The sequence below is a fragment of the Spermophilus citellus genome (assembly GCF_964194105.1).
Source record: "Spermophilus citellus genome assembly, chromosome: X".
In the NCBI taxonomy this organism is placed as follows: domain Eukaryota; kingdom Metazoa; phylum Chordata; class Mammalia; order Rodentia; family Sciuridae; genus Spermophilus; species Spermophilus citellus.
Window position 1 is genome coordinate 115,259,322 of NC_138190.1, and position 288,358 is coordinate 115,547,679.

Sequence of the window (288,358 nt, forward strand, 5' to 3'; positions counted from 1 at the left end):
GATTTGGGTTTTTCTTTCATTTTCATTTTTCTTTCTTGTTGTTTTATTAATTTTTTTTTACAAAATTTTTTTTTAATTTTTTTCTCTACTAATTTTAATTAAAATTTTTTTTAATTATTATTATTATTTTTTTTAATTTTTTTCTTTTTTAGTTCCTATTTTTTCTTCTTTAGTCTTTTCATTTTTCTTATCCCCCCCTTCCTTGAATTCTACCTGCTTACTCTCATTCTCTTTAGTGACTTCTTCCCTTCCCTTCAAATACCTTTCCTCCCAAGCATCAAATTAATTTAACGGAGTAAACAGTAACTCAGCAGTCAAACAGAACAAGAAGTAACATGAGCAGCTTCAAAAAACAAGGAAGAAAAGGAGTACAAACAATGCAGGACAGCCTAAATATTCAGGAGGACCTAGAGTCATCAGAAAAATGGTCATATAAAGAACTCAAGGAACACCTTAGACAGATGGAATGGAACCTTAAAGAGGATACAAGACAGCAAATTCAAGCAGCGAAAAAACACATTGAGAATGAATTCCATAAACAGATAAAAGAAGAAGTTAAGCATCTTTATCAGGAGATAGAGATTATAAAAAATAATCAAACAATAATTCTACAAATGAAGGAAACGATAAACCAAATTAAAAACTCAATTGAGAGTATCACTAACAGACTGGAGCAAGTAGAAACCAGAACGTCAGATAATGAAGACAAAATATACCATCTTGAAAAGAGTCTAGCCAACTCAAAAAGGCTGGTAAAAAATCACGAGAAAAACATCCAAGAGTTATGCGATAACATGAAGAAACCAAACTTACGAGTCATCGGGATAGAAGAAGGTACAGAGATTCAAACCAAGGGAATGAGAAACCTGCTGAATGAAATAATTACAGAAAACTTTCCAGAAATAAAAAAGGAAACAGATATACAAATTGAAGATGCATACAGGACACCGAGCACACAAAATCACAGTAGACCAATGCCAAGACACATTGTTATGAAGATATTCAATATACAGAAAAAAGAGAAAATATTAAAAGCTACAAGAGAAAGGAGACAGATTACATTTAGGGGTAAACCAATACGGTTAACAACGGATTTTTCATCACAGACACTGAAAGCAAGAAGGTCATGGAACAATGTATTTCAAACACTGAAAGACAATGGATGCCAACCAAGAATTCTGTATCCAGCAAAATTAAGCTTCAGGTATGACAATGAAATAAAAATCTTTCATGATAAACAAAAGTTAAAAGAATCTGCAGCCAGAAAACCAGCATTGCAAAGCATTTTGAGCAAAACACTACACGAAGAAGAAATGAAAAACAATAACCAAAACCATCAGTGGGAAGTGCCTCAGTAAAGACAGAGGGCGAGGAGAAAGACAATCATGGAGAAACAAACTAAAATTTTTTTTAAAAAAGGATAAACAATCAAACATGGATGGAAGTTCAAACCATATATCAATAGTAACTCTGAATGTTAATGGCTTAAACTCTCCAATAAAGCGACATAGGCTGGTATCATGGATTAAAAAACCAAATCCAACAATATGCTGCCTCCAGGAGACACATCTGATTGGAAAAGATATACACAGGCTGAAGGTGAAAGGATGGGAAAAAATATACCACGCACACGGTCCTCGCAAGCAAGCAGGGGTGGCCATCCTCATATCGAATAAAATCGACTTCAAGACTAAGTTAATCAAAAGGGATAAAGAAAGTCACTATATACTGTTAAAAGGAACCATTCACCAACAAGACATAACAATTATCAATATTTACGCACCAAATAATGGTGCTGCGACATTCATAAAACAAATTCTCCTCAAATTCAAGAATCAAATAGACCACAACACAATAATTATGGGAGACTTCAACACACCTCTCTCACCATTGGACAGATCCTCCAAACAAAAGTTGAATAAAGAAACTATAGAACTCAATACCACAATCAATAACCTAGACTTAACTGACTTATATAGAATATATCAACCATCAACAAATGGCTATACTTTTTTCTCAGCAGCACATGGATCCTTCTCAAAAATAGACCATATATTATGCCATAGGGCAACCCTCCGTAAATATAAAGGGGTGGAGATAATAGCATGCATTTTATCTGATCATAATGGAATAAAACTGGAAATCAATGATAAAAGAAGGAAGGAAAAAACCTACATCACATGGAAAATGAACAATATATTACTGAATGATCAATGGGTTACAGAAGACATAAAGGAGGAAATCAAAAAATTCTTAGAGATAAACGAAAATACAGACACAACATATCGGAATCTATGGGACACAATGAAAGCAGTTTTAAGAGGAAAATTCATCGCCTGGTGGTCATTCCTCAAAAAAAGAAAAAACCAACAAATAAATGAGCTTACACTCCAACGCAAAGCCCTAGAAAAGGAAGAGCAAAACAACAGCAAATGTAGCAGAAGGCAAGAAATAATTAAAATCAGAGCGGAAATCAATGAAATTGAAACAAAAGAAACTATTGAAAAAATTAACAAAACTAAAAGTTGGTTCTTCGAAAAAATAAATAAGATCGACAGACCTTTAGCCATGCTAACGAAGAGAAGAAGAGAGAGAACTCAAATTACTAACATACGGGATGAAAAAGGCAAAATCACAACAGATGCTACAGAAATACAGAAGACAATTAGAAATTATTTTGAAAACCTATATTCCAATAAAATAGAGGATAGTGAAGACATCGATAAATTTCTTAAGTCATATGATTTGCCCAGACTGAGTCAGGAGGATACACACAATCTGAACAGACCAATATCAATGGATGAAATTGAAGAAGCCATCAAAAGACTACCAACCAAGAAAAGCCCAGGACCGGATGGGTATACAGCGGAGTTTTACAAAACCTTTAAAGAAGAATTAATACCAATACTTTTCAAGTTATTTCAGGAAATAGAAAAAGAGGGAGCTCTTCCAAATTCATTCTATGAGGCCAACATCACCTTGATTCCGAAACCAGACAAAGACACCTCAAAGAAAGAAAACTACAGGCCAATATCTCTAATGAACCTCGATGCAAAAATCCTCAATAAAATTCTGGTGAATCGAATACAAAAACACATAAAAAAAATAGTGCACCATGATCAAGTAGGATTCATCCCTGGGATGCAAGGCTGGTTCAACATACGGAAATCAATAAATGTTATTCACCACATCAATAGACTTAAAGATAAGAACCATATGATCATCTCGATAGATGCAGAGAAAGCATTCGACAAAGTACAGCATCCCTTTATGTTCAAAACATTAGAAAAACTAGGGATAACAGGAACTTACCTTGACATTGTAAAAGCTATCTATGCTAAGCCTCAGGCTAGCATCATTCTGAATGGACAAAAGTTGAAGGCATTCCCTCTAAAATCCGGAACAAGACAGGGATGCCCTCTATCTCCACTTCTATTCAATATAGTTATCGAAACACTGGCCAGAGCAATTAGACAGACGAAAGAAATTAAAGGCATAAAAATTGGAAAAGAAGAACTTAAATTATCACTATTTGCAGATGACATGATTCTATACCTAGAAGACCCAAAAGGGTCTACAAAGAAACTACTAGAACTAATAAATGAATTCAGCAAAGTGGCAGGATATAAAATCAACACGCATAAATCAAAGGCATTTCTGTATATCAGCAACAAAACTTCTGAAATGGAAATGAGGAAAAACACTCCATTCACAATATCCTCAAAAAAAAAAAAATACCTGGGACTCAACCTAACAAAAGAGGTGAAAGATTTATACAATGAAAACTACAGAACCCTAAAGAGAGAAGTAGAAGAAGATCTTAGAAGATGGAAAAATATACCCTGTTCATGGATAGGCAGAACTAACATCATCAAAATGGCGATATTACCAAAAGTTCTCTCTAGGTTTAATGCAATGCCAATCAAAATCCCAACGGCATTTCTTGTAGAAATAGATAAAGCAATCATGAAATTCATATGGAAAAATAAAAGACCCAGAATAGCAAAAGCAATTCTAAGCAGAAAGTGTGAATCAGGCGGTATAGCGATACCAGATTTCAAACTATATTACAGATCAATAGTGACAAAAACAGCATGGTACTGGTACCAAAACAGACGGGTGGACCAATGGTATAAAATAGAGGACACAGAGACTAATCCACAAAGTTACAACTATCTTATATTTGATAAAGGGGCTATAAGCATGCAATGGAGGAAGGATAGCATCTTCAACAAATGGTGTTGGGAAAACTGGAAATCCATATGCAACAAAATGAAACTGAATCCCTTTCTCTCGCCATGCACAAAAGTTAACTCAAAATGGATCAAGGAGCTTGATATCAAATCAGAAACTCTGCGTCTGATAGAAAAAAATTTGGCTCCGATCTACAGATTGTGGGGTCGGGCTCCAAATTCCTTAATAGGACACCCATAGCACAAGAGTTAACAACTAGAATCAACAAATGGGACTTAATTAAACTTAAAAGTTTTTTCTCAGCAAAAGACACAATAAGAGAGGTAAATAGGGAGCCTACATCCTGGGAACAAATTTTTACTCCTCACACTTCAGATAGAGCCCTAATATCCAGAGTATACAAAGAACTCAAAAAATTACACAATAAGATAACAAATAACCCAATCAACAAATGGGCCAAGGACCTGAACAGACACTTCTCAGACGAGGATATACAATCAATCAACAAGTACATGAAAAAATGCTCTCCATCTCTAGCAGTCAGAGAAATGCAAATCAAAACCACCCTAAGATACCATCTCACTCCAGTAAGATTGGCAGCCACTATGAAGTCAAACAACAAGTGCTGGCGAGGATGTGGAGAAAAGGGTACACTTGTACATTGCTGGTGGGACTGCAAATTGGTGCGGCCAATTTGGAAAGCAGTTTGGAGATTCCTGGGAAAGCTGGGAATGGAACCACCATTTGACCCTGCTATTGCCCTTCTCGGACTATTCCCTGAAGACCTTAAAAGAGCATGCTACAGGGATACTGCCACATCGATGTTCATAGCAGCACAATTCACAATAGTTAGACTGTGGAACCAACCCAGATGCCCTTCAATAGATGAATGGATAAAAAAAATGTGGCACCTATACACAATGGAGTACTATGCAGCAATAAAAAATGACAAAATCATAGAATTTTCAGGGAAATGGATGGCACTACAGTAGATTATGCTTAGTGAAGCTAGCCAATCCCTAAAAAACAAATACCAAATGACTTCTTTGATATAATGAGAGCAACTATGAACAGAGCAGGGAGGAAGAGTAGGAAGAAAAGAATAACATTAAACAGAGACATGAGATGGGAGGGAAAGGGAGAGAAAAGGGAAATTGCATGGAAATGAAGGGAGACCCTCATTGCTATACAAAATTACATATAAGAGGTTGTGAGGGGAATGGGAAAATAAACAAGGAGAGAAATGAATTACAGTAGATGGGGTAGAGAGAGAAGTTGGGAGGGGAGGGGAGGGGGGAGAGTAGGGGATAGGAAAGGTAGCAGAATACAACAATTACTAATAGGGCATTATGTAAAATTGTGGATGTGTAACCGACGTGATTCTGCAATCTGCATTTGGGGTAAAATTGGGGGTTCATAACCCACTTCAATGTAATGTATGAAATATGATATGTCAAGAGCTTTGTAATGTTGTGAACAACCAATAAAAAAAAAGAAATTAGAAGGTTAGAATGCTATTTTAGATAAGGGGTTCAGGGAAGGCCTCCCTATGAAGGCGAATTATTTATTTATTTGTTTGTTTATTTATTTATGTATTTAGTTTGGTTCTAGGGATGGGACCAGGGCCTCATGAAGGCTAAGCAAATGCTCTACCACTGAGCTATGCCCCAAGTCCAGCAGGTGAGCAGAGGATTGAGGGGAAAGCAAGGCCATCTGATGGAAGAATATTCCAGGCAACTAGAAGAGAATATTTTCCTACAGCTATACTGAAAAACTTCTGGAGATATCATATGGATGAAGGAAGGTTCATTCAGTCAGGGCTTAGGCTGCAGCTGTGCAATTTGAGGCTGAGAGTACTTCACTCTAGCCTAAGTTTGCCTTCTTATACTCTATCTCCAGAGATTTTGCTATCACATGCTCATTGAAAAAAAAAACCTTTAAAAAAGGTTTGATAACAGAAGCAACATAGTAATAATTAAAGACACAATAGCTAAGAACACAAACTTAGGGTCTGATCTCAGTTCCACCTCCTAGGAGCTGTTTAGGCCCTTCCAAGATACATCTCCTTTCTACACCTTAGTTTCCTTTCTTCAAAATGAGAAGAATAATGAGTTAATGAATGAAAACTCCTACAATATCTGGTACAAAATAATTTGCTCACTAAAACGATTTTAATTCAAAACTTAGAAGTAGAAGGGGAACTTTCCTGAAGACAGGAGACCTGGAATTAAGATACAGCCCTGTCACTTACTAGATATGTGGTCATGATTAAGTTGGTTAACTTCTCAAGTTCCTCATCTCATCTATGGAAATAGAGATGATGATTAACACCTGGCCTCAAGGGTTGTTAAATCAAACAAAAATTAAAAATTGTAGAGGATGATTTAAACATTTGGATTTTTTTTCCAATTAGATAAGAGAACATGAAGGTAAAGAGTAAGATGTGATCTGAGAATTGTATTGGCTCAAGGCACAGGATCTTGTAACTATCAATATTTGGCAACACAATAACCATTCCAAGGTAAATTTTACAAAATTACAAATGTAGGTACTCCAGGTTCTCACCAGCATAACTTTTCTGGTAATCCAATCACAACAAATTATTTTTTTCCACTCTATTTTCTTTCTATAGGATTATTGGAGTACAGATATTAATAACTGGAAGGGTTCTTAGAGTTCATCTTATCCAATTGTATCTATCTACAAATTAGAATATTGAGGCCCAGACAGATAAATTAGGTACAGCCACACAATGACTTCATGGGAGATTCAGAAGCAGAATCAAGAACCGTATTTCTTTCTGTGCTCATCATAGTAGAGGAATCTTCTCTGTTCCTTACTGTTTCTTAGTCTCAATAACTGCCTATTTTATTGAATTTTGTAAATAGATTTTGCTTTTTAAAATGATCTTCCTAGGTATCTTCCTTAAATAACATATCTATGTTTCTATATCTGATTTGGGCACATGTACACATGAAAGAGGACTATTGCACATCTCTAGCAATTTCTCACAGTGGTAGTTGAAATAATATGAACACTTGGACTGCATTCAATTATACATTCATTTCTCTGGGGTCATTTCAAAAGACAGCAATAAAATTCCTCTTACCCTCATAAAAAATGATATTTGAATAAAAGAAACAAAAAGCAACAGGTTGCTTTATAAATATCAAACACAATTAAAACCCACAAATGGGTCAGATTGTTAGAAAAAAATTGGCCTGTCCACAAACAACAGAGCATGATAGCTGGCCAAAGGTCAGGATTTCTCTGAAAAGTAGAAAGAAAAACCAAATGTTGAATTTTTTTCTGTTATTGGGATGCTTATCCATAATAGGGATGGTAGGGGAGCATGGGAGGAATGGAGGAACTTTAGACAGGGCAAAGGGGAGGGAGGGAAAGAGAGGGGGCATGGGGTAGGAAAGGTGGTTAAATGAGATGGATATCATTACCCTCGGTATATGTATGAAGACACAGATGGTGTTACTCTACTTTGTGTACAACCAGAGACATGAAAAATTGTGTTCCATATGTGTACTATGAATTGAAATGCATTCTGCTGCCATGTGTAACAAATTAGAATAAATAAATTAAAATAAATGAATAAAAAGAGTAGAAAGAAATACCTTATAGACAGGGAAGACTTATCATCTCACTTGATACTTTCTTTCAAAGTTCTAGAAGCACTTAAGTAACTATAGTTTTCCCTAATGCCATCATGCTCTTGGCAAATAATGACATTTTACCCAAATGGTTCACCAAGGAGCTGGCAACATAATGCATCCAATGGAGACTGTACTGTAATACTTAGGTTCACCCTACTCTGAAGTTCTGGTGGCATCATTGAAAAGGCTCGGTAAAGCTAAAGAGATCAGTAGAGTGTAAGATTATTCAATAGCAAGAAAGTAATAGAAATTCTCATAAAAATGTTCTTTTATTTCTTTGGGATTCAGTACTAGATCAATTGTTCAAGAGACTGACACTTTCTAGCCATCTAACTAAATCAAATTTCAGAATTTTTTTCTGCACAGGTACGGCTCTTTTTGCAAATCCAAAGAAAAAAAATGATTATAGCCCATATGGTGCTTCCTCCCTGCTCTACTTCATGGGTCAATAGATCTTGTGAGACATCCATAAACAATGGTCTCCATTGATGAGGCAAAAAATATCACCTGACATTTCAAATGTTAATGCTGAATGTGATAATAATGCTGGTCACAGTAATAGTGGATAATGTTTATTGAGCATTTTATTCTGTGCAAGGTACCTCTTGGATAATTTAACCCTTATCACATCTAAGGTAGATACAAGAATATCTTACTTTTACCAGTAATGAAACTGAGGCTAAAAGAAGTAAAGCAGCTTTTCTGAGATTGCAGATGAAAGAATTATGAGTAGGAACCAGATCCCAGCTAACATGACTGCACAGCCTACCTTCTTAACTCCTTATGCTTGGTATAAGAGGCCTATTTGACATAAATAGCAAGTTGATAATTCAAGCTTAAGTGCAAGGACATAAAACAAAATGTGCTACCAAAATTCCACACAATCTCTAGGAAACCTCCTCTTCCAATGGTTCTGGTAAACAGTGTTCCTCTCTTTTAATAGACTATTACATGCACATGGACGCACGTGCGCGCACACACACACACACACACACAGCGACAACATTGTGAATGTACTAAATGCCACTGATCTGTACACTTTAGGCAAGTGTTGTGCCACAGACCTACATCCCTAACCCTGAATTGTACACTTTAAAATGGTTAATTTCAAGTTATATAAACTTCCCCTCAAAGAAAGCCTTGCATTTGAGAAAGGTGTTACTTTTTATTTATGGGAAATTTCACCACCCCCCAATTTAAAATTTGGAGGGAATATTTTGAAGAAAATGTGTAACAAAGAGAGCAAGAGAGTGATTCCACAGAATAAAATTGACCAAATTATTTTATGTGCATGTATGAATATATCACAATGAATTCCACTTTTATGTATAACTATAATGCATTGATTAAAAATAAGTTAATAGAAGGAAGACCAGCAGAGTAAAGATAGGGGCTCAGGTGAATGAGGAGAAAAGGAAACGGGGTAGTACCAGGGATTAAAATGGAGCAAATTATGTCATATGCATTCAGGAATATGTCAAAATGAACACCACAATCATGTAAAACTATAAGGTACTAATAAAAGCATAAAAGAAACAATAAAAATGAACAGCAAGAAAGAAAAAAGAGGGAATTTTGGGGGGAGTTATTTCCTTATGCCGTAGGGAAAGACTCCATTATGAACTCAGTAAAGGCATTTCCATTTTTTTTTTTTTTTTTTTTTTTTTTTTTTTAGAACCTAGGAACTGAAAATTGGCAAAGTCCAGAGAAGTCATCTGGACAACGTCCTTCCAAAAGTAGGGATTATCTCTGTAATATTGATTTTTTTTTTATTGGTTGTTCACAACATTACAAAGCTCTTGACATATCATATTTCATACAATAGATTGAAGTGGGTTATGAACCCCCAATTTTACCCCAAATGCAGATTGCAGAATCACGTCGGTTACACATCCACAATTTTACATAATGCCCTATTAGTAATTGTTGTATTCTGCTACCTTTCCTATCCCCTACTATCCCCCCTCTCCTCCCCTCACATCTTCTCTCTCTACCCCATCTACTGTAATTCATCTCTCTCCTTGTTTATTTTGAAACGTAATTATTCAGCTTCTGTTTTCACTTCCATTGACTGGGAACTCACTACTTAAAGGCCTGCCACTCCATGTGTAAATATATTCAATTAATAGGAAGATCTTACTTATGCTGAGTTAAACCTGCTGCTCTTGTGCTTCAATGCATTTTTTCCTGCTTTAACCTTTTAAAATTCTTCTGTCAAACCTAGCAACCAGCAATCATATATGGCTATTTGGATCTAAAGCCATTACTATTAAATAAGATTTTAAAACATAAATCTCACTTCCCAGAAGCAGTAGCTATATATCAAGGGCTCAATAGCCACTTGTACCTAGTGGCTGCTTTATTGAACAGAATAGCAATAGAACATTTCCATCATCTCAAAAAGTTTTATTGTATGGCACTGCTCATTAGCAAGAGAATATTTACTAGTTCTTTCATATGAAAAAAAAAACTATTCAAATATTCCCTCTCAGTCATTTTTTATCTAGAATAAATAACTAACTCTAGTTCCTCCATCTTTGGAGAATACTGTATTAGTTTTCTATTGCTTTGTAGCAAAGTACCAAAACTGTAGGGGCAACACTCCTTTATTATCTCACCATTTTGAAGGTCAGAGGTCCATGAGCTCAACAGAGTTCCGTGGTTTGTTTCACAGTGCTGAAACCAAGTTGCTGACCAGGCTGGGTTCTGATCTAGGGGATCTGGGAAACAAGCTCATTGATATCATTGGCAAATTCTTCTCCATGCAGCTCTAGGAGTGAACTCTCCATTTCCTTTATGGCTCTCCATTTCTAGAGGCTGCTCTTCACTCCTTTTAGATGAACCCCTATGTCCCCTTCATCTTGAAAACCAGCAACAGCACAAGTCCCTATGGTGCTTTGACTGAAACTTCCTGTTGTGCCACCAGCTGAAGAAAACACTGTTTTTAAAGGCCTTCTATGATTCAATTGGTCCCACCTGGAAAAACTCCCTTTTTAGAGGTAACTTGCAAAATTCCTTTTGCAGATGTCTCTATATTCAAAATTTCAGGATCAAGATGGAAAATCTTAGAATTCAGCCTACAATAAACAATTTCCTATAACTACTTAATCATGGCTATACTTGTATTTTCCAGAGAGCTATTGGCCCGTGTCATTTCTTCCTTTTTTTTTCTACAAACAGAGGAGTTACTTCAACAGGAAATATTTCTAAAAATTTCTAAAATTTTTCCAACCAAAATTTTAGTAAGTTGTATAAGCGCGGTTTGAGGTCTCCTAAAGATGAGCAATTAACCACAGGAATGAAATCAAAACCCATAGCTAAAGATCCTTTTCCACCAATTCAATATTCAAAGGAGCCAGGAGGTCACAATTATTCATTTAATGATATTAACATGTGCTGAACTGGTATTAAATTGGAAAACCTGAATCCAAGGAGCATTTAAATGGAATTGGCTCTGTGTGACTAAAATATAAAGTTTATTAAGAGGAAACATAGAAGGTTTTAATAATTGAGAATCCAGTACAGAAAATCAAGCAAAAATTGTCAAGACAGTGGAGTTAGAAAACAGCAAAATATTGTATTTAATACCAATATAAATGAATGCCTTTTCTGATATTCTCACCTGATTAACCTTGCTAACACCTTCCAAATGCCAAATTTCACAATAATATTAACCTCTTTTGTGGCTTCTTGGAGAAGACAATTTAAGGACTTGGAACCCTTTAGAAGTAGTGGGGTAATGTTCTAAAAAAGTTTGATTCTTCCTAAGAAAGAAAATGTTCAAGTGGTGATCCAATGGCAACATTCTTGCAGCCAGAAATAACAATTAGGTGAAATATTCAAAACATCACCAAGCATCCTCTCTTGGAAAGGTCATGAACCTCCTATGTACATATGTCCATATATGGTCTGTGGAGCAATGTTTCCAAATATTTTCTTTTTCCTTTGTAGGTTATCTACCATATATACCTTGGGGGCACGGGGTGGATAAGAAGAAACAAAATAACTTGAATGTGCATTGAAAGGTTAAAAGTGTTGTATAACTAAAGGGATGATGATGATGATGATGATGATGATTACTGATATTATGGTGCAGAGGACACTAGAAGAACCTATATCACTAGAATCCTGTAACCTCAGGCAAAGTTGCAGGAAAAGAGTGTTGAAATATCCTCATCTTGAAAATGGGAGACAAGGCATGTATACACAATTCTAAAATAAAATATGATTTATGATTAACACAGTTTTCTGCTTTTCTGGACAACAACGTTGCCTTAATGACATACTTGTTGACAAAGATAACACATGTAAGACCAGCCCTGGATATTCTTCAAAGGGCTCTCACAAGACACCAGAATCTTCAGAACTTTTTCCAAGTTGTTCTCCTGCCAAAGGAAGTAGAAAAACAAAATTAACATTCCTGTTTCAACTTTTTCCAAGGTCCGTTTTCCTCAATATATACAGTTGTGCTAGAAGCAATACCATAACATTTCAAAACTGTAAAAGGTTGTTAAAATTTAAATTCAGTGATGTCTTTTCTAAATTAGGAAACTAAAGTACATAGAGTTTAGGGTCATAAAACTCAGTCCCATGATCACATTTATCTCTTTAGAATCACCTCTCAGTCTGACCTAGGATTCTCACTAGCCATATATGTAAAAGCCTACAAAATTTGAGTGATTTGTAAGGCCAAAGAAGAAACAAAGTTCAGTCTAATATGCTGAGGCAAATAGCTTCAATATGACTAGTTTGTATATTTCATGTTTCCCAGTAGTATGTCTAAAATGATTTCAGATCATTTTAAACTTTTTATTCTAAAATAATAAACTTACAAAAAATATGCAAAAAACAGTCCAGATTCACATGAAGACTTTACCCAGGTTTCCCAAACAAAGAATTTGCATACTTTAGCAAAATTATCAAAACCATAAAATTACATTGATCCAATACTATTAACTAAACTTATTGGTATTTCACCAGATTTCTTGTTCCTAATGTTCCTTTTCTGTTCTAGAATCCATTCTGGGCACCATATTGTAATAGTAATTATGTGTCTTTTGTCTCTCTACCAGTCTGTGACAATCTTTCATTGCCCTGATACTTTGGACAAGTCAGTAATTTTGTTGAATAGTTCTCAAATATTTCAGATCCTTTTTGAGAAGTCTAAATATCATTGTTTAATAAATAGCATTGTTTAATAATCTTGGTCAGATTCATGTTTTACTGTTAATCTCAGGTTAAGTTGTACCTGGGATTTTTCATTTATGACCATTCCCTAGATGAATGAAGTCAAATTTATTATCTCTCATTTGCTATAATTAGACTTACTATTCTTCAGGGAGCTCTGGAGAATAATTTGTGATACATCATGAGTAATGAGAAACATTGTCAGGACATACAATGTAGAGCTTATTAATATGTTAATCATGAGTCTGTGTTATCTTGCCTAGTTTAATTATGACAGAGTACTGTGGTAAAGCTGAACAACTGGACATGATGGTGCAGTCAAAAGCCATGAAGATATGATATATGTGTTACATGAAAAGCTCTGGAAATACAAACCACAGGGAGAGCCAGGTAATGTTAACTCAAGCCAGTCAAATCCCAAAGCACCAGTACCTTCCAAGTTCTGGAGACCACTGGCAAAAATACTTCACATCCCACCCCATTCTTTGATACATCATATTCCCATCATAAAATAGAATGTTAATCATAAAATAGAGGATGCATAACTGTGGAGAGGATTTGGTAAGAGGCCTTCCCAGATCAGTGATCTTGGGCAAATCTCTTAATGCCTCTGAATTTGAGTTCTCTCACTTATAACATACAGATAACAGACCCATGTATATTTACCTCCCAGGTCTGTTGGTAGGGAGGATGAGAGAGAGCATAAAGGAAAAGGAATTGGACAACCAAACAGCTAGCATGGCAGACTCACATAGAGATGATTTGATAGCACGGTCTGTGGCACCAAAATGCTGTGTTTCTGTTGAAGCCGCTCACCATCACAATCCCAAAGTTTATATATTTTTATTGATTCTTTTTATCAATACATAATATTAGGATATATTTTGCCATAATCACAAAAGCATGGAATACAGTTTGCTCTCTAATTCCATTCCCAACACATCTTCTGCCCTGTTTCTCTCCCTTCACTTTACTGATATTTCTGCTATTTATTTATAATTTTTGTGTATTAGTGTCTTATGGATATATACAATGGTGAAATTCACTGTAGTATATTCATGTATGTACATAGGAAAATTCAGTCAGATTCATTCCACTGTTCTTCCCTTATAACCTCCCTCCACCCCTCTAAACCACTTCATCTAATCTACCAAATTTTTCTCTATTTTGATAGAATCCCTCTCCTTTCGTTCCTTTTTCTTTCCCTTTCTTTCTGATAGCCAAAAAAGGCAAGAAGAAGAAAAGAAGGTTTATATTTTGATAATTATGTTGACAGTGAGCTCTTGCCCTTTCATTAGCCTATTCGCCCTCCCCCCTTCCATAATCTCCATGACTGCATCTTTTTTCATGTGTGTCTTATCCCTGACACTAGAAACTTCTTGGGATCAATGAGCAAGGCCGTCATTGGAATATATAGTAATCAATAAATTATAGTCAATTAATAAATGATGAACCAATGAAGAATCTGTTATCATATTTGATCTTTTCAACAGTCCTGAAAAGCAAGCAGGTCAGGCATTATGTCCCCTTCAGTGAGAAAAAATGAGATTTGGAGTTTAAATGACCTGCCTGAGGTCACATGACTTAAAGGACTTCCAAAGGAAAATTAAGAAAATGACCTGAATTAAATGTCTGATTTGTCCCATACCTTATGCTAAGCTAGAAGTAAAACTTAAATGCATTCAGGGGTCATCTAAATGCAGACAAGCAGAGGATGTTAGACAACAGGAGTGGTAGAGATGATGGCAAAATGGAGGGTGTATATGATACATAACAAATAAAGCAAATGGCCTCTGTGGACACCCTCACACCCAGGATGTCATTTTACCATTATCACAACCTGTAAGGTTTGCATTCTCATTCCCTTTTTTTTACATATGATGGCACTGGGATTAAGAGATGCTATGAGCCCAGGAACTGCTGAGTGTGTGGGAAGAGGCATGGACCTGGGCCATTTTCTAGGAGACACTGCTGCCTGAAGATGGAGAATATCTGACTTTTGTAACTGCTGACAAGTGTAGGAAGGTCAAAAATAAGAGACTCAGGTACATGGATGGATGTTGTTTTGCCAGATTTCCTATATAGATCCTTTAATTTTTAGAATATTGGAACAGAAAAATCTTAGCCTTTAGTTCAGTGTTCTTTTAACTACCAGCCACTACCCATTACTGGGTTATAAAACTAGTTTTGTGGGTAACAACAAGCAGTTAAAATAAAAACAAAAGAACAGAACAGAAATCACAAGAGTCCTTCTAGTGTGTGAGTTAAACAACAATAACAAAAAAAGAAAACATCTTGCAAAGTCACGTCTCCATTCCAGTCTCTTCACTCTGCAGATGAAGAAAATTGACCTGTCTAATAGGATCACAGTCATTTAATGGTAGAGCTGGTACCACACCCCATGTCTCCCAAGGCTCTGTTTGTGGCATTGTCACACCATCATTTGTGTCTGCCTAAGGCATCATTTGGGAATTCTGGCAGTATATACCAATTGTCAGTTGAGTATGAACAAATTTGTACATCTTCCAAATAATCACTATGTGTATATTTAGTCAATATTCACACCCATCAGTCATCAGAGTCCCTGCATGCTCTGCTGTCTAAAGGAGTACTCTGGGGCCCTTATAATATTTTATTTCTAGAATGATCTCTGTCATTCTCTTAGTGCAAAATACTCATGCAGCCTCCATGTGGGCTTTCTTCAGGGCCTTCTCAGGGGTAAGAGCTCTGAAGGGAGACCAGATCATTTGGTCTTTGGCACAAGGAGAATTCTATAGGAGTGGTTGGGAGGGACAGATTGAGGAAAATGTCAGGAGGACAGGCTCAGTATATAATTGATTGAAGGTGATGGGAGTAGAACTCCCCTTTTGGGGAATTTCTGCAAGGGCAGAAACATGGGGGCAGAACATTCTAGAAGAAGCAAAATGTAAAAGGAGAAAACAGAATCATAATGTAATTATTATTTAAAGGGGATCTCCACTAAGCCTTCTCCCCTAGGTGTTTCTATAAGGGTAAAGAAATGAAAACAGAGCTGTCTGGAAAAGAACCATTTCATAAAAAACAGATTCTAGCAAAGGCTGTTGCTGGATGGAGAACATATGATTATCATATATGATCCTCCAGTTCTAAACAGAGAGGAGACCAGCTGCTTTTATTATGTGGATTATCTCTCTCTCCTATCTCAAAACTGGCACTCGTCAGCTCTTTCTGGTTTTTAAAGCATATTGGAAGACCAAGTTCTTTGTACTATTTTGCTATTCTTCTGCTTCTCTTTTTCTTTATATTTAAAATATAGATTCTCTATATCCAGCTTCCAGAATAGTGTATGGGTCTTATACACTCCTTAAACCAGATATTAAGTGATTTATGGATGCCATGTCAAATAATCTATTCTTGTGATGATATACATGGAAAGAGAACTGTAAATAGAGCAAGGCTTGAGGCTACAATTGGGCAAAGAAACTGACAAAAACAAAACCCTAGGGAATCGTGTGCTTTTGTTTACCACCCAAATTAATTCCAATGATATTTGAATCTGGAAAATATAGTCATGGGTAGTCATCAATATAAATAAATGTAAATATGAAGCCAGAGGAGGAAATGTTACACCCCAACTATGTCTGTTGAATTTTTTCCCTCAACTAGTTATTGTATTGTCTAATACATTTAAGTAAATACTTATCTGAAGGAGAGAGAAGAAACAGCTACCACCAGAATTAATTCCAACAAACTAATTTGGCATTTTCTCAAACAGGTAATATTTGAGTCACTACATAACTCAACCAATCCACTCCTAAGGATACATCAAAGATAAATAAAAACAAATGTCCATACACAAACATGCTACAACATGGATAAACCTTGGAAAATGCTAAAGAAAATAAGGCAGCCACAAGAGACCACATATTGTTTGATTTAATTTATACAAAATATTCCAAAACAGGTGAATGTATACAGACATAAAACAAACTAGTCAGAGACTGGAGGCAAGGGAATAGTGAGTGCATGCTAAAAGGTAAAGGGCTAGTTTGGAGAAATTAGAGGGTCCAATGGTAGGACTCAAGGTCAAGAAGGCATAGAGATCATTTTTAAAATTAAGATTGTAGAATGTTTTATCATCAGTGAGGAAACCTCTAAAACTTAATTCATGCAGGGTATGTCCTTAAGCTAATTCCATGAAATTATTTTTCATTAAAAATTGGATTCCCCCCCACTATAAAAAGAAAGAAGACAAGGACAGTGGACTATATTTCATTGCTACTTCCATGCAATTGAACTTTTATTTAGTTCAATATGGCATTTTTTCCCCTTGAAGTAGAGTATTCCTAATTAGAAAGCCCAACGCTGCACCTTCTACCTGGGATACACCAGGAGACACTAGTTGAGAGCGGATGGGATAACATTGATCATCCTCTCTATGTAGAATTGGTGGATCACAATTCTACCTGAAAACATGGCAAATAAGTTCTGAGTCCAGTGTACAGAGGACAGGGGTATTGTGGTGTCTAGCATATAGCGGTGCAATAAAAAGAGACTGTGTTGTCATAAAAGGAAACATAGGGTAAGGATGAGTTCATTGAGTCATAACACCACAGTGAGAAATTGAGCAAAGGAGGCTTTTTAAAAGGGAAGGGATTTCAAAGAAGAAATGTAGCTTGTTGGCCTGGTGAGAGAAGACAGCCTTCCCAGACAGCCTGTCCCATCTCCATGTTTGTGGTTTTCCTTCCCAATCCAGCATTTGTTTGTCCTTACTTAGGCACAGGTCAGAGGGGATCTACTAGCATGATGTGGGATTAATCTGCCTTTTTCATTTCCCAGGTACATTTTCCCCTTGAGGACTAATATATTCTACAACTATTGGGGATCAAACCTTGCTCCCTTACCAGACTTTGCTGGGTCTTTGCTGGAAAAAGGTGGCTCTCATTTGTCAAAAAGGAAGAGTTCCCAAATATCTGGACACATCCCAACAGCACTGCCTTAGACTGTCCTTCCTGAAAGAAATGGTCCTCTTGAAAGATCTAATCATATATGCAACTCTACCATGCTCTTAGGAATATAGTGTCTCGTGGTCAGGGGCCACTCACGTTATTGTTTGCTCTCCAAACAAGAAAAATCTTTTTAAAGACCAGTGTGGAAGTCCTGCTGCCTTCTAAATAACAACTCTCTTTCACAGTTATTTATCGTGCATCTGACCATAGAAGAGTCTGATCTGCTTATTCTCAATGAGGAATTACTACAGATTTAAGTAATGGGAACAAAAGCAGGAAGACAATATGAAAGTCTCAAAGAGGCTCTAGGCTCTTTCTCAGTTCACAAGAGATACAAAGGTCTTGACCTTGACTATTAGCATGCATGTGGCACCTAGAGACACCTGGTGTCTTCCAGTCCAATTTGACACCCAAAGAGGCTACCTTTGAGACAATTGTATTTTGCTCCCTCTGATCTTGCTCCAAAAATTGAGGGTTTCCAGAGGTGAGTCAGTTAGCTGGGCCCAAGGACTGCAATTCACTGATATTAAAAGATTGCAGAATGGATAGATACTGCTTAGGGATTCCACACCCTGCAGGACCATGTGACTGCATGTGCTAGAGAAAAAGAAAAGCCTACCAAAGAAAATAAATCTAGTAAATTAATTTTTAAAAATGCTTTAAAGCATACCACATGTGGTCCCCTGTCATTTATAATAGTGATAAGCTTCGTTTCCTAGGATTTATTGTTGTCATTTGGTCCTAAGGGAAGCTACTGGGAAGGAGAAGCAGATTAATAAAAGGAGATCAGTGCAGGTCTGGGGAACTAATAGATGGAAAGAAAATGAGGCTCACATTTAACCTGAAGTACAAGTGAGATAGGGACTTAAGGAAAAACTGATGAGTAGATGGCCTCTTGGGGAGGCAGCTCCCATCTTAGTGGGCCCAGGGGCTAGACTTAAGGTCAAGGGAGCAGTGGATCCTTATTTTTAAAAAGGCTACTGAATATGCAGCTGTCATTGAGAAAATAGCAAAACTGGTAATGCATGCTAGGTGCTTATTCCAGCTTACTACAAAGGATTATTCACTATTATAAGATATGAATTCTTTATTCTCACCAAAAATGAATCTATATTACAATATTCTCATAACACTATTTATTCTCTTGGAAGGGTGATGCCACATGAAGCACAGCATTCTGTTTTGCAATGCCAGAATATTGAACAGTTTTTCTGGCCTAAGTGGCTGGAAATTTGAGGGGGACAGTGAGAGTTGCTTAGACCAAGGGTGGTAGCAGTACACAAAAGGGATCAGTTAAGACAGCTGGCTTCTAGGGAATCAAACTACTTATCCACTAGTTATCTTCCATTGAGCTCTAGATTAGAAGGAAAGTCTTTGTGTATACTTTTTACATATTTAATAATGGAGAAAATATGGGCAAGAATCTTGAAGGGTACAGACATCCTGAGGCCTCCCCAGCCACTAAGATTTGACATTTTTTTTATTCCTGCACACAAGAGTATTAGTCCCAGGCACTGGCCTCCCTGAGATCTATTTCGCAGGCCAAAGAGTGGAAGGCAGAAGGGCTGGCAGCTTCTAGAGGTGGACTGGATGTGAATTGCTACCTTTTGGTAGCAAATCAAAAGATACTAGGATCCAAATCCTTCTCTCCATTTCCAGGTATCCCTGCTAAGCTTTTCTTGGGATCTCCTGGCCTCCTGCACTCCACATGGTCCAGCTCCAGGCTGTCTAATCCTCTCGATGTATCTTTCACTTCATTTTCACCATAGCCCAAATTGGCTGCATCCCTGAACTTCCTAAACACTGGGGGGTCAGCAGTGTAGACAAACTCCCTGTTATGTGTTGCTACCTTGATGGGTTTAGGTAACTCTCCTGACCCCTTTCTACTTTGATTAGAGTTTACATGCATTATACCTTGAATTCACCAGGAAGCAATAGTGGACACAAATGAGATTTCATAGTTTTCTCTCTATATAGACTTATGGACTACATATATTCTGCCTTGGATATACCTAAAAACAATAGTAAGAACAGACAGTATTATAGAGTTTTGTCCCTCTTTCAAAGTGAAGGAAATTCCAGTTTTCTTTTGGGCACCTCTCTTTTGTGCTGTATCTGCAATTAAGAATTCCCTTACTGTGACTACTGGTATCACTGTTGCTCTTCTCTTTCCTCCACTAGGCAGCCTTTAATCTGCTCTTATTTGCATTGTGGACTCCTCCAGGGCACTGCCCGTTTTACAAGAGCATCCCTAGTTCTAATAATTGTCAGTGTTAGTTTAAAACACCTTAGAAATGATTTCCCAACTTGTATTGCTGCTATTCTCAAAGATACTCCAGATTTCACTCTTCTCAATCCTTGTGTATAATTATGTATCTGTAATTAAAACATCTGCCATGTTAGGGCTGATTTTTTCCTCTGCCTTCCATTGTTAATAACCTAGAAGAGATCTGAGTGCACCCTCTGTCCCCTAACAAAAGAGGCATTTTCCAGAAAGGCTGGGCATATGAAATGGGCTCATTGTTCTACCTTGATCTCTACTTCATAATCTGTTGGGAACTTTTAATTTCCAACAGTGTCTTCTTGAATTTTTTTTCCACCACAGAATAGCCCCTTTGTGTCCATACAGTCATTTGAGTGCTGTGGCTGGGATACTCCATATGAATGGGAGCCCAAATATTACTATGGCCACGCTGCCATAGACATTCAAGAACATGAGTTATATGTGCAGGATATCACATGTCGGTATATCTATGTCATTAAGTCTGCTGTCTGGTTCACTCAGTGAAGAGGAAAGTAGAATATGTGGGGGATCCCTGAACAATGTGTTCATGAGGCAATTCTTCCTGCCACATCTCTACTTCTAAAAGCTACTTGAATCTTTATATCCTACCCTCTAAAAAGGGATCATTTCTCCCACCCATTTATGTGCCCTAAGAGCTCATTGAAAACTGTCCTCTTAAACTGTGCCCACACACAATTTTTGTCTTGGAAGCAAAATTGGTAGGGCCTTCCTGAAGGATGTGTGCACATTCTTTCACCTTCCAAAGAGTCCCAACCATTCCATGTATCCCCACTAAGATCTCTATCAGTAATGCTCATGAAAAAGAACTAGGTCTACTTACCCATATGAAGAGGTAAGTGATTAATTGGAGATAAAAAATGTGAAATCTATTAAAGAGGAGAAAAAAAGGGGAGCCTCCAGATGTGGGAAATACACAGAGAAATGTATTCCAGGGTTTCTGAGAAAATATTCATCTATTTGATGCTCTCTGGTTGAATTTGTATACTAGAGCTAACTTATACCTGCTCATGAGAAATTATTGTTTGTATCTCTTGCCAATTCCACCTCCAAAGATGTCACATGACAACTTAAAATCAGCTATGTTGGAAATATTTACTCCACAGAAATTGACAAACACTATAAATTGAGGTACTTCCCTTCATTTTCTGAAAGTTGTTAAAATATTGACCTGTATACCACTAAGTAAAAATGAATCATTGAGTTTAAATATGGGGACTCTCAGGAAACAGGGAGATACAGAAAGCAGTCAGAAAATACAATTTTGGGGCTGGGGTTGTATCTCAGCAGTGGGAGTGCTTACCTATGACATATGAGGCACTGGGTTTGATCCTCAGCACTAAATAAATAAATGTATGATGTCCATCTACAAATAAAAATATTTTTTTAAAAACTAAAATACTATTGTGTTGCAGAACCCTAGCATAAAATAAAAACAGCATGGTACTGGTACCAAAACAGGCGGGTGGACCAATGGTACACAATAGAGGACACAGAGACTAATCCACAAAGCTACAACTATCTTATATTTGATAAAGGAGCTAAAAACATGCAATGGAGGAAGGATAGCATCTTCAACAAATGGTGTTGGGAAAACTGGAAATCCATATGCAACAAAATGAAACTGAATTCCCTCCTCTCGCCATGCACAAAAGTCAACTCAAAGTGGATCAAGGAGCTAGATATCAAATCAGAGAATCTCCGTCTGATAGAAGAAAAAGTTGGCTCCGATCTACATATTGTGGGGTCGGGCTCCAAATTCCTTAATAGGACGTCCATAGCCCAAGAGTTAATAACAAGAATCAACAAATGGGACTTTCTTAAACTGAAAAGTTTTTTCTCAGCAAGAGAAACAATAAGAGAGGTAAATAGGGAGCCTACATCATGGGAACAAATTTTTACTCCTCACACTTCAGATAGAGCCCTAATATCCAGAGTATACAAAGAACTCAAAAAATTAGACAATAAGATAACAAATAACCCAATCAACAAATGGGCCAAGGACATGAACAAACACTTCACAGAGGAGGACATATAATCAATCAACAAGTACATGAAAAAATGCTCACCATCTCTAGCAGTCAAGGAAATTCAAATCAAAACCACCCTAAGGTACCACCTCACCCCAGTAAGATTGGCAGCCACTATGAAGTCAAACAACAACAAGTGCTGGCAAGGATGTGGGGAAAAGGGTACACTTGTACACTGCTGGTGGGACTGCAAATTGGTGCAGCCAATTTGGAAAGCAGTATGGAGATTCCTGGGAAAGCTGGGAATGGAACCACCATTTGACCAAGCTATTGCCCTTCTCGGACTATTCCCTGAAGACCTTAAAAGAGCACACTACAGGGATACTGCCACATCGATGTTCATAGCAGCACAATTCACAATTGCTAGACTGTGGAATCAACCCAGATGCCCTTCAATAGATGAATGGATAAAAAAAATGTGGCATCTATACACCATGGAGTATTACGCAGCACTAAAAAATGACAAAATCACGGAATTTGCAGGGAAATGGATGGCACTAGAGCAGATTATGCTCAGTGAAGCTAGCCAATCCCTATAAAACAAATACCAAATGTCTTCTTTGATATAATGAGAGCAACTAAGAACAGAGCAGGGAGGAAGAGCAGGAAGAAAAGATTAACATTAGATAGAGACATGAGGTGGGAGGGAAAGGGAGAAAAAAAGGGAAATTGCATGGAAATGGAGGGAGACCCTCATTGTTATACAAAATTACATATAAGAGGTTGTGAGGGGAATGGGATAACAAACATGGAGGGAAATGAATTACAGTAGATGGGGTAGAGAGAGAAGATGGGAGGGGAGGGTGGATAGTAGAGGATAGGAAAGGCAGCAGAATACAACAGACACTAGTATGGCAATATGTAAATCAATGGAAGTGTAACTGATGTGATTCTGCAATCTGTATTTGGGGTAAAAATGGGAGTTCATAACCCACTTGATTCTAATGTTTGAAATATGATATGTCAAGAGCTTTGTAATGTTGTGAACAACCAATAAAAAAAATAAAAATAAAAAAATAAAAACTAAAATACTATTGTGTTGCAGAACCGTAGCATTTCACAGAAGTGAATTATCTGGTGCATCTCTTGAACACTGTGTTCCCTTGGCCTATCTTGGGGATTTCCTCTGCAATAGTAATCAAAAGTCTCCTATTTAAGATCATGGTCTACAGGTATATGCTTTGAGTTCTTCTCTTACAAAAACTTAACCATACATCAGAGGTTGTAACAAGTCTCTCCCCATATTTTGCTCTTGATTCTCTACTTGGTACAGACAGGTTCACAGTTCAAACCAAATGTGCAGAGCCTCCTCTTCTCTGACTTTTCTGCACCCTGCACTGTGCTCATATACTTGAGGAACTCATCCAGGATCAAGTGGTAAGAGAAAATTTCATGAGAGTTTCTTGCACCTGCTACCCTGATCTGACAGGCTGAAATCAGAATGTGAATAGGAGGTCCCTTATGGATACAGGAAAAAGCAGTCTGTTCTTGTCCTCTGATTTCAAGATCTCATGCCCCATGAAATCTTTTATACTCACTGAACCTGTGGAGACTCTACCAGTTCCCTTGGAAACATTTTGCCTCCTAAATCAAAGAGGTATGTCTTTCAGTATGGCAGAGTCTCATAATGCTTTACCACAATTTTCCCTCTTTTGGAATCCAATCTTAGACAATATTTACTAGCTTTATTGAAAGCAGTGTGGGAAATTATGTGTACCATATCAAGATCTAATCCACAAATTCTCTGACTTGCTATTCAATCATCCCCTCTTCCCCTGTTCTTGCTTACTAAAATGGACATGATCATGGCTGTTTGGGAAGCCATAGATGGAAGACTTGGTTCTTGAATGTCTTTCTGGAGGAGAGCTACCCTCAGACCTTGACCATTGTGCAGATAATTAGTTAACATTTTTTTAGCTATTATCATTTTGGGTATTTATGAGCCATTATCATTTTGGGTATTTTGAGCCATTATCATTTTGGCAGTGTTTTACTCAGCTTTTTTGCTGCTATGATGAAAAGACCTGACAAGAACAGTTTATTATATTGTTAATTTTAAAATTGATTTTTAAAAAAATAAATGACAGCAAATGCATTACAATTCTTTTTACACATATAGAACACAATTTTTCATATCTCTGGTTGTATATAAATTATGTTCACACCAATTTGTGTCTTCATACATGTACTTTGGATAATGATGTCCATCACATTCCACCATCCTTGCTAACCCCCTGTCCCCTCCCTTTCCCTCTCACCCCTTTGCCCTATCTAGATTTTGTCCCATGCTCCCCCTCTGTACCTCACTATGAGTCAGCCTCCTTATATCAGAGAAAACTTTTAGCATTTGTTTTTTTTTTGGGGGGGGGACTGGCTAACTTCACTTAGCATTATCTTCTCCAACACCATCCATTTACCTGCAAATGCCATGATTTTATTATCTTTTATTGCTGAGTAAAATGCCATTGCATATATATGCCACATTTTTTTAATTCATTCATCCACTGAAGGGCATCTAGGTTGGCTCCACAGTTTAGCTATTGTGAATTGTGCTCCTATAAACATTGATGTGGTTATGTCCCTGTAGTGTACCCTTTTCCCCACATCCCCGCCAGCACTTGTTGTTGTTTGACTTCATAGTGGCTGCCAATCTTACTGGGGTGAGATGGTATCTTAGGGTGGTTTTGATTTGCATTTCTCAAATTGCTAGAGATGATGAACATTTTTTCATATATTTGTTGATTGATTGAATATCCTCTCTGAGAAGTGTCTGTTCAGGTCCTTGGCCCATTTATTGATTGGGCTATTTGTTTTTTTGGTGTTTAGCTTTTTGAGTTCTTTATATACCCTAGAGATTAGTGCGCAATTTGATGTGTGATGGGTAAAAATTTGCTCACAAGATGTAGGGTCCCTATTCACTTCACAGATTGTTTCTTTTGCTAAGAAGAAACTTTTTAGTTTGAATCCATCCCATTTATTGATTCTTGGTTTTAATTCTTGCTCTATAGGATTCTTACTAAGGAAATTGGGGTCTAATCCCACATGACAAAGCTTAGGGCCTACTTTTTCTTCTATTAGACGCAGAGTCTCTGGTTTAATTCCCAGGTCCTTAATCCCCTTTGAGTTGAGTTTTGTGCATGGTGAGAGATAGGGGTTTAATTTCAAATGACCATACTACCAAAAGCACTATACTGATTTAATGCAATTCCAATCAAAATCCCAATAGTATTCCTCATAGAAATAGAAAAAGCAATCATGAAATTCATCTGGAAAAAATAAGAGACCCAGAATAGCTAAAGCAATCCTTAGCAGGAAGAATAAAGCAGGTGGCATAACTATACAGACCTTAAACTATACTACAGAGCAATAGTAACAAAAACAGCATGGTATTGGCACCAAAACAGACTGGTAGACCAATGATACAGGATAGAGGACACAGAGACTAACCCCCAAAATTACAATTTTCTTATTTTAGACAAAGGTGCCAAAAACATGCATTGGAGAAAAGATAGCCTCTTCAACAAATGGTGCTGGGAAAAGTGGAAATCCATAGCTGACAAGAACAATTTAAAGTTGATTTGGGGTTCATGGCTTCAAAGGTCTCAGTCTATAGATGGATGACTCCATTCCTCATGGCCCAGGGGAAGGCAGAAAAGTGCCATGTAGGAAAGCACCTCAGAACATGGTTCTAGTAAGCAGAGAGAGTTACAGCTCCCCACACCAGGGACAAAATATAAACCCCAAAGGCACACCCTTAATGATCCACCTCCTCCCTACCTGCACACAGTCACCACCCAGTGAATCCCTATCAAGTGACTAATGCACTGATTAGGTTAAGACTCCTGTAACCAATCATTTCACCTCTAAACTTTCTTGTATTTTTTCACACATTAGTTTTTGGGGAACACTTCATAGCTAACCCATAACAAGTAATTACAGTAGTTTAGTCTACCATAAAAAAAATAGAAAGTTTGTTTTGTTCAATTTGTAACCAACGTGATTCTGCAATCTGTATTTGGGGTAAAATTGGGAGTTCATAACCCACTTGATTCTAATGTATGAAATATGATATGTCAAGAGCTTTGTAATGTTTTGAACAACCAATAAAAAAATGTAAAAAAAAATAAATAAATAAATAAAAATTTTTGCACCCATAGCTATCCTAGGTTGCTTCTCAGGCTTCTAGCCCTATTTCTAAGAGTTCTGAAAACAAAATCACTTTCCTGAATCTCTGATGAAAACTTTTGATGGAAAAATTTTCAGTGATGGTGACCATTAGTCCTTTTGAGACCCTGGGTAAGGGAAAGCCCTTCCTCTGCCATAGGGCCAGGGTGCTCTGAGACTTAGCTGCAACATCCTACATAGATACACCTACCTTACTTTTTAAAAATAATTATATTGTATTTATTAGATCAGAGATAAATATTAGCAGCAGAATTTTTGATTAAAAACAACTAGAATTAACATTATGGCACTTACTTTTCTTACTGTCTTACTGGCAAATATTCTAAAATTATACTTTTGGGCCACAGATACTTAGTGGGCATTTAAATGTGTACTGAGCAAGGAATTATGAATTTTGTTAAGCAGAATAATAATATTGGTTTTAAGAAGGAAAATTGATTTAGTTTTAAATATACACCCTGAAGTATTTAGGGAAGAAATGCCATAATGTTCATTATTCACTTCAAAATATTTTACCAAAATATTAGATTATGCAAATATGAAAATAGTTATAATTGTTATGTATGTAAACAATGGGTATGAAGGTTTTATTATACTATTCCCTTACCTGACAGTATATTTGAAAGTTTTAATATTACAAATGAAACATAAAATAAAGTCTTTTTTTTATTGGTTGTTCACAACATTACAAAGCTCTTGACATATCATATTTCATACTTTAGATTCAAGTGGGTTATGAACTCCCATTTTTACCCCAAATACAGATTGCAGAATCACATCGGTTACACATCACATTTTTACATACTGCCATATTAGTGACTGTTGTATTCTGCTACCTTTCCTATCCTCTACTATCCCCCCTCCCCTCCCCTCCCATCTTCTCTCTCTACCCCATCTACTGTAATTCATTCCCCTCCATGTTTGTTATCCCATTCCCCTCATAACCTCTTATATGTAATTTTGTATAACAATGAGGGTCTCCCTCCATTTCCATGTGATTTCCCTTTTTTTCTCCCTTTCCCTCCCACCTCATGTCTCTGTTTAATGTTAATCTTTTCTTCCTGCTCTTCCTCCCTGTTCTGTTCTTAGTTGCTCTCATTATATCAAAGAAGACATTTGGTATTTTTTTTTAGGGATTGGCTAGCTTCACTAAGCATAATCTGCTCTAGTGCCATCCATTTCCCTGCAAATTCCGTGATTTTGTCATTTTTAAGTGCTGCGTAATACTCCATGGTGTATAGATGCCACATTTTTTTTATCCATTCATCTATTGAAGGGCATCTGGGTTGATTCCACAGTCTAGCATGCTGGCGAGGATGTGGGGAAAAGGGTACTCTTGTACACTGCTGGTGGGACTGCAAACGGGTGCGGCCAATTTGGAAAGCGGTATGGAGATTCCTGGGAAAGCTGGGAATGGAACCACCATTTGACCCAGCTATTGCCCTTCTCAGACTATTTCCTGAAGAACTTAAAAGAGCACACTACAGGGATAAAATAAAGTCTTTATTCCTTACAAATAGCTCTCAGTTGTGGGCTTCCTTGTAGAAGTGAGTTTAAAAATAAAATGCTCAGGCTCCATCTCTGGTCATTTTGTCACATTAAAACATATTTTGTTGGGCTGGGGTTGTAGCTCAGTGGCAGAGCACTTGCCTAGCCTGTGTGAAGCACTGGGTTCAATTCTCGGCACCATATAAAAATAAAAATATAAAATAAAGGCATTCTGTCCATCCACAACTGCAAAAAAATTTTTGAAAAACACATTTTGTTAATATTGTAACAAAGTATGTATGTAGTGTTTGTTCATGTGTATACCTGTATGTGTAAGTATTGTTTTTGTGAAGATTTTCTTGATTATATACATGCGTATGGATATGCATATATGCATGTGTAAGTATAGATATATATGCATGAGTGTATATATGTATATATAAACATTCATGCATTTATATAATCAAAAGAAGAATCACAAAATGCTTAAAATTATGATGTATATTATACTCCATTTTTAGTCAATTCTTGTATAATATAGTGTTTATAATCCACTAAAATTGACTTTATAAATAAGACCAGCTATTCTCAAATTTTTGGTCTCAGGATTCATTTACACTCAACATATTTCAAAATCACCAATGAGACTTTGTTCATGTGGGTTATTTTTATTGATACTTACTGCCTCAAATGAAATTTGAGAATATTCTAAAACACAAAATTGCACAAACTCATATTTCATTACTTGACTGACCCATAAAATCACTGTGCATCCTTTAGCCTCTGGAAAACTCAACTATACTCTCCGAGGGCATGAAAAGTCAGTATTATGATGAAAGTATTTTTGAACTCATGAACCCCCTGAAAGGGTATCTGGACCACAGTATGAGAACCTCTGTACTAGAAGTTATGACCCAGACTTTGAAAAACACTCATGTAGAAAAAGTCCAAGGAGATTATGAACAAACTGAACCATGTAAATCCAATTACTCATTTTTTGTTCTTTGTTTCTCTTTTGTTATTCCTGAGTGAGAAGGGTATTGTGGTTGATTCCACAACCTTAATTTCATATAAGATAATTAGTCTAAACCAATTTATGCATGTTACTCCCCTAGCAACTGGTTTAGGGGCAGTCAGATGTCCTAAGTTGACTTCCTCAGAGTGAAAATAAGTACTTAAATTCCATGGTTGGGTGAGAGGTTTTCTCTTTCTCTCTCTGGGTGTGAACTAGGGATGTTACTGACAAAATGGAATGTGGAGACAGAAAAAAAGCCTAGCTGTTTGATGACAGTGAGGTAATTATATCATGCCTGGGGCACCCTTTACCTCCAAGAAGGCTTTGCAGTTTCCTGAGAAAACACATTTCCTTTTTAAAATAATAATAATAATAATTATTATTATTATTATTATTTAATATTTATGTTTTAAGTTTTAGGTGGACAGAATATCTTTATTTTACATTTAGGTGGTGCTAAGGATCAAACCCAGTGCCTCATGCATGCTAGGCAAGTACTCTACCACTGAGCCACAACCTCAGCCCCACATTTCCTTTTTGTTAGAGTTGGGTTTTTTTTATTCCTTGTAGTAAAACACATATTGATACATGGATACTTTAAGGAAGCTTTGTAAAATATTATCTTATCTCTGCTAGGTTATAAAGTATTTTTTTAATTTAGTTATAGATGGACACAATACCTTTATTTTATTTATTTATTTTTATGTGTTGCTGAGGATCAAACCCAGTGCCTCACACTTGCTAGGCAAGTGCTCTACCACTGAACCACTACCCCAGCCCCTAGGTTATAATATATTTTAAAGGACAAGTTGTAGGTGACCCTACTTGGCACAGAACCAGTAAGTTGGTATTTAGAGTAATTAATGAGAGATTTGCAAGATGAAGTTGTATCACAGGGGATAGAAACCAGGATTTAAAGGATTGGGCTGTACTCCCTATGTGTAATCTTTTATTTCCAATTTTGTGGCCATAGAAGTATATTAAGGCAGGCCTTTGTTTCTTTATAGCCTTCCACTCATTCACTTTATACCCATTCTTATGACTGCTCAAATGTTGCCTGTTCACATCCTTCGTAACCTCAAACACACTATATTGTATGTACCTATTGCCCAATTAGATTGAGCTAGATTAAGTTCAGGAGGGCTGGGATTGCTGTATTAATCTTTGCAGCACTAGGACGTTTCATTGACTGATATAAAAAACGATTAAAATAAATATTGTTTTAAAGAGTCAATTAATGGTAATAAAACATACTCTTATAAGACAAGAACCAGAAAACTACAGCCTGTATACCAAATCTGGCCTGTGACCTATTCATGGGCTATGAATGGATGTCACATTTTTAAATGGTTGGAAAAAAATTAATCATTTTAGAAGAGAGACTCTTAGGAAAGGGAATGACAGGTGTGAAAAACGGTGGCAGGGAATAAGGGTGGATACGATCAAAGCACAATATATACCTGTATGGAAATGACACACTGAAACCCATTAATTTGTAATATTAATATGTATACCTAATTATAATAAGTCAAATGAATAGTTTGTAATACATGAAAATTACATGACTTTTAAATTTCAGTGTCTTTAAAGTTTTATTGGAAAACATTCATACTCATTTGTAAAGTATATGTGTCTGCTTTTCCACTACAACAGCAGAGCTGAGTAGTTGTGATAGAGAACAAATGGCCACAAGTATTAAAATACTTATTAGCTCTATACAGAAAACGTTTGTCAAGGCTTATTGTAATAATCCCCCCCTTTTTTCTTTCAATGGAAATATAGCCTTTGGTCTCACATTTTTCATTTACTCTTTATCTTAGTCACATTGTCAAATAACAAATGTAAGATAAAGAAGTATTTGACATTTCATAATATATAATTAGTGGAGATAATAAGGAAGCCTAAATTTTAATAGAGATGAAATATCTGCTCACTATAAGATCTGAATTGTATGACTTAGGTTCACTGATGAGATGTTTTGCCTAGCATCACTATTGCTTAATTATTCAGACTTCATATTTAACCACATTTATGTTTAATATTTTTAAACTGAAAAGACCCAACACATTGGCTAATAAACTTCACTTAATATGGGTTAGAAAATCTTACCCTAAAAATTACATTGATGTATTCTGTGTCAGAAAATGATATTGATATATCAGAAATAATTCATATAGTGTATACAAAATTATACTGAATTTTTACACTACCAGTGAAACTCCACATCATGTACAACCACAAGAATGAGATCCTATGCTGGGCAAGCTGGCACATGCCTGTAATCCCAGCAGTTTGGGAGGCTGAGACAGGAGGATGGCAAGTTCAAAGCCATCCTCAGCAAAAGCAAGGCTCTAAGAAATTCAGTGAGACCCTGTCTGTAAATAAAATATAAAATAGGACTGGGGATGTGGCTCAGTGGTTGAGTGCTGTGAGTTCAATCCCTGGTACCCCCACAAAAAAGAATGGGATCCTAACTAGAATAAGTTACACTTATGTATGTATGTCAAAATACACTCTACTCACATGTACATCTAGAAATAACAAATAAAAATCATACTGAATTTAAGTAATATTTGTATAAAAACCAATATATCTATATTTAGCAACAGTTTTATGATACAAGGGGAGATGGGTGACCAGAAAGTACTTCTGATATATGAATATACAATTTTCTTTTCTACACTTTGCATTTTTATAATTTCCAGAAGTTTTTAAACACTGTTATTTGATCAATTTAAAACAAAAATGTTTTAACCTTTGAGAACTTGCATTGAATTCACTGCCTGCCCAGAAAGTTACTTGATGAGCAAAGGACTAGACCTGAGGGTGAGTGGCTTAAAAATGAAAAATACAAGGAAAGGCACAGTAGCCAATAATAAAATTAGAGCCAGGGCCAACTTTCCGCTGCTGTTACTGTTCTTGGAAGGAAAACACACAAAGACTCTACAAATGGAAAAAAAGTATCGCATGATGGAACCAATTAAATAAAATACTATACTTAATTTCCCTTTGGAATATTCTATGATGGGCAAATATGATGGAATAATTTTAGAAACCTCCAAAGAAATTTTATGTACTAATAAACAAATATAGTTTTAAAGACCCTAAAGTAATATTATGAAGGAAAACATTTCAAGTCAACTTCACTTTTTAGGGCAAATGCTGATGATCAGGTGTGTTGGTCAGCTTTTCATTGCTGTGCCCAAAATACCTGACAAAAACAATTGAGATGAGGGAAAGTTTACCTTGGCTCATAGTTTCAGAGGTTCACCGATGGTCAGCCACATCTGTTGCTCTGGGTCAGAGGTGAGGCAGAACATCATGGCAGAAGAGTATCACAGAGGAAAGCTGCTCAGCTCACAGGAGCCAGGAAGCAGAGAGAGAATGGGGGACAAAATACATAATCTCCAAGGGCACGCCCCCAATCACCTACTTCCTATAGCCATGCCCCACCTGTCTATAGTTACTGCTTACTTAGTCCATTCAAATTAGTATGGACAGCTCTCAGTCTGACCATTTCACCTCTGAACATTCCTGCATTAACATAGGCACTTTGCGGTGGCTCACATACAAATCACAACATCAGGTGAATTTTCTAAAAATTATAGAAAAAGCCAAATAAATTATTTAACTTTCACACCCTAGCTACCTTGACCAAAAAGGAAAATTAAGAAGCTTTTGGGATTTCATGGATTCTATAATTCCTTTTTCAAGTAGACCAAGAACTTAAGAAGGGCAAATGTAAGAAATGCTTATAAAGCCAACCAATGACTGGCAGGTATTCTTTCATGAAGAAAAATAGTTAATTCACCATGAAAGAAAATGTGTAGTGATTTCCCAGCTGTTAGAATTGTTTAATAATAACTATAGTAAAGTGTGAAATTAATTGTTTCTAAATAACATATGCAGAATGCAGAAAGGGTAGGTTGTCAAGTAGAACTGTGTAGATTTGTATTATTTCTTGTGGCAAACTGCTAGCAGATTACCAATCCTATTTCCTTTCATTTCTGGGCACACAGCCGATATTTTCCAGTTCCCTTTGTGTATATATATAGCCACAGAACTGACTGTTGGCCAGTGAGATGTGGGTAGAAGTGATGTATGCCTCTTTCTGACTGACCGTTACATCCCTCACACCTTCACTACTACTCAGTTGTTCTTCTGCTAAGAGAATGGAGAGGACTCTGCAAACATAGATGGGAAGACCACAGGATAGAAAGAACCTTTGCTGCTTTGAATAGAGCCACCTGATCAGGAGTACCTACATTAGGCTGTTTTGGGATCATTAGTCTGCCCTGTGCAGTCTCCATTTTTAGGCAGGTGTTAGCTATGTGTAAATGGCTATATCCACTCTGACTTTAAGCAGACAACTGAAATCACTGAACCAGCTGATCTCACTTAAGAAAAGTCTTGTCCAAGGGGATCTTTCAAATTTATACCAGGTTCTCCCAACATTGAAAAGTACCACTGATGGGAAAATTGTTTCCTTAATCATGTTTAACTCAAGTGGAGGTGTTGATATCTGGGTTGCTAATTATCCACTAGTGAAGCAATATGATGGCTCTCTAGTTGTTTTGGAATGTCCCTAAATTTTTGTTTCAGATTGCATCTGATAATTTGCACATAAAGTAGGAAATATCACAATATGTTCCTACATAATTATCAAATAATCTTCTACAAAAACATTTTTTCCTTTAGTATCCTAGGTCAAGAAAAAATCTCCAAGGTCATTTTACACAGTCCCTTCTCAGGAGGCAAGAGAGATCTTCTTTTTTTAAAACTTATTTTGATTTTTTTAGTTGTGGATGAACCTTTGTTTTATTTATTTATATGTGGTGCTGAGAATCGAACCCAGTACCTCACACATACTAGGCAAGCACTCTACCACTGAGCCACAACCCCAGTCTACAAGATAAGATCTTCTTGAGCACCAGGGAAACTGACCTCAGAAACAGTGATTTTAAGCTGGGCATGGGGGTATGCTCCTCTAATCCCAGCTACTTGAGCTGAGACAAAAGGATTATTTGAGCCCAGGAGTTTGAGACCAGCTAGGCAACACAGCAAGAGCTCATCTTAAATAGAAAAAAAGAAAGAAATGTAACATTTCTTATAAGGTAGCTATGCCTGGCAGTTCTGTGGAGATGAAGAGTCAATTAACATATTCCACAAACTTCCTTGAAGAAACCAGCAATAATTATCACCAATGAGGTTAAACATAGTCAAGCACTTTCTTCCTTGAATAAAATTTATAAATATTCACTCATCCAAACTGCTTAATGTTCTACATTCTGATTACTTGAGTCTTGCCAAAAAAAGACACTTAATAAAAGAAAGTCAACTCAGGCAATAATAGGATGCCTCAGACCAAAATGACATTAAATGTTTTTATTGAACAGAAAAAAGATAAAACATGGAAGTTGAATTCTTTGAGCAAAAGCAGCTCTCCAGGTGAAGCTGCTATACTTTGTGCTAAATAACCTTATGAATTGAGAGTATACAGAATACACAGAATATGTAAGTTATCTCAACAGCAAAGGAGAAGGAGTAGAATACAATTTTTAAGATAAAATTGGGTCAAGTGACAACTTTAGTTGCTCAAAATTTCTAGCCCTTATCCACCTAAATTCATATGGTTCTACACATGTGTATTCAGTATGTGCACACTGAATTCCCATTTTAATGGAAGCTGCTTTTAAAAGATTTTTTAAAATTTCATATTTATTTGATGTGACACTCAATGTTTAGAAATCCATATCCAAGTATGTGTGTATGCATTTGCACACACTTTAAAAACCCCAAACCTTTTTTTTTATAAGTAGAGGGGTCATGCTTTTTTAAAGTTAACATTGGTGAATTTCAGTTATTTCTCCTGTGTGTCTAAGAAACTTTATATGTTCTCAATGCACCCACACAGTCAGGTGAGTTGACAGATACATCAAAAATACTTCATGAAAAGAGGGAGGTAGCTCATGCGAGTTGGTAACCTTTTGTGTATTGTTTCCTGCTAGAGCTAGAGCAGGCTGCCTCCCTTTGACATCTTACAGTCAAAGATGAAAGGAAAACTTTTTACTTTGAAGCCTAGTGAGCACAGTTGTACATTTACTATAATCCACCTTCAAATTGGCTTATAATGTAAGATGACAAATACCTTACACCCAGTACACAGCATTAAAAAGTACTGAAGAAACAGTTCATAGACAATACTTTTTTTCATATGTTAAACAGCTTTTATGGGATACATTTCCAGGATGGTTTTATTACCACTTTATAAACATTCTAGGCCAAACGAACAGCACAAATAACATCAATGTTGTCTTTTTTCCAATATCAGTATCAATTACTGGAGGCTAATCCTAACAGATATACTACTTAAGGGGAGAAAAAGAAGAGAATCATGACACATTGCAAAGATAGGACTACAGCATCTTAGTTGTAGGGTTGATCTTAAGGTGCAGAAAGAGGGGACTCTCTAGAAGGTGATGGTGTGGTTTCTTCAGGTGGAAAAACTGTGAGCGTACAAGCTCGAATACCACCAAGGGATTCTGGGAGATCAAAAACTTTATGCCATTCATCTTTGTCTGGATCATATTTCTGCACTATCTCTACCATACAACGATTATTCCAAGAATACCCACCAACTACATAGATTTTGTTTTCAAAGACAGCAACCCCAACATCACTCTGCCCTCTTAACATGGCAGCAATTGGGGTCCACTGGTCAAGGATAGGTGAATAGTATTCACAGCTTAGGACATCATCATAATCACTGGTTCCTCTGAAATGATTGCCGCCAATGACATAGAGCCTTTCTCCCACTGTACACATGCAATGCAGACCTCGGACAGTGGTCATTGGTGCCTTCTGGATCCATTTGTCAGTATCAGGGTCAAAGCACATGAGCTCTTTTTGGAAAGTGTCATGAGTAATTCCTCCTAAAGAATGAGAATAATAGACATGAGGTAAAGAGATCATAAAAATGGAAAAGTAAAGGCTAGTATAGGTAATCACCTTTTAGTTACGTTTTGTGACATAGTATAGTTTATCAGTAGTGTTTTTATAAATATTTGCTCTCTATAAATATTCTTTAGGTTAAAAATAAAGAAAATACGACTTTCATCTTCTTATATAATGAAAAAAAAAGCTTATATTGCTGCAATGACTTTGTTAAATTAAGGACCTATCATACATAAGAGGCTTTATCAAGTAAAATATATATTTTGGCGACTAGTACAGTTGGGTTTGCAGTAAATGCAAACTACATTCACTCCTTACTGCTTTTTAGTGGGCACCCTCTGGTGCTGAACACTGGGCTATAAGAGCACTTTAAATTCCAGGCCCCCATTTCCTCTCTTGCCAAATAAGAATATCCACCACAGTTTTCTCATTAGGATTGGGACTATGAAATGAGATATTTATAAAAATGCTTTAAAAAAGTTGGAAGTCTTATGCAAATAATGTACAAGCTTATAAGAATATACAGAATTGTTTGTTTTTGTGGAGTTTTTGGTAGATGGAATAAGGATGAGTAATGCCATCTGCTACTGGAAAATATATTTAAAAAGTTAAAGAATTGGAATGCTGAATCTATGTAGAAATTTATTTCTGCAGCATTTTGCTGCTCATCTATTAAGTCCATATCATCTAAAAAGTGTATATTCTTATATCACACATAAATCAGTTTATACAATGAATATGAACATATCAGACTGTATCTTTTTTCAGACAAAGCTAATCTTTTTTTTTCTTTTTTTATTGATTATTTAAAGCATTACATAGCTCATGATATATCATCTTTCATACATTTGACTCAAATTGCGTTTTGAACTCCCATTTTCACCCCAAATACTGATTGCAGAATCACATCTGTTACATATTCACATTTTTACATAATGCCATATTAGTGACTGTTGTATTCTGCTACCTTTCCTATCCCCTACTATCCCCCCTCCCCTCCCCTCCCCTCCCATCTTCCCTCTCTACCTCCCCTGCTGTTGTTCAATTCTCTCCCTTTTTTTCCCTCCCTCTTGCCCCTCATAACCTCTTATAATTTTATGTATCATTGAAGGTCTCCTACTATTTCCATGTGCTAATCTTTAACCATATCATTCAAAACTCTACTATCAAGTAGCCAAATGGCAATCACTATTTGCTGTTGCTTTATAGTATTATTCTATGCTTTAAAGAATTCCCAGAAAGCAAAATAGTATTCATTGGTTTGAAAATCAGCTTGCTTCCTTTCCTACCCTTGATTTGGAAGGTCATTTCTGCAATATTTCCCAGTTATGCTAAAGCACCACTAAAACAATTCAGGTGTCATCCCCCCCCCAAGGGGATTTGGAGCTCTCATTATAATGGTATAGCAGCAACACACATACAATAGGTAGATGGTATAAATCATTGACTAGTGGAGCATATGATTTCCTGGATGGCTCTTTCAATATAAGACATCCTATAGTTTCTCATGAATTTAACACCAGAAACCTGCCAATCACACACTACAGGCCTTTCTCTGATCCTTCTTGATTACAGATTTCATAAGGCAGCATTCAGACCACAAACAATCCCTTAATGCCTTTGTTCTCTAATAATGCAATTGCTGGATTAGCACTGCCAGGCCTTCGAATAAGGTAAAAAAAAAAAATGTCATAGGCAGACTGTATGAGTGCCAAATGATAAGAATCTGCCTAACAAAATTAAATGTCAATATCAGTGGTGATCATTACATTAAGCAAGGTTTTCTTTTTCTAAATGCTATAGAAGGATGATTTGAACATCAACAATTTGAGAGTGAGTTATTTTTGGAACCCTGAATAAAGAGTAGCCATTTCAAATTTTTAATAGAAAATATCTCTGCATGTGCCTGAAATACAGATACTTAGCACAGAATTATTCCTGTAATGATACCATAGGAGAACTGCATTACAATGCCAAGGAAAAAAGAAATGTATTTACTATAGATTACACCAAAATACTGAACATTATGCATTATTATGCATGTTTAATGCATAGTAGAGTTTATGTTATATAATTATATATTTCCTTACATAGTTCAGCTAAATTTTAAATAAAATAAATTAGTTGGTGCTATATGTGAATAGTGTTTATTATAATACAGGGTATGGGAACTGGAAAATAAACTGGAGAATCTGAATGCTTTCCAATTTCTTCTAAGCTACATATTTATAACAAGATTGGTTTGCTGCTAGTCTTACAAACTTATAGAATGCCTAAAGCATGTTTACACAAATGTATATACAATAATAACTTCTTAAGCCAACATTAATTTATATTTTGATTATACATTTTCTGAATTATTACTATCAGTATATACAAAGAAGATCATATAGTTAAAAGTACACATATATTGTGTTCACATGATATTTTTTTACCTGAAATATACATCACTCCTCCATACACAGTTCCAGCATGTCCATAGTGAGGCTCACTCATTTTGGCAACATAGGTCCATTCATTTGTTCTTGGATTATAACATTCTACCGTAGCTATTTTAAAAATTCAAAGAAAATAACATGACTTTCAATCTCAAATTTAGCAACTTTTTTCTTTAGGCATAAAAATAATTATATATACATATCTGAGACACATATATGCGAGATCCACGGGTGCTCTTATAACAATTATTGAGATTATATTAATATTAACCATTAATAAAGTGTTACATTAGACTAGATTATATAAGAGTCTAATACATTTCTGTCATTGCAGAAGTAGCTAAGATTTATTTTCCTTGGGAATCTGGTTACATCTTTACAATTTGACATTTCTTGAATTTCTTTGCTATGAAAATATGAGAAGAAAACATGAAAAAATCACAAGTAAGGAAGAACACCTCAATCACGGGTCCCCCTATTGACATACCATATAGGAACAAATATAAATATATATGAAGCAAAGTTATAAACTTAGAGTGAAAGTATATGTACTGTCTGGTTTATGTCCTAAAGCCTATTGTTTTATTTCATACTCAGTATACAAAATATAATGACAATAATTTTTCCACATGTCATGGCAATCAGTACCTCTCTTAACCTGAAGATGATTGGCGGTATAAAATGAAGTTAAGACCTTAATTAGAGCAGATTATGCTAAGTGAAGCCAGCCAATCCCTAAAAAACAAATGCCAAATGTCTTCTTTGATATAAGGAGAGTAAGAACAGAGTAGGGACGAAGAGCATGAGAAGAAGATTAACATTCAACAGGGATGAGAGGTGGGAGGGAAAGCGAGAGAGAAGGGAAATTGCATGGAAATGGAAGGAGACCCTCAGGGTTATACAAAATTACATACAAGAGGAAGTGAGGGGAAAGGGAAAAATAATACAAGGGGGAGAAATGAATTACAGTAGAGAGGGTAGAGAGAGAAGAGGGGAGGGGAGGGGAGGGGAGGGGGGATAGTAGAGGATAGGAAAGGCAGCAGAATACAACAGACACTAGTATGGCAATATGTAAATCAATGGAAGTGTAACTGATGTGATTCTGCAATCTGTATACGGGGTAAAAATGGGAGTTCATAACCCACTTGAATCAAAGTGTGAAATATGATGTTAAGAACTATGTAATGTTTTGAACAACCAACAATAAAAAAATTTTAAAAAAAAGAATGTAATCAGAATGCCCTGTATCAATAGAGTCTGTGCTGATGGAAAGAAGAATAGATTGTTAATCTATTTATACCAAAATAGGAAAAAAAAATAACTAAAAACAGAAATGTTCAAGCCTAGTAAGGAGAAATTCAATATCAGCTGTTCCAGAAACATAGTGGTCCCTTCTTCAGTTACCACAGCAAACCAGTTTAAAGGTTTAGACTTTATTAAAAGAATTTGAGATCTATCCCCAGGAACTTACCCAGATAATACCCAATTAACTACTTTTTAAACTATTTGAAAACTGGAAGAAGTGAAACACCATCCTTTGCTTTAAAAAATGTAGGACATAGCACCTAGCTGAAATTAATACTAGAGGACACAGAAAAATATTATTTTTTTTAATTTTTAATTAAACTATATGAACACTATATGTCAAGAGAGGACTGAACTGTGCATTTGTGTCAGTGTACTCAGAAAGGTGGCTTGCAGCAAATGGAAATAAATTTTTATTTATTCATTTAAAAAAAAAGACCTTAATTAAAGGTACTTCTTATCAGCAATAAATTTATCATCTTTAAAAAAATCATTTTGGAGGAGTGACCTCAACTTTCTTAAATATCTTTCAATCAGTCTGTTATAACCTCAAGATCAGAACAATGACATTCCAGGCAGATGAAAAACGTAATCATTTTTTAAAACGCAGAAAGAAATAGGGCTGCTCTGGGGACTGTGGTCAAAAGCATAAGTCTAGATTGACTCCAAATGTTCACATTATTTATTGTGGACGCTGCCAAATGTTAATACTATTTCTTGCCTTCCTCAACCCTGTTTTTTTTCTTGATAATAGAACCATAACACTACTCATGGAATCACTACACCAAGTCCCCAAAGTAAAAATAATTTTGAAGGTTCCCCTGAAGCTTTGGTCAGCCAGATGATATATTTCTACAGGGTAACACGTAAACAGAAGCATATTGAACATGGCTATTTGATCAAGTCACTGGAATAAGGTCTAGCTACTTAAAGCCAAATGCAATCCTAACAGAGAATCAACCTTTGAATTAGATTCTCTACTTACTAAGTACAGGTAAAAGGGAGGAAAAGACATACACAAATTATTTTTCTGTTGCATCCACTAATTTCATTTCTTCATCAAATTAATTTAATGTAAATTAATTTTTCTCCTACAATCAAACCTATATTTTACCACTTTTCATATGGCTTTACTGCTTTTATGCTTACTATAGGTTTAAATTTTCAGTCTTATTTCAGAGTTTTACTATTTTCATCTCATCTTAATCTGCTATCTTGCTGGTTTTGTTCATTATTTCAGGCCTGGATCCTTACCAACACTATTTATTCTAAATCCTTCTATCAAATAGCAGGATCCTATAAATCTTTCCTCAAAATAAAGGCTACTTTCACAATTAATAACCAGTTAAACTGCCAGAAGACCCAATATATTTTTTTTTACTATTTCCAGGCACTGAATGTCTTTTTAGGTTTTATTTTATTTTTAATTGACATATAATAATTGTACATATTTATGGGGCACAATGTGATGTTTTGATATATGAATACATTTAGATGTCTGTATATTATTATTATGTAATGATCAAATCAGGGTAATTAACATATCTGTCAACTCAAACATTTATTATTTCTTTGTAGTAAGATGACTTTTTAAATATTCATTTCCATTTGCCTTTAGCATGACTTTCGCCTAACTACTAAGCAAATCCTACTGAATGAACATTATTATCTCTTTCTCTCTCTCTCTCTCTCTCCATTTTAACAGGGTGCCTAGCATATTGATTGGTGTGTGGCATTAGCAAAGTAGTTAATGGTAGAATTTTCTATGATAAAGCAATCTAATTACACATAACAGGAAAAAAAAAGTTTTAAAAGACTTCCAGAAGACTATCGTCTTCTCCATCTATTTGAAGTCAAAGACAGGTTTGACTACAGTTGTAAGTTTTTCTTAATGCACAACTCTGCCTTGAACTTTGAAATTTCTAAATCATAACTGTCCTTTCCCATGTCTAATTCAAATGGTCTTGGGATGAATTCCATTAGGCTCCTCTTTTTCTTTCTATGGTGGAGTTAGAAAAAAAATGGGGGGGGCGGGTACTGGGGATTGAACTCAGGGGCACTCTACCACCAAGCCACATCCCCAGGCCTATTTTGTGTATATTTAGAGACAGGGTGTCACTGAGTTGCTTAGTGCCTCACTTTTGCTGAGGCTGGCTTTGAACTCAAGAACCTGTCTCAGGGCTGGGGACGTGGCACAGCGGTAGCGCGCTCGCCTGGCATGAGTGTGGCCCAGGTTCGATCCTCAGCACCACATACCAACAAAGATGTTGTGTCCGCCAACTAAAAAAAATAAAATAAATATTAAAAATTCTCTCTCTCTCTCTCTCTCTCTCTCTCTCCTCTCTCACTCTCTCTTAAAAAAAAAAAAAAAAAAAAAAAAAAAAGAACCTGTCTCAGCTTTCAGAGCCACTGGGATTACAGGCATGCGCCACCATGCCCAGTAGAGTTAGAAATAGTTAATCACTCTTAATTGTTGTTAATATTTTCTGATACAAAAGATAATGATGTTTTTCTGTCACTGAATTATATTTTTTCCTAATAAGGTTCATAAGAATCCATCTAGAAGACTTTCTCACACAGAAGCCTCTAAGTGCAGGATGGATATTAACCACTAATAACAAAATAACTATAAAATAGTTCATCATCCCTAAACTTTTCTTCTTCCATTTAATAATCTGTCTTCTTCAGCTTTTCTAGTCCTTCAGTCTTTTTGTTAGCCTTTAGATTTTCTCTATACAAAATTGCTGTTATTAGTAAAATCAATAATATTTAGTTGAAAAAGAAATGCATCTAATTAAAAAGAAAACATGCTCCTGTTTCTATCTTCCATAATTACAAAACAATCAGATACAGATTGATGCCAATAACTTTTATGGGAAGAGGGGGTAAGGGATGATGCAGAGGAATGATTTGGAGCCCCAAAGCGATGGCTCTATCATAACCTATGAGAGTTGGGAATGATAAGGGGGCAACCAGAAATTTCTAGAGCATGGGTCAACAAACTTCAGCCTGTGGGCCAAATTTTTGTATGGCCCACAAGATAACAATATAAATGCTTTTACATTTTTAAAGTATTGAATAAGAATTGAAAGACTATTTTGAAACATACAAAAAAATATATGAAATTCAAATTTCATTGGTTATAAATCATGCTATTTTGAACCTAGCCTCACCCATTTGCACTATAATAGCAGAATTGAGTGGCAGATTTTGACTCACAAAAACAAAAATAAACACTTCTTGGACCTTTACAGAAGTTTAATGACCACTAATCTAGATATTTGATTTCAGGAGTCTAGGGACCTGGTGTGTGTGTTAGAGAACCTCACCATTTTAAGAATTACACTCAGTTTGGTTATTTCATATTTATCAGGGGTCCTTATTTTCTCAGATGATTCCACTGGGGTCCCGAATTGGACCCAAAGGATGATGTGAAACTTACTTGTTCTTTAAGATTTGACCTGAAGAAAATAATTTGCACTCTGAAGGCTCCCATTGAGCAGGGATGGTCTTTAAAATCCTAGGGTGCTGCTTAGTGTTCAAGAAAAGCCCAGATCCATTAAATAATATGGAGCCATTTTGCACATTTTAGTAATTTTATTGTATATTTATTTGGGAAATCAAACATGTTTTCTATAAGTTATCTTATTACTTGAAATCTTGACTTATTAATATTTAACTGAAGTGAAAGATATCACAGCTGTCATATTCTTCTTCAATATAAAAAACCTCAATGGAAGATCAATTTCTCACATGACATAATTTTGAAAGATGCTAGAAATAACTGAATCCTTTTTTACTTAAGTGACAGCTCCTGTAAGTTTCCCCTAGTTTCTCATTGTAACTAATGTCAGGGAAAGCAACATTTCCAAAGGATTGTATTTCAGCAATAAGCCAGGCCTGCTAGTCTTTCTTTGATAATGTACTATGGACTTAGCTTTTCTTTAGGTCCATACAATCCACACAAAAAAATGATTTTAATAAGCCAAATATATTACAGTGATCAAAAATATCTTACAAATTTTCCAGTTTTCTTTTTATAAATACACAAAGAAAATGGTTATATGTACATGGAAAATAAACAATGTACTGGTGCTAATAAACTTGCTAAACTCCTAAATGACTTCTGTATCAGTCCCTTTTCTTGCTACCCATTGCCACCCCTTTTCCATTGACACAGGCATATGAATATGCCAATGTATTCAGTTGTAAGATAGAAATGCTCCTTTATTATACAAATGATTAATAAGATATTAGTGGGTGTGGAGGGGGATGCATTAAAAAAAACAGTGGCTGGGGAGGCTGAGGCAGGAAGATCAGAAGTTCAAAGCCAACATTCACAAAAACAAAATGCTAAGCAACTCAGTGAGACCCTTGTCTCTAATAAAAAAACAATAGGGCTGTGGATGTGGTTCAGTGGTCAAGTGCCCCTGAATCCAATCTCTGGTACCCAGAAGAAATAACAACAAAAAAAATCCAACAACCTGTGGAGCAGAAGAAAAGTTTAAAAACTCAGTCTCTGGATTGAGAATTCTGAAATATAAACAAAAGTTTTTTTAGAACCCAAATCTACTATTCTGCAAAAAACATTGGGATCAGGAAAACTGAAAAGGGCAGCTGAACATTTTTTTCTTATTTATAAAAAGAGATTATTTTCAATGGGTAGATTCCAGAAGAACTTGTTGATATTATTTACTATGAACAGAGGTAATCAGGAAAAATTACATCACATTTGGTTACCTTGATAATACAGAATATGAAAAAAATGGGACAATCCACTTCTTGCCCCCACTTAAATATAATATAGGAGAAAGTCAAAGGGAGTATAGGAGGTGGCCTGGGGAGCAGGGAATGTTCTTATTTAAATAATGATGTTTTAAGTAATGATGTTTTTTGAGGGGTGGGAGCTGAACCGGGGATTGAACTCAGGGTACTCAATCACTGAGCCACATCCCCAGCCCTATTTTATATTTTACTTAGAGACCAGGTCTCACTGAGTTGCTTAGCACCTCGCTTTCCCTGAGGCTGGCTTTGAACTCATGATCCTCCTGCCTCAGCCTCCCGAGCCACTGGGATTACAGGTATGTGCCATTGCACTGGGCTTAAGTAATGATTCTTTTTTACCAGAAGGCTCTCTTGGAATTCTGACCTTCAATTTGAGTATACTTAAAAGTTACAACTGCTAACATATTTTAACTTAAAATATTTAGTATTTTAAGAATGTATTTGCTGGATATGCTGGTTTTAAGGGAGGCAACCATTTTCTATAAATGTTTAGTTACTTAGATTACATATCATTTCAAATTGGATAAAATATCAAAAAAGATTAATTGGAGAGTTATTTCTTGGCATGGAGAGTTGGTATCTACATTATAATCAGATTGCAGTTTTGAAAATGCAGTTTAGGAAACAAGATAAAAATGAACCTATATCATCTAGAGGGGGATTTTTTTTAAAGAAAGTCATCCTTAGGGTCAGTTTGGGGGATTTTATTTTTCAAGCCTAAATATAATCAAATGGTTAATATTGATTTAGGAATAGCTCACAAAGGCATGATTTACTTGCTTCTTTTCACTTAGAAGACTATTTTCATCAGAGGTAGAGAGCTGGTATCTAAAAGCTGTGATCAAAGAAGACTGTGCATATGCCACCTGCACAGTGGGGTAGTTTCTTTCCTATTCCTAGCTGGGTACAATGTGAGAGAAACACAAAGAGTACAGGGATGAGTCAGAAAAAGGGGGATGCTAACTTTTTAGCTTTATGTAAAGACTCTCTTTGGCCTGAAGATAATAAATCCCAGAAGTGTAAGGCTCCTAATTAATATTAGAAAGAATATATTGAAAACTTAGTTATTGCATATTAACATTGGTGATAACATTAACAAACAAGCACTGATTTGAGGAGGAAAAAGAAGCTATTTCCTTTGAGAATAGAAGTTTCAAAATAACCACTGACTGCCTGAGTTAATGACCTATAATTTATGAAATCTTAAAGAATTTCATATACTAATTGTATTTCTAAGAAACCACAATACTGCATCTCCTGGATATTTTTACATACCATAAATTTACATAGTAAAATAACATGAAAATAATATGTATGGGTTGACTGAGGAGACCTGAAATGACAATACTACACTGAAGTCACTAATGCCTCAAATGCTTTTAAAAGTCTGATTAATAAAGTATGTTGGGAAACATATGTACTTGGTGATCATGCCACGTGGTCCAAAAATCTAGAAAGTTTGGTCTTAGGGAAAAAATATGGTAACAATAAGGGGGAAAACTGGGTGATAAAGATGAGTAACATTAAGAGCATGACACTAACAAGAAGGAGTTTTAAAAACAGGAAAGTATAGAAGCTGAGAGTAGCACTTTTCCCCAATACATAACATAGTCTTACATCCATTCAACTACCTTTCATTTCTTAGAATACTGGGAAGAAAAGATTCTGAGATGTACTCTGAATTTATCCAGAGCCAATGCCAACATATACAATATGTTGACCTTCCCCAGTATTATGGAGCCTGGAATATTGGCCAACTACAAGGACTCTACAACAGAAAGTCAAAGAAGGCAGGTAAAAAATAATAATAATCACAGATATATGTAACAATATAAAATGAAGTCTTCCTGCCTTTCTTTCTAGACAAGCAATATTATCCCATTTGGTCTAAAATAATAAAATTATACCTTTTAAGTTAAATTTATCTAGCCAAATTATTTTTATGTTCAAGTTTACTTATCAATAGTCATGGAGAGACAGCAAATACCATTGAATAGCTTACTAGGTCAGTTTACAATGAAGGAAAACTGATATTTCAACAAGAAAATAAGTTTTAAAACTAATAGTCACAGATCATAATACCACAAATAAACTTCAGATAATATTGAACTTCGTACATTAATCTATAAAGAGCATTATCTTGCTATATAGCCTCTAATAGAGGACAAACTATGGAACTAGACAAACAACAAAAGTCAGTTATCTGTAATGAATGATTTTAACCTATTCAGTAAAATATCCTAGTGGGCTTTTAAAACTGGAAAATGAGGAAACACCCCAAACTTCTGCTCAAGATTCTATTAGAATTTAAACTAATTGAATGCACTTCTTAGTTGAATTTTCAAGATGAAAACTGTACATCCTGCACAAATAAAATGTTCTGCAACATATGCATGTATTAAGAAGATAAAATTTGCACTCTGGCCAACTATATCTGTCCAGACAAGCTATACAGATGGTCTTTAATATTTTTAAAGAAAAAAAATGTTTTAAAATGAAACCCTAGCTACATTTTGTCTATACTTGTACTGAACTGTTTATTTTATGATGGATTTCTAGGTAAAAAAAGAAATTGGTCTCTATGCATAAAAGTAAATGTGTACACTTACGCAGTTCCCCAGCTGCATTTCGCCCACCGACCGCATACAGATATCCTTTGAGGGCACTTAGGTGGAAGAATGTGCGCTTTTCATTTAAAGATGCAACTTGCATCCATTTATTGTATCGAGGATCGAATCTGAACACTGTATCGACTGCTGTTTTTCCTTTTGTGTCATAATTACTCTGTCCACCAACAACATAGAGGAAATTTCCAATGACGGCAATGCCATGCTGGTACCTTGGAGCATCCATGGGGGCTAGGGACTTCCACTCATGGGCCTTCTCATCATACATGCGCAATTCCTTACTGACAACCAGCTGCTGTCTCAGCACACCTCCTAGGGTAACCAAATGAGTGGTGTCAGACCGAATGGCAGTCCTGTCTGACTGCATAACTGGCTGCATGTATGGCATCATTTGGTAATTACTGGCTTCCAAAAGCAAATTCACGCAAGTATTGTCAGTTCTCATGAAATCCACTGTTTGCACGTAATTAATGAGCTCCTGTGGTGTCATCAGTGGAAATCGTATGTTCTTCATTAATTTTGCAGCAAAGTCCATCCGAGGCTCTTCCAGGCGAAGCCAGCGACAGGTAGCCTTAAAAAGCTCAAGTTCAGTGCAATGTTTAAGGCTATTACTGGAAAGCACAAAGGCAAGACGCTCGAAAGGGAGTTTCAAGAACTCCCCGGTGCTCAGCAATGCAGGAAAATTCTTTAAGACAAAACTGTTAACGTATTTATCCACTTCGGTCAGATTGTAGGTGTTGGCAATCCGCCCAACTTCGACACAATTGTCTAAAGTGACCTATTAAACCAATAAAAACAATTCAAACATGGCTACTTTCTTGACAGTCATCTCAAACAAATACCTGTTCTAGAATAAGAGTGAGTTATGCTTCTTACTGTTCATACAGATGCAAATAAAATTTTTATCTAAATGCATTATTGATCTAAAAAGAATACGCAAATGACCTTTACCTAATTCAGTAGAAAGGTGATTAAGACAAAATCATGGAATTTGCAGGGAAATGGATGGCACTAGAGCAGATTATACTAAGTGAAGCTAGCCAATCCCTAAAAAACAAATGCTGAATGTCTTCTTTGATATAAGGAGAGCAACTAAGAACAGAATAGGGAGGAAGAGCATGAGAAGAAGATCACCATTAAACAGGGACTAGAGGGGGTAGGGAAAGAGAGAGAGAAGGGAAATTGCATGGAAATGGAGGGAGCCCCTCATTGTTATACAAAATTACATATAAGAGGTTATGAGGGGAATGGGATAACAAACATGGAGGGAAATGAATTACAGTAGATGGGGTAGAGAGAGAAGATGGGAGGGGAGGGGAGGGGGGATAGTAGGGGATAGGAAAGGTAGCAGAATACAACAGTCACTAATATGGCAGTATGTAAAAACGTGGATATGTCACCAATGTGATTCTGCAATCTGTATATGGGGTAAAAATGGGAGTTCATAACCCACTTGATTCTAATGTTTGAAATATGATATGTCAAGAGCTTTGTAATGTTTTGAACAACTAATAAAAAAAAGAATTATAATGCAAAAAATAAAAATAAATAAAAATAAATAAAATTTTTAAAAAAGAGACAATGATCAGTGAGTACATTACAAGTTAATCTAAGAAACAATGAGAAAACTTGACTGTGGCCAAAATAGTTTCCTTTCCTCAAAAAGTACCACACCCCACACAGGAAAAAAAAACCACTAATAAAATCTTTGCTAGATGGAAAATTTGGAAAAATTGAGGGTTATTAATTATGGTTCATGTCTATTCACTTCTGAGTCATAATTCTTAAAAGTACCACACAGCTAGCAGATCCACATACAGGAAAATTCCAATTCTTCAATATCCCTTTCATGTCAATAGGCATTTCTATCATTCATATTGGTTCCTTGAGGGCAGGAAGGATGTATCTATATCATTCATGCAGATTGGTTTGGGGTATATATTGCTTGTATCTGGGCAATGTATCTTTCCTTAGGCACTCTCTTACTCTCAGCATATTCTAGCTCTGTTTGGAGTTAAAACGAGTCCATAATGATGTCCCCAGCATACACTAAAACACACTATAAAGCAAAAGAGCTGGCAAAAGAAAAAAGTTTAGAAGGATCCTTCTTCGCAGGATCTCTTTTCAATGTCTAATCACTGTCAAAAGGAAAATTATATCAGCAAATATAATGCAAGAAAAATTCACATAAGCAAACCCACTATACAAATGTCAGTACATGTGTATGCAAGCACAGAGACAGGTCATAGACAAAGGACTCAAGTGTGTACATGTGTATGTATTTTTAATTTTTTCGGGGTGTGTGTTCAATAAGTCACACAAAATTCATCAGTGCATTGTTAACTTATTGTTAGCAAATGTTTTAGATGGTTAAAACCAACTAATCCTTCTACTGACATTTCACTTAAAAGTTGAAATGAAGCTAAAAGTAAAATAACAGTCTGCATAAAATAACAGTCCAGTTAGGATGTTACAGCACTTAAAGCTTTGAAATTAGCTGGGTGTGGTGGTGCACACCTGTAATCCTAGTGGCTTGGAAGGTTGAGGCAGGAGGATCACAAGTTCAAAGCCAGCCTCAGCAAAAGCAAGGTGCTAAGCAACTCAGTGAGACCCTGTCTCTAAATAAAATACAAAATAGTGCTAGGGATGTGGCTCAGTGGTTGAGTGCCCCTGAGTTCAATCCCTGGTACCCCCCCCCACAAAAAAAGCTCTGAAGTTAACACAAATGGCTATTTTCCTAGATTTATTACTCAGAAAGAATTTGTACTCTTTTAAACAATTGATTTGCTTTACAAACTTCTTCAAAATATCTGTTTGCTTATTCTATTGTGTATATGTGGATATATATCTGCCTACAACATTACTGTAACACACAAGAACTAGGAAAATAAGAAATTATGGGCCTCTAAAAATGCATTGCTTAACACTGTATCTATACTTTGGATTTCTAACATGAACAATAAAAGTTCATGTTCATTCACTTATGACTTGTGGATTCATGTCTGATAAATTTTTAAGTTGTAGAAGTAGAATTAGAGATAACAATTGCCCAAATAACCCTAGGTAGTTAGGGGTAAGGGATCTACTTCCCAAAGCAAGTAAGAAATAGCCCTTCCTCAAGCGAAGGTAATTTGCACTTTTAAATATATTTACTAATATGGATAAGTAAAAGTTGATGAAAGTACAAACATAATTCCCAAGTAAGCAGATTCTCATCATTATTATTGTGAATACCAATAAAATCAACAAGGAATGAGGACTTTAAGTGAGCAAAATGAGATCACTAGTTGTTAGCCATCAAATTTAAATCTAAACTGATACCCTCTAAAATAGACCAAGATTAAAATCAGAATCAAAATAATATAATTTAGAAATAGAATTAAGATATTTGATTCTTTTATTTTAACCTCCTCAACTTTATCCAATGAGGAAAACCATTATTAAAATATTAGGAGATGGGCTGGGGATGTGGCTCAAGCGGTAGCGCGCTCACCTGGCATGCGCGGGGTGCTGGGTTCGATCCTCAGCACCACATACAAATAAAATAAAGATGTGGTGTCCGCTGAAAACTGAAAAATAAATATTAAGAATTCTCTCTCTCTCTCTCTCTCTCTCTCTCTCTCTCTCTCTAAAAAATATTAGGAGAGGAGCTGGGGCTGTAGCTTAGTGGTAGAGCGCTCGCCGTGCATGTGCGTGACACTGTGTTCCATCCTCAGCACCACATAAAAATAAATGAATAAAATAAAGGTATTGTGCCCAACTACAACTAAAAAAATAAATATTAAAAAAATATTAGGAGAGGGGCTGGGGCTGTAGCTCAGTGGTAAAGCACCTGAGGCACCAGGTTTAATCCTTAGCACCACATAAAAATAAGTGAATAAAGATATTGTATCCATCTACAACTAAAAAAAAAAATAAATATTAGGAGAATAAAACCTACCTTTTACTTAGTGGCATCTGTAAAATACTTCCTAATATATTAGCACACTCATATATACTAATGTACAGAACTAGAAACAATTTTGACAGTCTACTTAATCAATACAGATAGTTCCCTACCCTCTTCCTAAAACTTGCAAAAGAATGTATTTTATAACCTTCTGAATCGTCATATTCTTCACAGAAGGAGTAAGTATTTTATAGTTCATTTACAACAGCTACCACAGAGTATATAGCAAAGATTAAAGTCTATCAATATTAACAATAACAAATTTGCAATGATAGAAGGGATTAAAAGTGTAATGCCTGTTAAATTAACATAGCAAATTACTAGAATCTTACTCATTTAAAAATGAGTCACATAGGAAAAATATGTACTAGAAAGTGAATTCTCATCAAGTGTGTGTATTCAAAGGTAAAACATTAATCATAGAATACAGAGATTAAAAAAGCAAAGTCTAGAATAATGGATAAAGATATAGTAGACCAAAAATTATGGAAATGATAAATAATTCTGGAAAAATACTGGATTATTCTACCATGGTTCATTTTAGCCCACTTCCAAGTCATTATTTTTATTTTTAACTGATACCTAAAAACAAAAAAATATACATATTAATGAGGTACCAAGTAATGTTTTAATACTAATCTACATTGCATAATGTTCACATTAGGTTAAACATATTTATCTCCTCAAAGTTTTATCATTTATATGTGCTGAGAACTTTCAAAATCAGTAATGATTGTCAAAATTGTCTCAACTAGCAAATCTCCAAAGAGATCAGATGGTATTAATAAATGAGTATGTGCAGTAACATAATACAATGTATGTATGTGATAGACTACATTACACATTGAAAACATAAAATATGAAGCTTAAAGATTATTTTCAAAATTTCTAAGTAGAAAGAATACTAATTTCATCTGAATTCATCTAATTTCATCTGAAAACCTGGCCAAAATTCCAAAGGTACATTTGAAAACAAAGTTATACGAGAAGTTAATCCAAATAATTATATTGGCATTTAAAAGGCTAGCACATCAAAAAAAAAAAGACAAAATTACTCAATCACACATGAGAACCTATAAAATTGTTTTAAAAATAAACAAGTGCACATTTAAGTTCCCTTGACAAAAATTATTATACACTATTATAACCAAACAACCTTCATGGTCATCCTAATTAATGGCAGTGCCAACATCATAATTTTACAAGTGGTATTCTCGTTAACATAGTAGTACTTACTATTGCTGTGCTGCTAAGATCACCTAATGCACCTAAAAACTGCCATTAACATAATTTGGTATTTCAATGGCAGATTTCATCAGAAATCTGTGATATTAATTCGTTAAAGATCAGTGTATGATACAAATATATTTCCATATAGACAACAAAATTAATACCTGCTTTTGTACTCTTGAGGGATAAGCAAAGACTAAGTAAAATCTGGCAAAATTGGGATGACTCCTAAACCATTCAACATATAAAATTATCCTGAGTGCTCTCTAGGTTATTAAAATGACACCCTGACATATAGTATAAACAATGCAGAAAAAGAAGCATGTCCACAGAAAAACACACAGATGAAATCAAGTAAGCTCCTTTGGAGGTGGGCAGAAGATTTTTTTTAATAAGAAAAACAAAGGGGTTGCTAAGGATGTAACTCAGCAAGCTTACCTAGCATGTGTGAGGCCCTGGGTTCAATCCCCAGCACCACAAAAAAAAAAAAAAAATAGACAAAGGGATGAATAAAAACAAAGTCTCTCCCTGTCTTTGCCTCTCTTCAGTTTCTAAATGCCTTTTGAAGTGAATGCTGATGGTCTCTCCAGCTAGAGGAATTCAATTTGATATTCCTTTTTAGGCTTTAAATGCACTTCTCTTATTGAATGCAGTGTTAGTTATTTACAATGGTCTCTCTGGTGCTTAAGTAGTTGAGACCAGATCAGGCTGCTTCTTCCCACACAGAGTCACAGATAGCAGATGGGAAGAATGAGTGGTCAAGGTTATAGACAGATATGATAGTTAGAATATTTAACAACCAGTTAACATGGGTACCAACCAAACAGAGTAGATGGATGACCATAAACAACCACTATTGGGGCCATCTAGGTGGTATTACTCAATATCAGCTCTGGAAATAAGGAAGGCAAGACTGGTTTTAATGGGAATGGGAAAAGTTTTTGTTCACTACTTACTCTAATTAAGTAAGAAACATTTTCTCTAACTTAAATCTCTCCAAAGTAGATTTTTTTTTCTTAAAAGATCTCTCTACACATTTTTAATGGATAAATCCAATTTAGAATAAATCCAAGGAATGGAAAACATATATACTGTTCAAGAAGTTCATACAACAAAAGGAATGACCCCAAAGCAAAATAAATGGTCTTTTCCAATGATTTTTGATTCTCTCATTTTACCTTGAGAGAACCAAATTCCTTCTCCTTTTTGCCTGTCTCCTACATATGTATCTCCTTTATTTTCTGTTTCCAACTCTATTACTTCCAGCCACACCCATAAGATTTCTTTCCATTTCATTGTGAGCCCTCTACTCCTATTGCTAATAATAAACACACAAGTAGAACCAGTGATATACCTATATTAAGAGTGAAAAATACAACTTTTTTTCAGTACTGCAGATTGAACCCAGGGGTGCTTTATCACTGAGTTACATCCCCAGTCTTTTTTATTTTTTATTTCGAGAAAGAATCTCACCAAGTTGCCAAGGCTGGCCTGGAAAGTACCATTCTTCTGCCTTAGCCTCCCAAATTGCTGGAATTTCAGTCATGAGCCACTATGCCCATCTTAAAAATATTTTAAATAAAGAACATCACCAAGTCTAAAGCACTAAGGAATCTGTATTGTCTGATTAAATGTGTTTATATAAAAGGAAAATGGTTTCTTTGTCAACTTCATTCCAGTTTGTTTATTCTGTATATTCAAATTGTAATATATCTAGTTCAATTACAAAATCCTATATCAGCAAACTAATGTTAAAATATTAAATTGAGTTTATTTTGTGAGCTAGCCTGCTATCCTCCAAAATAGTAAGGATGAAAATAGAAGATGCTAAAATTTCCAAATTCCACACAAATGACAAGTAAAAACCTTAACTCCAGCCTTTTTGTAAATCAGGGAATGACTGGAAAATATTTAGCATGTTGTAGTTATACAATGTCATAAGGATAAAAACAAATATAATTTTTAAAGTTATATGACTCTGTTTAATGTTAATCTTTTCTTCCTGCTCTTCCTCCCTGCTCTGTTCATAGTTGTTCTCATTATATCAAAGAAGACATTTGGTATTTGTTTTTTAGGGATTGGCTAGCTTCACTAAGCATAATCTGCTCTAGTGCCATCCATTTCCCTGCAAATTCCATGATTTTGTCATTTTTTAGTGCTGCATATTACTCCATTGTGTATAGATGCCACATTTTTTTTATCCATTCATCTATTGAAGGGCATCTGGGTTGGTTCCACAGTCTAGCTATTGTGAATTGTGCTGCTATGAACATCGATGTGGCAGTATCCCTGTAGCATGCTCTTTTAAGGTTTTCAGGGAATAGTCCGAGAAGGGCAATAGCTGGGTCAAATGGTGGTTCCATTCCCAGCTTTCCCAGGAATCTCCATACTGCTTTCCAAATTGGCCGCACCAATTTGCAGTCCCACCAGCAATGTACAAGTGTACCCTTTTCTTGGCATCCTCGCCAGCACTTGTTGTTGTTTGACTTCATAGTGGCTGCCAATCTTACTGGAGTGAGATGGTATCTTAGGGTGGTTTTGATTTGCATTTCTCTGACTGCTAGAGATGGTGAGCATTTTTTCATGTACTTGTTGATTGATTGTATATCCTCCTCTGAGAGGTGTCTGTTCAGGTCCTTGGCCCATTTGTTGATTGAGATGGGAGGGAAAGGGAGAGAAAAGGGAAATTGCATGGAAATGAAGGGAGACCCTCATTGCTATACAAAATTACATATAAGAGGTTGTAAGGGGAATGGGAAAATAAACAAGGAGAGAAATGAATTACAGTAGATGGGGTAGAGAGAGAAGATGTGAGGGAAGGGGAGGGGGGATAGTAGGGGATAGGAAAGGTAGCAGAATACAACAATTGCTAATAGGGCATTATGTAAAATTGTGGATGTGTAACCGACGTGATTCTGCAATCTGCATTTGGGGTAAAATTGGGAGTTCATAATCCACTTCAATCTAATGTATGAAATATGATATGTCAAGAGCTTTGTAATGTTGTGAACAACCAATAAAAAACTTAAAAAAATAAAAAAATAAAATCATAATATACATGAAAAAAAATAAAGTTATACGACTAAAGAAAGTCATTTTCACTTTTTTCCATTGTATATAAGTGTTTTTAGTTTTGCAGAAATTTTTACATACTCTGCTTTATACCCTTAGTTGTCATCCTTTTCTATTCAATTCCTAGTCCTCTTTTCCAAAACTATCAAGAAAATAACACAGCGAGAACAAAATGCCAGATTCTATAAACTATAATACTAATTACCACCCTAAGAGAAACATTATTACTGCAATAGATGACAAAGTTAGACAGGGGGCTGGTTCCTCTATTGAGTCTGATGCTTTGTTATCAATAAGTGGCATTTCTCTTTTACTTTATTAATATTTTTCATTGTACATGGACATAACACCTTTGTTTGTTTATTTTTATGTGGTGCTGAGGATCAAACCCCATGCCTCACATGTACCAGGCAAGCGCTCTACCTCTGAGCTATAACCCCAACCCCAGATAACTGATATTTCTATCCTGAAGTTAAGAGTAACTTTATCATCATATTTAAAACCATCATATAAAATGCTTTCTGCATTGTCAATTTACATTTTATGTACCCTGCTCTTCTTCATTCACACAAATGATAAAGAATGATATAGAATAGAAATGTATTAAAAAGAAATTTTTCCTTCTAAAAGTTCAAATCCAAGTAGTGTTTTGGTTATGTGAGCTATAAACTCACTACATCATTAAAAACATAAAGTATTTTTCCTCCAAAACATCTGATTTCAGTATACAATTTTAAAAATATAAGACCATTATATTTTTAAATTATCCATAATAACTTAGCTCATGGGAGAACTTAAAAAAAAAACTTCCTTGTATAATATTTACAGTCTCTTGAAACATTCAGTTCTCCTAAGTAGAATACACACCCAAGGCTACTGTTTTTCCTATGGAAACTTGATTGCTAAGAAAGAAATGGGAAATAAATAGAGCAAAGTTGAACATATGCCTAACTAAGAAACACAATATATAAAAAAATATAAATATATGAAAAAAAAATATATACATAAAGTAAAAGTTGAATTTCACATGTTCCTAAAACTAATAATCTACTAAAGTTTCTAAAAAGTTATCATAGATTCTAAGAGAGAAGATTCCCAGTATAATAGCATACGGTCATATCTTTGGCAAATATGATGAAGGATAGACAATTTATAATGATGCTAAGTAAAGAGGTGTCTCCTAAAATGTTCACAGACAAGAAAGTCCTAAAACTAAAGGAGGCAGGGATAAACTACACCACAAGCAAGCTTTGCTAGGCAAAAGCCTCTTCTCCATTAGAAATGGGTTTTAGGATGTCTGCAGGGGATACTAGGAATCAAGAATATAATCCCTAAAATAATAAATATTAAGTGTTCACAAAAATGAAATAGGTTAAGGAACCTCTAATTATTAGAAATTTGTCAATCTTACAGGATTACTGTGTTCTCATCTTTAAATAAAACTGCTTTTAAAAGTTTTCTATACCAAAATTCTTTTCTATTATTTTGACAATAATACATTAATTGTGCAAATTATATACATATACACAGAGAGCACTTATAAATTCAGCCAATGGCTAATTTAATTGCACTACTGAAAGTTTGTTTTTGTAATGGTATATGTAATATATATATATATATATATAAATAAGACATATATTTCACATATGCATAATATCTATAGCATATTATCCAGTTTTGTCTTCTTCTTTCAGGTAAGGGGAATGATCACAACCAATATCTGAAGTTGTTAAGTATTAAGCTTCTGTACTCTTGTTAATGATTATTTCCAAAAAATCATGGCACTGCCCCTAGTTTGACTCAGGATAACCAAGTATTCCTAAGACCAGTGTAAAACAATGTTAATTAGTATATAAGCATGAACTTTTAGATATTACTTCCAAATTAAGTATTGCAATTTAGACATTTAAAAAAAATACATTCAATAAAAGTTGAATGTAACTTGAAGTTGTTATAGATGTCAGGTGACACAAAACAAGAGACAAGCTAGTTATTGCTTTTAAGGGAATTGACTTTGTATGATAGAATTAAAATAAATTCTTCTGGCTGTAAATTAACTCATCATGGTGTTTGTTTTAATTTTTATAACATTTTATTGGTATGTTTAATTATACAGAGTAGTATGATTAATTATGCTATATTCATACATAAACATAATTTGTTCAATCTCATTCCCTATTACCTTCCTTTTCCCTCCCTTCATCCCTGCCCCTGATCTGCTTGCTCTACTCTGTTGATCACCCTTTTATTATTATTTTTAGTGCATTATAATTATATATATGCACATGGGACTCATTAGAGTATATTCGAATATATATGGACATAGCATAATGTTGTAGATTTCATTCCCCAGTTCTTCCTTATGCCTCCCTTCTCCCTCCTTCTTGATCCTCTTCCTCTATCTATTGGTCTCCCTTCTATTTTCATGAGATCCCTTTTATAATTCCCCTTTCCCCTCTATCTAGCTTCTACATATGAGATTAAAATTTTACCTTTTATTTTCTGAATCTGGTTTATTTCACTTAGCATGATATTTTCTAGTTCTATGCAGTTACCAGCAAATGCCATAATTTCATTCTTCTTTATGACTGAATAAATTCCATTATGTGTGTGTGTGTTTGTGTATGTGTGATATAACATTTTATTTATCTCATTTGTCAACTGAAAATTAATATAACCACTTGGGAAAGCATATAGAGATTCCTCAAAAGAATTTGAATGGAACCACCATATGATTCAGCTATCGAAAAGAAGTAAAATAAGCAAGTTAAAATGAAATTTTGCACACAAACCCAGTAATGGTTGTAAGTAATAGCATAGGAGACTAACAAACTCCACTTGGAAGTCAAGATGATACACATCTACAATATAATATGTTGCCATAAAACCCTTAAAATAGCCATCAGTTTAGGGCTGGGGATGTGGCTCAAGTGGTAGCGCACTCGCCTGGCATGCGTGCAGCCCGGGTTCAATCCTCAGCACCACACACAGACAAAGATGCTGTGTCCGCCAAATACTGAAAAATAAATATTAAAGTTCTCTCTCTCTCTCCCTCTTTCTCACTCTCTCTCACTCTTTCTTTAAAAAAAATAGCCATAAGTTTAAAATTTTATAGGTAATTATGAGACAGCATTCTGAGTACTCTAAAATGGGAACAAATATACAAAAAAATATATTTTCAAGAATGTAGTTAAATTAGCTATTGGTTTGACTTTATAAGTACCTTGTCTTTAAATTTTTCCAACATTTAAATACATTTATTTTTAATTGATACATTACATGATAGTTGTACAAATGTATGGGGTAAAATGTGAGTGCTCTCTCTCTCTCTCTCTCTCTCTCTCTCTCTCTCTATATATATATATATATATATATATATATATACACACACACACACACACACACACACACACACACACATTATATAAGGATCAAATCAGGATAATTTAGTTACAATACATCATCTCAAGCATTTATCATTTCTTTGTGGTGAGAGTATTCACAATTTTCTCATAGCAGTTTTGAAATCTAAAATATATGGCTAATTATAGTCACCCTATTGTATAATAGACCACTAAACTTATTCTTCTTATCTGACCTTATTTTTGTACCCATTAACCAACCTCTCCCTATATCACACCTCCCACACCCCTATCCTTATGGACCTCTAGCAAAATCTATTCTACTCTTTTTTATTGTATATTTTTAATTATACATGACAGAAGAATCCATTTTGATATAATTATATAAGCATGGAATATATCTTATTCTAGTTAGGATCTCATTCTGCTTATTCTACTCTTGTATGAGGTGAACTTTTCTAGCTTCCACATGAGTGAAAACAGATGTTACTAGTCTTTCTGTGCTTAGCTTATTTCACCTAACACAATGTCCTCCAGGCTCATCCATGATAGAATTTCATTCTTTTTAAAGGCTGAATAATATTACAATGTGTCTGTATATACCACTATATCCCTTCATCAATTGATGGAGAAGGACTTTCTGATTAATAAAATAATTAAGCACATGCTCTCTTGAAACTTAGTGTTTTAAAGAAGATTGCATGTTCAAAAGTGTTGAGTTTTTAAAAGCCAAATGGCAATCATTTACCAATATTAAAATTTATATTAGTTAAAACCAATTATAAAAAGCATGCTATCCATAAATAAATAATTCAGAAAATATATAAAAAATTACTACTGCTATAATTCTTAATCATAAAAGCTAGCTGTAGGTGTTCTGGAACCTTGGCAATATTTCTGCATAGCCCAGGCATTTAGTTTCACAAAATCAAATTTAAGGATTTCAACTAAAATAAAACACTATCTTGAGAAACTGGGTGACTGCTAAGTACTCCACCGATTGGTCATTAAAAAGGCTAAACACTATTCAGTAGTTAATATGTTCCTAAGAGACCAAGACTTGTATCTTTACAGTCTGGACATAAATTTAGGTCTAGATCTTAACTCCTATACTAAAATAAGGGAAAAAATTGCCAAAAATATTTTAACAGACTTCTAGCAGCTCAGATTACATTTCCATAGGATTCCATTAAAGACTATTGTGCAAAATCATTGAGATGAATAGAACCAAATTAAGGTATGTAACATTATCAAACAGGCTAAGGTATATATCTTTATTGAACACTTAGTATTCCATGTCATTTGATTACACTGAAAGTTTTGTTAAATGATACTGTTTAGTAAAAATGTAGTTGTTTTAATCTAATCTTGTTTCTAGACCACATACTATGTGACACCATTCTATTGGCAAATTGCACATATCTACACTCTAAACAGGCTACAACTGGAATCTACCAAAAAAAGTCTGAAAATATCTTACCCCAGATATGAGAAACACTTTACAGAAGTCCAAAACTGGCAGAATTTGTAGAAAGCTGGCAGCTTCCAGTGTGTCTTGAAGGTTGTCCATATTAAGAGAAAGCTTTGCAGTATAAATGAAATCAATAATTTTCCTTAGACCAACTTTGCTCACACCATGAAGCTTGATGCACATTAAATCTTGTTCTTTCATTCCACCTTAAATATAAAAAAAGACATTCAATTAAATGAAGGTGGATAATTAAGGTCAAACTCACTTCTGCTGCTAATTAGATGCAATACAATCAAGGAAAAGTCTTTTCTGTATAAGCATTCATACCAGAATCAGGCTTTTGCACATTTTACAATTAAAAGAGAGTGCTTAAAGAAGCTCATCTCTATACTAATGGAGGTAATATATGATGCAAGTACTTCTAAAATGTTCTCCTATCACTTCCTATCTTTTGATGGATCAAAGATTATATTAGTCAGACACAGAGCCTCTAAAGACCCATTCAGATATGAAAAGGAAAAGCTGTGAAACAAAGATGGATGTATGAAAAAGTGCATCACCCAAATCATACATGCTGTACTTTCATGCACAGCTGTATAGCACCACTCACGATCACACATACTGGTGATGATTATTCCCTTTGAAAGTAATAACTGAATAAATAACTGAATTTCCAATTAGAAATAAAAAGACTTAAACACAATTTTCCATATTGTTTAATGTGGATGCAGAGTTTAAAAAGGCAAGCTACCTGTGAACATAGCCTTGAAGTAGTCACTAGCAGATGCCATCATGACTCTATGTACAGGGAAAGCATCATCTGTATCACCTGGCATCAGGGTCACATCACAAAGCAATCCTTCAAGTCGAAGCTGGTCAAAGCCCTGTAACAAGAATATAACTTGAGCCACTAATGAATGGTTAGGGTTAGAAAGCTCCAGGCTAAAATTCTATTTATATATTCATGTGGAACAACGTATTTCGAAAATAGAGCCAAAAGAATAATTACTCCAGAGAAGAAGAAAAAAATCAAACAGCTTTCTTGATATGTAGAAATGTATATATTATTCCACTGTATGAAAAAGATAAAATTTTAGGGCTATTTAGATTAAGAACAAATAGCGAAAGTACATAAATTCAATTATTTACACAAACATGAGATTCTACCTTGTTTTGGAAAAATAAATCATGTAGTCTTCTGTTTTCCTGTCCAAAGAGTAAGAGTATTAGACTGGACAACACTCCTTTCCATAATAATATATTAATAGCCCTATTATAGGACTTTAATGAAAGATTTGGGGGTTTGTTTTTTGAGAGAAAAAGGAGAGACTATCTGCATTAAATGCAAGATAGGAGTACTTTCTACCAATCAGATAGTTCTCTCTCTTTGAGAACTAAGGACTTTGCTATAAAAATTCCAATACTTGGTACATTGCTGCTGCTTGACAATTATCTTTCAATTTGAAATTTAATTATCTTTGGTAAAAGGAGGCCAGGAAGCCGCAACATAATTCTTAATTGTCCCCAAATGCTTAAAGGTTTAGCAGAGAATTAACATGATAGCACCCATAGTTTGGAAGAGAGACAGGGTTCTGATAATAAGAAGAATCTTTCACCTATACCACTTACGATCCCAACCAATAGCAAATAGGCAATTGTTCCTTTGCCCCTTTGGGGAGAATGAAACACTTTTAAGATCATAAAAGTATGATTCTACAATGTATACATATTTTACAACATCATGTGGTACACAGTGAATATATACACTTTTGTCAATTAAAAATAACAAGGTTAAAGAGATTATAGCAGGCTGGCAAAATGCATCAGAAAGAGGCAACATACAATTTAATAATGAGGCCAAAAGTATGAAGATTTTGTCAGGATTGAGTATGTAGATTCAAATATAGAAATATTTCATTATTAATAAATTGGGAAGATAGAGATACAATAATATAATACAACATCAAGAACCAATATAAAAGATTAATGAATCAACTTCATATTTTAATGACCACAAGTAAAATTTTCTTTAAATAAAGTTATGAGTCACAGATTTAAGAAGGAAAAGGCATAACATACTAAGAACACATTTTTTAAAATATTGATTCAACCCCTACTTTATCTATTACCCTGTTATTCAGAAAAGGAGAAGGAAGAGAACAATAGCTCATCTTGGAAAAGAAACATCAATTGGGGGGAATATTCTCATGAAGGTAAAAAGTAACTCTTTTAAGATTCATATATGAAATCTAAAGTGTAATGAGTTTACAAGAATCACCTTCCAAATGCATGAGCATCAGGAAGTATTGAATGAGTACACTGCAGTGGGAGGATGACAGTTAAGCAACTAAGAAGTCCCTCAGCTGGAAGAGTTTAGGGACTAGCATCTTTGAATTCAACAAACAAACCAACTTTTATCCAGAAGCCATCACTTGGTACTGGGTAGAACTTGAACTTTGTCGACAAGTTAACTAGGAAGTAGAAATTTATTTGTGATACCTCTCTCAATAAGAAAGTGAACTATGCTCAAGGTGCTTATTTGTGTAGATGGTAAAGGAAAAGTGTGAGAGAAAAGAAACCCACCCAGAGTTTAGGGAGAAAAGGTTGACTCCAGAGGGTGCAGATTTTTTTTAATTCCCTCAAATAAATTTCAGTTTAAATTTTTAAATATATGCTTTTAAAAGACAAAATACAAAAAAATATATAAGTTTAAAATTAAAAGCAAAGCTCAAGTGGGAGACCATATACATGGCTGTGCATTTTAAAATTCACTTGAGCAGATAATATGGGCAAACTTCTACCTCTCTGGAATCTTCTTTTTAGAGGATGCAAAGTATTCTATAATGGGGACACACCATAAATTACTCATAAATTACTCTGACTGAACACTTGTACTGTGTCTTAACTTTTGAAATTGTAAGCAATGCTGCAATACACACACACACACACACACACACACACACACACTTCTGAAAGTATATTTGTTGGAGATATTCTCAGAAATGGAGTTGTTTGCTAGAAAACATATGTATTTTTAACATTTTGATAGCTCATGTTAAGTTAAAAGATTTGATTTTTCTTGGGAGAAATATACCCTGGGTACTAGCAAAAAGGAGATGTCAAGATATCAGTAAGATGAGACTAAGTACTGTGTGTCTTCTTCCCTTATTTTCAGTCATCAAATAATTTTTAATCTCTTCTAAAGCAAATGTAATCTTTGAGAAAATTCAAGCCCCATTTATTCAAAAGCAATGATTATACCCAGTTGGTTGTTTCCTACCATTAAAACAAAACCAAAAAACCTTCTTGGCTCATTTGCTAGCTCTCCTGCCTTTTAAATATTCCTACAAATATATAACATTTAGAATTGAGTAACATGAAAGGCTCCATTCCTACTATTTATTATTTCTTCTCTTTTCTTTGAAAAAAAAAAGGTATGGCTAATTCTTCTTGTATCATTAACTGTATCATTTCTTATTTTGCCACATTACATTAAAATTGTACATGGAGACACAATCCTCAAAATCTGGATAACTTAGATCAGCTAAGACATCAAAAGCCTTTAACCTCTTCACAAGTTTGGTCATTTGTATCCTTTTACACTATTATAAAAAAATGTTCTACCCTTTCTCAGTATAATCTGCTGTCCCAGAAGAAAAGAAACTGACATGCCTCAAAAATTTTCATCACATTTTAAGTGTTTCCTATTCTAAGCTTAATTTATCTACCTTTGGCAAATTGTATGCTTTTGTGAGGTTTTGCACTTATTTTCACTGCATGTAAAGTAGTTTGCTTTCTACACATTTCACAACCTTTATTTTCTTATGCATAAATGAATAATTTCACCATCCAATTTTGTATTTGCCAATTTTATTTCAGATTATTACTATCGTTATCAAAATGAGATCTGTCAATTCAGATTGTTTTCTAACACACTCTTGGTATCTTGTTTGTATGCCATTTTCTGAATATCCCAGATCTGCTTAAAGAGAAGTTCCTTCCATAATACACACTGTTAGATAGCAGAAGATAGTTATTTCTCTAAATAACTTTTAAACTGTAAGCTTCTAGTGGAGTACACACATTAAAAGAGGAGGTCATTCTTTTTCACACTGTCCACCTGTTTTTCGGTATATTTATTTTTTACTCTCACTCTCATTATTTTTTCCTCCATTTAACTCTAGAAGGAGTCATGAAGATAGCTTGCATACTCAAAATAAATCCTTTCATTGCAAAATCATTTTCTTCCATCAAATTTGTACTCACTCTTCTCAAAAGATTTCTATAAATTATGTTATCTATCTCCATATGCTAGTCAACTATATGTACCTAAACAACTCTGCTTTATGTAAATTGCTCAATTTCCAATTGGCTTTCTAGACTGTCCTTAAAAACTGCTTATGTTGATTTAAATTCAACACTTTTCTTAGTTTTGTATTTTTCTACTTCTTCTGGACCTTGATTTTAAGAGGGATTTATCTGTCCTTAGTGTCTTTAATATTTCCCTTTCTATATTCTACCAATCTCCCCATATCTTCTTTTTATCCTCATATCCTTTTGAGAGGGAAAAAAAGGGTATTAAAATGTGTTTTTCCTCCTCTGGCTTAAATTTACCCAATGTATCAAAACTTTTAATGCTATTAAATAGAGGGAGATATATATCTACTACCCTGAAAGACTAAAATATATTAAATGAGTTTGATAAACTTTATAATAACCATATTTAATCAGAAGATAATGAGTTGGCATTTTAGAATTATAATATGGAAAACAGACAAGATATAGTTTCCTTAAAAGGTTGATTGGATGTAAATAGCTTTTACATGAATATAATTCCATTATGGAAAAGCTACAGTGATACTGTAAGGTGTGGAAAAAACAATCTAATAGGGGCTGAAGTTGTAGTTCAGTGGAAAAGCACTTGCCTAGCACATGTGAGGCACTGAGTTCAATCCTCAGCACCACGTAAAAATAAATAAATAAAATTAAGGTATCGTGTTCACCTACAACTAAAAATATATTTTAAAAACAATCTAACAAGCAAATCTTTCCACTAACTTCTGCATTAAAAAGAACTTACTAGTTTTGATGACTGTAATTTCAAAAACGAAGTAGAGAAAACAGGAAATATATACTGAAAAAAGCAATAAAAGTTACTGATGAAAAGTGTGTTTTATGAATAAAGAATAAAAACTAAAGAAAAGAAGGTTATGAAATGATTTTACTTCAGTGCTAAAATAAATGTGATGTATCTGATCAAAACAATACCAGCCATGTTTTTTATGAAGTCACTCTTCATTTTATTCATAGGAAAGAAGGAGAACAGATATACTTATGTAAAAGGAATACACAGGTTGAACATAAAAGTTGATATAAATATTAAACTCTGCTCTCATTATATAACACTGCTCAGAGTTTAGAATATTTCTAATGGTTCTCTATCACTGTATTATATCACAACTCCTGGTTTTCAATGACTTCTCTTATTTGGCCCAACTTTATTATTAAATGTTATTTTTATTATTTTCCTATGTACTATAACTCATCTTATCCAGTTCTCCATATTGTCTCACTGGTAAAAATGCAGGCTTACTCCTTTCCAGAGCTTTCATTTATGCCATTATTTTTCACATGGAATGTCTTCCTTCCTTCAAATGCTAGATCAAATTTGACCTCCTTTGTAAAGTGATCTCCAAACAAATCTCCTTTAAAATAATTAGGTGCCTTCAGTCTGGGTTTCATAATTTAGCACTTAATTATAGCCTATAAATTTCTGTGTCCAGTGAAGACGGAGAGACAGAGATTGGTTTTAGTTACCTCTGAAACACCTTAAAACTAGAAAAAAAAATGTATGAAAAGAGTAGTTTAAAATGATCAAAGGAGAGGTATCCATGAAAAAAGAGAAACAAATAAGGTGAGCCCTATAATTGTTACAATTTACTACCTAGAGATTCCAGATAGAGATACAGGGAGTAGGAACTCAAGTAAAACCCTGCTTTCTCCCAAGATTGAGAGTCTGAGGAGATCAACACAGCTAAATCTGTGGGGCAAAATATAAGAGAATTCTGCACAGAGAGAGGGCGTTAGACAGCTGAAAATAGCCCCTCTCAAGGATGCAGGTGAATAATAAGAGAATTTTTGGGGAAAGAACCACCCAAAAGAGCATATGGAACAATCTCTAAGACTCACAAAGGGGTGGGAAGAGTTCCTATTTAAACCATAGGAATGGAAAGCTCATAATGCTAGGGCCTTAGAGTTCACAAAAGAATTTTGCCTTAGTACTAGGGAAAAGTTGGCTCTAAAATAAATGCTTCTCTGGCATCACCTCTCAAGCCTTAAGATTAAATGAAAAAGGGGCTGGGTTGTGGCTCAGTGGCAGAGTGCTTGCCTCACACATGTGAGGCACTGGGTTCGATCCTCAGCACCACACAAAAATAAATAAACAAAGATATTCTGTCCATGTATAACTAAAAAATATTTTTTAAAAATGTAAATGAAAAAATGTTAATAGTAGGTGAATTGGGAAAGAAAATCAAAATGCAAAGGTATACTGTACTAATGGTGAGTCCCTACCCCATACCTACTCCCCACCCCCACCCCTCCAGGACACCAGGCCTGAACTTAGAGCATCTTGCAACCTGAAAGGGACACCTGGTAACATATTCCCAATTCCCAGGCAATTCCAAAGCAGTGGTGGTGGGAACATTGATAGTGTTGAAAGTGAAGGTAGCAGATGCCTAAAACTCTGAATGAGAAAAACCTTCTCTGGTCATAGGAGCCGTGATGGCCTCTTTGTGGTGACTACCTAATGTTTCTACTTTCTCCGTGTCCTTAGACCTAGAACATGGATGTAGTTGTGCTAAGTACATGGCATAACAGGGGAAATACACTCCAGTTTCAGGTAGAAAGATCAAAAAGAGTATAGGTAAGTGGAAAGTACCAGGGAGATGGGTGGTAGTTGAAGTGGAAGAATATCAAAAAGAAACCCTATGAAGTTCTATAATACAAAACACTGCTCAGTCATAAAAGGAAACAGTCTACTAATACACATGACAAAGTGAATGGATCTCAAGGCCTAGACTATGTAACAGAAGCTATTCTCAGATGTTTACAGACTGTATGATGATTTAGAAAATATTTTCAAAACAACAAAAATATAATGACAGAAAACAGGTAATTTCCAAGGTTTAAGGGAGGTAACAATCAAAGGGTAATAACAAAGAATAAATTGGGATCATGTAATAGTTCTGCATCATAATTGTAGTGACTAAATTAAACTGTATATTTGCTAAAACTCAAAATTATATGCAAATAAAAATCACTTTGTTTTGCTCTGTTTCAATTTACAAAATAAAAAGTAAAGGTATGGTAACACATATACCAAGTAAACACTAACTAAAACACAGATAGTATGACTGTAGTAACATACAAAATAGATTTCAGAGCAAAGATTATTTACAGGGATAAAGTAATTTCATGATAACTGTCATTTTGCCAAGAGAACATAAAATACTTAAATGCTTATGTGTAATACGAGAGTTTCAAAATATATGAAGCAAAACCTGAAAGAACTACCAAGATAAACAGATTCACAATCACAGTGGTAGACTTCAATTCTGTTCTCTCAAAAACTGAATTTAAAAAGTGACAGAAATTAGTAAGGATACAAAAGACTTATATCAACTAACTTCATCTAGTCAAAATTTATAGAGTAAGACTTAACTATATCAAACAACTTCATCTAGTCCAAATAAAGGAATGCAAATTATTTTCAGGCACATATGTGACTTTTACCATGACAGATCATATTGTGAGCTATAATACTAGACTTTTTAAAATATAAAGCAATTTTAAAATTTTTAAGGTATTTAAGTCATACAAAGTATGTTTTCTGACCAGTTTTAATTAAATTAGAAATAAAAAACAGAAAGGTCTCTGGAAAGTCCCCAAATATTTGGAAATTTAATTATATAATTCTAAATAACCCATGAAGAATTTAAAAGGGAAAATAGAAAGCATTTTTAGCTAAGTGAAAATACAATGTATCAAAAGGGGGGATGGGAAAGGGGGAAACAGCTAAAGCTATACTTAAGATTAAATTTATACAAGTAAATGTCTATATTATAAATTTTTTAAAAAGTCTCATATAAAAGACCACAATTTCCCCCTTAGGAAATCTGAACTAAGAGAGTAAATTAATTGTAAGTTAAAAAGGAGAGTGGACATAATAGATCACGGTAGTAATCAATAAAATATAAAACAGGAAAATAGAGAAAACACAATAAAACCAAAAGCTATTTCTTTAAGATCCATGAACATAAAAATTTCTAGCCAGACTGACCAAAGGGGAGAAGGCAGAAAGTACAAACTACAAATGCCAGGACTGATAGATTTAATATTACTACTAATTCTACAAATATTAAAAAGATGATCAGAAAATTTGAACAAGTGTGTGCTAAAAAATTTGACAACTCAATTGAAATGGACAAATTCCTTAAAAGACACAGCTACTAAAGTTTTCTCTAGAAGAAACAGAAAGCCCAAATAGTCATACTAGTATAAAGTTGAATTTAAAATCTTCCCCCAAAGAAAACTCTAATCTCAGATGGTTTCACTGATGTGACACACCAAACAACAAAGAAAAAAGAACAGCAATACTTCATAACCACATCCAGATTATTAGGGGAAGGGGATACATTCCAATTTATTCCATATGGTTGGAGTCATCTTTATTTTTTCTTTTTAGGATTGTACCCAGAGCCTGGCCCATACTAGTCAATTACTCTACTACTGAATTGATTCATTAGCTGCTAGCATTAATAACAAAACCAGACAAAGACAACTAAAGAAAAACCAAGATCAAAATTCATCAGGAGCATACATATAAAAATTCTCAACAAGATTTTATCAAATCAAATTGAACAGTATTTTAAAGGGCATTCCATCATGACCAAGGAGGGTTTATGCCTTTACTACAAGATTGCTTTGTCATTCAAACATCAATCAATATAACTGACCATATTAACAAACTAAAAAAGAAAAATTATTAGATCATCTCAATACCTATTACATGAAATCCAACATTTGTTTCTGATTGGGTGTAGGGACTCCCAGCTAACTAAAACTAAAAAGGAACTTCCTCAAACCCACAAATAACATTATACCCAAAGACTGAATGCTTTTCCCCATAATATCAAAAATAAAGCGAGAACATACATTCTCATGAATTTTATTCAGCATTTTTCTGGAGGTTCTACAGAGTGTAATAACACAAGAAAAGAAATAAAAAGACTGGAAAGGAAGAAATAAAACCATTTTTCTTTACAGGTGAAATGACTGTCTATGTTGAAAATCTTATAGAACCTCCAAAAACATTCTAGAACTAATAGTTTATTAAGTTTTTAAGATACAAAATTAATTAATAACAAACTGAATTAATACATAATAATCATAAATTGAATTTATGTATTACAGTATTTTGACTCTTGAGCTAATATGAACTAGTCCTATCAACACATGCTAAATAACCAAAAAAATGCTCAATTGAGACAGCAGGATAATAACACACTAAAGTGACCTAAAAAGGAACATAGACAGTCTTTCAACTTAGATTTAAAGATACACATCCACTTTTTTACATACTGCCATACTAGTGTATGTTGTATTCTGCTGCCCTTCCTATCCTCTACTATGCCCCCTCCTCTCCCCTCCCCTCCCCTCCCCTCCCATCTTCTCTCTCTACCCCATCTACTGTAATTCATTTTGCAATCTGTATATGGGGTAAAAATGGGAGTTCATAATCCGCTTGAATCAAATGTATGAAATATGATATGTCAAGAGCTTTGTAATGTTTTGAACAACTAATAATAAAAAATAAAAATAAAGATACACATTCAATTGGAACTATATGAATAACTTATTGTACCTTAACTTGAGTGTCCCAAGAGCTACTCCCAAGAAAACCTAGAGATCCATTTCTCTATATTTTAGCTGCCCTTAAAGAGTTGAGAAGAAATGAAGGAAAGTACCATTTTCATATAAAGCTCAATAATATAAAGTATTTGTATGATTCTTCTGTAAAATGGATCTCTCCTAGTCATTACACATCTATTTCTTATGTTAACAGTATAGTTTTTAAACTGCTTCTCTTATAATCATGATGTTTTGAAATAGGGTACAGTTCATCAATACAACATGATCAGCAACTGAAGCACCTACCCCAGGAAAAACATTCCATGAAGTTAATCCAGTGGAAAGCAATACACTACTTATGTGTATATAGGTTTTTGGAATAATCTATTTATTTAACATTCTATTAGCTAGATAATAACTTAAGGTTATAAAATTATATCTTACATTGACATTAGATCTAAAATTAGAGTGGGAAACTAAATAGATAAAATGGAAGAAAACATGGGAAGAGCAGTTTTATAGGCACTAATCTTTAAAGTGAGAAAATGCCAATTAGCAACCTAGCTAGCCAGAGAAGGGAGGCATTTTCAAGCTTTTATAGGTTTCAATAAGCATAGCCAATAATCAGGAAATGATTTCTTCTCCCCTATGTAAGTATTATGCAATTAATATACATTGCCATCAGATGAAGCACAGTATCCTCATTATGGTCTCCTTGTCCTAACAGTAATGCTTCAAACTGGTAGTTAATAGTTTGATCCTATTTTTGTTTCTTCCTTTTGGGCAGGGGAGGGGAAGAAGGACAGACAGGCAAGAAGATAATCTGCATAATTCTGTTTCAACCAAAAATGAAACCTGTATTGTTCATGCCAGATTATCTTTTATCCTTTGTTAACGTGTTTTTACACTTTTAGTTAATAAACAATATTTAGACATTATGTTTAAAAGGTAATGCAGTTTACAGAAAGATTAGAAGATACATAAATGCAAATTTATAGTCAGCATATCTGGGTCAAGTCCTAGTACTTGTCATTTACCGTTTATGTATATTTGGGAAAACCTCCTAACTTCTGTGAGATTCAGTTTCCTTATCTATAAAATAGAAAAAAACAATATTGTCCTTTCTCTCATCACATTGTTTTCAATTTTCAACAAGGCAAGTACATATGAAAATAATTTAAAAGCTGCCACCCGAATTCATTTATTCCACAACCAATATCCATAAGCGCACTAAAAGGCACTGAATGGTTCTTCTGTGCCAGGTACATAATATATTATCTCTTTTTAATTATGATACTAATAACATCAAAAATGAACATTTATTAAGCATCACAGGCACCCCAACCCTAGGTAAAAGACATACAGAAACAACAATTTAGCACCCAGATATTGAGGACCTCACTGAGAGGTGATATCAAAAAGTGCTAAATGGTTTGTATACAGGAGAAGCCACTAACTCTGCTTTGGTCAAGAAACATTTCACATGGGGAGAGGTTGATCAATGGATACTACATTATAGTTAGGAGCAAGATGTTTGCTAAGCTATCACACAATAGGATGAATATAACCATAATTGTACTGCATACTTCAAAAAGCTAGAAGAAAGCAATTTGAATGTTTTCACCGTAGAGAAATGATGAAAGTTTGAGGATATAGATATAGCTAACCTAACTTAAACATCATACAATATATAAATGTACTGAAATATCACATGGTATCCCATAAATATGTAATTTTTTATGTTTTTATGTATCAGATAAAAATTTATTTTAAAATGCCAAAAAATAAACATTTTATACAAAGGCCATTTAACTTGAGTCATTATGATTAAATTGGGGCTAAACATACAGATACAATAAAGAAAGGACATTTGAGGGAGAGGAAATAGGTGTAAGAACACTTATAAATGAAAAAAAAATATATGTTTAGGGGATAGTGAAAATAAGAAATATTCCAGGTATTTACCTTGACCCTTTATTTAACTCTGCTCAGGTATTGCCAAAGGAAAGATTATATGGTTGAATGGAAAAGGGATTGGAAATTGGAAAAGTAGTTATGGCAGAACAATGAAGAACCATAAAACTGAAGATGCTCAAAGAAAATACTTATAAACTACCGACCAGATAAGTACAAATCCCTTAAGAATTCTTGCTACCTAACACTAAAATTATAAATAACCCAAATGAAAAATGAGCAAAGAACCTGACCAGACATTTCTCTAAGGATCACATCCAAATGACCATAGGCACAAATTTTAAAATATTCAACATTATTAGCAAATCAGGAAAATGCAAATCAAAACCAGAAGTATGAGTACAATAAAAAAGAGAAGCCAATAAGTACTGGTAAGCCTGTGAAGAAATTGGAAACTTCTATACTGCCAGTGTAAATATAAAATGGTACAACCATTTTGAAAAACCCTCTGGCATTTCTTCAAAAGATTAAACAAAGAATTACCTGGAACCAATAATTCTATTCCTAAGTATCTACATGAATGATCATAGCAGCATTATTCATGGTTAAATTATGGGAAAATTCAAATGTCCATCAATGGATGAACAAATTATGGTACATCCATACAGTAGAATATTACTTGGCCACAGAAAGGAAGCAAGCATGTTGCATGCTACAACATGGACCAACCTTGAAAACATTATGCTAAGTAAAAGAAACCAGTCACAAAAGAACACATAGCACATGCTTTCAATTATATGAAATGCTCAGAATAAGTAGATCTATAGAGATAGTGGATTAATAGTTGCCTACAATTAAGGAAGGGGCTGGGGACAAATAGGGAGTAACTGATAATAGATAAGGATTTCTTTCTTTTATTCTTCCTCCTTCTCCACCCTCTGGTAATGGAATTGAACCCACAGGCTTGCACTTTCTTGATAAGCACTCTATCACTGAGTTATATCCACAGACACAAATATAAGTTTCTTTCTTTCTTTTTTTTTTTTTTTTTTTTTTTTTTGGTACTGGGGATTGAACCCAAGGGCACTTAACCACTGAGCAACACCCCCAACCCTTTTTAATATTTTATTTAGAGACAGGGCCTCACTAAGTTGCTGAGGCTGGCTTTGAGCCTGTGATCCTCCTGCCTTAGCCTCTGGAGTCACTGGGAAAACAGGTATGTGCCACTGTGCCCAGCAATACAGGTTCCTTCTTGAGGTAATGATAATGTTATACAATTGACTGTGGTGATAGTTACACAATCCTGTGAATATACTAAACATCATTGTATTATATACTTTAAGTGGGTTAATTTTATAATATGTGAATCATATCTCAATAACAGTATTATTTTAAAAACTGAAGGTGTTAGGAAGGGAGGGTATGACTCAAATAATTACCATAGGGTTAAGTAGTAAAAGATAGATATTGTCATCTAGGGACAATAGGGAGACTTCAAAGAATGGAAGATTTCCAATGATAAGTAACCATAGATTTAGCAGCAAAGAGTGTGGGAAATGAGAGCATCCTTGATTTTACCAATCAGTACTTTAGCTAACCCTGGTTAATCTTCTTTATTTCAGTAAAAGTAATTTGCACTGCTAATTCCATCACAGATTCTCTTGGGATTTGTTCAGGGTTCTAGGAATCCAAGCCTATTAGTTATCAAATGTCTTTCCAGGCACTGTCTTTGACACTCTAGTTTGCTAAAGCCTATTTAATGAAGATGACTAATCTACAAGATGCATTCACGCCAACCAGACAGACACCTAATTTGGTTCACACATCACTTTTGATCAGCTCCATTTTGTCTAACACATTCTCTGTTTAGCTTGGATAGAACAAAAAATAACTGGATATTTATCAGGCAAACTTTCCTTTCCAGAAATTACGACATTTAATCTCCATACCTCTCACCCAGATTGTAAAGAAAGAAGCTAGCCCAAAGAGGATATGTGACTTCTCCAAGTCATCTAACCAGTTGGTAAGTGGGACAATTAGAATTCCAGTTTGGGCTGAACCCCATGTGGAGCTCACTACAGTTAGGCAGTGGGTAATCAACTAAGACTTCTTAGAACACTTGCTCCCCATGGATCTGTTCCTCTGACAGTACTTTCAAAGCCTTTTCAAGCTGTAGTTTGTGTTATTGCTAATTTTAAAATGGTGATAACATTTACACGTTAAACACTTCTCTGGTTTACTCCCTTGAAAACCACATACCTAAGATTAAATACAAAAAGGTTCCCTGTTAGTTTTTGGCCTTAAAAAATTCAGTTTGTGAGAACTTAATTTTAATAGACTTTAAAATAAAAATAAAGTATACAAGGTTTTCTAACCGCAAATATAGAGTACTAGCTCTGTACACTACAGAAAATAACAGCAAAAAAAATTCAGTTGCAGAATGATCATTTTCAAGTAATATAAACTTTGAGGTCATTTTAATATCACCATTTTTACCACCAGCCTGGACCAATGAGAGAAACCGTGGCAGAGTCAAATGCTATAAGATCCAGCTACACTTTGGTCAACCATTCTATTTTTAAAATTATATAGAAAAATATTTCCATTGTGAATAAATTAAACAATGTGCTGTTGTGCACAGCAAAAAGTAATATCTTTCACTATTCTCCCAAATGTTTGGAGACCTTTTGTTATAAGCTCACATTCGTGTATGTGTGTATGTGTGTGTGTGCGCATATATATATATATATATATATGTGTGTGTGTGTGTCTAAAATTAGATACATATTGTCTAATTTTTCTACAAATAGTCAGGATTACTTAATATACATTGCCCTATTACTTTTTCAATTAGTTTTATTGACATATAACTCATATAAAACACAATTCACCCACATAAATGTTCTAAATCAATGGTTTTGTGAATTTAGAGATACATGCAACCATTTCCACAGTAAACTTTAGAATATTTTCATAATCTCAAAAAGAATATTTTTATAATCTTAAAAAGAAGTCCTGTACCCTTCAGTTATTATACACAAATCCTTCCAGTTTCCCTAACCCTAAGCACACACTAGTCTATTTTGTATTTCTATAGATTTCTCTATTCTGATTATTTCATACAAATGGAAACAGAAATTGTGGACTTTTGTGACTAGACTCTTTTACTTAGCATGCTCTTTACAAGATTCATCCATGAAGCATGCATCATGCTACACTTTTAAAATACAGCTGAATCACATTCCACTGTATAGATAAATATACCACATTTTCCCCATTACTTTTTTTTCCATTTAATGTCTTATATTCTTCCATTTAATACCTATATACCTATTTCACTCTTTTTAGTGACTACATAATATTGCATAGTTTGGTGCAACATAATGCATATAATCGTTCCCCTATTGATGGATATTTGATCTATTTCCAATGTTTATCCATTTTAACAATAATTTGTAATATATATGAGTGTGTGTGCGTGTGTGTGTATGTCTATGTGTGTGTAGGGGGTGGGAAGAAGAGGCTATCTCTGTTGGTGAAATAGGTCCATGTTTTTAGAACAGCAGAATAAGAGTACAGGCTATCCTCCCTGTGCTCTGTGGGTTCCTCATCTATGAGTTTAACCACCCTCAAATGAAAAAAATGTGGTTAAGCATACAATGATTCTGTACTGAGCAAACTTTTTTCTCAAACAATACAGTATAACAACTATTTATATACCACTTACATTATATTAGGCTTAATAAGTAATTTGGAAATCATTTAAGTTATTCAACAGAATACGCCTAGGCCATATGCAAATACTGCACCATTTTATGTAAGGAACCTGAGTATTCATGTATTTTCGTATCTGCAGGGATCCCCGGAACCAATCCCCTGTGGCTACTGAAAGAAGACTATAGCTTTCCTGAAACTTATTTAATACCTAGGAACTTGCTAGAAATGCAAATTCCTGGGCTCAGTTCTGGGTATTTTTAAAAATCCTTTGTGATTCTGGGATACACTAAAATTTGAGAATAACTGCTGTAATATTCACTGTAGAACAGTAGCTGTCATTATTTGGTTTAAATTTTTAAATTTAGCAGGACCAAAATAATTAGCTTGAACACATGATTATGATCATGCATATCACATAAGTATAGTGGTAAGTTAAGGCTGTTTGTTATTTTTCTATTATTTTTAAATTTTTATTTAGCAAGACCACATTAGTATAGTAAAACACTTCTTCCTTTTATGTTTTTCCTATCTGCTTGGCCCCTTATTCTCCTTTCCTGTAACCTTAAAAACCAACAACTATTCCAATTATGCTATATGCAGGTACAAATATGTCACAATGAAACTCACTATTCTTTTTTTTTTTAGTTGTAGATGGACACAATATCTTTATTTTATTTTTATGTGGTGCTGAGGATCAAACCCAGGGCCTTGCACATGCTAGGCAAGCACTCTACTGCTAAGCCACAACCCCAACCCCTCACTATTCTTTACAACTCTTTTGCACCATTAAAAAAGAAATTAGGATATTGGAAAAATAGGATTTCAATAGATTCTCAGACCAGAACTAGAAGGGACTGTAGAAATGTCCTAGGCAATAGCCACATTTTGGAGCTAAAAAAATGAAGCCCAGAGAAACTGCACTAAACACAACAAGTATAAGCAACACAGCAAGTATAAACTGTCTCTCATTATAATATATATTATATTTATAATAATGGTTTATTATAATTGTTATTATAATGGTTTTTAAATATGGATGTGCATGAAATACACATGGGGAAATTTCATTTAAAGGTGAATTTAGAAAGATATATTTTCCTTATCTGATAAACAGAGAAGACATATAATTTAATTATAGTTAAAATACATTTATCGATATCCAGTATTATAATGTCCTTTAATTCAGTGATGCTCACAGAAGTCAGTGAATGTTTGCAAAGGTCAGAAGTACTACGTTAAATAGCTGCAGATTGCTGGAGTTTGTGTTCTTTTGGTTTTCTATCCCCTATCTTCATGTTAGTTATTACTTCTTAAATCTCTAAGTGGGTTTGCATCTAGCAGGCCTCATTCCAACTCCTATACCTACTATTGTTAATAGGAGTTATACAACAAATAAACATGATCTTTAGAACTATGGCAAAGATGTCAGTAGAACAGGTTATGAATGAGAAACTAAAAAATTTAATGTAGGGACCTTGTCATATTTACTTAGAATGCTATGTAATAGAGAGTCAATGTTGCCAAATATATTCTTCAAGAATGTAATATGTGGACTGGGGTTGTGGCTCAGTGTTAAAGTGCTTGCCTAGCACGTGTTAGGCACTGGGTTCAATCATCAGCACCACATGAAAATAAATCCATAAAAAAAAAGAAAGTGATATGTAGCAAGATGTCCTTTACGTACACAAACACACACACACACACACACACATGCACACACACACAATGAATTCTGGGAATTATTTTTTAATCAAGAAAGTATACATTCCTCCATTAAGATTTCTCCCATGTAATTGTTACAACAAAGGACTTTAGAGTCACAAGTTTTTCCTGAGTGAATTTGAACCTGATCTCATAAACTTATGAATTTGCTTAATTTGCTACATAGATAAACTCTCAAACTATATTTCACTGGTATGATTATCTAGCCCTGATATTTATCCCTCAAACTGGTCTAAAAGTTGCAGTGTGGCACACACAAGCCCTAACTAACTTTACCAAGAGAGCTCTAAAAAATAGTTAAAGGGATCCCACTACTAAACATAGAGGTAAATGCTAATGAAAAAGCTATTTTATAAAAACCAGGTGAAATTACATATCTTAACTACAGCTCAGGGGGACATCTGTGTCATTAACAAAAACTAAATGTTGTCCATATCTCGTAACAACTTGGCTAATGTTTCTAAAGCCTTAAATAGCTGCAGATTGCTGGAGTTTGTGTTCAAACCAGTGGCATGCTGGACCCCATCTTAAGCTTTAATGAGTTACTATCCTCATGGTTTTCAGAGGCTGGCTGAGATACTAATTGTTTTGATGCTAGTTGTTTACAAAATAGTAATGTTTTTCTGTTGTGTTTATTGTTGTCCTAGCATGATCCCTGCCCTATGTATGCCTTGTCCAGTCACCCCACCAACTTTCACCATGGACCTTTGGACTTCCCTGATGCTAAATACCCTTAACTGTCCATGCCCCACCTGATAGAGAACAAGGACTTCCGTGACTCTCCCTCAACTTTGCCCTCTCCCAGCAGGAAGTAGTTTGGAGATGTTTCTGCCCATTTTTCCATAGAAATGCAATGTAGAAATTATAGCACTGGTCCACTTTATGCTCTAAATATAGCCTACTGCTCTGCCATTGCAACTTATTTTATAAAGGACATGTTTCTTCATCTTCTCTTCCTCCTCCTCTATCTCTCCTGCTCCCTAATCTCAGGGAAAACAGAATTACCTTTCTTCCCCATCCTAGACATAGTTATCTATCCTTGAGCACTCACCCACCACAGGACAAAAGTAATTTAGACTTTGGGGATGGCACCAGAAAATCTCAGATATGGAGATCTTCCAAATTAACAAGTGAATTACAGCTTCCAACAGAGAACTTGTGGAATGTAGCCTTTGAATCACCTTTAAAAGATCCCTGTTCCCCTGATGGGCAGAATCACAGCCTCTGTGACAGGAGTTCCCTGTGTTTCTCCTTTGCTAGCAAAGCAATAAAGTTTCTTTTTCCCTTTTTTCACACACAAAAAAAGATTTCGTTGTCAGGTGCAATGGCACATGCCTATAACCCCAATGACTCAGGAAGCTGAAGCAGGAGGATCACAAGTTAGAGCCTTAGCAAGGCCCTAAAAAGACCCTGTCTTAAAATTAAAATAAATAAATAAAAATGGCTAGAGATGAGCTCAGCAGTAGAGTAACATGGCTCCAATCCCCAGTACAAAAAAAACAACAACAAAAAAAAACATCCTTCCCTCCCTGATGGGTATTTGTGTTTTCTAAGTAATAAGCTTTTTTTTAGTACAGTTTTATATTAACAGTAAAACTGAGCAGAAAATACAGAGATTTACCACACACCTTCCATCCCAGTCCCTTCACACCCGACACATTCCCTACTATTGACACTGCACACCAAATCCTGGTTTAAAAGATGTGTAAATACTACCAAAGGGGCAATTTAGATTACCTGTAACACCACAGAACTGTGGGTATTGCTGGTAAAGATGCGAGTGGTTCCTGCCTTGGAAGACTGTAAATGGGAAGAGAGGCCCATTTCGCTGCTTCCAAGGGATAATTTCATGTGTTGGTCTTCCTCTTCCACAAGAGATCTGAAATGTTTTTAAAATCAGAAAAGAAAAATTAAAATGTGTACAATTCACAATAATGAAATTACTTAGAAAAAATGTCACTATTGCCAATAATCTTACTATGGAATATGCTGAAGTCTGTTTCACTGTATTTAAGGCTCATATCACTCTGTATCATACAAGAAATATATATTTATAAAATGTTTTGTAAGGGCAGAAAATATAGATAAGAACTGAAAAGTCACTTAAAAGATCATTTGAAACTATAGTCATATGCACTTTTTATTGCCAAAGTATTTGCTTTTGATATTTTGCTGCCCAGACAGTAATGTCATGAAGTTTTATTATTTACAGTTAAGGTTAATTTAAAACATCTAATTTTAGAAATCAGAAATTTTAGAAAATTAAAACTAATAGGTACCAACAGTCACTACATGTCAGATGCTTGCCAAAAATTTTAGAAATATGAGCTCATTTAATTTCTTAAAATAATCTGATGGAATAGATATTATCTCCTTTTTATACTGATAATGATAACAAGCAAAAGTGGGTTAAAATAACCAATCTAAGATTACAATGTTATTAAAATGATCAAGTCAGGATTTGAATCTAGGTTTAGTCTGATTCTAACTCCAAAGCCCCCATTAATATAAGTCAAAGATTAACTATATTAATATATGGCTTCCCTTTCTGGTATTAATTAACAGTTCTAATCAACACCAACTGAACAAAATTTTACGCATGAAATAATATCTTTTTCTAGCAGTATCTCTCAGTATGGGACTATTTGGCTTATGGTATAGTAGCATATCCATCTTGTCAAAGAAATGAAAAATAAAATAACACAATATAAATTACATATGAATTATAACAACAATTTTCTCAGAGGCCATAAGAAAGGGTTAGAGAAACTGTAGTGAGCAGTTCACTTAGTTGCCTAAAGAATATGACTGTATATTTGATAATTAAACAGCTCCACACAGGTTACAGTAAAAATTGACCATCATGGAATGGCCTTTCATTATTCTTTAGAAGAGGCCTTGGGTTTCCTTAGGTTATAGATAGCTAAAGCTGTTTCTGGATCACCAGTCTTAAGAGTACAGAGGCCATAGCTCTGAACTGGCTTGTGCATTCATAATACAGACTACTAAAATTGACAGTAGGGGAAAAGGAGAATGGATTTAACTCTGCTTCACCTTTTCTTATTTATCTGTAATTTCCTAAATTTTTGAATTATTTGCTTTTCTGATTGGACTACAGATTGGACTAAAAAGTACTTTTTCTAAAGTACTATAAACTGAGTTAATCAATTTTAACAGGAAAAAAGCTTTAAGATAATAGCATATTTTATATAAAATCCTGTTTGAATTCTGATTACCAACCAAATGGTTTTAAATCCTGCAATACTTAGCAAAAATCCTGGTCTTAAGGGTAACATTGATTTTTCTAAATGATATTAGAACCATAGTATAACCAAAATGAATCAATAATATATAAACATGCTTTATTCAACATTCATGGATATTTAATAAAAAATAATTTAAATAAGATTTTAATAAGCATAAAAGAAAACAGATACAGCCTTCCACCAGAGTTTCAGAAATAGCTTTAAAAATTAAATTATATATATATGATATATATTATACATATCATCACAGATACTTCTCAATCGCTTTTGTGAACAGACATTTAAAATTACAGAATCAATTGGAAAAGTCAAAAAATAGATTGATGGTGAGTAGTATCTCTAATCACAAGATTTCTATTCATTGGGAATTATTTTAATAGGATATTCAAGCAGACTCTTTTATTAGGATCTGTATTTTCTACACAGAGCCTGGCCTGAGAAGCTTAATATATGTCCTCTGAATGAATATAGAATCTCATTTCTGTGGATCATTCCAAAGACATTTCTTTATCATGCCGTGCTTAAATGACTATCAATTATCATTTTTATAAAACTGCAGATGTAAAAGGGATGGGGTAAAGCTTAAACAACATTGCCCTCATGACATATCCTAGAAATTGCTTTTTTGAATAAACTATAGATAACAACTTGTTTACTTGTCATTTGTCTCTTGCTCTTAAAATTGAAAAGCAGAATGTAAAAATGCAGCCCTTTCTTGGCAATATAATGTAGCTGGCTTTCTAATTAATTACTTCAAAAGCTGAAGAAGCCTTCAGTAAATTCATCTTCTTTATGACTTTTTGTCAGTATCTTTTGACTTTTTAACATTCAAAACACTCCCTATTATTTCTGCATCAGTAACAGTACATGACATGTCAACCTTCTTAGCAGATTCAATATTCCCTTCCATCTCCTTTTCATTAAGTTTATTGACTAGATGTGAAGAGCATTGTTCCTCAACATTGCAAAGAGGCAACACCTCTCTGTAACCTCAGGCCACAATTATATCAGACTATGCTTAAAGGAATGATTATCTGAGTAATTCCATGAACCAAAACAAAACAAAAAAAAACATTTAAAAAGAAAATCTTATTTTTCTTTCAATTCATATGATTAAAAACAACATACAGGCCAGTAGTTATCAATGAAGGAAGGAGGAGTAAAAGGCATTTTGCTGGCCCTTCCACACATACATTCAGCTATGTCTTGAGGCGTTTTTCATTATAGCAACTGGGAGAGGGGCATGCAATTACTGTCATCTCTTGGGATCCTACTAAACATTTTATAGCACACAGGACAGTTCTGTACATCAAAGATATTCTCGGGAAAAAATATCAACAGTGCTAAGGATGAGAAACCTTGATATAGAGAGACTGAGTACCTCATGAAATATTTCTCAATCAATTTCATGTTTTAAACAATTCCCCAGTCCTCTGGCTGATTCCATGTAGTGATGTTAGCAATACAAAAACACAGTATGATTATTAATTACCACTAATTCTCCCATGGCTACCAAATAGAGTACCTGTGCTGTCCTCATATCCATCAATTGAAAGATCAAGTGTTTACAGTAGATAAGCAGATAATGGCTTTTAAGTTTATAAGACAATTATGTAGCAAAGCTTTCATTTTATATAAGCTCATGTAAAAACAATGATTTATTGATTCTGCTTAAAACAATTGTTATTTGGATCAATATGAAGTTTAGAATGTAGTGAATCCTGTCCCAATACTCCCATTTCATCAACACTACAAAATTATTCAGGGGAAAGACTATGTTCATCGATTTTCTTTCTAAAAATTAAATTTCTCTTTCTTCCAACAACATTAAAGTCTGCACATGTCTGCCAAGACACTCCTATCCATTGGACACATGCTATTTTCAAAGAATGACCAACCCCAGAGCACACAATAATCTTTCACAAAAATGTGCATGCATCAGTCAACTGTGCTTACTCAGAGAAAATAATAACTTTTTTTGAAGAGCATTAGGTTACACATAGAGGCACCCCCAGAACTGCAATCACAGGCTATGGCATTTCTTTGCATTGTTGTTTGAAGACAAAGGAGAAAAACATTTTAAGCAACTGTCGTTCGTTAAAACGATGCCAACATTGTAATCTTGCCTCAGAATTTACATATTTTAACAATTACCCCAAGAGAAATATATATAAATGATATGAGCACACAATTCGCAAACATGAAGTACAAATGGTTAACAAAAAATGGTTCAACTTCATCAGTATTCTAGAATATGCAAATTAAAACAAAGATGCTATCTTTAAACCTATAAAATTATCAGAGCAGAGCAGAAGACATTCTTTCAAATTTCTAGTGCAGACATATATTAAGCCACTACTCTCTACATGGAATGTTCATCCAAATGGATATTTGAAAAGAAAATTTTAAAATCACCTAATGGATGAATCTTTTTTTAAAATTTTTATTTTTATAGCAAACATCATGTCATTGAAGGATTTTATGCTGCATCCATGTCCTGGCATGTGGGTCACAGTGAGAGTGCTCTGTCAATCTGTTTCAAATATATTTTCTACAAAGAATAGTTATGTAGAAGTTTAATTTGTTAGTGATTCTATAAAGAATGATACATTCTTATAATTTACTATAGCAAATTAACTTGTCAAATAAGGAAGGGAAGAGTGTCTCTTAATTACATTTGAGTCCAAGTCCAAATAATCTCCCAATGCCCCAAGCAAAATCTTCCCAAATCCACTATATCCAGTACTAACACCAATATATGTTATACAGAAAGGCAGGTCAGGTCAAATTTCATTGGGAAGGAAAGGGAAACTAAATTTTAGTGCTTCTTGAAATTATTAGTTTCAAAAATACAGGGAAACATAACTTTTCTTAGTAGAGGCTGTGTATGCCAACTCATGCGTTGGCACATTAGCTTCTAGCTCACACCAAATAAATGAATCAGAGAAAAGTTAAAATGCAAAAGTATACTAACAACATCTTTATCTTTTTTCTATTTAGTTACCAATTGGTTCCCCAGTGCATCCTTTTGCTTGCCACCATTTCCTTACAGAGGTTAAGTCTAACAATGTCTTCTAATAACATGATTTCACTGTAACAAAAGAACAGGGTCTCCTGAGTTAGTATCTAAAGTTATTATACAAATATTTTAAGCTCCCAGGTTAATATAATTCTCACACCTGAAAGTTACTATGAGTGCTTTGGTTTACAAAAAGAGCAACAGCAACAAACAAAACAAATAAAGCCAGGAATGGTTTAACACTCATGCTTTCCACCACCCATACCCCAAGAAAATAGAAAACATATTTCTCACACTCACAATTTAAAAAGAAAATCAAGAAAAAGGTTTTCTTCAAAGAAGTACTCCCCCTCCATTTGTTTTTCTGTTCTGAAACAGAGAACTGTCTGCTAGCAGCAGCATTTGCTAAATGAAACATTTCTTGAGATAAAGTTGCATGGCAGGTGGAGAAGAAATTTTGCCACCTGTTCACACAGTCATTTGAATTTGAGTGCTATATCTGTCAAGGTATTTCCTTCCACCCTTGAGAAATGAATTAAAAACTTGAGATGACAGAAATCATTTCCATTGTTTTTCAGATAAATTCAAACTATGCATACATCATTGAATTCTAAAGATATTAATAACTTTTCTATTGTCCTTCATCACCCCTCCCAAACGAAATTTGAATGTTAGATCATAAGAGTTTGCACACACACACACACACACACACACACTCACTTCTGTTATGAAAAATTATAGGAATATTTTAAATAAAAATCAGACACAGAATTTCCAACTCCTAAAATGGGTTAATGTGTAAGCTTGTCATGTTCATTGAAAAAAAAATGGAAAAAACCCTTTAAATCTTTGAGCATTAAAATATCTGTCCTCCAACTAAAGCATTATCTGTGGTATCATTATATAAAGATATTACAAATATCATATGAACCTCTCTTAAGAAAGCATAAATTAATTGCTGCTTAAGATACTATAGAGAATGTGTATCTCCTTAATGAGGTGTTTGCCTAAAAGGATTCCAGAAAGACAAAGCATTAGTTGGTTATCTGTATTTTTAATGACATAAATATAATTAGATTATTCTCTGTCTGAAATGATTTCATTAATGGAAACCGTTAGCATAAATAATATTTTATAAAATAGCTGCTATCTTCCTAAAGCTTTCTTTTCTGCTGTAGCAATACCAGAGTCCACAAAAGATCAAGGTGATAAGATTATTCTATAAAATGATTTTCCAAAGTAGCTATTGCACACACTTCTTATATGTCTGTCAAATTTAAAATTGAATCACACTAATAAATAGCTTATGTCCATTTTAACATAGGAATAAGATCATTTACCCAGCACCTGCTATGTACCAGGCATTGTGCCAGGCACGTTCTAGTATGCTACTTAATCCTCATGACAACCCCATTCTAAAGACAAGGAACTGAAGCTTAGAGAGTTTAAGGCCTCACTATGAGTCTGATTTTGAACCCTCTTCTGAACCCAGAACCACATTGTTCCCAATGCACAAAACATAAAAATTAAGAACAGCAGAGAGTAGAAACTATAAAGCAATTCCTGTTTCAATGCTTAATTTATAAATACAAGAAGGATATCTAATAAGAGATTCATTCTGTTAGAGGCAAGTAATTTTTCTAGTTTAATTAATTCAGTCTAAAATCACCTGCTTTGTGTGTCAGGAAGGGGGATAGAGAAGAGGATTATTAATAGTAATTGGGTACAATTCACTAGGGTAACTGTGGTTGACAAGAATAAACTGAGTGTTTCGAAGTAGCTAGTAGAGAGAGGAGTCTGAATGTTCCTAACACAAAGAAATGATAAATGTCTGAGGTAGTAGATATGTCAATTACCCAAATGCAAACAAGACACATCATATATATACATACACACACACATATACATATATATACATATACATACACACACACACACACACACACACTCTGAATCACATAAATATGTACAATTACTATATCTTATTTAAAAAGGAAAATATATTTTAGGCTGGGCACAGTAGAACATGCCTGAAATCCCAGCTACTTGGGAGACTGAGGCAGGATTGCTTGAGTCTAGGAGTTCAAGATCAGCTAGGCATAATAGTAAGATACTACCTCAAACAATAAAAAGTAAAAATATATTTAAAAAATAAATATTATTAAAATTATCCACTTTTACTACTCCATCCATTTCCATAAAAACAATGCCAATGCTAAAAATTTCTACCGATGCATATGGAGTGAGGAGATAGAATGTCCTAAAATATAACTCAGATCAAATTTAGGGAGAATTTCACATTACTGATATCAACATTTAAAAGAACAGATTCTGAATTCCAATGCCAACCATCATGATTACATAAATAGCACTATGACACAGATGAGGGAATTGGGCTAGACAAATGGAATGACAAATGATACTCCATTAGATAACTATAACAGGATGAAAGTTAATTATCCAAACCAAAAAGCATTTGCACTGAATAACTCAATCCTGTCCTTGAAAAACTTTAAAATTAATGTTTGTTCCCTCTACTTACTGTATTTCAAGACTTCAGTTTTCCCTTCATCTTTTAAAATCCAGATTCTACTTAAACCATATAAAGTCTCACACATCTTGACCAAATAATTCTTCTATTTAGGAAGCCTAATTTATATATTATTTTTTCACTATCACATTTCTTGTAATATTCTGGTGAAAACAAGATAGGTAGACAGGCAGATGGGTAAATGGTAGGTGGATGAATGAGTAAGTGGATAGATGGATGGTAAGTAGGGAAATAGACAGCAATAAAACATTAAAAATTTTTGAAGAGATATATGTAAGAATCAGTCTATTTCCTTAAGCAGAAATAAAAGAGTAAGAAAAAAGAATGAACACTGAATATTGTTTCCATAATTACTATGCCAAAAAAAAAATCCCAGTCAAAGCTTTCCTTGTCCTTAAGAAGCCACATAAGATAAGGAAGTGTACAAGCAATAGTGCTTTGTTTTAAAAATACTGGCTGTTGGGGCTGGGATTATGGCTCAGCGGTAGAGCGTTGGCCTCACACATGCAAGGCCCTGGGTTCAATCCTCAGCACCACATATAAATAAATAAAATAAAGTTATATAAAAAATACTGGCTGTTGTATTAAAACCATATGATTGATTTGATACTGAAATTTTTCTATATTCATTGAAATTAGAAATGCTGCTATGTGGGGAAAAATGGTGATGTGATATAGGTTGAGAGGAAGTATGCACTTCCATCACTGTCAACAGTCCCTCTCTCAATGCACAGAGGAAATAATCATAATCCTCTGGCTGCACATAAGCCCTCTACCTGAATGCTCCACCCTACTGCTAACAGCATGCCTGCCCATTGAGAAGTCTGGCTATACCTGCAGCAATGAGCTTGCCTTCTCCTTCTTCAATCCCAGAATGAAGAAACTGGAATATGCATTTCAATCCCTCCAACACCCAGGCTAAGCTTTGATTCCGGATGATTTGTTAACTAAGGTGTCATTTTACTCCCATTATCTGTAGCTTACCAACTCTGAAATGTCACTATTGTGCTATAGTGCATTTAAATTGAAAGTCATGTTATGAACAAATTAGGTTTCACCTGCCTAAAATTTCAGTTTATTAAATATTCAAACATCCAAGTTATCCAATTTTCAAGTTTATAATAAAGGCAGATTCTATACACCCAAAACCAATTAGTAATCACTGGGACAAATCCACTGGGGAAAGGAAAAGCATTAATCAAGTACTTTAAAAAACATGGTGAAAATCCTGTCCTTTTCTGAATTTTCCAGTTATATTCAACTTCACAAAATCAATAATTCATGACCAGGTCTTATGGGAATGTTTATTTCCCTTTTAAACATAAACACACACACACACACACACACACACACACACACACACACACAAAAGGGAGTCAGTCTTACAACATAATAACCATTGCACTCCATGTTTTAATAAACATAATTGGCAGCTCTTAGAGTCCCACTGACTTTATGTATTCAAACCCACAATAAATATAAAAAAGTTCAGCCTTGATTTTGCAATAACTCAGAGGCATCTCTAATTATATCAATGAATACAGAAAAAATTCAGTATCAAACCAATCATATGTTTTAATACAACAGACAGTATTTTAAAAACAAGGATGAATAATATAAAAAAACATGGAAGACAGGATGTCAACCTCATAAGTTTGGGAATCACACTTAGAATAGTTCTCTCAAGTTCATCTCACTTATGGGGTTTATGGAAGCAAAGAATCTGTTATCATTTTTCATGTTAAAATTATTTCTCTTTTTTGCATATCTGTCTTACCATTAAAGGGTATTTTTTCATAAAACTTTTGTTATAAACTTGAAATTATCCCTCTGGACTATGCTCTCCAGAAAGAAACATATATATTGCTGGCCTTAAGCTTTTTGTTAAGAAATTAAAAAAAAATCCTTACTGTCACTTACAGTCCACTCATCTATCCACATACAGTGATCATACTTCAACAGTATAAATTCAGTCTTTAACTCTAGAAATGGTACTGGATTTTTCTCCTAAAATGCCTTTAGCACCCACCATTTTATTAGACTCCTAAGAAACTATTTTAATGAAGATTACTATAAGGCTCAGTTCTAGATCACAAAGTAATTTCATAATCTAGCCAAAAACAATTGTGTTAATGTGAATAACAAAAACTGTTCTGTAAAAACACTTTAAGTCTTTGTCCATAGTGCATTAATTCTAAGGAAGGAGTCAGTTGGGCAAATTATTTTTGTGTCATGACTTCATTTGATTACCTATATTAAAAATTCTTAATAAAATTTGTAGTGTTTTCCTGGAAGCCAGACTGGTGTATGTATGAGGTGAAAGAAAGATGCAAATTATAAATCACTGAGGAGTTTATTTCTTTGAGAGTAAGATATTTTTTAAGGAATACCATAGACTCTAGTTTATTAGTAGAAATAACATCATATGTATAGACCATCATGTCATTTTGATGAGATATTATAGTATGCATCAAACATTCAAATTCCTTGGTAATTTAAGTGGAAATTTCAAATAAAAGATAATTGGAACATTTCAGATTGTATGTGTATGTGTTTTGAAAAAGCAATCTATGAGTTGTGAAGAAATAATTATGTATAACCCAAATTTGTCTGAGAAAGAAGCATTTCTTTCCTTCCTTCAACATAGACCTTTAAACCATTGTTGCACACCTAAATTATAATTCCTGACTCTGAGTGGAGGTGAAAAGCAGACAAAGGAAGGCAAGAGTCACCCAATAGGCAAGAATATCAGGGAGTTGAGGTGTTAAAAAAGATGCTACTCTAAAGTCTGCTGCACTCATCTCCATGAGCTATTTCTTGAAGTAAAAATAATTTTTAAATCCTTCAAATCCAATCTTTTCATAGGCTTAAGATATTCTACAGGGGAATGAATTTGACTACATCTTTCTTAATGGCCATTTCTGGAAGCTTGGTCAGCCAAAACAAATTTCAGGAATCTTGAATGTATCTTGATGTCATACATTCAAGAGAGCCATACACAGAATATTTCGGTTTCTTTTTTTTTTTAAATATTTTTAGTTGTAGAAGGACACAATACCTTTATTTTATTTATTTATTTTTATGTGGTACTGAGGATCAAACCCAGTGTCTCATGCATGTGAGCAAGCATTCGACCCCTGAGCTGCAACCCCAGCCCAAATACTCTGGATTCTAAAAGGCAATTGCTATCATCAAAATACATGTCATTTTTGACCACTGCTTCTTCCCTATCTCTCATATCTAATCAACTTTTTTTGGTACTAGGGATTGAACTCAGGGGCACTCAACTACTGAGCCACATCCCTAGCCCATTTTTTGAATTTTATTAGAAACAGGGTCTCACTGAGTTTCTTAGGGCCTCACTGAGTTGCTGAGGCTGGCTTTGAACTTGCAACCCTCTTACCTCAGCCTCCAGAGCCACTGGGATTACAAGAGTGCACCACTGCACCCAGCTTCAACATTTAAATACTACTCTCTAGAATGTTTTTATGTTTCACCTTCTCTCCACTCCCACTGCCCCTACCATAGTTCTAGTCTCTACTAACAGTTACTTTGATTTGGTTATGATTACAAATTTCATACACATTATGGCATAGCTTTACATATTATGGTTATATTTATAGATTTGACTATAAAATGACTGATTGTAAATCATTCCCTTGCTCAAAAGTATGCAATGACTCATTACTCTCTAACAACAACCAAATCATATACTCTTGGATTCAAGGTTTCTTGGCCAAGCTCTCTTTGACCAATTACACATTCCAACAAATTATTCAAAAGAAATATATACTTAATAGTTAGGGAAAAGTAAAAATTCAAATTAATATTTCAAAATAATAAGTTTTTCTTTGAAATATATTGCTTTTACATATTCACAGCTACAACTTTTTGTCTATTACTAACCAAGTAATGTGGAAAAGCCATTTTATTTAAACATTTTTAATAGAAGGAAGGTTCATTTCATGTAAATCTAATATCTGCTAATATTTTACAATTGCATTGAAGCACTTTAAGTATAAAAATTTCAAATATAAATAAATTTGGATGGTTTTTCTAGTGCTAATTTTAAATATATTTCTCCTTAACCCTAGTCAGGTTTCTTTTCCTTCTAGTCAGCCATTCTTTTTATCAAACTCCACACACAAAACACGTTATCCTTTAAGTGCAAACATACTACCTTCAAGATATAAATTTGTCTCAAATAGTCTTCTCTGTTATGATAAAAGATATGTGAAAATAACTCAAATAGTCCCCAACTTTAAGAGTAGTTGCAATCTTCCAGCAGATTATAACATTATTTTCTTTATCAAATTACAATTTGGTGCACCATAACTAAGTATTTTTGTGACTGGCAAACTGCTTCCAATGAAACTACTTCCAATCTGTGCTTACATCAGAGTATTTATCAGCAACAATGGACAGAATCTGGATTTTGTATCCATTCTTTAATATGAGAAATACCCATAAATTACTCTTCAATAAGACTGTGATATATTACTGCATATATCAAATAAAGAAATCCAACACTATTAAGTGAATAGATATAAACAGTGCTGCAGACTTAAAAACTAGCCGCTCTAAATTCACTCACACATTCAACATTCAATCAACAGCTGTCACATGCCAGGCATTGCATTAAGAAACAAGAAAACGAACAGCAGTCAGGATACTTGCTTGCTCAGAGATCATCATCAAATAAATAATTACTTTCCAAAGGATTAAATGATATAAATTATAATAAGATAACATTATCTACCAACAAATATCATGCTGTATAACAAAATTAATTGCAAACTTTGTTCCCCAGCCCATAAGGGTATCATTTCATATGTTGCATATAAACACCAAATTTTTAAAAAATTCACAGATTTCCCTTACTATTATATTAAAGGATTATTTTCTTCTGGATCAAGCTATCTGTAAGTCTGGATCAGCAATCAATGTTAACTAACAACACAAATTTTAATATTCTCCTCATTCACCTGTCAAAGACCAAGCATTGAAGGGCATTAGCAAGGCCAACAACCACATAATTGTTTGCCACTGTTACCTAATTCTATAATATTTTAAGACTATTTTAGTCTTATTGATTTTTTCCATTTTCAAATTAAAATAAATTTATTTTTAAACTGATTATATATATATATATATATATATATATATATATATATATATATATATATATAAAGATTTCTAGGAGGTTCTCAACAATCTGTGCCATTTGACTTTCCAGAGACATGTGAGGGCCTTCCAGTTGTAAACTATTATTTTATGGTGGCCTTTGTTTCTTTTAAATTATTTATTGGTGCATTATAATTATGCATAATAGTGGGATTCATTATGCCACATTCAAACTTGCTCATAACATAATTTGATTGATCTCATTCCCAAGTACCCCTATCTGTTTGCTCTCTCCTATTGATCTCCTTTCTATCATTAAATTAATGCATTATATATACACACGTGTGTGTGTATGTATGTATATACATATATATATATATATATATATATATATATATATATATATATATAATGCATTAATTTCATATATGTATGCAGGATTCACTGTGATACATTTACACAAACAAAACATAATTTAGTAGATTTTGTTCACCAGTATTTCCCTATACCCTCTCTTCACCCTTCACTCTCAAGCACCTTCATCTATTGGTCTCCCTTCTATTTTTATAAGAACCCCATTTTTTAAAATTCCTTTTATCCTCCCTCTAGCTTCTTCATAAGAGAAGATATTCAACACTTGACTTTCTGAGTCTGGCTTATTGTGCTTAGCATGTTGTTCTCCAATTCCATCCATTTGCCAGCAAATGCCATAATTTCTTCTTTATGGCTGAATAGAATTCCATTGTAGCAAATGCCAAAATTTCATTCTTCCTTATGGCTGAATAGAATTCCATCATATCTTACATATTTTTATCCATTCTTCCGTTGATGGGCACCTGTGCTGGTTCCATAACTTGGCTATTGTAATGTACATAGCAGCCTTTATGTTTTATCTGATTTCGAACTCCTTTGAACAAACTGAAAATGTTTTAAGATATAAACATAGAGTCCTTCAATTTTTATTCTTCTATTTTTTTTCCAGTTCAAGAGAGTGAATTCTATCATTGAGCTACATCCCCATCACCACCACCCATCTTTATTTTGACACAGGGACTCACTAAGTTGCTGAGGTAGGCCTTAAACTTGTGATCCTCCTGTGACAGCCTCCTGAGTATATGTGCCACCAAACCCAGCTGAGTCTTTCAATTGTTCAATGCAATCAACACTGCCCAACTTATATTATGCACTCACTTTTATACTTTCTGACAGTTCTGATGTCAATGGAGTCATTGTGAATGCTTCTACTTTTTTACACCAAGTTTTATTAAGAAAAAGAATTCTACGATCTTAATAAAAATGAGGCACTACTACTTATTATCTTAAAAAAGACTTGGAAAATACAAATTATCACAAAATAACCTACATTTGAAGAAAGCAAAGACATACTAAAGTCTTTTTTTTAATGACTAGCATCTTAGTTCTTACTCATATCTGCATTTTATGTGATTATGCATATTTGCAAAATCAATGTACTTGCTGGGCACAGTGGCACATGCCTTTAATCCCAGCAGCTCCGGGGACTGAGACAGGATGATCACAAGTCCAAAGCCAGCCTCAGTCACTTAGTGAGTCCCAAAGTAACTTAGCAAGACCCTGTCTCAAAGTAAAAAACAAAAAGGGCTGGGGATGTGGCTCAAGGTTTAAGTGCCCCTGGGTTCAATCCCTGATGCCCCTACCCCCCAAAAAAGTAAAAGTGTCAGGGGAGTACCATTAAAATAGAAGAGAGATCAGTAGAGCAGAGGCAGGGGATTGAGGAAGAGAGAGGAGAGACAGGAAAAGGGAAGAATGGTAAAATTAATCTGACCAAGCTATCCTATGTACATATGTGAATATACCACAGTGAATCTCACCTTTATATATATCTCCACAGATTAAAAAAAATTAAAAAACAATTATAAATAAATAGAAAAAAGATCAGTAGGGTAGAGGAAAGGGAAAGGGGGAAGGAAGGAAGGAAGGGAAAGGGGGAAGGAAGGAAGGAAGGAAGGAAGGAAGGAAGGAAGGAAGGAAGGAAGGAAGGAAGGAAGGAAGAAAAAGGGAAATCCTGGGGACTGCATTGGAGCAAATTATATTCCATGCTTATATCATTATGTCAAAATGAACCCTAATATCATGTATAACTTAAATGAACTAATAAAAAAGATTTCCCGGAAATCTTTGGGTTTGAGAACTGCCTTTGTAATAGTTAAACTACCATGATTTGCAAGAATAAAACTAGAGGCCAAGATTAATAAATATTTTTAAAATATTTAAAATAATTTATTTATAAGAAAGTAAAATTTACAGAACTGCTTGGATTAATTGGAACAATTTCTTACAGTGCTTCTGTAAACCTAACATGATTGTGTTCGATGAAGTATGCATTAAACAGAATAATGGCCTCCTAAAGATACACATATCTCAACCCCAGGAACCTGTGGATAGGTTGTTACATGGCAAAAGGGATTTTGCATATTTGACTAAGGTTAAGGACACTGATTTGGAGAGAGTATCTCATAGTATACAGATGGCTCAATCTAATTACCTGAGTCCTTAAAAGTGGAAGAAGAATGGGTCAAAGGGAAATCTAAAAAGAATTCAATCTGCTCTTATTGGCTTTGAAGAAGCAAGGAGAAAGCCAAAAGCCAAAGAATGCAGGCAGCTTCTGGAAGCCAGCAAGATGACAGGGACCTCAGTACTACAGTCACTGAGAATTGAATGTGGTCAATGACAGTAATAAGCAAAAAATAAATTAAAAAAAGAAAACAGATTCTCCCATAAAGTCTTAGTCCTACAGACACTTTGATTTTAGACTGCTGAGACTAATACCAAAACTTCTGACTAAAAAACTATAATACATTTGTGACGTTTTAGACCGTTCATTTGTAATAATTTGCTAGGGAAACAATAAAAAAACTAATAAATTGAGAGATTTTTCATTGAATTCTTGCACACAGTTAAGAAATGGGATAATAGTCACAAGAAAGTACTAAACATACTGACTGGGGATGTGCTAAAGAGAGCACAGCAGCTCCAGCACTGTCCATGGTGGCTAACTTCCATGAGGAGAACAGGTAGGTCATCAATGAAGGTGGAATAATGCTTTAAGAAACTATTAAAACATCAGAAGTTAATCCCAATATCATATCAGCAAGTAAACAAAAACTTCCCAATATTTTCCTAAAACTCCACCACTTGACAAGATACAAAATGTCTGATTTCTTTTTGTACTACCACCACTTAATCCAAAAAGCTTTCTCATCTATCATCTTTCTGTTTCTTCTATCCCTATTAAAGTATTACCTAATTAATAGCATAAAAGTAACCAAAACCTATAAAAATGAAAATGCATTAGAGAGGTCAAGAGCTTTGAAATCAGGTAGCTCTGAGTTTGAATGTGGACTTCACTTATTACTTGATACATTACACTGAGCAAGTTAACTAACTTCTGTGAACCTGGATGTCCTTATATGTAAACAGAGAGAAGACTTATTTTATAGAGTTTTGGAAAAACATCATGCAAGGTGCTTAGCACTTTTACAGCTACACATTTTTAAACTGGGAATAAATATGTCTCATACAAAACTGAGAATACCTAATATACAAGATAAATTTTTTAAACTGATTTTGTTTATTTTCCTTATTGAAGGATTGTTTTTTTTTTTCATTTCTCCGTAAATATTCTAAGAAGCATTCTCAAAACAAGTTGGGTATGTTCTTATCTTAGCATATGATAAATGAGAAAAAATTGATAAAAATAATAGGTACCTTCATCATAGCAAGTTTTCCAGTAAAAAGTATTTCAGTGTAAATGAAAACAAAATCACTTTATGTTAAACTAAGATTTCATCTTGTTGTCTGAGACCAAATTATTGCTTCTTGGAAGGCAATATATGTACCCTTATATGATATAAAACATCTAAACAATAAATTATTCCCTGTCCAACATGAAGGATGGCATTCTATCCTTTTTGTTCAAAAGAATACCATTAAGTTTAAGCATAAACTTCATTTTCCATGCTGTACAATATGCACTTTGAAATTTGGTACCTATCTCCAACTTATTTCTCCTCATTTCTCCCAGACATGTTTTTCTCTTGTAATGTTTTCATTGCCCTTGCATTCATCATCAATACTAAAATTACAATAAACAAAAATTTTATTTAACCTATTTGTCTTGGTTATGAATTTTCACAACAGTAAAATAAGCAATTTAGTTGTTTATGAATAAAGATAGTATGGGAGATGAAGAAGAGTCATTCTGAATGGACACAAAAGCTATATCCCTAACACTCACAAGAGTTATGCCTGACATGTAATAGTGAGTAACTGCTGAACATTTTAAACTTAACATAAACTGGGTACAGTGGCATGTGCCTCTAATCCCAGCAGCTCTGGAGGCTGAGGCAGGAGGATCACGAGTTCAAAACCAGCCTCAGCAAAAGCATGGTGCTAAGCAATTCAGTGATGCTCTGTCTCTAAATAAAATATAAAATAGGGCTGGAGATGACTCAGTGGTTGAGTATCCCTGATTTCAATCCCCAGTACTCAAAAAAAAAAATTAACTTATAGATGGGCTCTGACATAACAATAGTTTGACTTATTTTTCAACTTTACATTGGTGTGAAGGTGATATGCATTGAGTAGAAAACACACTTCCAATTCTGAATTTTGTCCTTTTCCAAGATTAATCATATGTGGTATGATAAACTTTTAGGATGCTGTGCAGTGGCATCAAGGTGCAGATCCCAGTCAACCACACCATCATAAGGATATACGACCAACACTCTATAATATACTGCACTGGTAAGCTGGATTGAGTAGATTAGGTGTACTAAATGCATTTTGACTTATGATATTTTCAACTTTCAAGGTGATTGAAAATGAACTGAGTACTTCTGAAACTGAATTAATCAGGAACTTCTTTATGTATGGATTCCCCAAAATTATCAGGTTTATACCACCTATTTCTCACAGTCTTGAAGAAATAAAGCAATATACTATGGCTGCCTTTTCAATTTAAAATAGAATGTACAATGCATATAATTCTTAACTCTTCAACTGCAATAAAGTTATTAACACAAATAACTCAGTTCTTTCCCATCTCTCCCTCTCCCTCTTCCCTAAATTTGACTCTACATAGGTCTCACCTAAATATGCTATATGTCAAGTTGAATGTTTGGAATTCTCAGTAACTCTGGATTTCCCATGATGGTGTGAAAATTTGCAATTATGTCTTTCTTCCCTCTGGAAAAGGGGGTGGTGTTTGGGGAAGTGGTAGGGTACTTGGAAGCATGACTCATTTCAGCATAAAAATAATGAATATACATAAATTATTGATGAGCAAAATTCTTCAAAATATCTAAAAGCAACAAGAACACCAGCTATCTTTAAGATTTGTTTAATAGTATTTTTTTTTGTTTGATAGTGTTTTTCAGTTACATTAAATGGTGTCAAGAGGTCTTTAAAATATATGCAGGCTGGGGTTGTAGCTCAGTGGTAGAGTATTTACCTCTCATGTGTGAGGCACAGGGTTTGATTCCCAGCACCACATATAAATATATTAGATAGATAGATAGATAGATAGATAGATAGATAGATAGATAGATAGATAGATAGATAAAGGTTTGCAAAAATATATGCAATAGGGCTGAAGACAAAATTTTAACTTTACTTGCACGTGCCAGGCTTCCTTAGAGTACAAGATCTAAAGCAGATGAAAGAATAAACACTGACAACAAGTAGCAAGCAATCCAATCATAAACCTCCAAAACAGAAGTGTGCAAACTCTAAATTCATGAGGGACAAGTGTAAATTCCATAATTAAAAAATAACATAATCCCTGGATCTTTTAAACAAGCAGAACATCTGTTTAAAAGAGAGAGATGTCTTTGGGGCTGGGGTTGTGGCTGAGCAGTAGAGCGCTAGCCTAGCACATGCGAGGCCCTGGGTTCGATCCTCAGCACCACTTAAAAATAGGTAAATAAATAAAATAAAGGTATTGTGTTCAACTACAATTAAAAAATTAATAAATATTAAAAAAGAGAGAGAGAGATATCTTTTCCTAGTAGGACCATACAGTGGATCACATTCAGATGTGGAATCACACATAAAGATTAACATGATAAAACTATTTAGGTGAGGGGAACTGGGAGAATATAGGGTTTGGAAATCATGGCATATGAGGTTTTCAAGCTCAAATGTAATAGACAAAAAAAATCTATATAGCCACATTGGTATCAGGAGACTAAAACAATAGGAGGAATTGATTTTGCTCAACAAAAAGAAGAGCTGTCCATGAATGAAAGTTGCTGCCTTGGTGAGGTAGTGAGCTCTTTGTCACTGACCATGTTCAAGGAGGACATGTATTGCCATCTTTGAGAGGTCTCACAAAGCGACCCCTGCATTAACTAAAGGGGATGTAAATTCTCCAAATGACCTCAAAGATCACTTGTATCTCTTCTGCAAGTGCAGACAAGGCACATTCCCAAAGAACATGCTACAAAAGTTAGACTGAAAAAATTGTTCATAGGTGTTAGCTATGTTATTTCTTGACACAATTTTATTAGAGTGTGCATATGTAGTAAAAAGAGATTAAGTAGACCCACAAGGAAAAGTTTGTGGTAACTGTGAGAGGAACTAAATATTCTTTTCTAATTTGAGATTATCAATTTTAAAAATTTATTTTACTAGATAAGATTTCTTAAACAAATCTTGATATATTCAATAAATTAGGAAAAAAAACATTCTTATGGGAAAGAAATGTCAAAATAGAAAACACATTTTTATGGTGTCTATCTTTTGAATCACCCACAAACAAGGAGAATTTATAAAGTATGCATAATTTTTCCCAGGAAATCTAGGGACTTAGCTTTATTGATGAGATAATTGAAAGCAATCATTATAAAATACTGCGCTATTAGCATTTATTATAAAATATAGTTTACATATTAAATAAAATAACTGTATGCAGGGAGCTCACTGAATACAAGCGCAGGGGCGAAAGGAGGCCAAGTCTAGTTCACTAACACTCATTGTGTTTTAGCTTGAGAAACATAAAATTCTAACAAATACATCTCACATTATCTTTCTTGCTAGAATTCACTGTGAAACTGCACTGGCTAATTTTTACCTAATTGTATAGTTATACTATTATTGTCAAAATTTGCTGCTTGTGAAGAATAGATAAAAGGATTGCTAGTGTTAATCTTGTTTATTTCAGTGAGTCCTTAGAATGTAACAATGCATTAACCCCATAAAAACCGGCCTAAAGGAACCCATTTTCTGTTTTAAAACGGTGAATAGCAAAACACCAGAAAACAACTTAGATGTGATTGGCCTTTAAGCTTTATTAATTTAGGCAAAATGACAGGGTAATTTATATGGTGTGCACCTGTCAAGAACAGAGTCTTTACTAATGCAGTTTACAATGACCAGGAGATTCTCCCTCAGGCTAAGGTTGAACTTCAACCCACTGTTGAACAGACTGTAACACAAACACATGTCATCAAGGACTTGAATTCTATCAAGACAATCCCTTAAGAAATTCACATTTATGATATACCACCATTCAAGTGTTCAAATCTGAAGCTGAAAGAAGATTATACCTACCCAATAAGGACTGTATCATCCTAAATCTTTTGTCTTTAAGATACTCTACTTCTCCTGTATCACAAATTGTGCTAGCAACACAATTTTAAAAGTGTTTTATGCTACATAGAAAATCTATTTTCCTTAAAATTGCCACAAATAGTCCATCATCAAGAAGTCTGAAAATTGTTGAGACATTTCAAGTGTCACTCAGGGTTTTTAAAAAGAGAAAACAAACTTGGACTTTAAATGCACAAAGGAAAAAAAATTAAATAGCCTTTCTGTTCAAGGTTTGCAGAAAGTGAAATGTTTTGTATTTTATCTTTCACTAGCTTAGCAGCACCGCCCTATCTATAGCATCAGTAAAGAGCTACAGATAAGCAGCACCTACACTGGGTTTAGAAAGAGACCATAAAGAGCCTTTATATTTTTCTTTGCTTGCTCAATTCCTGCAACACATTTTTACTACAATCAAGCAAGCACACTTTATTTTGATATTTCAGTCCTGGAGAAAGTACCCAATACTTCAATGAAAATCACATAATATGTATTAGACAAATCACAGTAAAAAATGATAAACATTAAAAATCAATGCTGATGCTATACAATTGTACATACAAAATGATTTTATATCAACTGTGAAGAATCCTATATTCAAAATATTTAAGTTTTTACAAATGATTTTACAGATAAAGTTCTAGTAGGTCACAATTTTTTAAGCAGTCAGAATTTATTTCATTTCAATGCACAGAGTTTAGGCAAAGAAATTGATTTAACCTACGTTTGGCAACCAAACAGTTGTGAGAGCAAATATACTACTTGAGTCAGTAATCTAACTTAGTCTTCATAATTTTTGAGTAAAATTTTGTTAAACTTATTATCAATTTTGCATGTAAGAGGTTTATGCAATATAAAGACATACTGATGAGAACATGTTAAATATGATGTTTTTATTTCATGCCAAGTGGGGCAATGAACTAAAATAATCAAAAACTACACATTTAAAAAAAAAAAACACCTGATTTAAACTCCCCAAGCAAGTGTTTCCCTATATTTAATATTTTCTCTTAGTGTATGTGTACTTAACAATAATTATTAAAATATTTGTAAAGAAAAATAAGTTAGGTGAACTTAATTATATATAGACTGATTTGAGTCAAAATAGTTTAGCCTCCCATTAGCTCTTCAAACATATTTTTTCATTCTACCTATATGTACCACCAATGATCATATTTGACATTGTAAGACCTGTGGTATTTTCTGGATTCTAACTTCTAAATCAGTTCACTCATATCATCAGGTCAAAGAGGTAAATACTTAAAAGGAAAAAAGTGACTCACTGAAAGTGTTTTATTAAGTTGTATCTGGGCTTGTGGCTAGTATGAATTAATAAAATATGGGCATATATTTAACCATCCCTAAAAACTGACAAATCAGCTGTAATTAGAGCTGTGATTTAAATCTTTTGGACAGTATAAATACTAGAAACATTAATAACCATTATGAATTGGAACCTGCTGATTTTAGTGGAGTTTTGTTTTGTTTATGATAAAGTTGTTTCTGGTGAATCTTTGGTGATTTCTCACCAGCCAACATTCATAAAGTCAACAGGCATATCCTATTTTCTCAAATAGTGTGAAAGAGCTCAATTAACTTGTCCACCTCCATTAACTTGTCACCTCCATTAATTTATGCTTTTGACAAAAACAGCTTTTGAAAATCAGATATAGCTGGTTTTTTTTACAAATATAGTCTAAATTTTACTTCATAAGAGAAACTGTTTAACACCTATAACAGATAAAATAACCTGTAGCATCAAAAAGGAATATAAAAAAATAATCTGAAAATGATTCTGAAATGTCCTCATTTTTTTTTTTTTTGAGCTTTCCGGGGAATCATTTCTTTCGGACTGAAAGCATAAACACATTTCCTCAGCAGCTGAAAGCCTTTCAAAGAACCAGATATCTATCACTGTGTATCTGAATCTCATATAAAACAAAAAACTAAGTTAAAAATGGTAACTCACCAGACTTTTACACACACAATTAACCTAAAGCAGGGAAAAATTCCCACACCTTTCCTACTGAGAGATATTTTAAAGGGAACACTTATAGTTAAAACATTTTTTGTACTCAAAAGCTTTTCTTGCACTAATTTTGTTTTTTAAAAAGGTCCAGCTTTCCTTCACTCCTTCCTCCACCAAAAGAAAAGGATTGTGAATACTACTTTAAAAGAATGTTTTATTATATCTCCTAAAATTTGTTTTTAAAGCTACGCTTTATAAATTTAACAAGATTTTGGAAAATTCTAAAAAATCTTGGATAGACTTCTCAATTCATTTCAGTATTTTTTACTTAACATACATTTCTAAAATAGTAACATACAGAATATTTTTCAAACCTCTGCATATAAATAACAGCTCAAAGTATAATCTGCAAGAATTCAAACTTACACTTTAGAACTCAAATGACAGAACTGAAAAGATGCAATGTCAAACTTATTAAAATTTATATACAACTACAGTATAAAAGTCTTGATTGAAAGACTCATTTTCTGACCAATATGTTAACTCTGAATGTTTCAAATTCATAAAAAAATACTATAGAAGACATAACACACCACCAACATCAATCATCGTATTTTAAGCCATTACACAAAAGAAATAATCAGGTTTTAGATATATAGAAATTTTTTAAAATCCCATGTTAAACATTGAAGTTTCCTAATGCAATCTCTTGGCTATACCTTTGTGCTTTCACATTAGTAATTAGATTAGCATTAAGCACTTTTTAAGTGAACATAGACATAAACTATAGGAAAACAAAACAATGGTAAAATGTGGACATGCCGATCTCTTTAAATGTTAGCAAGCATGAGGATTTTCTAATCTTGTAGGTTTCGGGATATTGCTGTTTAGGGGTTTCCCCATTTTGTCACAAGGTAGATTCATGAATGAAATCCCACTTTAATATCCTATTTTCTCTCACTTACATGTATGCTGGAGAAAGTGGAGTTGACCTGGATGTTTTAAGCACAGGAACTGGGAATTTCCAGATAGCAGGAGAGCTCGTTTTCCATTTCAATGGCATGTTGTCACCACGGTACTACAATAACAGTAAACAGTGTTTCCATAACAGACTACCAACTAGGACTTCCATTCCATACTGTACTGACACAGCAGTGGCTGCCGCGGAGAACAAGCAAAGGATTCTGCCAGTGCCCTTAAACCGTTGCTTCCAATCTGTAAAATAGGACTGCAAGGTACCTCCTTTAAACCCTCCTGTCCCCTAAAGCAATATGATGATTCTATCCTTTCAACACAACAATAGTGCCACCTCCTTAGAAAAGCGATGACTGCAGTGTGTGTATGTGTGTCTGTGTGAATATATATGTACATATACATACACACACACACACACACACACACATATATATATGTGTGCAGTCATATATATATATGACTGCACTGTATGACTGCACTGTGCATACCATACAATGCAGCTTTAGTTAATAAAAGCAGCTAAGGGTTTGATTTTTTTTTTAAGCTTGCAATGCTATTGTTCTATCTTAACAGGGATACTGCAGCACTATAGTATATTCTGCACCTATTAACCTGATTTCTGACCAATAGTAGCAGGAAAAAAATAGATGGGTTTCATATGAAAATGAAACAACATACCTACTCAGAATACACTTGTCATCCTCTGAACATTCTTCTTTTGAGCTGCAACAATACAAATGGGATATAAACCTCAGCATAGCCTTAGGCCACAGCTAATAGAGATCAGTGACTAAATTCAGCAGCCTGCTTTCCTCCTGTGCAAGCTCTGGCCACACAATACAAGAATGCCATTATGGGAAAAGCCTGTTTAAAAATGCCAATCCCTCTGTTTTCCAGTTAGAAGAAAGCAAAATGTAAGAACAAATATAAACTGCTGCAGAACTCTGCACGCTCTTCTAGTTGCTTCTGATTCAAGTTGCTCTCCTTCCCCTATTTTTATTTCCAAGCCGGGATGAGCAAAATCTCATACATTTACAACATGCCGTGGAACTCGAATATCTCTCTGCCTTCTGCAGCAGAGAAGTACAGAATAGCGTGCTCTTAATAGCAGTCCTCAGAGGGACGCTATCAACAATCTAATTCAATACTGCCCTCCCCTTCTTCTTCCCCTTTTCTCCTCCCGTTCACCCCCTCACTCCTCCCCCACCCGCCCCCAAACAGCTCACAAATTGCCTAGAGGAAAGACCAACGCTGCTGGCCAAGCAGGTGTCCAGCAGGGACCACTCCAGTAACCTCTAGGGATTAGCGATTGTCACAAAGGTTCAAAAATTGAAGCTGCTGTCAAAGGCAGCTTGAGATATTTCGTGAAAGCAATGGCAAATAAAGGGTTCATCTATATTGTTTTAAAATACTCCCAGAAAATAGCATTGTGAATGCTTTAAAAGTGGTGGGTGTTTTAAGTTTCTGCTTACAGCACCAAAACAAATTCATAAAATTTCTACACAATTCTAAAAAGTAACAATAAGTTAAAATTGTATTCTGCTGAACTCTTTATTTACAGTTGAAGAATTTTACTTCTAATGTAGGCAAGTGTTAATCACTAAAAACATACCATCATAATACCCTTCTATGTCTACGTGAAGATAAAATTATCCATCTCCATCAATGCAAGCTTAATAAAGGCAGATCAACCCTGAAACAAAAGTCACTCCCTTCTAACAAAATCATTGTAGTGACAAAGAGCTCATATTTACTTTCATGTTTGTATCCAAATAAACTGTGCTTCCAACTGAAATACTCAGCTTTCAGATACTTTTAAAATATTCCTGTTTTTTAAATATTAAGATTTAGTAGGTTAAGAGGATTTTTCATTTGTATTTAAAAAGGCTCAGATTATAGTAAGAAGCTACTTTCACAAACTCCAAAACACACAATTTAATATACCAGAAATTCAGCACAGAATCACCTAAGATAATCACAAGAACCATCCTTTTAAAATACAGGTTAATATGGAGGCAAAAAGACAAACTATTTTCTTCCTATGAACTACAATCATTATGTATATGCAACATACACACACAAATACATATATGGAGAGAGAACATTTATTTTAAATCATCTATCAGTAATACATGAACTTTATTAATATTAAATTGATGTTAGCCACCACTACCTCATATACAACTTTTATTCAATCTATCATATGCAAATGCCCCTCAAAAAACCCAAATTACATTTCTAAGTCCTTTTAAGTATCTGTACAAAAACTATGTCATAAAAATCTTTAAAGGAATCAGAGAAAGGAGTATTTTATCAATACCTTCATGGCCAAAATATATTTAAAAGGTTAAAAAAAAACTCATGCCACTAATACAAATATACCATAGTCAATGTATTTTACATTATAAAGTTTTAGTGTTTTAAATCAGAAATGTCCCAGGTACAATTATCAGTGTCAACTTGTTGAAAACCAAAGAATACACACACACACACACACACACACACACACACACACTCACACACATACATGTGCAGGCTCACACACGTATGTAGGCGTCAATGTTGGAATGTCTCATTCCACAGTGAATTTCAAACAAATTTTCAAAACCTGAAGCTTTTGCAAATATTTAAAAATATAAAACATAAAAAGCTATATAATAATACATAGTAAGAGGTGATATTTTAGAAAGGAAATTCAATTGAACATTTTCATGCTTATGAAAATTTTACAAAGCAGTAATTATAAATGTGACTTCAACTTCTGAGAACAAAGACCCCAAAACTCTACAAAAATCCATGGAGTGAAGTGTATCTAGCAGTCTATTTGTCTATAGAGATTTCTCAAAACTTCTTAGCAGAAAATAGGGCTAAAGAAGAGTTTTCCAAATTTCTAAAAATATATTTTACCCCATTATGCAGGTGAAGACCATTTTATTATAAAGATTCTCAAGTTATTATTCTTTTGTGAACAATCAATTGATTGAGAAAAACCAACATTTTTTTCTAATCTCATTACATTCCAAAGAAACCAAATTCATTAATTTTCTGCATCAATTTTAGTCTAGATTTCTCAATACTAGTTTTGTGGCATTCCAATATTTTTAATATTTATTCAAAGTAAAGTGAAAAGAAAATAAGACTGCTTCCTTGCACACCATCCTCAGCATCCTTAAAAACTCAAAAACCCAAAAGCTTGTGGACATTTATGTATATCTAGTTCTTATTTTTGCTTTAATAAATTGCTAAATAATTTGTAATTTTCTCTCATAAGCAAACAAATATTATGCCAAAGGCTTTAAAAACAGTCCTTTGAGTAGAAATGTGATCCATGAACTATACACTATTTTAATTTGCTTAACAACATTCCTCATACGTCATTTAGAAATAAACTTCAGCCAGGTAAAATTACCCCAATTACAAATTAGCAGTATCCAAGTTAATCAGATTTTACTACCCTGGCAGATACTCTATTAGCAACTATGAATATATTTATAATAATCATTACATTCCAGAATTAAAAAATATTTTCATCTACAGAAAAAACGAAGAAAATTATTAAATATGTATTTAAAATATAATTTTATGCAAGCTTAGTGCTCCACTACTTTAATACTGAGACTGGTAAATGTCAAAAACCCTCAGTCATATCATAAGAAATACTGATTTCATTTACAGAACACTTGGTTTCTATTACAGACCACTGCATAAGACAGGATAGAAAGACAGCATACACAAAAGATCTTCAAAGCATGTTATGAACATTAACTAATCACTTAAAAATACCTGTGAAATGCATATTTTAGAGATATAATAAACAAAGGACAATGACGGTTCTTGGCCAAGGCACAGAAAGAATCATTCTTGGCCAAATCTTACAACACAGAATTCCTGGCTCCTGATATAGGAAGAGGAGATTTTTAGAACTTGTAAAACTCTTAGAAATCATCTTGCTGAGTGCCCTCCTTGTATAGATGAAAAAACTGGAACTCAAAGATGTTAATTTGTCCAATGTCACCATTCTAATTAGAAGCAGAATTGTTCTCAATCTCTAATCTAGGACTCCCTCTCTAGAATCTCTACTGTCTCTCTTTAAATCAAACCATTCCATAGGATATATGCTTTTATCTGAAGTGAATCATTTTCTGTAAATGTCTCAATGTATTTTAAATAAATAAGAACTAGAGAGAAGCATTCACCCCACATATTAGATGTACACAGAAAGATAGAAGTAGGAAAGACCCAAAATGAAAAGGTGTACATAAGGAACTATTTCCAAAATGTCCCAATTCTACAAAACTGTTCTACAAAAAAAAAAATTCTACAAAAAAGAATAATCAGAGAGAAAAGGGTAAATACAACTTAAGCCAGTCATAGTGTGGGACAAAAGTGAAAAGCACAAATACCAGCCAGGCACAGTGGTGCACATCTATAATTCCCGCAGCTTGGGAGACTGAGGCAGGGGTATTGAAAGTTCAAAGCCAGCCTCAGCAACAGTGAGACACTAAGCAACTCAGTGAGACCCTGTCTCTAAGTAAAATACAAAATAGGGCTGGAGGTTTGGCTCAGTGGTCGAGTTCCCCGCTGAGTTCAATCCCTGGTATTCCTCCCCATAGGGAAAAAAAAAGCACAAATAATTGTCTGATGCTTTCCTAAATAACTTAAGTAAAATTTAACTTGCTGACCAGTACCATCTAATACATTGTGTGCCTAAACTCTCTCTCCATTTTTTCTTGATATGCCCTAAAAACATACCGACCTTTTCCTTATAAGGAAAAAGTTAATCTGAGGTAGGTACAGCTAAAAACTAAAAACATCAGCCACATTTTATGTGAGCAGGCACTATGTAATCTCTTTAGTCCTGACAATGTCTCTGCAAACTAATCTAGATTATCAGTGTTATTCATGTTACCCAGACAAGACTGTAGATCATGACAAACTAAGTGCCCCGTTTATGTTCTACCAATCAGTATAAGTACTTGGACAGCAACCAAATAGAACTGTTAAATCTGTTAAAGCACACAAAAATTCTGGACAGAAGAGTAAAATTCTAAATATATTTTGGTTCCTTCTTACAGGAAATAGAACTGTTCACATTTATAGCTGTACATATTTGTGTATATCTGTTATACAGATTTCTAATTATGTGTGTATACATGTGTGTATCTCTATTTGGTTATATCAAATTGAATATAAAATACATTTAAAAGTTCTTACTACATATATATGTAGTCTTGCTACAATCAAAATGGGAAATTCCAGATGTTTTTCAGAGATAACTATGTTAGAAAGTTCTATCTTGAAAATTTCCTTAACATAATTGTGTGGATCCTTATAGTCCTACAAAAGATCTATGAAGACATAGCACAACTGTGGCTATGACTATGTCTTGGATTTACAGAGTACCTACCAATCATTCATAATATAAATTGAGTATGAAGACATAATGTGCAGGCACATACTCATGTACATGCATAGAGAATTCTTTTTTTTATTTTTTTTAGTTGTAGAGGGACACAATATCTTTATTTCTTTATTTATTTTTATGTGGTGCTGAGAATAGAACCCAGTGCCTCACACATGTGAGGAAGGCACTCAACCACTGAGCTACAGCCCCAGCCCCGAGAATTCTTATTTCATGTTGACATAAATAATGTGAAACTCAGGACTCTCTCAGTCTGCAATAGTTTCATAGGCTAGGAAGGATACTAAAAGTAGGGCAGCAATGTGAGGAATTGGTATGTTGAAAAGTCAGGAAGCACTAGGGAAGGGTCCAAAGAAGAAGGCAGCAGCAGGGACAAGGAAGATAATGATTGGCTGAAGGGGAATGGAAAATCAGAACAGTAGTAATTCCTGATATTTATGTAACACCTTCTGTAGTTGGGAAACAGATGAAAGATGTTATGGTGTTAAGACAAGAGTGTGTGTGTGTGTGTGTGTGTGTGTGTGTGTGTCCAGGTACAGTGGCACTTGCCTGTAATCCCTGTAAATCCCAGTGGCTCAAGAGGTTGAGGCAGGATGATGGCAAGTTCAAAGCCAGTTTCATCATCATATTGAGGCCCTAAGCAATTCAGTGAGACCCTGTCTCTAAATAAAATATTTTTAGGGGGTTGGGGTTGTGGCTCAGAGGTAGAGCGCTCACCTAATATGCATGAGGCACTGGGTTTGATCCTCAGCACCACATAAAAATAAAATAAACATATTGTGTCCACTTATAACTAAAAGATAAATATTTTATAACAATATTTTTTTTTTTTAAAAAAAGGCTGGGAATGTGGCTCAATGGTTGAATGCCCCTGGGTTCTATTCTCAATACTAAAAACAAAATCAGGTATGTGTTAAAGAAAACCATCCAGAATAAATATTTAAATAAAATAAATTTTTCTATGAGGAATCTCTGCTCTCACCTTGAATAAAGATTTTTTTTTATCTGTTTGGTCATCTCTCAGCAATTTCCTAAGTATATCCTTCAATTACTTTGGACAAATAAAATAACAAGTCATTGCTAGCTTTTCTGATGCATTGTACATAAAACATTCAAACTTGTCAAAATAAAAAGCCATTTTAAATTTGCAGTGCAGGCTGGGTGTTTGACTCAGTAATAGAGTGCTTGCCTGGCATGCATGAAGCCCTGGATTTCATCCTCTGTAATGCCCCCCCTACCACCACCAAAAGAAAAGAATAAAGTAGAATGAGCTTGCAATTGAAGGAAGAGTTAAGAATATGGCTGAACTGGATTAAAATATATTCATATAGAGCTTTTCAAATAATTGCAAAACTGTTTTAATTTTGGTGTAGCAATCACAGAAGCAAGATTAAAGATTTATGAAAACTACATATATATTTTTTATCTACAATCTTTATATTTATAAATTCTGAAATATCTTGCTAAGAATAAACAATTGCTAATAACATTTGCTTATGATAGTTAAAACCTTTTAAACAATAAATATATCACATACCAACCTCAAAAGACACGTCGGTCAATTCTTGATACATTCTAAAGTATTTTAGAACCACCTTGATTTTTTTATAAAATCTGAGTTTCTAAAAAAAATCTAAAATTGTATATCTTCTCTAAAATTCCAATGTAAATCGATGAAATAATGATACTACTTTGAAAAACATATATAAAAAGAGTTATTATAGCCACATGTGAACCATTGGTGTTCCAGCTAAAAACAATGTTACACAATTACCTGATTGTCCAATCTCTTCTCCCTACTTGTAAATCTTGATTACAGGTTTTTATAGTATAACCACAATAATATTTGAATAACCAGAGGCAATACTTTCATGGACAGTTAATCCTAATGATTCATCAAGACTATATACACTTTGAATTTTCCACAAAAATGGTTCTTTATATTCAATTGTTTTATTTTTTACCATTTCCCAGGCTTAATCATTAAAACTTTAAATTCCCTATACCTATATCCACAGACAGTATTGGTAACTAAAAAGAAAAGGTTTAATTATATAATAAGTGAGAAAATCTTATACTTCAAAAACATCTCAATCTCAAATTTGAACTCTATGACTCATTACTCTAAATTGAAGCCTAACAGTTATGTTAAGGGTACAGTTTATAGTCATGGTATTTGGTCTAATATGGTGGTAACCAACAGACTTTTAGCAAACTGGTCTCTATTTTCATGACTATTTCTAGATCCTTTTCATGTTCTAATTTAGAATTCTTCTCTTTGTTGATTTTAAGTTCTCTAAAACAAGTAAAGGATATAGAAACAGTTGTAGCGAAAGATGCCCAATATATGGTGGTAAGCCTAAATTATAAATGCTAACTAAAAAGTGTGTAACTTAAATTTTCTATGCCTTCAAATAGCAATTTAATTAAAATCCTGTTATAACACATCATTAGCACATGTTATAAAAAGTGGTCATGTATTGTGATCTAACCAAAGCATTGCTTTGGCATTATGCCTAACTTTATTATTTGGATGCAACAGCTATCCCATAGGGGGTAAACCATTTATTTTCCTTTATCTCATGTTCTATTATTAACTAAAGTGGATGAAATTTTGAATAAAAACAAAATTTATATTCTAGATTGACCCTAGGTTTAAGCTAGTGGTAATTTAATTTTAGGTTTCCTGGCAGCCTTTATAAGCCTGTCTACTATAATATGTTCAGAATCACTTCACGTCTTTAAAATCAAATGCATGTTTTAAATAATCAGTTAGTCATTTCTCATGGAATTCTGAAGCTACATAACACTTGGGTGAAAATATTTTCCCTTTAGCTAGTATATATTTATTCATTCATTCCTTATTCAGCTTGATCTAAGTCAGAGACACTGTTGAGCATTTTTATGTATCTTCCACTGCAGGGTCTAGCCATTTTATTTAAATTCCTACAATACTGTTCAGACATTAAACAAAAATATTTATGTTTAGGGCCAGGGCTGTGGCTCAGTGGTAGAACACTAGCTTAGCATGTATGAGACACTGGGTTCAATCCCCAACACCACATAATAAAATAAAATAAAGATATTGTGTCTATCTAGAACTAAAATTTTTTTTAATATGTATGTTTACGGGTCTCAAAAAATACCAGTTTTTGAGATTCAGACTCGTAAAATACAGAACAACAAAACACATATTCCAAAAGGCAAGACAGAGCTTCAACTGATACTCAGGGAAAGGCATTAGCAAATTTGTTAATTAGGACCATGCTATCTTATATGTTAACTAAAATGTGTTTCTACTGAGGCTGTTTTTACTATATTAGCCTTTATTGACAGTGCAACATAGACTTGATGTCAGAAATACCAAAATCAATCAATTCACTATGCTCAACCCCAACCCCCTAGAGAGGAGGTACATGCTAATTTAGTTCAGTCATCAATAAATATTGAAAATATATGACTTGCTGAATGTTACAAATATAGAAAAGAACACATGTGCCCTGGCTATAAGGCCCTCATAATCTAATCAGTCTGACTGGATATTTGCATATGAAACATAAAGGATAACAAATATACTAACACAGTAAAGCCTGACCTATAATAGAAGCTTGGATGGCCTAATTTTCTAGGCAACTTTTAAAAAAATTACTTAAAAATAAAAACTAGGAAAGGTTAGTTATTATAATATAAACATTTATTTTTCACCTTTTGATGGGAATCTTTCTGCCTTTTCACCTTCTTTAAGTTTAAAATGGACACAATCTTTTTTAAAAAATACTTCACAGTCTCCAAAATGAGCAATACCTATTGTGGTGTGCTTCAGATGTGGACACAGAAATGTGGGTAAATAATATCTATTATTCCTCACCCTTGCCCCTTGGCTCCCACTGCCCTGGTTGATATGATTTCTCATGAAACACAAATGTTACTGAGAAAAAGGGTCTCTTCTTTTGACTCTTGTACAATTGAAAGAGAGAGAGAAAAGTTTATACTTTTAAAGCAGATGCTCTCAAACATTAATATGCTAAGAATCAACCAGGGAGATAGGTATTTGTACTCTGCATTTGAACAAGTACTCCCACTGCTTATCATGCCAGGTCTAATAAACTTAGAGAGAAAATTCTTTTAAGGTCAAGGTTGCTAATCCCTGCTCAAAATGCCCCAACTATAGTAACATTCTGTTTTCTCTCTCAATCCCTAGCTTTGCTTAGCACATCAGCACTGGCTGCTCACCACCAGTTGTCAAATTGAACTGTCCACAACCATTATCTTGACCTCCCACACTCCAAATTCTTCCAGGTCTGGGAGAATCTGAAAGCAATAGCATGCAGCTGGCAGACAGGCATAGAAGCAGACAAAAAGATGAAAAGTGGGAGATTATGAGGGACAAGAATTTTTTAAGTAGTATAAATTATATTGATTGTGTATTACAAATTTAAAAGCTAAAAACTTGTTTTAAACTTTTTCCATGAGGAAGAATGCAAGAGGACAGCACAAGGCACCTTGGGTCTGGTTGCAGTTCTGTCACTAATTAGCTTTATGACCTCTAGTGTTATTTTCCTCATCTGTAAATTAGGAAAAATGCAACTTTCCTTGCTCATCTCATAGCAATGTTATGAAAAACAAATGAACTTATATTTGCGAAAGTACACAGGAAAATATAAAGCACAATAAATGATGTGTGGTACTTTAATAATTTTTTAAATAAAAACAAAATCTTAGACATCATCAAACTTTACTTGATAACTAAATGTCTTCTGCTCTCTCAGGGTCTTTTATTAAAATAAATTCTCATTGAAAAAAAAGTAGAGGAAAATGCAGACCCTTAGACATACCCTGAAGTTGATTTTTTGAATATATCCTTGAAATCGGCTTGTTTTAAAGACAATTGCCTCCGTCTCCTGAAAGTGGAGTGCAAAAAAAAAAAAAAAAAAAAAAAAAAAAAAGTCTGGTTAATTGTGGCTTCACTGTATTTAGTTCAAATTTTTCAAAGCATACCCTGAAAGCATTTTAGCTGTTAATCAATAAGTCATATTTATAAACCCTAAACAGCTAAGGCCACACAGAACAATTTAAAATTATGTAAATTGACTTTTAAAAAGCTTAACTAGAAAGTCATAAGATTCTATTTGTTTTTGGAAGCTCTCAATGTTTTTAGAAACTCTGGAATAAAGATTGACATTAAGTACAACATTTATTTACAACAGATCTACAAGACTAAACTAGTCAAATTTGGATACAAGGAAACACTTCTCCAGTAAACATATACTCAGTCCTTGAAGTGATTTGTCATTTTCTAGCTTTTTAAGCCTAAAGGTCAATTCTTTGCTGATATACAGCTTTGCCATAGAAATCTGAAAGCAAATGACACACATTACAAGCTTTCAGAGAACAGATGGCTAATGTTCTTCTGGGCTCGTTTACTACCAATTTTCTTATTTTCATACTGCTTGTAATTAATAAAAACATATAAATAGATGTACTGTTTTCTAACTAGAAGATTTGGTGTTGGGGAAGTTCTGCCATTTATCTAGCTCCTTTAGGCAAACACACAAAAAAGCAACCTTGGACAGACACACTTCTGTTACTGCCTAAGGAATGCAGTTTTAAAAATAGAGACTACTATAGAAGCACTGCAGTATATACTGCTGACAGTCAACTCTCTTAATAAATTACAGCATGTTGGCAGATGTTTGAGAAGCTCTAACACAATATGTAATTTATTTACACTTATTCTATTTACATTGTTATTAGCTTCTAGAAAGTAAACATTAGCCTCATCTAACATTATCTTCGAAATAACCTGTCTGAATTTTTTTCTGGGTCATCTCACAAGCATTATTGCCTTATTAAAGTCATAACTAAATCAAAGTCATAGTCTAATAGTATCTTTACAAAGACCTTGACAAAGACCTTACCTAAAAGATTGTCTTAAATCCAATGACTTTCAATGAATAAAGGTAAATGGCGAATATTTTCTTTCTTAGCATGATAAATTCTAAATACAATCTCCTTGCTGACAATATTGTTTCAAAGTCTACTTTTAAAATGCTATAATATAAATATTATTGTTGAATGATTAAAAGCTATAATAAGTTAAATTCATATTTGTCATGTTTTAGCACAAGCCTTGCCAAGCAAATAACAATTATAACATTTCCTTGCTTTAAAAACATTAAAATATCTTTAAATACAGCTTATTTTATATTCCTATTAATATTATTCCTTTTCTTTGTGTATGTAAGAAGAATCTGGTGTGCCACCTTCTGGTAACTGAGTGAAATTATGTATTTCTACACAAGTCACTGTTCTTTATTTTAACTTTTTAAATATATATTTCTTAACCTGGATTACATTTAAGCTATATAAACAAATCTATACCACAGTCTGAAGTCAAATAAAATTTCCTTAGAGATTTTGTTAAAAATAAAGCTTTATACAAGCTCTCTATGATTTTTACATGGTTACCAATATGTCTCCTGAATTCTACAATACATGTAAAATTGATTTTTGTATACCGCTTCACAGCCACATATGAAAATAACAGGCTTGCTATTTCAATGAATAAGTAACAGCAGTAAATAAAGGAAAAGAAAGGTCTCTTACCAATAAGCCCATTTTTCTCTTAAGGTTTGAACTCTCATCATTTGTCATGTTCTTGTGGATCCCTCTCTCATCAAATTCTCTGGAGTTTTAAAGTTAAGAGCTGTGATGCACAGCTAGGCTCTGCTACATAGTAGCGCACCCCAGTGCATCTGGCTGGTATAACACTTCAGTTGCAGCTCCCAAAAGCAGAAATAGGCTTTTTATATTCAAAAACCTATGCACTGCTCACTTTCCCTTGATAGAAAATTGTACGAGGTGTGCTTGAACTATCTGTATTTCACATGTAAACTCCAGGTCAGATATGAAAATGGGGATCACATGAATTTTGAGCTTAATTCCAATAAATTGAACAGGAACAGAGTGTTTATCTTTCGAGCAGAGAAGGGGTAAGGCAAATTGCTAATACGAGATCTGACTTGGGAAACAACATGTTTATCTGAAAGTAATCTTATTTTTTGCAAGGGTCACTGTCCTTCTATTTGTCATACTGAATCTTTATTATCTTTCCTCTTTCCTCTCTCTTGCCTATAGAAGCCAGCCACAAATCCTATCATTTCTCTTTACCAATTTTCCAGGAATCTAATCCCCCTTGGTTTAAAAAAAAAAAATAAGCTTGTTTAAAGAAGACACATGTAACTGGTCTCCCTGCATCTCCCATCTCAGTCTATCAATCACATTGCTTCTAGATCACTCTTTTAAAATGAAACTACACATGATGTAAATTGTGTTCAATGATTATTTTATTTTAAAAACATTAGTTGAATTATCTATAGGTACTATAGTTGGTGATATGGCTATAAAAATGAATAAGTCACAACCCCTTGGTCACAGGAAGCTCCTATTTGAGTGAGGGAAACAGACATGTATTTCAACAACACAAAATAAGATGCAGAAGCTTTAGTAGTACAGACTCAGAATTCTACAGCAACAGCAGAATAATGAAAATCTTGCAGCAACTGAGGCTGAAGAATGGGAAATTCATCAGACATACTCTAGAAGAAATAGCCTAGGCAGAACCGCACAGATTTGAGGGAGTAAAACATGTTGGAAGGATCAGCAAAGTCTTCAATATATCTGGAAAGAGTTCAATATGACTGCAAAGAGGGTACAAAGTGTTGAGAGGAGTAGATTTTAAGATTATGCAGAAACCACACAGCAGAAGGCCACACATCTAAGAAATTTGTATTTTATCCTCTGAGCTATGAGAAACCATTTGTTCAATAAGTGGATCAACCAAAGAATTAAGCAACTAAGTCCAGCACTTAGAAGTCACCATACATTCTAGCAGTTTGCTGTCCCTAGTATTCATAACAACAACTTGCCATTCTCTACTGTACCGGCTTTTTTTGTTCTTTCTCACTTTTTTCCAGGGGTCTGTCTTGCATGAAATCTTTTCCTGTCTCAACTTTTCTACACTCAACCCACCCTTCCAGGTACAGCTCAATTTCTGTTCTTTTCTGTGACATCTTCCATAGCAATTGTACTACACTTTTTTTAACCATTCCTCCATTACAGGGTCTGTGTTATTCCTAACATTTAGCACATATTGTCCAAGAAATCTCTGTCACTGGACTAGGAAAACTGGCAGAGCAGGCAGAAGTCCAGGGTTGTATAAATTCTCTATGCTAACTGAATGAATCAGAACCCTCTTGTATCTCTGAAATGGAACAAAACTCAAATCATACAACTATCTAGCACTACAAATGATTGAGAGTAATTCAAACTACTTAATAGATATTAATTATCAAAGTTTACTATGAAATATATCAACTCATAGTTTACTAACATAAATCTTAAATAAATTATTATTTAATAGTTATAATGGGAATCTGAAGGGGTCTAGGATATACATGCTAGAACACAGGGAAGTTTAAATTTTTTACCATGCTAGCTTTAAAAACATGAAAATAAGCTACATGATGCCCCAAAAACATAAAGGCAGATATATGAGGTTAAGGAGGAAGTAAAATATTTCCATTTGACAATTATTTTTCAACCTAATTTTCCATCCAAGTACTCTTAAAATATTTTACTTTTTATAAATGTCAGTTTAAACTCAACTAACAGAATTTCAAATAAAAGATTTTACTACACCTCTTTATTTTTAAGTGTCTCATTTTCAATTCTGAGGTAGGCAATGCAGGTGTTAATATTCCCATTTCACTAATGAAAAAACAAAATTGTTAAACGATTTGGCTCAGGTGACGTCTCCTGAGAGAGCTGGAAAATAAGAATCCGGTCCCCTGATGCCCAATTCAGTGTACATTAGTCACCACTGTATTACACTATTTATTTTAGAGGAAAACTACAAAGATGGCTCCTAAACATGCCCTTCCCCCCAAAATCAAAATACTTCACACATTAATCATGGGAAAATAAATGGTTCGGGGAGGGGAGGGCCAGGTAATATCTCATAGAGACTATAGGTTGGCTACATGACCAAAATTACAGAATGATCAACCTATTCCTATGCCAGGAATATCTTCTCAATGCCAATTCACAGAATTCCCTTTCATCTAACAGTCAGCAATTTCTTGGCATAGGCTCCAAACGTTCCATACTCTCTCATGCCTCATTGGTTTTTCACAGGCTTCAACTCGGAATTCCCTGCTCTTTTTTTCCAACTAAGAAAACTTCTAGTCATGCTTGTGTGTTCAAACATACCTCCTTCCATGAAGCCTTCCCACACATCCCTTAGCAGACTCATGTGCTGGGTTTTGTATCCTCCTATATTATAGCTCCTTTCTCTTTGAATTATAAACTGTTTCTATGCCTCCCTACCCTATAAACTCCTGAGAGCTAAGCTTGAGTCTTCCTTATGTTTTTGTGATATATAATAGACAAGTATTTCAACAACACAAAATAAGATGCAGAAGCTTTAGTAGTACAGGCTCAGAATTCTACAGCAACAGCAGAACAGTGAAAATCTTGCTGCAACTGAGGCTGAAGATGTATACTGTAGATGTATTTTGGAGGCAGTTTTGGTGAAATCAAGGCAGCAGAGATAGGTTCTTCCTTTCTCCATGCCTAAGCTCACTTTTCTGATTAAAATTTAAATTGCAATCCTTACTTTGCAAAACTAATATATGAATCATAAGAAATAAAATATTACAATTGCAAACAGTATGCTTAAAGGTTCCATTTGATGTTTGCATGATAGAGCCTGTGTGTGCCTGGCAGGGTGCCCAGCATAGCAGATATACAACAACTTTATGAGAGATGGATGTAGGTAGGTGTGGCTTTCTCAGTGATGCTGAACTGATCTAAGCAAGGGGAACACTTAGCTCAGACAAGAAAGGGATATGCCAGTAATTAGTTTTCTAAGTCAAAATAGTATTGGTAATTCTAGAAAGTGAAAAAATGCATTTCATTGGTTTGTCACCAGCTAGACCAGTGAATATTGCAAAATGAAATAGTATCTCCAAAAACTAGTCATTTCTACAGACTGGAAATTGAAAAAGATGAAAGTGTATTCTTTGGATTGTTAGTCTTATTGAATTATGGTTGCAACCAGTGATGATGAAAGACTAAACGACAAAATCCAATTTTGGCAATAACTGCTCCATTAGATGGAGCAAGAAAACAAAATAGCAAATTCGACCAAGCAAGCCACTGCCCATCACCAACACCCAGTATCACAATTGGTATGGTGAGCTGTCAAGAGTAAAGTATGCAAATGAGATGCAGGAGGGCCTAATGTTAACAAGACCCTTTAACTTTCAACATGTAGAAAAATATACTATTTGATTAAAGACTATGAATTCTGTTCCAATTACAGCATTATTATCTAGGCTTAAGAAAGTGTCTCAAATCTCTATCTCCCCACTTCCTTGCCTCCTCCTTCCTGCAGACTGGCAGGGTAGAAACATCAAGGATATTAACATAATGAACATTATAAAGAAAAAAAAAACAACAGGGTTTCTCAAGGGAAAAGCCTATTTGCAAAATGGTTTAACATGCATAGGTTGGGGAGGAGGGCAGAAGCTCCTGCAGCTGTGAGGGCTAACGGATGCAGATCATTAACTGCTAGCTCTGTTGTGTTCTGGGGGACAGTTGCAAGGGCTGGAGACTTTCACTAAAAAGAAAAATGTGATCCTATATGTAGTCTTGGTATTTTGCTAACATTGGATTTTAATTTTGAAATATAGAAAGAGTACATAAAGTCTAATGGGCTAGTTGGGAATATAAGAACAAGAAAGCCTCAAAGAGCCTTAATCTTAAAAGAAGATGGGTTCAGGAGCCACAGAGAAGAGTAAGATGACTAGGGAAACAGACATTAACATTTTAAGAAAAAAGCTCCAGGACAATGAAAAACAGCAGGCACAAATAGGATTTGGTATTTATTAACCAATCACAAGCCAAGATTCAAGTTGACACCCCATCATTTCTAATCCAAAATTTAGAATTAATTGTTTCTTCTTTATTGCTTTCATCTTCTCAAGCTTTTATTCAAAAAAACTTCTTTGACTACTTATTTGTGTAGATGTATTTTGTAGGCTCCACTTTCAAGGGCCCCACAACCATAGCCCCTGCCTTTCCAGTCAGCCCTATTTTGCATTACAGGTTGTCCCAGATTTGTGCATAAATGAATAACAATACTTATCCAGAACTGCCATGAAGCTATTAAAAAAATTACACAACTTGCAGCTTACAGTAAATCTGTGGAGAAGAATATACAAGAACAATTTGGGGGAGGGAGGTGAAGAGGGAAGGGAACTAAGCAAATCTCTTAGCCAAGGTTCCCCTTCCCAAAATATCTTACAGAGTGGAACTCCCTCTTTCTCCAACCCTTATCCCACCCATTATTTGCTCTGTACTACTGCCAAAAATTCCAGCAATTACAGGTTCATTTGAGCTCACAAGAAGACTGTTAAAATTATAAGTACAGGTTCCAGAATGAGGTAGCTATCAGTTATTTACACATTGTCCTGAATGAGTTCAATCAAGTCTCTTTAAATAGCACATAGCTGTTACCCTGAGGGAGTGGGGCAGGCTGGAGGTGAGACCCAGTACCCTCAGCTGTACTGCTTTTGTCAAGGTAGTTAGCAGCACAGAGGTCTTGGGACATGATAGAGAAATTGAGCTATAGAACCAAGAAATTGACATGTAAAAAGGGGTGTCAAAAGGGTCATAGGCTAAACTTTATCTTCTTGTCCCAAATCCACTACACCTTTTCTGATCCTCTGCTTCTACAGGCCCTAAAGCTCAGACCATGCTGTCCATGGGCCACTTCGACTACTTAAGTAGGTTAATTACAGTATCTTGGACTGGGTCAGAAATCTTATTATCATGTATATGATCTATAAAGTCCAAATAATTTATAAACAAATCCTTAGAACACACACTATTTATAGGTTGGGAAATACTTGTAATTTTCAACATACAACCCCACACAAACACCCTAGTTAGACTGGTGTCTTCTGTTTTGCAAATGTTACATGTTTTTGATGTTACCATCCATTGAACTCATATCTCCCTTGCAGATTATACCTGCCCTTCTTTTCACACAAGTGCTACTTCTTGAAGTTCCAAATCAAGCTCTACCTTTTTGAAGCCTAATTAGATTATTCCAGCACTCACCAAATGCCCATTTTTTCCCTCAACTCTTCCAGGACTTATCACACAATGTTCATAGTTATTAATTCTTCAGTGTGTTCACCTTAACAGTCCACAGGCAGAAATCATTCATTCATCTACTCAAGTATTCAATAATATCTACTTTGAACTAGCAGCTTTCAAGGTTTCATAGCCTAAGGATTATCAAATAATCACATGACCATGAGATGTGCTATAATTGGGGTACCCTCGAGGTGCCATAAATACAGGTGGATGCTCTAACTGGGCTAGGGTAGAGGACCGGAGAAAGTTTCAAAGAGATGTCATCTGAGTTGAGTATATGAGACTAAGCAAGAGTATATCAAGAAGTTGTTAGACAGCCCTCTGACTTGGGATGGGATGAAGCAAGACTAGTTAGGGTACAATTGCAACTGTGACTACATAAGGTCCTAAACTAAGGCAGTGGGATTGGGGGACATTCAAAAAGATTTTTAGGAGGTAGAATGTACAGGACTAGTACACCAAAGATAATGATAATGGTTATCATTTCTTGATCACTTACTAAGTTCAAATCAGTGTTAAAAGTGCTTTGCCAAGGCTGGGGTGTAGATCAGTGGTGAAGCATTTACCTATCATACACATACACCTATCATACACCTCAGCATCACTATAAAAATAAATGTTTTACCTACTTATCATTTTTTTTTTAAGAGTGTTTTTTTTTTAAAGAGAGAGTGAGAGAGGAGAGAGAGAGAGAGAGAGAGAGAGAGAGAGAGAATTTTTCAATATTTATTTTTTAGTTTTCGGCGGACACAACATCTTTGTTTGTATGTGGTGCTGAGGATCGAACCCGGGCCGCACGCATGCCAGGCGAGCGCGCTACCGCTTGAGCCACATCCCCAGCCCCCCTACTTATCATTTGACTTAATCCTTACTACAACTTTGTAATGTAGATGATATTAGTATTCTCATTTTATAAGATGGAAAACTAAGACAGTAAAATCAAGTGATGTGACTAACTTTACATGACATATAACTAATAGGAACTGGAATTTGAACCAAGGAAATCTAGCTCAAGAGTCCACTTTCTTAAGTCCTTTAGCATACTATCTTCAAAGAGGGGGGCCCACATAACTGTCAGGTTAGTGATAGAGAAAAAATACAGGCAGAAGGGAGTACAGTGCCTAGAACTTAAATACATGGCTCATGCATTTATTAATTACTGCTGCTCTGCATCTCTAATATCAAAAGCAAATTGCTCTCTAAAATGGTGTCCCATCAATACCCCTTGTACCAGCCAACAATGCCTAAACTAAGTTGGGCTTCTTTGGCAAGAAACAAATTTTGTTCAACTTTGATGAACAACAACTAGTACCCAATATGTTCTCATTAAAAATTAATTGGCTTAAACATAGAATACAGTGTTTCTTGAAGTTTCTATTTTTTTCAGTCATCTCTGAATTGTCTTCATTTATCATCTCAGTGGCACCTTTATTGTTTCTTTCTTTTACATTAATCCATTTAAACTTAACATTTATCTTAAAATGAAAATTTATATTCCTGCAAGTAGAAAATTAAGATAATTTACTATAAAAGGAAAACAATGAAATTGATATGTAATTCCTATAACAAGTAATGCTTGTGCATAACCTAACATCATTCTATTCATTACACCACACCACACTACAGGATAGGTCTTTGCATTTTTTTTATTGAGGTAAAATTCTCATTCCATAAAATTAATAGTTTTAAAGTGAACAATTCAATTCAGGGCATCTAGTGCATTCAGAATATTATGGAATCAAGCCTTCTATCTTGTTGCAAAACATTTTCATCACCCCAAGAGGAAACCCATACCCATTAAGCAATTGATCCCCATTCTCCCCTGCCTTCCCTTTGGCTATTGTGAATAGTGCTACCCTATACACAGTTCTACATAGGTATGGATTTGTTTCAGTTATCAATTTTCAATTCTTTTGGATGTATATCTAGAAGTGGAATATCTAGATAATATGCTTAATGCTATGTTGAAATTTTTGAGAAACTTCTTTTATATTTTTTATGCAGCACTCTTTGTGTGTTTGTTTCAAAACAACACTTGGGGTTAAAAAGAATCACACCAGAATGTGTGTCCATAAACCTATGGCATACAAAGAAATAGGTTCATTCTTAACATGCTTATGAAAAAACAATCTTCAAATATTTTTTATCATATTTGTGGGATAATTGTTTTCTTTACAGCTGGTCCCTCTATAACAGCAGTAAATGATTCCAGCAATTACTAAATTTGGTCCTCATATCTATCTAAAGATATATAACTGATTTCATCAAAATCACTCCCTTGTAGTAACATTTCCCTCATAGAATATACCTTTATATTTTAAAAATTTCATTTTTAACTATTGACCCGTGTCAACTTGAACAATAAAACAGGAAGAAAAAACAGAGCACAGGTTTGATTCCAGTTCACAATTGTGTGTAAATATGTTGTATGTTTAATTACTACCATTTTCTGAAAATAGAATTTTACTGTATCCCTATAAAAATGCATCAACAGGGCTGGGGATGTGGCTCAGTGGCAGAGAACTTGCCTGACATGTGTGAGGCACTGGGTTCTATGCTCAGCACCACATAGAAAAATAAATAAAATAAAGTTATCTACAACTAAAGATATATTTTTTAAATGCAGCAACACTTTCTCGGGCATACCTGAGCACTGCGCCAGTAATTCATCATTTGGTCTGGATAGGGTGCTGACACCTAGTCTAGTCTTAACTTCACCAATAACATCCATGTAATCATAAGTATCATACAACCAGGCATTTTTTTTCTAATAAGCATTAAAAAAAGTAGCAAATCTATTCAAATCATGTTAGTTTACTTCTTCTAACAGTATGTATACCACACTTCAGAAAATGCTGACCTAAGAGGGGCTATTTTTTAAAGCTACACAAGCCATCCTCACTCGTTTTATTACCAAAGAGGGAGTTTTTAACCTCATCTGCAAAAAGTATGGACTCCTCATAAAAATATGAAACTGAATGAAGCTTTCTAATAAATATGAAGGTCCATTCCTCTGAACTTCCTAAGAGAAAAGTTAAGTGTCTTTGGGGAGCATCTTATAGAATCCAAGCTGAAAAAAAAAAAAAAAAAAAGCACCTTAGGGAGGGTTCATAATCACTTGCACTTTGCAACATCTTCCACTGGGAGATGCACTCATCCTGTGATTTCATAGGATACTTTGTGTTTGAAGAGTAATCATTTCTAATTTAAATAGTATGCTATATTCATTCCTATATGCAATCAAGTACGTCAATCCCTAGAATGTTTTAAACCCAATCAATTTGTGAACAAATTGTTTTCCTTTTTTAACATGGAGATTATTATACCAGACTTCTATTTACCCTAGTTCTGAGGTAAAACATATTTAACCATTGTTTCCACATGCAAGTATCCATTAACGTATACAAAAAGAGGATATTCATAAAAAACTGCATAAAAAGCAGAATTTTCTATCTGAAGAGTTTACCGTCACTGGCTCACATAACTGAAAGAGGTGAGTTTCAATTAAAGAACAAAACATCTGAATATAAACCTGTCTTCAAACAAAAGTATTTTGAAAACCAGTCCAAGACATAAAAATGGCTGGGGATATGGCTCAGTGTTTAAGTACCCCTAGGTTCAATCTCCTGGTATCAAAAAAAAAAAAGAGAGAGAGAAAGAAATGTAAAGGATAAATATGATAATATGTAAACTGTCTAGCACCCAGATCCATTTGTGTCACAGCCATTTAACAAATGGCAGCTTAGATCCTATAAGATCAGCTGGCTTGCCTTGGAATGCATGAATCTTCTGGATTAAGTTCCAATTGTCTGGTCTGTTGTAGCCTGTTTTAGCACTAGCACATTCAGCATCATCTAATTTTATATATATATATATATATATATATATATATATATATATTTACAAGCACCTCTGAGGGCACCTCAAAGTTTTTGTGTAATTTTAATTTTTAAGTATCTTTATTGGATTTAACTTACATATCATAAAATTCACTTTGCAGTAGTGTACAATTCAATGTTTTTTAGTAAATTTACAGAGTTGGGCAAATATGACCCCAATAGTTTTAGAAAATTTCCATGTTTCCCCAAAGATCTTCCAAATCCATTTACTCTCAGTTTCTACACTGAAGATTTTGTAAGGTATTAGTTTTTGCATTTCATTTAAGAATGGTAGATGTGAGATGGAAAAGAAATTTAAGGAACCTAAGCCCAGAGGCTAGGATCTCTGTCTCTTTCCTTTCTTCCCTTTTTATCTATCCACATTATATTTATTGAACACTCAGTATATACCAGTATGTCCAACTTTCCTCTGCCAGTTCAATGCCATTCATGAAAAGGGCTGTCATCTATAGTGTGTTAGTGTAGTTTAGTTGTTAAAACACCTACGTTTTATTTTAGTCTACAGAACACATTTCTGAAATGGTTTTATGTATAATTTAAAATTTAAACACATGGAAGAGAAAAACATTTAACAAAAACAAGTAATAGCACCTTATTTTACATGGTGCCCCACTAATTACTAAGCACTTTAATGTCCTTGATTTAATTGATTTATTATCTTTTTATCTCTACCTTACCCAGAAGGAAATTGAGATCAAGCAATAGCTTGTTAACAGCAAAGCTAGGATTCAAAACTTAGTATATAAAGACAAATATGGGAGAATACTGATAACTAAGAGTGAAGGTAGTGAAGGTATAGCACATAGAGATACAGAAGAGGGACAAATACAGAGGTGCACAGAGATTCCATTCAATCACAGAGATCATATGCTATATTCATGTGAGGAAACTCCCAGTTCTTCCTCACACCCAGGAAAACTGCTCCACTCTATGGGATTTTAAGATATTTCCCTAAAGGATATTTGAAATGCACTATCTTAATTTTGCTCAACTATAGGCATAATGGTGTCATCCCTTAAAAATTGTCTTATAAGTGAAACATGGAGGCTCATAGAGATATTTAACTGGATCTAATCAGGAGAGAGAAACCACCCAGTAATTTGAACTGGGAGTTGCACATAAGAAATTAACTATGACAGGGAATTGGAATAACAGGGAATTGGAGTGTTTATAAATTGTCTAGTAATAAGAGAATTTTTTAAAAAAATAAACAATCCAGGTATCTGGAGCAACCACCACCCTAGGGCCTAGATAGAATACATAAGGAAGTACCTTCTACACAGGGCTGAGATCAGACTTTATCATAGAGGGCACGGTTATAGCTCAATAAAGGGCACAGAAACTGCTGTGGTGCTCCTTCATTGAAATTTGTCAGAAACCCTTTATTTGGAACCTGATTCAAATGCAGTTCCTTGAAAGTATCCTACTAGAAGCACTCTGCTACAAAGCTGTGTCTCCGGGCACCAAGAGAAGATATGGACTAAGAAGCTAAGCACTAGTGAAGATACCCAAGGAACACCCTGCTGAGAGAATACACAGAAAGCAGGGGTGGGTGGGAAAAAAAACCTTCCTTCCTGACATGCTATTCCATCACTCTCTACTAAAAAAAAATCAGTGCTGAGGAAACAAAATATAGAATGGGTTTAGGTACATTTCAAAAAGCAGGCAAAGAAAAAGGTGATTTCAAATTTGGAATACCATAAATAAATAACTGACACAATGGCTAAGAGAAATACACATTTTAAGCAAGAGTCTAATTATAGCCTAGCTAAGGTCAAGTACGTGTTTACCAAGACTATTTTCTGGACAAATTTTCTAGGATAAGAATTGTATATTTGTGTTATTTTGACTCTATTGCTTCATACTATATAAATTATTCCTCAAAATAGCCATTTGACATGTTAAAGTGGTCCTTGTCATCCAAGCACTTTCATGACTGCTAACGCATTTCATACTCATGAGGTGGGAACTATTAGCTCCGTTTGATGAATCGGCAAATAAACTACAAATGCCAAAGTTAACCTAAATTCACATAGATATTTATCTTTGCCCTTCCCCAACACAGACCAACCTCCAGTCTTACGTTCACTATTCTATTTGACTAAACAAATATGACCAAGACCACCTTTCTGGCTAGAACCCATCCCTATCAGAAAATCCTAACCTATCATTGGGCATTGTGGATGGGTTTAGACTGCAATCTATCCTGCTCCAATCTCTGAAAATTGCTACAAGATAAATTTTATTTACTTCAATAAAAAAGCATGTTTGGGAATCTTTCAACATTCAAAGATTATAACTGACAATGTTATTTCCTTGCAAACAAAGTAGAAAGGGACATTATTATTGGCTAGGGATGAGTATAAAAGTAATGTTATACTTGTTTCAATAGCTTTCAAGGAGTGTTTCCCATGCTTTTAGATTTTGTGGACAAGTAAAATTAAAAAAAAAAAATCTTGGGGTCCTGTGCAAGGTAGCCAACTTTATTTTGCAAACTAAGAACATTTTAAAAGGCAATCCCTCATCCAGAATTTCAAAATCCAAACATTTGGAAATCAAACGTGCCTTTTTTTTTTTCTTGTCTGTAACTCATTTGGCATCAACATCTTAACTAACCCGAACTCATCTGGCAATAAACCTGACCTGAACTGACATGAGGCTACTCACAGGCTTATTCTCTCATGTAGTATAAATATTCTTATGTTTCACTGCAGAAACATTACTGTAATTGATTAGGGGGTATCCTCTCAGCCTCTGCTGTGGCTGTTATATAATATAGGATACATGGACTTTATTACCTTTTTAAAATCCAATATGAACCTAAATTCTGAAATGTGTTGTCTCAAGTATTTCACATAATAAGGGTACAGATTCATTAAAAGAAAGGGCAAAATGTGATTTAAATCATCAGTAAGTATGAAGGACAATCTTAGACTAAAGGATGATCCTTTATAATCAACAAAATTTTGCTTTCTGGGCAAAATCAAATTGTTGCTTTGTGTATTTCACTGCAGACAATATTAACTAGAATATGAGAATTACTGCCATTGAAAAATGTCCACAGTTAAAAGATGACCTTTGGAAATGTTTTTATAGTATGAAACAGGACAGTTTATATAGGAAAGGAATGAATTAAGCCATTCTGTGGCTCCTGTAGGACACAGATAAGTTATGTTTATACAGAAAAAGAACCAGTGATATGGAATCTATCCAATCACAGAATTTTTATTTTTTTTCCTTAAATTACTTTTAGTGTACAAATTGGAAGTGCTTACAATGCTGGACCTGATCTGAGAAAGTTCTCTGATTTTTTTCAAAAAAATAGCACAAATGAATGAACATGAATATGTATAGAGATAAATCTAGAAAATCAAAAGATGTATCCTGCTTGTCAGGATATTGGGCAAGATGGAGAGAAAAAAAATCACCAGCAAACCATCTTTTTGCATAAGAGTCTTATGGCATTTTTAGATTGTTTATTCTCTGAAGAGTTTGAGGTATTAGCAAACTGGATTACCTGGACATGTCAAATTTCATCCTAGCAGATACTAATGAATTAAGTGTCCTACAGTTTAAGAGAAATCATTAAATCTCTGCTATAAAGGCCACCAGCTGCATCTATAAACAACACAATAAATTATTCAGTTTGACAACATTTAATGAGTCTCTACATGGTATAAGTCACTAGGCTAGCTGCAGGAAATGAATGGCTAAATAAGAACACTTAATTTTCCTCACGGACTTCATGGTCTAGTCAGGAGAGACTATTAAAAATATTACACAAGTAAGTTCTACGTGTTATGATAGATGTGCAATCAAATACTATGGGATAGAGAATCATGTGATTTTGGTTGGAGGCAAGGTACACAATGCTAATGTCCAGCAAGAGCAAAGGCACAGAGGAGGGTCTGATTAAACCTTTAGAGGCCTAATTACAGAAAAAGACTATGGTGTCTCCCTCATGTGTATTTCAAAATATAAATAGTTCTAAACTGTGAATTAGTCGTAAGGAAGTCCAATAAAGATTTAATTTCTTTGGTGATGAGAAATTTGATGCTCATGAAATATCAAATGCTCTTTTTTCTCCTCATTTTTGTTACCTATGCCTTGGGGAACACAGCATTATTGCAGAAATGCAAAAGAATGTAGCATCTCTTGGGAAAGATAAATGATGTGATACACTAATCAAAATGAGAAGTGGCAAAAATGTGGTTTGGGAGTCAAGTGAAGTGCTTTCTGTGACATGTGAAGGACATCAGACTTTTTAAAACTCATATTCATAATCTTAAATAACTAGGAATAGGTTACTGTGCAATAGATTTTTAAATTACCTTCATTCAAAAATGATTATTATGAGAAAGCAATAGCAGTTCTTCAAATAATGCCAAAATTATCTGAAAACTCATTTTAGTCCCAGCTGCCTCGTTTACTAAGACCTTACTTCTATAATATAATTAGGTAGAAACTAAACCAGCAATAATAATAAATGAGTAAACTAGTGTTAGGGTTTAGGTTTTTTGTTGTTGTTGTTGTTGTTATTTTTTGTTTGTTTGTTTGTTTTTTGAGATGAGATCTCACTATGCTACCCAGGCTGACCTCAAATTTCTGGACTCAAGCAATCCACCCTCCTCAGCCTTCTGAGAAGCTGGAACTACAAGTATGTACCACCATGCCCAGAAAACTAGTTAATGGAAGTTTGAACAGCACTCAAATTGGCAAGCAAGAATTTCATAAATTATAATGAAAAAATGTGGATGTTGCCTGCAAGAACATATGAGATAACTGAACATCCATAGAAGAGTAGTGATCATTAAAAATCCTGGTAGTGAGAAAATAGGTAGCATCAACTTAAAACTTAAAGGATAGAAACTGTCCTTTTCATTCCCTTTCTTGAACAATTCAGTCAAAATCCTATTATTGGGACTGAGCAAAGCAGACATGCCCTGGGAGGAGAACTGGGAGAGGACTGGCACGGTAAACTGAAGTCTGAAAAAAATGAGGAGGGTATTCATTCCGGGAGCTGGCAGCTGCAGCCAGGCATGGACTGTTGGAGGCCAAGAGTAAGGAGGGTATTCAGGAAGGGGGAGGGCAAGGGTGCATCAACAGAGCACCGTTGACCTACATAGGAACTGGTCAAATAATGGGAGGCACATTTTTTAAATGTTAGTTATTGAGAAGTAAAAACATGAAAACAGCAAAACTAGAATGAAAGCCATGGTCTTGGATTATAATTTGAGGTATTAGTAAGAACTCATGGTCTTTCATGTATAAACATATAGAAATACAGATATAAATATGTATATGTTCCCTAACTCTTCCACCAAATGGGCTTAGCAATACCTCAATATCAATGAATACTTGTAGCACACAGATTTTGGTTCCACACACTATTCTCTGCTAAAGGAAAGCAGGATGGCTAATTATGTGGATGAAGGAGAAAAAGTACAAAATGAACTCAGACACAAGGAACAATGATAGATACATGTTGAAAGGCCACAGAAACCAAATTCAAAGGGGCTCGTACTGGCCAAATCTCAGAGCATTTGACATCAAAATAAATAACACTATAACTCTTTGAATGAAGCTGCCTTCACACTGATAGAATTAAATAAATGAAATAGTGAAAGTTTCATGAGGAATATTTTCCAAAGTATTCCTCACTGACCCAGAAATAACACTAACTAGAAAGAAAAGGAAAAGTAACATTACCATGGAGAAATCCGAACAATACTACTAAACAAGTTTTAATCAGTATGAGACAAATAAAAATCAGGTGCCAGCTGATAGGATGCAAAGAAAAGATCAAAGAACATGTGCAATTCCTGAAGAAATAAAATCCAAATATAATCATGATGGACCATGACCATGAAATAAAATCCAAATATAATCATGATGGACCATGACCATGATTGAGCTATAGCTGGGGCTATAGCTCAATTGATAGAGTGCTTGCCTTATATGCACAAGGCCCTGGGTTCAATCCCCAAAACCACACACACACACACACACACACACACACACACACACACAAAAAGACTAACAGAAAGTGGAGAGACATTCTACAAAATAACTGGCCTGTAGTTTTCAAAAGTGTCAAGGTCATGAAAGTTAAGGAAATATTGAGAAGTGTCCCAAATGGAAAATAACTAAAGAGATATTACGATTAAATGTAATGCAGGATCCTAAACTGGAACTTTTTGTTATCAAGAACACTTTGGGGATAATTGGGGAAAAAAAAATGGAATGAGCTTTGATCAGAGTTTAGTAATGTATTAATGTTAATTTCCTGAATTTGATGGGTGAATTAAGGTTATCTAAGGAGAATGTTCTCATTTATATTCACTAGAGAATTTTAGGCTGAAAAGCACTGTACTAGCAAATTACTAAAAAATGACTTAAGTGAAAGAAATATTCTGTGTACTAATCTTATAAATTTTTGTATATTTGAGATTGTTTCAAAGTAAAGTTTTACAAATAGGAAATGGCAACACACATTTCATACTTAAGGCTGATAAAAACAGTAATTGCAAAGAGCAAATGGCATTTGATTGCTTATTATGTTCCAGAAAGTGTTTGTAGTATTTTGTAAACACACTTCCTATATTATCACATAGAGTGGTACTTAAGAGGAATAGGGGCCCAGAAAGATATCCTTGATATTATGCAGAAAATGAAAATACAAAATAATATGTATAGGGAGGGGGAAGATGGCGGCAAAGGGAGTGCATCACTCCCGTGTACCGCGTCACTGTTCGGAAGAATGATGAGTTAGAACAGCTAAAAACTATCTTGTTAGGAATTTCTAGCAAAACCGGGGTGCTCCAAAACGTAGTGGAAGGATTTTCATCGCACGAGGATCAGCTACAGGGGCTCAAACGCGAGTGATTTGTCCGCACGGAGGGTTACCCCGCTTATTCAGCAAATCGCCCCGTGGCTAGAATCTGCAGCACGCGCTGGGAAGCAAGAGATAGCAACGCAAAGATACAGCGTTGCGGATTCTGTGGGCTCCTGCCAGCTGTGCAATCACGGTACACAGTGCTGAATTCTGGGTTTAAGACGGGGGAAGGAAGTGGTCCAGTTCGGTTCTCCACCGGTCAGACAACAGAGGAAGCCAGCGGCCACCATCTTGGAGAGTTGACGTCATCATCCCTGTTTTCGACTGATCGCAGCTCATTCAACCATAGAACAGGTAATTTCAGGCTGCCATTCGCCTGCGTCTCGCAGACAAATTACTCAGGCGCAGTGCTAAAGAACCCGCGGAAACTGCTTCTTGGGGCCTGCTCTTATCGGAACATACACAGAGCCCGGGGCGGCCGAATTCTGGCTCCCGGAACTGCTCTGGCCCAGGGCTAAGGAGCCCGCGGAGGCTGCTTCTTGGAGCCTGCTCCTATCAGAGCATGCACGGAGCCCAGAGTGGCCGAGTTCTGGCTCCCGGAGCTGCGCTAACCCAGGGCTGAGGAACCCGCGGAGACTGCTTCTCGGTCTGGATCCTGCTGAGAGCTGTGGGGGCTAGAGGGGCAGAGCAGAGCTGCAGCCCGCGTCCGGAACAGCCCCAGCGACCCGCCGGCGTGGTATCACTTCACCCCAACTGCGGTGGGGACTGAGCAGAGCTGCCGCCCGAGCCCGCAAGGTAGGCAGACCACCGGCTGATCGGTGGAACAGGCCCAACGGCCTGCCAGCGTGGTAGACACGTCACACCAATGGGAGTAGGGGCAGAGCAGGGCCGCCGCCCGCGCCCGGAGTGGGCCTAGTGACCCGCCGGAATGGTATCGCTTCACCCCAACTGCAGTGGGGGCCGAGCAGAGCCGCTGCCCGAGCCCGCAAGGTAGGCAGACCTGCGACCGACTGGCGGGACAGGCCCAGCGGCCTGCCGGCATGGTAGACACGTCACACCAATTGGAGTAGGGGCAGAGCAGAGCCGCCGCCCACATCCGGAACAGACCCAACGACCCACGGGTGTGGTAGTCACGTCACCCCAATTGGAGTAGGGGCAGAGCAGAGCCGCTGCCCGCACCCTGAACAGACCCAGTGGCCCGCCGGCGTGGTAGTTACGTCACACCAATTGGAGTAGGGGTAGGGCAGAGCCGCCGCCCACGCACGGAACAGGCCCAGCGACCCGCCGGAGTGGTAGACACGTCACACCAATTGGAGTAGGGGCAGAGCAGAGCCGCCTCCCGTGCCCGGAACAGGCCCAGTGACCCCCGGCGTGGTAGACAGTCACCCCAATTGGTGTAAGGGCAGAGCAGAACCGCCGCCTGCGCCTGCAAGGTAGGCAGACCTGCGCCCGACCAGCAAAACAGCCCCAGGGGCCCGCGGGCATGGTAGACACATCACACCAACTGGAGGAGGAGCACAGCCGCTGCCCGCCCTGCAAGGGAGACTTTTCAACTATACAAGAGCAATATAAATAAATAGGGGGAAAATTTCAAAAACACAACAGTTTCACCAAGCAGAAAGAAACGCGAGCAGTATGAAACGACAAGGAACGAAAGGACCACAAGCAATGCAGGTCAACTCAACTTTAGAAGAGGTAATAGCTGCAGCAGATGGAATGTCAGATAAAGAATTCAGGATATACATGCTTCAGATGATCTGGAGTCTCAAGGAAGACATGAGACAGCAAAATCAGACAATGAAAGATCTCTTCAACAATGAAATACATAAACAAATCCAGGAAGCAAAAGATCAACTATACAGGGAGATAGAGGTTATAAAAAACAAACAGAAATCCTAGAAATGCAGGAAGCAATAAACCAACTTAAAAACTTAATTGAGAATACTACCAGCACAGTAGAACACTTAGAAGATAGAACATCAGACAATGAAGACAAAGTATTTCAACTTGAAAAGAACACAGACAGCTCAGTAAGACTGTTAAAGAACCATGAGCAGAAGATTCAAGAAATATGGGATAACATTAAAAGACCAAACTTAAGAGTCATTGGGATACAGGAAGGCACAGAGCTCCAAACCAAAGGAATAAACAATCTATTCAATGAAATAATACGAGAAAACTTCCCAGACTTGAAGAATGAAACAGAATCCCAAATCCTAGAAGCCTACAGGATGCCGAATGTGCAAAATCGTAAGAGATCCACACCTAGACAAATTATAATGAAGATGCCCAGCATACATAATAAGGAGAGAATTTTAAAAGCTACAAGAGAAAGAAAGCAGATTACATTTAGCGGTAAACCAATCAGGATAACAGCTGATCTTTCAACACAGACTCTGAAACCTAGAAGATCCTGGAATAACATATTTCAAACTCTGAAAGAAAATGGGTTCCAACCAAGAATCGTGTATCCAGCGAAATTCAGCTTCAGGATGGAAGATGAAATTGAAACCTTCCATGATAAACAAAAGTTAAAAGAATTTGCAGCTAGAAAACCATCCCTTCAAAACATCCTTGGCAAAACATTTCAGGAAGAGGAAATGGAAAACAACAATGAAAACCAACAGTGGGAGGTAGGACAGTAAAGGGGGAAAAATAATCAAAGAGGAAAACAAACCATGTTTAGTAACATAAATAAACAAATATGGCTGGAAGAACAAACCATATCTCAATAATAACCCTAAATGTTAATGGCTTAAACTCACAAATTAAGAGACACAGGCTAGTAGAATGGATCACAAAGCAAGACCCAACAATATGCTGCCTATAGGAGACGCATTTGATAGGAAAAGATATATATAGACTGAAGGTGAAAGGTTGGGAAAAATCATATCACTCATATGGACTTCGGAAACAAGCAGGAGTGTCCATACTCATATCAAATAAAATAGATTTCAAGCCAAAGTTAATCAAAAGGGATAAAGAGGGACACTACATACTGCTCAAGGGAACCATACACCAACAAGACATAACAATCATAAATATATATGCCCCAAACAATGGTGCAGCTATGTTCATCAAGCAAACTCTTCTCAAGTTCAAGAGTCTAATAGACCACCATACAATAATCATGGGAGACTTCAACACACCTCTCTCACCACTGGACAGATCTTCCAAACAAAAGTTAAATAAGGAAACTATAGAACTCAATAACACAATTAATAACCTAGACTTAATTGACATATATAGAATATACCACCCAACATCAAGCAGTTACACTTTTTTCTCAGCAGCACATGGATCCTTCTCAAAAACAGATCATATATTATGTCACAGGGCAACTCTTAGAAAATATAAAGGAGTAGAGATAATACCTTGCATCTTATCTGATCATAATGGAATGAAACTGATAATGAACGATAAAAGAAGGAAGGAAAAATCATGCATCACTTGGAGAATGAACAATAGGTTACTGAATGATCAATGGGTTATAGAAGACATCAAGGAGGAAATTAAAAAATTCTTAGAGATAAATGAAAACACAGACACAACATATCGGAATCTGTGGGACACATTGAAAGCAGTTCTAAGAGGAAAATTCATTGCTTGGAGTTCATTCCTTAAAAAAAGAAAAAACCAACAAATAAATGATCTCATACTTCATCTCAAAATCCTAGAAAAAGAAGAGCAAAACAACAGCAAAAGAAGTAGAAGGCAAGAAATAATTAAAATCAGAGCTAAAATTAATGAAATCGAAACAAAAGAAACAATTGAAAAAATTGACAAAAATAAAAGTTGGTTCTTTGAAAAAATAAATAAGATCGACAGACCCTTAGCCATACTAACAAAGAGAAGAAGAGAGAGAACTCAAATTACTAGCATACGGGATGAAAAAGGCAACATCACAACAGACACTTCAGAAATACAGAAGATAATCAGAAATTATTTTGAATCCTTATACTCCAATAAAATAGAAGATAGTGAAGGCATCGATAAATTTCTTAAGTCATATGATCTGCCCAGATTGAGTCAGGAGGATATAGACAACCTAAACAGACCAATATCAATTGAAGAAATAGAAGAAGCCACCAAAAGACTACCAACTAAGAAAAGCCCAGGACCGGATGGGTATACAGCAGAGTTTTACAAAACCTTTAAAGAGGAACTAATACCAATACTTTTCAAGCTATTTCAGGAAATAGAAAAAGAGGGAGAACTTCCAAATTCATTCTACGAGGCCAACATCACCCTGATTCCTAAACCAGACAAAGACACTTCAAAGAAAGAAAACTACAGACCAATATCTCTAGATGCAAAAATCCTCAATAAAATTCTGGCGAATCGGATTCAAAAACATATCAAAAAAATTGTGCATCATGATCAAGTAGGATTCATCCCTGGGATGCAAGGCTGGTTCAATATACGGAAATCAATAAATGCTATTCACCACATCAATAGGCTTAAAGATAAGAAACATATGATCATCTCGATGGATGCAGAAAAAGCATTCGACAAAGTACAGCATCCCTTTATGTTCAAAACTCTAGAAAAACTAGGGATAACAGGAACATACCTCAACATTGTAAAAGCAATCTATGCTAAGCCTCAGGCTAGCATCTTTCTGAATGGAGAAAAATTGAAGGCATTCCCTCTAAAATCTGGAACAAGACAGGGATGCCCTCTCTCTCCACTTCTGTTCAACATAGTCCTCAAAACACTGGCCAGAGCAATTAGACAGACGAAAGAAATTAAAGGCATAAAAATAGGAAAAGAAAACTTAAATTATCACTATTTGCAGATGACATAATTCTATACCTAGCAGACCCAAAAGGGTCTACAAAGAAACTATTAGAGCTAATAAATGAATTTAGCAATGTGGCAGGATATAAAATCAACATGCATAAATCAAAGGCATTCCTGTATATCAGCGACAAATCCTCTGAAATGGAAATGAGGACAACCACTCCATTCACAATATCCTCAAAAAAAATAAAATACTTGGGAACCAACCTAACAAAAGAGGTGAAAGGTTTATACAATGAAAACTACAGAACCCTAAAGAGAGAAATAGAAGAAGATCTTAGAAGATGGAAAAATATACCCTGTTCATGGATAGGCAGAACTAACATCATCAAAATGGCAATATTACCAAAAGTTCTCTATAGGTTTAATGCAATGCCAATCAAAATCCCAATGGCATTTCTTGTAGAAATAGATAAAGCAATCATGAAATTCATATGGAAAAACAAAAGACCCAGAATAGCAAAAACAATGCTAAGCAGGAAGTGTGAATCGGGCAATAAAGCAATACCAGACTTCAAACTATATACTACAGAGCAATAGTAACAAAAACAGCATGGTACTGGTTCCAAAACAGGCGGGTGGACCAATGGTACAGAATAGAGGACACAGAAACCAATCCACAAAACTACAACTATCTTATATTTGATAAAGGGGCTAAAAGCATGCAATGGAGGAAGGATAGCATCTTCAACAAATGGTGTTGGGAAAACTGGAAATCCATATGCATCAAAATGAAACTGAATCCCTTTCTCTCGCCATGCACAAAAGTTAACTCAAAATGGATCAAGGAGCTTGATATCAAATCAGAGACACAGCATCTGATAGAAGAAAAAGTTGGCTACGATCTACATACTGTGGGGTCGGGCCCCAAATTCCTCAATAGGACACCCATAGCACAAGAGTTAACAACAAGAATCAACAAATGGGACTTACTCAAACTAAAAAGATTTTTCTCAGCAAAAGAAACAATAAGAGAGGTAAATCGGGAGCCTACATCCTGGGAACAAATCTTACTCCTCACACTTCAGATAGAGCCCTAATATCCAGAGTATACAAAGAACTCAAAAAATTAGACAATAAGATAACAAATAACCCAATCAACAGATGGGCCAAGGACCTGAACAGACAATTCTCAGAGGAGGACATACTATCAATCAACAAGCACATGAAAAAATGCTCAGCATCACTAGCAGTCAGAGAAATGCAAATCAAAACCACCCTAAGACACCATCTCACTCCAGTAAGATTGGCAGCCATTAGGAAGTCAAACAACAACAAGTGCTGGCAAGGATGTGGGGAAAAGGGTACACTTGCTCATTGTTGGTGGGACTGCAAATTGGTGCAGCCAATTTGGAAAGCAGTATGGAGATTCCTGGGAAAGCTGGGAATGGAACCACCATTTGACCCAGCTATTCCCCTTCTCGGTCTATTCCCTAAAGACCTAAAAAGAGCATGCTACAAGGACACTGCTACATCGATGTTCATAGCAGCACAATTCACAATAGCAAGATTGTGGAACCAACCTAGATGCCCTTCAATAGATGAATGGATAAACAAATGTGGCATCTATACACAATGGAGTATTACTCTGCATTAAAAAATGACAAAATCATAGAATTTGGAGGGAAATGGATGGCATTAGAGCAGATTATGCTAAGTGAAGCCAGCCAATCCCTAAAAAACAAATGCCAAATGTGTTCTTTGATATAAGGAGAGTAACTAAGAACAGAGTAGGGACAAAGAGCATGAGAGGAAGATTAACATTAAACAGGGATGAGAGGTGGGAGGGAAAGTGAGAGGGAAGGGAAATTGCATGGAAATGGAAGGAGACCCTCATGGTTATACAAAATTACATACAAGGGGAAGTGAGGGGAAAGGGAAAAATAATACAAGGGGGAGAAATGAATTACAGTAGAGGGGGTAGAGAGAGAAGAGGGGAGGGGAGGGGAGGGAAGGGGAGGGGGGATAGTAGAGGAGAGGAAAGGCAGCAGAATACAACAGACACTAGTATGGCAATATGTAAATCAGTGGAAGTGTAACTGATGTGATTCTGCAATCTGTATACGGGGTAAAAATGGGAGTTCATAACCCACTTGAATCAAAATGTGAAATATGATATGTCAAGAACTATGTAATGTTTTGAACAACCAACAATAAAAAAAAAAGATCCTGACTACTTTATAATGCAATATTCCATTAAAATGAAAAAATATTGAAATAATTATATTAACATAATCATTTTAAATAAATAGAAAGTGATGCATACCTACTTCGCTAAAAATTGACCAAAAAATAAAACATTACAATAATTCCTTAAAAAAATAATAATAATATGTATAATATAAGCTTTTGTTTTTTATAAAAATAATTTTATACAGAGGCATTTTATATAAATATAGATCAAAACGTTAACTGTAATATTAAGAAATACTTCATTGGTTAGATTTTGTATAATTTTTATTGTCTTGTATAACTTATATGTATTTTCTAAATTTTTAAAAAAATTAAAAATCTATAAATAAATAGAATAAAGATCTACTGTGGAGCAGAGGAAAGGAAATGGGGAAGGAAAAGGAGAAAGGGGAAGTACTAGGGACTTAATTGGAACAAATTATAATCCATGCTTGTATAATTATGTCAAAATCAACCCCTATATCATGTATAATTATAATGCATTAATAAAAAAAAATAAAAGTAATAGCCATGCACTTACAATTTACTTTTTAAAGTTACTGTGTAAATTTTTGCTATAAGTGGAAATGTTAAGATTACACTATTCTTAAGAGAAAAACATGATATAAAAATACTGAGTCAAATTTTTCATTATTAAAAAATAGGAAGAAAAAATGACTGAATGAAATATGCTAATATTTTAAGGTAGTTAAATTCGAATGGTGTTATTAGAAAATAGTTTTGTTTTCTATTTTCTGAATTTTCTTCTATGAACACAGATTGGAGTTATGAGAAGAAAGTTATTTTTTCATTAGATGATTATTAGGAAGACTATTAATACAGAAAGGATTAACAACATTGCATTGGTGAAGAAAAATACAAATATGTACATGCACTATGATGGATATATTAAATACATGCATAGTTCAGTGAAATAAAATACCACATGACCTTACTTATATGTGAAGTATATAAAATTGAACTCATAGAGAATAAAATGGTGTTTACCAATGGCTGGGGGATGTGGCTGGAGAATGAGGGGCAAAAAAAACAGATGGTAACCAAAGTATACAAAATTTCAGTTAGACAGCAGGAATAAGCTTTATGGAATGATGACCATAATAAATAACAATACAATATATAATTCAAAATTGCTGAAAGAGTAGATTTTAAATGTTTTCACCACAAAAGTATAAAAAGTATGTAAGTTGATAGATTTGTTAATTAGCTTGATTTAATCATTCCACAATGTGGATAAATATCAAAATATCACATTGTACCCTATACATATACACAATTATCATTTATTGATTAAAACAAAATTAAAGTCAAATTAAAATTTTAAAAATTAGATAAGTATACATATAAAAATGGGTGAAAGGAAATATACCAAAATAACAAGTGGTCTACATTTGAGTAGATAGAGTGGTGTATCATTTTCTTTTATGCATTCTCAAAAATTTCCATATTTTTCATATATAAAATATTAAACAATCATCTATAACCAGCAGAAATTCTCACCTTTCCATATCAAATTGTCCATAATTTTACATGTAAGAGGGTTGACCATTGTCTTTATGATCTACCTCTAAAGAAATGTAGTCTGTTATTTGTGGAGCCACATAGATTCTTAGAAAAACAAACATCCTTAATTCTGCTTTCAATTTCTTTCAAAAGATCAACTTAAATTTATTCAGGGTCCACCTTCCAGGGAGAACAAAGTGATTCAAGCATATCATCTCATTAGTTTTCAAAACAAGAGAAAGAAAGTATTTCTGTCATGAAAAAAAGAAAAAAAAACAAAGAAAAGAAACTGGTGGCAGATTAAATAAATTGCCATTGTTGGCAAGTCAAGACCTGGAAAAAAAAAAGTGTTTTCAAACTCTGAACTCACTATTGCATTCTGCCTATGCTACAGGAGGATGAATCAGGTAAATGAACTACCCTTAAGGGTAAATGGATAGGAGTATGCATCAAAAGCTCATATTTATGTACGTTCTCCTTCATGGTCAAAGGATAACTGTAACATGGAGGTGCAGGCAGTGGGGTGTGGAGATCAAATAGCTGCCTTTCCCTTGGAGGCTTTATAAGTCTTAGTGCTGCCTCAGGGAACCCAGACAGAAAAGTGTGTTCTAGGTGGCCTCCCACAGACTCCAACAACCACCCAAGCTTGAGAAGGCAAGAGTGGGAGCTAAGCCAATCCTGAGTGGCTTGCCAACTTTAGACAGTGGCTAATCTCAGATAAAATTCAGACAAAGTTAAATATTAGCATTTTCACTAATGTACCAGGGAAAAATAAATGACAGTGTCTATACCTAGATAGACAAAGCTCTGTCAAAAACATTAAATTTAATTCAAATTAACTGTGCTTCTTCTCTTGTTTTCCCTAAAACAGACTCTAGAAATCACTAGAAATTTTTTTTTTTCCAGCTATCTAGAGCCTGTATCCATGTTGGCTATGCCAAGCCATGCTGATATATGAAAACATCTTCACCTTCAGGAGAATTCAATTCATAACACTCAGGAGGTTCAGGACACATTTCCTTAATTTGAATTGCAGATTAAGGCCTTGGATTCTTAGAGGTGAACAACAGTAGGGCTATCTGTGGGTCACAAGCATTTAAACTGTCATAATTAATCCTCAATGGCAGTCACAGAAACTAATGTCCAATGAAAGAGTAGAGCTTATAGGAAAAAGAGAAGGAGATCACTTTTTTCTGTTCATATCAATCTATAAGAAATAGTAGAAGGAAAATGAAGTGCTATGGAAAGTAAAAGTGTTGAAATATCAGACAACATGGACAGAAAGACAGAGGAAAATTTTGTTGTCCAGTCATATATCTTTAAAAAGCATCCATCTTAATTAAGGGTATGAATTATTTTCTCAAACCACATTCCTGTTCATATTTACAGTAGCCATTCTTTATCCACAGTTTAACTTTCAGCAGTTTCAGTTACCATAGTCAGTGGAAATCCAAAATATAAAATGCTTTATAAATTTTAAATCAAGATATTCTGAATCATGATGAAATCTTGCACCATCCTATCCCATTCCACTTGGGATGTGAATTATCACTTTGTCCAGAGTATCCACACTATATATGTTACCTGCTCATTAACCATCTTAGTTATCAGATAAGCTATTGAGGTATTATAGTGCTTGTCCTCAAGTAATCCTTATTTCACTTGATAATGTCCCTAAAGCAAAAGCATAGTAATGTTATCAATTTTATCACAGTATATTGTTATAATCACTCTATTTTATTTTTTAAAGATTCTTCTTTTTATTTTTATTTATTCTTTTTATCTATATGTAACATTAGGATACATTTTGACATAATCACAAAAGCATGGACTATAATTTGCTCTATTTAAGTCCCCTTTGCCCCTCCTCCCTCCCCTGTACTATTCCACTGGTGTTTCTGCAGTTTATTTATAGTTTTGTTGTTGTTGTTTTAAATTAGTGCCTTGTGAATATACTTGGTGTTGGGATTCACTGTCATATATTCATGTATGTACCAAAGAAATTCCGGTCATATTTATTCACTGTTTTTCCCTTTCCTTCTTCCTACCCCTCAATCTCCTTCATCTACTCTACTGATCTTTCCTCTATTTTAATGAAATCCCCTTTCTTTTTTTTTCCTTTATCTCTCTCTTTCTTTCTCTCCCCCACCTGTTTTGGATTAGCTTCTGCATATCAAAGAAAACATTGCACCTTTGATATTTTGGGACTGGCTTGTTTCATTTAGCATGATTGTTCTATTTTATTATGAGTTAGTATTAGTCTCTTACCACACCTAATTCATAAATTAAATTTAACCATGGGTGTGTGTAGATATGAAAAAATATTGTACAGGGCTGAAGTTGTAGCTCAGTGGTGGAGCACTTGTCTTGCACATGTGAGGCACTGGATTCGGTACCACATAAAAAAAATAAATACATAAATAAATAAATATGAACTAATATCAGAGGCAAAAAGCCAGATTAAAAGGATATTATGATGATTTAGGTGGCAAAATAATAAATACATAAAGTTATTGTGTCCATCTACAGCTAATTTTTTTTAAAAGACATATAGTACAGGTCAGCCCCTTGTTATCTGTGGATTCCACATCCATGGATTCAATCAACTATGAATCAATAATATTTGAAAAAATTCCTTTCTCATGTAAAGTCCAGTGTTTCTTGTCATTATTCCATAAATAACACAGTACAACAATTTGTGTAGCATTTATATTGTATTAGGTATTATAAATAATCTAGATATGATTTGAAATATCCACGAGGATGTACATTATATATAAATACTATATATCATTTATATAAGGGATTTGAGCATACATAGATTTTGCAATACACAGGGAGGTCCTGAAACGACCTCATAGATACTGATAGACTATTGTTTATATAGGGTTCAGTACTATCAGCAGTTTCAGGTATCCACTGGGTGTCACTGGACATGTCTCCCATGAATAAGATAGGACATCTATGTGGACTCTGGAGCTGGACATCCTGTGTTTGAACTCTGGATTCATGCTTTTAACTGTGAATGCTTGGATACCTTAATTTCTCAGTGCCTCTATTTCCTTGTTAGTAAAATGGGAATAATGATTAGTACCTCTTTGATAGGGTTAGTGTGAAAATACAATGAATTAACATATATATGAGGGCTTTAGAAGTGGAACAAAGTAAACACTATGACTACTGCCAACACAACTAATACTACTACTAGAACCTCCATCACCACTACCAACACATAGAAACAAGAGTCAATGATATGGGAGACATAAGAAATGGATACTTCATCCTGCTTAAAAGAGGAAAGGGGGTTCATGTTGGTGAAAGTTTCACAAATAACTTAATACTTCTGCTGAATCTTGAAGGACAAAAAGGAGTTGGTTAGGCCAAGAATATGAGAGAAAGCATTCCAGAAATAGAATGGAATTATGAGGGAACATGCTGCCTTTCAGTGTTGGAGAAGATTGCAACACTGCTCTGGTCAGGGAATGAGATCTGTGAGGTAGAGAGGAGCCATATGAGAAGCCTTGCTACACTGAGAGTCACTGAAGAAATCTAAATTAGGAAGAATTATGAACACATTTACATTTCAGAAAGATCACAATGGCTGCAATAATAAGGATGAAACTTCAGGGAGAATAAGTGAAGAACTAATATCAGAGGCAAAAAGCCAGATTAAAAGGATATTATGATGATTTAGGTGGCAAATTATGTGGGACTAAACTAAAGAAGAGGTAATAAGAATAAAGTGGCAGGAATCCAAAAAAACCAAAGGCCAATATATGGATGCTAACACATAATAAGGGGGAGGAGGGAAGAATAGAAGTTCATTGGATTAGACCAAGGGGAATGAAGGGAAGAGAGGGGGATTGAATAGGAAAGACAGTAGAATCAACTGGGTCTAACTTTCCTATATTCATATATGAATACACAGCCAGTACAACCACAAGAATGGGAAGTTATACTCCACTATGTATAATATGTCAAAATGCACCCTACTGTAATTATATTTAAAAAGAACAAATAAAAAAAAAGAATAAAGTAGCAGGAAAGCAGATTAGAGAAACAGTACTTGGTGACTGAATATAACTTTTTTAAAGAGTCAGGATGATGTTCAATTTTCTGACTTGGGCAACTGAGTGAATGCTTTAATAAGCCCAAGACTATAGATGAAAAGGCAGGTTCTGGGAGTTAAAATTAGATGGGTTTGATCACGTTATGTTTAGAATACTGGAAAATCTTCATGTTGAATAAACATTTGTTTTTTGGGAGCTCCAAAATACTAACAGTACATTCAGAACAATGGGATTATACTTTTCCATAATTTTTCCAAATGGTTTATTATTAGCACCAAACACATGAATATTCAAAAAGAACTGTGACTTTTTATACCTTTATTTTACTTATTTATTTTTATGTGGTGCTAAGAATTTAACCCACTGCCTCACACATGCTAGGTAAGCACTATCCCACTGAGCCACAACCACAGCCCCCATGAATGTTCAAATTTTAAAAAACAAAATGCTATTTGCCTCTGATCCTGCTTTCCTCAACTCCTACTAAGTATCTTATATACAAGTGTCAGGAACAAGGGTACCAGCACTGAAACTGAGACCTGAAAAAGGTACTAATTTTTAAAACAGCCAGGGTGTTATTCCCTTCTACTATGTGCCCATTTCTGACCTCTACCACCATTATTCTCTCTTGTGTTTACATCAAGTCAGAAGTTACAGCTCCTGGAATATGTTAGGAAGCCTGTGTGCCACACTCTGAAAAATCAGTATATGAATTCCTTATTGCCCCTGTCACAAATAACTATAGAGTGGCTTTAAATTAGCAATTAACTTACAGTTTTGGAGGTTAGGAGTCCCAAACCAAGTGTTGGCAAAGCTTATAGGGTGAATTTTCCCTTGCCTTTTGTAGCTTCTAGAGGCCAGCTAAATTCTTTGGTTAATGGCACCTTCCTACACCTTCACAGAACATCACTCAAACCTCTGGGTCCTTCTTCACATCTTCTTTCCCTGACTCTAATGCCTCTTGTATGAGGACACTTGTGATCAGACTGGACTTATCTGAAAAATCCAGGATAATTTCATATTTGAAGTCCTTAATTTAATCACGTCTATAAAGTTCTTTTTGCCATGTTCAGTATCATAGATGCAGATTCTGGGAATTATGATGTGGATACCATTGGAGGGGAGACACTATTTTATCCCGAATAGGTAGTGTTTATCAGGTTTCTTCTCTATAAAGGTCTTTGTCCCATTCCACGTGCTTTTCTTTGGAAGTATATCATTAAAACCATACTTGGTGAGGGATGAAGTTCTACCTCCTGGAGTGGGAAGATATATATATACCTACAAATACATAAATAAAACATGGAATTCTTCTGTAATTAAAATTTATACAACAACTTATTTTGGTAGGTACTAAATCTGAAAATGGAGTAGGATTAATGTCCAAGACTACTTAGAGAAGGCCAAAGTTTAATTCATATATCTACTGATTCAACAAATATTTGTTTAGCAACTAAAATGTGCAAGACATGGGTGTAGATGCTAAAATTAAAATTAATGCTGCAATCAAGTCAGACAAGCCCTCTGACTTCCTAGACCTTCTATTCTACTAAAAGGAAATAATAAATGAAGGGAAATATCTAATAGTAATAGTGATAAGTCTTATGTAGATTTATACCAGGGTTGTATGACAGTAAAGAGTAAAACAAGTGGCCACTTTGGGTAGTCAAAGAAAACGTCTCAGAGGCAAGCACATTTAAAAAAAAATGTTTTAAGTTGTAAAAGGACATCATGTCTTTATTTTATTTATTTTATTTTTATGTGGCGCTGAGGACTGAACCCACTGCCTTACACATGGTAGGCAAGCACTCTACCAATGAGCCACAACCCTGGCCCCAATACCTTTATTTTATTTATTTATTTTTATATGGTGCTGAGGGTTAAACCCAGTGCCTCACATGTGCAAGGGTAAGTCAAGTGCTCCATCACTGAGCTACAGCCCCAGCCCCCAGAGGTAAGCATATTTAAATGGAGATTTGGACAAGAAGAGTCAGCCACTTAAAAGCCAAGAGTAAGAACATTATGGACAAAGAGTACATTCAATATAAAATCATTGACAGAATCTTTTTTTCTTTGAGAGTAAACACCACAAAAAATAACTAGCATGAAGCCACTGAAAATGTATTGAAAAATCAATGTTTCTTAATGAGTAATATTGTGGATCAGAGGCACCCAGAACTCACCTACTTCTTCATGAGATTGAACCAAAACAGGCATATACCTGCATGTTGAGGTGGGAGGGGTGATAAGAAAGTGGGATCATTTAATAATAATCAGTGATAAGGTGAAATCTATAGATATTAGATATTACTATAATAGGAGGAACAGAAGACCCCAGTATTAAGTGTTTAGCATCTTGGCAGGGGGAGGTAAAGTACCACCTTGGTGAAAAAGAAAGTCTGAGTAATCTCCACAAGCAAAGGAAAACCTATAGTCTAAACAGACAAGAGACCTAGAAGCTGCAGAGTGACTGGTAGATTTCTCAACAGAAGCTCTAAAGGCCAGAGGGCATGGAATGAAGTATTTCAAGTCCTAAAATAAAACCTGACAAACAAGATTGCTATATCCATCAAGTTTGTCCATCCAAATCAAGACTTTCCAAGATATGCATAAACTAAGGGAATTCATGGACACTAGACCAGAAGACAATTTAGGAATCCAACACTAAGAAGAAAAGAAAAGATAAACAATCATGAGAGTATGGGAAAGAATATACCCGAATAGAAGAATATAAACACAGATGAGAAGTAGGAAAGAGTCAAATATTATCAACACAATAAACCATCAAATTTCTAGAATGAATAAGAGAAGAAGAAATAAACATAAAATATCCAAAAGAACCATAAGAAAAACAACAAAATAATAGGAACAAGAAAAAAAAAACCTTTCAATAATAAACATGAATGTAAATAGTCTAAATTATCCAATTAAAAGATGCGGACTGCATGAATACAGTAAAAAAAAAAAAAGACCCAACAATATGCTGCCTATATGAAACATATAAAGAAAGACAAACACAGATTGAAATAGAAAGGATATAAAATGATATCTCAAACAAACAAGTAAAATCAGAAAGCAAACAGGAATAGCTATACTTACATACAAAAATATACTTTAAAACAAAATCAGTTAGCAGAGACAAAGAATTTCAAGTTCATTATACATTGATCAAGAGAATAAGATATCAAGAAGATATAACAATTACAAATATGTATGCACTGACATCAGAACACTCAATTTTAGCAAACAAATACTATTAGACATAAAGGGAGATATAGGCCCAAATACAAGAATAGTGAATGACTTCAAAACCATACTCTCTTAATAAATATATAACCCACACACAAAATCCATAAAAGTTATTTAAATTACAGATGAAATGAATTTAACAGGCATGTACAGAATATTCAGTCTGACACTGTATAATCCACATTATTTTAACCAGTACATGGAATTTTCCCAGTATTACAATACAAAGTAAGTTTTAGCAAATTCAAAAAATTGAAAAGTTTTTTGCATCTTATCTCATCAAAATAGAATGAAACTACAAATCAACAGCAAGAGAAACTGCAGAAATTATACAATCTTGTTAAATTCATTTCCTATCAAGTTAGTGTAATAAGTGTTTATTTAGCAACCTACTGTGTTCTTATACTTAAAGATATAATTCTAAATTTTTTAAATTTAAAAAAGAATGAGAGCTTCCCTCACAGTTTACAAGTGAGGACACTGAGAATAAAAGATATGCTTTCTCTCTCTCTCTCTCTCTCATATATATGATTGAATCCAGGGGCGCTTAAACACTGAGCCATATCCCTGATCCCCAGTCCTTTGTTTTTTTTTAATTTTCAGACAATATCTTAGTAAGTTGCTTAGGGCCTCACTAAGTTTCTGAGGCTGGCCTTGAATTTGTGATCCTTATGTCTCAGCCTCCCATGCTGCTGGGATTACAGGTGTGAGCCATTGCACCTGGAAAAAAGGCTCAATATTTTTAAATATCAAATAACTTGATTCCCACCCCTGTATTCCCTTGACATCATACACTACTAAGAAACAATTATATATTATGCCCACTTAAAATTCTAAGCTCCAAAGGGGAAAAAAAGTGAAGCTGGGCATGGTGGTACACACTTATAATTCCAGCAACTGTGAAAGCTAAGGCAGGAGGATTTCAAGTTTGAGGCCAGAATCAGCACTTTAGCAAGACCCTGTCTCAAAATGAAAAAAATAAAAATAAAAAGGGCTGTGGATATGGCTCAGTGATTTAAGAACACCTGGGTTCAATCCCTGCTACCAAAAAGAGAAAAGAAAAAAGAAAAAGGGGGCTGGGGTTGTGGCTTAGTGGTAGAGTGCTTGCCTCACATGTGAGGCCCTGGGTTTGATTCTCAGCACCACATAAAAAATATACAAATAAAATGCAGGTATTGTGTCCAGTGATAACTAAAAATATATTTTAAAAAAAAGAATAAGAAAAAAACTCTGAGCTTATTTCAATAATCTAAATTCCATCAGCATATTTTACAGTTTTAAAGATTTCCACACAAAGTAAATTTTTTTAACTATAAGTAGGAGTTGATTTGGGGAAATACATGAAAACTGCCCCTACACCATCTAACCAAATAAAATAGCAACAAATAATTTTTGATCAAGGCTACAACGTCTGCAAGTATTTATTAAACACTTTCTATGCACAAAATGCTGTATTATACACTATATGATACAAAATGCATTAGACACAGTCATTCTCTGAAAGATCTCCCTTAACAAGCCATAAGCATTAACATCTCCCTTGAAATTACTTCAAGGGAGAACCAAATGTAATAAAATTCACTGTCGTTTTAAATAAGTTCAAAAGCAAAAAGACCCTCCCAGATCATCTGGTTGGTTTGATTGAGGGGCATGGAATTTGATCTGGGTATTGAAGAAAAAGTTGGATTTCAGTAGTCAAACAAGAGGACAATCTGGGTGACATTATTAGGTTAGCAATTTTAAAAGGTCCCTCTGACTAGAGTGTGAAAAATCCAATTGATTTCCTAATACTGGTAAATATTTCAAATTACTCCTAAATGTTTCACAAATCTATTTCCTATTCTTCATTATCACTGCCATCAACTTTATTCAGACTCTTAATTTCTTTCTGCAACTACTATAATAGCTGAGTTTCTTAATTTCCCCCCATATTCCCCAAACAGTTCACACAGCCACCAAAGTGCTATTTCTAAAAGATGAATCTGACCAATCACATCACTACCCTATTTGAAAGTTTCAGTAGATCCCTGAAGTCTATGGAGCATCCATACTGCTTTGAATGGCACATCAAACTCTTTTAACCTGGCCTCCCCCATCTCTACAAATTCATCTCTAGCCTCTTCTTATTTTGCCTTTAGCATTACAAATAATAATTATCTAATTTTCATTAGTTCCATGAACATATCATTGCTTTTTCATGGCCCCATGCACTGTGGTAAAAGGTAAGATTAACATCAAACATTACTCAAAAATTAAGAGAATTACAGAATAGTTTGAAAGTCAGAGAGGCAACATGGTAAGATTTGAATTTTGAAAAGCAAACTCTATTGAGAAGAATGAATTGGCCAGCCAATCATTACAGGAATCCAGGCAAAAATGATAGTAGTTTGATATAAGGTGGAGGTTAAAAGGGATGGAGTAAAGGAAAGAGAACCTGAATAAACCCAGGGAGGGGCTGGGGCTGGGGCTCAGTGACAGAGTGTTTGCCTAGCACGTGTGAGACACTGGGTTTGATCCTTAGCACTGCATCAAAAAAACAAACAAACAAATATAATAAAGGCATGCTGTCCATCTACAACTACAAAAAATTTTAAAAACATAAACCCAGGGAGCCTACCACGACCCCCCAAGACAGAAGAGTATATTATGTTAGACACATTCAACAGCACCCTATATTTTCTTTTCCTAACACATGATAAACAGAATTGCTTGTTTATATTCTCCACTAGACCAAATAATCATGTGTTGTGTTTCATTCACTTCTATATCCCTAGCACTTCACACAAAAGGTACTGCATGATATTTGATAAAGGCATAAAATGCAATCAAAATGCTTGGCTCTCTTTCTCTGGTTTTGCAAATACCAAGCAATATATTGTATTATGATTCATCTAACAAAGAGTACTTTTAAAAGACTGGAATGCTTCATTATGGAATCCCTTTTTAGATCTAGGAATGTTATCAGAAAATACCACAAGCAAATGACTCCTGTCACAACGTGTCTTCCTATACATACCCATAATGGGTGCATGAGGATTACGTTCAGATTAGGATACTGTTTGCAATGAAGCAAGCCACATACTCCTGTACTTTATAAAACACTGGAGTGAAACCATATATAAGGTAAAACATATGGATGGCAGACTACAAGATTTAAAATATCCAAGATTCATAGACATTAACAACCTCTCCATTACCATCTCCAATTTAGTCCTTTATCTTTCCACCTGCTTTATTAGTTTTCAAGCAGTTTTCTCTGTGATATATATATATATATATATATATATATATATATATATATATTATTATTATTATTATCTGACCACACTTCCACAAAATGTACAAATTCCACAAATTTGTACAAAATTCCACAAATAAGGATTTAGCCAGTTTTGTTGTTTTAGAAAGTGAAAATGTTTAACATCTAGCAATTACACAATAAATATTTATTACATTGTAAACAAAAAAATGATCTTTTTGAGTAGTCCATTCTTTATTCAGTAATAATTAATGGACAATTACTACATGCACTACATTGCCAGACATAAGCAGTAGTAATGGGATACAATTCAATTTTTGTTAAATTTATAGAATAATTTGAAGAGAATTTCTCTTTTCCCAATATTTAGCCTTTTAATCAAGGACTAGGTTGTATTTCTCCATTTGTTAAATATCTTCTGTGCTATTTCTGGCTGGAATTTCAAAATTTTCCTCATATAAGTCCTTGACATTGTTGTTGGGATTATTACTAAATATTTATGTTTTGTGGCCATTTTAATTGTTTTCCATTATATCTTCTAAATGGCTATTTCTGACACAGATAAAAGATGGTTTTCTTTAATTTTATTTATACCCAACCACTTTTTACAATTTATTAACTGTCTCAAGTAAGTCTTTTCAAGATTTGGCATTTATAGGTATATGAGCCTATCTCATATTTTTATGCATCTGTTTTTCATTGCATATATTTAAGTTAACAAAGCATAATATTTTGATACAGATAAACATGGTGAAAATATTCCTAATGTCAAGTGAATTGATATATCCATCACATTTCATAAGGTGCCTTTTTGCATATTCATAAAAGTACCTAAAACTTCCTCTCCTAGCAATTTTTAATAAATAATATGATATTACTAACTGGTGTCCTTATGCTATATTTCATATATCTAGACTTATTCATCATACCTAACTCTAAGTTTATACCCTATGATCTACTTCAACCCATTTCTTCCCACTACCCATCTTTGGAACCATCTTTCTATCCATTGCCGGGTTTCTGTTCTCGCGACTAAAAGGCTCAGGGGTCACTCCAGTTAAACTGGGCTAACTGGGCTGCACAAAATAACCACACAAGAGACACAAATACCTTTTTCTTTGGGGTCGCTGTGACAGCTCCTCTGACCTTAAGGGTCCGAAGAAAAAGAGAGAGAGAGAGAGAGCACGCGCTGACCCCTTTTATTGAGGAGAAGCTATTCAAATGAGGCAAGGGGTCAGGTTTCAGGGGGCTGAGTATCTTCATGATGTCCACTGTCAGCAGGTTGACTGACACCTGGGTAGGCCACACCCAAGGGCATAGTAAGAGAAGGGGACACACACAAGGCACTTCCATGGAAGATTCTATCCTAAACAGGGCAAGGGGTTATATACAAAGGAACAGGTGAGCTTAGCTTCACCCATGGGGCTGTAGCAAGACACACCCATGCACGAGACACCGACCACATTTCTGTGATCGAGCACCTCAGCACCCAGCCGGCGAGTGTGACCCAGTCACATGCAAGGTTGGTCTCCCACACTACCCTGTTTCAATTTTGCCTTTTTTTGAGATTGTACATAAGTGAGATCATATAGTACTTTTCCTTGATACAGTACTTTCTCATTTAGCATAAAGTATATGTAAGTGACTATACACAGTATTTTTTCTTTCATACAGTACTTTTTCATTTAGCATAAAGCCTTCCAAGTTCTTCCATGTTGTTGCAAACAGCAGTATCCCTTTTTTTTTTAAGAATAGATATTAATTCCTTTATCCATTTGTCCATTAAAATTTGTTCCCAAATCTTGGCTATTGTGAGTAACGCAGAAATGAACATGGGCACAAATATTTCTCAAAAGGTGTTGATTTCATTTTCTTTGGACATATACCCAACAGAGGGATAGCTGAATCATGATAATCCTATATTAGTTTTTTGAGGAAGTGCCATACTGTTTTCTACAATGGCTGTACTAAAGTCCATACCCACCAGCAGTGTACAAGGGTCACCTTATATTTATATCCTTGCCAGAAGTTGTTACCTTTTTTCTTTCTAATAATAGCCATTGTAACAGGTGTGATGTGATATTGGTTTTAATTTGCATTTTTCTGATGATTAGTGATGCTGACCAACTTTTCATGTTGGCCAGTTGAATGTCATCTTCAGAAAAAATATCTACTTAGTTCCTTTTATCCATTTTTAAACTATGTGTTTTTTAGTAAGTTTTGTGAGTTCCTTATTTTTTAGATATTAACCTTTATCATATTTATAGTTTGCTAATATTTTCTCCCACAGGGCCTCACACATGCTGTGCAAATACTCTAAAGGCAAGCTATATCCTAAGGCTTTAATAAATTTTATTTCGAGACAGGGCCTCACTAATTCACCCAGGCTGGCCCTGAACTTGTGACCATCTTGCCTCAGCCTCACAGGTAGCTAGAACTACTGACATGAGCCACCACAGCTATCCAGAAGTTTCTTATGTGGGTCCAAATTCTTAATTTTTGCTTCTGCTGCCTGAACTTTTGATGTGGTATTCAAATCACTGCCAGGGTCAATATCAAAGAGTTTTTCACCTACATTTTCTTCTAGGTGTTTTATTCTTTTAGATCTTAAGTACATTTAAAGCATTTAATTCATTTTTAATTTATTTTTGTGTATGAATTAAGGGTCCAGTTTTATTGTTTTTTTTCAGTTTTTTTTCAGTTTTATTCTTTTATATGTGGATATCCAGTTTTCTCAGTGCCATTTATCATCTAAATATTGATAATTTGTTTTTTATATCAATATTGGCCATAATTTATTTATATATATACACACACACACACACACACACACACACACACACACACACTAAATACTGGTGATTGTGAGCATACTTGTTCTATTGTTACTTAAGGAACAACTCTTAAATTTTACCACTGCTAGTGCTGGACTGCTGGTAAGTTTCTATCATTAAATACGAGTTATTTTTTACTCTTAAAATATTCATTAACTTTTCAAACACTTCAGCATTTATTTTAGCACTTTCTTATGAGATCTCTTAATATAATACATCTTAGGAATAACCTTCATATTGTACCATTCCCATGCTGAAATAAAATGGTCTTATTCAGAAAGGGTTATTTTTTCATATTCCCAAATTTATTAGTTTTATTTTATTTAGAATTTAAAATCGACCCATAAATTATATATGCATACAAGTCATATTTTTCTCAGATTTTGATGTCTAAATTATGCAGCATCATAAAACTAGATGGGTACCCATCACTTTTTAGTGTTCTGGATCCAGTTATTTATAATCAGAATCATCTCTTTCTTTCGAAGGTATTTGTAATCAGAATGATCTGTTATTTCAAATGGGATCTTATTTATGATAAGAAAGGCCATAAAAGACTGAAATCAAGTCACTGTGTTAAAAACTGAGAATTATAAGACTAGTTCCCTGTATCTCACCAGGCTTAGCTCACGTATACCATTCAATTACCTTGCCATCTACAAAGGTCCTAACTTAGAATTCAAAGGTATAAAGACACTTTCCTTTTATAAAATTGTCTAATTATTTAGTCAGACTCTATGTTAAATCTAGGCTAAAAATTCATTATTTGTTTTTGTTTCTGCTTTGTTTTTGTTTTGGGATTTGTTTTGTTTTGTTTTGATCAAGAAAGCAATTATAATATGAAGGCTTTCTAACATAAAACTTTCTAAAGAAAGCCTGAAATTTGAAAGAACAATGATTTATTGGGCAAGATGCAAAAAGCACTACTATAAAAGAAAAACTTTTACAATTGAACTTCAAAGAAAAAAACTGCTGCTCATCAAAAGATACAAATTTTAAAAAATGGGAGAGCAAGCCCACAGATTGAAAGAATACTCATAGTATACACCTAAATATCCAGGATAAGTTGAAATCTTTTAAAAAATCAAAATAAAACAACCACCCATTTTCAAATGGGTAAAAGAATTGTAGTATGCCAATTTTAGATCTTTTGGACATATACTGAGGAATGGGATAGGATGGTGGTTCCATCCCTGGTATTTTAGGGATCTCCCTACTGCTTTCCTGAGTGCTTATATTGGTCTGTAGTCCCACCAGCAATGTACAGATGTTCCTTTCTGCCTTCGGACTCTCCAGCATTTATTGTTGTTCATACTCTTGATCATTGCATTTTGATTAACCAGTCAAATACAAATTAATAGATAAATAAAAGGAAGTCTAGTAGAGTAGAAGGAGAATGGGAAAGGGGAGGGAGGACAGGAGGGGAAAGGGGGGAATCATGAACTCAAATCAATTTCCATGCAAGTATGACTTTTTCAGGATGAACCCAATACTATATATAACCATAAAGCTCTAATAATAATAAAAAATAAAAACAAATTTAAAAGGAAAAGCAGATTCAAGGAAGAATTGAACATAAGCTTCTAAAAGAGTCCAAATACCTAATAAACATAAAAATACACTCATGTTATTACATATGAGAAAAATGCAGAGTAAAAACTATGAGTAACCACTACACACTCTGATAATGGCTAAAATTTAAATGAGAATAACAATAGCAAGAATTGGTAACATATGTAAATGTCTACCCTAGGTACCAACAATTCCACTCCTGGTATATAGCTAAAGAAAATGAGTGCGTATGTGCATATGCCAAAAAAAGAAGACTATACAAGAATGTTAATAATGGTTTCATTTATAATTTCCAAATACTAGATGTAACATAAATAATTGATCAACAGGAAAATGGGTTAAGTTGTGGTACATTTTAAAATGGAATATTACACAACAAAAGAAAGAATGTACTACTGACACATGCAGCAATGAAATCAATATCTCCTCATCTACTCCTCCTTTATCTTTTTACCCAACATGGTCACACATCATCCCTGTTATGATTTTATTTTCTGTATCTTTGAGAAAGTCTATCTTACAGCTCCTACAAAGCTCAGTATCCCACCTTTGCTCAGATGATATTACCACTTCAACAAACAAGTACCTTTTATATATTTCTTTAATGTGATTATTACATAAAAATGCATTCTGTGGTATCTGCCAGATAACAGTGACCTTATTTATGCTACATTCCTATCTCAACCTTTCCCATCTTATCTTTCTTTTATAATACACCTGCATTTAAAGTACCTCACAATTCAGAAACACAAACACAGTCACACATCACTTAATGATGGAGATATATTCTGTGAAATGCATCACTGGGTGATTTTGTCATTGTATTCACAACATAGTTTGTATTTACACAAAACTAGCTGCTATAAGTCAATCATTTGACATAGCCTCTTGATGCAATCAAGAGTCATGGTAAACAGATTATGTGTGAGTCGGCTGACAGCATAACAACATACTATTTTATAGTACACTTTAAATATGAGAAGTAGTGCACTTCAAACTAATAAGTACAGTACATTCATAAACCAGTAAATTTGTCATTTACTATAATTATCAAGTACCTTATTCCATGCATAATTGTGCTGTACTGTTTTGGGGGGGAGGGTACTGGGGATAGAATGCAGGGGCACTCAACCACTGAGCCACATCCCTAGCCCTATTTTGTATTTATTTAAAGCCAGGGTCTCACTGAATTTCTTAGTGCCTCGCTTTTGCTGAGGCTGGCTTTGAACTTTTGATCCTCCTGCCTCAGCCTCCCAAGCCACTGGGATTATAGACATGTGCTACCGTGCCTGGTGTATGTGTTGTACTTTTATACAACAGGCAGAACAATCGGTAAGCAATGAATTGTTCTATAATGTTAGGATGGCTACATCATTAGACAATAAGAATTTTTAGCTCCGTTATAATTCTATGAAACTTCTGTTGTATATGCAGTCTGTTGATGGAAATGGCATTATGTGGTATATGAATAAACAATATTTTTACATAATTTAAATCCCATATTTACATTTCAATAATACTAGCACTTATATATCACTCCCTCATACACTCTCTACACAAACACACACACACACACATACACACAAACCCAAAGTTACACTTATTTAATTTTCACAACATTCTTGCAGTATAGGTACTATTTTTGACCCCATTTCAAAGATGAGAAATTTGAGGTACAGAACATTAAGAAACTTCCTGGGGCTGGGGTTGTGGCTCAGCGGTAGAGCTCTTGCCCAGCATGCATGAGGCACTGGGTTCAATCCCTGGCACCACATAAAAATAAAAACAAATAAAATAAAGGTATTTAAAAAAAATTCCTGAAGCCTACATTGCTCATAAGCAGCAGAGCCGGAACACAAACAATTCAAACATACTATTTTAAATAGCTCATCCAAACTGTACAATCAATTATCAAGAATAAGAGAAATTCCTTTACTTCTGAAAAACAAGGTTATAGTTTTTTTAAAGAATATACTAGACAAATTAACAAGATAAATATAAATAATCCAATAAAAAAGAAGAAACAAATGTGAAGAAATAATTTTAAAAGGTAGATATTTAACATTTTTTCTCAATGTTTATGTTTCTTTAAACCATGAATTTAAAATTTTAAATTGATGTAGGAAGTTCTAAATGTCTCAGGAATTCCATGAGACGCATTTAACTGGATTTTTAGTAACAGAAATGTACATGCAATCACAGGACAATCCTATTTTAAAATAGGTTGTGGAGACTTTTCTTAAGTTATAGATACCTGTAGTTATTCACAGATATGCTTTTAAAACTGAAAGTTCAGATCAATATCTCCACTGACTGTATTCTAGGGGTTCACAATTTATACCAATTGTGTTTTCTAGTTATATTCTCTATTTTTCATTAGCTCCAGACATAGTAACATCCCCTTCATTCCATTTCTTTATTACTCAATCATGCTGTTATTCATTCATACAACAAATGCTTCTTATTCTATTCTAGGTATTTAACAAATATTCACTGAGCATAGATAGGACAGACATTATATAAATAAGGTAACTTGTTTCCATAAATATACCGGTTATGAAGTATTGCAGCAACCAATTCCCCTCTATGCAGATGATCCATCACCTCTAAAAGTTGGATAATGACCTGTTCAGAAGGAAAAGAAGCCAATATTTATTATGAAAGTCAATACTATAACTTCCAAAATTTGCTATTTTTAATGTTTTTGTATATTTTGGGGTTAATTTAAAGGCAAAATGTGTGTTCTGGTACCTAATGCCCATATTACATCTTACAAAAATTAAGAAACTCACTCCATCAGAATGGCAATTATCAACAGTAAATATTGGTGAAGATGTGGGGAAAAGGTTCACTCATACTTTGCTGGTGGGACTGCAAGTTGGTGCAACCACTATGAAAAGCAGTATGAAGATTCCTTAGAAAACTTAGAATGGTGACCATCATATTCCACCATCCTTGTTACTCCCCTACCCCCTCCTTTTCCCTCCCACCCCTCTTCCCTATCTTGAATTCATATGAAGACTTGAATTGGATGTCAACATACTTAATATAAAAACAGAAATACAAAAAGCATGGTACTTATGTGTATTAAGAATTATAATGTAAATAATAATAATAATAATAATAATGTTACCCTAGATTAGGTAGAGGGAAGTGAAAGGAGGGGAAGGAAAAGGATGTGGGGATAAGAAAAATAGTAGAATGAAACAAACATTATTACTGTATGTATATATGTGACTGTATGACCAATGTGATTCTACAATATGTATACTCAGAAAAATTAGAAAGTATATCCCATCTATGTATGATACATCAAAGTATATAAGTGCAGTCTACTGTCATGTATAACTATTAAAACAAATAAAAATAATAATAATAATAATAAAAGAAAACTTAGAATGGAATCACCTTTGGCATATACCCAAAGGACTTAAAATCAGCATACTATAGAGACAGGGCCACATCAATGTTTACAGCAGCTCAATTCACAATAGCTAAGATATGGAACCAACCTAGGTGCTCTTCAACAGATGGATGGATAAAGAAAATGTGGTATATATACACAATGGATTATTACTCAGCCATAAAGAAAACTGAATTTATGGCATTTGCCAGGAAATGGATGGAACTAGAAACTATCATACTGAGTGAAATAAACCAACCCCAAAGAAATCGAAGGCTGAATGTTCTCCCTGATATGTAGATGCTGACACACAAAAATGGAGGGGAAGGGAAGAATAGAAGTTCATTGAATTAGACAAAGGGTAAGGAAGGGAAGGGAGGGGGTGAGGAAAAGGAAAGACAGTAGAATGGATCAGACATAACTTTCCTATACTCTTATATGAATACACCACTAGTGAAACTCCACATGATGTTCAACCACAAGAATGGGATCCAAATTGGAATGAGTTATACTCCATGTACATACTATGTCAAAATACACCCTACTGTCTTGTATATCTAAAAACAAGAAATAGAAAACGACATAGACACTTACAATTATAACTAAATTAGAAGCTGCTTTTGCTAAAAGCACTATGTATTGGGCCTGCAGATGCCCAATGGATAAATAAAAGCAGGAAAAAATGTTAAAAAAAGAAACAATCTTTTATAAAAGCAAAATAGTCTATATATGATTCACTCAATTGTGCATCATTAAATAGAATGACTAAATTTCATGTAAAGTCATTAATTAACAAGTATCCATGGAAATTCAACCAAGTATAGAGGAAGTTAGATTAAACAAAGAAACAGAAGGCCTGAGGAGTCTGGAAAGCTGGATTAGACAAGAGAAGTTACCAGGAAAGAATTGAGGCAACTATTTGCCAAGTAGATACAAAAACAACACTAATTTTCTTGTTACCAGGGGGACATGGGGAGGTCTGAAAAGCCCAAAAATGGAGGCCACAATTTTAGAAGTAGATGCACAAAATACAGACTAGAAAGTTATAATATGTTATATCCTTAAAGACATAAAATAGTGAGTAATAATGTTATTTTTCTTCGCCTGGACAGAATTGGTGGTTGTTTTTATGGGAAAAGAGCAGGTGAGTGTTGGTAAACTGACCTGTATAAAATATATTTCTTTCCAGCAATACCAATAAATTGCATTGCAAAGGTAAAGTATATTTTATATATTTAACTTATTTGTTTCAAGTATACCAGGAAGCAAATGTATATTTTACTTAACTATTCCTTGTAAATAAAATCAACTTCTATTGGTAAGATAAAAATATATTAAATGCAATGATTTCATTCATAAAACTGTTTGCTATAAAGCTATGCAGACTTCAAATAATTAAGTAAGCCAGGGGGATTCTTCATTATCTCCAGCTCTTACTTTAAGGAAAAGTAGTAGAAGGAGAGAAAGTACTCTTATTTGGGGGGTCTTCATAACTCTAAAAAGGAAACAAATGCAATGACAATATAGAATTCATATTTATTTGAGCTATCATATCTGATTATAATCCTGTTATTATAAGAAATCAGGTAGCCAAACAAAATGAAAATTTTTAAAGCATCTTGAAATTAACTGACCTTAGATTGCCCTTTCTAAAAAGGCTTAATTGGGACTGGGGATATGGCTCAAGTGGTAATGCGCTCGTCTGGCATGTGTGGGGCGCTGGGTTCGATCCTCAGCACCACATAAAAAATAAAATAAAGATGTTGTGTCCACTGAAAACTGAGAAATAAATATTAAAAACTTTCTCTCTCTCTTTCTCCTATCTTTAAAAAAAGGCTTAAGTGATGAGAGAATTTTGACACAGTGAGAACTTGAGAGAGAGAGAGAGAGAGAGAGAGAGAGAGAGAGAGAGAGAGAGAATTTTAATATTTATTTTTTAGTTCTCGGCGGACACAACATCTTTGTTTGTATGTGGTGCTGAGGATCGAACCCGGGCCGCATGCATGCCAGGCGAGCGCGCTACCGCTTGAGCCAAATCCCCAGCCACAACACAGTGAGAACTTTTTATTTTCTTTAGTATTCACATTTAGGAAACATTAAAAAGGGGAAAACCAACTATATCGAGATTACTACTAGGAATCTAATAATGTAAAATTAAGTAATTCATACTCGGTTTCACTAACTGAATCTAGCATGAAGCATATATTCCCAAACTTAGGCATGCAAACTTTCTCTTAATCTCTGCTATGTTTTATGTCTCTCTAAATGTGTTATGGTGGAAACTTGATCCCCAATATGGCAATGATGGAAGCTGGGGTCTAATGGGAGGTATTTGGCCTAAGGGGGCATGGCACCACCCTCATGAATGGATTAATGTCATTATTGTGGGAGTGGGTTCCTTATAAAAGGACAAGTTTGTCCATCTTTTACACATATGTATTCATTCTCATTCTCTCCCCCCCTCCCTCCCTCCCTCTCTCTCCCTCCCTCCCTCTTCCCCCTCCCCCTCCCCCTCCACTCCACCTTCCACCAAAGGATGATGCAGCAAAAATGCCCTTATCAGATGCTGGCCCCTTGATCTTGGTCCTTCTGCCTACTGAATGAACTAGGAAGAATGAACTTCTTTCTTTATAAATTTGCCAGTCTCAGGTATTCTGTTATAGTAGCACAAAATAGATGTTTGGGGAAAAAAATTCCAACATATGAGAATGGGCCACCAAAAACAGAGTTGGCATAAAACGTAAGAAATAGGCAGGATTGCACCAGGTGCAATTTTTGGAAACTTATAGACAGAAGCATGTCTTAGGCAGCAGCAAGGCATTTGTATTCCCATACCTCAAGGTAGGTGGAAGGGGGTTAGTTTATATGCTAAGCTAGACAAAGGTGAGCCATACCCAACTGGAATGCATCTGGCCTTCCTCAAAAACTATTAACATGTTCAACATCAGTTATGAAATACTCCCAGCATCAGTGGCTAGCACAACTCACTTAGCTAACAATCTTAATAACTCCTTTTGTCCTATAGGGCTTGGGATGCATGTCTGGGTCACTTAGCATGCAAAATGGCAATTACAACCAAGATGGATGTAGTCATATCAAACTGGATCCCTACAACAGACCTATGCAATTTCCTTGTTTCAACTAATACCCCTGCTGCACCTGGATCTCTAAGACTTGGGCTGTCACTCTGAAACTTTCCAGATAGCAAAACTTCTAGTCTCCTGAACTGTAGGATATGGGGTGGTAGGACATGGGACTCCAGCCACTTACTATGAAGACTTCTAACAAATAAACCATGTTTCAAACTCATGACATATTCCTATTTCCCAGAGTTGGTGACTCCAAGTTTTGAGATATTAAGAATTTTATTGCAAGAATTAGTTGGCCTTTCTTACACTTTCACGTAAAATGAGATATTGAAATGGTAACTTCTTTGCTCTAAGTAAAAATTAGTTTGAACTTCACATGATTCAATGCTTCAACTTCTGTTCTTTTTGTGTTCATGAGTTTTTCCATTTTCTTATTCTCACTTTAATGGAATTAAGAAGGGAAACACATATAAACAAATTTAAGTGGGATTTAACTTAAACCAATTTAAAAACCAGATTATTAAATATATGCATATATTTATATAAAATAGTATGTATACAATATATAAAAATAAAATATGTTTATATATTAAATAGATTGATCAAGTATATAGATAGATAGAGATATTTGAACATTCATACTGGCCTCAATATGGGGGTTGATTAGAAAGAAAAGTATGAACACCAGTTAAGAAACTACTTCCAGAGTCAAGGCATGAGCTAAGAGCCCAGACAAGGACTATGGGACAGGCAAAGGAGTATTAGTATTTACTGACTAAAAGATCACTGACAAATATTACAGGGTTAAGGAGACATCAAAGATAAAATCATAAAATCTATTTAGGTAATGGGGATGATATCAAATAACAGGATATAGAGAGGAAGGAAAAACATTGAAAGGAGAATAAAATTTGATGTAGATATATTTAATCTAACAAAGGACACACTAGGCAGTCAAGTGATGAGACTGGGAAGTATTATCAAAAGTATTTTTGCCCTGAGAAGGCAGAATTCCAATGAAACAGAGGGAGACACTATAGCAAGAAAGAGATAGGGAGAACAGGTAATGAAAAAATTAAGGGAATTATGAGATAAAAGCTAAGAATTAATCTAATCCTCCTAATTCTAGATAGGGAAGAGGAGTGGGAGGGAAAGGGAGGGGGAAGGGGATTAGCAAGGATGGTGGAATGTGATGGTCATCATACAAAATACATGTATGAAAATTTGAATTTGGGGCCAACATTCCTTATTTACATACAGAGAGATGAAAAATCTTGGTATATATGTGTACTAAGAATTGTAATGCAAAAAAAAAAAGAGTACATGTATAATGGCATAAGTTGGCATGAACATACTTTATATACAGAGATATGAAAAATTGTGCTCTATATGTGTAATAAGGATTGTAATGCATTCCACTGTTGTGTATTTAATTAATTAATAAATAAATAAATAAATAAAAAGCTAAAGAAGAGTAGTTTAAAATTATCCAACAGTTTCAAGTTTAGCTGAGACCAGGTAAGGTACAGCTACTTGACTTGACAATTATAAATGAGTAGTGACCTTTTTAAAAGAGTAGTTTCAGTATCAATAAGGAGGAATCACAATATAGTGTTTTAAAAAAATAAATCAAATTTTTTCAAGATCTTGTGAGAAACTCAAATACAAAAATTTTATGGTAAGTATGGACGTTCAAATGACTAAAGGAAAAAAAATGATTAAATAAATTATTGGGGGACAACTGGATAACCTTTGCTTTGTTGTTTGTTTGGTTTTTTAAAAAGGATTTTTTTTTATTTTTAAAGGCATAAGGTTGTATATTACTTTCCTTCTCACCTTAAAACAAATTCCTAAAGGATTTTTTACTTAAAGGTCAAAAATATGAATCTAAAATAATACCCAAAGAAAACTCAAATGAATTTTTTATAATTATCCTGTAGAGAAGGCTAACCAGCACTCCAAAACCAGAAATCTAATTACAGAAAATCTAAATGTCTATACTTCAAATATATCAAAATCCAAAAGAAATTGATAAACTAGGAAATAATGTTCACAATATACATGATAAACAAAGGGCTAATACTTTTAATTTACACACAAATTAATTAGTAAAAACAATAAAAGTGAGCACATAATATAAACAAGAAGCACATAAATGAAATACAAATAATTTTGAAATAAATAAATCCTATCTAAATGAAAGCACTGTATTCATCTATGAAATACATACAAACAGACACACACATACACACAAAGTCTGTTTATATCTTTTATTTCTGAGAGGAATATGGGTTAGGGGAAAATGTGTACTTTTCATTGTATATTTTCTATACAAATTATTTTGAAATTAATAAAAGAAAGAGGATATGGCAGAAGAAATAAGGAGTGGCCATGAAAGAGAAAACTTAAGAAGGTATGGTATCCTAGAAGACAAAATAAAGTGTTATATGAAGAAAGGCATAAATGAGTTGCATAGCATGTGTGAGGCACTGGGTTCGATTCTCAGCACCACATAAAAATAAAATAAATAAAATAAAGTTAATATAAAAAAAGAAAGGAGTAAATGAGTGTGTTCGATGGTGCTGAGAGATTAAGAATTGAGAAATGACAATTCACTTTGGTTATATAGGGACCACTATAGATCTTGTTAAAAGTACAATGTGTCAAAATGCATTCTACTGTCACGTATAACTAATTAGAACAAATTAATTTTTTTAAAAAAAGTGGGTTATGTGGAATGACAAAGAAGAAGGATGACTAAGGTTGGTCCAAGAATGAATGAGAGGGGAGCTGGGGATGTGGCTCAAGCGGTAGCACGCTCGCCTGGCATGCGTGTGTCCCGGGTTCGATCCTCAGCACCACATACAAACAAAGATGTTGTGTCCGCTGAAAAACTAAAAAAAAAATAAATATTAAAAAAAAAAGAATGAATGAGAGAAAAGGAAAGAAACTACATACAACTCTTAACAAGAAGCTTTCTTTTAAGAATGAAATTATGGGGCTAGGAATATAGCTCAGTTGGTAGAGTGTTTGCCTTGCACTGGGTTCAATCCCCAGCACCACCAAAAAAAAAAAAAAAAAAAAAGAATGAAAGTATGGCATTTGCTGGTAAATGGATGGAACTAGAGATTATCATGCTAAGTGAAATAAGCCAATCCCAAAGAAACAAAGGCTGAATATTATTTCTGATATGCAGATGCTGACTCACAATAGGCAGGAGTAGGAGGTGAAGGTTCACTGGATTGGATGGGGGAGTGAGGGGAAGGGAGGGGGATGGGAATGGGAAAGACAATAGAATGAATTGGACATAACTTTCTTATATTCATATATGAATATGCAACCGATATAACTCCATATCATGTACAACAACAAAAATGGGAAGTTATACTCCATTTATGTAAGATATGTCAAAAAATTCTATTATCACATATAATAACAAATTAAAAATTTTTACAATGTAAAAAGAAGCTTTCTTTTATAAAGAACAGAGAAATGGATGATAGTTGAAATGAGATATAAGGTGGATGTAATTAACATTTTAATTGTTTCATAAGGGGAGATATGGAACAAGTATATTTAAAAATCATGACACTAAATAAAATGTAAACTAAAAAGTACAATAGCATTTACATACATTTCAAAAGCACATAATCCTCCCTCTCTCCAACAATCCTCATTTTCCCCTCCATACACACATATGTGCATTGCATATGTGTATGTGCATTTCAAACTGTCGAAAAACTATATCTAAAAAGAACAAATTAAAAATAAATAAAAAGAGAGCCATGAGAATGATAAACAATAAGTTTGGGATAGTAGTAGCCTCAAGAAAGAAGGGAGAAGAATTCAATTGTGAAGGTTGCCTCACCTGTATCCTTTTTTGTTAAGGATCTGAAACAAAAATGGCAAAAAGATAAAAGTTCTACATGGCCAAATGGTGGCTACTGTACTCTGCTGTGTGCTTAACATATTTTATTTTTTTTTAATTTTTTTAAGAGAGAGTGAGAGAGAGAGAGAAGGATAGAGAGAGAGAGATAGAAATTTTTTTAATATTTATTTTTTAGTTTTGGGCGGACACAACATCTTTGTTTGTATGTGGTGCTGAGGATCGAACCCGGGCCACATGCATGCCAGGCGAGCGCGCTAAAATATTTTATTTAAAAAGAAATTAAAAGTAGAAACAATCTCTCTACCCTAAAATAGGGATTATGTAGGTAAGCAGACAAAACATGATACCTAAAGGCCAGCATATTTTAAAAAGAGTTTTCAATGAAAAAAAAAATACATGACTAAAGTATAACCTGGAAGCATTATAATTAAAAAGACACACTTCTCCCTGGACATGATATCCTCATGAATAAAAGGGAAATTAATCATTACTCAGAGCACACAACTGACAAAGACCTAATTGCAGTTTCACCCTCAAAATATTCTACTTAGCTCACCAGAAATAAAACTGACAAAACTGCTTCTGATAGTTAGATATCTTGCATAAGTTCAAGTAATTTTGCTCATGAGGATTTCAGTAATTCACCAATCTAATATTTGTCAAGCACCTATCATACAGATAATATTTCAAATAGAGGTTCCAGTTTATGATTTAACATTTAATTAAAACTTACTGTATCACTCTTTCCTTCTATAAGAACCAATAGCTTTAAAAGTAATGAGGTTTGTGATATCAGTAACCTATTTCATACCACATAAGGTAAGCCCTGCTTATAAACCAAACTGATATTATATAAAGGAAATTTTAGGGTTTCTATTATAGTCTGTCTTCAAGTAAAATTTTGATAAGTACTGTGATAAGAAAAGCAAGCTGACAGAAAGGATTATTGAAAATGCTAAGCACTACAAAAATCGAAAAACTGCAAAATCCAGAAAAATTGCACATAATTGCACTCCTCTGAGTCAAGTTATATATAGCAGCACCACTAAAAATTCAAAACCATCTTGAAATTACACAATCAGAAGTTTAAGAAACAGAATTGTGTTCTTAGGGGTTCATTAGACAAATGTTGATATTTTTTAATGTCACAGAGTGTTATAGAGTCATTTAGCTTACGTTTCCCTACCACCTGTGGCACTGAGGCAGTCTTACCTAAAACAGCAGAACACTGACTGTTGCGCTGGGTGGTGATTTTTCCCTACACTTTTCGTCTACGTCCAGCACAGAAGACTAACTGTTCAGTCACTCAAGGGAAATTCTCAGGGAGTTAGAAACGAAACAGACACACAATTTTCCTTTAAATGACGGCTCCTCTTGCTCTCTGCCTCAAGCTCCCCAAAGGGGGAGCGAGGATCTACACAAGAGGCTAATGAGAGAGAGCGCATGCGCAAGCATGCTTGGGAGTGGGCTTTTATTGGAGAACTCTAAATTCCGGGAAAAATCCCACCCAATGAAGGTCAAGAGGGGCAGGGTTGCAAGGACAGGTGAGGTGATTGGGTCCCTGGGGTTGTGGAGAGACACACCTCTACGGGAAGACACTGTTACTAGAACCCTTGAAGTACAGGGCAGTCTAGCAGCATGGCTGCAGCCTTTGATGCCACATCGCCCAGCAGGGCAGTTAATTCAGTCACATGGGAGATTGGTCTCCCACATATAGTAAATCTAAAAATGAATACAGTCATGTGATATGCTTCAATATAAGCACTCTAACTGTAACACTATAAAATTCAACAGTTGCACTATACTAAAGAGTGCACCTGAAGATGGTTTCAAAACATAATCTTTTAAGCAAATGATCAGCCTGCCTGGTAACCAGCATCTTATACTCCAAACAGTGGGACCAGAGAGGTGCAATAATAGGCATGTCTAGGCCTAACTCCCATCAAAACCACTGGACTCCCACGTTCCATAAGATTCTTCCTTTTCTTGGTGGGGTGCCAGGGTGACTGATATACTTTTCTCAGTACTTTCCATTTTCTGGCTACAGTCACTGAAGCAATCTGCTTATGTCATCATCATGTACTTACTACCATCCTGTTCTCAATTGCTATAAATACACACCATATACATGCTGTTCCACTGCTTTTTGCAGTAATATCACTCCATGTTTCTCAACAAGATTCTTCAGTAGTCCCTGTCATATTGTCACTCATAATAGGCATCAGGAATGCTTTTGGAGTATCTTGTTGGCTTAGGTCATCACTGCAATTGGCCGTTTTTACTGATGTTGAAATTACTGCCCCTTGTATTCATGTAATTTTATCTGATTTTATAATAGTTGCTGCTTTCTTATTGTAAGTACTAAACTTCATCTAACATTTATTGAGTGCCAAATGCAGGCATAGCTGATTTCATTTATTGCATTTTCATAGTGCTAGAACCCTTACTTACCTATGTAAGTGATACTGTACTGTCTCTTTGTTTAAAAATTTTTAATTGTTGATGCACCTTTATTTTTTATAATTATATGTGGTGCTGAGAATTGAGCCCAGTGCCTCACACACGCTAGGCAAGCACTCCACCACTGAGCCACAACCCCAGCCCCCATACTATCTCTTTTAATCCTGTTATTCTTAATATTTTTCTCTCTTCCTCCCTGCTCCCATCTGTTCCCCCATTCATCTAATTAAGGAATTAAGAAAATAGGAGTGTGTGCATATCATGTGATTTCCCTCCCTATATTACTCTTAGAAGTTAGCAATTTGTCCCAGCCTATTCAGTCAATGTTCATTCTACATAATCCAGAGTCCTGTTATATGCACATATTGCAAGAAAAAAAATAGATTTGAGAAGTTAATTATAGGTAACAAAAAATAAAAATTATTTATATCAGTGGCCCACAAACTTAAGCATACATCAGAATCCCTGAGAGAAGTGCTAAAACACAAATTCCTATGCAGAGTTTCTCATTCAGTTAGTAAGGGATGGGTCCAGAGAATTTACATTCTAAGAAGTTCCCAAAGGATTTTCTGCTGCATCATCATGGATGGCAGTCCTGGAACTAAAGATTAATAGCTAATATTATAGTTTTTATAGAAAGTTAAAAAGAATTGACTGAAAAATTTGCAAAGTGAAAGGCCCATTACAAGACTATCAACTCCATATAGACAAGGATTTTTTATATTACTAGTATCATTTTCTAAATGTAGTGGGGAAAAAAAAAACATCCCCCCAAAGCAGCAAAATTTGTAGAATATCTAAAAATAAGTTTCAAAATATATGTTGAAAATAAAACTTTGCTGAAGAACATAAAAGAATATAGGACCTGGAAAATGGATACATACCATATCCAAGGACAAACTCAAAATCATAAAGATGTGGCTGGGCATGGTGGAGCACACCTCTAATCCCAGCAGCTCAGAAGGCTGTGGCATGAGGATTGTGAGTTCAAAACCAGCCTTAGCAATTTGGTGAGGCCCTAAGCAACTCAGCAAGATCCTGTCTCTAAAATAAAATATATGAGAAAAAAAAAAAAAACGGCTAGGGATGTGGCTCAAGTGGTTATGTGCCCCCAGCTTCAATCCACAGTACCCACCAAAAATCATAAAGATGTAATTTTCTGACAAAATTAACATCATATATAAATTGAATGCAATTCTAATCAAATCCACAAATTGTCAGAATTGGGGAGGGGTGAAGATTTTCTATGCTGAACCTATAGTTCATTGAGAAAATTGAACATATAAAAATTGTTCACAAAGTTTAAAAAAGAAAAGTAAGGGTGAAATTATTCTCAATTGCTATTAAAACATACTATTAAGGTATAGTAACTCTAACAATGTAACCCTAGTGTGGGAACAAACAAGGATCTTGATAAAACATATCTAAAAATACATCCAAATACAGACAGTTATTAACAAAAAATATATCCAAATACAGATAGTTATTAACTAAATCATGAATATGGCACTTGAAATCAGTAGGGATAAATATGAACTTTTTAAAAACCGGTTTAGGAGAAGCTGGCTATGGTAGGGGGTGGTTAAAATCCTAACTGTACTACAAATACACATTAAAGACAGATTAAATATTTGCATAAGGTGGAACTGAAAAAGTAGTAGAAAATAAAGAATATTTTAATGGGGAACAAATAAAATCTAAGGTCTGACACAAACCTCAAAGTCCATAAAGAAAAATGGTTTATAAGTTTGCTGGTTTAAAATAAAGGTTACAATTCTATAAGTGTGAGAAGCCCAGTGAAAAATTATTGAACAGACCTTTCATAGAAGAAGAATGACAACAAAGAATAAGCATAAAAATATTCAAACTCAATTGTGTGTGTGTGTGTGTGTGTATACATGTGTAGAAAGAAATTGAGAGAAAATCCACAGCCATACCAAAGACACATTAGTGGCATCCATTATTGTTCTTTTTAACATTTTTATGCTCAAAATAAATAAGGCATCTCTCAGGTCCTACTAGTCATGCAAAATACTATTTTGCCATGAAAAAAACATGGCAAACAAGAAAGACAATGAGTGAGAAAAAAGGAAAGAGCTTATAGAAAAATTTTAAGCTGAAATCAATAGAGAAATTGAGGGGAGATAAATAAAAATGTGGTGAGTATTTTATAGGTAAAAGTAACTAAGGGGATTCATGTATCCAAGTTTCCAATTCTGGGTAATTAAGCAAGCAGGTGCAGGTTGTTTTTTTCCTTTATCTCCATGCTAGCAGGCCATAATTCAATTTGTCCTCCATGTTCTAAAGGGTAAAATTCTTAAGTGGTTTTATGTTACAGTAATCACCTTACCAGAAATCTGTTTATTCAAGCAAAATGAGATTCATATGCTATCTTAAAACAAAAATGTCTACATCTCTACTATAATGGAATATTATGAAGTTCCAAGTGATTCTTGAATTCTAGATGCAAGCCAGCATTTTTATAACATGATATTCTTCTAGTGTAATAAAAGTACAAAATTGAATCACTTTCTTTTATTCACAAAAGAGGCCTCGAATTTGAAGGATTCTGGTTTTTTAACTTACTGTATAGATAAAATCTAAAGTTCATTCTCTAAACACTAAGCCACATCTAAGCAATAGAAAGACAAAAATATTTGTTTACCATTGACTATAGCACTTATTCAAAAAGAAAAAAAATATCATTCCCCCAAACAATTTAAATCAATATGAATGAAGAACAATCTTTAAGGTATACTGGAATTTATTTTTAAACTGACTCCTCATATTCTTCAACATTACACTAAAAAGTATTTGCTTTTCAAACAATACAATGCTGCATAACATCTCTTTCGGTCATAATTCACACGGCCTAATTAAATTAAAAATAGCAATTAAAACCAGTTTTGACATGGTGTGGTGACACATGCCTGTATTCTCAGCCACTAGGGTGGGTAAGGCAGGAGAATCACTTGAGCCCAAGAGTTCTAGGACAACACAGGCAATATAGCTCTTCCCCCCTCCCCCCCTCCCCCCTCCCCCTCTCCCCCCTCCCCCTCCCTCCCCCCCTCCCCCCTCCCTCCCCCCCTCCCCCCTCCCTCCCCCCCTCCCCCCTCCCTCCCCCCCTCCCCCCTCCCTCCCCCCCCCTCTCAATTAGGTTTTATTAAAAGCCAGGAACCTCATAGTTTCCAAAAGCTTCATCTCAGAAATGCTTTGAGAAGAGGAAAACTTTTAAAGAGGGAAAGGATGCATTAGGACAAAAGACAGAATTTCACAGCTTTACAACAGGATTTACATTAGAGTCATCCTAGCACAGAGGAATTTCACAGGTTTTGACTTCCTCCAAGTGCCTGGAGCCTTCCTTTTCACACCAAAAAGAACTGAGACTTCCTGGGACTAGCATCTGCATCTTCCTAATTCTGTGGGAGGGGGATCCCCCAATTCATCTGGCTTCCATGTCATCTGACTAGTAAACACAGAGATCAGATATTTATTCTTAAAGGAGGCAAATTCTGAAATAATAGCTCTGCCTAAGGGAAGGACTTCAATGTTTGGGTAAGAACTCTCTTTCCATTACCTCCCAGATATTTATATTTTTGGTGGGGTTTAACAAGTGACTCCACATTATTTTCCCTTCTGTCTCTAAAAGATGTCATCTGAAGACTGTGGATTATTTGACAAAACATCTTGACCTCGACATTGCAGGAACTTTCTGCCATTCTGTCATCTGAGTGGTCCCACATCAGTAACAGAAGGCCCCTCTTTAGCCAATTGTACACAACAGAAGGTTTTTAGAAACATGAATTCTTAGGCCAGAAAAACACAAAACACCAATAAGAGCAAAGCAATTCCATTTTTACATAAGATTTAAACTAATAAACACAATCTTTTTCATTTTATCATCTTTACCCAAAGAAAAGCAACTTGTCTGTATCAAGATAAATCACCATCTGGGTAGAAAGCATATTTAGAATTTAGATACATTTTACAAAACTGTAAAAACTTTGACAAGAATTAATGTCATTCCATCAAATAAGAACATCCATATGCACTTAAACGTACTTTGTAAACTAAGTCACAACATAATATAAGCAGATTAATTGAGAAAACACGTTTTTTAAATAGCCATCCCTATACATATCCTATATTAAAATCTTTAATTTTAAATTTATCTTGAGATGGCATTTTTATGTTTCATTTATTGATGACCAATTATTTCATCCTTATTTACTACAGATACTTCTCACAAAAAAATAATAACTACAGCAATAGAGAAGGCATAATGATTAGAGAATTTAGTAACTTAATAAAACAACTGTTACCTACACAACAATCACAATTAACAGTGTTATATGTAGAATGTCAGATTTTTAAATCTTTAGATCATTTGTGTCAATAAAATGTATGACATTATTGTAAAAAGTTTAAATACAAACCAAGAAACTTTATACAACAAATGAAGATTTTAATAAATCTTAAAACTTATATGACTTAATATTCTTTTAAATGTTAAAAGCACAATAAAACCAGCAAAAAACACAAGAAATTATCTTTTTAAAAGAATAACAAAATCTTTATATATCATTTATTGATAACCAATTATTTTATCCAGCTATGAAACAGTAAGAAATTATCTTAATAAAACACAAAATCTTTGTTCTTTAGACCAGTTCTTTGTAACCTTTATTAAGTGTGATCCAATCACTGCCAAACTGTTGGATGTTACTTCCAAATGCACTTTAAAAGTTACTTTCAATCTTTGAGAATTTAATAAGCATTACTAAATTTAAGCATTACTAGACTTTTGACAAGATGGCAAAAAAAATCTATTTAACATTTCAAGAAAGCAATGAAGCACCTTGCTGGTTAGAATAATAAAATCCAGACAGCTTGTACAGCACATATAGAACCATAAATGGAAATTACTTGAATTGTTCTATAAACAACACTATATAAACTCATTTTAAACTCCAGATTAGCAGAGCAACTAAAGTTAGTTTATACAGAATTGTAAACATGCTTTTAATCTGCTTTTACTAAGGCTTATTAACATCAATTTCACACTGTTGATGGGATTGTAAATTAGCACAATTTTATATTTAACAATCACAAATTTAGAGCCTGAATGTCAACATGAACCTTTTCTAACAAGGAAATTGTAAAATTAAAGGAAGTAAACTACTTGAATAGCATTTAAGGTTATTAAATGAAGGTATAGACAGACTGATGTTTAATTTCTCAAAGTACTGCTAGGATTTTATGATCAATTAACCACAAAAGCACGAACAAAAATTCCACAATTTTACCTCATTATCAAATGAATTCTTTGTATATCTGGATATTAGGGCTCTATTTTTGAAGTGTGAGGAGTAAAAATTTGTTCCCAGGATGTAGGCTCCCTATTTACCTCTCTTATTGTTTCTCTTGCTGAGAAAAAACTTTTTAATTTGAGTGAGTCCCATTTGTTGATTCTTGTTTTTAACTCTTGGGCTATGGGTGTCCTATTAAGGAATTTAGAGCCGGACCCCACAGTATGTAGATCATAGCCAACTTTTTCTTCTATCAGACGCAGAGTCTCTGTTTTGATATCAAGTTCCTTGATCCATTTTGAGTTAACTTTTGTGCATGGCAAGAGAAAGGGATTCAGATTCATTTTGTTGCATATGGATTTCCAGTTTTCCCAGCACCATTTGCTAAAGATGCTATCCTTCCTCCATTGCATACTTTTAACCCCTTTGTCAAAAATAAGATAGTTGTAATTTTGTGGATTGGTCTCTGTGTCCTCTGTTCTGTACCATTGGCCCACCCACCTGTTTTGGTACCAGTACCATGCTGTTTTTGTTACTATTGCTCTGTAGTACAGTTTGAAGTCTGGTATCGCTATACTGCCTGATTCACTCTTCCTGCTTAGCATTGTTTTTGCTATTCTGGGTCTTTTATTTTTCCATATAAATTTCATGATTGCTTTCTCTATTTCTACAAGAAATGCCGTTGGGATTTTGATTGGCATTGCATTAAACCTATAGGGAACTTTCGGTAAAATCGCCATTTTGATGATGTTAGTTCTGCCTATCCATGAACAGGGTACATTTTTCCATCTTCTAAGATCTTCTTCTATTTCTCTCTTTAGGGTTCTGTAGTTTTCATTGTATAAATCTTTCACCTCTTTTGTTAGGTTGATTCCCAAGTATCTTATTTTATTTATTTATTTATTTATTTTGAGGATATTGTGAATGGGGTGGTTGTCATCATTTCCATTTCAGAAGTTTTGTCACTGATATACAGGAATGCCTTTGATTTATGCATGTTGATTTTATATCCTGCCACTTTGCTGAATTCATTTATTAACTCTGGTAGTTTCTTTGTAGACCCTTTCGGGTCTGCTAGGTATAGAATCATGTCATCCACAAATAGTGATAATTTAAGTTCTTCTTTTCCTATTTTTATGCCTTTAATTTCTTTCATCTGTCTAATTGGGCCAAGGAACTGAACAAACACTTCTCAGAGGAGGACATACAAACAATCAACAAGTACATGAAAAAATGCTCACCATCTCTAGCAGTCAGAGAAATGCAAATCAAAACCACCCTAAGATACCATCTCACTCCAGTGAGATTGGCAGCCATTATGAAGTCAAACAACAACAAGTACTGGAGAAGATGTGGGGGAAAAGGGTACACTTGTACATTGCTGGTGGGACTGCAAATTGGTGCGGCCAATTTGGAAAGCAGTATGGAGATTCCTTGGAAAGCTGGGAATGGAACCACCATTTGACCCAGCTATTCCCCTTCTCAGACTATTCCCTAAAGACCTTAAAAGAGCGTACTATAGGGATACTGCTACATTGATGTTCATAGCAGCACAATTCACAATAGGTAGATTGTGAAACCAACCTAGATGCCCTTCAGTAGATGAATGGATAAAAAAAATGTGGCATTTATACACAATGGAGTATTACTAAGCACTAAAAAATGACAAAATCATCGCATTTGCAGGGAAATTGATGGCACTAGAGCAGATTATGCTAAGTGAAGCTTGCCAATCCCTAAAAATCAAATGCCAAATGTCTTCTTTGATATAAGGAGAGCAACTAAGAACAGAGTAGGGAGGAAGAGCATGAGAAGAAGATTACCATTAAACAGGGACAAGAGGTGGGAGGGAAAGGGAGAGAGAAGGGAAATTGCATGGAAATGGAAGGAGACCCTCATCGTTATACAAAATTACATATAAGAGGAAATGAGGGGAAAGGGAAAAAAACAAGGGAGAGAAATAAATTACAGTAGATGGGGTAGAGAGAGAAGATGGGAGGGGAGGGGAGTGGAGGGGGGATATTAGAGGATAGGAAAGGCAACAGAATACAACAGACACTAGTATGGCAGTATGTAAAAACGTGGATGTGTAACTGATGTGATTCTGCAATCTGTATACAGAGCAAAAATGGGACTTCATAACCCACTTGAATCAAATGTATGAAATATGATATGTCAAGAGCTATGTAATGTTTTGAACAACTAATAAAAAAAAGAATATCAAATGAAGTAATTCCAGAAATCAGAAACATAAATGATACATAGATTATTAGCATTTAAAATCATTTATTATTTTCATTGACTGGAACAAAGAAAGTATAGGCTCACTTGTGACTTTCCAAATTTATTGAATTAATATTTTAGACAAACCATGAAGGTCATATATAAATGTAAACATTATATACTTATTTAAAAAAATTTCTGAGGGATGAAACACCTAAGATTTCTAGCTCTGAACTAAAGTTTTCTTGTAAAATCAAAGCTATTTTAAAAAACTACATTTTTAAGAATCAAAAATGCCTGTCCTATATATTTATTTACTCATTTTAGTAGCTATCTTTAAATTATTCACAAAAATCACGCATAGTTAACATTTTAAATTTTATTTTTGGTTTTAGTTTGTTTTTTGTTTGTTTGTTTTGCCAAAAAGTTCTGAAGAAATTGCTTTATACAGAAAACATTGAATACCTGTATCTTGAATATTCAGAAACAAATATCCTATATCCTAATTAGTTAGCAGGCCAGAAAAATGTGTTACTATATTTTAAACACATTACAAACAAGTTTAACTTACTTATTACAGATTTACTAAAGTCATATGAATCAAAAAGGCATTTTGGGCTAATTTTCCATATGTCAATTTAGTACCATGCACTTAATCTGTATGCATATAAACATATGGGCACATAAAAGAAACTTATATTCAATATTTGCTAGGTTTAAAAGTCAGACTTTTGACCTGATATTGAAAATAGTCTGTTAAGTCTTAAATTTGCATTTCCAGGATCCTGTTTGGTTAAAAACAAACAAAAAATCACACCTGTTAATAGTCCATTGATCAGGTATTAATCTTTCCAACATAAATCTCTATATTACTAACCAGGTCACTGTCCTTTATTATGCAAGGGATTCAAAGGAGTGCAAACATGAAGTGAAGATAAAGATAACAGTTGTTCTTGGTCCAAAACAAATAATCTTAGCAAATTTATCAAAATGAAAGATGGTAGGAAGGGAAGTATGGGTAGCTCTGTCTTTCACATAATCTTTTATAGCCACACTAGAATCATCTTATGGAGTACATTTAGCCCCAGAGTTTGTCAATGAATCAAAAAACATTAAATGAAGGAATCTTTTATGGTTTGCCGTATCATTTGTTCTAAAGCCAAGGTTTTATCTAAGCAAAGGCCTGAAAGTTGGATCATGGCATCTTGTTTCATAAATTAACCTCACCACCATGATGCATGATTGTATGGACTGTGATTTACAGATTTGGTTCCTGCAGAACAGAAATAGAACATAAAGACAATGAGGAAGCTAACCCATAATAAGGCTGAGAGGGGTGAGGGAAAGAATAGAAATTCAGAAGATTAGATGATGGGGAATGGAGGGAAAGGAGGGGAGATAGGAAAAGGAAAGACAGTAGAATGAATCTGACATAATTTTCCCATGTACATATATGAAATCAACACAGTGAATCCCACCATCATGTACATCCATAAGCATGGGAATCCTAACTAGAATCAAATATATTCCATCCTTTATAATTATATCAAAATGGATTCTGCTGTCATGTACATCTAAAAAAGAACCCTGAAATTTTTAAAAAGACATTTACAAAACAATCTGAACTCAAAATCTTAAGAACTTATTACAATTTCCCCCAAAGTCTTCTACAACCTCAGGGCTGGGACTAGTGCTCAAAAATGTAATGAGTGGAGATAACAAGATGGCAGCTCAGAGGAATCTTCAGAGCTGCAGCAGTTTTCCAAGACTGAATTAAGTCAGCAGTTCTGCAGCAGCAAAGTGATGTAGAGAAACTGGGGGTAGTGGATGGGAAAGCAGGGTGGCAACTCGGTAAAATAGTATTCAGGGAAAAAAAAGTGTTGGTTCCTAGAATAAAGAATTAATAAGGACAACAGACTGAGGCAGTGTCCACCAAGCTGTGGCTCAGTGGAGGAGTGGAAGCAGTCCCTCTTCAAGAATAAAGACACTTTCCTACCAAGATTAAGAAAAATGGTCACTAATCAACATATCTACAACTGGAGCAGAACACAAACTCAGAAAAACTGGGCTGTGCTTATAGGGAGAAAGCCTGGAGTCCCCAGATAGAGAGAGAACTAGTAATCCTCAACAGAGTTACCTGAATCTTCTTAGCACAGGTGATCTGAGCTGAGATGCACTAAGCCGACTGGGAACTCCAGCAGTTTACCAGGGTTTTTCAGAGATCACTTTTTCCCCCTTAGGTCCTAGTACTTGGTATACTTGTTTTTTGAATATTCAAGACCAAACAAGCCTTAGGCAAGTACTTTTCATTGGATCTTTGATGCCCAAACAGCCTCATTCTGAGCACAAAAGACTTTGACCCTGCAAGGGCTCTCAGAGTGAGGAAGAACAAAGGCCACTTCCTTTGGAATTTGACAGACTGATCTGTGAGATAAAGACAGGGGGCAGGGATCTGGATCTGAGGAGGTAAAGTCCCAAAAGCACCCCTGCAAATTTAGCACTTGTTGATAGGGATTCTGAATAAGAGGCTCCAGGTGAAGGTGTTGGTCAATTCCTCACACAGACTCTACTTTCACTCAAGACAAACAACAAAGCCATTTTGAAAGACAAAAGCAATTTACCATACCTATTCCAGAGGAGGTGGTCAAGCAAGGAAGGGGTCTAATTCTGCATACAAAGTTACCTAACAAGTTTGGCTAGCCTGGGGCAGAGCTGAAATGGAAGGTGATTTACATTTTAAAGTCTTCCTCATAGCTAGCACTTTCTAAAAGTTGAAATGTCAGACACAAAAGACTATTTTAAAAACTTCTGAAATAATTAATACGAACCTCTGAGTGATAATTAACATATTAACTGAATGATACAAGTCTCTCCTAAATACAACCATTCCACATGGGCTCCAACTTCTATTACCACTTCACTCTATTTTAACCCATTTCCCCTCCCTCTCTTCTTCCATTTATTTTTAATTTTTTCTTTTTCCTTTTTGTACTTTTCATTCTCTATTTTCTTTAGTTTTATCCCACTTTCAAATTCATTTAGTATATAATTATTAGTGTATGATTCTTTCAGCCTATATTACATTAATTTTTCTCCCATGTTCCTCCAGGTTAATAGAATTATAGAGATTTTTATTAATTACATTTATAGTATGTATTGATATATGATTTACTTTTAAACCACTACTGTTACTTGTGACACTCTTTTCCAAGAGGCATTGGAGGTTGAGATTAAACTTGGATTACACTGAGCTTATATATCAAGGCTAAAATATACTGACAGCACAGGACAACATTTAGAACTTCCTTTCAAAGTTCAGGACTGGCACTTGAACAGTTAGTCCCTTTTCTTTAGACTACAGAAAGGGGGGTCAGCAAGCCAGCTGAGAAACTTTGAAACCCTGCACAGACAGGAACCCACTCTGCCATTACCAACAGGAACAAGAGTTCAGAGTCACTTGGATTCAATCCTCTAGTAACTCTAGCAAGGATAAACAACAGTTTTCTTTAAAAAGCTTTTATGGAAGTGGTTAAAAATTATGAAATGAAAAAAGGCAGGGGAAAAAGAAGGGGAAAGGGCTAGGGCTGTAGCTCAGTGGCAGAGCTCTTGCCTAGCATGTGTGAGGCACTGGGTTCAATCCTCAGTACCACAAAAAAATAAGCATTCTGTTCACCTACAACTATAAAAATCTTTAAAGAAAAAAAAGAAGGGAAAATCATGAAATAAAAAAGGCAGAGTAAAAAGGGGGTAAAAATATTTGAAAATTTTTCTTCTCACAATATATGTGGGAAAAGGAATTACAACAAGAGGCCATGTAAATATGTTGGCATTGATAAGCTCATGGCCATCCTGGGTTTTTGCTGAATTAAGACTATAATCTTTATGGTCTTTCATTGAAGCAGAAAGGGGCAAGCTACCTCCAATATCAAATGAGGGAAATGAGTAAAAATCTTTAGCAAATAATTTTAAAAGGCAGAGACAAAGGCTGCTTCCTCTGCCATCAAAATGTACACAACCATGAATAGGCCAATCATACAGGCATTAAGTCACCACCCAGTATTTCACTTTTCAAAACTAGACTACACAGGAAGTTCTAAAGTTTCATTTATACTATAAATTGTCTTAGGGATCCAATGAGATCTTGTTTTATCTACAAGGCCATTCATTGCAGCACTATTTGCAAAGGAGAAGCAGTTCATCATAGAGGACAGGTTGAATAAACTAAAATACTTACACACAATGGAGTATTAAACATCTCCAAAACAGAATGAGAAATATCTCCAAAATATATTATGATGAAAAAATTCAGTGGAAAATAGTACATACAATATGCTATTGTTTACTTTTAAAAGGGCAATATGGACTATTATCTTTAAGAGAAAAGGAGAGGGGTAATAGTTTGACTTCTTTGAATAGATTGTCTTTTGTAGATTTGACTTTGGAACTATGTAAGTAAATATAATATCTAATTCAAAATCAAAATTAAATTTAAAACCCAACTGTAAAAATCAAAAGTAAGATTAAATAAATGGACTCTGCTCTGTATCCTGTTAGTGATACATAATACTGAATTATATTTCAAATTATCTTAAAACAACAATTTAACTGTACATTTCTAGTGAGATACACCTTAAGAGAAAAAGGTTACCTGTACAAATATTAAGTTGCTTTTATTTTTTTTTATTTTTTTTTTAATTTTTTATTGGTTGTTCACAACATTACAAAGCTCTTGACATATCATATTTCATACATTAGATTGAAGTGGGTTATGAACCCCCAATTTTACCCCAAATGCAGATTGCAGAATCACATCGGTTACACATCCACAATTTTACATAATGCCCTATTAGTAATTGTTGTATTCTGCTACCTTTCCTATCCCCTACTATCCCCCCTCCCCTCCCCTCCCAACTTCTCTCTCTACCCCATCTACTGTAGTTCATTTCTCTCCTTGTTTATTTTCCCATTCCCCTCACAACCTCTTATATGTAATTTTGTATAGCAATGAGGGTCTCCCTCCATTTCCATGCAATTTCCCTTTTCTCTCCCTTTCCCTCCCATCTCATGTCTCTGTTTAAAGTTAATCTTTTCTTCCTGCAGGAAGAAAAGATTAAGTTGCTTTTAGTAATCAAGTTGGTGTTAGCAGTGTTGGTATTATTATCAGGGTTGTTGTGTATGAATGGTAAACAAAATAATCAATGAAGTATCATTGAAGTTAATTTAAAACACTGTAGCTTTAAATTTGAAGTGGAATTGGAAATAAGAACTTTCTTTGTGACACTGGAATCTAACACAGGGCTTTACACATGCTGGGCAAGTTTTCTACCATTGAGCTATAGCCCCTGCCCCAGCTCCAATAAGAACCCTTGATATATTGTACCTTAAAAATATGTAGATCTGTAACAGTGAAAGGCTTTAATAACAAGCCTAGCAACAACAACACCTATATTATGATATGTAAACACTACCATCCCCAAGAAAATGAAGGACAACTCTTTTTTAAATGGCTGACTATGGGATCTGGAGCAGAAAAGGTATGAGACTGAAATATCTTGTCATAACAGAAAGTAATGAAGCCATCAAAGGCTACTGCAGCAATGTGACACTGAAGCCAATTTCTATAAGCTTTTGTTGGCCAAATATGGACTAATTGGGGCATTAATAAGGATAGTAACTGCAATAGATTTAAACATGCCAGAAATGTTTAAATGTGTGAGTTCATAATGATGTTAGAATTTATGATCAATCATCTTTTTGGGGTGTAGGGTTATAGGGGATTGAACTCAGGGGTACTCAACCACTGAACCACATCTCCAGCCCTATTTTGTATTTTATTTAGAGACAAGATCTCACTGAGTTATTTAGTGCCTCGCTTTTGCCAAGGCTGGCTTTGAATCATGATGGATCATCTATGAAGGGCACTAAAGTACCAAATCATTCCCTTAGAAATGGGTAGAGAAAGGGAAAGAATCAAGTATTTATCTTGTCTTTTCCATATGACTTTTACCTTAGGATAAGTTTACTATAATAGAAGTGTAAAGGGTTGGGAAACATAGATGATAGTGTCAAAGTCAAGCCATAGGAGCTGTGGAGCATAAACCATAGTGTGAAAGCTAAAAAGGGAAGTGAAAAGCGTGGTTGGGAGAAATATTTGCAGGTGCTCATAGTAGTCTAAACATGTGATAGGATGGTCTGAAAACAAAATAATGGCAATGGGATAGGAGGAAGTAACAAATTTTATTAACTAATTGGATGAATGAAAGGAGTTTAAAAATGTCACATCATTGGTGCTTAATAAAGATGGTGTCACTAACTGAAGTGATGATTTTCAGAAAAGCCTATAATGTTCCACAAAGTTCAAAATTATTGTTATCAAAAATACACAATGGAATTACTAAGAATACAAGCAATAATAATTGTTGTTGAGGCTATGGAGGAAAAAGTACACTCATGCATTGCTGGTGAGACTGCAAATTGGTGCAACCACTCGGCAAAGTACTATGGAGAGTCCTTAGAAAACTTGGAATGGAACAACCATTTGACCCAGTTATCCCATTCCTCAATATATACCTAAGAGACTTTAAATCAGCATACCACTGTAATGAAGCCACATCAATGTTTATAGCAGTTCAATTCACAATAGCTAAGCTATGAAGCCAACCTAGGTGCCTTTCAATGAATGAATAGATAAAGAAGATGTGGAACATATACACAATGGAACATTACTGAGCCATAAAGAAGAATGAAATTATGGCATTTGCCAGGAAATGGTTAGAACTAGAAACTATCATGTTAAGTGCCAATTCCAAAAAACAAAGGACAAATGTTCTCTCTGATATGAAGATGTTGACCCACAATAAGCAATGGGGTAGGAGTGGAGGTTCACAAGATTAGACAGGTGGGAATGGGGAGAAGGGAGGGAGAATGTGAATAGGAAAGATAGTAGAATGAATAGGACATAACTTTCCTGTTTATATTTGAATACGTAACCAGTGTAATTCAACATTGTGTACACCACAGAAAAGTTTACTCCATGTATGTATAATATGTCAAAATATATTCTACTACCATTATAACTAAAAAGGACAAATACAAATTTTTCAAAAAATGTACAATGTGGGCACTGAGGTTGTGGCTCAGTGGTAGAGTGCTCATTTTGCATGTATGAGACACTGGGTTCAATCCTCAGTACCACATAAAAATAAATGAAGGGGGCTGGGGATGTGGCTCAAGTGGTAGCGCGCTCGCCTGGCATGCGTGCGGCACGGGTTCGATCCTCAGCACCACATACCAACAAAGATGTTGTGTCCGCCGAGAACTAAAAAATAAATATTAAAAATTCTCTCTCTCTCTCTCCTCTCTCACTCTCTCTTTAAAAAAAAAGATAAAAAAATTAAAAAATAAATGAAGGTATTGTGTCCATCCACAACTACAAATAAATAAATAAATAAATGCACAACGGCAAAATAGGATATAAGCAAAAGTAGGACCAGACATAAATACTGGTTTTGATTTTCTTCCTAGAATCTTCACTTTGGCCATAAGATGTACTATTTCTAATGTATGCAAATACTTTTTCAATGTTTACTTTATTAAGTCATTTCTATCTTTCTTTTATCCAAAGACATTTCAAATAAGAGACACCACTTCCAGGACAAGTCCAAAGACCCTACTCAACATATTTCTAGCTGTGTGACTTTGAAAAAATTTATTTGTGTGTGTGTATATATATGTGTGTATTGTTTTGAAAAAAAGATAATAATATTTATCCTACTTAGATCCATGTTGTCCATACATTCACCTAATAAACTGCAGTTTCAACAATAACAGTATCAACAGCAACAATAAGACAAGGTAACACTGCTTTACATATGGTGAAGCATGAGACTAAAATAATGCAAAAAACAGTATGTTCAACTTGAATTTATCATAGAAAATATTATTTCCTCAATTTATAATTTACCAACAGCTGCTACATGTGCATCATACTGAAGGACTAGTCATAAGTTAGTAGGCATTTAATAAACATTAATTACTTGCCAATTACTGTATTAAGCAAAAAGTGTGTATATTTTCAGTGATTCTCAATAACCTTGAAGGTAGGCATAATTACCTGAAATACACCAAGGAGGACTCTGAGACCAAAAGATCTTTAAAATTACTTGTTTAACAATAAATGCTGGGGAAGATGCGGGGAAAATAAACTCTTATACACTGTTGGTGAAAATACAAATTAGTGCAGCTATCATGGAAATCAGCATGGAGGTTTCTCAAAAAAATAAAATTAATATATGGTAATGATCCAGCTATACTGATCCTTGGAATCTACCTAAGAGAATTATAGTCAGCACACTATAATGATATATGCATACCCATGTTTATTGCATCATGATTCACAATAACCACATCATGGAATCATGGAAACCTTGGTTCATTTCAAAACTGTATAAAGAAAAGTTTTATTCAGCCATAAAGAAAAATGAAATTATATAATTTGCAAGAAAATGGATGGAACTGGAGAGCATCATGTTAAGTGAAATAAACCAGACTCAGAAAGACAAGTACCATCTGTTTCATCTTATATGAAAGTAGAAGGGAGACCATTAGGGTAGGGGAAGAGGGTCAAGGGGAGGGAGGAGTGGGTAAGGGAAGGTATTGGGAGTGAAATTGATCAAATTACTTTATATTCATGTAAAAATATGCCACAATGAAATACACTATAAAGTATCATTAATGCATGAAAAAGAGAAAAATGCTTATTTAATCTCAAAACAGTCAGAAATAAGAGCCAAGAATCTAACCTAAGACCATTTGATTATAAAAACTCTCTGTACACAATATTACCTCCATAGCCCTTTGAATCTGACTTTAGCCCACTATTGCTTATACTGATATAAATAATTTTATCTTAAGGTCAACCATCAACTACTGCTTTGATTTATTTTATAAATATGATTCTGCAAAGCAATGCCAGGAAACTCTTCTCCTATTCCCTTGCCTCACTTCCATTTCTCTTGTATACCACACTAATTAAATTGTACCACACTAATTCAATTCCTTGTCAGCTCTCAAGTTCCTACCATACCCTTTCATTTCATTCTGCAGTTCCTCTCAAAAAGTTTGCTAAGTGCTTCAAATGTTTTCTGATCTTTTCAAAACAGTTCCAATTCTTTACTTCCTTGATAAGTTGTTATGTCCTCTTGAGTTGGTGGTTAAATAAATGCTGCTCCTGAAACCATCACCAAAAGTATGTGTTGACTTTTCTCACACTTTTAAAACAGGTAAATTAGAGCAGAAAGTAAAGCAGAAAGAACTTTACTTTCCAATAATATTCATTTACAAAAGCCACTAAAACAATCTACTGGAAAAGTATCTGAACTTCTGAAGATTAAGCCAAACCAGACCCTTTTAACACAAAAATTACAACATTTTATAATATAATATCTAGAATGAACCATATTGGAGTAACACCATCTATTCAAACAGCACCAATGAAAGAATAAGAGGCCCCAGAGACAAAACAGATGTCACAAAACTTAAGCACAAATGAACATTCATGTTAATAATTGACATATCCCTTAATTCTTCACATATAATTCTAAACAAGCTTGGAAAACTAATTTTGAGCATACAACAAATCAGAAAGAAGCAGGGAAAGATGGGGATCCAAGATGGCAGGCAACAGGGAGGCTGCATTCTGTGTCGCAATACTATTTCTTTTGGAGTTATTAGAGGACCCCTGGCAGCTGCTCCCATGCAGGAATTCCAGCTGCCATGCCCATGCAGGTTTCCAGACCTCAGTGTCAGTGCAGGATTCCTGGCTGCTTCCCTATACAGGACCACCAGCAGAACTACCAGCTGCCATGCTGAGAAGGACCACTGGGCATCAGTACCCATGTAGGAACCCTGGCCACCCACCTGTGCAGAAATCCTGGCCACCATTCCCACACAGGGTACCCAGCCACCATAATAACCTTCACCATCCTGAAGGTGGAGATACCAGCAAACAACAGACAACCCCACCCATTGGATAAGAATGGAAGCAGGAAAGATACTAAACTTGCACAAAAACAATCCTTGTATTTTCCTTCGAGATTATTTTCCTTTTCTCTTTTTTTTTCTTTTCTCTCTTTCTCTCTCCTCCTGCCCTCACATCCCTAACCTTTGTGAAACCAAGTACTTTTCATGGATTAGGCTACTGAGGACTGGGATGTCTCAATAGTATCACAGTTGTGTTGTATATTCATTTATCTAGTATTTTTTTTACATTTTTTTTTATTTTTTAAATTTTATATTTGTTTGTTGTACTCCATTGTCTTCCCACGTACTTGTCTCCCCAAAGTCAATTTCTCTCTTTTCTTCTGCTACTAGCCAACTTCTTTAGATTCCACTTTCAAGCTTTCTAAGATCTAATAACTCTACATTCTCCCCTCCTACCTCCTTAATATCTCATGCTATACCCCAACCCTGGTTCTCTCTTTGCCCACCATCAGAAACTTTAGACCCTTTTGCAAGCCTACTGTTTATATTGTAGATAAAATTTGAAGTCAACATTTGTGTATATTGTAACAAAATTGTAAACATCTTAATACCAGCTATTTGGTTTAAGGCAGTATATTGTTTGTATATAGCCTCTCCCATAAAGAAGAGGTATTGGAAACCTGCAGGGACAATATAAGCCTATAGGGTAAAAACTGTAAAACCTCAGATCTGCAGTGCTAGAAGGAAAGACACACAAACATCATTAAAAAAAAAAAAAAGGAAGAAAATGCCCCAAACAAAGATACTACATTTTTAGAACCCACGGCCAGCACAGCAAAAGAAATGACAAACAAGGAGTTCAGGATGTACATAATTAAATGTTCTGTGAATTAAAGGATGATATAAGAGAGCAAATACAGACAGCATAAGATCATTTCGATAAAGGGCTACATAAGCAAATACAGGAAGCAAAAGATTACTTCAATGAGACAGAGGTTCTGGAAAAAAAGCCCCAAATTCTTCAAATAAAGGAAACAATAAACAAAGTTAAAAACTAAATAGAAAGCACCACCAACAGATTAGATCACTTGGAAGTCAGAACCTCAGATAATGAAGACAAAATATATAATCTTGAAAATAAAGTTGACCACACAGTAGAGATGGTAAGAAACCATGAGCAGAACATCCAAGAATTATGGAATAACATAAAAAGACCAAATTTAAGAATTTTGGGGATAGAGGAAGGCATAGAGTTCCAAACCAATAAAATGAACAATCTATTCAATTAAATAATATCAGAAAATTTTCCAAACATGAAGTATGAATTGGAAAATCAAATACAACAGGCTTACAGGACACCAAATGTACAAAATCACAACAGATCTCCACCAAGGCACATTATAATAAAAATGCCTCTCATATAGAATAAGGAGAGAATTTCAAAAGCGATAAGAGAAAGGAATCAGATTACATATAGGAGTAAATCAATTAGGATATCTGGAAATTTCTCAGCCCAGACCCTCAAAGCTAGTAGATCCTGAAACAACATACACCAAAGTTTGAAATAAAATGGCTGTAAACCAAGAATCTTATATTCAGCAAAAGTAAGCTTTAGATTTGATGACAAAAGAAAGAAAACATTTCATGATAAACAAAAGATACAAGAATTTACAACTAGAAAGCCTGCACTACAGAACATCCTTAGCAAAATATTCCATGAGGAGGAAATGATAAACAACAATGAAAATCATCAAAGGGAGGTACTACACTAAAGGAAAAAAAATCAAAGGAGAAACCAAGTCAATTTTAATTAATAAAAATAAAAATGATTAGGAATACAAATCATGTCTCAATAATAACCCTGAATGTTAATGGCTTAAACTCACCAATCAAAAAACCTAGACTGGCAGATTGGATTAAAAAAGACCCAACAATATGCTGCCTTCAAGAGACTCATCTCATAGGAAAAGACATACACAGACTAAAAGTGAAAGGTTGGGGAAAAAAACATAACACTTACATAGACTGCAGAAACAAGCAGGGGTTTCCATCCTCATATTGAATAAACTAGACTTCAAGCCAAAATTAATCAAAAGGACTAAAAAAGGATATAACATACTGCTTACAGTATGTAATATCAACAAAACATAACAATTATAAATATATATGCCCCAAACAATGGAGCATCTATGTTCATCAAACAAATTCTTCTCAAGTTCAAGAGTCAAATACACCGTTACACAATAATTCTGGGTGACTTTAACACACCTCTTTCACCACTGGACAGCTATTCCAAACAAAAGTTAAACAAATAAACTATAGAACTCAATGATACAATCAATAACTTAGACTTTACAGACTTATACAGAATATTTTATCCATCGACAAGTGAATACACTTTCTTCTCAGCAGCACATGGATCCTTCTCTAAAATAGACCATAAATTATTCCACAAAGCAACTCTTAGCAAATACAAAAAAGTAGAGATACTACCCTGCATTCTATCAGATCATAATGGAATGAAATAGAAATCAATAATAAAATAAAAAATAGAAGCTAATCTAACACCTAGAGACTAAATGATATGCTACTGAATGAATAATAGATTACAGAAGACATTAAAGAAGAGATTAAAAAATCCTCAGAGGTAAATGAGAACACTGATACAACATATTGAAGTCTCTGGGACCCCATGAAGGCACTAAGAAGAAAGTTCAGTGCATGGAGTTCATTCTTTTTTTTTTTTAATATTTATTTATTTATTTATTTTTAGTTCTCGGCGGACACAACATCTTTGTTGGTATGTGGTGCTGAGGATCGAACCCGGGCCGCACGCATGCCAGGCGAGCGCGCTACCGCTGAGCCACATCCCCAGCCCTAGTTCATTCTTTAAAAGAAGAAAAAGTCAACAAATAAATGACCTAACATTACATCTCAAAGCCCTAGAAAAAGAACAACAAATCAATACCAAAAGCAATAGAAGGCAGGAAATAATTAAAATCAAAGCTGAAATCAATGAAAATGAAACAAAAGAAACAACTGAAAAATTGACAAAACAGAAAGGTGTTTCTTTCAAAAAAAATAATAAAATTGATAAACCCTTAGCCATACTAACAGAGGAGAGACAAAACACAACTTACTAACATCTGTGATGAAAAAGGAAATATCACAACAGAAACTACAAAAATACAGAAGATAATTTAGAAATTATTTTGAAAATTTGTACTCCAATAAAATAGAAAACACTGAAGGCTTCAACAAATATCTAGAGTCATATGATTTGCCCAAACTGACTCAGGATGATATATACGAGTTAAACAGATCAATTTCAAGCAATGAAATAGACGACACTGTCAGAAGCTTACCAACCAAGAAAAGCCCAGGACAAGATGGATACACAGCTGAGTTCTATAAGAACTTCAAAGAAGAACTAATACCAATACTCCTCAAATTATTTTATGAAATAGAAAAAGAGGGAACACTTCCAAACTTATTCTATAAGGCCAATATCACCTTGATCACAAAACCAGACAAAGACACATAAAAGAAAGAAAACTTCAGACCAATATCTCTAACAAACATAGATGCAAAATTCCTCAATAAAATTCTGCAAATCGAATACAAAAACATATTTAAAAGACAGTGCACCACAATCAAGTGGGGTTCATCCCAGAGATGTAAGGTTGGTTCAAAATACAGATATCAATAAACGTAATTCATCACATCAATAGACTTAAAGATAAGAATCATATGATCATCTCAATAGATGCAGCAGCCCCTGAGCACTTAATCTTAATCTGTAAAATGGAGTCAGAAAAAAACACCTAGCACTAAACATTACTAATAAAATACTAGTGATGTATAATTTAGAGCACATTTACAACAAACCAGGCAATGTGCAGGACAGTATTGATACCATGCTGAATGAAGAACAGACACAACCCTGAAAGAACTCAATATTGTAGGAAAAACAATTTAAATAGATCACATAAATACTATGAATAAATACTTATACCAAAAGATTCTCAGAATGTGTAGCTTAAACAACAGAACCAAGTGGGCAGCATGATTATTTTATTTTGGGTCTTCTCTCCTCCAATTGCAGATGGCTTTATTTTCCCTGTGTTTTCCCATGGTCTTCTCTCAGTAGTTGTCTGTGCACTATTCTCCTTTTCTTCTAAGGATACTAGTCATATTGACTTTGAACCCACCTTAAAATACCCTGTTTCCAAATGCAGCCATACACTGAGATACTAGGGATTATGACTTCAACATATGGATTTTGAGGGGGAAACCATTCAGCCAAGAATAGTCACAATGTGAAAAAGAATCTTCTTCAATAGAAGATAGAGATGAACCTTAAATATCTGTAAATCATAGATGAACTTTGTGGAGGTTGTTTTGGGAAATGAAGGTATGTACTTATAGTGAGGTATAACCAAAGAGTCAGTGAGTACCACCCTCAAGAGCATTTTGGAAACATGTTAGGGTGTTTTTTATCACTCATAATTATTAGGATGAACCATTAGCATTTGGTGGGCAGAGGCCAAAGTCGTGGAATACATGGAGCAAGCAGTCCCACAAAACAAAGAATGGCCCCATGTATCAGAAGAAAGGAATATTCTGTCAGACTCAATTAAACACAAATGGACACAAGGAACATTCTTATGTATACTAAAACAGGAAGATTTTACAAGAACTTAAGAGAAAAAGCCCAATAATTTAGGACATATTAGCCCAAATATTTTAGGACAAATTTATGGAGATTAAAAACTTACATCAAATAAAGATAGAGTCTCAAAATAAAATAATGTTATCTATTCCTTGACCTATATTAGAGCATTTTCAACTATATATTTGTTAAAAGCAGGTTTAATACACAGTGTAGCTACTGTGAAAGCATTAAAACCACTGCAAAAATATCAGAGGATATTTAAGTCTACTTTCATAGATTTCAAACAAAACATTAAAATAGTAGAGACACATGAATCTCATGGTCTCAATAAAAATACTTCAAATATTTCAGATAATTGAAATTCTGTGTTTTAATTCAATGTTTTTAACACTAAGGAATATATGCTATAAAAAAATAAAAATACTGAAAGTATTTGATGTTTGCTTGTTTTTCAGTCTTCTCTGTGTAGAGACATCTATTATCCAACTTCGCCAAAGCTTCTCATTTTATTATTTCTCTTTCTAATCTATTCTCTATTCCTCATCACCTAAAGAAGTATACGATCTTTAGGTGATATAGGACTTCAGGTGATCGAGGTCTTTTGAAGTACCAGGAACCTTAAAAATGCCTCTATTTCAAAATAAAAGATATGGTTTCTGTGATTGATACCCCATCAGTACCCCATCCTATTTTATAACATAGGAATTTGTCATTATACTTATAAATATACTACAGGTAATTTATATGAATATCATATTCCATATTTCCTCCATTTTCAGAGCATGTAATTTGTCCTGGCATCTTTTCCCTACTTCAAGTATCTTCTCCATTCTCTTATCATAGAAAAACAAGTCTGGTCTATTGTGACTTATTCTAATATTTGTATTATATATGATCTACACGCACCACTGATTTTTTCAGTTTCTGGGGCTTTCTATACAGAATCATCTTCTTATTCTTCATATACCCTAACTTGCTCCTCATTTCAAACTTTAGATTTATTTTAACTGATGCATAAAATATTTAAATTATACATATTAAGGCAATATGATGTTTCGATGTATACATTATGTCCTGCTTAAATCAGGCTAAATATATCTGTCTCCTCAAACATTTATCATTTTTATGGTGAAAACTGTCAATGTTCTACACTTTTTTAAATATGCAGTACATTGTCACAGTAGTTACCCTCCTTTGCAATAACACAACAAAATTTCTAGCTCAACTATAACTTACTATCCCATTGATCAACCATTCCCCATCCCTCCTTGACCTCTATGTTCCCCATCCACTGGTAATTTCTTTGAAATTAACATTTTTACCTTCCATATATGAGTGAGATCATGCAATGTTTGTCTTTCTGTGTCTGCTTTATTTTAGTTAACATAATGTCTCCAAGTTTATTCATGTTGTCACAAATGACAAGATTCTCCTCTCATAGCTGAATAGTATTCCAGTGTGTATATTACCACATTTTCTTTTTATTTTATTTTTGTTGTTGTTGTTATACCTGGACAGAATGCTTTTATTTGTTTATTTCCATGTGGTGCTGAGGATCGAACCCAGTGCCTCACCCAAGCTAGGCAAACACTCTGCCGCTGAGCCACAGCCCTGCCCCCCCACCACCATTTTCTTTATCCATTCTTCAGTTGGTGAACACAACTCAACAGCAAGAAAAAGCATGTTAAAAATGGGCAATGGACCCAAGTAGACAGTTCTCAAAAGAAGACACACAAATAGTCAACAGATATGTGAAAAAAAGTATTCGATCTTACTATTTATCAGGGAAATGGAAGTCAAAATGTTTATTGCAACATTATTCACAATAATAGAACTTATTCTTTAGAAGTAGGAATAAAAATTGCATACATTACATCTTTTACTACCATTAGGCCCTTACAGGTACATCCTGAAATACATACTGTTTTATCATAAATTACTTTCATTTATCTTTCATATTATAATAATGCCATTATGTTTTCATTATATGGGAACGCAGGTTATATTGTATGTTAACTTATTTCTGGTTAAATAAATAAAGTTTCACAAAATACTTAAAGAAAGAGGCCTGATAGGGTTGAAAGTCACATATGGTGACCTGAAAGGGGAAACAGAAACTGACCCTGAATATGGTCAAGAAAAAAAAAAAGGAAATGTTCTTTACTACTAGTCCTGTGACTAAACAACAAACAGAATTAAATACTGCAGCCCAAAAATTGGAAAAAAATAATTTAAAGAAAAATGAAGACGTGATTTACAAGAAACTCAATGATCAACCATGAATATATAAAACCAACTCCTGGTAATGCTTTTAGACCTAATTCAGGCACAGTTATAGCATCAAAGTTGAATAGGGGAGTCTAAGAAGATGTGAAGACAGACTAGTTAGAACTTCAGTCCTAAAAAAATGCTAACAGTAATTCATTTCCCTCCATGTTTGTCATCCCATTCCCCTCATAACCTCTTATATGTAATTTTGTATAACAATGAGGGTCTCCCTCCAATTCCATGTGATTTCCCTTTTTTTCTCCCTTTCCCTCCCACCTCATGTCTCTGTTTAATGTTAATCTTTTCTTCCTGCTCTTCCTCCCTGTTCTGTTCTTAGTTGCTCTCATTATATCAAAGAAGACATTTGGTATTTGTTTTTTAGGGATTGGCTAGCTTCACTAAACATAATCTGCTCTAGTGCCATCCATTTCCCTGCAAATTCCGTGATTTTGTCATTTTTTAGTGCTGCGTAATACTCCATGGTGTATAAATGCCACATTTTTTTTTATCCATTCATCTGGGGAATGGGATAACAAACATGGAGGGAAATGAATTACAGTAGATGGGGTAGAGAGAGAAGATGGGAGGGGAGGGGAGGGGGGATAGTAGAGGATAGGAAAGGTAGCAGAATACAACAGTTACTAATATGGCAGTATGTAAAAATGTGATGTGTAACCGATGTGATTCTGCAATCTGTATTTGGGGTAAAAATGGGAGTTCATAACCCACTTGATTCTAATGTATGAAATATGATTTGTTAAGAGCTTTGTAATGTTGTGAACATCCAATAAAAAAAAATGCTAACAGTGTGGATCTGACTAATAGATCAATTCCTTACATAAAGTCTCTGACCCACATAACATGCTCACCACTATAGTAATGTTAGGTTGTACATCAACTAGACTTTATATGAGCTGGCCTTCAGCTGAATGGGAAAGGAGGTCAAGAAGTTAGAGAGAATTGAAGGTCAAGAGGACACAATACTGAGAGCTTAACTTTAGAAAAAGAAAATTCTATCAGTAATAAGCTCCCATCTTTGCTTTGGGCTTGCCAATAAGAAAAACATTAGAGGCACCAAAAGGAACTACAGGACAATTGGTTTGACCCATCAACTCTATGTGGGCTTCATTTTCCCTAAGCCTGAGCTAGTATCTGGGCCAGTAACTCAGGGTTACTTTTAATTAGGTCCTTTCTGAACAAAAATGCTGTCAGCAGTTTGGTCAAAACTCTGATGTTTCATGCTTAAAATATGTCACACTATATTAGTTTATCCCTTGAAAAGATAGCTTCTAAAGGGACAGCAAAACGATTCAAAAACTAAAACAGAATGTTTTTGGTTTTTCCTTTCATGCCCTGAAAGATAGCAGCAATCTATACTCCAGAACATCAAGTTCATCAGCCATCTCCAGTCCATTTTAAAAAGCCCATTGTGAATTCTTAATAAAGCATTAAGATAGATTTAATTTATATCAAATAACCTTAAGCCATGAGCCAGGGAGACCACATTTGATCAGACTGCTTACAGAGAGAACACAATCTTATCTTTTGCTAGAAAAAGAATATTCTTCACCACCCAAAGATTAAAATTAGTTATTTTAGAAGTTACAATTTAGCAGTTTTAAATTTTTCAGATTAAGTCTGAACTACAATAACCACATGATAATTTGTTTCAATTTTATTGGTCAAATTCATTTAAGTTGATCAATTAGAAGGTAAAACTATCATTAACTCACAGGTAAAAAGCAATATTTAAAGAATAGTTTATATAAATATTACAAAAATAATTTATTATAAATATTTGCCGGGGCTAGGGTTGTGGGCTCAAGTGGTAGAGTGCTTACCTAGCACATGTGGGGCACTGGGTTCCATCCTCAGCACCACATAAAAAATAAAATAGAGATATTGTATCCACCTAAAACTAAAAAATAAATATTTAAAAATAAATAAATAAATATTTCTCTTCAACAACAATTTCTAAAGCATACATTTTCATGTTTTTCACATTAAACATGGTTTTTAAAATAACAGGTTTCAAGTGGATAAACATAAAAAGCTTAAAATACTACTTCTAAAGTTTAAAAGTCTTTACTTTCCTCTTCCTGTTTGTTCAGACTAAAAAAGAAAGGTCAGCTTTCCCTTTTTCCCTCACTTCCCAATTTAGCAGCCATTAATATTTAGAATAAAGTTAAAAAACATTTCTTTCCAAACTGAAGCTACTGCTATTTTAAAATATTGATTTATCACTTCAATGACCTCTGGAAAATCCAGGTGCTTAAGTGACTAACATTAGACAATTAATAAAACTTTCTATTTGCTCCTGATATGGAAAAATGGTTGCCACAAGTTTGAAACTGAGTCTTAAGTATACATACAAGGAAATGAGCTGGAAAGCTTCTGTAGAGTCCTGTTTATAGCTTCTTCCAGAATGGTTTGACAAATAAGTTTTTATACTCCTAAACAGTATACATTGGGGGGGAAACGACTCTCAAAAAACACAGATCCGAGCTTAAATCCCAGTCCTGTCATATATTTGCTGGATGTTTTCTCTAGGTTTTAATTTCTTCACTGGTTCTGAGATAACAATGCTTATTTCTTAAAGTGTGGTTGTAAGGACTTAACATATGTTAAGTACCCTATTAAGCAGAAACTGATAGCGTTAGTCTCCTATCTTCCCTTTGCTATTTGAAGGCAGCTTTGAATTTTAATATATCTAAAAGAAAACTCTTCAAAGATAATTTATAATACATGTCAGAAATTTTAAATATTCATTTTCTTTAACTTCCAAATCCCTCAAGTACTAAATCCATAGAATATTCTGTATATGAACGACTGCAGCCTTTTAAAATGAAGAGTACCCTGGGGTCAATATATTTCACTGAATTTCTGTATTATATAAGTTTAATTAATTTTAAAATGATTATTTGATGACAGTGTGACTTTTCCTAGATTTGTATCCATAGTTTCTTGGGTTTTTTTTAAATTTCTAATAAACTTTCTATGAACTTCATGTTCTGAAGAACAAAATTTATTAAAATTTACTTTAAAAGGTAAATGTATGCAAATAACCACTTTTAGTATTTTGTTAGAACCAACACCCTTTTCAATCTCAATAGTGATAAATCAATATTTTAAAATAGTTATATACTATAACTAGTAAAACTAATTCTATTTCTCCTGAGAATTGGAACACAGCAATTCCAGTCTGTCTAGAAGTAAACTCAGGGCCTTTGGGTAGACATTTGCATAGAGATTCAGAGAAAGGCAGTCTGCAGAGAGAAATAAAAGCATCACATAAAAAGCAAAGCTGTAGTCAATGTAGACCAGAACATAAATGTTAGATGTGAGAACAGATGACAAGGTTCCTGGGCCTTGGCCTCTCGTGGCCCGAATGGGTAGTGCAAACACTAGTAATTTCTGTTACTTACAAGTAAAAGTCAAGGCAGCGATAGGTAATGAAACACAAACACCAAAGAGTTATAGCTCCTCTACAGCTGGACATCACCATTTTAACAGACACCAAAATAAATCCCATTCATCCTTCAGGAGCAGCCTAGTACTCCCAATATATCCAAAGCAGAAGCCATTTCTACTGCATGCCACTAAGCTTTCTCCTATGGAATTGGTTACATTCTGCTTTTTCTCATAGATGTTTCAAGACTTCCATTTCTAAACTTCTTAAGGACAGGTGTTTAGACATGTTAATCTGTAAACTACCACAGCAGCTGACAGTGTGTCTTGCTCCATGCACAGTGAGGTATCAGCACTTTCAGTGAAGTGCAGTCATAAAAAAAATGAAAGAATGCCACATGATTCTAGAAAGGATCAAACGAAGAGGAAACACAGGCAGTTGTGGAAAGCAAAATATCCAAAATAATAAAGCAGAAGTATGTTTTCCCCCTGTATTAGTCAGAGTTCTCCAAAGAAACAGAACTAAATAGAAGAGAAAATATAAAAGCAAAAAATGATTTTTGTTAATTTTAATTTAAAGGAATTGTGGAAGCCCACAGACTAGACACCCAGAGAAGAGTTAATACTGACACTCCAGCCTGAAGGTAGTCTTGTCTTTGTTAGGGATATCATTCTTTTTCTGCTAACGCTTTCAAATGATTGAATGAAATCACTCACCTTAGGAAGGATCACCTACACAAAATCTACTGATTTAAATGTTAACTCATCAACGAAATACCTAGAATAATGTTTAACCAAAGAGCCAAGTTTTATTGGCTTTTCTCTGAATACTACTCCACAAGTCTCCTTTCCCACAGTATTTCTACCCAATGCAAGTACTACAATGGGAGCTTCCCCTCAAAAAGAAGCAGTTTCTCTTTAAATCTAAGACAAACTATGCAAATTCCTGCTAAATTATAACTAAATGATAATTCTAATATGTGTATAATAATTTATATTGCAATTGGTTAAATATTTTACAATGCATTCATATTTAAAAATCTCTCAGAAGAGTACATTTCAAAATAAACCTAGTTCACAGGACAACATAATTTCTTATGTTGCTCCTTTTATTTATTTATTTTTTAATTTTTTAATCTTTATTTTTTAGTTATTGGCGGGCACAACATCTTTGTTTGTATGTGGTGCTGAGGATCGAACCCGGGCCGCACGCATGCCAGGCGAGCGCGCTACCGCTTGAGCCACATCCCCAGCCCCTGTTGCTCCTTTTAAATGAGGTAAAAGTGACCTTACCTGAAACTAAAATTTAACATATCAAGAAAAAAAAACAGAAGAGAAAAAAACTTCTGAAAAAAAATCTAAATATCATAATCACTAACATTAAAATCAATAATGCTCAAACAAAAATAAAATTAGAAATTCTTAACTATTTGAAGGAACCATTCTTTTCCAATAAAATATCTTGTGACATAGAAGTACAATCTAGCACAGTACTATTCTAGCCACCAAATAATGAACTTTATGCAAAGCATACCAGCATTCAATGAGGATTTCTCCTGGTACTAAAGAAGATCACATTGAAGTATGTTAATTCAACAAATATTGAATGCCTGCCATAAGTATTAAGTACTATAGAAAATGCAAACAGGTTTCCACTGAAGATGGATGGTAAAAGCATATGGAACTGCAATCACCAACCAAGATAACCAACAAGCAAGCCAAAGAGCATGTTCAGTTCATTTTTAAAAAATATTTTTAGTTGTCAGTGTACCTTTTTTTATTTATATGTGGTGCTGAGAACCGAACCCAGTGCTTCACACATGTGCTGTACCACTAAGCTAAAATCCCAGTACTGTTCAGTCCATTTTTTTCTGGCACTTCTGAAGCATATCACTGATGATCACTCTCTAATATTTTTCTTTTTTATTTGTTATTTTTAGATATATGACAGTAGAATATATTTTGACATATTATACATACATGGAATATAATCATTCTAATTAGGATCCCATTCTTATGGTTGTATGTGATGTGGAGTTTTACTAGTCATGTATTCATATATAAACATAGGAAAGTGATATCAGATTCAACTGTCTTTCCTATTCCTATGACCTCTCCCTTCCTTTCATTCCCCTTGTCTATTCCACTGAACTTCTGTTCTTCACCTCCCTCCTTGTTGTGTGTTAGCATCTGCACATCAAAGAGAACGTTCAACCTTTTGATTATTTGGGATTGGCTTATTTCACTTAGCATGATAGTCTCCAGATGCATCCATTTGCTGGCAAAGTAATAGTCATTCATTCATTTTTATGGCTGAGTAATATTCCATTTTGTATATATACCACATTTTCTTTATCCATTCATCTGTTGAAGGGTACCTAGGTTAGCTATTGTGAATTGAGCTACTATAAACATTGATGTGGCTGTGCCACTATAGTATGCTTATTTTAAATCCTTTGGGTATATTGTTAGGAGTGGAATAACTAGATCAAATGTGGTTCCTTCCCAAGTTTTCTGAGGAATCTCCATAGGGCTTTTCAGAGTGATTACACCAATTTGCACCAGCAACGCAAGAGTGTACCTTTTCCCCCACATCCTCACCAATATTTATTGTTGCTTATATTCTTGATAAGCGCCATTGTGACTGGAGTGAGTTGGAATATCAGTATAGTTTTATTTTGTATTTATAAAGAAATGCTAGAGAAGTTGAACATTTTTTCATATATGTGACCATTCATATTTCTACTTCTGTGAAGTGTCTGTTCAGTACTTTTGCCCATTTATTGATTAGATTATTTGGGGTTTTTTGGTGTTTAGTTTTTTTTTTTTTTTTTAGTTCTTTATGTATTCTGGAGATTAATGCTTTATCTGAGGTGCAGATGGCAAAGATTTTCTCCCATTCTGTAGGCTCTCTCTTCACACTCTTGATTGTTTCCTTTGCTGGACCACTCTCTAATTTAAGTATCTCTTCCTCAGATTCCTAACTCCACTCACTCTGTCATCACTCTTTCAAAATCTCCTCTTCCTCTACATACATTTATCAGCAATGTTGGCAGTTCCCTTAATCCTATTGCATATTTCTTCCATTCTCACTTTATATACTTTTCTTGGAAAACCAATCTCACACATCTTTTTGGTTTTAAGTACCACCCACTGGCTGATAACTTTCTAAAATAAATTTGTTGAAACATTTATTTTTAATTATGTGTATTGTGATAAAACATATCAAAGAAATTTTAATGTTAAGCCTCTCCTAAGACCCAGGACCATATCCAATTGTGTACTAGAACACTTTCATGGTACACAAATGTCTTTTTGTTTGTTTTCTTTTGTTTTGTAGTGCTGAGAACTGAACCCAGTGCCTCCAGCACACCACGAAAGTACTTAACCACTGAGCTATATCCCCAGCCCAGTGCTTTGATTTTGATGTGTCTAGAATTTAACTGTTCATCTTAGTTAAATGTTTTGCTTTTTCCTCTCTCCTTCTTGTATTCTCTGGCACTAAGAATAGGCTGTTCACCCACTAACCAGTATAAGATGTAAACATGAATGTCTTCCTTTATTCATCCTTATTTTCTTACTTCTTTATTCATTCGAGCTGTGAAACCTTTGGTTGGCTTTCAAATCTATCCTCCCTCCTATCTCTTCTCTTATACCTTAGTTCTTATTAGTCTTCTAACTGACGCTGACCTCAAGACTTGCCACCCCCTTCAATTTGTTCTACAAACTGCCTTATGAGAAAGATTGATATAATGCTATTCTGAAGTCATTTCTCTGATGAAAAATAATTCAATAGTTTCCCAGTGTCATTAGCATAAAATTGAAACTCTCTGGAGTTACACATAAACCTTTCAGTGAGGACCTGGTCACTTGGTAATTCTCAACACCCTCCATATCCAGCATACAAACTGAGTTCCCTGCTCTAATTTATGTTTTATATCACTTCTGTGGTCCCATCAGCCTATAATGTCCTCTCCCTTCCCCACATTGCCTGGTTAACTCCTATGCATTTTCTAATAAACAGTGAAATCAGTCTTTATTTCCTCTCAGAAGCTTTAAGGACACAAGAATATTAATAATGTATCGAGCTTGGGAGAGGGGCAAGGATCTAAGATACTGAGTCAAAAAACCTCATAGAACATGTAAACAATTTCCCTGTTCAAAGGGACAGGATCAGTAGTTCTCAAAGTATTAACTTTCCCCATACTGTTCATATATGTAATGCATTCCATCGTTAACTCTCAAAACAACTCTCTAGAAGGGAGGGGGAAGCATAGAAGGGGATAATTAAATATGTACATGGTGAGGTAGGGGAGCAAAAATGAAAGGAAAATAACCAGTTTCACAAACCCAAGGATATGATATCAAATTTTATGCTGAAAGTGACTCTATCGAAGTCCAGTCTTTAAACCTATATAATAATTATGGGCACAAAGATGGAGTTTAAAATTTGACAGTAAGCTCTTACAAAATAACCAGTGGAAAATATATGACATGGTCATAAATTCAATGACATGCTTAAAAGACATGTGATACTTTCCATATTGGTAAGTCTATCTGCCCCCAACCAGCTCATACACCAAGCAGTAGCATAATCCAAAGGAGTTGCAATTTTCATGAGAAAATGTCCTGGAAGTTTTCACAACAAGTGAAGAAAAATACAGGTGGAACCCAATAGCCAGGTGAAACCAACACACTATTATACTAGCTGAAATACATATGAATGTTTGCTGCTAGGTTAGGATCATAAATATGCACTCAGAGAGATTCTGGACTCTTTGGGAACCAGTTTTTTCCTCAACCCACAAGGGTGACAGATTTATGGTTGAGGCTTTTATTTCACAAACAAACCCTTAGGTACAACCAACATTTCAGCTAAGGTCAGAGTGTCCCTTTGCACCAAGGAGACTCCTAAGAAAAAAGTTTTGTAGCAGTTTATATAGGTATAAGACCCTAGCAAGTCAGCAGATAGAAAAGTCTGTGACTATAATGAGACCCTCAAGTAGAAAAAAAGAAGGAAAACTAAGATGAGGAAATTAGAAAAAGGAGACTTTTAACTGATCTCCATCCTGCTAAAAAGGTAGAATTCTGAAAATTTAAACTGACCTGTAAGGACCTCAGTTTCTTCAATTAAATGTGTTGGGGTTAGAAAAGGACCACTAAAAACCTCTTAAGGTCTCTCCCAGCCTTGACAGAGTACAATTTGATCCACAGACTTCATTGAAATAGAGACAGGCAAACATGAACCCCATCAGGAAGCAAGAAAAGTGGATACCCATGACTATCCAAAATGAGAAAAAATTATGTAGTGAAGCTGGATATATAATCTTAAACATCAAATTTATAGTATTAGTAAGACAGCTTTAAACATTCTTTTCCAAACACCCCTTCTCCCAACATGTAGAATTCTTTTTTTCATTCTTATTGTTATATACTACATTTGGGGAAAAGAGGATCACAAATAATGTGGTTGTGACCCCCAACAGATAGGTTTGAAATTACAGTCAGTCTACTATTTGTTCCACAGCCAAGTGCATATGGGGTAAAACTTATTGGGGGAACAGGAAAAAGTAGATAGAATAGAAGATTCAATGTAAAGGGAAAAATCTCTAAACTTTTTTGTGTGTGTGTGTGTGTGTGTGTGTGTGTGTGTGTGTCGCTGGGGGTTGAGGCCAGGGCCTTATGCATGCGAGGCAAGCACTTTAAACTTTTAATATACATAATGTATAGCTTTAAAATATATAAACAAAACTGGCTGAATAACAAAAAGAATCTAACAAATCTGCCAATAAGAATGTAAGATTTCTAACACCTCTCTGAGTAACTGATAGAATTATCAGGCAAAACTGAGCTAAAGTATATACAATATGAACACAATTATCAAGTTTAATTTTTAGATATACATAGAAAAGTATTTCAGCAAGTAGAAAAAATGCCTTCCTTTCACAAGCACAGAAAAAAAACATTTGTGGTAACTGCCTTCATGCTAGGCCATAAAGCGAAACTCAACAAATATCAAAAGGGCTAAAAATTAAAGCACAGTTTCTGGTAACTATGCAATTATGTTGAAAATCAATAATAAATGATAAGTAAAATACCGATGTTGGATTTTAAACATTATTAAACATATTAAACAACACATTGGGTCAAATAAATCATAATGGATATTACAAAGTATTAAAACTAAACAATAACAAATACTACATAGCAATACTTGTACAGATAAAACAAAGCTTTGGAGGTAAATTTATAGCCTTAAATACTCATGTTTTAAAAGAAAATCTAAAGATAGATGCATCAGAAATGGATGATAGAAAAAGAAAAATATAATAATAAAGTACAAATACAAAAAAACAGCAAAAATAAATAGAAAACAAAATATCAGAAGTTTAAGAAAATCAAAGGTGAGTTATTGAGGGTGTTTTAATCTATTAATAGTTACAAACTTCTGGAAAGAATGATCCAGAAAAAGAGAAACAGCATGAATATAAAAAGGAAAATTATATATGCTTCAGAAGTTAAAAAGATAATTTCTTTTTATGATTTTAGGGAAATAGATACTTGAAAGCACAAATTGATGAAGTCTCCTTAGAGGATAATGAGGATATAAGTATACCTTTACTGTAGCAATTCCATTTCTAGACTGTTATCTAAAAATATGCACATTTCTGCATGTGCAAGGCTGTTTGTACTAGCAATTACAAAGTCTAGACCTACCTTAATATCCTTAGGCAGGATACTATTTAGATAAACTGCAGAACATCCAAATGACAAGATACTATGAAGTTATTAAAAATAATAAAGTATCATGCCATATAACTTGTATACAAATGTTCATAGCAGTGTTACTCAGAATAGCCAAAAAGCAGAGATAGCCCAAATATCCATCAACTAATGAATTAATAAATAAAATGTAATATTATCTATATGATGTAAAATTATTCAGCCATAGAAGAAACAAAATACTGATATATGCTATAACTTAGATGATCTTTGAAAACATTAGGGTAAGTGAAAGAAGACAGACACAATAGGCCATTGTATGATTACTTTTATATAAAATGTCCAGGATAAACAAATCCAGAGACAGAAAGCAGAATAGAGATTGCCAGGAACTGGGGGGCGAGGGGATTGGAGTGTCTTGATATGTTAATTATACTCAATTTTTAAACATTATGTGAGAAAATAATAAGGTAGGTAATGTCTTGGTATTGATGGATGCATAATATATATTGTTTGAAAACCAAAGCCAGCATATATCAGTATGTACTCTGTACTTCCTTTTGTGTTTAAAAAGATAAACACACATGCTTCTGTTTCTATAGAAAACATCTATACACAAACAAAAAATAATGTCTGCCTCCAGATACATAAGACTTATTTTTCATGGTTACTCCAGTTTTTCTTTTAATGTTTTCATCTTTATGTGTGCAGTACCCTTATAATAAAAAAGTGCTAAAAATATTTATGAAAAGATAAATTTAATTGTGTATTGACCATAATTAGAAAGGGAAAGACAACTCATTCATTCATTCATATCCTTTTCCAGGGGAAAATCTTTAGCACTGAGGCAAATTCAGGGCTTCTGTTTAAATCCTTCCAATCCAGGAGGTATTTGTTAAAGTGCTAAAATGTGAAGAAAATTATACATTTAAACTATGAATGTGTCTCCAAAGTTTAGGTAGGAATTGAAAATCTCAAAGTTCAAAAGGAACTTTACAGGTCATATGTTCATATGTGTCCTACCACCTATACAATGCTAAATTTCCCTATGAACTATCATCCGTGGCAAGAGATCAACAACAAGACTTCCTTTAGTCACTTTTAGTAATGGGAATTCCCTGTACTCTGAGATTCCATATTTCAATAAAATATCTTCATTAGAAGACCTCCTTATAATAATGTGACATTTAGTTCTTTGAAACTTCTACCCACTGATTGTAATCTTAAAATTATACCTATATGACTTGTGTGTATACATTTATTCATACCTTATGTAAAGCAAGTTACAGAAAACTCTAAACCAAGCATTATATACATTTTATACCAGTAATATGATTTTTCAAAATAAAAATTAATAAATTCGGAGATCTTTCTAAAAACAACACGAAAAGAATAAGATTTCTGACTTCTTTCCTACTTTTATGTATTCATAGTTCAAAATTGGAGTATATTTTTCAATGCTCAAATAATTTAATTTCACAAAACTTTATCTGAACCTCTCTTTTGGGAGAAGTCACTTTCTATCAAGCATTATAATTACTTCCACCCTTTCTATCTCCTTCAGTAGACTCTGAGGGCAGGCCCCAGGTCTGAACCTCCTCTCACAATAACAGCTAGTAGAAAATACTAGGGCCCAGAAGCAGGGAATCTGAGTCCTAGTTCTTTTAATTAGCTTTTTACCTATCTCAAGTTCCCTTAACACTCCTGGACTTCAGTTTCCTCATCAGTAAACTGAAAGGGCTGCATTCAGCTCTTTTGATATTTTTATTCTTCTATGTTAACATTCATCCATGTGATAACAGGTGGATATTTTTTTCTCCTTTATCAGTAGAACTCAACTGTAAGAGCAGGGGAACATTTTGCTACTGCTATTATTTTGAAGTCATGCTCACAAACTCTCTTAACAGTAACACAACAAGAAAGACAACGAAAATTCACCGGAAGATGCTTAAGTACTTGGGAATATTGTTAAAGCAGTCAGCCTTTAAATCAATCTAATCTATATTTACTGTTTCAAGGCATGTAAAATAATAGAGTGTGCAAATATTATATGTCTCTAAAGGATTTTAATCACAGTGATGTGCTTGATAGTTAACTAGTACTATAATAACAAATATATTTAATCATTACTTTAGCATTACATATAATTACATTACTAAATTCAGTGTGACACCAGTCCCCTATTCTGATTTCAATTTTTTTCTCTTCATGAAATTTGTGTCATCTATACCTGCCTCCACTTTTACTGTCCTTACCTCAAACATGTTTCCTTTTAATATTAAGTAAATTAATAAAGTGTAACAGACTCTTGTGTGTGCAGCGTATTTTCACCTACTTAGTACTTTGCTTTACAAACTAAAACAAATGCTGCCTATATAAAGATTACTTTAAATAATATCGTTGCCAAAACAGCAAAAATGGTATATAAAGCCATTCCAAACTGTCTCATGAATTAGAATAAGAATAGTCTCCAGTTTCAAGTTGAGATGAAATTAAACCATAATATTATAACAAAAGTTCAGCAAGGCCAAGAATCATGTCAAACTTCTGCTTCTAGAACGATGAAACAGGGACGATTTTTCCCTGTTCCTTTTACAAAACAGCAAACAACCACAAACAAAGACTATAAAAGAAAAATAAAATGCTTCTAAAAATTTGCCAGAAAAGTCAGATAGCTAAGGACTTCAGGACCTAAGGAACAACACAGTGATGAATTCCTTGATCTTCTTTTTGCCTCATATATTTCAACATGAAGCTGAAGAAGCTAAAAACCTAGAAATAACAATGACCACAGACAAAGAAAGAAGAGAAAAGGAAAGAAAAAAGACAGACTGTTCTTACTGGCTAAAGGACCAGCAAAATGAGAATAGCAGAACAGAAAACATTTAGACATTAGCCTCCCTAACTCCAGTGAGGAGTCTAGACTTCTGCCTTCACAAGGCTATACTGAAAAAAGCACATCATCCACTGATATGGTGGTAGAGGAGTTAGGACTTTCATCACTGTCCTGTGGTTACATAGCCATTCTTCCCTCATGGTCTCAGTGGAGTCAATATGGGAAGCTGTTAACAAGTTACTCCTATTCCTTGGGCAAGGAGGTATCACTGGAGACCTAGTGGGAGCCAGGATCTCTACTCTCACTTATAAGAAAGAGGATACACTCCTTTGTGTATCAATGAAAGTAAACAGGTCAACCTGGAAATCTAGACCCAAATGTGGTAGTAATGAGGTAACAACCTTCCTCCCATGACAGAGAGCTGTCACAGGAAGCTAGCTGTCAGAAGAAGCCAGCTAAAATAAAATGTTTCAATAAGATTCAAAATTTGAGGCATAAAGCCCCAAATACATAGGTTCCCACACACACAAAAAAATCATTTACCATACCAAGAACCAGGAAAAAAATTTGCATGGAAAAAGAATCAATAGATATCAATACCAAGATTATACAGATATAATAAAAATTTAAAACAGCAATCCTAAAAATGCTTCAATGGGCAATTATGAACATACTTCAAAATAAGTGTACCATGAAAGAAACAGAAGAAATGAATACACAAATGGAACTTTCAAAACTGAACAAAATAGACGAATCAAAATAATACTTACTCAACAGATAGGTTCAATGGCAGGATGGAAAGGACAGAGAAAGTAATGAGTGAACTGAAAGATGGAATGATACTCATTACCCAACTTGAACAGCAGAGAGAATATAGATTGAAAAAAAAATGAAAAATCATCAGGGACCAGAGTCCCAGAAGGAGAGAGAAAGCAAATAAGGCTGAAAATTAAAATAGCACCCTCCATCAGAAAAGGATACATTCCAAAGCTCCAGGGGATGTCTGAAACTATATCATACCAAACCCTATATATACTGTTTTTCCTACATATATATCTATGATAAAGTTAAATTTATGAATGATGCACAGCAATAACTAATAATAAAATAGAATGCTTGTAACAGTCTACCGTAACAAAAGTTATTGTGAATTTTCTCTTTCTCTCTCTTTCAGAGGTTTACTTGAATAAAAGCACTGCAATACATCAAAACTTGATCTGATCAAGGAGCTAGATACCAAATCAGAGACGGTGCATCTGATAGAAGAAAAAGTTGGCTCCGATCTACATATAGTGGGGTCAGGCTCCAAATTCCTTAATAGGACGCCCATAGCCCAAGAGTTAATAACAAGAATAAACAAATGGGACTTACTTAAAATAAAAAGTTTTTTTCTCAGCAAGAGAAACAATAAAAGAGGTAAATAGAGAGCCTACATCATGGGAACAAATTTTTACCCCTCACACCTCAGATAGAGCCCTAATATCCAGAATGTACAAAGAACTCAAAAAATTAAACAATAAGATAACAAACAACCCAATCAACAAATGGGCCAAGGACCTGAACAGACACTTCTCAGAGGAGGACATACAATCAATCAACAAGTACATGAAAAAATGCTCACCATCTCTAGCAGTCAGAGAAATGCAAATCAAAACCACCCTAAGATACCATCTCACTCCAGTAAGACTGGCAGCCATTATGAAGTCAAACAACAATAAGTGTTGGCGGGGATGTGGGGAAAAGGGTATGCTTGTACACTGCTGGTGGGACTGCAAATTGGTGAGGCCAATTTGGAAAGCAGTATGGAGATTCCTGGGTAAGCTGAGAATGGATCCACCATTCGACCCAGCTATCGCCCTTCTCGGACTATTCCCTGAGGACCTTAAAAGAGCACACTATAGGGATACGGCCACATCAATGATTATAGCGGCACAATTCACAATAGCTAGACTGTGGAACCAACCTAGATGCCCTTCAATAGATGAATGGATAAAAAAAAAATGTGGCATCTATACACAATGGAGTATTATGCAGCACTAAGAAATGACAAAATCATAGAATTTTCAGGGAAATGGATGGCATTAGAGCAGATTATGCTAAGTGAAGCTAGCCAAGCCCTAAAAAACAAATGCCAAATGACTTCTTTGATATAAAGAGAGCAACTAAGAACAGAACAGGAAGGAAGAGTATGAGGAAAAGACTAATAGTAAACAAAGACGAAGGGGGGGAGAGAAAGGGAGAGAGAAGGGAAAGCATATGGAAATGGTAGGAGACCTTCAATGATACACAAAATTATAAGAGGTTATGAGGGGCAAGGGGGAGGGGGGGAAAGGGGAGAGAATTGAACAACAGCAGAGGAGGTAGAGAGGGAAGATGGGAGGGGAGGGGAGGGGAGGGGGGATAGTAGGGGATAGGAAAGGTAGCAGAATACAACAGTCACTAATATGGCATTATGTAATATTGTGAGTATGTAACAGTTGTGATTCTGCAATCTGTTTCTGGGGGTAAAAATGGAAGTTCAAAACCCAGTTGAGTCTAATGTATGAAAGACGATATATCATGAGCTCTGTAATGTTTTGAACAATCAATAAAAAAAATTAAAAAAAAAATAATAAAAAAAGTTGATCTGAGACAGATACTAAGCAGCTAAACAAGCAGGTAGTATATACAGCATGAATACACTGGACAAAGGATACACTGGGCAAGACAGAGGAGCACAGCACTTTACTACCCACATCGGTGTTCAATGTAAAGCATGAGTCATTTATTTCTACAATTTTCCATGTAATAATTGTGGATTTCACTTGACTATGGGGAACTGAAACCATGGAAAGAGCATCTGCAGATAAGGGAAGACTACTGTGCTCACTTAAAAATTAAGAAACCTACAGATTTGCAAAGTTGTGTAAACCCAAATAGAATAAAACCAAAGAAATATACTCTAAAATGTATCATATGTGAACTTTTAAAAATCACAAACAAAAAAATCTGGAAAGCAGCTAGAGAGAAATGATACCTTACTTATAAGGGGGAAAATTCAGGGATCCAACATGGCCACCGACGAGGAAGCAGCGATTCTAATGTCTCCACAGTAACGGGATCAGAAAGACCCTTTGGAACACTGGCAGTCTACCTACTGAGGAACTTCTAGCAAAATTCCGTGAAGAGGGGTCCTGCCGGGAACTGGTAGGTTTATTAAAAGTGTCAGTTTGTGGCCGCCGGGACTCGGGGCCCGGGGACTGCGGTACTTGCCGGAGAGGGGCTGTCGCCTCCCCGGCCCCGGGTGCCGCTGGAGCTGCGAGCCGGAGAGACACGGAGCGGGCCTCGGTGCGGCCAGAAGCCGGGAACGCTGGGGGCGGAGAGAGTGACCGGGGCAGCCCTGGCTGTGGAGGCCGCGGCGGAGAGGGGCGCGGGAGCCCGAGGCTGAGACACACCGGAGGGAGCGGAGCGAGAGCCCCGCCATCATTCCGAAATAGCGAGAAGAGGAAGATGGCGGCGGGAAGTGAGTAAGCCTCTCCGTGCTCCGCGCCCCACGCCGCCGCGTCTGAAAAGCTGAGACAGACAGCTGTGACTCTGCATTAATCCATCCGGCTGAGGCGGCTGGTCAGCCCTTCCCATCCTACGGAGGTGGATGCCTGCCGGGCCTTCGTGGGTAGTGGCCGCAGGTTCCAGGCGGGGCTTGGGAGAGACAGTGGGGACCCGCCCGTTGCGTTGGTCGCCCGGCAGGGGGAGGCGATCTGTCGCCATTTGCAGGGGACACCACTGTGGCGGAGGGCTGGCGCCGCAGGGCTGCGGCGGAGGAGATAACTTCATTGAAGCCTGCTGCTACAGGTGTGTAACCCCCTAGCTTTCCCTCTCCACGCATCGGGGAAACCTTAAGGGCCCCTTCCAGCTCTCCCGTGAGTGCTACAGTCAGCCCGAGGGAGTCAGAGGTGGTGCGGGACCCGCGACGCGGGACTGCCGCTCCCGCCAGGGCTGACTGCTGAGGTCTCTTGCACCAGCTACGGGAAAAGTGGCTACCGGAGGGCAAGTAAAATTCGCTGAGGATTCTCAGCCCCAAGCTCTACAAACTTAGGGTCTGAGGGAATGGCAAACTGGAGGAGTGAGCCCAGTCATTCATGAAAACAGGGCTCCCGGGAGCAGCAGACCCGGCCTGTAGCCAGTATTGTGGTGAGAGGGGCCGGGCTAGAGGAAAAGGGGAAGTGATTGGACACAAGAGGAGGCCCTAGGCACTCAGGATTGGAGACTCGCCCAGTCTGGGAGGAGCTGCTGCACAGTGATTGGTTCCCGCGTACAGACAGGAGAGACTTGACCTGGTGGGCACAGCGCCACCTAGTGGAAGAGAAGTTAATCAAACTCTAAGACGGCATTTATTAGTTGGTTTTTTTTTTTTTTTTTGATTTGGGTTTTTCTTTCATTTTCATTTTTCTACCTTTTTTTTCTTTTTCTTCTTCTTTCTCTTCTAATTTTAATTTTATTTTTTTTAATTATTATTATTATTTTTTTAAATTTTTTTTAGTTCCTATTTCTTTCTTCTTTTGTCTTTTCATTTTTCTTATCCCCCCTTCCTTGAATTCTATCTTCCTACTCTCATTCTCTTTAGTGACTTCTTCCCTTCCCTTCTAATACCTTTCCTCCCAAGCATCAAATAAATTTATAGGAGTAAACAGTAACTCAGCAGTCAAACAGAACAAGAAGCAACATGAGCAGCTTCAAGAAACAAGGAAGAAAAGGAGTACAAACAATGCAGGACAGCCTAAATATTCAGGAGGACCTAGAGTCATCAGAAAAATGGTCATATAAAGACTTCAAGGAACACCTTAGACAGATGGAATGGAACCTTAAAGAGGATACAAGACAGCAAATTCAAGCAGCGAAAGAACACATTGAGAATGAATTACATAAACAGCTAAAAGAAGAAGTTAAGCATCTTTATCAGGAGATAGAGATTATAAAAAATAATCAAACAATAATTCTAGAAATGAAGGAAACGATAAACCAAATTAAAAACTCAATTGAGAGTATCACTAAGAGAGTGGAGCAAGTAGAAACCAGAACGTCAGATAATGAAGACAAAATATACCATCTTGAAAAGAGTCTAGCCAACTCAGAAAGGCTGGTAAAAAAATCACAAGAAAAACATCCAAGAGTTATGGGATAACATGAAGAAACCAAACTTACGAGTCATTGGGATAGAAGAAGGTACAGAGATTCAAACCAAGGGAATGAGAATCCTGCTGAATGAAATAATTACAGAAAACTTTCCAGAAATAAAAAAGGAAACAGATATACAAATTGAAGATGCATACAGGACACCGAGCACACAAAATCACAGTAGACCAACGCCAAGGCACATTGTTATGAAGATATCCAATATACAGAACAAAGAGAAAATATTAAAAGCTACAAGAGAAAGGAGACAGATTACATTTAGGGGTAAACCAATAAGGTGAACAACGGATTTTTTTATCACAGACACTGAAAGCAAGAAGGTCATGGAACAATGTATTTCAAACACTGAAAGACAATGGATGCCAACCAAGAATTCTGTATCCAGCAAAATTAAGCTTCAGGTATGACAACGAAATAAAGATCTTTCATGATAAACAAAAGTTAAAAGAATTTGCAGCCAGAAAACCAGCATTGCAAAGCATTTTGAGCAAAACACTACACGAGGAAGAAATGAAAAACAATAACCAAAACCATCAGTGGGAAGTGCCTCAGTAAAGACAAAGGGCGAGGGGAAAGATAATCATGAAGAAACAAACTAAAATTTTTTTAAAAAAGGATAAACAATCAAACATGGATGGAAGTTCAAACCATATATCAATAGTAACTCTGAATGTTAATGGCTTAAACTCTCCAATAAAGCGACATAGGCTGGTATCATGGATTAAAAAAACAAATCCAACAATATGCTGCCTCCAGGAGACACATCTGATTGGAAAAGACATACACAGGCTGAAGGTGAAAGGATGGGAAAAAATATACCACGCACACGGTCCTCGTAAGCAAGCAGGGGTGGCCATCCTCATATCGAATAAAATCGACTTCAAGACTAAGTTAATCAAAAGGGATAAAGAAGGTCATTATATTCTGTTAAAAGGAACCGTTCACCAACAAGACATAACAATTATCAATATTTATGCACCAAACAATGGTGCTGCGACATTCATAAAACAAATTCTCCTCAAGTTCAATAATCAAATAGACCACAACACAATAATTATGGGTGACTTCAACACACCTCTCTCACCATTGGACAGATCCTCCAAACAAAAATTGAATAAAGAAACTATAGAACTCAATATCACAATCAATAACCTAGACTTAACTGACATATATAGAATATATCAACCATCATCAAATGGATATACTTTTTTCTCAGCAGCACATGGATCCTTCTCAAAAATAGACCATATATTATGCCATAGGGCAACCCTCAGTAAATATAAAGGGGTGGAGATAATACCATGCATTTTACCTGATCATAATGGAATGAAACTGGAAATCAATGATAAAAGAAGGAAGGAAAAATCCTACATCACATGGAAAATGAACAATATGTTACTGAATGATCAATGGGTTACAGAAGACATAAAGGAGGAAATCAAAAAATTCTTAGAGATAAATGAAAATACAGACACAACATATCGGAATCTATGGGACACAGAATAGCAAAAAAAAGCAAAAAAAGACCCAGAATAGCAAAAGCAATTCTAAACAGGAAGTGTGAATCAGGTGGTATAGCGATACCAGATTTCAAACTATATTACAGAGCAATACTGAAAAAAACAGCATGGTACTGGAACCAAAACAGGCGGGTGGACCAATGGTTTAGAATTGAGGACATAGAGACTAATCCACAAAGTTACAACTACCTTATATTTGATAAAGGGGCTAAAAGCATGCAATGGAGGAAGGATAGCATCTTCAACAAATGGTGTTGGGAAAACTGGAAATCCATATGCAACAAAATGAAACTGAATCCTTCTCTCTCACCATGCACAAAAGTTAACTCAAAATGGATCAAGGAGCTTGATATCAAACCAGTGACTCTGCGTCTGATAGAAGAAAAACTTGGCTCCGATCTACAGATTGTGGGGTCGGGCTCCAAATTCCTTAATAGGACACCCATAGCACAAGAGTTAACAACAAGAATCAACAAATGGGACTTAATTAAACTTAAAAGTTTTTTTCTCAGCAAGAGAAACAATAAGAGAGGTAAATAGGGAGCCCACATCCTGGGAACAAATTTTTACTCCTCACACTTCAGATAGAGCCCTAATATCCAGAGTATACAAAGAACTCAAAAAATTAGACAATAAGATAACAAATAACCCAATCAACAAATGGGCCAAGGAACTGAACAGACACTTCTCAGAGGAGGATATACAATCAATCAACAAGTACATGAAAAAATGCTCACCATCTCTAGCAGTCAGAGAAATGCAAATCAAAACCACCCTAAGATACCATCTCACTCCAGTAAGATTGGCAGCCACTATGAAGTCAAACAACAACAAGTGCTGGCGAGGATGCCAAGAAAAGGGTACACTTGTACATTGCTTGTGGGACTGCAAATTGGTGCGGCCAATTTAGAAAGCAGTTTGGAGATTCCTGGGAAAGCTGGGAATGGAACCACCATTTGACCCTGCTATTGCTCTTCTCGGACTATTCCCTGAAGACCTTAAAAGAGCATGCTACAGGGATACTGCCACATCGATGTTCATAGCAGCACAATTCACAATTGCTAGACTGTGGAACCAACCCAGATGCCCCTCAGTAGATGAATGGATAAAAAAAAATGTGGCATCTATACACAATGGAGTACTATGCAGCAATAAAAAATGACAAAATCATAGAATTTGCAGGGAAATGGACGGCACTAGAGCAGATTATGCTTAGTGAAGCTAGCCAATCCCTAAAAAACAAATACCAAATGTCTTCTTTGATATAATGAGAGCAAATATGAACAGAACAGGGAGGAAGAGTGGGAAGAAAAGAGTAACATTAATCAGTGACATGAGATGGGAGGGAAAGAGAGAGATGAGGAAAATTGCATGGAAATGAAGGGAGACCCTCATTTCTATGCAAACTTACATATAAGAGGTTGTGAGGGGAATGGGAAAATAAACAAGGAGAGAAATGAATTACAGTAGATGGGGTAGAGAGAGAAGAGGGGAGGGGAGGGGAGGGGGATAGTAGGGGATAGGAAAGGTAGCAGAATACAACAATTACTAATAGGGCATTATGTAAAATTGTGGATGTGTAACCGACGTGATTCTGCAATCTGCATTTGGGGTAAAATTGGGGGTTCATAACCCACTTCAATCTAATGTATGAAGTATGATATGTCAAGAGCTTTGTAATGTTGTGAACAACCAATAAAAAAAAATAAGGGGGAAAATTCACATGACAGCAGAGTTTACATCAGAAACCATGGAGGCTATAAGAAAGGGGCACACGGGATTTTTCAAGAACTGAACAAAAGAACTATGAACCCATATCCAACAAAAACATCCTTCAGGAATGAAGAGGAGAAATCAAGGCATTCTCAGATGAAGGAAAACTAGGTATTTGCTGCCAGTAGACTTACCCTGGAAGAGCAACTAAAGGAAGTTCTCTAATCTGAAAGGAAATGATAAAAGAAAGAATCTTGGAACATCAGGAAGGAAGAAAGAACATGCTAAGAAAATATGAATAAATACAATAGACTTTCCTTACTTCACCAATTGAATTCTCAAAATTATGTCTGCAGTCATAAAATATATCTTCATTGTAGAGGTAGGTATATGAATATAAAATGTGATTAAAAGTGGCATAAAACTATACACAGACACATTGTACCAATGCCAATTTCTGGACTGTGATAAAGTACTTTGGTTACCTAAGATGTAACCATTGGGGATGAATGGTACATGGAACCTCTCTGTACTACCTTTGCAAGTTCCTGGAAATCTGCATTTTTAAATGTTCTTTTAAGTGTCTAATCAAACTAGGCTATTTTCTAATGTGAGGCAAATTCAAACAAATCCTATAAATAAAAGTTACAGGCAGCCATTATTAGTCTGGTGGTCAATTTTTTTTCTCATTTTGTTTTTCAAATATTTGCTCAAATAATTCACAATAATAATAATTTACTTGCTAAAAATGTTCCCTACTACTTCATAACTATTATATTGCTGATTTAAACACTTACCTCATTCTTTTGATATATCTTCTTCTATAGATGTTTGTTTTAAATATAGCTGGAAAAATGAATTTAAACAAAGTTCTTTTGATACCCAGATAAATATCATTTGCATAAAGTAATAATAACTAACATTCATCGTCTCTTACCATAGTGTAGGCACTGTTCTAAATAGTGAATGAAGTGGTACAAGTAGAAAGTAGAAGAGTCAGAGTCTACACTCTTAACCATTACACTATAACCCTATGTCTATATTGTTTAATCACCATTTCAAATAACAGGACATGTGCTGACATATACTCAGTACTTCCCATTGCACTCTACTTTTTAAATTATTTTAAGTACTTCAGTTAGGATTTCAACCAGATTGGGAAATAGAACAAATACCTCTCAATAGATCATAGCTAGGAAATCCTAAGGACTGTTTTTATGTCTTAATGACACACTTGATAGCGGGACTTTCCTGAAGTATTATTAAAGGAAGTCTTATAATGACATATGATAGTAAAAAACTAGTTGCTGCAGATTTCCATGTTGTTATACAGGCTGAAGCTTACCAGATTTTCTAACAGACTAAAGAAAAAATGAATCAAAGAAAAATCACACTTTTAGTATTTGCTAAAATGCACTTAACTTTCAAAATGTTACATGAACTTAAGTTTATGTTGAAGTACAAAATATTAGAATAGTTTTATGCATTTAATTGTACACCATCTGAAACAAGTACTTTTAGGTAGGTTTCCTTAAAATACGTTTAACAAATATTCCAGACTCATCAATACATCTTCAATGAACATCAATTTAAATGCTATTTTCCTTCTAATTCTTAGAAGAAACACATAAACTATTCACATATAGGTCTTTAAAAAGGGTACATATTAGTTTCATATAGTCCTTCATGAAAGGAAAAAAAAGAAAACTATATAGGACATGTACTGATGTATAACTAAATTATTCACATTATATCAGTCACCTCCTTTAAAACTGCCCATGGTTCCGTTCAGTGGCATGTTATTCAAGTTCCTCCCCTTTCTGGTTCCATTTGTCTGCTTTCTTTCTTCATTCTAAATACCACTCAACTAAACATATTTCCAAATTCTCCCATACATCCCTATGTTTCCAAGTCTATGCATTCTGAGGTTGTAAATTTAGAGACTTTCAAAAGCCTGTGTTAAAGCCATTCATGTGTCCTTTCCAAATCCACATATATATTACCTTTAAAGAAAAACACTCATCCCTGACTATACCAATGAACTATAATACTTAGGAAGCAAATCTTGCTCTATGAGCCTACTTTTTGTTTGTCTATACAGAGTGAGAATTTACGGTCCTCTTCTCATGCTTCTCATTTTTAGATAAAGTTTTATGTACTGCAGACCTCTTCTTATTGTTCTTTAAAATACAATGTACCCTGTTATCTTGCTAAAAAAAAAATCTTAAACAAAATGGCTCACAAATACATCAGGAGGCTTCATGCTTCTTCCACAAATTTGTGTAGTCTGTGAATGAATTGTCAAATAGCACAGGCTGGTGCTGCAGCTGCTACCATGTTCTCAGTTACTTCAGAAATTTTTACAGTTTATTGGCGTAACGTGAGAATTTATGCAATTATCCACAGTATGTCATGATTAATACAGGCACATTACTAATATCCCAAGCTTGCTGCTTGGGCTTACTTTTTCTATTAAGAAAAATTCCAACATTGTTTTGTTAACTATCACAAAAATTGGTGATGACTCATGTTTTTTCCTTTGAGCAAAAAATGGGAACACATTAAGTTCATATTTTTAATTGGCATATTAGACAATGTGCCAGTTTCATAACCCATTCAGCTATCAACCTAGCACACCTATCAGTCAAATAAAACATAAAAATCATTCTCATTATATTTTTGCCTACTTAAAAACTGCCCATGGATTCTCTCAGTAGCCTGTTATTTAAGTGTGTCTTCCTTTCTGGTACTAGTCGTCTGTTTTCTGTCTTCATACAAATACCATTCAATTAAACATGTCCCCAAATTCTCCCATACATCTCTATCTTTCCATCTTTATGTATTCCCCACACCTTGAATGTCCTCTCATTTAAAAATCCTACCCAGAAATCAAGGGCCATTTCACAACATAATTCCCTGGTGAAACCTACCTTGACTATTCCAACCTTTTCTATTCCTTTGGTACCTTTATCTCAGGCATCTTTTTCATGTTTGTAAATACCATCTTCCCAATTATACTGAAAGCTCCTTGGGGATAGAGACACTTAATCAAGCATTTTAACTTTCCCTTTCCATTACATGATATATCTTTCTAAAATAAGAAGGGCTGGGTTAAATGATTTGTAAGGCTCCTTTCAATTCTAAAATTTTAGTTATTTTTTATAATCTTATATAACATATATTAACATATAATCACCTGATATTTTTAAAACAATCTGATTTTATCAATATCTAGTATAAAATAACCCAGTCCTGGCTAATGGAAAACACTATAACTACATTACAGCAATTTCCAGATGGAAAATAAGCAGACCTGCCAGTTTGGCCAAGTAGCCATAATTAAAAAGTAAAATATTCATTCATCCATTTTCTCACTTAACAAACATTAAATTCAGTTCTGTCCCAGGTATCATGCCAGACAACAGAGATAACTGACTTGGTGCCTGCCTTCAAGGAACTCACAACTAATGGGAAAGACAGAGAAGTAGAAATACTACTTATAATAAAGGTTGCTAAAGAGAGAGACAAGCAATACTAAAGAAATACATGAAAGAAACACCTGGCATAGGTTGTAAAGCAGAAGAGGCTCAAAGAAATCTTCCCTGAAGAGGTGTCATCCAACTAATCCCTGAAAGACAGGAAGTCATCAGCATTTCAGAAAAAGTGACAAGTGCAAAGAAAACAGGGGAAGTTTGGGGAAGTGCAAGAAGTGTCAGTAAGGTTGCAATTTAGAATGTAATATTGGGAGGGGTGAGAGAGGAGATGGAGGAAGAGGCATGAGTCAAATCATGTCCTGCTGACAAGTCTGAGATTTTATCCTGAAGCAAATGGGTAGCCAATGTTATGGAGATATTAGCTCTGGTTAAGCCATGACATTGACCAAAGATTCAAGGTTTGCATTAGAGAAAATGCATAGTAGACAGTGTTGGGAATCCTCCAATCTGTTTTTCCATTCTCCACAGAGCAATAAACTGTTTTGCAGAGCACATAGTCATGAGTGAAGGGCAATATTTTCCAGCCTCTCTTGTAGCTAGGTATGGCCATAGGTCTGAGTTCCGGCCAGTGGGGTGTGTACAAAAGCAATGTGTATGAATGCCAAGTTATATCCTTAAATGGAAGGAGTGTTTCTCTGCTCCCTTTTCCATTCCTTTGGATGGAATTTCTTACAAAAGGGTAAAGGTGAAAACTATAAAATTAAAAATATACTTTAAAAAAAGAACAAAAAGTGAACAGAATATTGTAATTGCCTCATAGGATGAAGGTAGAACTTGACCTTGTTCACCACTGTCCAGCACTTTGACCAGAAGAGTGCTCAATAATTTTTGTTGAATGAATTTACATAAAATACCTTATTTCCTCTCAGCAAAATAAGGTGCTGCCCTACATAGAAAGGCTAATTAAACTCAGTAAGTCTCCATTATTTGCAGACAAAGCAAATATAGCTATACAAGAGGTAGATGGATCTAATCCACATGAAGAGTCCTTCTAAACTATCTAATAATCCAAACCATTTTAGACACTAAGTTAAAAATCAAACTGTTCTGAAATAATCATTGATGAGTACACTGTAATAATATCTTTTAAATCAATAAATATTCCAAGCCACAGAAAACACAAAATTCACATTACTCTCAATCCTCTTTTCTAAATGGTGTGATATTTTCTTATTCAAAATGGCCCTCTTAAACCAGACAAATTTGGCATGTTTTTAATGTGCTGACTTCTAACCCTTTCCACATAGCCCAATATTGCAAAGTCTTAATGAACAAAATTTAGCCATAGGAAAAAAGCAGCATCACAATATAAACATCAAAATTTCTAAATCCAGCACCCTTTTTTTTTCTTTAACTCCACAGCATCTGAATCTCTGACTACAGGTGATGTCAACTACCTTAGTGATAAAACTGTGCTTCTGTCTAATTAATACAAAGATACACTTAGCTTTCTTCTTCTAACGAAAGCAGTGCCATCTTGTCTAATCCTATTCTACCCACCAGCTATGAGATCACTACAGCATTGCCACACGAGCAAATTAAAAATATACCTGAGATTTACAGCAAATCACTTTGAGTGAATAAAGTCAACTTAAATTCAACTGCAACTTTGGGCCCTGAGTAGAAACTCAACCCAAGTACAAAATAAGCATAGAAAAAATACTGAGGAAGTATAGTAACATTTTAAAGTCATTCCAAAATGAAAAGTAGTTAAAATCAGATGTAGTAAGAGACCAATTAACTCATTTCAAAACACACCTATGTTCTTTAAAACATCTAAATATGTCTAAAGATTTTTTAAATAATAAAAAGTAAATCGTAATTCCTTAGCCTGAAAATAACACTGACTGTAACTTATTTAATGAAGACCTAAGAACAGTCTGTCTTCCCCAACACACACAGATGTTTGGCTTGATAACTCCCACTACATTGAAATACAGTCCTTGACTATAACACTGACTGTATATTTTTGTGAAGCCTAAGTGACTGAAAAGCAAGGGGCTGAAACAAATATTTCTGAATTCCAATTATTTCATAATATCTATATATATCATAATGATATATATTTTATAAAACATTTCCCATTACGTACCACCCCAATAATATGTCATAGCCAAAAAAACAGTGTATTGCTTTTATCTCAATCATCTATCCACTAGTAACTTATATCAGGAATACTATTTAGAAATATTTTAAAATGACATTTTCCCCCCAGGAAATTTTTCAGGTATTTCTGATTCTGGCCCACTAGAATGCACAAAGAGGTTACCATTCACAGAAATGGATTTAGCAGTTTTGTTTTTAAATACAAATCTTCCTTAGTTATTTATTACTAATATCAATATTTTATGACAAATATATAATGAGCAAATTTATATAATCAATTTGGATTAAGAATTTAAAATCAGATATATAATCCTCTGAAAGACTAGTCACTAATCAAACTGAAATTGAAAGAAGGAGTCTCCAACAATTTGGAGCTAGACTGAAAAAAAAACACTATTAAGATATGAGTTACACTAAGCAGACATCTATGAACATTTTGATAGGGAAGCAGTAATATCATTGGTCACTCTAGTTCCATACCCCCCATAACCATATCTGTTTCAACACACATTTCTCTTTGGGAAAATGATGAAAATGTTCTAAAATTGACAGTCAGACAACTCAGTAAATATACTAAAAACCATTGAATTGCATTCTTTAAATGGGTAAAGTGTCTGGTACATCAATTATTTTATTTTTAAAAACAAGTTTGTGAAGGCAAATACTGCACCCCAAAATAGATCTCTGGTTGTTAATATAGAGGATTCTCAATTTCATTTACCTTTTAAGTATTTTTATAGCTCAAAATAAACACTCACATATACAAAGAGACAGACACCTGTGCACGCAAATGTGCACACACACACACACACACACACACACACACACACAGCTTTAGGCATTAAAATATTTTGAAATACTTTCCTTGCTTTTTAATACAACCCCATTCTTTGAAGTTTCTTGCCACTACTTTTCTCGGATCATTGCTCTGTATTTCTCCAGAGTCTGTTTTTTAACAAGCCTTTTTTTAAAGCTATCATGCTGCCTTATATAATGTCCCATGTCATAGACAGAATGAAAGGAAATGTTTTGGTTAAAAGCACAGACTCAAAAATCAGACGGACTACATGGACTTTATACCTAGCTCTTCCACTTATTAGGTATGTACCCTTGAACAAGTTATCTAAACTTCCCTCAGTTTCCTTAGCTACTTCTCCAACAGAGGATTAATATCCAGAATATATAAAGAATTCATAATACTCAATATCAAGCAAAAAAGCCATTCAATAAATGGGCAAATGAACTGAATAGACATTACTCTAAAAAAGAACAAATGACCAACAAGTATATGAAATATGTTCATCATCTTTATTCATCAGGGAAATGCAAATCAAAACTACATCTCACCTCAAATAAGAATGGCAATCAGCAATAATACAAATAACAATAAATGCTGTCGAGGATATGGGGAAAGGAATTCTTATATACTCTAGGTGTATATGTAAATTAGTAGAGCCACCATGGAAATCAGTATGTTCCTCAAAAAATTACAAATAGAACTCCTCTCTGACCCAGCTATCCCACTCCTTGGTATTTATCCCAAAGAAATAAAGTCATCATACAATAGCAGTACACACATACCAATATTTATTGCAACACTATTCACAATAACCAAGTTATACAATGTGCCCATTGACAGATAAACAGATAAAGAAAATGTGGTACACAAACACACACACACACACACACACACACACAATGGAGTATTATTGAGCCATAAAGAAAAACAAAATTATGTCACTTGTTGAAAAATTAATGGAATAGGAGAGCATCTTGTTAAGTAAAATTATCCAGATTCAGAAAGACAAGCATCATATGTTTTATCTCACATGTGGAAACTGGTTCAGGGAATAAACAGGATGCCCTGAATGTGTGGAAAGGAGACCATCAATGAAGAGGAAGGAGATCAGGTGGAAGGGAGAGGAGCAGACAAGGGGAGGTACTGGGAAGTGAAATTGACCAAATATGTTATATGGATGTATGAGTATGCCACAATTAAACACCTCACTCTGTATAAATAATATGCAACAAAAAATTTAAATTTTTTAAAAAGTCAAATAAATCAAGGGCATTCTACTCCTAATTCTACCTCACATGATGTTACTTAAACTCATTGTGCATATTCCACAAGAGTAAATAAAATGAGAGTTAGCCATTCTTCAAAAGAAAGGTGCTCTATAAATAAAGGGCATTACCTTTATTTAAAATTTAACTAAGTACCTAAGGGAAGAGTAAGTCTAATTTTTATAAAAATACTTTTTTTTGCAGTGCTGGGGATCAAACTCAGGGCCTCCCATGCTAGAAAATTACTCCATTACTGAACTACATCCCCAGCCCTAAAAATGGATTTGGAAAATGTCTTTTCATCTTCAAATGATACTAATAATGATTGCTATCTATAAATGCAGGGTGTACTGCTAATAAGCATCTCATTAGTATAGTAATCTAAGCTGTTCATTAATCTGGATATATATTACAATAATAATTGTCACAAAACCTCTAAATATAAAGAATAGTACCAATGTGTTACATGGGTTTTCTTTTTGGAACACCTGTGGTAGTCCACAGCTAGGTTGGCTCTCCAAGCATCATATCTGTCTGATTTATCTCATATTGGAAACAAGGGGCATTATTTAGGAAAGCAGGAATGATAGCTTAATATATTTTTAACTCAAAAGGATACACTATACTTCCATTACCTGAAGATGCTCTCAATAATTCACTTAAACATATCCATTCATTTATTAAAACTACTATTGACCTTTTTTGGTATTGGGGATTAAACCCAGGAGCACTTTATCACTGAGATGCATTCCTAGACCTTTTTATTTTTTATTTTGATCTCACTGAGTTGCTGAGACTGGCCTCAAATTTGTAATCCTCTTGCCTCAGCCTCCCAAGTCACTGGGATTACTGACATAACCCACAGTGCCCAGCTAACATTGACTTTTATCTTCTCTTATGATATTATTTGATTTGCTGTTAGAGTAACTACAATAAAATTTAACCATACCAACTCAAACTCTATAGAAAGAAATTATTCAAAAGGAATTAGCCCTTTGCCCAATGGCTTAACTTTTACAAATGCTTTAATATCGGAAATCTGAAAACTGAAACAATTCAAGATGCATCAAGAAAATTTGTTGCTGGGTAGGTAGCTCAATGACAGGGTGCTTGTCAAGCACACACAAAGCCCTGGTTCAATCCTGATAAACACCCAAAAAAGTTATTAAAAAAAAAGTTGTGACCTCTTTGATTATCAGAACACCAAAAGTTTTCATATTTAAGAGACAATATTGTAGTATATATTTTCCTGCATCTTCTTCCAGATAGATATTGAAATTTAAAATCTTATCAAACTGAATAATATCATATTTGAATATGTACTGGGTTAACTATTAAAAACTGATGCTTTTCTTACATTCAATGTGATGCCATAGGTGAATAAGTAATAAGCCAAGGATTTACCATAAACTTTCTTGTCTGCTAGAAAATTGGTGTTACTTCTAAACAGTGTACTAACCATTTAAAAGGTACAAATTTTAAAAGAAAGCACACACACACACACACACATATGTGTGTATACATATATATGACACACTATTTCCCTCACATTTTGCATTCTGCTTCATATGTGAATTGCAAAGTTCTTAAACTATGCTTCAAATTTTCAACTATTTCAGTCACTAATCTATGAAAAGGGTCAATAATAAATATAGCTGTATCGCGTATGTGGTGTGAACTGTGCTTAGTGCTTCCTATGCATTATTTTATACACTACTTAAAACAGACAAAATAGTTTACAGGAGAAAAATTAAAACTCAGAGAGATGAAGCAAGTTGTCCATTATCATACTTCCTGTGATTCCAGAACCCAACATCTTAGCCATCAAATTCTACTACCTTCCTACTAAGAAGTATATAAGAAAGTATACAGAAAACTTTGTTGAAATGAAATATTCTTTAGAAATGTATGACTGTTCTTAAAAGGTGAGACCAAGAAACAAAACTCTAAAACTCTCTTATCCTCTTTTACTGAACAGAATCTAAAAGTAGTTCACACATAGATTATAAAGACTGTCCCTTAATCATCATCCTTAGTACCTATCTCTTTATAATCTTTAAGTAGTAACACAGCAATATGACAATGTCAGACCCTGCAAACTGTGCCTGGCACGAGACAACAAGAAAGTGGAAAAGCAATCATGAAAATTAATTGAAAGATTTAGTGTTTGACTTACACCATTTATTTTCATCCCTTTCTTCATTTGCCTTTTTCTTCTTTATCATTCTCATTTGGAGAAAATTAAATGATTACTTGGTAACAGGCACTGCTGACCTGTTTATAATACGTTCTCAAATGTAGAACCCTTTCACCAATGAAGCAAACTTTGACAATTTTCTTCTAGTAGGGAATACTTCAGTTGCCAGCAATTAACAAAATAATTTGCATACTGAACGTGTTATAAACAAAAGCAGCTTGAAAGTTAGCAAAGATAACTTCAAATCAGCGAGATAGACAAGTGTACATAGAATAAAGCAAAGCTTTTTTAAAATATATATATTTTTTTAGTTTTAGGTGGATACAATATCTTTATTTTTATGTGGTGCTGAGGATCGAACCCAGTGCCTTACAGATGCCAAGCAAGCACTCTACCACTTGATCCACAACCCCAGCCCCTAGAGCAAATCTTTAACTGCATCAGCTGTGCTGGTTCAAGTTCATGGTCACTGTGTCCTAATAATCTCTCTTCTTAAAGATATCAGTTCCTTGACAAGCCCTTCACTATCCATCTTAGTTACTACTCACCAACATCAGGGACTGAACACATTTTAAGATTTATACCACTATCAAACAATGTGTAGCCTTGAATTAAAAGAAATTGAATACCATAGAGAAAACATTAATATCCATTACCTTTATCATAGGTCATTATGGTAATTTAAGACTATGAAAATGTATGCGTATTTGACTAAAAGAAGAGATTTTGGCAACAGAGAAGAGTTTCAATGGTCACTTAATGGTTACCACAGCTGCCCTTAGAAGCTGACACTTTCTCTTTAGTATTGGTTTTTATCTCAAATTTTCATATAAATATTGCATTCTAAAGTATAATGTATGAGTTTGTTTAAATATTTTTACATATTTTAAATTAACTACTAGTTGATGCTCTCTTAAATCTTTGTGTAAAACAGATACTTCAAGAAAATGCAAGCTGTCAGGCATTATGGTACACATCTGCAATCCCAGCAATTTGGGATGCAGAGGCAGGAGGATCACAAGTTCAAGGCCAGCCTCAGCAATGTAGTGAAACTCTGTCTCAAAATTTTAAAAAAAAATGGCTGGGGATGTGGCTCCGTGATGGAGTGTCCCTGGATTTAATCTCCAATGGAAGGAAGGAAGGAAGGAAGGAAGGAAGGAAGGAAGGAAGGAAGGAAGGAAGGAAGGGAGCGCAAGTGAGCAAGCAAGTAAGTGCAAGCCAGAGGGGGACAGGGGAAGAGGGAGGGAGGGAGAAAGGGAGGGACAGAGGGAGAGAGGGAGGGAGAGAGGGAGAAAGAAAAAGAAAAAGATAAGAAATGCCAAGGCACTCCATTTTGTGTCTCCTGAGGCATACTACCATGTTGTTAGCCTGCTCACTGAGTACTTGTGCTATAGTTTGAGGGAGCCTAAACTAGTGGAAAGAGCACTGGACAAAGTAAAAAGACATAGCCAGGAATAGTTGTGCACACCTGTAATCCCAACAATTCAGGAGGCTGTGGCAGCAGGATCACAAGTTCAAGGCCCACCTCAGCAACTCAATGAAGCCCTTGGAAACTCAGAGACTCTCAAAATTTTTAAAAAATTAAAAAGGGCTGAGGATGTGGCTTACTGATAAAGCACTTCTGGGTTCAATCTCTGGTACCAAGAAAAAAAAAAGTAAGAGAAAAAAGAAAACATACCAATTGCAATTTATAAATATTTATAAGGGAAATCAATAAAAACTATGCTTTTTAGTCTAATTGGGAAGAAAAGCTTGTCAAGATGTTATTTAATATTGAAAGGGAAGTTAGAATAATTAAAAAGCAATTCATGTAATAGACACTAAGGAAAGTTTTCAATTGACACTTGGATTTCCCTTTGTTTTTTTACCGTTTCTGGTAGTGCTGGGAATGGAACACAGGATGAAGCACATACTAGGCAAATTCTCTACCACTGAGCCATGCCCTCGGCCCCTTTTGTATGTTTTTTATATTATTTCAAGAGTACAAAGGAAAGTGAAGGATTATAACATAGACTCATGCCCCCATGTAACCATGCATGATGCTAGAGCTGCTGAAGGCAGGAACCATATATCATTTGTTTTATACCTTTCTTCTGCTTTTAATACAGACATCCATACACTTAGTTATATACATTAGTGAAAAAAATGTTTAGCAACTTCAAAGCACAGGTGTCTAATCATATTAAATAAATTCTTAACTGAATTCCACCTCCCCAAAAAAGATTCTCTTGTCCTAAAGAACTAGTTGGTCTTAAGTAACAAAATAAAAACAAAAATCAATAAATAAATACTCTTCATGGTACTAAAGAGAGCACTGAAAGGCCTGGATCTTTGCTTTGCCATATCTGCTTTCCTATAAGATTAGGACAATACAGCCAGCCCTCTATATTCAGAGTCATTGTAGGACTAAATAAGCATGTATCTACATGGTAACCATTTACATGGTAACCATTATGAGCAAGCTATTGGGAAAGATAAAGTAATTTATTTACCTCCCTAATCTCTACCACCCACAGCTACAGCTTACTATGTGCAAGGCTATGATTTAAGCCCTTTAGTGTGAGGTTTACAATCTCTTATCTGAAAACCTTGGTGCCAGATGTGATTCAAATTCAGAAATTTCCAAACTTTTAGATAGGCAATAGCCTGCATTAGCTACATATTATGTTTCAATAATGCTAAACAGAAAAGTTCCAAACTGGGGAAAATGAGTAATTATGTAATACCCCACTAAGGTCTGTGGTACTATCCCCATAAACATATTACTGATACTATAGCAAAAACAAGAAAAGATTAGCAATAAGTAAAATAAAGACTATTAATGAAGACCACAAATATCAGTTTGAGCAATGTTTTGCTACCACTTGACATTTAACCTACCAAATTAATTTTTTATAATTTTCAGAACTTTTGAAACTTGAAAACTGTTAAATTGTGGGCCTAGCTAACACATCTGATCCTTACAAGTGCCCTAACAGGTAAGTTCAATTATCTCTATTTTACAGATGTGGTGACTCAGGCACAGTGTTTTAGCCAGATTTTTCACTACTGTGACCAAAATACCTAACAAGAACAATTTAGAAGAGGAAAATGTATTTGAGGCTCATGGTTTCAAAGGTCTCACTCTATAGATGGCCAGCTCCATTGCTCTGGGGCTCAGGTGAGGCAGAACATCACTGTGAAAGAGTGTGGTAGAGGAAAGTGGCTCAGGACATAGCCACCAGGAAGTAGAGAGAGACCATTCCACTAACCAGGGACAAAATATATACCCCCAAATCATGCCCCCAATGACCTATTTCTTCCAGCCACATCATATATGCCTATAATTACCATCCAATTAATTCCTATCAACATATTAATGCACTGATTAGGTTAAAGGTCTCATAACCCAGTCATTTCACCTCTAAACTTTCTTGCATTTTCTCACCAATAGCCTAGCTCCACAGCTTGTGCTCTTAACTTTGTTTCTAAATGACCTCTCTCAAAAACTGTTTCAGAAGACGACCAGGAGCCAGATGAGATGGCACATGCCTGTAATTCTGGAGACTCAGGTGGCTGGAGGCAAAAATATTGCAAGTTCAAGGCCAATCTCAGCAACTTAGCAAAACCCTGTCTCAAATAAAAAATAAAAATGAATGGGGGTGTAGCTCAGCGGTAGAACACCCCTGGACTTGATACCAAGTACTAGAAGAAAAAACCTCAGAGGTACATGCGAGAAACAAAACAGTATTAATTTATGTAAGTGTCCAAAAATAGGAGAAATATCACAAGGCAGTATATATTCATAATTTAATAACTATACAGTATACACCATATGCCAGGTGCTCAGAATACAATGATGGGAAACCAGACAAGGTTCAGGTAACCTTCATGGAGCCAGAGACCAATGCAGAAGAGTTCAGGCATCAAATAAGATAATCATGACACAACAGGGCAAGTGTGTGCCTACTGCTCACATTCAGAGGAGAAAGAGACCAGGCAGATGCTGTATTAGTGCCTGATATTTAAACTGTTCCTTGACAAGTATTGGGATTTAAAATGACAGAAAGGAAAGGTAAGAGCTTTTTTGTTTGTTTTTTTTTTTAAGTTGTTGATGGACCTTTATTTTATTTATTTACTTATATGTGGTGCTGAGAATCGAACCCAGTGCCTCACACATGCTAGGCAAGTGCTTTACCCCAGCCCAAGGAAGGGCTTTTCAAATGGATGGCATAGTTTCCATTTGAGAAGCACCCATTGTGCACCTACTGTATGCCAGGAATAATGCTAAATAGAAAAGTTCCAAACTGGGAAAAATCAGTTGAAATTAACAGAAATTTATACGAGAATAATAAATACATGTGGGAACGTAGACTGGGATCAAATCATGAAAGACCCTTGAGTGCTCAGTTTAGGAGGTGGAACTTGACTCTGGAAGAGCTGCTAAAGAATTTTTGCAGGTCATCCCCCAACAATTTAGGATTTACCCCATGGGACTTCAATTGCCATCTATGTTCCTATTTGGGAACATCTAGACCTCGAATCTGAATTGCTTTGAAGTAACGGCTCAGAGCAATAAAATTAATTTAAGCTTCAAACATTAGAATAACCCTAATCTCTCCAGGAATAAAAGTATGGAAATTGAAAATGTTGGGAAGGCAATGGTTAAAGGGAAATGGAAAACCTCACTTATACAGAAATGAAACTTCCAACCTTCCCAAGGAACATATTCCTATGAAAAATAAAACATCATTCTTTGAAAAACAAGCTCTTAAATTTAACAGTGATCTGATTTGAATCAAGTTGATGACAACTTACCTTGCAGTACAGGTGACAATGTGACAGTGGAAAGTGAACTACTTTTTAACATACTCACCTCAAAGTCCCATTATCCCACTCTTTAACTAAGCAGAGTAGAACGGAATCACATATTGATTTAGCATACTTAATCAAAGAATCTCTCACTCTCAGTTATTAATGTAGATGACTGATTAGCTGAACATTCTATTTCTCCTTAGCAAAATATTTATTTTTTTAGTTCCACAGGCTTACATTTTATTTTATAGTCAATTTCTTTCCACAGAAAACACTCTTCAATGACTTCTCACTGTTCTGAGAATCAAACTCAAATTCTTTCTCAAAGCTTCCAAGTCTTATCTATTAGCTGACTCCATCTAAGATCTCTAACATCTTCTGTAACCATTTCCCTGCCCAGCTCACTAGGTAGTGCCATTACTGGCTTTCTTTCTGTTCTTCATAAACTGCAAGCCTGATTTCCTGCCTCAAGACCTTACTTAGTTCTTACTCTTCTCTCTGCAAGAATGTTCTCTGGAGAATATACACCCATATCTTGACAAGGCAGACTCATTCTCTATTCTTTTTCAGGTATCTTCTCAAACATCACCTTCTCTAAGAGGCTATATTTGTTGGGATTCTCCAGAGACAGAACCAAGAAATATGCACATAAATAAATATGTAGGGGAAATTATTAAAGGAATTGGCTTACACAATTACGGCAGCTTAGAGAGTCCCAAGACAGGCTATCTGCAAGCTGGAGACTCTGGGGTGCTGGTGGTGTGGCTCAGTCAAAGTCCAATGGCCTCAGAACCAAGGAGACAGATGTTGTAACTCTCAGTTCAAGGAATGTTGAAAGCATGAGAACCCAAGGGGCCCCTGCTGTAAGCCCTGGAGCCCAAGTCCAAAGGCCAGCAAGCCTGGAGTCCTGATGTCCAAGGCCACAGAAAGAGTCTTTCTCAGCTCTGGGAAAGACCAGTTCACCTTCTGTATTTGTTCTCTCTAGCCAATTGGATACTCCAGCTTTCTGATCCTGAGGGAGGATCCTCCCCCACATAACCAATCAAAGTAACATACTGATCTCTGCAAACACCCTCACAGACACACCCAAAATAATGTTTTACCAGTTTCTAGGTATTCCTTATCCAGACAAATTGACACCTAAAATTAACCGTCATAGAGGCCTTCCCCTGCTTACTTAAATAGGCCCTTCCTTGTTCTGCGTGTCACATTCCCTTATTTTCTTACTTGTTATTACTACAATCTATAAGGATATTCTTCATTTGTTTATTTATTTTTTATCTATAACCTCTGATAGAATATGATTACTGTCATGTTCCACAAGAGCAATGATTATGGCTTACAAGTTTTAAGTGTGCGTAATACAGGGTCTTGGCATACAAAAGGCACTCAGCTGATTTCATAAATTAATTAATAAATGAATGAATAATGTTCACAAACCTAATTGCTGCCAGGCACAGTAGCACACACCTATAATCCCAGGGACTCAGGAGGCTGGGGCAGGAGTACCTGAGCAACTTAGCAAGACCCTGTCTCAAGAGGGCTGAGAATGTAGTTCAGTGTGTCAGAGCAACCCTGGGTGCAAAGTCCAGTATGAAAGGAAAAAAAAATAAAAAGCTGATTGCTATGAGTCTCTTTAAATTGCTGAAGACATTTTTCCCCTAATTTTCAGATGTATTCTCTAGGGCTCTTCATTTTTCCTACACTCTTTCTACACTTTCTGAAGTCCGATGATTCCTGCCAAACTGTTGTATTATTTCATAGCAATAAAAATAGAGTTCAACTGACATATTACTTGAGAAGTCAGTAGTATATTAAACATCAAAAAATCAAACAGTTTGAAAATTGGTTAGTCTCATTTCACTATTGCAAGTCACATTACATGAAGAAACATAATTGAAAACAAGAAAGATAATACAATAGCAAACTGCAATTACACTTAATAACACCAGAAATATCCATTTTGATAACCTCTAGATGTACCAGGAGAGCTATTAAATATATATTGAGGAGTCAGAGCAAAATGCTTATAGCTAACTCACATCCATGTTTTTCTTCTAAGCAAACATAAATAGTTTTACAATATAATCACATCAGTAGTAATTTTAGCTTGGATTCAGTATTAATAAGAAACACAAAAGAAAAAAGTAACAAAATGGTATGCACTCTTATCCTTGAAATAGTCACAAGTTTGTATATCTTTTGAGAATGGGTTGCCAAAAAAATCAGACCTATAATGGTGGGCCTATTGGAACAAGTACTCTCTCCCTACAACATTCAATTTTTAAATAGAACTTAAGTGAGCTCAGAAATTTACCAAATGAATGGGAAACAACACTTTCACCTACAAGTTATCTAACTAAATTGATATCCAATAGCCTTTACTGCTCTTGTGAAAACTACTTTCTTCATAACATCAGCTAAACTCTACAGGGTCACACCACACAATTTAAAATGTGCTTATAAAAATGGCAGATTAAAGGCCTTGGGCAATTGAGACTCTTATTTATCTATGTTAAAAATATATCATCTGATGTTGTAGCAGAAAGTATTCTCATTGTCTCACTGCCAAAAGAAGTGCTACCAGGACAGTGAAATTTAGCGACTATCTTCATTTACAACTTGGTTTCTTCTGAGATTTCTGTCAATTAGTTCACACTGTGCCAGTGGCAACACCTGGTCACCCATCAAGCAAACAAATCTATCACTGTTAATTTTAAGGATTTTAATAAAAACTTGCAGTTAAGGGAGCTAATATTTTTAGATATAAAATGATGTCATGGCTACTTAGTTCATTTTTTCTCAGTTTTCAAATTTAAGCACTGGATATATCCTATTTCCAAAAACATAACTGCATACATCAGCATGGGCTTGTTTGCTGGTATTTGCCTTCCCTTTCGATGTCTCCATTTAATTTTCTTTATATTACAAATGAACCTCAGTATGAGAACTAAAATAGCAACTGCATGGGGAGAAAGTGATAAGCTGAAAGTAGGAGTTTGGGGCTGTTTGTTTTTTAAAAAATAACTACAAGGTTTTAAAATGCTGTTTCTGCGGGGTTTACATAAATATGAGACGTACTGTAAGAAACTGTGGCTTCTTTTAAAGGGGAGGGGGTAGGTACCCTCCCAACAGAGGCAGTTTTAAACCTCCTCCAAGTGTCTCAGTTCCTATTCAATGTGCTTAGTAACCAAACTATATTAACTTGAGTGACTTTTTTTCTCCCTAAACCATTAAGGTCCTCTCAACTGCATTAAAAGGATGAGCATCCTAATTTACAGATTCAGGAATGGAACTAGGCATTACAAACCCTACCAGTTCTCCCTCTGTCAGGCCTGTTTAGCATCCTGGAAGGTTTAGGATCATGTAGAAGGATTACACACAAACATATATACACACATTTCAAACGGCTATGGTTCTTGAATTAAGTTATTGAAAACTAGAAAGACATTTTTAAAGTTCCTTAATAGATATTTACTAAAGAATATTTAATGAAGGAATGATCCCACCACTTTCAGTAAACGCAGGCTAAGCTGTAAGCCTCCAAAAAAAAAAAAAAAAAATCATTAGTCAACTGTGATTAAACCAAAAACAGCCGAGACATTCAGAGCTAAGGATGTTCAAAACTAAGTTCAAAGCTTCGAGGAAAAAAGAATGTGCTCCTAACTTGGGAGCCAGCAGCACAGCCTCCCAAGTTAGAAGATTGTGACGAAGGGATGGGTTAAGAAGGCACAAAGCAGAAACCGTTAGAGGGCCGAGATGGACATCGGAACCCCCAGACTATCAGGGCAGCGACCTAGAAGCCCAGAGAAGATCTTGGAAAGATGACAAAGAGCACAGGAAAACTGGGTTCTAGGATCCTAGAAGAACCCAGGTATCTGGCTGGGTTAGAGGGACCTGGAGTTGGCAAAGGTGCAGGGATAAGGGAGCGCACCAGCACGCGGTAGAAAAGGCAAAAGGGGGGTGCGCACAGAGCGTAGCGGATTCCCCGCCCCAGTGTCCCTGATGCAGATCAACTCTTTGCCTTGCACCACGCGCACCGCCAGGTCCCGGAGGCAGGGAAGCGGCTAATGGAACCCCTGTGACTTCAGCAACCTGCCTCACCTTGTTTGCCGCGTCCCTGCGCCCCAGCCGCTCGTCCGCCAGCTGCTGCGCTCCGAGGGCCGAAGAGGGAGTAGCGCAGCGCAATCAAGGCTCGCTCCTGCTGCGAGGCACCAGCACCCGTACCTCTGCACCCCTGTTCGCCCAGGCCACTTCACCCTGTCCTCAAGCAGGAGGAAAGCACAGACCCTAACCCAAACGCCGCTCCAGTTATTTCCAAAAGTCCCCGTTCCAGGCTTCCTGGGAATGAGAGAGGAGCTGCTGCGGCCGCAGCGGCAGTGCCTCCGCCTGACCTCACCAAGGGATGGGGGGGGGGGGGATAAGGGAGGGGGGCGGGAACCCAGCTGGGGAGGGGAGGGGGGAGTGGTGGGAGGGAGCGCGCGGGCGGGGGAAACATGGCGGCGGGGGTGGCCCCGGCGGCGCCTGCGCGGGAGGCCGGGGGAGCTAGGGCTAGGACCAAGTGTGGGGTCAGAGCTGAACTCCCCGGCCAATGCGTGGCAAGGCTGGGCCCGGAAGCAGGATGACTGCCAAATGGCCCTCACGCCTCTGAAACCGGGAAACTCGGGTGTGAGCCCACATGGCTTCTAGTACCCAAGAGGCAGAAGTGAAAACTGTCAAGTATACAAGGACAACAGAGCAGCCGCCCCAGGTTAGCCAAGGAGGTCATCCGTGTGTCCTGGCAGCCTGGATCTCGGCCTCTCATATTCACCGCAAGGCCCAGGTAAAGGGTATTCTCTGGAAGCAGTGCCACTTTACCTCAGTGAAGCCCACACCTCAAAATAAGCCTGACCAAGTTTCTCACAAAACTGTTCATCACTCTCCTCCTCCCTAATGAAGTACAGCATATTAAGAAAGAGAAAGAATAACAACTACAAATATAGCAGTTTGACATTTTACTGTTTACTATTAGCCAAGCTCTGAACTACCAACTCTCTTAACTCTCATAGCCACTCCGCAAAGCATGCTTTATTATTATCTCCATTTTACTAGTGACAAAACTGAGGTGTAAAGGTTAAGCAAGTTGCCCAAGGTTACAGGACTAGTAAGAAGCAGAAGATTCCAAGCGGTGTGATTCTGTCACCCAAGCTCTTTACCGCTGTTACACTGATTCCAAACGCTGGCGTGACTGCTCTAGTTCAGAATCTCCATTCTGTCTTCCCAACTCTGTCACCCTAGCCCCCAACAAAAACCCCTGGTCAAGCCAGTTTTTCCCCTTGCCTGTCTTCTATTCATTCTTCACCTTCTAGACTGTTACAGCCTGGGGCCACCTTCTTACATCTCCTGTCTGGTATCTTTTCTCCTGGTATTTTCTGACTCCTCTTTCGAAAAATAATGGGAGTTTGCTCTTAGAAATCATTTAATCACTCTTTGGGGGTTCTATGTTTTTTTTAAGGGAGCGATGGGGTGAGTGTGGGGACCTGTAGTTATATGTTTTTCCCTAGTATTTCTCCCTTTGCTTACAAGTACACTGATCCAGTATCTTTTTTTAAAAAAATATATTTTTTTTTTTAGTTGTCAATGGACCTTTATTGTATTTGTTTATGTGTGGTGCTGAAAATTGAACCCAGTACCTCAGACATGCTAGGCAAGTGCTCTGCCACTGAGCTATAACCCCAGCCCCCTGATGTAGGATCTTAGATCTCAATATTGCTCTCTTGTTATTTCAACTTCCATACATTGAAATTATAGTACTGTGATAAATTTTAGGTGAATTTAAGAATAACCCAGCTACTCAAAAACTTGCTAAAACTAAAGATAATACCATGTTGTTAGGCTTTATCAAACTGCTGGAAAGAGATGAGAACTCCAAATACATATGGAATTTGCATTATTACCTTTTATCTTTCAGTTTATTCAATCCAGTTCACCTTTGTTAAGATGAATTCATTAACTTGCTTCTCCACTGTGCTTATTCAATAATCATTTATACCTACATCACACGGTCAAAGCCTATTAAGAAGAAAACAACTACTACAGAAGTTTACAAACTCATCAAGATGTGTTTAAAGCAATCAATTTTACTATGTATCCCAAAACTGGCATATATGTTAAAATAAACCCAAATTCAGTTGATGTACGTCCCTTCCATAAAAAGGTTCAAGTGCACTTACTTTACAAAAATTTGTCCAACAGAAATAACAAGAAAATGGGATAATGGGTTATGGACCAAGGAAGCCTTATTCCACATAAAGACAAAATCCCCCAGAGTTCATAACACGGGTGTTGGGATGAGGACAATTATGGAATCTGCATTTCATTTTGGTCCTAATCCAAAATGAACTGAGACTAAGGTATTACAAATATTCAATGGAAATCCTGCTATTTGCGTAAGGACAGTTTGTCTCAATAGTTAATCTAGTAATAGAGTACTAGACTTAGATTCAGAAGACATGTGTTATATAATATAAAACTAGCCCCTTCACCTCTTAGAGTGTGTTTTCCTAAATTTTGAGTACATAATAATAATACTGACCTGACATGCTTCACCATATTATTTTCAGTTTCAAATAAGAATGCATATGAAAGTACCTTGTAATGTTGTCAAAAATATACAAATGTAAGGTGATGATTTTGTTACTGGTGGGCTGATTGACCATTAAGATTGGAATGTAATCATCAAAGATTTTGCATGTTAATCTGAAGCTAAAACTGTCAAGAACAAGAAAAAGGGCTGGGGTGTAGCTCAGTGGTAGAGCTCTTCCCTAGCATGCACAAGATCCCGGATTCAATCCTGACCCCCCCACCCCCACCCCACAAAAATAAACAGAAAGTATCTGGAACACAATAGTATGACAAAAACCTGAAGAATATGTGCATGTAGCAGAGGTTCAGGAGCTAAAATGAAAGTCACAATGAAATATCACTGTGCCCCCCATTCAATGTTGAAAACCTAACTCCTAGTATCTCAGAATGTAATCATCTTTGGAGATAAGGTCTTTAAAGAGATAGTGAAATTAAAGTGAGGTCCTCAGAATAGGTCCTAATCCAATATGATTGGTGTCCTTACAAGAGATTAGGACTTAGATGTGTACACATAGAAGAAAGACTGTGTAAGGACACAGTGAGAAAGTGGTCACGTGCAAGCAAAGAAAGGCCTGAGAAGAAACCAAACTGGCTAACCCCTTGACCTTGGATTCCTAGCCTCCAGAATTGTGAGAAAATAAATCTCTGTTTGTGTCATCCATGCTATAGTCTTTTGTTATGGCTGCTGTAGCAATACAATGGCAGACATTCCAAAGCTAGCTACAGTAGCCATTGTGTAAATTATAATTAATTTCTGTGTAACAAATTGTCACAAGCCTGGCTATGTAAAACCACACACATTTATTATCTGTTTCCATGGATCAGGAGCCCAACCATTACTTTGATGGGTGTACTCAGGGGCTCAAAAGGCTTCAATCAAGGTATCTCATGTGAAGCTCAGAATCTTCTTCTGAACCTATTCAAAAGATTGTTGGCCAATTTTAGTTCCTTACAGTTATATAATTGAGATCTTTAGCATCTACAAGTTCTAGAGGTTCACCCTCTCCACAGGCAGTGTACAACATGGTTTTGTTTATTTGAGGCTAACAGGAAAACTTTCTCCTTGGGAGTGGCTCTATCTCTCTCTTAAGGTCTTTTACTACCAGATCAAGGAAAGCCCACCCAGGATAATCTCCCTTTTTTGTTGACTCAAAAAAATCAACTGATTGGATACCTTAATTATCTCTGCAAAATCTCTTCATGTTGGTCATATAATATAACCTAATCAGGGGGATGATGAACCAAAAAATTCACAGGCCCAAACCACTCTTAATGGGAAGGTAATCAATATACAGAAATCTTTGGGTCATTTTGGTTTTTGTTTTTCTTCTTCTTATTGTTGTTGTAGGGGATTTTTGTGAGGGTGCTAGAGATCAAACCCAGGGCCTCATGCATGCTAGGCAAGTGCTCTCCCACTGAGCTACATCCCCAGTCCTAAGGAAGTATACAGAAAATAAACACCAGAAGGCAAGAAAAATCTTGGAAGCCATGTTAGAATCCTTCCTACCAAAAATCCAAAAGTGTGATAGCACTAATTTAATTATAAAATGATAAAAATACTGGCAGATGTGGGGACCCACATGTACACACACACACACACACACACACACACACACACAGCAAAGAGCCAGTAGCTAAAGCCTAGTCAGTACAAAAGCATTTATAAGCCTGCTGTGCACCTAATGTGAAAAAATTCAATTGCATCAATTCTGATTAAAGAACAAATCGAGATATATTAGGACACCTTTTTTGGTCTGTCTGGTCAATTTGCATTTCTTTGAAATATTCATCTGGTTCATTATTGAGTGGAACCACTACTTACAAGAAAACTTTAAGATTCATAGAGCTTTGAGAAACATAAACAGAAGGGTTTTGCTTTAGAACTTCGGGATAAATCTGACTAAATATGTTCAAGACCTGCACCCTGAAAATTAGAAACATTGCTGAGAGAAATAAAAAGACCTAATAAATGGAGAGCTATATTATATTCACAGAGCAGAACCCTCAATATCGTTAAGATGTCAATTCTTCCCAAATCGATCTGTAGTTAAATGGCAACCCCAATCAAAACACCAGCTGGCTTTTTTTTTTGGTAGAAATTCATAAATCAACTCTAAAATTTATGTGTATAAGCAAATTACCTAAAATAACCAAAACAACTTCTAAAAAGAACAAGTTGAAAAGATAACACTGATTCCAACTGTTACTGTAAATCTACAAAAATGAAGACATCGTGGGATTGCTCAATGGAACAAAATGGACTCCATAAATAAGCCCACAACATATATGGACAAGTGATTATCAACAAAGCTTCAAAGCTAATATAGTTTTTTGAGAAACATTTCTACTGTATTCTGTAATGGCTGTGCTAATTTATATTCCCATGAACAATAGTGTATAAGAGTTTCCCTTTCTACACATTCTTACAACACTTGTTGTCTTGTGTTTTTGATAATAGCCATTCAAACAGTTGTGAAGTAACATCTTATTGTTGTTTTAATTTGCATTTTTGCTGATGATTGGTGATGTTCAGCATTTTCTCATATATCTATTGGCCATTCATATGTTTTCTTTTGAGAAATGGATGTTCAGATCCTTTGTCCTTATGATCTAGTAATTCCACTTCTGGAGATATATATATATCTCCATAGGGATTGAAATTGGTATGTCAAAAACTGGTATTCTTCACAATAGCCAAGAATGGAAGCAACCAATATGTCCATCCTCAGATGAATGAATAAAGAAAATCTGTATGATGGGACACTATGCAGCCTTAAAAAAGAAAGAAATTCTGTCATTCGTGACAACATGGATGGTACTAGAAGACACAATGTTAAGTGAAATAAGCCAGGTATAGAAAGACAAACAATGTAGGCTCTCACATTTGTTGAATCTAAAAACGTCAATCTCAGACACAGAGAATAGAAAGGTGTTTACCAGAGGCTGAGAGGGAGAATCAAAAATGAGGAAAGGGATAATGTTGAAGTTTCTATACATTATCATGGAATCTCTCACTATTCTACTATGGATTGGCATTATATGCTTTTCAAACTGCATAGTCGGACATGTCACAAACCCCTGGGTTATATCTCCTCTATGCAAGAAATCAGCCAGAGTGAGTCTGGAGTAGTTAAAACTCAATTCCGTATTCCATTATTCCATTGGAAGCCCTCTGATTGGCTCTTTTGGTATCAGATACCAATTCTCTGTCCTGGATTGAATGTAAACTAGAAGTGGAAAGTCTTACTTAGCCCAGACATTAGGAATTTGGGAAAATATGTGGGGGTGTAGCTCCATAGGAGAGTATCTGCCAGCATGCTGAAGGCCCTGGGTTTGATCCTCAACATGGCAGGGGAAATATATATTTGTGAATATATATTTGTGTATATATATACACATATATATACATATTTATATATGCATATATATATGAATAGTAGTCATCAATTTAAGTTATTGGAGCTTCTGTTAGCTCCAACACTCTACTACATGAATCTACGAAGATGAAATTAACAAACAACTAATTAAAAATTTCCAGAATTTATTTCAAAATATTTTCAACATCAGGATATATATCATCTCAAATTAATATGTTTAAAGTCATATTTATCATGTTCCCTTTTTTTAAAACCACACTCTTCTTTCTATTAATTAATGGTATTTACCATCATTTTCCTTATCACCTAAGCTTAGCATATAATCTCTCCATTCATTTAACAAGCATTTATTGAATGATTCCCATGTGGAAATCCAATGCTAAATTTTATGAGAGACACAAAGAAATATAAGATCTGGTCTCAAAAATTAAGAAATCCTTTTGGGAAGTTATGTCAAAGTGCAAATAACCACAATACCAACCATGAGCAAGTACCATGAGTGTAGTTCAAGCAATAAGAATTCACATAAGCAAAGTTTGTAATATAACTAAGTAGGAAATAATTTCCCAATGATAACACAGGAATTGCCTATCAAAGATATTCATGAAGAGTTACAAAACAATATGAACAATGCATACATATGTATTATATGCATACAAACAAAATAACTTAGAAAACTATACAGTAATATAGTAACAGTGATTAGCTCTTGGTATGATGGAATATGGGGATGATTATATTATTTGCTTCTCTGTACTTTCCAGTTTTTTATACTGAGAAAGAAAATACTGTAATTTTATAATAAAAAAGAAAAATTTTATAAAAATGTTGATGCAGAGTTATGTATTAGCCATGTCATTTTTAGATGACACCATGTGCACTGGAAATATAGGACTAAAGCAATTAATTGGAAGGTATTTATATACAGATGACAGTTAATTCAATTGAAACAATTAAGAATAAAACTCAGGGGAACTTAGACTTACAGAAGACATAGTTGCCAGAAAATACACCAAAGGAACAATAGAAAAGAAAAGGGGTCACCTCCAATTGAGAAATAAGAGGATATCAGAAGCAATGGATAGGCAGTGGTGTTAAACATAGGAAGAATGGAGGGCACTTATTCCCAAGGTGTACAAGGTAAAATTCCCAAAGTGGAAGTGTTCTAAGTAAGTATTATAATTACAATTTAAGCTGCCTTTTGTAAAAAAATTATCATAATATTTCCCTATAAAATAATGTCATCTTTCTGAAATACAAATCTAAATGTCATTCACAAATGCAAAATTCTCTTCTTTGCATACTAGAACGAATTGAAACCATGAGACCCATATTGGAAAGGGACACAGAGACCATTTTGTCTTTGCCCTTACTATATCTGATGACAAAATTGAGGTCTAGAGAATTAAAATAATTTGTGCCAATTGTAAATTAGTACAACCACTATGGAAATCAATATGGAGACTCCTCAAAGACTGGGAATGAAACCACCATATTACCCAACTATACCACTCCTCAGTATCTTTCTAAAAGGATTAAAGTTGGTATATTATAGCAATACATGTATAGTCATATGATAGCAACATATATATGCATATATACATATGTATATATAAATATAATATATACATGTAACATATAATAATATATCTATATATTATATTTATATATACTCATGTATATATAAAATAGTTTTATGAGGGCATATATATATATATATAAATATATACATTTAATATGTATAATATATGTATGCATTACATTTGTATATACATATGTATATATACACATACATATATAAAATAGAGTTTCATTCAGCCATAAATAAGAATGAAATTATGTCATTTGAAGGAAAATGGATGGAACTGGACAGCACTGTATTGATCAAAATGGGTCAGACTCAGAAAGCCAAGGATTGTATGTTTTCTCTCATATGTGGAAACTAGAGGAAAAAAATTAAAACGAGATCTTATAAAACCAGAAGGAAGACTAGTTGAGCAAGCAGATCAGGGGAGGAAAGATGGGAGATTAAGGGGAGATGCTGAGGGATGAAATTGATCAAATTGTGTGCATGTACAAATATGTCTAAATGAATCACATTATAATGTATGATCATATTGCATTAATAAAAATGAAAAGAAAAATGGTTTGCCCAAGTTCACACAATCAGTGACTTAAATAAGTTTAAGTTTCTCAGCTGTCTATGCTAAAGGGAAATGTGGGCAGTTTGGTCAATGAATCCTTACATATTCTGCCAAGCTCACTTTGTTAGTTTCAAGTTTCCTCCTTTACCAACTTTTTTCTTCCCTGTGATTCTGGTTGGCCTACTCTATTTCCTCCTTTCCACCTTCCCCTCTCATTTGTCCTGAACTTCTTCATTTTGAGATACTGCTTCATTTGGCTATGTCTTCGCTCTTTTTACCACCTTAATAGGAATTCTTCCCTTTTGGCATCCTGATAAACACCTTATCCTTTCACCAAACTCAGATCAAGCGTCACTTTCATTATGAAGCATTTTTTTTGTCCACTCAAGTGGCACCGCACATATCTCTGGGCAGTGGTGAAGAGTAAAGCTTGCCTAGGTTTGAATCCAAGCTCTGCAACTCACTAGCTAACATGACCTCCAATCTCTTTTTGCACGTTTTTAGGATATGTACAATGGGAATATTTCAATTTTTTATCTAGTGAGATTCTCCTGAAGGTTAAATTATTTATTATGCTGAGCCAGGAGTGGTGGCTTGCACCCATAGACCCAGCTATTCAAGAGGCTGAGACAGGAAGTACACTTGAGCTCAGGAGTTTGAGACCAACCAGAATAACATAGCAAAACTCCATATTTTAAAATTATTTTAATAATTTGTTATTCTTTTAAAAACACATAAAAGAGTTTCTGGTACATAGGAAGAGCTCTATCAGTGTTAGATCTACTCTCTTATCAGAGCACCTGGAATACTTTCAGGCATTTTTTATGTATCTGCCTCTTTCTACTAGACTATAAGCTTCCTGAGGCCAGGTTTGATGCCATATTCATGGTCTGGCAATAATGAATGCTCAATAGATGTTTGAGGAGTGAATGAACTATGTCTAAATAGACAAGTAATCTCTATTCTAAACAAACTAGATTCCCCAAAAATAAATCCCAAACAAATAAATATAATGAATTAGTCTGTACTTGCTTACTTTAAATATTAAATCCCTCAGGTACATTTCAATCAATGCAAATTTACAAAACTCTTATATAATTTTTCAATTCTATTAGTCAAGAAAATGTATAAAGTGGCAATGTGCCATTCTACTACATCCCTTGTAATTCCATCCTTAATTTTTTTTTTTTTTGGTGGTTCTGGAAATCAAAGCAAAGTCCTCATGCAGGCTAGTCAAGTGCTTCATCACAAAGTATATCCCCACTGCTAAACATTTCTGAAAATAATTCCATGTAACCTCTTCCAACCTAGCATGTGAGCTCTGATGACAATTATCTAATTTTGGCAAGTCCTTTACTTCACTGACGCACATCTAATGCATAAAATGAGATAATAACACTCACTACTCAATATTTCACGTTGAAATCAAGATAATTAACATGGTGATATTACTAAGGTACTTTAAGATTAAAAGTGTTAGACAATTGCAAAGTATTTTTTACAAAGTGTGCCTTCCTTACTCTTGTTGATACTAAATGTGAATATAGGAAATTTATCTACAAAAAGTCTCACCTTCTATTTCTTCACATTAACTTTCTTCTAACATAGTACTACATTTTATTCTTGTGGGCTTGCCTAGATATTTCATGGGCAAATCAATCAGCAAGAGCTCCTTGAGAACAATAGTCTAGTTTTTTTTAAAAAAAAATAGCATTTTTAGGGATCTGCCTCTTACCCTTAGGTGGGATCAGCATCTGATCAAGTTTTTTTTTTTTCTAATCCCCATCCTCAAAAATGTCTCCATATATCTGTTTCAGTAACTGATTCTATCAAAAATTACACATTCCCTAACCAGTACTGATGACCCCTGATGCTCACTAACAATCATAGCACATGTTTAGTTTTGTCTTCTGATTTACCCCAGCCTTGCTTACATATACAAAATAAAGACTAGAACATTACTAACCAATAGAAGTATAACATGAGCCATAAACATGATCCACATGTAATTATCTAGTAGCCACATTTTTAAATGTAAAAAGTAATGGGTGCTATTAACTTAATATATTTAAATCCAATAAATCTAAAATATTTTCAACATGTAATTATTATAAAAATAAGTGAAAAAATTAACATTCTTCTTTTATTGTACTAAATCTTTGAAATCCAGGGAATATTTTACACATACATCATATCTCAATAGAGACTAGCTATGTTTCAAGTGCTGGATAGTCACATGTGGCCAGTGGCTACCATATTAGACAGCATAGGTCTAGTGTTCTGGTTTATTGATCTGCAGTAACCTGAAAAAATATATATAATATGTATATATTATATGATACATATATATAATATATGATATATATATATATATATATATATATATATATGATAATTTTCTCCAGCACTGCTCTCCTCACACAATACTGTGTGAGTACAGAAAATTACATGGATGTGTGGTTTCATTGTCCATACATTAGTGGTTTTACAAATACCACTAATAAATTATAATGGCATCATACAATATCAAATGTTGTACAGAAAAATATAAAAGTTGTAAAGAGTTTGGATTTTACATGAAAAGACCAGCTATTAGTTTCTGACCAATCTAAAAAGAAATAGGTAACAGAAAATGCATACTGAGTATCTCAACTTTAGAACAGAAGACTTTTTAATAAAAGTAATGCTTTTGTGAAAATCTAGAACCACAGAATGTTTTTAAGAAAAAAAAAACAATTACATTACTGTCACGTATATAGAGAAATGCACATTAGATTGGCAAAGAGTTGAGAGGAACTTTTAATAAATCTGCTATATTAATCAGAAAGATAATCATCCAAGTGAGGCATCCAAGTCTCACATGCTGTTTCTTCTAAGGACACTATGCCCTAGCCCTCTTTTCCTAAACAGTTTCTACTCCTCCTTCAAGTCTTGTCTTAGTGTTTTTCCCATAAGACCCTTTCTGATACACTGGACTAGAATGGATATTTCTGTAATATGCTCCTCAAATCATAATACTATTCCATTAATGCAAAACAATATTTATTTTCTTGCTCCTAGAATATAAATATCATAAAGGGATGGACCATATCTATCTTGTTTGTTACTGAATATCAGTGTCTCAAATAAAGCCTTGCATAATTGAAGTGTATAATTATTGTTGGTTTAATTCATTGACTCAAGTCATAAACAAATTATGTCATGTGAGGGTTTACTAGATTAGCTAACAATTATACCTAAAAAAGAGGGTCCACCGGTGTTTATGCTTTTACATATTTTATAGTCTCTTGCTAAAATCATGTTTATGATGCTGGTAGTCTTGGCAATGCTTTTCTTTTTCCACAGATAGGACAATAATCTCAATTTCTATCTAAATATTCTGAGATTCTCAACCAAAGAAGTACACATTAATGAAGCTGCAAAACTTCATATTAACTACTTCATCTCAGGGATTTAAAAGTTTAGAATGTGTTATGCCTACTTAACATGAGCTATTTTAAATTATATGTTTCTTTTAATCTGGGTCCTATGTACTATAACTGCCTAAACATAGAATTTCAGTATAAATCCCACATCCATACATTCCCAACATAGGAAGGTAAATTTCAATTCCATATGTAATTTCTTGGCACTTTTGGCAAAATTTTGTTTTCAACTATTTCATTTCCAGAATAAATTATGTCTTTCCAGAGGCTGGCTGCTATTTTAAGCAACCACAGTCACCTTGCCCAACTTCAACAGTGATAATCAGAAATATTTTGAACTTCTCTCAGCCTCGGATCTCACTCCTCACTCCAACCTTCTTGCCAACTTCTACCTGTCATTCTTTGGCCTCTTGATATTCCCCTAATTATTCTTTTTAATTTTTTTTTAGTTGTAGATGGACATAATACCTTCATTTTATTTATCTACCTATCTAGTTATTTACTCTTATATGGTGCTGAGGATGGAACTAGTCAGTGCCTCACATGTGCTAGGCAATTACTCTACCACTGAGCTACAGCCCCAGCCCCTAATTATTCTTAATGATAAATAATATGAGTGCTATGATGTGCCAGGTACTATGCTCAGCCCTTTATAAATACTATCCCATTAAGTCCTCGAAAGGACCCAATGAGGTACATGCCATTAATGTCCCTGCTACGCAGAGGTACAATCTGAAGTATATGAGGTGAAATAACCTCCCTAAAGTTTTAGTTATTAAGAGACAGAGATGAACTTTGGTCCTAAGCAGGGTGCCAAAGCTTATGCTACAACATTTTGGTGAAAATGTTAGTACCTTGGTATCACTAAGGGAAGAGCTCTATCTACCTTGCTTTGGCCTTCTCAGTGTGACCAAAAAAAGTCATATTATTTTATTCAAGTTACTTAGGTATAGGGTTAGCCAGAAATAATGTCTTTTTTTTTTCAATTTAAGTGTGCCATCATTCCTCTTCCTAAATTCTACCTACATTTGATGAATTTGAAAATCACTATGGCAGATTCTTTTTCAAACTTGAAACAGTTATATATAGAATATCTATTCCCACACTCCTTGTAATTGACAGCTTCTTTCCCCATGCTCAAACTTCATTTAAAAAGTAAGTTATCTGAATGGAAAAAAGTACAACATTTTTGAGTTGGAAATGACCTTGGAAATGATCTAAACTCTCCATCTTGTAGGTAAAGATCCCTGGACCCAGATTTATTTCAGGCCTTTGTTAATTCTGCAAATGTTTTTTGAGTATCTGCTATGTGTTCTGGATGGTGCACAGAGGCAAAGTTACACCGTTAAGGAATTTATATTCTAGCAGAAGGAGTAAGATAATATCAAGCAATAGCAGGTTATGATAGTTTCAGGTAATGATAGGTGTTAGGAAGGAAAGAGGGAAATGGTTTTATAAAAAATAATTTAGACAATGAGTGATCTGAAATGGGTGGAGCTACTTCTGAAAGGGTGCTCAAGAAAGGCTTTTCTGGGGCTGGGTGTAGCTCAGTGCAGAGCGCTTGCCTCGCACATGTGAGGCACTGGGTTTGATCCTCAGCATCACATAAAAATAGATGAACAAAATAAAGATATTTTGTCCATGTATAACTAAAAATACCTTTTAAAAAATAAAGGCTGTTCTTTTTAGTGTAATCATTCAGAATAATGGATTTCATGATGACATATTTGTATATGCAAATAACATACTTTGATCATATCCATCCCCCGGTACCCTCACTTACTGTTGTGATTTTGATCTGGAATGTCCCCCAAAATGGTTATGTGTTGAAACTATGGTCCCCAATGCAACAAGATTCAGAGACAGGTTCTTAGGCAATGATTGAATCATGGGAGTTTTTACCTCATCAGTGGATTAATTCATTGAGAGTTGAATGTAATACTGGGACGTGGTAACTAGTTGGAGGAAACTCTTCCATTCTACCTTCCTTCCCCACCTCTCTCTCCCCTTCTCTCTGTCCTCCCCAACCCCCAGCTGCCATGAGCTGAGCAGTTTTCCTCTACCATGCTGTTCCACCATAATGTTTATGCCTTACAGACAGCCAACCATGGATTGAATCGTCCAAAACCATAAAACAGAATAAATCTTTCCTCCTCTAAGTTGTTCTTGCCATGTATTTTGGTTATGACCACAAAAAGCTAACACATTTACTCTCTCTTATGCACTCCCTTGCTCCCCTTCTTCTTCCCTAATAGCCTCTCTGCTATAAAAAGGTTATTCTTAATACATAACAACAAACCCCATCATTATGTACAACTATACTGCACCAATAAAACGTGGAAAGATAAAAAAGTTATTCTTAAAAAGTAAAATTTAAATTCCTCCCTTGAATGAAGAGAGGAAGCCATTGTAGGAAAGATCTGAGGCAAAATCTTCCCAGGTAAGGAATAGCAAGTAAAAAGCCCTAAGATGGGAATGAATCCAATGCATTAAAGAAAAAGAGAAACAGCCATTATAGCTGAAGGATAGTAAATTATGAGCAGAGTAGTAGGGAATGATGTCATAAAGGTAGATAAAAACAAAAATCACTTAGGGCCAGTGGGTTGTGTCAAAGAATTTTGAGTTATTTTAATTGTAATAAATATTTCTTAGTCATGAGTTTAGTCATAGGTTTTTCTATTATCAGTGCTTGGATAAAATTGAAATTTTTAGAAATTATAACAATGGTTGCAAATATGACCTCCATTGAATCACACCTCCCTGTATCTGCTGTCCTCATATAAACAGTCCAGTCCCCCTGACTATGAACTTGGCTTTTTACATTGGCTCTGTGACTTCCTCTGGCCAATGTGACATAAACAAATTCAAAAATATCAAAATTAAGGAATGGAAAAGCATTTAGGCAATGAAGCTTGTTCTGCCTTACTGCTAGTGTAACCAGGAAGAAGTTCAAGTTAGCTTACTGTAATATAAGTGACACTTCGACCAGTTACTGCCATCACCCCTGCTGATAGAGACACTGTCTCTAAATAAAAAATAAAATGGTCTGGGGATGTGGCTCAGTGGTTAAGTGCCCTGGGGGTTCAATCCCCAATACCAAAAATAAAAAAAAAAATAAGTCTTCCCATTTCTGCCCTATCCACCTAGAACCCTTATCTGACATACCCATTATTATTCATTTCTTATGTTTTCTTCTTATGTATATCTTAGTGACAGAATACTTGCCTAGCATTTGAGAGGCACTGGATTTGATTTTCAGCACCCCAAAAATCAAAAGAACAATTGTTGCATAATACATTTGCTATTGGGCTTTATTAACTAACTAAAGAGGTATTCACTGAGTCTCTTTTCAAGCACAATGCTAGGTGTTGGCTATATATGTATCCCATTAATATACTATGGTGAGATAAAAATTAGGTTTTAATGAACAACTTTAATTTCACATTAATAATTTTCACAAATGTATTATTCTATAACGAAGAAATATAACTTTTCTATTGAACATGTTATAGGAAATTGAATATTTATAAAACAACTGATTAAATGATAAACACTAGAAACATAAAACAAGGAGTGAAAGAAAAGGAAAACACTCCTTGTTTTATGTTTTCCTTTTCTTGAGAAAATGGTGTTAGGAATGTCTATAGTCATTAGCTTTCAGCCACCAGGAAGATGTCCAACCAAAACTAAGACTGAAATGCCTTTGGGGATAAGGGAGTTTCAATATTTAGCAGCTTAGTTACTAAGACAGTATCTGACCTAAATTCACAGTAGAGCCACTCATTTTAAGTTACCTCCTACTAATCCATTTCTCAAGCTTATAAAATAGATTGGTGATATAATGAACACAAAAATATTTTAAAATTAAAACACAGAGGAATTTAACGTTAATCTGAATGAGGTAACAAATTAAATAACTAACAAACTAAATAATGGATGTCCCAGGAGAAATCACAGCCCAAGGCAACTATACAACATCATGCTGCACACAGTGCCAGAAGGAGGGCTTGGTCAATCATGAGACCACTACTTGCATTTATATATTCCCTTCCTAGACTAGGAAAAAGCTTTCACAACCAAAATCATATATATGCACAATAGATATATGCACAATATCTATAAGATAACATATCTTCGAAGTTCAGCATTTCATTATCAAGATGGGTACTTTTCCATACATCTTTATGATTATGTCAAGTTTTGATATCAAAAGTAAGCAGGTCTCAAAATTTAAAAATGCAGTTTGTATAAAGTTTCCCTGCTCTGCTATTTTTTCTATTACCCTAATGATACAATCAAGGGGTGGGGAAAGGTGGAGTTGGTATTAATGGAATAGTTTGGAAGAATGGACAACATAAGCAAGTTATGCCCATCAGTGGAATGGAATTCAGGTAAATTTCACATTAGACAACCATACTACATATACATATTAGACAACATACATTAATATATAATATATTATATTGTATATATTAAAATGTATATTATATAATATATTATTATATTATTGTTATATATATCATATATAGTATATATAATAAACAAAAATCTCTGTGTTAGTCAGCTTTCTACTACTGTAACCAATTACCTGAAATATTCAGACAATCAACTGACAAGGTGGAAAGGTTTATTTTGGCTCACAGTTTTGGGGGTTTCAGTCCACTTAGTCATATGGTGGTTCCATGCATAGTCTTTTGAGGAGCCTCCATACCGATTTCCATAGTGGTTGTATTAATTTACAGTCCCACAATTAAAAGTCAGTCTTTTTAATGCACAGTGCTGTGAAAATTAGATATCCATATGCAGAAGAATGCTAGACTCTTATCTCTCATTAGTTACATGGATCCACTCAAAATGAATTAACTTAAATCTAAGACCCAAAACTGAAACTACTAAAAGAAAATATAGGGTAAACACTTCAGTACATTTGTCTGAGCAAATATTTTGATATGCCCTCAAAAGCACAGGCAACAAAAGCAAAAATTGACAAATGTGATTACATTGAAATAAAAAGCTTCTGAACAGAAAAGGAAACAATAGAGTTAAGAGATAGCCTACAGAATGGGAGAAGACATTTGCAAACCAACAAGAGATTCATATTCAGCATATGTAACAAACTCAATTCAGCAGCAAAAAAATGATATTAAAAATAATCAAATGCTCTGAATAGACATTTCTTATTTATTTATTTATTTATTTATTTATTTATTTATTTATTGTGGTGCTGGGGATTGAATCTGGGGCCTTGTGCATGCAAGGCAAGCACTCTACCAACTGAGCTATATCCCCAGCCCTAAATAGACATTTCTTAAAAGATGATACAAAATTGGCCAACAAATTATGGAAAAATACTATTAGTGATCATCAGGGAAAGCCATATATAAACCACAATGAGATATCACTTCACACTAGCTATATGACATGCATATGACATATATATATATACACATATATACATACATATATATATACATATATGACATATATACATATATATACTATATATACACACCCTCAAATGCTAGCAAGGAAGCAGAGGAACTTCACTCATTCTTGGTGGGAATGTAAATGATAATAGCCATTCTGGAAAAGACTATGAAAGTTCCTGAAAAAAACTATAAATAGAGCTACCAAATAATCCAGTAATTCCACTACTGGGTATAAACCAAAAGGAAAGGAAGTCATCATATCAGAGAGATTATCTGCATTGCCACATTTATTACAGCACTATCTCAGTAGCCAAGATACAGAATCAAACTAAGTGACCATGGATGGATGAATGAATAAAGAAAATGTGGTATACACTCCTCAGTGTCTATCCTAAAGAATTAAAGTCATCATACTATAGCGATATATGCAATAGTATGTTATAGCAACACAATTAGTAATAGCCAAATTATGGAACCAGCCTAGGTGTTTGTCAATGGATGAATGAATACAGAAAAGGTGGCAATATATACACGATGGAATTTCATTCAGCCATAAGAAAAATGACATTTTCTAGGAAAATCAATGACCCTTGAGAACATTATGCTAAATGAAAAAAAGCAAACTCAGAAACTCATGGGTTGTATGTTTTCCCTCACATATGGAAGCTAGAAGAGAGAAAGAAAAGAAAGATGGGAAGGACCTCATGAAAACTGAAGGGAGATCAATAGAGTAGAGGAAAGGGACTGAGGGGAGGGGGAAGAGGAGGGAAAAGGTTAATACTGTGGATTGATATTGACCAAATTATATTGTTATATCATGTATGAGTTTGCATATGTAACAACTAATCCCACTATTATGCATAATTATAATGCACCAATAAAAATGGCAAAATATATGTGTAATAAAGAAAGATAGTATATATATATATATATATATATATATATACACACACACACATACACACACACACACACACACACACACATACACACACACAATGGGATATTGTTTAGGCAAAAATAGAATAAAATTCTGTGATTTCTATCAATATGGATTAAGTTGGAGGACATTGTGCTAAATACAATGCCAGCTAAAGAAAGACAAATGCCACCCATTCTCCCTCACATGTGGAAGCTACAAAAGTTGGTTTCCTAGAAGTAGAGAATAAAATAGTGGTTACTAGAATCTTGAAAGAGTGGAGAACAGGGAATGAAAAAGGAGAGAAGATGGTTACAAGTGCAGAGGTACTGTTGGATAAGACAAATAACTTCTAATAAGAACTTCTAGTAATTCTAATAAAATATTCACAGAATACAAAATATATATATGCTCATATGCTATATATACAAATCTAGTGAATACATTCTTTATGTATAATTATAATGTTCCAACAAAAAATGGAATACCAGTGTTGTTATGCCAAAATTTCACAAGAAAGAAGAACTCCAAAATCAATTAGAACCACACGGTATATTTTGGCATAACAACACTGGTATTCCATTTTTTGTTGGAACATTATAATTATACATAATTGTTGGATTTGTTATTACATATTCATACAAGAACATAACAATTTGGTCAATTTCATTCCCCAGTACCTCCCCTTATCTTCACCTCTGATATTCCATTTTTAGTTCATCCTCACAAAATATGAAAACTCTCAAATAGGACTTTTCCTTGAAAGCCTTATTTATGGCCTAAATGGAATTAGATACCTGAAAGCTAAATTCATTAAAGATTTTGTTTTGTGTTAGTAACACAAGTGCACCAATTAAAAATATTAGAATTGTTATAATCTAGACTATTTGATCTGGTATTATTGTTTACTTCTGTAAACATTTATTAACTCAAAAATATATATTCCTTATATATATGCTCATATGCTATATATACAAATCTAGTGAATACATTCTTTAATATTCATACTAACTCTCAACCTATTTCTCTGTTTATTTAACTATTTGGCTGCATATTCATTGGGCTTGTATATGAATTTAACAACTTCCTCATTCATCACTTATTAGTGCAACATTTTACTCTTGTAAAAATGTGTATATTTATGCTCCAAGTGATTAAAAATTTTAATATATAGAAAGCATTAAAGCAATTTAGTGTATATACTATCTAGAATGCTTACCTATGTTTGAAATTGAATATTTTGATATTCATAATAATTCAAAATTATGTTCCTTGGTCATGTACAGTTTCAGGGAAGCCAAAATGATGTCAATATAAGCATTGGCTACTCGGTCTTCCAAAGACATAGGCCGAAAAACAAATAATAGATTAGATACAAATACAGAGGACAAAACAAGGCTTCCCACAACTCTTTGATGGACAGTGGGTTTATAGGTGTTATGGTATACTTCATAATTTATAGAATGTCTTTGTAGTTATCTTATATTTGATAAAGATTACAATGATCTGGAGGTATTTTTAAATATATCCATGTAAGGATAATCAAAGTTGTAACCCATGCTTGCTTTCCCCTTTTCCTCTTCACATCTATACCAGTTTTGTTCAAGAGACCTGATGCACCATTACCCTTATATTCAGCATTTGAATGCTCTCTCATTTTACTCACATCTGAGACTGGATATCTCACCCTGGCCCCAGATGGCCCCTTAGCAACATTCACACCCAGGGTATTTCTTTGGGTGCTTCATATGCCCGTGGCTGACATACAGATGGGCATATGGATGTTAATAGACCCTCCCTTACTGCAAATTATTCCTAAGAAGAATTAATGAGCTAAGCATATTAACATTTAATAGCTTAAACACCATTTGTGTTTACAGTGACCTCCCTGGAGGCAAAAGAAAATTTATGCAGGAATTTGATTGCCTTTGAGAAAAATATTAATATCTGCCTGCTTGTGTTTATGGGCTCAAAGACGTAAAGTACAAGGTGGTCAATTCTGCAAGGCAACCAAGGACATACTACATAACAATCCTTTCCCTCCCTTTTGTTTTTGTTGTTGCATTGGAGACTTGTGCAAAAGAGGTTCTCTTGTCCTGGGAGATCAATTGACTTAGTAACTAACAAGTGATCAGGTGGCATCATATATACCAGGAAAATAATGAGACATGCCCCCTGTTTTTCAGGAGCTGACAATATATCAGAAGAGAGACTGTGGATGTAGTTCAGTGGTACAACACTTGCCTGGCATGCATGAGGCCCTGGATTTAATTCCCAGCACTGAAAAAATAAATGAGTAATATCAGAGGAGATATGTAGGTAAACCAGAAACCATTTCTGTATAGTTAAATAAATACTATAATGAGGTATGCACACATCAGGTGTGAGGGGTAGGTTGGAGAACCAGGGAACACTTACTGAAGGAAATAAGACTTGAGTGGCATTTTGAAGGGCAGACTGTCTGTACAATGAAGCAAGGTCTCTAGAACTTATTCCATAATCTTGATTACTGTCACCCTCTATGGAATGCAAGCTTCATAAAATCACACTTAAAGTTTGCCTGCCTTATTCTCTGTACTTTTCCCTGCATCTAGCATAGTCATCTAGCACAGTCACAGACTAGTCTCTCTGCATCTGCATCTAGCACAGTCACAGACTAGTCTCTCAATAAATAGTTGTGAAATTGCTGAAGGATAATAGTGTCTTTTGGTTCTAAAGCACTTTATAGTTTAGAAAAGTACTATATGTTATTATAATTGATCTTATCAGGTTCTTTTGGTACAATCAAAACAAATGGGGTTGAAAACTGAAACAGTAAATAGCAAGCATGAGAAGATAGAATGGACACTTGATAAAATTGCTATTGTTGCTATTTTGAATATATTAAATCTAACCAATATAGCAAGAGATTTTTCTTATACATAAGAAAAAATTAATTCTGAAATGAGGGAAAAAACTCTGAAATATATAGTGTATATATTTCCATTACTGTGACAGAACACCTGAGGTAATCAACTTAAAAGGAGAAAAGTCTTGAGCATGTGGCATCACAGAACTTCAAGGTGGAAGCATGTGGTGGAGGAGTCCTGTTCATTGCATGGTGGCCAGGAAGAAAAAGAAAGAGACAATAAGGGTCTAGGGTCCCAATCTCCCTTTTAAGTGTATGTTCCTCAATAACTACCTTCCTCCAACCAAGCTCCACCTCCTAAAGTTTCCACCACTTCCCAATAGTGACACAGGCTAGCCACAAAGCCTTAAAGACACAGGATTTGGGGGGGGGGTACTTTCAAACTATATAATTTCACCCCATCCCCCAAAGGCTCATGCCACCTCATAATGCAATTGCATCTAGTAATGTCCAGATCACCTAAAGCAATCTACAAATTCAATGGAATACCCATCTGAATACCAATGATATTCTTCACAGAACTAGCAAAAAAAAATCCTAAAATTCATATGAAAGAACAAAAGACCCAGAATAGCCAAAACAATCATGAGCTAAAAGAACAATGCTAAGGGCATCCCAATACTCAATTTCAATTATACAACAGACTCATAATAACAAAAACAGCATGGTGCTAGCATAAAAATGGACATGTGGACCAGTGAACAGAATAGAAGCACAGAGACAAACCGACACAATATCATTATTAGCTTCTGGCAAAGGCACCAAAAGCATGTTGGAGAAAAGACAGCCTTTACAATAAATGGTGCTAGGAAAATGGAGAAGAATGAAATTAGATCCCTATCTTTTGCCCTGCACAAAAGTCAACTCAAAATGGATCAAAGACCTAAATATAAGACCAGAAACTTTCTAAATGCTAGAAGAAAATATGGGGAAAACTTTTCAACATGTAAGTATAGGCAACAACTTCCTGAATAGAATTTCTATAGCTCAGAAAATAAGAGCAAGAATCAATAAATGGGATGGAATCAAATGAAAAAGCTTCTATACAGCAAAAGAAACAATCAACAGTGGGAGGAGACAGCCTACAGAATGGGAGAAAATCTTTGCCATCTACTCTTCCAACAGAGGATTAATATCCATAATGTATAAAGAAATCAAAATGTCAATACCAAAAAAGTATCACAAATAAACAATTCAATAAATGAGCAAATGAACTGAACAGATACTTCTCAAAAGAAGATGTAAAAATGTCCAGCAATTATATGAAAAAAATGTTCATCATCTTTTTCCATTGGGGAAATGCAAATCAAAACTACATTGAGATTCCATCTCACTCCAGTAAGAATGACAATCAGCAAGAATACAAATTACAAATGCTGGCAAGGATGCAACAAAAAAGGAATTCTGATACACTGTTTTTGAGAATGTAATTGAGTACAGTCAGTATGGAGAATATAACTACCATATGATCCAGCTATACAATTCCTTAATGTTTATCAAAAAGAATTAAAGTCAGCATACTTCATAAATAGATGCATATCCATGTTTATTTGGGCACAATTCACAACAATTAAGTTATGAAACCATCCTAGATGTCTATCAACAGATGAAAGCATAAAAAATATGTGGAATACTTCAAATTACAATGGCAGTCATCAAAAATGCAAATAACAATAAATGCTGGCAAGGATGTGGGGTAAAGGTATATTCATGCATTGTTGGTAGCACTGCAAATTAGTACAACCACTTTAGAAAGCATCATGTAATCCCTCAAAAGACTAGGAGTGGAACCACCATATGACTCAGCTATCTCATTCCTTGGTACTTATCCAAAACAACTAAAATCAGCATACTATAGTGATTCTTGCACACTAATGCTTGTATCAGTACAATTGACAATAGTCAAGTTATAGAACCAACCTAGGTATACCTTAATAGATGTTTAGATAAGGAAAATGTCTGATACACACACACACACACACACACACACACACACAATGGAGTTTTACTCAGCCTTTAAAGAAATATGAAATTTTGTCATCTGCTGGTAAATGGATGGAAATGGAGAACATTATGCTAAGTGAAATAAGCCATTCAGAAAGTCAAGGTTAAGAAAGTCAAGGGTTTTTTTCTCATATACAGAAACTGGAAAGAAATGAGCAAATTTTCTAAAGAGGGAATCTCATGAGAATAGAAGGTAAAACAGTGTAATATAGGAAGGGTATTGAGGGGGGAGGAAAAGGGATGGGAAGGGGGAGGAGCAGCAGAATGAACTTGACTGAACTAGGCTATGTGTACATATGAATATATCACAATGAATTCCATTTTTGTGTATAACTACAATGCACCAATTTTTAACATAAATTAATAGAAGTAAGACCAATAGAGTAAAAAAAGGGGATGGGAAGGGAAGAGGGGAAGGAAGGGGACAGTGTCGGGGATTCAAATGAAACAAATCATGTTATATGCATTTATGAATATGTCCAAAGTAAACCCCACAATTTTGTGTAATGATAGTGTACTAATAAAAAATAAATAAAATTTTAAAAGGAAATAAATAAACCTGAAGTGAAAAAAGAAAATTTGGCATGTATACCATAATGGAGTTTTATTCCACCATAAAGAACAAAATTATGTCATTTGCAGGGAAATGGATGGAACTGAAGATCATCATGGTAAGTGAAATAAGCCAAACTCAGACAGATAAGTATCATATGTTTTTTTCTCATATGTGGAAGCTAGAGAGGGGGAAAGCCATCACAAAAGTAGAAGAGACACCATTAGGGGTAGATAAAGGGGATCAGGGGAATGAAGGAGGGGAGGAGAGGGGAGTAAAGTGATCAAATTATGTTTTTAGGTATGTGTGAATATGCCACAATGAAATCCCCTATTCTGTGTAATTAATATATACCAATGTACAAATGAATATAAGGAACGAATTAGAAAAAAAAATGTTAAAAAAATACATTTGTGGTAGAGTGCTTGCCTAGCACAAGTGAGGCCCTAGGTCCGAGCCTCAGCACCACATAAAAAGATAAATAAATAAAATAAAGGTCTTGTGTCCATCTACAACTAAAAAATATTTTTTAAAATAACAACTATTATTTTTAAAAAATACATTTAATCCTTCTTCAAGAGTCCCCAAGACCTGAACTGTTCCAGTATTACTCAAAGTCCAAGTCCCAAATCTCCTCTAGGACTCAAAACAAATTCAGCTGTGAGTCCCTGTAAATATATAAAAAACAAGTTACATACTTCCAAGATACAATGGCACAGGAGGAAGTAGAACAAAGCAAGACCAAAACCTAACAGGGCAAACATTAAATCCTATAGCTCCATCTCTGGGATCTGGAAAACAGGGTGGCATGATGTGAGCTCCAAAAGGCTTGGGCATATGCCATCCTTCATCATTCTTTATTGCTAAAACAACTGTCTCCCACTAAATGCATGAGGTACTCTCTTCCATATTACTGCCCTGCCTGTTTTGCCTGTATGTGTTCAAGAAATCAGAAAACAGACATGGGACTAATTGGTATGAAAAATCAATGCCTGTCGCTTTCTATTTTTATCATGACAATGAATGCTGGATTGTTGTATCTGAACACAAGAATGGGAATTATTCATGTAGAAGAAATCAGACATGAAACAAAGAGCAGCTCTGTACGAAAAGTAGAGTTGAACATTTCTAAATTGGTTCAGAATCACTGTCTGACATACCTCTTCAATTCCCCATTCCTACCTTATTTTCCTACAAAGTATAGCCTAAGAGCTATGTTTTAAGACAAATGCTCTTTATCTTGGTAATGGCCATATCTGGGTCTCAGAAAACCCACAAAGGGAGTGGCAGAATGGTGATCTTTTGCTACTCTCCCAATCTAAATGGAGCCCTTTGGTTACCTTATCTCTTGGCACTCTTGTGCTCTTTCCTCACAACTCTTACCACAGTGACACTCCAGCTCACTCAGGGGTTAGGTTCAAAAATCAGTGTATATGGTAAAAATAGCAATGTCCAGATTGCCACTAAAAATCCTTTAAATTTTCATAAAGTATTACATAAAGTTAAAAGGTTACTACTTTTTGTAGAAACATGTACACAGGAATATCCTGTACAGAATAGGTAATATAAGCAAAATGTAACTTTGAGGGATTTTGTGTGTGTGTGAGGAGGTGGGAACTGGGAATTTAACTCAGGGCACTCAGCCACAGAGCCCCAGCCCCAGCCCTATTTTGTATTTTTATTTAGAGACTGAGTTGCTTAGTGTCTCGCCATTGCTGAGGCTGGCTTTGAACTCATGATCCTCCTGCCTCAGCCTCCCAAGCCACTGGGATTACAGGCATGAGCCATCACAACTGTCACTTTGAGTGTTTTAATTACATAAAATTAGAGTGTTCACAATGTAAATCACATAAGTACACCTATGTTATGAGTCTAATTGTTTATAGGAATAATTATTTAACACTTATCACTGCCACTATATTTTAGTCTCCATAAAGGCAGGAACATGCCTTTTTTGATGTTTCTCTGTCCCAAATGACTACTTCAGCTCTGTTCAATAAATAGATGTGAACTGACTGATAAAGATGTGATGGAAAGACAGGGGCAGGATAAAAAGTCACTCTAGAACCAGCCTGACCTCAGTAATGACAATGTGTACAATTAGCTCTTGGGCCCTAAAGATCACCTTGCTGATCAAGAACAGCTGGTTGTTGTTCCACTGTTTCCATCTTTTATGTGTAAGTTGTGGGGCAGAAGGAGACCTGGGATGGGTGACATGTGTACTCTAAAGGACAAATAATAACCATTTAACTACCATTAGCCCACAGTTTTACTTTGTGGATTTAGTCCATAATTCTACTTTGTGAATTTCTGTTTGCTATTTTTAAACTAATCACTTTATATGTTAATTCATCATTAAAAAACAGGTACCAAATATAATGCACTAATAAATTAATTTAAAAAACAGGTGCCATGGACTGTGGTATATAGCTCAGTGGTATAGTGCTTGCCTAGCACAAGCAAGGCCCCAGCAGCATGCGCCCCACCCCCCACTCCCACACACAAATAGGTACCACAAAGTGGGGGGATTATGAATAAGTTTTCTCTTCAGGGAGCAATAGGGTACTGGGGAATGAACCCAAGGCCTGGTGCATTCTAGGCAAGCATTCTACCATAGATTTACAACCACAGTCCTTTTTATTTTTTATTATTAGATAAACTGGCCTGAACTCACGATTCTCCTGCTTCAATCTCCCAAATAGTAGCTGAAATTACAGGTGTGTGTCACATGCCCATCTCCACTTTCCTATGTTGACCAAAAGTATTCTATAATGATCACATTTTTTAAATTAGAAAAATGTTTAAGATATTAAGTATCATATAATCTAACTCCCACCTTAAATTCTTTTAAACTCTTTGGGATTACAAACACTTAATGTTAGACAATTTTGGACTGTGATATATTGAGAGCCACTATTTGAAAAGGTAACTGTGATTATATTAAATATTTTAATTGTGTAAGGACACTATTTGATTGTTTCTAATTCAGTGGCATCCTTAATAAAAGGCAGTTTCTTTCAATTAGAGGTTGAGCATCCTTAATGCAAAAATATGAAATTCAAAATGCTCCAAAATAAAAAAAAATATTTTTAAACACTAACCTGACACAACAAGTAGAATATTTAACACCTGGAATTACATGATGGGTCATAGTAAAAATCCAAGTGCACTAAAAATAGTTTGAAATTACCTTCAAACTGTATATAAGGTATGTATATAAAACAAATGAACTTCATGTTTACACTTGGGTCCCATCCCCAAGATATCTCATTATGTATATGCAAATATTCTAAAATTAAAAAATATGAAATCCAAAACACTCTGGTCCCAAAAAATTTCAGATAAGAAATGTTCAACACATAGTAATTTTTTGAGACAAAATTGCAAATTGTGTTCTCATGGAAAAACCATCTCTGAAGTTTGTCTTGAGTCTTTTTCACCATCTTGAAGTAGGTACTACTGCTAGGATGTAATGAATGAGAGGTTTAGTAAGGGTCAGGAAAGTAGAAGGGAGAATAGCCACACTACTTAAGTTTCTACATATTCAAACTGTGAGTTCCACCTTCCTACAAAATACTCCTTAACTTTAATACTTTGGTATTCTGACAGATCATTTCCTTTCCAATTTATCACTGGTATGATCTATATATGCATATATATTTGAGAAAAAATAAGGAAGCAGCTGATAAACAAAGGTAAAGTTTTGTGAAATGATTGCTGCTTCCTGATCTCACATGTCAAATCAAGCACTGCTCAATACATATTCATTCCTTTACAGATAAGGTTAATTTCCCTTATATGCCTAAAATCCCATTGAATTAGAGAACTACATAGTTCAAAATTAAAGTAATGAAATTAGATGAAATGCACTGTTATGGCAAGCACATTGGGCTGACCTGAATTCTGAATTCTGCTACCAAGTATGACTTTGGGTTAAATGTTAAATTAGAAAGTTGAGCTGGAAGAACTCCAAGGACAATTTGATTTCTAAAATTGTGTTGTTTTTTAGATTCCAAATTGTAAGTGTATGATAATATGTTAAGTAATAGATCTTTGTTAGCAAATTATTTGTTCTCTCCAGCAGTGCTGAGATTTTTGTATGATATCTATAATTCACATAATTCTGGCACCTAGGTAAATATTTCTACCAGTGAAATATAAGCTTCTCCTTGTCTGCAGCACATTTAGGCTGTAGCTACATTATCTTTAGCTAAAATCCTCCTAGGGGTACTTAACTCTACAAGGTAAAGTTGAGTCAATGCTCTGACATGGATCTTCTAAAGTCCAACTAGTTTCTGTGTCTATAATTAAACTGGGAAAACAATATCCCATGCAATACCAACTCACTATACAGCCCAAACTGAGAGACACTATTACTTAAGATTAAATAAAACTATTTAAATTGGCATCATGATGACATTTAACATGAAGAGTAGTGACCTAAATAGAAACACATACTCTAATTATACTTCTATTAACAGTTTGCATTAGCAATTTCAGGGATCCATCTATTCTAAGTGAATCACTCCTAAATCTCCCCCTTCGTCTCCAGTTCAGAAAAATCTCCTGAGCTCTACACACATATTTCTAATTGTTGATTTGGTGTCATGCCCATTTTTCTACCCATAGATACCTGAGACTCAACATTCCCCAAACTACTCATCTTCTATATTTGTATCCCAAACACACTCCTCTTCCTGTGTCTATGATCTTACAGGACATTATTACAATTATGTTGGGGTGTGGATTTTAAATCTCAGCATGTTATCATTGACTCCCCTCTCTCATGCCTAATCAATTGTCATGTCTTGTCAAGTCATATCAATACTTCCAGAATTGCTCATCCATTTTCTCCTTTCCATGTGCACTGCCCTAATGCTAGTTTAGACTCTATTCTCTTTGATTCTAGTCCCTACCTTTTCCTCCTCAATCTCTCTCTCTTACTAATACCAAATAAACTTTCCACAAGCAAAGGTCCAGGATTTGTATTCCCTACTCAAAAACTTTCAGAGACCCCTGATTCCTATAGAATATTGATTTTTTCAGACATTTTTGTTGCAAAATCAGATGACTTCCTAGAAGAAAATGACACATATTTCATCAGCATGGATTCATTTTATAAGTTAAAAATCATTACATTTATGTATTCTAAAAACAATCAATGAGGAAAAATTGGGCTCTTGATAAATACAAAACACTGACATCAAGGATAAGGGAACTAAATTCTTATATTATGTTTTTACCTTGGTTGTAAAATATTGAAAAAATTCTTGCTCACAAGTAGTTCAAATATCAACGATTTTCATAGTTCATCTTGCAAGATACTTTACATAAGAAGGCCAAGCAGCTAAACTATATTTTTAACAAAAATAAGTAAAATGGCAGCATAATTGTAATGTCTTCAATATATTAATTCTTATATACTACATTCTTTAAATTTATTACATTTTAAAATATGTAATTCATGGGGCTGGGGTTGTAGCTCAGTGGTAGAGAGTTTGCCTTGCACCTATGAGACACTGGATTCAATCCTTAGCACCACAAAAAAATAAATACATAAAATATGTAATTCAATGTGTATATTAAGTATAAAATTAAATCAAGTATCTGTAGAATCCTTGAAGCACTTGTAAAGAATCTTAAAGTTCATGAAGCATAGTTTGAAATACTTGTCATAAAATAAAATGTTTGATGATTTACCCTTGATCTATTTTTCTAATCTTATTTTCCTCCATTGCTTTTCACACATTCCTTTAAAAACAGAAAGAAAACTTGAGTTTTTCCTAATTATTAGTGTGAGAAAGCTTGTAGAAGAAAAGAATAAAATTATAAATTCCTCATAATTCCTCAATCCAAGGATAACTTCTACAAATGTTTTGGTGTAATTTCTTTTGGCCTTTTATATTTCATGATAATATTGAGATAACTATGCCAAGCACTTAAATAGAAGTATGCCAAGCATTTAGACATTGCCCCCATTAAATACAAACATCCTATTATGCAATTAATTTTATTATATCCATTTTACATTGAGGAAAAAAACAGGTTGACTAACTTGCCCGAGGTCAGAGTAAATTGCAAAGCTGAGCTTCTAACTAATGTCTGTTAGACTCCAGAGACTATGTACTTAACCACAATGCTGTATGGCTTCCCTTTCCATGCCCTTTCACTTACTTTAACTCTGCCCACTTGAATTTACTATTCCCTGAAGACATCTCCCTCTGCTCATGCCATTTCCTTGGCTAGGATTGCCATTTTCCCCATTTATGCCTAGCCAAACCCTACTTGTCATTCAAATGCCATCTACTCCTCAGTCTTCTTTAGTCTACCTTCAGTTTTCCCTTCTAGAACTCCCAATAATACTCTTTCCTGTGCTTCATTTACTTCCTCCTCCTGTGTCAACCTCCTCCTCTTCTCACCTCCTATACTTTAGACAGGAGTTACTATATTTGTCCATGCTGTATGACTAGTGGCCCTGTGCCAGTTCCCACACTTTGGACATGGGGCTGAGCAGTTACTCTAGGATGCAGCTACTGGCATAGATGGTTCGGCCCTCTGACACTAAGTGAAACTGAAGCTCCCATGCACACCAGTCAAGAAAATCATTCCTTCCATGATCTAGGCAATCTTCCACCCCTCCTCCCAGAGTTGCCTGTTGCTTTTTAAACTTCTTTTCCCCTCAAGGCTGCCCTTGACATTCCTTTGAAGAGGATTTCCTCTTGATAAAGTCATTTACAATGTGGGATAATGCCAGCTTTGTGGTCTTCCCTGGGTTCTGCAAAGGCATACTTGGTGGTAAACAAATTTCTTTACTTTATTTCAAAGTTTTTGTGGACCCCTAAAGAGGCCAGTGCAATTGAAAAGCAATGTTCTGAATCTGAGATTATGAAACTTAGTTTCCCAGTTTCACAAGTCTTCCCTAGGGGTTCCTTGAAAGAAGGTGTGGACATGTTTATCTAACTCACTTGGTTAAGGGTGGAAGCAAGGGATTGTCTGTACATACGCCAACTGGAATGCAGCCTGAAGTGACTGGGACTGGAAGCCATGAGCCCTCTGGGTGTGTGCCATTTGTAGAAAGACAATTTGCTGATGTATTTCTCATATATCACATACTTAGTACTGGGATATGGGAAAATGTGAATATCCAGACTCAACTTTGTCCTGAATTTAAGATCCACATATCCAACTGCTTAGTAGACATATTTACTTGGATGCATGTCAGACATCTTTAATTTAACATGCCCAGATGAATTCCTGATATTCCCTCTGCCCACTCCTACTCTATCTACCCCACCCTCAGGCACAAACCATATTCCTCCTTGAGTGTCCCCTATCTTGCTTAATGGTAACCCCATTCTTCTAATTACTGACATTAAAAAAGAAAACCTTAGTGACATCCTCATCAGTCTTTTTTCTCACACTCCATTCTGTTCCAGAGCAAATCCAGTTGGCCCTACCACCAGAGTTTGACCACTAGTCACTATCCCATTACCACTATTCTGTCACTCTCTGGATTATTGCAATAACCTGACAGATTTCCCTGTTCTTCCCTAGCCTACTTTCAATCTCTTCTCCTCCCAGAAGCCAAAGTAATCATTAGAACTAAATAGTGTCTACTTAGAACCCTTCCGTGACTTTTCATTTTACCCTCAGTGAAAGTCTTCCTTCCTTGAACATGCCAAGCACGCTCCAACTTCAGGGTTTTGTACTTGGTGTCTTCCCCTGGAAGGCTCTTTCATAAGATCTCCACAGAGCTAGCTCTCTCATTCCCTCCAGTCACATAAAACTTATCTCATTATCTCATTGAGGTCTTCCCTTGCCACACTTTCAAATACCCTGACACTTCCAATTTCTTTCCCTGTTTTACTATTCTTCTTAGGACTACATACAGCTAACAAACTATGTTTCAGTTAGTTAGCATGTTACTTGGCTGACTACTCCACTAAAGTTTATACTATAATTTGGATCTAGAATATCTCCCAAATTCCCATGTGTTAAAGGCTTGGTTTCCAACCTCTGGTGCTACTGGAAGGTGTTGAACCTATAGGCATTGGTAACTAGTACAAGGAAGTTAGGTCATGTCTTTGAGGAAATATCCAGTCCCTTCCTCTTTTTCTTTTTGCTTCATAGCCACCTTTAGATAAGCAACTTTTCTCCACTGCATGCTCCCTGCCATGATGATCTGCTTCACCATAGGCCCAAAAGCAACAGGGCAACTGACCATGAACTAAAATCTCCAAATATGTGAGCCAAAATAAACCTTTCCTCCTCATTAAGTTAATTATCTCAGGTATTTCGTCACAGTGATAGAAAGCTAACTAATACATGTTTAGTTCCATCTGGACTGAAAATTTTATGCTTTATTCACTACTGAATTAGCAGTATTAGAACAGTGCCTAGCACATAGTGGTCACTCAACAACCATTAAGTAAATGGATATTGGATGAATGGAAAATACCAGATTTAGATGAAGAATTCATTCATTCCATGTTTTAAAGTTTGTTTTGCTTTTATTTTGGTGTATTTTTGTTGTTGTTGTTTGTTGTTTTGTTTTTGTAGTGCTGAATATCAAACCCAGGGCCTTACACTAGTTTAGAGACTTTTAAACTTCTTTCAAAGCCTTCAGAATCCCCTTACTAGGGAAGGAGAAGAGATGCAAAGGATAAGACTCTGGGTCTCCAACTACTGCTTTAACCAGAGCAGACACAAATCTTACATATTGGCTTTCCATTTAAACTTTGTTTTGAGGAAAATATTACTTGAATGGGTGTTTGGAAATTATTTGAATAATACCCTAAATTATTTGAATAATACCCTAAATCTAAAGAAATCGGAGACCTTAACCTTCCCAGGCTAGGAATAATGACCTTGTATCAAGGAGTTGGATATACCAGGTACTTCCCAGTTCCATCTTCCTCAAATAGGCTCCTATAATGTGGTTCAGGTGTTCTAGGAAATGTCACAGGATATAAACATGACATATTTTCCTAAGCAGAAATTTTACTGAAAATTTCAAAGTGGATGATTCTCTACTAAAACAAAGGATTAAATAAAATAACAAAACCTCGTACATTTAGAAAATAAAACATAAGCTTTAATAGAAATTATTGCATGTATGCAAAAAGCCACTTCAAACTACTCCATGTCTTGTCCCAAGAGTCCACAAAGACTTTTTAAAAATAATTTTTCAGTTGTTGATGGGCCTTTATTTTATTTATTTGTTTGTTTGTTTGTTTGTTTATTTTATTTATTTGTTTGTTTGTTTGCAGTGCTGAGAATCAAGCCCAGTGCCTCACAGGTGCTAGGCAAGCACTCTACCACTGAACTACAACCTCAGACCCCCACATATACTTTTCTCTACCATTAGGAAAAGCAAAATTGTTTGAAAAGCACTATATCCAGTGATCTTCTATACCATATGAGGAACAAACAAAATTAGAAATAGTTTGTCATCAAGATAGCCAAAGAGTAAGAGGCCAGCTTACGTGGGTAGGCTCCTTACAGTAATACTCTGACATTGGTGTGAAACATTCTGCTGATCAGATGTAATTTTCTAAGTCCTTTTCTGTACATTACACAGATGCCATTAGAAAATATATCAGAGTCAAAGCCCTTTGCTTTTATGCTGCTGCACTAGGGAACAGCATCAGATTTCGTATAGGTAAGCACACGTGGACAGAATTGTTTCCCCTGGGAGACCTGGGCCAATGAATAGAACATTAAAACCTAGAATTGAGATGAAACATTTATTTCACTCAATACAGCAGTCCCTCAGTATTGGCAGGAGATGTGTTCCATAATGCAGTTAGCATAGTATTTGCATAAAACCTACACATATCTTCCTGTATATTTCAAATAATTTCTAGATTATTTGTAATACTAGCACAATGTAAATGATAAGTCATACCATATACCATTTAGGAAATAATGACAAACTCTATAAATTTTCAGTATGGATACAACAGTTTTTAAATTTTTTTTTCTGTACATATTTATTGAGCATCTACTTCACTCTCAGTACTAGGATTTTAAAAATAGAACATTGTTCTATTTTTAGTACTGGGAATGGAACCCAGGGATGCTCTCCCACTGAGCTACATCCCCACCTTATTTATTTATTTATTTTTAAATTTTGCAACAGGGTCTCACTAAATTGCCCAGGTCTGCCTCAAATCTGTGATCCTCCTGCCTTACCCTCCTGAGTTACTAGGATTACAGACATATGCCACCATGCCCAGCTCAACATTTTTTCTTTAAACAAGAACATTTTTAACAGTTACCATAATTACATTTACTTAACCAACTAAAGATAGTGTTAGTAGTAACTAGGAATAGTAAAGCTGGAAGATATATAAACATGTTCAATGGTCCCAGTAATTAAATCTGAAAAGTCCTATTGGATATGATAAACTTGCAGGTAGGCACAACTTTCAATGGCAGCATTTTCCATTGCAGCTATTATTCACATTGGGTTCATAATTATTTATTGGCATCTTAGGAAGGAAATTATCAGATTCAGGAATAGGGGATAGTTGATCTCCATAACTGATCAATATAGCTATTACACTTTAGGAAATAAAAAAGAGAAAGGGTTTTGAATTGAGAAGAAAAAGGTTCTATCCTGCCACTAAATCAATATGTCATTTCTCCTATCTGGACCTCAGTTTCCTGATCTGTTAAATGAGGTCTTTGATGAAGAAGATCCTTTCACATGTACTTTTAGCTCTGACATTCTGAGTCTACAAAATCCACATCTATAGCCAAGCTACTCTATGCATGTACATATTTTGAAAGTGAACAACCACTACTCCCATGTAAGCAAATGAAGAAGCAGGCAGGGAAAGCAGTTATATTAAACAAATGGACCCCGCTGTATGTTCTCATTGCCAAAAGCATGAGTAAGAGTTTGAAGTCCAAGAAACAACACCACCTGACCCCTCCCCACACTCCATTCCAATGCAAGATTATTCTTCAACACTTCAAAAGTCAAAACAGGGGTTGTCAAAATATCTGAATCCAAGCTGACAAACCCCATCAGGCTTGTTGGCAGATGAAGGGAAGTAGTAAACAGAATGTGAACAATTACTACCAAAGATTTAGATATGACCTAGATTTATGGCTACCCTAGCAAGTATCAGTCCAAATAAAAAATGAGGAAGGCTCAGGTCTGCAGAGGAAGGTAAGAAATCACACATGGGAAAAGACGTAGATGTCTGCCCAGTTCTTGGTTTTCTTCAGTCTTTTCTCAGAGCAACAGCATTTCTTTATAGATGTTGTTTGGCCTCAAACCCACTTGACCTCCTTTCAGGGATTTAAAGCATTTAGCTTTCAGATTGGGTTTTTAAAGTACTACCAAATAATGAAAGGTCAGAACTGGAGGGCCCTCAGCAAGGAACTAGGCCAAGGCTCCCACTGGTAGCAAATGGGCCTAATTTAGCACATGTTCTGTGAGACCAGCACATAGCTAAAGTAATTTTGATTTGTGAACACCTTTGAGAATGGCACACAGTCTCTTGTTCTTCCAGGTAGCCTCCACTTCTGGACTTTCACTGGGCAGATTAGCCTCAAAATGCTTTTGAGTTTCAGCTAAGACTCAGAAGCCAGACCTCCCTATGACACTATTTTCTGCCTTAGACTTCCTCTCCTTGCAGCCACCAGTCTTGTCTCCAATAGCCATCCAAAATGAAACAACCTACAATTCAAATCAGTCAGACCCTTCTCTAAAACGACCATTCATTCAGGCCTGACTGTGCTTCCCCCACACTTCCTTCTATACTTTGGTATGGCTGTAGTGCAACCAATACAGGAAAGTACTTTAAGGGAGCTTTCACACTAAGCCCTGGTACTTCCTATTGAGGACAGGGGACTACTGTGGGCCAGAGTGGGGCCAGTAAGGTACTCAAAACTCTCAAGAAGAGCCAGAGTTGAAGGTTCAGAGAGATATAGCAAACACAGGAACCTCTGTGAATTTACAGTTCACTAGAAGGCGTGTCCATCCAAGGAGTTTAACCTAGCAATGAATTAAAAAACAAAAACCACAAAAAATCCTTGGGATACGGGCTGACACCTGGAAAGAAAGCAAGATAGTAAGTCCCTAAGGAGCTTCATTTATGCTTTTATAAGAATGTTTGTATCTGGACTTTATATACAAACAGAAATATGAAAAAAGCTGTGTTGTACATGTATAATAAGAATTGTAATGTATTCCATTGTCATTGTTAAAAAATCAATTAAAAAATGTTTGTGATATGTCTCAGATTGTCCTTCACATTCCCATATTCAAATCCCATGTCCCACTGTGAGATCATGTGTCCCAATCTGTTGTTTCAAAAATGTAATACACAGTGTGCTTTGCAAGAAAATGATACAGCCATGGCAATATTTATGTGGCTAACAGATAGATAGAAATATCTAATTTTTTTCTTCTCTATTTTCCCTGCCTTCAAATTTGTTCCTTACTTCTAACATGACACTGGATTTTATTCTCACCCTTGACTCAAATGAATACATTAGAATCTGTACTTGGCTGCAATGGAGGCTGAGTTAAAAAAAGAAAGATAAAATTTACAAATTGTTATTCAAATCAAACAATGCAAACTGAAGGCCTACAAACATGGCTTATGAGGTCCCTTTAATACTTTTAATTTTTTAAAAATCTTTACTAAATATTTTCCAGGTGCAGTAACATACACCTGTAATTCCAGGTACATGGCAGACTGAGGCAGGCAAATGGCAAGTTCAAGGCCAGCCTGGGCGACTGTCTCAAATTATAAACTTTTTTTTTTTTAAAGAATGAGAGAGGGGGGAGGGAGGGAGAGAGAGAGAGAGAGAAAGAGAGAGAGAGAGAGAGAGAGAGGAGAGAGAATTTTTAATATTTATTTATTTTTTTTTAGTTCTTGGCGGACACAACATCCTTGTTGGTATGTGGTGCTGAGGATCGAACCCGGGCCGCACGCATGCCAGGCGAGCGCGCTACCGCTTGAGCCACATCCCCAGCCCAAATTATAAACTTTTTAAAGGCTGGAGGTATAGCTTAGTGGTAAAATGCTTGCATAGCATGCACAAGGCCATGGGTATAAACCCCAGTTCTGAAGGAGAAAAAACTAGCAACATTTAAAGGTGGAAATTTTCACATAAAAATCTGTGCTTCCATCTTTTCTTGAAAATCAAAAAATCTGGCAAAATTAGGTCCATATTCTCCTGTGGTGATGATTGGCCAGTGCTGAACAGAAGCAGTCCCCATTACACTGGGCATTCTCTCTCTAGGCAGCCACATTCCTAACCATTCCCTCTTGCCTCTGACACTACAGCTGGACATCAGGACATCATTGCATTTACCCTACTGTTTTTTTTCTAGTAAAGAAATTGTAATATTTCCTCTATCCATGCCTAACAGTACTAGAAAAAGAAAAGATAAATAGAAATCACATGTTTCAAGAAATAATGAAAAATAATTTTTGGCACAAGAACACTGCTATAACATTCCATATGCAACACAAATGTGTCTTTCAATAAAATGCAATCTGACCTGGTTTATTCATTCAAATCACTTATTCTACCTACAGGCTTCTAGTGGTCACCTGTATTTCGTGGGGTACAGTCCCTTCTTCCATATTCAAAACACATCACTCCAACCTCTGCTTTTATCATCACACCACCTCCTTCTGTCTCTTCTTTTCTCCTCTTGTAATTGTGCTGGTCTCATGCACACAGTTCAGGATGATCTTTATATAACAAAGATCCTTAAGTTAATTTCTTCTGCAATGTCCCCTTTGCCATAAAGGTGACAATAACAGCATTTAGGGATTAAAAGAAGAATTTGGAGGAGACATTATTCAACCTATGATAATAGAAAAAGGTTATGATCGAGAAAGGGTTAGTGGCCTGGCTCAGGTCACACACCTAGTTAGGTACAGAACAGACCCTAGGTCTCCTGACTTTCCAACAATCATTCACTACAGGGCAGATCTTCTCAGAGTTAAGCTCTTTGTATCTTCCAAGGTAATAATCAGCTAATCTGATAAACCATCTTAAAATGGCTGGAAAATGATGATCAGAGTCTTCTCCACTTTCTAGAAAATATTTTATATGGGAGAATTTCAGAGAACATCAAGAAGAGAGGGTCAACTGTGTGTGGTGGTATATACCTGTAGCCTCAGTTACTTGGGAGGCAGAGATAGGAGGATCACTTGAGCCCTGAAGTTCAAGACCAGCCTGAGCTACACAGCAAGACCTTGTCTCAAAATTTAAAAAAAAAGTGAGGATCAATAAAAGTGATATAAAGGGGATGTGGGCCACACAAGAGTTCTCAGGATGATTTAAAGTGATAGAAGCTGATCTGATTAGCAGGAATTATAAACTTATTGAGAATTCTGAAAATTATACAGGAAGATAATAGAGTACACTACCACTAAATTTGAACAAATTCCTAAAGAGTATACACTCTCTCCTATTGGCATCCATTAAAGATCTGAGGAAATAGATATGTTCCAGCAGGAAACAAAAATAAACACATAAGGGAAATGACTTGCAAATTATATTTATGGATAATGAATTACATGGATGTAATTAAGCTCCTATCAAAGCAGATGTATTTTTTTCATAGTTGTATTTAATGAGTTTTTTAAAAGATCTTTTAAAATACAATAGCATGGTAAGTATCCTATTCATAAATAATTTCCATCACAATTAAGAATAAGCCATAAATTTTAAATTCATAGCAAGTTGACTTCTATGTCCCTAACCTAGCTGTGAGTGTCTTTGACTTTTCTGAAAGCACTATAAGAATACTGAAAACCTTCACTGTCTACTCATTCTGATTACAACATAGAAAGCATAAATTCACTATAAAGAGTCATGACAAAGAAGCATTATGGCGCTGGGGTTGTGGCTCAGTAGTAGAGTGCTTGCCCTGCACATGTAAGGCACTGGGTTCGATCTGCGGTACCACATAAAAATAAATAAATAAACAAAATTAAGTTTTTGTGTCAAAAAAAGAAACACTCTATCCTTTTGTTACAGTGAAATTCACACTAACTGAAAAATTTTTGATCATTCCCAGGCATAAGCTACAAAAGCAGAGCTCTAAAGATCAATGGATTTAAATGGCACCAACTGCAGTGAACATCAAATCAGGCAATAAATTTAGTACAGTGCATTCCTAAAGGGGAATTATCATCTGATTCAACACTCTATCTCTGTAAGCAAATGTGTCTATACAGAAATGTTGCATTCTTCTCTATAGGTAAGCTGTAGAATTTCAGTTTATGTGTTCATTTTAATGAAGAATTCATAAAACAAAAAAATAGTCTTAAAGAAAATGATGGGTTCTCCAAACAAAACAAAGTGAAGCAAATTTGATATTTTTGCATGTAAGTTTGATACTCAAGCATTGGATTCTTATTATTTCTCCTCCAAGTTAATCAGCTACCATTTAACCCAGTCATTGGATACACTCAAGCCCTCTCAAGGGTTCCAGGTCCTGTCTTTGTTTCAAACCCAAGGTCCACTCTCTTCAGTTACCTCAAGTCAAATCTACCATGGTCTCTGCAGCTGCCAGTTCTTTTAAAACAGACCTCCTTTCTCCTGTTGTGAGAGAAAGCCTCCATCTTCTCTAATCCTCAATTTTCTCATAAAAACTGGGAATAGCTCATAGATTTATTGCAATAATTAAGATTTAACTTACATAGAGGACTTGGGTAGGTGATTATGAAAAGGTAACTGAAATCACAACAATAATAATGATCATTATGAGTTTTCTCCATTTAACTTACCTCCTTTTAAACAGATGACATTTTCACACTTGCTGTGTTTCCATTAACTTAGATACAATCATCTCTCTCCAATTCCAGTTTTCTCTGCAAGGTCTTTTACTTGGCCAACTTTTCCCCTCATAGCTGGCCTAAACATATCTTCTGACTGATTGCCAATCAATCATTACATAGGTTCAAATTGATGCTTTCAAAGCCCACATTTACACTGACACAAAATCATGGAATTTTCAAGCTGAAAGGAATCTAGGATATCACCTACTCCCAGGTTTTCCAACTCATATTGTATTGTGTCCAAGGATAATGTTAAATTCTCCACCATGAACAACAGAAATAATTTTTAAAAAGTGTAGAAAGTCAAGACAAGAGTCAAGAGTCACAAGTCACTTTTTTTTTTAAACCAAAGATTGAACCCTGGTGTGCTTATCTACTTAGGCACATCCTCAGTCCTTTTTCATTCTTTATTTAGAGACGGGGCCTCAATAAGTTGCTTAGGTCCTCGCTAAGTTGCTATGGTTGACTTAAAACTTGCTATCCTCCTGCCTCAGCCTTCTGAGCCACTGGGATTACAGGTGTGTGCCACCATGCCCAGTTAGGGGTCACTTTAAAATGCTACATTGCTTGATTATGGATTAGCTATGTGGTAAGATAAATCAAGCCCAAACCTCTTTTTGATTACAAAAGATGAATCTAGGAGCCAAGAGAGGTTAACTTATTTGTTCTAAATCATACAAAAAGTTTGGGGCAGAGGTTGAATTAACATCCAGGTCTCCTGGCTCCCAATCCAGATACTCTTCTCCTTAAACTGTGCTCCCTCAGGGAACATCTTTATACTTCATTAGACTCTCTTGAGCTCCAGGCTATAAAAAAAAATCCTTCATATTGGATGCCTAACTATTTCAGATATGTGTCCACACTATCAAGGCTCTTTTAAGCAGCCATGCCCTCCTCCAAAAGGAAAAATTCTCAAATGCTTATCTCATCTGCACTGGGACTGCAGTCCTAGTCAACTCTAAACTATGTTGGCTGTTGTCCTTGCTACTCCTTCCATTCTATACCCAATCAGCCCTCTACATTTATAAAATATTACTTTCTTCCTGATAATAACATGTGGTTTTTCTCTCAGATGTACCTAGCACACTATCTGGCCCTCAATAACTTTTCAGTGAAGAACTGTAGACTCACTGACTAAGTGAATAATTACAACTTTGCCTCTCCAAATTACTAATGAATTCTCATACCTCCTTAGATAACAACTAATCTAGATTAATCCAATACTCAGAATTTTCCTACCTGGGCACCCTTGGGGACAGCGATAAAACTCAGGGAGCTTATTGTTTAGAATGGGCAAGGCTAATTCTGCAAGTCAGTGACTAGTGGTGATGATAGGTCTCCCAAGATATTTGTTTTGATCCTAATGATTTAACATATTTTAACCTGGTGACTTCAGGCTAAAGTCTTTTTTACAGGTTTAACTTCTGCCTAATTTCTTCCTCATTCTATTTTTTTCTTCACTGGACGTCCTTAGCACAATACTTGACAAATTGAGCAGGCAAGCCTTAGCAAAAGTGTGATAAGCTCAACTAACTCTTGCTATTTGAAATCTGCTTCCCAACTGCCCCACCACCACCACATGTGATGAAGTCATATGGAGTCCAGTTATCCCTAAATGTAAAAAAAAAAGAAAGAGAGAAATTGTCTTCAGCATTATCACCTTTGATATTTGGGGGTTTTAGTAGTACTGAGCTTTAATTTTCACTTTGTTGGGGTATTTTTATTTTCTCCATTTTCTAATATCTAAGACTGTGTCTGTTCTAACTAGTGTTATGTGTAGGGAGCTGTCTGAGTTTCAGCAATCTTTTCTTCAAACCTCTGCCATGACATAACTATGTAGTATGGGCGGGATGCTGGTTAAATGTATGGATTGGGCAACAGCCAGACTTGAGTTTGATTCTTAGTTCTACCACTTTTAATCAATTAAACCTTAAGCAAGTTAAACTTTATCTATTTATGCCTAAGATTCCTTATCTGTAAAATAAGAATGACAACAAATGCCTAATAGTGGTATAATAAAAATATATTGCTCTGTCCCTGGTCCCTGACACAAAGCTCCTAAAACCCTTGGGATTTCCTAAGTAATAGAAGTATCTTGCTTTAGACCAGACCTGAGTTTATGCTATTGAGCTGAAGCTGATAGGGTCCCCTAGATAACTTCTTTTTTTTTTTTTTTTTTTTTTTTTTTTTAAAGAGAGAGTGAGAGAGAGGGGGACACAGAGAGAGAGAATTTTAACATTTATTTATTTTTTCTTAGTTCTCGGCGGACACAACATCTTTGATTGTATGTGGTGCTGAGGATCGAACCCAGGCCGCACGCATGCCAGGCGAGCGCGCTACCACTTGAGCCACATCCCCAGGGCTACTCATAAGACAGACTAAATGTTGTTATAGAGTTGAACCTTTCAGCTCCACTCCCAGACCTCAGAGAGGGGAGGAGGACTAGAAATACAGTTCTATAAAAATTCTTGAAAAAAAGAGACTGGGAAATATTCCAGATTGGTGAATATACATGTTTTGCTCAGTGAGATGGAATGAAATCTCTGTCCCACCACCTTTTCCATGCCTCACTCCATGTATCTCTTTTATTTGGCTATTCCTGAGTGGTCTGTATAATAACCTGCTAATCAAAAATAAAGTATCTTCTAGCAGACTAAATATTAAAATTATTAAAGTTGAAGATGGTCATGGGAATTCCTATATTCATTGGAAGCTGGACAGAAGTGTGTCACCTGAAGACCCCATTTGTGACTGGAGTCTGAGGTAGAAGAAATCTTGTGGGACTAAGCCTTATAATATGTAAGATCTGAGGGAGTTAGCATCAGAATTGAATTGAATTGAATTGTTGGACACTCAGTGTCCACAGAGAAGGGGAGAATCGGTTAGTGTTAGAAAGATTCTGTGTATTTTCAAGAGAAAAAAAAGCAGATTACCTTATAATATTGTAGGGATTACATAGAATATTCTGTGATAAACTATAAATGATTATATTATTAATTAAGAACAGCTATTACTATTATTTGCATAAATGTGCTTTTTCCATAGTTCCTGGATTATAGTCAATGTTTTCTGTGTGGAACCCCAACTAAATTGGCTACAACCCTCAATCCCCATGTCACTCTAACCATTTTTGTTTCTGTTGGACTTGACATCTCCCTCTCTCTGTAGCTACCAGCAGAAATTCTGCTGAAATTAAAAAAGCATCCATATCCAGCCAGCTACACCAAAGTGTGTCTGACTTAGTATCACCTGTGCTACTAGGCCCACACCATCAAAGGAAACACTTCAAACATAATTCCTACCCAATTCCAGGTGAAATTTGCACTATGTCTTCAGATGCTGGGATTTGGATAGTGGCCTACCCTCTTGGACAAGTGCCTTTACCCTGGTTCAGTTCGATCTTGGCCTTCTCCATATCCCTACTGAGTCTCAGCACACCTCATAGCTGAATACATATAGGTTTAACTTAAAAGGCAAAGTAAGACCATAGGTAATGGTAGTCTCATGACTTTCAGAGTGACTTACACTCCAAAAAGTCTTAGCACTGACTTCAAAAACAATTTGCAACTACATACTAATCTTCCTGGATTGGTCAAGAAGGTCACCTTTTGCCTAAAAATTATCACCGATTTTTTCCATATGAGTCACACATTGCCAGAGGTTTCTGACTTCTTTTTGAGAATGTAGATATTCCAGCAAAAAAAAAATTTTTTTGAATACCACACTTTCTGCTAACACCCCAGGGAAGAAGTGCATAGAAAGGACCATTGAGACCATTATGACTACCCTACAACAAAAATCTGGTTGTCTGAGACCACCGTGGGAGGCAGAATGAATGGTACTTTTCTGTTGGTTTTTTTTTTTTAAGGATCTTAATCCAATTACCTTCAGCTCCCAAAGTCAAAATAAGACTTTCCTGGACAAAGATAGAAGTGAATTCATTTGGACAAGTGAAGTCTGTTAAGTCCAAAACCAAACCTAAAACCATCATGCATATGTATCTTTCTTTATATAATAGACTTGTTTCTAAATGTGCTGCACGTGAAAAGATTTTTTAAAATAAATTGACCCATATTTCAAGCAGACCAGAGGAGTTTTCTATTTAAAGGAATCTCTGTGAGTCATTTTGTAGAACAAATAACCATCTATTAATTTATTTGCCAAACCTGGATTTCCACACGTTGCTTTCAATTTAAGGGAGAAAAAAGGCAACACATTTTCTTCTGATTCCCAAAATCATGAAGTCATGATCAATAGAACATTCCGGAATCTTGCCATCTCTGCATTGTAGCTACAATCAACTAGAAGATCTGTCTCAGTTCCCGGTTACTAACACATCAGGCCATAGAGTCTCAAAGGGCCTTGGAGATCAGGCTCCAACAGTATAACATATCTAAAACAAACATTTACCCCAGGACCAAGATTACAAAAAATGACCAAGCTGATCACAAAGACACTTTATGTCTACTTTGAAGTACACAGATCGCACATCATATATCAGGAAAAGCTATATGTTCTAATCCAGTAAGTAAAATGCTGGGCACATGCACCAAAGGTGGCATTCAATATGAGCTGGCTGCAATATTCTAGTACAACTAAGAGCATGTAAGTTGGCAAACACTCCAGTAAGTGGGAATCTTGTATCCAAATTTTCTGTAAGAGGTGTCCTAGAGCCAGGCGGGAGAGAGGGAGAGAGGGACAGCCCAGGCTTAGGGTGGTTGAGCTGGGAGACATTTAGAAGAGTCATGATAAAGGGAAAAACTTTGTCCCCCTTCTCATAGCAGCCAGCACTCTGCCCTCATTCACTGCCCTAAGCTTCTATACTTTTCACAACTTCTTTATACTTTTAACACTTTAAAAACTGCAGGTAGGGCTGGGGTTGTAGCTCAGTGGTGGAGCACTTGCCTAGCACATGTGAGGCACTGGGTTTGATTCTCAGCACCACATAAATAAATAGATGGGGGTGTTGTGTCCATCTATAACTAAAAATATTTTGGAAAGGAGAAAAAAAGCAGCAAGTATCTGAAACCCCACAGTTCCCAACAACTCTTCCTCTGCCTATTCCCAGCCCCCCCAAAAACCCTTCAGATTTCCTCATCTTCATTAACACCATATCATTCAAATTATAGGGATAATTTTGTGTACTTTACACAGGAATTTGTTTTGAATATTTGTTATATTTCCCTCCTTCCAATAAGGAATTGGGATGACTTTCACTTAAAAGCACAAAACAATGGAAGGAAAATATAAATAAATATAAGCTAGCATTTGTGGGGAAACCACCCTATTAATTGTGTTTATAGAACTGTTGATGGGGTAGGGTAGGAAGGGAGAAGAGAACAAAGCAATACAATTCAGTTATGAAGCTCCTCTGGTAATCAGACTGGTCAGAGTGGTAAAGCTCAGAGGACCATATGGCAATACATGGTTAATAAATGGTTAATTTATGCCTTCAATTCTTCCTCAAATATCAACTGTCTCAGTCAGGCTTTTGGTACGATAACAGGGATATACTTTGGATGGGCTATAATTGGGGAGGGAGATTTCACCTTAGGCGGTATATAATTAAGTGCCAAACTGAGTGACAGTCAGTGCTCTGGAGATCAAGAGGCAGAGAGATCAGTGGAAGCTATAGCAACTGTGAAAGGTTTCCTGGAGCAAGCCAGGGAAGAGGCTAGAATTCTGCATGTCTCAATGACTTATTTTTCACCACTCTTTACAGAGATCAGGCCCACCCTCCTAGAAGCATGATAAAAAGGGAGCCTACTTCCCATTCAGTTATCCAGGGAATAAATGAATGTTCCCTCTCATCAACATTTCATGCTGCTGAAATGACCTGGTGTCTGTGGCCCACTGTGTGTATAATTTGCTCAGGTCCACTGACTCTTGGCAGAACTGATAATCAAAAGCCCTGAGGTGTGTATCGGTCAGAAGCTGGGATTCCTGTCCAATGTGTATATCTGTCTTAAGACCCCACTTTTCATTCTCCCCAATTTGACTTCCCCAACATCACTCATTTACACATGTATCCAACACAGTCCTCACCAGGACTTCCAATATAAATACTTCCAATAATGAAAAAATAAGTAAACATCCATATCACTTACTGTGTACCAATCACTATTCTAAGCTCATTACATGTATTTACTCACTTAATCCTCATATGAGGTAAAAACACTGTTCCATTTCACAGGTAAGGAAACTGAGGCACAGGGACTATAAAGAACTTGCCCTGGGTTTCACAGTCAGTACACAGCAAAGTTATGATTACAACCCAAGCTGCCTGACTCTAGAGTCTGCTTTTGAAAACTATGCCACAGTGCCTGATCTATAGAGCAAGAGACAAAGAACTTGTCTGTAATCGCCCACTTTGGCCCAGAGAGCATATCAATGTATAGCCCAGATAGCAAGGTTGTGCTCAGGGGAACACAAACTAAGCTGCCAACTATGTTATGATTTGAGAAGAACTAGGTGGAATCTCCTGCCCCAAAATCTCTCTCACCTTCTGCAAATATATTTATATTCATTCCAATTAGAAAGTCATTTTTCTACATCTTAGAGGCTTTTCCATTCTCAAAAATCCCCTAAGAAGGTTTAAATATGACCAGGAAATGTAATCCCTCAAACCATTAGCTGGTATCCATAGTGTGATTAAAAAAAAAAAAAAAAAGGTAAATTGAACTTGCAGCCGGAAGAGGGATTCTATCTCTAACTTTGTCAATTATCACCTATGTAACCTTGGGCAAAATATTTAGTTTCCCTGTGTCTTTTTTTCTTTATCTGTTAAATGGCAATGATTACACCTTATGCAACTCCCTCATAGGATTATTGTTGGAATGTAATGGATGCAAAAGCAGACTTTAAAGGATTATACAACTTTTGTGATCAGCTAAATCTCTGGTAAGATTAGATAAATTAGCTGACAGCCAGAGAAATGTATGCAGCCAGTTTAAGATAAACAGACTTACAGGGCATAGTCCCAAAAAAGTTACATCACAGGTAATTCACAACAGTCAACCTGGAAAAAGATGACCTTCATCTAAATCTCCCTTAGGCATACTCACACCTTACCCGGCTGGCCCTGGCTGTTTTCGACTTTGGCGCCTGTGTCTAGGAAATTTAGATTGGCATTTCAGGCTTCAGGGCCTCAGGCTTGGTTCTAGCTTCTGGGCCCTACTACTCTTTCTTGAACTTTCTCTCTAGTTTGTTGCCCTTGGCAGCAAATCCACCTGTGTTCCAACATGACTTCCGGATAACTGACTTCCTCAATGCACTCATTCCTCCAGTTACAATAGTGCTCTAGATCTTTGTTTCTCTGCTTCCATCAACAAGTCTCTATTAAGTGCCTACTATGTGACACCAAGAACCAAGATGGAGGAGAGGAACACTGAAAAGTAGAACAGGAGGTAAAAGACAGTCTTTTTCTTCTCTCTTTTGTAGAGGTAACTGTGTTTAAGGTACCTACTCTGTGCTACACTTGGGATAGATAGATGGAAGACATGTTTCGTTATTTTGAAAGGCTTACAACAGAATGGGAGAAATAAAAAATCACAATAGTCTTTCTTTGGTAACTAGTAGGTCCCCTAAAGTAGCTAAAGTCAGAAAGACCTTAAGTAGAACATGATTATAGCCCAGCAATTGGAGTTTAGGTGTCAATTCTATGTTTGAAATATAAATTGTGATGGGCTCCTTTTTCCTGCTATATATATTTTACTCTTTTTAAAAATTTTTATTAGGATATAACATACGTACAATAAAAATGCATAAAATTACAAGAGGCTATGAGGGGCAAGGGGGAGGGAAAAAAGGGAGAGAATTGAACAACAGCAGGGGAGATAGAGAGGGAAGATGGGAGGGGAGGGGAGGGGAGGGGTGATAGTAGGGGTTAGGAAAGGTAGCAGAATACAACAGACACTAATAGGGCATTATGTAAAAATGTGAATATGTAACAGATGTGATTCTGCAATCTATATTTGGGGTGAAAATGGGAGTTCAAAACACAATTTGAGTCTAATGTATGAAAGATGATATATCATGAGCTATGTAATGCTTTAAATAATCAATAAAAAATTAAAAAAAAAATGCATAAATCTTAAGTGAATCACTCAATAAAATTTTACTTATGAATCACCTATGTAACCACTGTTTGGATCAATATATAAAATATTCTAACATACCAGAAACCTCTTTTGTGCCACAAAATCAAACTATCCTCACACAATGAGGCTGCCGTTACTTTAATTCTCATGCAATAGTCTTTCTGTATATGTTTTTTATTGGTTCTTCATAGTTATTGACGACAGTAGAATTCATTTTGATAAAATTATACAAGCATGGAATATATCTTATTCTAATTAGGACCCCATTCTTGTGGGTTAAGCTCTGGAAATTTATAATTGACTGGAGAGCTTTAGCCCCTCAATGCTAAACCTCCATCAATGTACTTAGACAGCCAGCCCCTAAATACTGTCATCTTTAATGTGATCAGGCTGCCCAAACTCCACTTGCCTGACTATCCACTCTCTTATCATAACAATTATGTCACCAAAAGATGGAGGAATAGCCAAAGGAAGAACAAGAAAAGGAAGACCCATAGCACTGTTGAAATTCACTGAAAAAGGGGTACCACTTTATTAGATGGCCAATAGAAGACTCACCCATGTTGGGAGCCTATGGATTACTGGGATAATTCCACCTAATCTGTTACTGTGCTAACAGAAAGCCTTGCTCAAAGCTAAAAAATAGTCATCCTTCCTCCCAGTTGGATTAGGGAATGAATCCTTATCTTCTCCACTGGAATTTAGGAGAATGGGGAATATTATCAAAGTTTGCTTGTGCTCTATCCGTAGGCTATGAATCTGGGTCTTGCTCTAAAGGTCCTCTCTATTAAGTGCCTAGTATCTGACAAGACTTCCTTGCTTCATATCTGGAACTAATAAATGAATATTTAATTAAACTAACACAATAGAAGCCATCATTATACAATGTCAACTACAATGAAGGTTGATACGTGGTACAATGGAAGACTAAAGAAAGGAAAAATCAAGCCAGGAAAGACTTCCCAGAGGACACTGCTTGAATTGACTTTAAAGAGGGAACAGCATGGGGGAAGTTTGTATTGTGAAAGGACATAGTATTATCAAGGGACTTAGGGAGCTCAGCATTGCCATAGCAGGAAAGAATGGATGTGAGGGGAGATGAACCTAGAGAAAAAGTAAATGTCGGGTCATGAAGGGCCTTCCATGCCCTATAGAGAAGATTTATGCTTGGCAAAGGAGAATTGCTAAATATTTTTGAGATAGAAAACAACTCAATTAGGTCTGTATTTTTAAAATTTCTGTAAGCAGTGTGGAGAACTTAAGAGAATGAGATAGGACTGAAGATGACTGCAATGAACCAGGTAGGACATGGTAAGATGCCTAAAGGACACCCACATAGAAATTTTCTATAGGCAATTGAATATATAGTTATGGAGCTTAGAAGAAAGATTTGGGATCAAGATAAGTTTAAGAGTCATATGTATATAAATGATAATACTTTGGACTGCTCACAAAGAGAGTATAGGACAGAATCCAAGGTTGTGATTAGAGCCTTGGGAAACATCGAAAGTTCCAGCTGAGAAAGTGGAGCCAGATAATGAGGTAAGACGGGAAAGAAATGAACAAGCAGTAGCCAAAGGAGGGAAAATTTTCAAGAAGGGAGTGGTTAATATTTCATATGCTGTAATGCATTGCAAGATAAGAAAAGTATCCATTGGTTTGGCAATAAGCTCAGTGTTGTCCTTAGAAGGGTATCAGTGCTAGATCATACCACATTGAGGAATGAACAGGGAGTGAAAACATAGAGACACGCAGTTTAAAAGCATAGTTACAGCAGGAAGACAGAAAATAGAATAACTAGAAGGAAAACCATAATTATGAGTTGTATATGAGGGAGACCAGAATCATTGCCAGGAAGTAGTATTCCATTGGAACTGTTGTTAAAGGGATTCAAGCATCCAATGAGAGAGAGATTGACCAAAATAACTTTGTTGGCGGATGTGGGACATACCAGGAAATTGAACCCAGGGGCACTCTATAACTGACCTACACCCCCAGCTCTTCTTTATTTTGAGACAGGATCTCTTTAAGTTGCTAGGGCTGGCCTCAAATTTGCAATTCTCCTGCCTCAGCCTCCTGAGTAGCTGAGATTACATGCCAGGTATGTTCCAACATTTCCAGCTGCAACCAAAATAACTTCTAAGGCTTAAACTCAAAGATTTTATGATTCCTAATGATAAGATTTGGGCTTCCAAATAAAGGATTTCTCAGCTTCATAGGAGCTTCCTAAACTGTGAAGTTGAAACAGAAAAAAATTTAAAATTTAATGCACTTTCATTTGATATAAAGAAATGACTGGACAGCATACTTCAGTGACACAGCCACACCAATGTCTATAGCTGTTCAATTAACAATAGCTAAGCTATGAAACCAACCTAGGTGCCCTTCAACAAATGAAAGAATAAAGAAAATGTGATATATATATATATATATATATATATATATACACACACACACCACAATGGAATATTACTCAGCTGTAAAGAGAAATGAAATTGTGACATTTGCTGGTAAATGGAAGGATCTGCAGACTATCATGCTAAATGAAATAAGCCAATCCCAAAAAACCAAAGGCCAAATGCTCTGATATGTGGAAGCTAACACATAATAGTGGAAAGAATAGAAATTCATTGAATTAGACAAAGGGAAATGAAGGGAAGGAAGGAGGAGGATAGGACTAGGAAAGACAGAAGAATGTATCAGACATAACTTTCCTATGTTCATATATGGACACACGGACCAGGGAAACTCCACATCATGTACAACCACAAGAATGGGATTCCAATAAGAATAAGTTATACTCTATGTATGTACAATATGTCAAAATACACTCCAGTGTCATGTATATCTAAAAAGAAGAAATAAAAAAGGAAATAATTAGAAAGTGAGAATGTAATAGAATTTATTTCTGCCCTTTGGTTTTTATATACATAAGCTTAAACCAAACCACTAAACCTATGGTAAGGTAGGATACAAAGAACTGTTCTCCTTTGAATTTTTCCTAATTGGTATATAGATTATACTTTTAAAATTCCTCAAGGTGGGCCTGTGGGTATAACTCAGTGGTACAGTGCTTACCTAGTATGGGTGAGGCCCTGGGTTCAATCCTCAGCACCAATAAATAAATAAATATATAAATAAATCCTTCATGGTAGCAAATAAAAATATAATGGCATATAATTTAGCATACATCCTATTAAACAGATTTTCTCCCAAGTATACCAAAACATCTTAAACATCCTCAAATGTATAGAAGGTAGGTAATTAAAACTGACAGTTCAAAGACTTTCATGACCATGTTTATTGCATTACCATTCACAATAGCTAAGATAGGGAATTAGCCTAGGTGCCCATGAGCAGGTGAATTGATAAAGAAACGTGGTGTATATATACACAATAGAGTATTATTCAGCCATAGAAAAAAATGAAATCCTGAATGGATGGAGATGGAAGACATTAAGTTAAGTAAAATAAGACAAACACAGAAAGACAAGTACTGCCTATTCTCCCTCATATGTGGGAACTAAAAAAACTTGACCTGAAAGTAGAATCATTATTAATAGGAATTGGGAAGATAGGTGTGGGAATGTGTGGTTGGATATGATCAATCCATGCTGTGTGCATGTATGGAAATATCACACATAACCCCACTAATATGTACAAATAAATAAAAATAAAATCATTTAAAAGTAAAACTGGGAGCTCAACTACTCATGGAAGATTCATATATTTAGCTAACAAATATTTATTGAGCATCTACTATGAGCCAGGCATTGCTCTAGTCATTTGATGTTAACAAAAAAAAAAAAATAGACGTACCTGTATAATTGCTTTTGGAATGTGATCAATACCATTAGAAAACTGCCTTCATTTCCAAAATATTTGGATTTATGATCATTTCTATTTCAAAACTGTATTTATCTTAGTATATTAAAATATGGCATATTAGAGCTAGAGGGACCTTAACAATCACAGCCTACCTATCCCATTTCACAGATGGCATATTTGAAATGATGAGAATTTTAAAATGCAATTTTTAACTATTAGAGCCAGAATTGAAACCCAGAATTCCTGAATTGAATCAGTATTTGCTGCTCTACCAATGAAAATCACACCAATAAAACCTCTCCTTTCCCCAACACCCACATTTGCCTCTAACTCTTTTGATTCTTTTTCAGTCATCATGTCTACAGTTTCCTCTAAAATGAACAGCAAAGTATCTACAATTCATAGTCTCTTGGCCTAGATTTAAAACAGAGCTTAGCAAACATCTCTCATCAATTCCTCAATTATTGGGAGGTAAGGGTGGAGGTAGTTGGCAAAGATCATCTAGTTTTGAGCGTTTAGCTCAAGTGTCCAAAATTCCCCAAATATTGGCAGTTTTATCTCCATTGTCTGGCTGCTAGGAAGGAGGAAGTGTTGCCTTAAAATTTCTATTCAGAATTTTAATTAAATTGTGGCCTGTGGCAAAATAGAAAGACATTAAAATCAAATGCTAGTGTCTCTTTGTTTATTTTATGGGCTCTCATCTCTGACTAGTTCTTGCTGAAATAATTAAATGTCTTTTCAGCAAATGGACTGTTCAGGCTGTTTAGTTTAATGTTTCTCATAACCCGGAAAGTATGTGCTTTATAATTCAGTTGATTTCTGCTCTTTCCCACTCCTACCCCCACACAGTTTTATCCTCTCCCCCCTCCCACACACACACAGGCTGGCCTGAAGATTTCTGTGGATCAGAATGGCATAAATGCATCTGAAGGTCAAAGCCTCTTCACACAGACTGGTGGAGATTGTTAGAGGCTGAATACATTGTATTTGATGTTAATAGGTCAGGGGCACTTCTAAATCAAAATTGGTGAAAGTGGGGACTACCACAGTTTAGTCAATAAGGTCCTATGGTCTTAGAATGATACCTAAAATTTCATTTTTGCTGACTGATTGTATTGCAGGAAGAGAAAATTACTTTTAAAAGTGTATATACAATTCACATAGAGGATGGGACAGAAGAATTTACCTAGGGGGTAAAAGGGGAGATGCTGTTCTTCTGTCTAGTAAAAAACATTATGGACATTCAGTAATAAAAGGCAAAGCCCAAAACATAGGCCAAAGTGTGATTTAATCAAAGGGCTCTAACTGCCAACAAAATGAAGCACAAAATGCATCTTTCTAGAGATAAAGACACTGTTCTAGTGCAAAATGATTCTTGCTTCCTCTGAACAGAGACCCAAAAAATAGAAGATGGAAAGAAAGTACAAGAAGAGATGATAGAAGTGATTGAAAACTAACTCTGTAATGATAATAGTTAACTTCTAATGCATGCCATGTTCATCCAGGCACTAGACTAAGTGCCTGTTTGAATGTTCAGAATGCATGTTAAAGTTTAATTGCCATTATGATTGTATTAAGAGGTGGGAAATTTACCAGGAGTGGTGGTGCAAGCCTGGATTCCAGCTACTCAGGAGGCTGAGACAAGAGGATCAATTGAGCTCAGGAGTTTGAGGCCAGCCTGGACAACATAGTGAGATCCTGTCTCCTAAAAAGAAAAAAAAAAAAAGAGGTAGGACCTTTCAGAGGTGATTAAGTCACAGAGGCTCTGCCTTCATGAATGGATTAATACTATTTCTTGGGAGTGGGTTATTTATCTCAGGAATAAGCTCCTGAGAAAAGAAGTTTGGCTGGCTGGCCTTTCTCTTTCTCTCTCTCTCTCTCTCTCTCTCTCTCCCTCCCTCCCTCCCTCTCCCTCTCTCTCTCTCTCTCTCTCTCTCTCTCTCTCTCTCTCTCTCTCTCTCTCTCTCTCCCCCTCCCTCCCTCCCTCCCTCTGTTGTGTGTGTGTGTTGTCTGTGTGTGTGTGAGTGTTTTCTCACTATGTGATGTCTTCTGCCATGTTATGACGCAGCAAAGAGGCCCTCACCAGATTGGGTTCCCTGGTCTCATATGTCTCCAGAACCATAAGCCAAAAATTTGTTTATAATTGTTTATAATTTATCCAGTCTGTATTATAACAACAGAAAACAAACTAAGATAAGTACCTTTCTCCGTGATTTCATGTAATCTTTTCAACAGTCTCATGATATAAGAAGCTTTAGTCTCTTCATTTGGCAGAGACAAAAAAAATGTAGTTTAGTGATATTCTTGACTATTTAAATTCTCATAGCTACTAAGTGGCAGAGCTGACATTCATACTTAGCATGCCCCATTCACCTGCCACTGAAAAGGGAAAAGAATATGAACATTTAAAATCTGGGTATACAAGCTCTTAGGCTCATTTCATCTGAATTAGTGATGGTGATGATACTGATAACAGACTGACAGATATTGGACGCTCATTAAGTGCCAGGCATTGAATTAAGCACTTTATACAAGTTAGTTCATTTGCTTCTCATAACATTTTGGTGAAGATATTTTTATTCACTCTACCTTATAAAAAGATGGAGTTTTAGAGATAAACCCACTATCCCAAGTTACACAGCCAAAAATTGAAAAAGCTGTGGAGTAAGAGTAACTGTCTTGACAACATGGTGGGATACTGGGGCCTAAGAAGACAGCAAGCTACCAGGCCATGCCCTATAATGGGATGTGGCCCAGAATCTTTTGAAACACTGATATTTGATATGAATATTCACATTGCTCCAAGCCAAGCACAGTGCCACATTCCTGTTACTCCAGCTACTCCAGAGACTGAGGTAGGAGGATTGAAAAAACCAGCATGCACAACTCAGTGAGACCCTGTCTCAAAATATGAAATCAAAAATGCGTTGTGAATGTAGCTCAGTGGCAGAGTGCTTGCTTAGTATATGCAAGGTCTTGGGTTCAACCCACAGTACCAAAAAGTATTTTTTACATTGCTCCCAATTCTGCACTATAGCCTGTCCTGGAAAAGTAAGTCTTAGGGCATGTATGCCTTACTTGGTGGATATGTTTTTTTTTTTTCTTTCTTTTTTTTTTTTTTTTAAAGAGAGAGTGAGAGAGGAGAGAGAGAGAGAATTTTTAATATTTATTTTTTAGTTCTCGGCGGACACAACATCCTTGTTGGTATGTGGCGCCGAGGATCGAACCCGGGCCGCACGCATGCCAGGCGAGCGCGCCACCGCTTGAGCCACATCCCCAGCCCGGTGGATATGTTAATAGTCAAGAAGTGTTTGGTGAATGAATGAATGAATGACATCTATCTAATCAGTAGTTTTTAATTTTTCTCTTCTGTGGCTTCATTTCTCTGATGAATTGAATTCTTTCGTGAGTTTTGAATACATTAACATTTTTAATAAAGGTACCAAATAAGGAAAATGACTTATTTGTGCATCCAAAAATAGGATGTGCAAAAATATCTAAATGGAAATGGCTTTCCCCAGGCTCTCATTGTCTCAGAAAGTGGAAGTATATTGTGAGGACCAAGCATCTAAGGAGGAAAGAAATTTTAAGAATGCCAAGAGGAATGATGGAAGAGAGAGCTAAAAGGGAACCAGTATTTACTAAGTGCCAATATAAGCTTTTATATACTCTAACCCAGGTCATTCTTGTGTTACCTGAGGAGGCATTATATTGCATTACTCAGGAGGCAGGCATTATCATGTCTATTTTATAAATAAGAAAACTGAGACTCAGAAATTACTTGCCCAGATTCTCACATAGGAAGTCATGGAGTTAGGGTTCCATTTCTTCTGAACACTTTCTAGAACACTCACTGACTCTTCAAATAGAGAGTTGTAAACAGAAAAGCATTTTAATTGAGTGAGGAAAATAAAAGATTTCAGACTTTTAAAGAAACATATATGGAAAATTTGTTTTCATTATTTTTTATTTAAAAAATAATTTTTTTGTACCGTGGATTGGACCCAGGACCTTGCACATACTAAGCAAGCACTCTGCCACTGAGCTACATCCACAACTCTTTTTGATTTCATATTTTGAGACAGGGTCTCACTGAGTTGCGCAAGCTGAGGAAAAGCCCAAACCAAGAAAAATGTGACTCTAGGATGCAGAAATATAGGGTTTGAAAGACTGAAATAATCTTTATGACATAGCAAAGCCTAGACTCTAATGCTCTGTTACTGGTATTTCCTCACTTGGTAATTATAGCAACTCAACCTGGAGCAAAAGAGTGACCGCTGTAGCCAGGAAGACAGACCAGAGCAAGCCATGCAGGATGGTGGGGTGGGGGTGGAGGGAAGGACATTTCCCCAAGGCTACACTTCTCAGAGACCTTTCCCCAGGCATTGAATGGCAGAAGGGAACAGCAGGCTTGCTTCCAGCTCACAATATTTACATCTCATCCCTCTTGACTTTATTCCTGATATTCTGGTCTTGAATATACAATTAGTTTTTTGGAGCCTTGCAGCTTTCAGTTTTCTTTTTTAACAAAACAGATGTTTACTTTTTCAGAGTTCTGGAGGCTAAAGTCAAAGATCAAGGTGTGGGAGAATTGGTTTTTCCTCAGGCCTCTCTCCTTAGCTTATAGATAGCTGTCTTCTTCCTATGTCTTCACATGGTCTTTCTTCTGTGTATCTCTTCCAGTCTTCCTGTCAGAATTGTAGTAAGTCATTCAAGTCAAATATAAACCTAGAAAAGCCAACTGTTTCTTCCATCTCAAATACCCATTTCACTTGTATTTTTCTAGGTCTTCTGAGAAACATGTCAAGACTGGATTAAACATTGAAAGATATTATTAGGGGAAATGCCCTTGTGATAGAAAATATGGAGGGAGCCATGATGGAAGTCTAATCCTGAGTAAGGGGAAGGAGAGGAGGGGAGGAAGACAAGCTGAGTGGAAGCCCCCTGAAAATCCTTGAGCCAATGTTGGCCAATAACTGAGTCCATGTGTATCCCAGGAATGAATCTTTCTTGGTTTCTCCACAGTACTCAGTCACAGGAAGGGACAGTACATGGGAAGTGCCATAATACAGCCACTAAGGCCATCAGTAAATTACACTCCCTACTTTAGGGGGGCTCTCAGCATACTTTAGTGGCCTACACATAACCACTGCCTCCGCTATCATTTCTATTTCTACAAATCTCAGCTCAAGCATTACTATATCAAGGAAGCCTTTCTTGACCCCAATCCTCCATCCCCAATTGAAGCAAATTTATTTTTTACATGCTCTCGTAAAACCATGATCCTTTCTTTCAGAAAACTTATCTCAATTTGTACTTACATCTTCATTACTATGATTATTAGATTAATAACTATGTATCTTGCTAAATTTTAAACCCCATGAGAGCAGATACTATGACTGTCTTATTTTACTGCTTTATCCTCAGTTCCTATCACAGAGACTAATGAATATAATAATATAATATGGCTCTCAATGAATATCACATGTTGAATAAATGGATGTGAATTAACAAATATCAATGAAAAAAATCTAAGTTAAATAATCAGTTATATTACCCAACTTACTGGAAACTATATAAGGCCCATGACTAGGATAAGGGAGATTTAGCTTTAAGAGATAGGAGCAAATATGTAGGTTTATTACCAAATTCAAGTCTTTTCTTTCACTGGCCCAATGAATTGAGGACCAGTTATTGAGGCAATGAAAAATATTTATTCAGTAAGCTAGCAAAACCAAGATGGTGGACCTTGCATATACTAAGCAAAACAGTTTAACAGTTAACAGTTTAACTCAGCATAAGTTTTAAGCTCCTTTTATCCTTAGCAAATGGGAAAGAAGAGTGGGGCTTAGGCTGGAGCAGGATTGATGACTGGAGGCTTCTAGGTGCTGCTCCAAAGGTCTGGAATGGGACATTGTGAAATCTGGTGGCTGGTACAGATGTAATCATAAGGTCATGATGCCTGTGTAAACTTTGAAAACATCTTAGTTATCC

General features: G+C 35.2%; 1 protein-coding gene across 4 annotated transcripts; it reads right to left on the bottom strand.

Moving 5' to 3' along the window:
* Positions 1 to 34,430: 34,430 nt before the first annotated feature.
* Positions 34,431 to 231,661, bottom strand: KLHL13 (kelch like family member 13). 4 transcript variants are annotated; one of them, XM_081277133.1, is made up of 9 exons: positions 231,335 to 231,661; positions 156,458 to 156,531; positions 112,300 to 112,365; positions 79,250 to 79,391; positions 60,999 to 61,131; positions 60,257 to 60,453; positions 47,146 to 47,941; positions 38,444 to 38,557; positions 34,431 to 35,986 (listed from the first exon to the last, which is right to left on the bottom strand). In XM_081277133.1, exons 2-9 carry the CDS (start codon positions 156,505 to 156,507, stop codon positions 35,499 to 35,501), a joined length of 1,986 nt encoding a protein of 661 aa, XP_081133259.1. In that variant the 5' UTR covers positions 156,508 to 156,531; positions 231,335 to 231,661; the 3' UTR covers positions 34,431 to 35,498. The 4 variants fall into 4 exon arrangements, with proteins under 4 accessions (XP_081133259.1, XP_081133262.1, XP_081133260.1 ...); XM_081277136.1 differs by lacking the exon at positions 112,300 to 112,365; XM_081277134.1 differs by lacking the exons at positions 156,458 to 156,531; positions 231,335 to 231,661 and adding an exon at positions 114,071 to 114,131.
* Positions 231,662 to 288,358: the final 56,697 nt, after the last annotated feature.

Coding starts and splice junctions, on each gene's coding strand:
- KLHL13 (XM_081277133.1), bottom strand. CDS start 156,507: ATGGATCATCTGCATAGAGGGGAATTGGTTGCTGCAATACTTCATAAC. Junction 60,454..60,998: donor CTTCAAGGCTATGTTCACAG/GTAGCTTGCCTT, acceptor TTTATATTTAAG/GTGGAATGAAAGAACAAGAT. Junction 38,558..47,145: donor AAATGCAGCTGGGGAACTGC/GTAAGTGTACAC, acceptor TTTTTAAAATAG/CTACGGTAGAATGTTATAAT.